Source organism: Diorhabda carinulata, chromosome 4, assembly GCF_026250575.1.
Source record: "Diorhabda carinulata isolate Delta chromosome 4, icDioCari1.1, whole genome shotgun sequence".
Taxonomy (NCBI): domain Eukaryota; kingdom Metazoa; phylum Arthropoda; class Insecta; order Coleoptera; family Chrysomelidae; genus Diorhabda; species Diorhabda carinulata.
The window spans coordinates 5567243-5771754 of NC_079463.1; the positions used below are offsets into that span (position 1 = coordinate 5567243).

General features: G+C 31.5%; 14 protein-coding genes across 19 annotated transcripts in view; 8 read left to right on the forward strand and 6 right to left on the reverse strand.

Annotated features, from left to right (window-relative positions):
• LOC130893427 (uncharacterized) overlaps nt 1-2502 on the reverse strand; it is a 2757-nt gene extending 255 nt beyond the window's left edge. Inside the window, exons 1-3 of the mRNA XM_057799527.1 lie at nt 2302-2502; nt 669-774; nt 1-4 (exon numbers count right to left, since the gene is read on the reverse strand). The exon at nt 1-4 is cut by the window's left edge and continues 255 nt beyond it. Of these exons, the coding sequence (XP_057655510.1) occupies nt 1-4; nt 669-774; nt 2302-2396 (205 nt within the window). The 5' untranslated portion in view covers nt 2397-2502. The remainder of the gene's footprint in view (nt 5-668; nt 775-2301) is intronic.
• Nucleotides 2503-9311: 6809 nt separating this feature from the next.
• Nucleotides 9312-29388, forward strand: LOC130893428 (arylalkylamine N-acetyltransferase 1-like). 3 transcript variants are annotated; one of them, XM_057799529.1, is made up of 4 exons: nt 9312-9399; nt 19202-19405; nt 21072-21341; nt 23573-29388. In XM_057799529.1, the coding sequence occupies exons 2-4, from the start codon at nt 19208-19210 to the stop codon at nt 23759-23761; spliced, it is 657 nt and encodes a 218-aa protein (XP_057655512.1). In that variant the 5' UTR covers nt 9312-9399; nt 19202-19207; the 3' UTR covers nt 23762-29388. The 3 variants fall into 3 exon arrangements, with proteins under 3 accessions (XP_057655512.1, XP_057655513.1, XP_057655511.1); XM_057799530.1 differs by lacking the exon at nt 9312-9399 and adding an exon at nt 12077-12216; XM_057799528.1 differs by lacking the exon at nt 9312-9399 and adding an exon at nt 12768-12837.
• A 19605-nt stretch (nt 29389-48993) lies between these two features.
• LOC130893429 (prothoracicostatic peptide) lies at nt 48994-100252 on the forward strand. Of its 2 annotated transcripts, none has more exons than XM_057799532.1 (6): nt 48994-49161; nt 72188-72342; nt 92770-92946; nt 95595-95790; nt 99461-99613; nt 99855-100252. In XM_057799532.1, the coding sequence occupies exons 2-5, from the start codon at nt 72193-72195 to the stop codon at nt 99544-99546; spliced, it is 609 nt and encodes a 202-aa protein (XP_057655515.1). In that variant the 5' UTR covers nt 48994-49161; nt 72188-72192; the 3' UTR covers nt 99547-99613; nt 99855-100252. The 2 variants fall into 2 exon arrangements, with proteins under 2 accessions (XP_057655515.1, XP_057655514.1); XM_057799531.1 differs by having other exon boundaries at nt 49012-49161; nt 72193-72342.
• A 2914-nt stretch (nt 100253-103166) lies between these two features.
• LOC130893430 (probable cytochrome P450 6a20) lies at nt 103167-117489 on the reverse strand. The gene is made up of 4 exons (XM_057799533.1): nt 116990-117489; nt 105740-106441; nt 104093-104344; nt 103167-103357 (listed from the first exon to the last, which is right to left on the reverse strand). The coding sequence occupies exons 1-4, from the start codon at nt 117408-117410 to the stop codon at nt 103188-103190; spliced, it is 1545 nt and encodes a 514-aa protein (XP_057655516.1). The 5' UTR covers nt 117411-117489; the 3' UTR covers nt 103167-103187.
• A 2402-nt stretch (nt 117490-119891) lies between these two features.
• Nucleotides 119892-128906, reverse strand: LOC130893431 (GRIP and coiled-coil domain-containing protein 2-like). The gene is made up of 6 exons (XM_057799535.1): nt 126383-128906; nt 124748-125882; nt 123493-123673; nt 122861-123117; nt 121009-121204; nt 119892-120184 (listed from the first exon to the last, which is right to left on the reverse strand). The coding sequence occupies exons 1-6, from the start codon at nt 128760-128762 to the stop codon at nt 120011-120013; spliced, it is 4323 nt and encodes a 1440-aa protein (XP_057655518.1). The 5' UTR covers nt 128763-128906; the 3' UTR covers nt 119892-120010.
• Nucleotides 128907-129340: 434 nt separating this feature from the next.
• LOC130893432 (elongation factor 1-alpha-like) lies at nt 129341-137780 on the forward strand. Its single transcript, XM_057799536.1, has 4 exons — nt 129341-129625; nt 132068-132841; nt 134186-134461; nt 137020-137780. The coding sequence occupies exons 2-4, from the start codon at nt 132089-132091 to the stop codon at nt 137374-137376; spliced, it is 1386 nt and encodes a 461-aa protein (XP_057655519.1). The 5' UTR covers nt 129341-129625; nt 132068-132088; the 3' UTR covers nt 137377-137780.
• Nucleotides 137781-139256: 1476 nt separating this feature from the next.
• Nucleotides 139257-147619, forward strand: LOC130892608 (splicing factor U2AF 50 kDa subunit). Its single transcript, XM_057798089.1, has 8 exons — nt 139257-139427; nt 139651-139934; nt 139993-140251; nt 140386-140546; nt 145726-145848; nt 146028-146201; nt 146257-146400; nt 147279-147619. The coding sequence occupies exons 1-8, from the start codon at nt 139412-139414 to the stop codon at nt 147408-147410; spliced, it is 1293 nt and encodes a 430-aa protein (XP_057654072.1). The 5' UTR covers nt 139257-139411; the 3' UTR covers nt 147411-147619.
• A 2695-nt stretch (nt 147620-150314) lies between these two features.
• Nucleotides 150315-174624, forward strand: LOC130892303 (forkhead box protein K1). Its single transcript, XM_057797662.1, has 8 exons — nt 150315-151082; nt 158911-159161; nt 163626-163789; nt 165541-165783; nt 166016-166161; nt 166810-167093; nt 168409-168496; nt 170859-174624. The coding sequence occupies exons 1-8, from the start codon at nt 150721-150723 to the stop codon at nt 171007-171009; spliced, it is 1689 nt and encodes a 562-aa protein (XP_057653645.1). The 5' UTR covers nt 150315-150720; the 3' UTR covers nt 171010-174624.
• A 1100-nt stretch (nt 174625-175724) lies between these two features.
• On the forward strand, nt 175725-176799 carry LOC130892305 (protein Abitram). Its single transcript, XM_057797663.1, has 2 exons — nt 175725-176264; nt 176472-176799. The coding sequence occupies exons 1-2, from the start codon at nt 175799-175801 to the stop codon at nt 176753-176755; spliced, it is 750 nt and encodes a 249-aa protein (XP_057653646.1). The 5' UTR covers nt 175725-175798; the 3' UTR covers nt 176756-176799.
• Nucleotides 176800-177982: 1183 nt separating this feature from the next.
• LOC130892306 (uncharacterized) lies at nt 177983-184550 on the reverse strand. 2 transcript variants are annotated; one of them, XM_057797665.1, is made up of 4 exons: nt 184512-184550; nt 181164-181330; nt 178830-178947; nt 177983-178517 (listed from the first exon to the last, which is right to left on the reverse strand). In XM_057797665.1, exons 1-4 carry the CDS (start codon nt 184521-184523, stop codon nt 178089-178091), a joined length of 726 nt encoding a protein of 241 aa, XP_057653648.1. In that variant the 5' UTR covers nt 184524-184550; the 3' UTR covers nt 177983-178088. The 2 variants fall into 2 exon arrangements, with proteins under 2 accessions (XP_057653648.1, XP_057653647.1); XM_057797664.1 differs by lacking the exon at nt 178830-178947 and adding an exon at nt 179511-179634.
• A 4232-nt stretch (nt 184551-188782) lies between these two features.
• Nucleotides 188783-193355, reverse strand: LOC130892572 (leukotriene A-4 hydrolase). The gene is made up of 9 exons (XM_057798041.1): nt 193074-193355; nt 192908-193023; nt 192561-192700; nt 191881-191992; nt 191713-191781; nt 191254-191616; nt 190931-191137; nt 190697-190841; nt 188783-189454 (listed from the first exon to the last, which is right to left on the reverse strand). Exons 1-9 carry the CDS (start codon nt 193123-193125, stop codon nt 188826-188828), a joined length of 1833 nt encoding a protein of 610 aa, XP_057654024.1. The 5' UTR covers nt 193126-193355; the 3' UTR covers nt 188783-188825.
• A 184-nt stretch (nt 193356-193539) lies between these two features.
• Nucleotides 193540-194281, forward strand: LOC130892573 (uncharacterized). Its single transcript, XM_057798042.1, has 3 exons — nt 193540-193769; nt 193819-193940; nt 194031-194281. The coding sequence occupies exons 1-3, from the start codon at nt 193620-193622 to the stop codon at nt 194245-194247; spliced, it is 489 nt and encodes a 162-aa protein (XP_057654025.1). The 5' UTR covers nt 193540-193619; the 3' UTR covers nt 194248-194281.
• Nucleotides 194282-195524: 1243 nt separating this feature from the next.
• On the forward strand, nt 195525-196802 carry LOC130892584 (probable DNA-directed RNA polymerase III subunit RPC6). The gene is made up of 3 exons (XM_057798054.1): nt 195525-195940; nt 195995-196241; nt 196298-196802. Exons 1-3 carry the CDS (start codon nt 195762-195764, stop codon nt 196787-196789), a joined length of 918 nt encoding a protein of 305 aa, XP_057654037.1. The 5' UTR covers nt 195525-195761; the 3' UTR covers nt 196790-196802.
• Nucleotides 196803-198055: 1253 nt separating this feature from the next.
• Nucleotides 198056-202863, reverse strand: LOC130892583 (WD repeat-containing protein 37). 2 transcript variants are annotated; one of them, XM_057798053.1, is made up of 8 exons: nt 202512-202863; nt 201987-202184; nt 201765-201872; nt 201495-201683; nt 201074-201246; nt 200758-200986; nt 199844-199982; nt 198056-199789 (listed from the first exon to the last, which is right to left on the reverse strand). In XM_057798053.1, the coding sequence occupies exons 2-8, from the start codon at nt 202147-202149 to the stop codon at nt 199420-199422; spliced, it is 1371 nt and encodes a 456-aa protein (XP_057654036.1). In that variant the 5' UTR covers nt 202150-202184; nt 202512-202863; the 3' UTR covers nt 198056-199419. The 2 variants fall into 2 exon arrangements, with proteins under 2 accessions (XP_057654036.1, XP_057654035.1); XM_057798052.1 differs by having other exon boundaries at nt 201987-202597.
• Nucleotides 202864-204512: the final 1649 nt, after the last annotated feature.

Here is a 204512-nt window from a genome sequence, read left to right on the forward strand (position 1 = left end):
CAAACTGAAATAAGAAAATAATTTTATATAATTTTAATACACAAAATAAATATTCGTGATTCATTTCTTGTAACTTTAGATACAGAATAAAACGAAAATTGGGTTCTTTAAAGTAAAAAATTGAGTCTCAAATTTGTATCCGTGTTTGTGACAACAAGAACATCTCTGCTAATGCTGTATTTGTTGGGGTCCAGAGCAGCTCCACTACTCTTTTGCTAATCAACTCTGATACCGATGTTCACGTGAATCCAATTTACTTAATGTACAAATATTTGTAATTTGCAGTGACGACTCTAGACCACACGTGGTCATCGGCGATATCAGGTTTGTAAGGCCTCTTCTATTTACCAGTAAAAAAACACGTAAAATTACCAAATTATAAAGAGTTTTGCTATTTCTAATCAAAAGGCAACAAAAACTGTTTACAAAAATCGATGAAATAAAACAGAAGAACTTTTCGGTTTCTTGCCTCATTGCACGTTCTCAGAATTGTGTCATCGACAAGAGGAGCTGCTATTTCAGATAATGCAGAAAATCTGCATTATGTAAACGTTTGGATCTACTTCTTCCAAATTATTCATTAAAATATTCTACTAATCATATAGTAATTGCTTAATCTAATCGTACTGATGTTATTTTCTTCTGATTATATATGAATAACAACTTACAAATATGCATGAGATTGGTGTCTCTGTTTCCCCAAATTCGGGTGCTCTAAGTGTGAAGTTCCCTTTTGCTGGAGCTTCTTCATAAAGCCAACTTACAAGTACACCACTGAAACATTAAAAACATCACTATTAAAGACAAATCCGTATGAACCGCTTCTTCGGTGGCGATGGACTTTTACACATCACATCAAAACATTTTGATTATTAACTCGAAAGATATGTGGCAAAAAGATTTTTAGCTGTCATTTTTCACGAAAGAAGTATTTTTGTTTGAGTCTATAATTTTTGGTTTCCTAGTTTAGTGTAGAAACATATAATTTTAGATCGATTTTTTATCTTAATTTTCAGCTTTATTCCATATGAGATTATTTAAATATTAGAAAGTTAGGTGAAGAAAGACTGATACAGTGATGACTTTACTGAAACATTTTCTGTATATATTTTATAATATCCAATGATGTTTATGACATGTTTCAAGACATCATGTCATCGGGTAATATTTTAAATGGATTACCCTGTATTTATATGTTTTTTGTACATATGATTTTGCTAAATTTACTGATACCAGGATTATAAGGTAAAAAAATTACTTCATTTTTGATTATGGAATGTGGATTTTAGAGATACAAAGAGATTGTTACAAAAAGCAGCCGATTTGTTTAATGATACATATCCTGACAGAGATTTTCATATTTCAGTGACTCGAAATTTGAAGAAATATCGCAATGAAAGGAATATATTTGATTAAGGACGAAAAATAATACCAAATGATGAAGTAGAAACTAATACTTTACCTTGCATCAACAAATCTAAGAAATGGATTTGATTATATTAATCTACTATCTTCAAATTATTTTTTTATTCATATAAAACATCGCAGATTTTTTGAAATGACAAAAATATCTGTGATTATACAGGGTAATTGATTAGTTTGTTAAACTTGGGGCATTATATCCATCCATCAACTCTCATATTTTGAAATTATTTCCAATCTTACCAGAATTCTGTGCCATATCAAAATTACATTTTTTTAAATAAATATTTAGACTCAACTTGACTTTTCCATTAGAATAATATAGGATTGAGATATATTCTATAGAGTATTTAAAAAGTTATAACCAATTTTTAATTAAAAAGTCCTGTACCCGGTACAATAAAGAGAAATTAAAAAATGAAGATTTGTTACGGCCAAAGCATTCGAATAGTAGTAAAAATTATGAAAATTATTCATTTCATCGATACTCAGTTTTTTCAAACAGATCTTCATCCTTGAATTTGGCTTATATTGTACAGGATATTCAACTTTTATGGAAAACTTTCTAAATACCTCGTAGAACACATCACAACCCTATATTGTAGTCAAGCTGATTCCAAATATACATGTTTTATTAAAAGAAATGTAATTCTAATATGGCATAGCATTCTGGAACACCATTTAAGATTGTGGATAATATGAAAATGTGAAAACTAATAATCCCTCAAATTTTAAAATTGATATCTCGAAGGACAAAGGAGGCACTGAACTTTACCACACTATTCAATCATCCTGTATAGGAATATGATAATTTATCAATGGAGATAATCAATTTCAGTCAAAACTGTTAGAATCACAGTCACAAATATATATACTTACGGTTCGTTGAGATCTTCACAGTTTACTAAATTAGCGTAGGCTCTGTTGTACAGAGCACATACAAGTAGGGCTGCTAAAGTAATTTTGGCGTACATTTTGAGTTATTGATTTGAGGTTGAACTCAATTCCAATATATACTATTTTAATAAATCTTATCAAACACTTGAATTGAGATTCCAATATAGAGTTAGATTTTTCAAGTACATTCGACTTGATTGTAATCATTTTGATGTCATGTTTCTAATTTTAATCCTTTATTGTACGAAAAAATATCATTTTGCATAAATAATTGATCTCATTAATATCGATAAAATCACACATTTTAATATTTTGTCTTCGCTCTATATAAACTTTATCACATATATTTCCTTTTTGATTCCCAGTGCAACTCCTTCTCTTGCTCTACAGGCTATTAAAACAGTCGCTATTGGGCGAATAGTCCACCCAAAACCATTGCCAGCCATATAGGACAGCACCAAACATACGAATTTTTATGTGAAGCGCTCTATGTTTGATCAAATTTTATTATTCAACATGGAAAATAAGTTCTACTATATTTAAAGATATTCTATTTTTTTACGAAAAGTAATAGTTGGCGTAGAAGTTTAATCCCGATGAATTAATTCAATTGAGACCAATGTAGTTTACATCGAACATAGAGGACACCTTGACCTACTAATCGTGAAATTTATTACTTCTTTCATTTCATAATAGGGTGTTCAAATATTGAGCGCAACATCAAACATAAATTTGTTTATTACTACAAATAGAACATCCTGTATATTTTCTATGATCGAATGGCATTCTATCTCTCTTCTTTAGTGTACAAAGTTCTCTATACCTATTTCTAAACTTTCTGAAGTTTAAGCGAAAATAACACTAGTTTACAAATTATAACTTAAACCCTGTATCATATTTTTTCGAATAAAATGAGTTAAACTACATGAAAAACCAATGAGAACGACATATGCGACAGAGTTGTTGCATTTTTATTTTATTTTTGATGGACGATCAAATCTTATCAAACATAGAACAACCCTAATGAGGTATTAATTTAAATAAATTTTATTTTAGTTGATTCTCGACAATATCATCCATATACTTTATGCAAACAGTACCCATTTTCAGTGTGATAATAGTGAAAATCATGACTATTCACTAGACTATTATTCTTTAAAGTAGATTGTCTGTGAATATCAAAAATTCAAGACAAGTATCTGACTCTGCGACTCGATCAATGGTCAATTAGCAAAAAATTCTTCTGAAGTAGAAGCAGTGTTGTCACAATTTAAAAGCTGAATGTAAAAATTGAACTAGAAAATGTACCAACTTCAAAAAAATTTAATAAAATTATAGAAAGATGTATAAATATAAGTTTAAATTAAATTTTTTTTCCAAAAATGTTATAGACTGTGTCAATTATTATTTTAAGGATGAGAAATTTATATAAAGTTTACCGATAAAATTAGCAATGCAGTACAAAAATCTCACGATCTAAATATAAATCAACTTGGCTCTGTTGTCTAATTATTGTTACAATCTAGTACAATTTCTAGTTTATTTTATTAAACGAAAATATAAAATAACTTTATATTTGCGAACGCAGGGAAAATGTATTCGAAAAAAAGGAAAAATGTACTAGCGTATAAAATACACTAAAATGTACTAAAATTGTACAATTGTACTAGCTCTGGCAACACTGAGTACAAGACATCTTCAGAGTCTAAATTAAGTGGATTTTTGAAAAAAGTGTCACCGTTTGTCCACCAAAAACCGTATACATAGTTAACTCATCCTGTATAATCGTTATGAATTGTTTGACTGTATAATTATAGCAGGCAAAGCTGAATAGTACTCCATAATTTCATTGTTCTAAATTGATGTGTTATGTAAATATTACGTTCATTTTACAATAATTACTACAATCCTCATCATATTCTCATTATTGCTTTCATTGTATTGTAGACCAAAGTGATAATAAAGTTTTGTTTCTTGTACTATTTTTTGAAGAAGCTCACAAATAATACTGTCCCATAAGGTGATACATATCAATTTACAAGTTTTCTTTGCCCACTATTATAACTACATCTATATTTAGATTGTTCTTTATACGATTTGAAATTCGAACTTTAGTTAATTGCAATTTTTCGAGCTTTATTTGGCTTTCACCTATTCCAAGTTTTTCATTTAATCATCTTCATACCTCAAGAATCAAGCTTGCCCCCAAATAGTGACACAATGTGTCTGGGAAATTAACTACATATACACTAATAAATGCATAAAGACGGCCTTTGTTTCTTAGGCTTATTACTCAATTATTGTTATGTTACAATGTTCTTACAGATTTTTTAAAGAAACATCATGATGTCCATAACATTTTATGGATAAATATGGTTTAATTTTCACGAAAATCCTCAATTATGAGAAGTCGGATGAGAATAAGGTTCCGATCACATCAAATATTTGAATATTCCTCAAAATTTGATTAAAAAAAACATTCGAAAAAACATTATATAACTTTATAACACCAACTTTAAATTCTAGAAAGTTGACTTAATGATATATAAATCTGACAAAGTTTTGACTGGGAATATATACAAAAAACGCCTATTTTTAGAAACAACATATATTGCCCAAAATGGTCAATGTGTTAATAAGAAAACTATAACTTTAAGATTTTGATATTCAGCTCCATTCATTATCATCTAACGTATAAACATTTAATGTCATTCATAATCTAGTTAATCAATATTCAACATCATTCATAACGTTCTAGCCTATTCTAACCTATAAAACGTCATGCATAATTTAACTAATAAAAATTAACAATGATTTCTATAGCATCAAGAATCAATAAGCTCAATAATTCTATCAAACGTCAATTTCAATATTGATTTTTGAATTTCCTGAATTTAATGATTTTCAACAAAAATTACAAAATTGAACACCCCGCAATTCTCAACTAATTAAAGTAAGCAATTTTTATTATTTTTATTCTTGTTTTATAGATATTTTCACATTGCACATTGACCATAATTTCAATATCTGATTATAAATACACAGGTTTTCGATAGCTAGAAAATTTATTAGAAATAATACACTTTGATGTTTAATAAGTGGCAAGATTTTCTAATTCTGTTGGTCACCAAACCAATCAATTTCTCAAAAGTTATATTTCTCTGAAAAATCAATTTTTTTCTTGAGAAATGTGTGAACATTAGTATATAAAGATTAATAAAGTAAATATGGGAATATTTTAAGAAAGAAAACTGTAGTTCTTAAGATTTGAATGGTGGAATTGATGTTCGATAACAAAAATTAAATTCCAGGATAGAGGGCCAAATTCCACTACTTGTTTAGGTTTATCAGGACGTTGTTTACATTACAGGTGTTTTAAATGCGTTAGTGTGCTCCTCACACGATAATTTTTTGTCAATTCATATTCTTCTTTGTGTTAGAAATAATATAATGCTGCCATGTTTTTCTCAGTTACCAATTATGACAAATGTCAGTATTCCTGGTGTGATTTAATTCTTTTGAACTATTTTTAATTTTCTATTTTTAAATTTTATCCACTTATTGCTCAACTAATCCCTAGTTCTGTCCTTCGCAGTTTTAAATATTTACAATCCATCAAAATAATCTAGATTTCACGACCCATTGTTCTTGAAACATATAGATTAGTTCTAGATATATTGAGTATTTTGTTTAGATAAATTGGAGTGCTTACGTGTTATATGTTATGCAACACATTTCATATTGAATTGAATTGAAAAATATTAAAACCATTTACATTTGAAATTCACACGATGAGCAAATATTTGGCAAAGTAGATCGGACTTATTTTATAAACATACAATGGTTCGGTTAATTGCAAATTTACAGACACAATCTCAATCAAAAACTGATGCGCTTCCATATTAGACTAGACATTGCTACAAAAATCACATGAAAATCCAAAGATGATTGCAAAATCTCTTGATATACTATAACTTACTCATATTTCAATTTCCGTTAGAATTATCAAATAATAAGGAATAAACACGTGAACCAAGATATTTCTTGTAAATCTAGTAAATCATTATGTACGAGGACCATCTCGACTAGCTTGAAGTTTCATTCAGCACTTGCACACAATGATGTAGGCAACATAAAACTGACTACCATACTATAGGAAAATTAACCTATCTAAATGAAGAAATGTTTAAAAAAAACTGTAACACCTAAGGTTGCTTCATTATATTAAAATACCACATACAGAACAGTTCGTTTTATATTTATTAACTTTGTGTATGAACAATATCCATATGAAACTAAAAAACAGGGTGATTCATGAGAAACTTTACATACTTTTATCGTATGCAGTGTCAACATCTCTTTTTTATTATTATTAACACAGATTTGTTAAATTGATTATAAATTTTAGGGGGTTAGGGGTAGTCAGAAGCACGAAAAACTGAGAATTTTCAGTATTTTTTTCGCTATTAAATCGTGTTATTTTACAAAAGTAGTTATATGGCATTATTATACAATGTTGACTTGAAGTCACGAAAATTTCAAAAAAAAATTAATTTTCAAGGTTATAGCTGTCTGTGTTGACCCAGTTCCAAAAAAAGGTCCTTGCGGTGACAATCATAAGTCCTTGGAGATTCATCTAAAATCAATCGGATAAAAAAAATTAGTTTTATAAATAGATAATCCTGGGCCTGATCGAAGGATTTTTTTTCAAAAATTAACAAAATGTCGGCCTCAGGAAATTTTTGTCTAGATTTTTGGGAAAAAATCAAAAATTACAGTCTTAAAAAATCGAAATTTTTGAAAATAAAAATCCTTCGATCAGGCACGAGTTTATTATGTATTCTAAAAGCTGTAGAAATTTCATTAGAATCTACTGAGCGGTTTTCGAGTCACAGTTGTCACCAGTTCAAAAAACATAGTTTTGAGAAAAACGAGTTTCACACTAGATTTACGCATAGAAATACGAATTATTAAATTACTTACACCGAGTCATCTATTCCTGGGCCATATAATAGTTCTTCAGCCATTGTGGAATTTTCCAAAACATCAATTTGCTGTTGCCTACGAAGCATTCTACCTTCCTGAGTGTTGTCGTTGGCGCGCTGATATCTGCCACTTTCACACGTGCAGCATCCATTTTTTCAACTACCAGTTCCCGATCGCTTTGAAGTGCCCGAGCTCTCTTTGTTATTTTTCGAATAACTCAAAACTAATTATCGGATCAACTTGAAATTTTCAGAGAATATTTTTAAGATATCACACTTTGAAAATTCTGACTACCCCTAACCCCTTTATTGGCTACAGAGTGTTCACAGCTCATTTGATTGTTTGTTTGAAATAGTATCTGTACGTTCCATCCATCAATTGCTAAAAAAATTATTTAGATGTTGTATCGCTGTCAGTAAAAAGTGGGAGGATGCCCTATCATGTTGAAAAGTTCGCGTTGGCAAGCAAATTCGGTAAAATATTCTATAGAAAGTCTAAATAGACATGTCCTTCTAAAAGATAACAGAAAAGTAAAGACCAATTACACACGATAACTTCTTCTAACCACAAATGTGTATTATGGGAATTATTTATGCCGTATTTTGTAAATTGGGTTCCATCTATAAATAGTGTCCTTTCAGCAGCTCTACTATTACCAATATCCATAATTAAACATTATGTCGGTATATTCTGTGGTGGTAGATACACAAGGAAAAAATATGAAATGAATAATGAAAATAATGACATTGGTATAAAATATCAAGAATCGTGAAACAACCAACGACACTCTTCAAAACATGCTTCTTATTTTTATTGCTACAGTTGATCATTTACAATGGATAAACATTAACACGTACATAAGGTTTGACTTTTAAATGCGACTTTTGTCTAAGAATTCAAAATTAAAAAGTAATTGATTCTGCCTTTAGAGATACTATAAAGTGAAAGTGAATATGTAGTTGAAGAAGATGTAAACTCGCAATATACGATCAGAGTGTAGAACAAGTGATGTAATTCAAACATCTAGGAGCAAACATAACAAGTAATAGAAATCTAAAGAGGAGTAATGACATACGCGATAGAGACCAGGGCAGAGAACATCATGACTAAGCGGCTTTTGAGAACTACTAAAATGAGCGGAGATGACCGGTTAGCAAAGATTGCAAAGGAAGAAAAACCGAATACATCCTGACCACCAGGATAACCAACTATGGTTGGATGGTATGAAAGCTGGTCTCCATCATCCCAGCTGCAACTAGGCAATCATTGATGCAAACACATGACTAAGTCCTAACGTACGATGAAGAAGAAGGTATCAGATTTTGGTGATACCTCATTTTGTGATGCGTCATTGCATTTGTTCTATGTTTGATAATATTTGATCGTTCTCTGAAATTTAAATAGAAATGCGACAACTTTGTCACCTAAAGCATTCTCATTTGTTATTTACATAGTTTGAAAATCACCTACTGCATTTAAAAAAAATGATATGGTGCAAAATTGGTAGACCTAGGAAAGAGCAATATCTCACCATGTGGTGATTTGTTACATGAAGAATTAAGTAGTATTCTCGATTAAAGATCCCATGGTTTCTTTTGAAACTCTCAATAATCACCGACATATTTAAACAAATTTTCAAAAAACTAATTTTATGTCAAGCTTTCCACATAAATAACTTTATCTTCTGATGGAAAATAAGTGGTTTTTGACTCTATTGCGAACAGATAGAAATACAAAAGATTTGTTTTTAAATACGCAGGATGTTAAACACTGTTTCGTGATAAAATATTGATTCAAAAAAAATCAATGATAGTTACTTGTCGTATAATAATTAGGAATATCAAAAGCTCAGCCTCATTCATCAGAGGAGAAATGAGTTTCATAATTCGAATCTGGAAAGTCCGGGCGTTGCTAGAAGCAACAGGGAAAGAAAAGGAAGGAAAATTGAAATGGGGAGAGAATTTACGATTCACGGAAAATTTGTAGGGCGTATGGCAGTAAATTTTAGTACACTTCCACAGTTCGAACTCGAACGACGCAAAAGGTGTTAGCTGAAAGTTTTACAATTCTTTGGAGCATAAAAATTTGTCAGATGTAAGTGAGACCTTATCACCAATTTTTTTTCTGACAGATTGTCCCATATATTTCATAATTGTGTTATTGCGTTTGATTGATTCAATTGTGGTGAGTTTTTAGGGTTAATTAATTATAATAAATACATATTTGGTTTCACTTCTTGTGTATTGAACTATTATATGATTGAATCGACTAAAAAGAATTTTCTTCAACTCTTTAAGTGTTGAATCGTTTTCATTTTAGGTTTTTTTTAATTACAAATCAGATTAAAATAACAGGTAAATATTAATGTTTCAACTTATATTGGTATTTATAAAAATATTGGAAAAAACTAAACTAAACTAAACGCCAGAATTATGCCGGAAAGAAATAAACAAATAGTGAGATTTTAAGTAATCTTCATTTGTTATAAGCCAGATATAGTGGTATTGCCATTGTTGTCAGATCTTTATCATTTCAATCAGATTACTCTGTTTTTTTATCTTCAAGATTTTGATTGTGGAAATCTTAATATTTGCGGAATATCGAGCTTCAAATAGTTTTTCTAGTTCCCAAGTCTGGATTGCCTTCTAACATGACAAAAAACTAAATTACTTAAACCGTTGGCGATATCCATACTGAATACAGATTTGGACCTTATTATAGACTGTAAATCAATTCAAAAGAATAATTAAGCAACGTTGACAATACCTCGTATTAGAATACAAAGCCTTGACAAAAAAAAGAATAAGCAATGTATTGATAGCATAGGACATTGTTATGCAAAAACGACATTCCTTGAACGTATAAGAAGCTGAAGTGAATTTTTGTTTCAAATTTTGAGATTTCATGAGAAATAAATAATATGTTATCTATTTGATAAGCAAGTTATAGACATAACTAATGAGTAGACTACTATACAAAGACTATTTGACAAGTTTTCCGCCTCAACCTGAATATTTCGTTAACTATCAAAGTAAGTTGGGAAATAGATTTGCCCACACGTTGATAGATTCTTACTAAAATTCCAGCTATTTTACACGATTAGTTTCTCCTCAACAATCGTATACATATATTCACTGGATCTAGTCTCTACAGATTTTCTGTTTCTCTAAACTAAATAAAAGACCGTGCTGAAAACTAAAAATAAATTTCTTGTTCAATTGTTAGATCGGAAACTTGTTATACAATCCTCGTTCTTTTTCTGTAACAATATATTTTCTCACCATGATAATCAATAGTAATATTACTACAATTATTAAAAGTTATAGATGGATTTTCATCATCAACAACATCTTTGTAAAGTATATTTACTCAAGCAATTTTTCTTCCTTGTTCTGACTTGTTATTTATTTTTTCGTTGATGTAACTTTAGGCAACGATTAGGCCAATGATTTCCCCTTTCCCAGTTCCTCCATTGTAAAAGTCTTGGATTTTTTTAACAATGGCTAACGGGCTGGCACGGTAAAAGCACTTGAAGCTTCATATAAGTTCTGAGTACTCTTCAGCATTGAATAGGAAGCCCGTAATGAAGAAAAATGGTTTGTACTTTCTGATTTTTCTAGCAACATACACATTTTCATAAAGTTTTTGTATGCGGCACTGTACATCCGGATAGTTGCAAAAGAAATCACACGTGATCCATGAATTGATATTTTGTTCATTGTAACTGGTATATACTACTACAAATATTGTTATAAATAGGATATATATTTGCGTTTTTCAACTTCGCTTCTATTATTATATTTTGGTAGTGACTTTTTGTCGGTTTTGCATCATCAACAAAAAGCACCAATGCTTCATCTGGCGTATAACCAATTTAACATTTTTGCTCCGATTCCTCCAAGCTCCTCTTATCTTGAAGGTATTTGTGGGCGTAAGATTCATTTCTTCTGCAAATCAGTTTCGACGCATCCAATTTTCCTTCTGTTCTTAAACCCATTTGAGCTGCATAATCCAACTCTGACACGTTCAATGCTTCCCTAACAGATTTGGTTTTTCTTCTTTTAGTTTTCTTGCTACAGAGTTACTTCGGTCGTCTCATGCAATAAGTTGATGGTGTCTCATCAGGCTCCAAAAATCTTAAATCCATTCTATTAGCGATTTGCCACCTTATCGATGTAAAACATGCTCCACAGATTTTGAAGTTTCTTCACTACTTCCATCAGATTGTAATTGATTGCGGACAATCTTCTGAACATGTTTCCGTTTTATTTTTACCCATCAGCTCTTTCTAAATGGTCAACAGATTATTACGATTCAAAGGAAAAGCCGTAAATTAATAAATCAATAAATTTAAAAAAAAAAAAAAATAAACGTGACTAGGTGTGACTAATTTTGTAGGTTTACAAATGTTTATACATTTTATTGTTTTTACTTTGACTTAAATTTTTCATTAAAAATAATTTATATATTAATATTAAACTATATACCCAGATTTCTTTCACCCTTAACTAGATTATATCCAAAATAAATTTTTTTCACATTTCCACTTAGACACTCCACGACAAACGTCTGATGCGTACTGGTGCTCACATTTAAGTTACCAAAAATGTAAAAAGCGGACGTTTCAGGTATATTTCAGTCAACTCTGTTAAAGACCCAACATCCCTTTTGTACAATTACAAAGTTTTGCGGCGTTCCTGGACATTTGCCAATTTGGACGGTTTTCAGTGCATCGGGCCCACTATGCACTATTTAAAAAGTTTATTTTGGTATTATGATTTTATTCTTCACGCGAATACTAGTTTCTCTAATGATAAAAAGAGGTAGTGATGTCTACTTATGGCATATTGTTCTAATGAGCTTTCAAATCGCGGATTGACTGTTCGAAGTCTCCGAAGGGGGTGCAAACTGGTAAGTCTTCTTCCATAACGTGAACATAATCATTGGGATTTAAAACTAGTGACCACTATAGCTACGGTAAGATATTAGCTCCATAGTGCGTTTTTTGCTAAGTTAGGTAGGGAAGTAAGTCTTTGTAGGAATTCATCAATACCCTGTATAAATATATATAAATACTATGTTTGAGTTATTTTAATATTGTTTTAAAAGGTATTTCAGTTTATAAATTGTTTCAAAACAGATATACGAAAAACACATGTAATGTCGCTGATAGCTCAACGTTAATGTTCCGCGCTTTCAAACTGCAGGTTCCTGTTTCGATTCTGATCTAAGAAATTTGATTTTTTTTATGTATACGGAATTTGAAAATATTCAATAGTGTTTTGCCATATTACGAGATCCATTGATGATTGGAAATTTGATAATAGGACTAGGGAAAAAGAGGAAGGTTTGAGCATATTAGAAAGCAATGATTACTTAATCTACTGATGGTTTTCAAATTTAGTTCACCACACTATTAACCTTGAATAGTTCAATAAAATGATTCGCAATTACATTTTTCCTTTTCAAAACGTACACATCAAGTGAAAAACCAAAAGATAAAACATATTACCAATAGCATCAATATTTTTGGTAAGTGTTCGATAAAATTGTCCAAATTTGAGCTGAAGTATGTGGAAATAATTATTTGTTTTCAAATTAACAGAAATTTGGTAATTTTAGTGTAGAAGTATTTTGTATGGATTTAACATTCAATATTTGCACCGAGTAAAGAATATATTCTACAAAACTATTCATGGTGATTCTCCCTAGTTTTGCTTTGTTCGAATTTTATTCTTTATAATTTTTGTTATTAAATTTCAGCAACTTGGTATAATGTGATAACTTAGCTAGGCAGCAGTTTATCATTTGATTGAAACCAATACCAAAACCAGGTTAATGCTGGTAATGTGTGATTTTGGTCTTGGATATGTAGTCTTGGTCTTGATAGTGTCTTGCTGGGCTCAGTCTTAGTCTTGCACCAAAAGTGTCGCTCGTATAAATATTGTGAAGAGTTTCTACAAATATCAAGTGCCCTGATTCTAAGAATTTTTCTATAATCAAAATATCATTGGCGATGTATGTGTAGTTTTTAGAAAACTTTAACAAAAAAATAGTAATAAAAATTTTATGTTTTGTGCGATTATTACTATTCTTAATATAATTTTTTTTGTGGGTTTAAGCAACAGTTTAATAATTATAAAAAATCAACCACTTTTGAAAATGATTTTTATTTATTTTTAAATTAGAGAAAAGGTAAATTCATCATAAAATTCAATATTATGATTTTAAACTTTTATTAATTCATTATCAAAATAGTATTAAGTCAGCAAATGAATACAACGTTTTCCCTTTAACCATTTTCGTTTTCTAATTTTCAAGATTCCAATTATCTACAGTGCTTTTTGAACATCTTATGCGTGAATACCCACGCCTTGATAATGCCTCCATTTATCAATTTTTGACTAACGTTTAAAATAATTTTTCTCTTTATATTTCGATTCAAAAATTGCGATTTTGAAATACTAGGTTTTGCTTTCTATGCAAGATCTAGACCGGGAAATCTAGACCAATTTCACTCGAAAAATATACAGAATTAAGAATAAACATGGAAGTTATAGTTAATACAATAACAGTAGGTATATCCCTTTGTTCAGGTAAATCACCAACTTTCGATATGGCCTCAATATTTATCTAGCTTCCTTTAAAGTTGTTTTGAGGCTTTCTTCCTTTATTCATTTTCTTTATTCAATTTTTGTGTGGCTCAATCCTAAACCTGTACATTACTACTTTATTTGTATTATATAACTTCTAAACCTTTCCGGTTTTTATTATCAGCCATCAGCCATAAATAAATATATTGGTGCAATTTTCTAGTATCTATAAGAGCTGTTGGTTACCAATTTTTGGCTACCAATTTTCCTTTAGACTTCTCTCTTAAAAACCTGGCATTTAATGACCAATAGTGTTTTTTTTTATTCACGTCTTCTCAGCCATTCTTAAATTAATTGACTCATGATATCCGAAAAATACACGTGATGGACACATCTCAAAAACTTCTAATCTGTTTCAATAGGGCATGTTCACAAATACACACATTTCAACAAGATAAATGAGATATTTAATCGATATCTATAGCATATTCTATGGTATGATTATTTGAGATTTATTCAATTTCTCATATCAACAAAACTTATATATCGCTTGATGAAGATTTTCAATCCAATGCTCCACAAAACCCAAGTCCTTCGAATATATCTGATTATTGTTTCTCATTGCTTTCCATTAATGCGAAAAAAACTTTGCAAGGTATTAGCCTGCTTGGACGAAGCTGCAACCACGTCTTTCTCATATTTGTATGTATATAAGTAGCTCCACACTAAAATAATTTTCATTGCCTTCACTAGAAAGAATAAGCAAAACCTCAAATCCATTAAAGTTGATTAAAAAAAAGTTAAATAAAGATGAGAAGAGAAGTACTTGGGTATGACATCGTAACTCTTTGAAAATAAACACGGAAAGGAGATATCACGTAAATCACAAGTGGCTATAATGGTGCGGAGAAACCTCGCATGGACACATCGATATGGATGTGTAGCACATCGTGATATCTAATGGAAAGCTCCTTCTTGAAGTAGCAGAAGCAATCTACTGTCAACGAAAAGAAACCTCTCCATCATAATCCAAAGCTTGATCTGCATATGTTTAATAAGGGCAATTGGAACATATTTTTCAGGAGCTATTGAACTAACTAGATATAATGATGTAAAATGAATAAGGATATTAGAAAGGACGAGTAGAATTAAATATTTCCTTGTAAGTCATTAAAGAGGAATCCTAGGTAATTATACTCTTTCACGGTCACCTGGTTTTTTGGCTCTAGAAAATCGAAAAATGGATGGATTTTAATGATCTTGGTCTCAAAATGTTCCATTTTACGGCGGATTTATAAAAAAAAATAGTAGAAATAGCTGGAATGAAAATTTCTCATAGTTTTACTGTTTTAAATAATAAAAAAAACGGTTTTGCAAAATAATCCTTTACAAAAAATTATCTCATTATCAGATAAAGCTCTTATATTTTTTTTGTATTCTACATAAATTAATAAACAATTTGAAAAAAAAATCCAAAAAGAATGATTTTTTCAGTTTTTATAGCTTAAAATGAAATCGATGAAAAACAATCAATTTTCGTGAATAGTTTCGTACTATATTCTTCAATTTTAATAGTTTTTGGACCATTAAAAATCGAAAAATAGATAAATTTTATAATTTTGGTATCAAAATGTTCCATTTTACGACGAATTTATGAAAAACACGGGGGTAGTGGCTGAATTTGCGGTTTTTAATAGTTTTAAACCTTAAATAGTAGAAAAACTTTTTTTTTCAAAATATTCATTTTGTAAAATGGAACATTTTGAGACCAAGATCATTAAAATCCATCCATTTTTCGATTTTCTAAAGCCAACCTAACCTAACCTAACCTAACCTAACCAAAAAACCAAGTGACCGCGAAAGTGTATAATTACCGAATCCTGTCATAGGAAACGATGAGAAAAAAGTCTTAGGCTAAGAATTTGTTAACCTAAAAACAAACTTCAAGCGCATTTTAAGCAAAAATTTACGCAATTGAGAGGTAAGTTCAGTTCACTATCAAGGTCAGAGTACAACGACACAATAAAATCGAAAAAAAAAATGAGAGAGTTGTTGATCTAGCAAAAAACGGATCGACACACATTTTTAGGGGCAGAACCGCTCAAAACAAACGACAAAAAAATTATTTTCTACGCGTGTATGCCTCAGATACGATACGTATGTTATCTAGGAGCCTATTGGACGCATAGACTGAATCACCTAGAAACTGAATCAACAAGTGTCCTGAAATTGAGTGAAGGAGAGATTATGATAAATCTTTTAGACATTAGCAAATCTGTACCCCATAATTTCTTTATAAGATTTTTTTATATTATAACGAATATTAGATAAATCTCTAATTTAACTATCATTTGCAATTATTTTTATCTTAGATGCGACAGTGAAAGATAGACTATCTCTGATAGACTATGGTATCTATTATCGAAATGACTAAGCTATTGTTTAGCAAAGTATTTGTGAATGAAAATCTATGTTGATTAATTCGCAAACGATTATTCAACTATATTTAAAAATTGTATATTCACATCTTTTTTTACATTTTTTTAATGCAGCACCTATTTACATATTTACATACAATGCAATGCGGCTGTTAATTAAATTTTATATGGTAAAATTTGAACTTAATCCATGATTGAATAGGATATATTTCAGGTTTGTTGCAATATTCTCACATTTTTTAAGGCCGTTTGACATGGTGCAAGACAACGTCCAAGAAATTGAATGCAATTCCTTGAAATATCAAAATATTACATAGACGAATATTGCATGTCGTTTCACAATATGAGAGTCTCTTACCACTGCATCATGGTGGCTACTAATCAAAATTCCAAAAGTAAAAGTGAACAATTTCCTAACCTCAAACTTTATTTAATATTTTGTGGGCTGTTTAAAATTGAATGTAGCAAAGCTAATTGAAGTAAGCAAGAAAAAAGTGACCAGTGCATCACTGGCAATAATTATATCTGCCTCTGCCTTGCTTTTGGAGTCTAATGGACAAATTATCTAGAGTATTAGACGAGAAAACATAGAAAAATTAGTTGAGAATTGATGAAAAAACATTCGAAAAACTCCTAAAGAAAATAAAACGTAATATTAGCAGAATAGATACTTTTGAACAAGAAATGTTGCATCTTGCATTGCATTGGCCTTTAGGAATATCTCCTTCATGATAACCTCTCTGGTAAATCAAAAATTTCTGTCGTACTGAAAACTTATCGTATTACCTGAATCATACGATCGTATTAACAAATTTCTTAAACATTAGAAATAACATTAATGAAAAGTTTGATCTTTTCGTTTGAACCCTATTTCTTTTGACTGATTTGATGTATTGATTTTGAGCGATTCACTTATTTTCCCCTTTTATATAGGTCAAACTTAAAGGTTAAACTGAATAATAGTTGGGGAGCCTGAGAGGGGATTTTGGCATTCACTTCAACGCGTCAGATTAATATAAGCTACAGTATATTACCTATTGATAAATTCTTCCGCCCACGATGAGCAGTATAAAGTATAAAGTTTCGCTCATGAGGACCTGTCAGATTAGTAAAAACAATCGATAATTTGAAATACTCGCAGTAATTACTGATGCAATCGTATCGAAACGCTGCTCGATTAAAATCAGTTCTACCCAAACTTTTAGTGTGTTTGCTGAGCGATTTCGCCTTGCCAACCGAGCCGTTTTGCGAATTGCTTTGCTTTGCTCTCAAAATTGAGAAGCACGAAGTCGAATTATACTAACGCGGTGCTCTTCACGTGCGATTTCTTGCTCTTCTTCAGACCATTCACTAGCAATGTTTCGAATACTAGTTGCATTACGGCTTTGGGTATCGGGAAAGATTCGTTCGGCAAATAGAAACTCGAAGCAGATACAACAATAAGTCAATTTCGAAGCTTCTAATTGTCAAATTTCAAATCATACTTAACCATAGATAAAGTTGAGTGCAGCTGTCAATTACGTTTCGTTATTTCGTCTCAGTTGCGTTTTGTTATAACATTTTTAATAAATAAACGGCTAGATTGATGTTTAGATTAATACATTTTTCGTTTTTCTATTTGTAGCGTTTTGTTATACTACATTTTATGTGCCACGTAAATCTATGGAAATGGTATAGAAAATATCATATGTACACCCCATCCATTTTCAGCCAAATCTGTTTGGGTGATTTTGAGTTATAAATAGTATAGCTAAACCAATTTCTTTGATATCAAAATGATTTAAAACTAATTATAGAATCGCATGCTTATATTAATGTTCAAGCATTTAAGTTTTTAAGAATTGAACAATGATATAACGCTCTGAACAAAAATGTATTCACGAAAGACTACCTGAATTCCAAGGATGATTGATAATTGAGAATTAATCTTAACTATAAATCATGATCATTTTTTGGATTTTACTTATAGTCACTTAGCAAACAGCGTCTAATTGACGGGTGTTATCACCAATCTTAAAACAATCGAAAACACGGATTTAAAGCAAAGCAAGTAAACAAAGTATTTTTAAAAACCCTATAGTGTAGCAGTGTTGCCACTCGTCTGTTACAAGGTACAAAATATGATGTTTTAAAACATTCCATTATAAAATGTATTCATTGAGACTTGTTGAAATGTAATTCAAAATAAATTTGCCAAGATCCCTAAGCGATTAATGGCAATCTTGGACATGCCATGAAACACACAATACCAAATGGTGTCTTAAACGAATTACGTTTAGCTCCATATAAAGCTGAAAAACACACATATTGAAAAAATTCTCAAAAGCGATTTATCTCCGCTTTTTAAAATTTTGTATATAATCTCCTTATCTCATAGACTATTTGCCATAAAAATATAAACATCTAACGAAGACGGTCTATTATCAAAAAAGCATCTTGAAGGAAATTTTGTGTGTTGGCCAGATACGGCAACCATGCATTTTGCCAAGGACAATGCAGAGTTTAATATTTCGTTTATTCAGAAGTTTAGGAATGTTCCTAATGTGCCTCAACTAAGACCAATGAAACGTTCTCAACGAAATTTGAGACAAAACGTTCATTCCGAAGGTTGTGGGTCCACACACTCTTAGTACAGGATGAAACGTCTATCCACGTAGTGCACTGGAGGCCAATTGGTAAATTTAGGTTGAATACTAGTTTTTAATGCCTTAAAACGTCCTAATTAGAACAGTTTCTAGGGAATTCGGTTTGTATTTGTTGTTGAATGAGACTCCTTGGTTTATTTCTGTAATACGACAAATCCATGCGAATTACATGTTCATTCTTAATAGCAAAAGACCTTCAAAGACGAATACATTTTTTTAGTAAAACATGGAATATACTTCAATTCCGGCATCGAGATTCGAAGAAGTAATTCGTCATTTAAGACTTAGTTTTCCTGACGAACCACTTAACGCTTCAGTCGGCCTCAGTCTATATGGAAAACCCTGTTCACTTCTTGAGCAATACGATTTATCGACATTAGAGGAAGGTTTATCCGTCATGGCGGTAGATACATATACCAATGAGGTGAGTATAACGGATAATTATAACTATCCGATTGTTGCAATACTAAAATGATGACACTTATACTGATTTGAGGTTCTAAAGTTTCGCAAATAAGCTCTGTATGACTTCAGCGAGAACAACCGCAATCAAAGAGTCACAATCTTAGTTTCTAAATTTTCTTTAGTTTGTTTCTCCTCCGTTAGAACTAATTGCTATTTTTAGAGCAAATTGTTACCAAAGTCGAAATATAGGAGATTTATGTTGATTGAAGTGTAAAGTGAAAAAGTGGACAGGCTAGAATAAGCTTTGAAAAAATAAACCCGCTGATTAATAATCAGGATAACGCTCTATAACATATTACAAGAGCCGCGAAAAAACTGCGTCTGTTGAATTTCTTCCGCTCTATATTCTTCAGATATTGCCCCATTCGATTACCATACACTAGTTTAGAAAATTGAACTTTTATACTCCAAAATAAATTAATATAAATATATTAATCCACCTTCTTTAAACCTAAAAAATATTTTATCACATCACAATTTCTACCTACAGTCAAACTAAACGTTTTGACGACAGTTTATTGTTTATTCGATCCAAACGATAATTATCTGTTTTCGGATTGTTTTAAAATGTGGAGTAGTTTAGACACAAAGAGAAGACACATTGTAGTTAAAAAGTACATAACTTCATTACCTTGGATTTCCTGTTACAAATCAATATAAAAAGTGGATGCCGCATGTGTTTTTAGTGTAGAATCATTATCAGAAGAAAACGTTCATTTTCCGTTTGTTCACAAATATTATGGAGAGAAAATATAAATCGTCTCGATCTTTTTCTTTCATTATTTCAGCCCCAAGTTACAGCGAAAGTATATAAATGAATATTTGCTTAAATTATTCCTCAAAAACACCACCGGTCATTTCCTTGAAACAAATATTTATACCACGCACCGTCAACAAAACCTTTGTGTGTTTGTATTTTTTGATGATGATTTGTATAAATAGAATATGATGGATATATTTTCAACATCCGCCCCATCCCAACTAAATTTCATTCTAGTTTTATCTCTGCAAAATCTTTTATATCCCGAAATTTCTTCGGAAATTCATAAAAGCAAGGAATTTAATCAAATATATTATGGCGTTCCCGTTCAGTAATTTCTAGTTCAACATTTCCTGCATACTTCAGGAGAAATTTCACGATATTGACAACGTCATTCCTTATTGAGCCCTAAACATTTATCGAATATCATAATAACATAAACGATAATTATAGGGTGGTTCGAATAAAAACCGTCATTGATTTAAATATATATAGTATTTGGAAATAGTGTTTTTTTTTAATTAGTCTCGATTTAAAATACAAATTTGTATATTTGGTCAATTTTCTCGCCGTATAAATCAGATGTTATGTTCAGATCAATTCCTCTAGATGTCTATTGGTAATTCATTTGGTTAGGGGTTATGATATCAAATATTTTACTGGTTGTTGATTGCTTCATATATTCGAGCAATTATTCTAAAATTAATGTAATGAAAAAACTATTGAAAAACTTCATTTGTCTTATTTATTTGCTTTATTTTGTTCAATTTTCCAACATTGTTAGATAGAGTAACCTCAAGATATGTTTGAAACTTTGTATATGACTCATTCTACTACACATTCGGATAATATATTGTTGTTGTAGATAGCAGGCGTATTACTAAACGGCACTTCGAAGAAAGGAGATATCGAAGAAGCTATCAAGAGAATGGAAACGATAGACAATATACCATACCAGCAAATTTTCGGTCTACTAAATAATGTGAACAAAGAGTTGGATCTGTTCACCAAATATAGAGTAGATAAAATTTTTGAATTCAGAATATTAGCAGTAGACCCCAAGTATAGAGGACAAGGTGTAGGAAAAGAATTATTTCTGAGAAGTGAAATGATTGCTGCGGAAAATGGCTTTAAGGTAGTTGTTGCAACTTAGAGTAATATTTTAGTGTATAAATCATCATCATGTTCGAATTTATGGGTAGGGTTAAATATCAATTGCTGTAATTCTTTTGCTATGAACTGTGAAAGAAACGAGGATGGTCTTAAAAGTACCTAGCCTGACCTAGAGATGGCGATAATGCTTGCAAAATACTTCTATATTAGAAAAAACACAATTGGTCATCGTTATGTGATACAATAGTTTTATTTGAAAGGCATTAGCCCAACCAATATAGAAGCTGGATAAGACTGCACCTTCCTTATCAACAATAAAATATTGGGTAGCAGAGTTCAAGCGATCAAATGAGGTAAGGTCCCCAGAAATGTTGAAGAAAATTTACAAAGAGGTATTGGATGATCGTTGAATGAAAATGCACTACTTAGCAAACATAATAAGCATTTGAAAAAGTGAAGTACAAGGTATATTAACTGAAAATTGGGAGATAATAAAGCTGTGCACAAGATGGGTGCCACGTTGGCTCGCAATGGAACAAAAACAGAGTCGCAAAAATGTTTGGCAATTTTTCAAAGAAATGAAGCCAAATTTTTGCGCCGTTTGATAACCATGAAACGAGGGTCCATCACTTCACACCCGAAACAAAAGAACAATCAAAGCAAAAAGGAGAATCGACTACATTGCCATTGATTATCTTGAAGAAGAAAAAAACTATCAACGGCGAGTATTATCGAACTTATTAGAATGTTTGAGCGAAGGAATCAAGCCAAAAAGGAAGTATTTACCTAAGAAGAAAGTATTGTTTCATCAAGAAAATGCACCAGCTCACACATACGTTATTGCAATAGCCAGTCTCATTATTCTTTACATTTTTTGCCACTTTTTTTTCTGTTTATATAATCTGTTCTTTTTTCTAAATCGGATAGATTGTTAAAGTGCTGATAGCAAAAGTAACTTCGCAGAAAGTAGAGCCTCAAATGTTTTAATCTTAACGATATAAGCGATTTAACGGAGTTTCCATCATCCAGACTAAAAAAGTTGCCTAGAACCAAGCGGATCAATTCCAAGACAACTACAAAATATTTAAGGATGATGATTTTATTTATATTCGTAGTAATCGCTTCATCTATGTTTTTTAGGATAGAAAAATCACGCCTGGCCCAATCAGAGAAATAGTGTGGATGTTCAATGACTGTTAAATCATTTTCACAACTATCTGTTGTACTGTTTGTTACGATACTAATATTTTATGGTGTAAAACTCATAAAAACATTCACTGATCCTTCACTACGAAACAGACCTTTATTTTGTCGTCGCAAGTGGTGAAGACTAGGACTATGGAAAGCCGGGATAGTTGCAGCTTTTAACTGAATTCCCAGTTGCTGGAATTGCATTTAATGAAATTGTGGTGCATCAGCTGGGACTTTGATGTTGTTGAACTCTAAAATGGAAGCTGTAGAACTGCGGAAGAAATTTAAAATGAGGATGTGAACGAATTCACACGAAAAATATTATACAAAATTTGCTTAATACAAAAGGAAATCAATAAAGATAACCGGAATTTTGTGAGCTTTAAAAAAAAACAATTACCAGCGAATATAAAGAATAATTTCACCACAAATATCAAAATTGAAGAGTGTTTAGTTAAGAGGAAGTTTAAACAACGAAAATAGAGTAGTGGGAGGTTAATAATAAATTAATTTATTTCTCCTAAACATAATTTGAAGGTTATATATTCCCTTTTCAACCCTTAAAACAGTGAATCTGGAGAATCAGTATATAATCGATATGAATAAGTATCCTATGTATTCAAAACAGACCACAGAGAAAATGTTTATTTGGTTTGGATTATTGATCACAGGTTCACATGGAATATTCTCAGAACATAAAAATGTAATTTCCGTTTTGGGGTTAGTCCTTAATCCAGGCCAGTATTAGCCAATCACTTTCGAATTTTTAGATATTTGGTATTAAATAATTAAAAAATAGTTATAGACAAAGAATTTGATTTATAAAACTCAACCAATACTTTCCTATTGGTTCTTCTACTAGTTATTTTCGTTGGAAAATTGGTACTCAAAAGTTTAGTGCTAATGAAAACGGGTAAAAAAAAGTTTAAATGCCAAAAAACCGACCACTTAGGGCACAAAAATCAACTACCCAAACCGAAAACCCACACCTGTTTGTAAAGTACGCGGAATTTTGTTAACGAGTTTGTTAACATTGCAAATTACTAATTTTATCATTTTCAGCTCATGAAGGTAGACGCTACAAGTTTCTTTACTCAAAAGATATGTGATAGTTTTGGTTTTGAAACTATAAAGACTATTCGCTACGGTGATTATTTGGACGAAAACGGACAGAAAATTTACAACACCAAATCTCCTCACGATTATTATAAAGTAATGATAAAAATCTTGCATGGTAAACGAAATGACTGAATTATGAAAATCAAAATGATATAGTATTTTTATTGTTGTTGAATTTAATTGTTGGAGAGTTCATCATAAGTTGACTAGATAAAATGATAATAAAAATAATTATTTTTAATGTTTTATGAAGAACCAGTGTAGTTTAAGCTCAAATTAATTCTTAATGTAAGTAATAGCTATAGAGATTCTAATTATGATATTTTATCGTATTCCAAAGTTCTGACTTTATTGGATATGTTGTCTCAATCTAAAATGAAAATTGTAGTAATTTTGAGCAATTTAAAACGCAAATGAATATCAATTATAATAGGTATAATCAGTTAAATATTGAGAACTGACAACAACGGTTGTTAACTGTATAGTAATTTTTGTAAAAATTACTCAAATTAAAGGAATGAGAGGTTGAAAGTGAACCATATACATGACAGTGTAAACTTACAGAATCTCCGCATTGCATCTCAAATCAATTCACATCAAGCATTTAAAAAAAACTTCCACTGATATGCTGAAACGTGCAACTGGTAAAGTTTCAATTTTTAGTTGCATTTAAAAAAGTTATTTTACAATAAGTCACTATAGGTTAGCACAATCAGGCTAAAGACTCATTAACCACTTTATACCAGTAACGGCCGGTTTCATAATACTTTTAAACGGAGTCATTTAGCCTAAAAGTTCTTTTAATTTGAACAAACGTTAAATGCAAACTTAGTCTATGTTTGATATCTAAACTGACCCTTTCTAAGTTCAAGAACATGAAACGTTTATGGCATAATGACTAGATATCGTGCCACATTAAATTCGGGCTCAAGCTCATCAGAAGAGGGAAATATTATTGTCCAAATATGGAAAAATATAGAAAAAACTAATAGGAGATTTTTTTGAACGATTTCTAATTAGTAAGCCCATATTTACTACATTATTGAATCAAATTCGGGATGTTTCGAATAACCAATTACCCGTTAAAAATAGGGGCAATCGATTGCCTCTTAATTTTTATGCAATTACCTGGCAACGAAAACGTAAAAATTTTAGGAGCCTAAAAGACTTTTATGCATTAAATGTACAAACTGTATCCGATGCTCGGCTTGGGATTCGTAACATTGCAACTCGTTGGCCAGCTTGCGCATTTTTGAATACAGTTGGGGAAGGACACTTTGGAAGACATATTTCAGCGGATTACAACGGATATCGCATTCAGAGATACCTCATGAAGTAAAACCTTTAATATTTACGATTAAAAATGATGAAAATAATTATAGAATAGAATAATTGGAATGAAAATCAAGCCAAAAGAAATGTTAGCGGCAAAACAACACTCACTACGAGTATTGTCAACCTCTTTTCAACGTCTCAAAATAGCCTTTACTTGAGAGACCTTTACAAGTCGATTATGGGACCACTTCGCTTCAACATCTAAATTAAACGGCCCTTTAATCTAAAGAAATCTTTAGTTAAAGTGCCGGCTAGGGTGAAATTACGAAGCCGGCCGTTAGTTACTATAATTTTCCTTTTAATAGAACACCAATTAGAAATGTACTTTTGTATTAAAACTCAGGTTTGCGAACGTTGCCAGAGACTTCATAGATCGTATTCCAACCAATCGCGTGACCGAAGAAAGTTAAGCCTTAAATTTGGTAAAGAAATCGATGAAAAGAAAATATCATACATAATTTTAGATCTGTTATCTTGTTTTATTTAATCTCTAATAAGATTTATCAGCCTGATTAGATCTATGGTCATATAGCAGACTCCAAACGTGATCTAAGTTCCTTTACTCATAACGTATGTCATGAAAGGTTTCGGAAAACATTTCTAGTGTAATATTGAAATAACGAAATAATGTTTACAATTCATTCATTCACTTTTCACACATATAGTGAACGAAAAAACACAATTATACTTAAAATTAACTCGTTGCTCGTTGAATATTTTTTGAAATATTCTACGTCGAAGCTGTTGCTTTACCATACTCTTTACTACTCAATATCGCCCAGTTTAATGAAGCGTACCTGGGGACATTTGAGAGATTATTTTCATTCGATACAAATTGTATGTCGTAAACATCTAACCAATCACTGGTTATTCAGGCGTAGTGACAAGAAGCTACAAAATATTATTTCGCCATTGGGATGATGTGTATTAATGAAATCAATCCGGATATAAGGATATGACATACCAAACCAAAAGTTTATCTTTAAATTTCGCTTTAGATTTATATTTCACATCATTGGGATAATTTTCTGAATCAACCTCGTAAAATCCTTTGTTCTCTGTGAAGTAACATATTTTCCATGCACGGCAGCATATCGGAATTTTGCGCTATTGATCTTCAGTATATTTTTCGTTGTTTAGCACCCTTTTTCTCTAGTTCTCGACTGATGGTCATGTGGGAAACTCAAAATTGACGAACCAACCTTTGAGGTGATTTCCTATTTTGTATTTTGCACGTTTCACCAATATATTTAACTAGGTATTAGTCAAAACTTTAGATCATCCACTTTTTGGAAGGTTTAAATATGGTATTACTTCTTCACATTCACTTATTGTTTTATAAATGGTCGAAATTGCAATATTCTGCTATTTAAATATTGAAACATTACAAAATCTTTGTTTTCTGGTAACCAGATTTTAAGATATTTAGAATTAAATCGAAGGCAATGATTTTTTTCTAGAAACTTTCAAAGTTTCAAGTTGAAATTAGGTTCAGAAAGCAAAAATTTCAATATTTCAAAGAACGGCAATATATTTTTGTAGCAATGCTGTTGATAGGATTTTAACTTAAAATATAATACATTCGTGGTCTTTTCCCACATAATAGATTTTCCATATTATTCCAAAAGGTCATTCTAATATTCTAATTTAAACATATTCTATTCAAATGAAGTACTGAATTTTTTTCCCTGGATATAAAGTTTAGCTAGTTACTTATTATGTAAACGTACATTTAATCTACACTGGTTCTCTTTGAAAAAACAGTTCTTTATATTTTTTCTTATGTTCAATATAATTTCTACGGTACCTTCTTGTAATAGTTATCGAAATATTTGTCACAATGTGATGTACTGTCCAAATTTGGTTTCGTTAATTGGAATTAATTTAGACATAAGAAATACTTCATATTTTTTTATTAATTACAACTGTTTAATTTTGTGATAAAACTATTAAGATTCATTTTGAATCATAAAATGTGACTATTTAAAAAGTATACATCTTCAGTATACTTGAATAGACCACTTTAGTAAAGAGCCACATTTTATCTCAATATGTTGAAATTATTACAGATATCAAAAAAACAAACTGTGTCAAATAAAAATGCAACTTTTTATTATCTCATATATGTTATGGACTGATAAGAATAGTTTTCTGTCATGTTTCTATGTTATTATTACAAAGATAACAAATTACCCGATGTATTCTTATAAATTCTTTAGACGTGTAAGTTGTCTACTAAATCAAATCTGAAATTTAGTCGTTGTTTGTAAATTTACTAATTTAAATGTTGAATTAGTAGATTAAAGCAAATTAAAGAAGAAATGCAAATTTGCCCACAAGACATGTGTTGAAAAAAAATTGGTTGTTTGATCTTTGATAGATTATCAGCTTGGATCCACTGATGATGAAATTATATATTTCTATCCTCAGTTAAACCTCCTACTTCACCATACTTTTTTACTTTAACTTCAAACGTCACAATATTTTTCTCTAACAATTCTTCTAATACTTCTTGTTGAGAATTTAAGCCACAGAAATAATTCAATAATTGAAAATGTGTGTTTTCTACTTCTCTTTATTCAATTATGTCACCTAAAACATCAGATTGCCTTAATAAGATCAGTTCTTCCTTCCATTCCTGCTCAAACTCTCTTTGAAGACCACTTATTTTTTAAACAAGCCCGAAAAAATCATCTCCCTTGTCTTTGGGGTATACTTTCCTGTTGATATAGAAAAATATAAAATACCTACAAAGTTTTTAAACAATATATATAATTCCTGTTATTAACATCGATAGTATAGAGAAAACAATAGGAAACGAAACAACTGGATTCTTAACAAAAAGTAATGTAAGCGATGTGATAGAGTTGAGGAGGAAATTTGCAGGATATAGCTTGACACAACTCTCCCAAGATAAGCAATCATGGAAAAGGTATGACATTTGTTCAGGGCTAAATAGATAGTTACTATCCCATCAGACACATGCACGCACGAGGCATTTCCATTAAGCTTCCACTCTCAGCTACCACTTGTCATCGAAAAGTGTAAATGTTTATCACCTTCTTCGGCAGAATAGCTTTATTCTGAGTGGTTCTTATTTCCCGTATTTCCTTTAGTTTTCATGAGTGTTTTTAGTTCCTTAGATGGCTTATATACTTTTTGCCGTACATTTCTCAACAATTTGTGGTCTAGTGGACATCGTGACCTGTAGCTGTACCTGAGTTTGGTGTCGTGCTGTCACTATCTTACTTTGCCCACGATGTTCTTCACGTGTTCGTTAAAAATTAAGTCCATTGTCCATTGCTACGTCTAAGTATTTCACTTTGTTTTGGACTTCTTTGTTTTTTATTTTTATGTTCTGGTCAGCATCATTCATCGATTTCGTTTGGATTTAAAGTCTTTTCGTGATGTTCTCTATTCTCAGGCACCTTGTCGCGGAGTGTTTATCATTTATGAGATTTTATACTCATTCTAAGAAGTACAAGCCTTCATTATTTGAGCGTGCACAAGACCTCTTACGGATTTGTGATTTGTGGAATCCACTTATTGTGTCTAAAGTATTTCATATTGTATAACTGGTAATATTTCTCAAAAACTATCTCGAAATACCTTTTATCATTTGAAAATATAATAAGTTAATTGTTATGACATGACTGTAATATATTGTTGTTTTGAATATCTCTCATATTTTATTGAAATTGTTCGATTGTGAAATTTGTTGCTTGTTGCTTTAAGGCTCATTCAAAATGTACTTTAAAAATGAGAAAGTTGATATCTCTAACACTTATTGTTTCCAATTAACGGACCACGTAATTAGGATATTAAAAAAAAATGTTAATACTGCCACTGCCATGCAGAATTAAACATTTTATAGTTGCTCAGTTGATTTCAAACGTTATATTGAAAGAACCATAATAGAAAATTATTCTATATTGATAAATGTTATATGATAAATTAATAATTAATTGAAAAGATTTGCTGGAGACAATAAAAATTTTGGATATTTGGAAAAGACTTAACAGTACTAATAAGTTTTGATTGTTTTAAAAAATATAATTATTTAGCTTTCAAAAAAAATTCTATTTTACACTTTAACAATTATTTTAAATGTGTTTTATCTACAATCACTGTATAATGGAAGTTTAATGCTTATTAATAAACCGTGTAAACTACAACGTTATCTAATAACATTCATATCATCTCTATCTACTTTTTTATTGAATTAAAAAAGTTTAATTCGCTAAACTCTACTACAATTTTAATTCTTAATAACTATTTACAATAATGAAGTGTGTTATTGGCTTCAGTATATCTCTCAATCAAACCAAACAATTTTATATTAATTTCAAGAATTTTTTCTTAGTTTAGATATGCAATCATGTTCGGACTAATTTTGATACGATAATATATTTACATCCATAGTATCATTTGTTTTTTTTATAACCAGTACTTTACAAGATTACCAAGCGGAATGCTCAAAAACTAATAATTCCAAATGAAGTAGTAACATACGAAATTTTTTACCAATTTTGTGATAAGGGAAAGTCATGTTTAGGTTATTGGTTCAAAGTTTGTTCACGACATGATTTGGTGCATAGTTTTCGACAAAAACTGGAAAATGCCGTCCCACATATAGGCCTACCGAAAAGATCGCCACAACCACCGATCAAGCGTTGTTGGTACAGAATAGGGACAACACAATCAAACATTTTCTAAATGAAATGCACACCGTCGAACATCGTGTTATTTACATTAGGAAAAATTTTGTTGATTAGCCTACAACGTATCAAACAAAAACAAAAAATGAATGTTCGGAGTGGGCACTTCTACACACTTCCGGATTCTATAGAGAATATTTCTTTGAACTTGGAAGAGCATTCCAAGATTCTGCCTTATATTGTCACAATGGAAGTTTATTCTACCGATCATTCCGTTCCTCCTACCGGTGTTGCATATACCAAAAAATAAATACATTGTAATTAATTCAGGGGAACGTGGTGGCCATTCAAATGAGCCTTCTCGACTAATCCCCCTAGTAGGAGAAATGTTATTAAGATGATTTTTTGAATCATTTGAGAAGTGGGGAATCGTGGGCGTGGGTTCCAAACTAGGAAACGACGCTATTGAAGACTGCATCAGTCAGCGCCGCTATTTGCTTAGTATATTTAAACATTATCTAGCCCGAACCAGACTTTCCACGAAGCTACACAAACGCAAGAGTGTGGACAGTGGTTCTTCCCCCGTGTCACCTCGGTGTCGCACTGCTTTTTTTGGTCAAAGGAGGCTATTTTCTCCGTTTTCACTTTCTTTTCAGTTGATATGATATAAACTTAAGACATAATAATATTGAAAGACACATTGAAAGTATCTAGCGTAGTCGCTTGAATCGGGTCCATTTTATAGTAGACGAAGCGAACAGCTGAATAAATCTAAAGTGTGAATGACTAACAATAGCTAAGAATCGTATCGAAAGACTCTAAAAGAATGGGGAAGAGCGTAGTTAGATAATCGAGTCGTAGACTTTGATAATGATTGTTTAATTCAATAAAACGGCGTCTGTCGTTTCTCGATGTTCTTTTCTGAAAGGAATACATTCCTGGTTTTTGAATGATTGAAATTTTCGAAACAAAATAGTTCAAAGTTCAAGTTTTTCAACGATAGAAAGCCAAGAATAATAAAAAAAACACATAAAATGGAGGAATGAATAGTAATTGAGTTTTGTCGAAATCCCCATTTTTCCATTTTTAGGAGCTCATGAATATTTTAATGAACGAATCGACTGAAAAACTTTTTTATTTCAACAAACTTGTTTTACGATTCGTGGTGTTTTTATGCTCAATAAACGAAGATTCCTATGATCTACTACTTTCTATTATGACGCATAACACAAAAAAGAATTCTTCATGAATAAGAAAGTAAATTTTTCGGTTCTCCTCAGTTTATGATAATATTTTTTTAGGTTTTCTGCTTTTTTGGATGTTGTTTTTAATTTTTTGTTGTATCATGTTTATTTTTTGTTTTTTTTATCTGAATAAGCAGTTTGTTGAGTGAACGGGTACAGCTACAGCTGAATTATTCCCTAACGTCACCAGGTTTCAAGAAATTCGCAAAAAACATTGTACCCCATCTCTCCTGTTTACTTCCAATCGTGCACCAACCAAATAATTTTTGTTTTCCCAGGATTCTGTAATTATAATTTTTCATAATGGATAATAGGGATCATTGACAATTCTGATTCGATATTTCATATTTATCCTCACTTCACATATCAAATCCCAATTATTATAGATGCGTTCAGGGTTTTCAAACTTGTTTGTTCAGGGATAGATAGGCATCGCACATATTCGATTCTACTATTTAGGAACCGTGATCCCATAATCCTTTGTTTTTCAGTATTCTGCACACGTGAGCGTTTAGCACATGGGATTTAGTTACGAATGAAAATGTTCTTTTCAATAAAATAATCATTTGGATTTACGGTGTTTATTTGGTACTTAAATAATTCGATTTTAATTCAAACAAATTTCAAAGTTTTTGATGAGCCTTTTTTTAATTTCAACTTTTAAACCATAATGAATTCGAAGATTGATTGATATAGAAAAAATAAGGTTTTAACTTTTAGTCTACATACGATAAAATTCTCCTCCCACTAATGCCAATTAAATCCAACTGATGGTGAGTTAATTTGGATATAAAAGGAAAAAATACAAGAGGCATTATACTCTTTGAATGTGTAAATATACAGTAAACGGCAGATAGAATCAGGTGCTTAATTGAACAATGGAATTTTGTGTACAGATAGTTAGTTAGGGAAATTTACACCTAACAAAGAAAAAAAGACATGTTCCTAATGATAATTCTATTTTTAAACATAGTTTCCTTTCAATGCTATACAACTAGTCCAGTTCCTTCTCAATCCTTCTAAACAATAAAAAGACTTTCTTCTAATAATACGCGATGACATCCACAAATCTCTCTCCTGTAACTAAAACTTTAAGGTTATGAAGGTTTGTATACAGATAGTTAGTTAGGGAAATTTACACCTAATAAAGTAAGAAGACATTTTACTTATAATAATTCTAGTTTAAACATAGTTTCCTTTCAATTCTATACAACTAGTCCAGTTCTTCTAATAATACGCGATGACATCCACAAATCTCTCTCCTGTAACTAAAACTTTAAGGTTATGAAGGTTTGTATACAGATAGTTAGTTAGGGAAATTTACACCTAATAAAGTAAGAAGACATTTTACTTATAATAATTCTAGTTTAAACATAGTTTCCTTTCAATTCTATACAACTAGTCCAGTTCTTCTAATAATACGCGATGACATCCACAAATCTCTCTCCTGTAACTAAAACTTTAAGGTTATGAAGGTTTGTATACAGATAGTTAGTTAGGGAAATTTACACCTAATAAAGTAAGAAGACATTTTACTTATAATAATTCTACTTTAAACATAGTTTCCTTTCAATTCTATACAACTAGTCCAGTTCTTTTAATAATACGCGATGACATCCACAAATCTCTCTCCTGTAAATAAAACTTTTAGGTTAGGAAGGCTTGTATACAGATAGTTAGTTAGGGAAATTTACACCTAATAAAGTAAGAAGACATTTTACTTATAATAATTCTAGTTTAAACATAGTTTCCTTTCAATTCTATACAACTAGTCCAGTTCTTCTAATAATACGCGATGACATCCACAAATCTCTCTCCTGTAACTAAAACTTTAAGGTTATGAAGGTTTGTATACAGATAGTTAGTTAGGGAAATTTACACCTAATAAAGTAAGAAGACATTTTACTTATAATAATTCTACTTTAAACATAGTTTCCTTTCAATTCTATACAACTAGTCCAGTTCTTTTAATAATACGCGATGACATCCACAAATCTCTCTCCTGTAAATAAAACTTTTAGGTTAGGAAGGTTTGTATACAGATAGTTAGTTAGGGAAATTTACACCTAATAAAGTAAGAAGACATTTTACTTATAATAATTCTAGTTTAAACATAGTTTCCTTTCAATTCTATACAACTAGTCCAGTTCTTCTAATAATACGCGATGACATCCACAAATCTCTCTCCTGTAAATAAAACTTTTAGGTTAGGAAGGTTTGTATACAGATAGTTAGTTAGGGAAATTTACACCTAATAAAGTAAGAAGACATTTTACTTATAATAATTCTAGTTTAAACATAGTTTCCTTTCAATTCTATACAACTAGTCCAGTTCTTCTAATAATACGCGATGACATCCACAAATCTCTCTCCTGTAACTAAAACTTTAAGGTTATGAAGGTTTGTATACAGATAGTTAGTTAGGGAAATTTACACCTAATAAAGTAAGAAGACATTTTACTTATAATAATTCTAGTTTAAACATAGTTTCCTTTCAATTCTATACAACTAGTCCAGTTCTTCTAATAATACGCGATGACATCCACAAATCTCTCTCCTGTAACTAAAACTTTAAGGTTATGAAGGTTTGTATACAGATAGTTAGTTAGGGAAATTTACACCTAATAAAGTAAGAAGACATTTTACTTATAATAATTCTACTTTAAACATAGTTTCCTTTCAATTCTATACAACTAGTCCAGTTCTTTTAATAATACGCGATGACATCCACAAATCTCTCTCCTGTAAATAAAACTTTTAGGTTAGGAAGGTTTGTATACAGATAGTTAGTTAGGGAAATTTACACCTAATAAAGTAAGAAGACATTTTACTTATAATAATTCTAGTTTAAACATAGTTTCCTTTCAATTCTATACAACTAGTCCAGTTCTTCTAATAATACGCGATGACATCCACAAATCTCTCTCCTGTAAATAAAACTTTTAGGTTAGGAAGGTTTGTATACAGATAGTTAGTTAGGGAAATTTACACCTAATAAAGTAAGAAGACATTTTACTTATAATAATTCTAGTTTAAACATAGTTTCCTTTCAATTCTATACAACTAGTCCAGTTCTTCTAATAATACGCGATGACATCCACAAATCTCTCTCCTGTAACTAAAACTTTAAGGTTATGAAGGTTTGTATACAGATAGTTAGTTAGGGAAATTTACACCTAATAAAGTAAGAAGACATTTTACTTATAATAATTCTAGTTTAAACATAGTTTCCTTTCAATTCTATACAACTAGTCCAGTTCTTCTAATAATACGCGATGACATCCACAAATCTCTCTCCTGTAACTAAAACTTTAAGGTTATGAAGGTTTGTATACAGATAGTTAGTTAGGGAAATTTACACCTAATAAAGTAAGAAGACATTTTACTTATAATAATTCTAGTTTAAACATAGTTTCCTTTCAATTCTATACAACTAGTCCAGTTCTTTTAATAATACGCGATGACATCCACAAATCTCTCTCCTGTAAATAAAACTTTAAGGTTATGAAGGTTTGTATACAGATAGTTAGTTAGGGAAATTTACACCTAATAAAGTAAGAAGACATTTTACTTATAATAATTCTAGTTTAAACATAGTTTCCTTTCAATTCTATACAACTAGTCCAGTTCTTCTAATAATACGCGATGACATCCACAAATCTCTCTCCTGTAACTAAAACTTTAAGGTTATGAAGGTTTGTATACAGATAGTTAGTTAGGGAAATTTACACCTAATAAAGTAAGAAGACATTTTACTTATAATAATTCTAGTTTAAACATAGTTTCCTTTCAATTCTATACAACTAGTCCAGTTCTTCTAATAATACGCGATGACATCCACAAATCTCTCTCCTGTAACTAAAACTTTAAGGTTATGAAGGTTTGTATACAGATAGTTAGTTAGGGAAATTTACACCTAATAAAGTAAGAAGACATTTTACTTATAATAATTCTAGTTTAAACATAGTTTCCTTTCAATTCTATACAACTAGTCCAGTTCTTCTAATAATACGCGATGACATCCACAAATCTCTCTCCTGTAACTAAAACTTTAAGGTTATGAAGGTTTGTATACAGATAGTTAGTTAGGGAAATTTACACCTAATAAAGTAAGAAGACATTTTACTTATAATAATTCTAGTTTAAACATAGTTTCCTTTCAATTCTATACAACTAGTCCAGTTCTTTTAATAATACGCGATGACATCCACAAATCTCTCTCCTGTAAATAAAACTTTAAGGTTATGAAGGTTTGTATACAGATAGTTAGTTAGGGAAATTTACACCTAATAAAGTAAAAAGACATTTTACTTATAATAATTCTAGTTTAAACATAGTTTCCTTTCAATTCTATACAACTAGTCCAGTTCTTCTAATAATACGCGATGACATCCACAAATCTCTCTCCTGCAAAGAAAACTTTAAGTTTAAGAAAGTTAGTCGCTGGGGTCTGATCTAGTGAATACGGTGGTCACCAATTCGTGAATTTTAGTTATGGCGATCACGTGCATTGTCCTGAAGGAGAAGTACTATCTTTTTCTTCATTTGCGATCACTTTTTTGCAATCTCTACCTTTATATTATCAACAAATTTTATGTAATACTCTCCTCTTGTTGTTTTTCTTTAAATAGTCGATCAACACAATCCCTTAACAATCCCAAAAAAAGTATCCCTTTAAATTTCTAGCTGATAAAGTCGTCCTTGTCTCCGGAGCAGTTTCGCCCTTTGAAATCCATTGTGTAGACTGTTTTTTTTTTTTTCATTTCAGGAGTACAGTGGTCGCAAAAAACTCTATTCATTTTGCCTATGTTCATTCTTATGCGCTTTTGGTTCAAATTGAGAAAACGCAGCACTTAACATATGGCAAATGAATTCGTTTGATATGCCTTTAGCTACTTTCAACTCTCTAACCTTATTCCGACAGACGTCCAGTACCATTTGGTGAACTTTTTTGCCGATATTGTTGACTGTCGAAGGTTTTAATGACGTTACTCCATTTTCAGAAAAATCTTCACGACTCACTTTTCAGTTAAAATTGTAATTAGAATATCTCAACACTTGCGCAAATATATTTCCCAAGTTGCTATATTCATTTCTATCAATGAAATCATATCTGTTCTAAGCGTCGTCACTCCTTTTCATCTCATCATTGATCTGTATATTTCTAGTATCGTTTGTGTCACTTTGAATATTGATATTTCGACTCAACTGTTTATAATTATTATTTATTTCTATCTCAGTGAAATAGTCAGCGAGTTGCTAGAATATTCTTATATTTTTGATAGTAAAAACTTCTGCGATTTCTTGATTGTACGTCTCTAAAATTTTGATTCCAGGTATTTTACGCATAATGATAAAGCCTAATTATGCATACTATCACCTTTTTTTATAGTATTTGCCAAAGTATAGTTTTTTCTTTCAGAAATTCGATTCACTTCAGACCAATGATTCATCAAATTTCGTTTCCTTACATGAATAACATAATAAAGCTTCTCCAGTTCGATGCTTTCTGATGACTTCTTCCGTGATAAGAAAATATTCTAGCATTTTTATTTTTGTTTCTCAAGTTTGAATGTAAACTTTTGGGTGAATGGAAATGGAAATGGGAATTCTCTTTCTTGTTTTCGCTTTAATATTATTCTCTAGGTCATGCTATTCATTTCTTTCTGTCCCTTTTCTATCTTATCTTGTCTTTTCTTATTTTTTATAATCCTAAGTATAAAATCCATGCAGGATTAAGATGTCCCATTCTACTACTGTAGATTTTTGTTGATCTCGTCTCCATTTTAGTGTCGATGGACATATAGAAGCTATACGTTGTTATGGTATTGCTAGTTTTTTTCGTGCCCTACGTTGGGCACCAAATAAATGTAATGTTCTATTTATAAACTACAAACTTTATGTAATAATACACACGATATGAAATAACAGATCTCAATGTTTTATTCCATTGGTTAATTTTGACTCACCCCGTATTTCAAATCGCTATCTTTTCGTAAATTAACAGTGCAGGGACACCAATTAGATTAATTATCTTATGAATCACTGGTAATGAGACAAAATCTCTTGTATCTTAACAGAATGTACAAAAAATTATAAGCCGGGGTCCTTGACAATTTATTTGGTTTCGATAGTGAAAAACTATTGCGGTTATTCCTTACAAAATTCAAGCCAAATATTGATAATTTGCTATGAATCCCTCAAGTACATACCTATCGTCAAAATTATATATTTTTTTGTATTGTAAAAGTTACTTTACGTCATAAGTATTCCATTTTGATTTAATTACCATAATTAACCCTATCGAACAATCAATTCTTGACTTTTTTTCAAAACCTGTTAATTCGTCGTTGAAACTCAGCAAAAACGCAAGTTTCCGTGGAAATTGGTAGTAATTGGCAGGGGGTCCACTGGATCCAGTAAAATTTTGGGAGTGAAACAAGTGATCTTTATAATCTAGTTCAAATTCATTGTCGCTGAGAAGTCAATATAATTTGAAATCAGCATTGACTATATTAATGCCGTGTCCTTAATATTTTTACATATCTTGCAACTTTCTAGATTAAAGTAACAGTACTAGAATAATTCAAAAACGACAAGGATCGATCAATGAGTGGATCTAAAACAAATATGGAAAGGAATAATCATGGGCAGTTCTAAAAATATAAAACGTGATTTAGAGCATGAAATTGTCTAGATTCATTTATTGATTCATATATCAAATCAGTTTGTGGATTTCTAGCAACATTTTTTTCATTTGTGGACGTATATAATACATTCAGGAAGAATGGAGCAATATGTCTTTTCAACTAAGTTCCCTGTCGAAATTTCCAGATAAAATGTTGACGAGTTGATGTAGTCGGTGTATTTCAGCATTTTACCCATCTGGTGAAGGAATTAAAACGATCATTCCCGGATTATTCCATACTCAAATAATTTAAGGATTATTAACACTAAATCGTTTTTACGGACAGATAGAATGTATAAATCAACAGATAAGTGATATAGACAGTGAAGTGTAACTAAATTCATTTGGTGAATGATGTTTGATATCCAAATTAATTGTCATACAAATTCATTCGATTTTCGTAATAAATAAATGTGCAATATCGATATTGATATCAATTTTGGTAATCATACTTTCTGATATTAGCACTCTTCCATACAGTTTTGATTATTTTATTGTTGCAGAAATATCTGAAAGTTCTATAGTATCTATAGTAGTAGAATGACAACCCTCAATTCTAATAAACTAACAGGAAATATTCCAATAATTCATAGTTTCCGAAAATACTCTTCAGAATAAACTGAACCTATCATGCTTTATGAGGTACCTGTGGAAAAAAATTAAATTCCATTAAAATTGTACAAAATAGAATTGTTTCAAAATTATGGACGATAGATAGTAAAGTTTACATAGGGAACTAAAAGTCCAAACACAGGGGCAATGTCAATATAACCCACTTCAACCTTAGAGGCGCTAAATCTATCTCCTTTTCATCTTTTAATGAAACAAGAAGCATTTAATGGCGCCTATAGGTTAATACAGACAGAAAAATAGATGTTAAATCACCTACAATTGGGAAACCTAGAAAGGATTGACAAACCAAAGGACCAAATGCATAGAATTATGGACATGGACATCCCATTCGAAGTGGTAATCAATAAACGCTAATCGTGGATTAATAAAAATCTTTCTTAAGCTCGAAATGTATCTTTCTTATACACAGATGGTACTAAGTTAGCGCAACTATCCGGATTGGGCATCTTTGGACTAAATAAATAACTAGAATAATTCTTATGTGCTCTGGAGTGCTTAGATCATTTGAGGAAAAGTCGAATGCTAAAGAAATCTGTCAAAAATAGCTGAGAAATTGAAAAATATTTTTTTTGTTAATAGAAATTCCTGTAATTTATAGATATCTTTTAATCGATAAAATACTTTTACAGAATCAATGGTTATTGTCTTAAAGAGAAATCTTCACAATGTCCTCCCGTCATTATTATTTTTACATCAACCTATGTACGCTTCAAACTCTAGATTTCGTAGTAAGTGAATCGATGTTTTCTATTTGGGAATTTGGGAACGCACCGGTATTGTTTACATTTTCAAGGTTATTTACTCTAGTTATTGTTCGCTTCTGGTTATTTATCTTAATTGAAAACTAATCATAGATTTGATAATAAACCAATCTAATATGTTTATATCTATAAATTGTGACCGTACTTATAATCCACTAAATTTTACGTCTAATTATAATACTGTCTTAAAATTTTAATATATACGTTAGTTTTCATAAGGTAAGAATTGATTATATCCACAAAATCGGCGACAAAAGAATCCGTTTCTATCAAATATCAACAAAATATCCAAAAAATTAGGAAACCAGAATATTGTTTTAAAAAAACTTTCATTTTTAACAGGTTTCCTTATAATTAATGTTCTTATAATGACGGGTATTTCTTCTTTTACTACTACTTATGCTATGAGGCATGGAACATATTGAATTCTGAAGCATTTTACTGGCAGAGCATCCCATTCTTCACCAAGTATAATTTGGAGCTAATTTAAGTCACTAGGAAAAGGACCTACAAATATTGTTCCACAAGTTTAAGATAGTAGCAAAGAAGCTGAACATGGTAATTTAATCCCAAAAAACAAAATCACCGTTCATTAGCAAAGAACCGATTAGATGTAAGATAGAAATTGACGGTATCAGCATTGAACAGATTATGGAAGCTGACTACTTAGGCATCACACTATCAAGCTATGGAGATGCAGAATCAGAAGTAAGAAAACAAATACAGAAAGCCAATAGAGCAGCAGGATGCCTCTATAATACAATATGGAGAAACAAACATATTCGAACGGAAACTAAGACTAGAATTTAGTTGTTATAAGACCAATAATGACATACACAGTAGAAACGCGACCGGACACGTCCAAAACACAAAGAATGCTGGAAACAGCTGATATGATAATACTGAGGAGAATCACGGGAAACACACTGAGAGATCGAGTAAGTAGCGACTACATTAGAACAACATGTAATGTGGAGAAGATTAACGAGTGGTTATTGAACAGAAAAAAGAATAGAAAAACCATATAAGTAGTATGACAGATGATAGGGTAGTAATATAACTTAAAAGCACAACAAAAGAAAGAAACAGGCGGAATTGCCTATAGGAAAGATAGAAGAAGAAGAAAAAGGATGAATATGTCCAACCTTTCATCCTAAATAATCTCACAAACGTTCTATGGGATTTATATCGGCAGATGATACAAGTCAGTCCAGAACTTGGATTGCCACTTGCTCGGTACTAATTCTGGCGAAATGAAATCAATAGAGCAAATGAGATCACTGAATCTAGGAGCACTTCTTGAATCTACTTCCGATTAGTCAGATTCCACCTCATACTAGAATGGATCTACAACCAGCCAATCATCTCCATACATTTTCTCGGTCGTCTGAGTGGTGTAGACCAAAATGAGACTTATCTGCGAATGTAACTAATTCTTAACATTTCTAAGATACCTTACTATGAGTTATAGTGATCAGCTCGTAACTGCTAGTCTTCCTGAAACGCCAGAGTACATCATTAATTGTGCACACGTGTTTCTGGTGTATATTAGACGCTGCGGCCTTTTCTTAACAAGGTATGAGCTCAGCAGCGTGATTAAAACATTTTTAAATTGAAATTTATGTTGTGTTTAATCTACACACAAACCCATTTGATTAATAAAATGAATTAATAGTATATAAAGCTACGGAATTGAGTAATTCATGACAATAAAGTGAAAAAGTGGAACGTATTTTTCATTTTTCTCTTTTCATTGAACGTTAGAAAACAGGACTTATTAAATATGAGAAATCGTATAATCTTTTGCCGAAATTTAGGGAAATTATTCATTTAATCCAAAATATAACTCGGTAATGCTAAAAACTTCTATGGTTTTCAATTGACCAAATTCATGTAAATCAACCAAATGATGTCGTATATGGATGAAATTTGATTACCGTTTGATTAAACCAAGAAATTTGAGTTTTCTTATCAAAAAGCACGTGCTTGTTATAATTTCACATTACGTGCTTATGTAATGCAATGTAACAGTTTGACGGGGACTGGCATGGGCGTAAATCCGTGATTGGGATACAATCGATAATCTTTTCGAATAAAGTGTGATGAAAGGTTTTTGTCTCATTAATTCATTTAAGATATACTAATTAAACCTTTTATCTAGATTACGTTATTGCAGATATAAATTTCGTAGTTCTAAAAATAATTTTTTTAATCAAGTACCAAAAATTAAATTTGTCATCCTTATTCACGAATAAGAGAGTATTAAAATAATAAAGCATTCGTAAACCATAGGTGTATATATAATAATATTTACACCTAATTAACCTTCTTATAACTTACAAGCAACTGGAGGTAAAAACGTGGAATTGTTTTATTTTTTCCACGACGTATGTTGAGAACATTTTGTCTGGTTTTATAGATATGAGGGATTGAAATTTCAACATTTGAACAACGTTATCTTTATGAATGATAAATTTAATATAAAAACTCACCAATATAAGTGGAGTTGCTTCTTACTAATCCAAATTGGAATCAGATGATGAACTGTCGCAACTAAAATTTACAAAGAGTGGATTGATCATTTCATTAGTAATAATATTCAATTTCTTTAATCGTATAGTTAACTTTTTAACCAGTTTTCAAGCTTGACATAATTTACAGCTTCCAAAAACAACTGGTTGATGACCCATTTTTCTTTGGAACTTCATCCTTTATCTGTGCTTATCCCAGTTGAAGTGATGTTGATGTGATGTAACCATCGTCATTCCACGATTTTCTGTAATATCATTTAATTTTTCTCGTTGTAACTAAACGATGATAAATTAAAATGGAAATACATAGCGATAATTTCAAAATGAAACATGAAACTATTTCCAAGACGAAACTACGGAACTTAAATAACACTGCATATTGAGATCGATGAAACATTTTAATCATTAAATGTTTCTGAAATTATAAACCCGGACGAAGTTAAGTTCAATATATTCCAGTAAAATTTCGTTACACTAAACGTTTATCCCGGAAAATAATGTGCTTAATAATTGTCTACCCTTTCCGGAAAGAGTTTGTTAAAATTATTTGGCTATCGCCCTAATTTGTTTTCCGGATTCGAAGGCCTTATATCCTTAATCATCAATCCCAAAAGATGATGTATTAAATGATTACCAAGAATAAATTAAACGGTATGGAACGTTAAAATAGTATTTTATGCAACAGTAATGTAAAAATCTCTAATAAAACGAAGATGTGATAGGATATGAAACTATCCTCAGGTACTAATCATTTTCAACAAGAAGAGGCATTCATTTATTCTGGATATATATTAATATGTTCGACACTAAGATTTCTGAACCTAATAACAACTAAGTACAACGGACACGAAGTGAAATATTGTGAAACTAAAAGTCTATTAATAGAAATATTAATTGACGATATTGATAATAAATAGGTAGCATTTAACTAATCAAAATTGTATTTCACTGATAAAATATAATAAATGCTTGTTCATTATCTATAAATACAATGAACTTGAACAATAAATTGAAAAACAAAAACTATGTCTCATAAGTACTCTTATTGTGGTCAGAAAACTTAAAAATATAATCTCAAATCAAGTCATGCGAATAGATACTATTCCGGTAAAGTTATTTCAAACCCTCATTACTCGGTAGTCGTTTTTTTTTTTTCACTTTTGACACTATTTGAGCAGAGATGCAATATATGAAAATTCCTACTCCACAATTCCAAATGTCGTACCAAACATCGGCATTTAAAATCATTAGGTCAGATCTATAACACTTGTGGAATAGTGCTTTACGATTTAACCGAGATTTAAGCGAAACCTCGAGTAAAATAGAAACGGTGAAGGTTTTCCATCACGTAACTAATACGTCATCAACAATATTCATACGAATAAAATCAAAATTTGTGTCAACTCAGTACCTAGAAATAATCGTTATGACTAATATTCCAAAAGTCGGCCTTTCACGAATTGTTGATTAAAAAAAGAATCCAACTTTCTTAATTGTTTGTATATGTACAAAATAAAAATTAAATATTAGCCTTGCTCGCTTATTACTGAAGAACTGAATTAAAATAACACTTAATGAACTAAGAACGTTTTTTTTTGATGGACTATAGGTCTTAAATAGACAATTATCAAACAGCTTGAAATACGGCGTTTTGGTAAACATGTTAGCAGCATGTGGGCAACATACAATAGTTATTTGTATGCCAAGGGCTGAAAGTTTGTTGACACGAGTCCAACAAAGTAGTATTCCAGCCGCGGCGTACCCAACATTTTTTAGACGACGCATAAGATCCAAAACTTTTTCAATTACACTGAGGAGAGAGAATAAATAATAAAGAATTATAAACATTTCATTTATTGAACAATATAATGTCAACTGTCAACTGTCAACATTGAAGTGGCTAGAATTACATTTAAGGAAGTTAAAGTTGTCTACTCCAGAGCGTCCCGAAAGTGTTTTGTAGTAAGGAACTGTCACTTTCACTACATGGAACACTAAAAACGTAACTTTCGGTATGTAAATAAATACAGAACGAACTACTTTGAGATGGCGTCGTCTAAAAATAAAAATGACCATAACAAATGTCAGAAATAAAATACATATAAGTATAGTTCTTCCATAATCAATTGAAGAAGACATTTATGCGAGGAACAATCAATATTTCATAAACCCGCACGGCACTCATACCAAATCAAGACATGAAAAAATATCTAACAAACCATCAGTCAGACTCATTATTTATATTGTTTACCAATAAAAACATCTAAACGTAAACTTAAATGCATTTCTATTGGCCTAAGCTATCGGAAGGCGTATTTACACAATTTCTTTGAAATATACCTACTATACATAAATTTCTTTAAATAAATAGAAATATGGCGTTCTTTAGACCAGTAAGAATAAAGACAGGTATGAATTTAATAATAACAGCAAGTTATTTTAAATACATTCGAATGTTTAAAAAAGGAAAATATTTAGCAATCTGATAATGCAATCATAATAAGAATTGCTGAATAGACTAGAGTAAATAAATTTTCCATTTATCGAGTATTCACAAAAGGGGTTGCTGTGGATCAGCACAGAACCGAAAAACATGTAAAGAAAAACTGAAATCAGTTGACAAAGCTACTCAAGATTTTATAAGTAGGACAATTTATAGTTTATATAAGTAGAACAGGGTTGCCACATTAGAAGTAGTACAGCAAAAGGTAGCAGATTATCCAGAATACAATTATACCATTTTAGAAACATTGCGTCAAATTTTGTTAGGCAATAACCGAATCTTCAAGGATCGTTCGATGGTGACAAGATTATTCGCGTCAGATAAAAGACTACCGAAGTTCTAATAGACGAATGGGGTACAAAAAGGGCTCAGTTCACGTCTGGTACCCTGTTTAAACTACCAAACTTCCTTACAGGCAGGTACATTTTACTCGTCTATATATATTAAAAATACAGAAAGTAATATTCGGACTGATTTATCTTAATCAATGCAATTTTGTTGACTCTGTGTTCCAAGTTAATCACTTCTAATTAAAAACAAAAAGTCCCAGTGTAACTTCTTAAGAAGTATTTTTATACCCCATCCAAAGCACAGTAAAAGAAAAATGGGGTCAATTAATTATAGAAACAAATTGGAAAATTCGGAAACAACCATTGAACTGTGATTCGCCCTGAAAATAAGGGGGTAATATCAATTCAATTATCTATATAGATAAAAAATTTTAATTATAAAAATCATGTGAGTGTTAAGCATAAAAATCTAAAAAACTCGACAGTTCTATTGGGGTGTTTATTCATAAAATGAAATAATATGATTGATCTCACGCTCTAGTGAAACATTAAAATTTGTGATTGAAAGTCTTTGGAATTTAAGCTTGACGAATTTCGAAGTGAAGTTATGATTAACATGATTAAATTAAGTTAGTTCATCATGACGTGATATTTAACTGTGATAATAGTTTTAGTTTAAATGAGCTACAGGTAGCAAGCAGAAACCTTAAAAATGGTAAAGCTCCAGGACCGGGTAATATACCGCCCCAAGTATTAAAAGCAGTCATCGAAGCAAATCCGGACGGTGTATAATAAGCTAGCGGACTCTGCAGACTTCCCAGATAAATGGAAAGAAGCAAGACTGGTACTGCTACGTAAAGGGGACAAACCATTAGAAAACCCATCATCGTTCAGGCCCGTCTGTCTTTTCGATATAGAGGGAAAATTGCACAAGCACCTGATTCTAGAAAGAAAGAAAGAAATGCAGCGTTCTGGAGGTTTAACGAAATGGTAATACGGATTCGAGAAAGGTTGACAAACGTGGCAACATAAATAGTAAAACAAATATTTGAGGTTAAAACACGATTTTACATACAGACCTTGAGACAAAGATAGTGGGGCTGGCACTTAGTTATCTCACTCATGGCCACCAGTTCGGCGCTCTGATCGAACGATGGAAAAATCAAATATTCAACTTCAAATAAATTATTATGGATATGGAAAACATGAAAGAATCAAATTACACCACAACTGACACTGTATAACGCACTCGCCGATTTTGGATTGTATGCTTTATGTCAAAATTTTCATCTTTACCTTACTCATGTCCAACCCTAGATAGTAGTGCAACGTCAAGGCTGTTTCAAAAACTTAAAACCCAAATAGAAAACATGAGAACCACGCCGCTATGTAGAAATTGGTCCGAAGACATGTATGTAAGACCGTGGGCTAGACCATCTTCGAACTGGAAGATATAGAAAACCTAGCAATAGGACAAAATAATTGGAGAGAAAAAGCTGCAAAGTAAATACAGTATAAGGATTAAGCAAGCCTAAAAAAATTTAGGGGATCATATTCATGGGAAATTAGATCATTCAACTTGATAATGCATCATATAATGAGATTATTGTGACCGAATTTATGACCAAAACAGTTTAACTTGGATAGATCGATGATATTTAAAGAGAAGGCTGAATCAATTTTTAGGTTCTGTTTCAACCGGAGTACGTATAACATCTTCTGATTTAAAATATGAGTATTGTTGAATATTGGCAGTGAAGCCGGCCCTGTCTGGTAAATTCTAAAATATGGCGAAGTGGAATCCGTTTGAGGATTATTTTCATATATGTTTTGTTTACATGTTTTTTTGAACTAATTACAAGGAAGGTCTTTTTGTTTATTTGTTTTGTGTTTATGATTTCACCCCACCGATAGAAATAGTATAAGTAAATAAGAAAAACATTACAATGTTAATACCATACTTTTCAAAATAGAAATGAAACTGAAACTCTTTGTCAGATACGGGAAATTTCGTAAAAATTATCGATTTCTTATCAAATCACAGTTCAGTCAACAAAAAACAAACTTCAATTTTCAATTTAGGGAATAATAACATTGCTTCAAATAACAATCAAAAACTTTCTTTCAGGCAGTAAATTGCTTCTAATTAATTTACCTACCTTTTCAGAAGAAACACGTGATTAGCTTTAATCTCAAGACACATTCGAAAGTCACAATTGAGTGAAATCTCATTATTTACAATAAGTAGAAGCTTTAGACTATCGCGAGTTTTCGAATCTCGAGAAGTATTTTTATAGCTTGGAATTAGGATTCAATAATATACTTGAAAATTGATACATGCCTAAATTAATAAAAAATTAATTCTCACTCCCAAATTGAATAAGTTCTTCTTTCAGGAACTGAATTATTTTATTCACTTGACATGTTGAATTTGAAATATCTTTCAAGTTGAATTTTATACGGAGCCGATAATTTCTTGTGGCCTAATTTTGATACTCAGTGTGTGACTAATAAGTGAAGAGACTAGCGCTGCTACAGAACAAGTATACATGTCCAAAAGTTAAGGACTTTCGTCTGTTTAGCCTGAAGCTTACTCCTTCGAATACGATATCTACCGTGTCTGTAGACAAACCAGTGTAGCCGTGACCTTTTTTTATCGCGTCCACGTGTTTTTGAATGGTTTAAGTGTTTTCAAGATGTCCGAGAAGATGTGGAAGATGATACACGTTCAGGTTGGCCTTCCACATCAAAAACGGATGCAAATACTGAAAAAGTCGGTAAACTTATTCGATCTTACCATCGGCTAAATATTCGTCGATTGCTGAATATATAGGACTTGACAAAGATTGTCAAAGAAAGAAGTTTACATAAAAATTTTAAAATGCGTGTGTGCAAAATTGGTGCCTCAAATCCTTACAGTTGAACAAGAAGATCGCAAAAATATTTGTATTGACCCTTGAATACGATTGAAAACGAGTCAAACATATTAGAAAAGATAATAACGTGCAATCTGCATTGAAAGGAACAAAAATACGGCGCGCATCCTGAAAGAACTGTCCAGCACTGTTTCGAATAATGGAAGATTCGCATGGAGTGATGTAGGAAAAGGAAAAAATAGCAACAGTCTCGTATGTTTCACTGTCAGCTTCGTGTGTTAATGTTGGATATAAAAATAATGCTTTTTTTATTCCATCGAATCCTTTTAGCACATGTGAAGACTCAAATTTTCTAGCATATTCTTGTTTTCACTTGATAAAACTTAATCTAATAACAGTTTTCTAATTTAAGATCTTGTATCCCACTGATCAGCTGAGTTAGACCTTTTGCTGTTAATGAAAATCTTATTTTTGGCCTATTTCTAACGAAACGGATTCCTCAAAGGTAGAGTGAAATTTGATTTACCATCAAACAACTTATAGATAAAGCTGTCCGCGAAGATACCGATGCATTCTTTGGATTTATTGATATGGAGATAGTTTTTGACAAAATACCAAGTACAAAAACATGGAAAAGCTTGGAAAAAAAAGTTACGAAATGGTATCATGAGCTTTCATAAATAAAATATCAACTAAGCAATCAATAATAAAAGCCTATTTTTGTAGACTTTTCTAATAACAGAAGTAGTAAGACAAGGTGGTAACTTGAGTCAACTGCTTTTCAACATGGATGATATAATACTCAACAACTCAAAGGAAATGTACGTTGGATATAAGGATCCGCAAGTAGTAAAAATATATGAAGCATATATGCTGATTATAGCAAAAAACATCCATGATCTACGGAAAAACTTTGCATCTGGAACAATATATTCAAGCAATTCGGTATGTGAATAAATATAGAAAAGACTCTTTGTTAATTTAGAGCCTCCAGTATAAATTTTATAAAGGTTAGTGTGTATTATTTGTTTAATAATTCGGTAATTAAAATCCTTCTCTATTTGGTATTTACAACATTCTTATAGCTATAAATCTACACTTAAAGTTTTCTCCTTTGGTCTTTTAATGGACATAAAGTTTTGAATCACCCCGGTAAGTGGCTCATTTCAGTCACAGCTCTACAATAGCCTCTTATAAACACTGATAACTGCGAATGCTCGGTAGTGTCGGCACGCTTTTTTAAGATCGATTTCAATCAATCCGACGAGAGTATATTTTGTCTTGTTAATATAATATCATATAAATAACTTTCTAAATAGTGGAAAAATGTTACTTTCCATCAATATGGTACATTATGTCATATGTTGATAGAATAGTTGCTAAAATTTGAATGAATGAATCAGATTGTATTGAAAATATCAATCAAATAAGGAAGTTGTCATTGTCATTTTGAGATCGTAGAAAAACCGTTATATAAAAATGGCGTAGAAAGGCTGGAGAAGGGAATTTGGTAATATAACTAAAAACATCTACCAGATACACATGAATATTGGAGAATTATTGTTCAATTAAAATACGTTAACAAGAATTACCATAAAGAAAGCTGTGAACTGAATTTGTTGTAAAAACTTTCATTTTAAATGATTGCTAATCGGTTCTGCACAACATAAAATCAGATATAAAAACCAATTAATGTCCCAAACAGACGAAATATTTTTAGTCGTTGACCAATTATCACTAATATTATCAATGAAAACCCTTCTCGAAAAACGATGACCTTATCCTGGTGGGGGTAAAAACGAAAAGAGATTTTCTGTATATAAAGTGGAAAACTGGGCGCATCGCGTACCTATTTGGCGGAGTGACTTCAATTCGAATATTCTCCACTGTGCGTTCTGCCACAGATCGTTCTGCGCTCTTATCCACGATTTAAATACATGAAAGTTGTTCAAAGTTATTGAGTTCGCGAAAAGTGCGCGACTTGCTTCCAGAAGAAATTTGCAAAGCTTGAGCGTAAGTTCAATCTACTTTATTTTATAATAAACAAATATTTGCGAGATTTTTTCGCTTCGTATTTTATACCCACCGCTAATAATATCCCAAAAATAAAGTTTCCATACATCGAAATAAGAAAATAACTTTTCAGTAATAAATTTATCTAATCTTAAATCAGAAGAATCTTTCTTGCGCCAAAGTTTTCCTTTCGACGCTTCGTGCTTATTGGTACAAAAGAAATTTCATTGAAGAAATATATATTCGACATAACTTTAAAACATCTCTAAATTTCTTATATAAACTTGATATATCTGAGTGATTCTATCGAATTATTAAGTGCAGATATTAAAAAGTTGTGCATCAGAATCAAACATTTAGTTAATTACTTCCTTTTCTTCACTTTCTTCCTTTCTCGCTCGATACAATTTTGATTTGAATTTGAGGAGCTTAAATATTTCAAATTGTTCGTTCACACGGCAATTAAAACCCACTTTAGCCACAATTATTCAATTTAAATGCTTTACCATAAATTGATTAGAAGTAGTATAATTTCCATGTGAAATTTATTGTACAAATCCATATTGAAGTTTAATATCAAGCACTTTTAAGAATGGAAGGTGCAAAAAAATCATTTTTATATGGTATTATTCTTTAAGAAAGTCTTAATACTTATTCAGTTTAACAATATTTACACTTTGTTTATATAACAGTATTCTGAGGTAAAAATAAACTGCTTCACGATTGAATAAATTCTGTTTAATTTTTTCATGTTTCGCATAAATCCCTCAAGGGATTTCCTATTACTACTTCCATAGCTAGGAGGATGGCTACATTGCTGTATACTTTATTAAATTCTACTTTTAGACAGATCCTATCTTATGAATATCTCAATTTTTCGGTAATCTGTACACAATATTTTATAATATTATAGTAAAATATACAATATAATTCTGAAATTAAGCGTAAATTTCAAAAAATCACAGAATACGAGTTACTGCAAATAGAATGAAAGAAAAATACATTCCAGCTTCGTTAAGTCAAACCGCTATGTGCAGCGTAAAAATTTTGAGTTGTGGAAACTTGAGTTATCAAAAATTTAGTATACATATTCGTTATTTCCTGTGAATTAACATTAATATTAATAACAATCACCTTTTTTTTAAATACACCGTAGTCATTCGGCCAATCACAACAGTTTCTGCTAACCACATAATCCATTCAAAAATTTCAAAATAATACACTTTATAATAAAATTCTTGTTCATATTGTCAAGAGAAGGACGAAAGGGTGTGTTATAAACCAAAAATAATGGTGTCCGTTATTTATTTACTTCATACGAGCGCATACGATGAGTGTGTACTTGCAAGTACCTGATATGTTCAATATTCTTTAACTGTGATTGATTTTTTCGGTGTTTATGATTGTAGTTTAGTCCAAGTGAACCATCTGAAACGTAAATACGTGTTGTGATATATACTTTTAGTACCAAGACATCTTTTTGTAGTTTGTTCTCGCAAAATCAGACTTGTAAGTTTGAAAATATGTAAAATTAAGGAACTACCGGTGGAATCTCGAGTACATCTACGAAACGAAACCTCTTTTAAGACGTCTAAATAAGGTTAGAGAGGATTGAAGACTATAAAAATTAAATGGAGAGTCAGAGAGAATTTTATGGAATGATGTCAAAGTTTGAGGTTTTTGGGTTTAAGAAGAGTTTGGGTGCAAGTCAAAAGGAAACAGATGTTAGATCCATGTGTAATGCCGACTGTGAAACACGACTCGGTGTTAAAAATTGATGGGATTGGTGGTCAGCACCTGATAGGTAGGAAATTTATCTTTACAATCATTCCTCGAAGCTATGCGAATAGTACGCGCGAACTTCTGACATCATAATGGCTTCTATTGTTACTTAACATCTCATTTAAGTCATCTAAGTTAAGGGCTTTAGTTTTGTATACAAAGCTTTTGACATTTCCATAAAAATGGGCTCTGATCAGGAGATCGTACTGACCATTCTATCGATTCGCGTCTCCCTATCCACCGATTGGAAACATTTGGTTCAAGTACTGCCAGCTTCAAAGCTTCCACTTTATTATTTTGCAGCAGCTCTAAATATTTTTCTGCATTCAAATTGCCATTAATGTAAAAGGAATCGAACGATATGATTTCCAAAAAATCCTGCCAAACTTTTTCAGAATAATGCTTATGTTGTTTTATTACCATAAAATGTAAATGTGCTCTCATGAGAAAACAAAAACATTTGATTGGATTGAATTGTTATCTAAAATTTCCAGAAAAATACGTTGTCCTATCGAAATTGTCTTAATTCTACTGTTTTTCCTTAATAATCAAAAAATTCATATGTGACTAACGTGGAACAGTGGGGCTGCTTTTCGACCAAAAGTATGAGGATTTTCTAGGGATATAGACGGTAAATTTGGAAATTTTCTTGAAATAACTTCCTTAAACGAAATTCAAACGACAATAGCACTGACACTGATGACTATTACCATACAAGTAGGCATCAAGTTACTAGTGCTATAAGTTTTTAACTACAATCATTTATACGTTTTATTTCACGTGAATAGTCATCTGTGGAAAGGTTCTAAATCCACACGTTTCGTTTTTACAAGTGAAAATAGTAATATGAAAATGATACTGGTTGGAAATTTCCTTCTATAACTTCAGATTTTTCAGAGGATTATGATTTGAATGATGGAATTCGTATACACCAATCACTTGTATGTACTTTTGAGGATGTAGAAATTATCACCAGACAAAATGTTTTCAACTAAAAATCTCAATGATACTCTATAAAACGGTTCAGAGATTAAAAGCTTAGTCAAACAAATGTTGTAAACGCAAAGCATTCACATCGTGTAATCAAGATGTCAAACAAATTTTCAACGAATCCGGAAAATGTGGTTCAGACGTAGGACTATTAGTTTTATACGCTACATCACGTTTATATAGAAAGAGTAAATGGGTACATGAAATTAGCAATATCACCATTTATGTCGTGAACGTTCAAGTTATTTCAATATTAATTCCACCCAAAAAATGGAATAAAATGTTTTTATGAAGTTTTCCATTAGAAAAATGTGAATATAAATAAAAAGCAATACACTCAATACCTTCTTATTTGTTCTATTCAAATAATCTACAATGATTTCTCAAAAATATAAATTCACAATACTCTGATGACCTTCAAAGTACCATTAACGTGTTTTAACTAATCTTTATTGAAAAAGTAAAGGATTTAGGTATGAAACGACAAAAATTTATTTACTACTGAACTGGATCTACACAGCGCGGAAACAAATTAATCATTTTGCCAAAAATTTATTCACTTTGCTCTGTTTGTTTTTGTGAATGAATCTGCGGCATAATTTTGATTTCAATTTTTATGTATTTAAACACCTCGATCCCTTTTCGAACTTGAAATATTTAATGTTGAAATAGACCGAAATCTCCATATTGAATTATTAGTTATTCTCAAACCGATTTCAAAAGAAATAGTTCAAACGTGCTCGCTGTCTGCATACGTTTGAGGCATATTTCATTCCAAAATTTCATAGAATCTAAATACAATATGAAAAACAGATGATCCCAAAAGACCACAATGTGTAGTGGTTCCGAATTCACAATAATTTATAGAATACAACTTGATGAATTCTATAATATAAACATTGAAACACATTCCATGACATGTAAGTTGTTTTTCTTGACTTTGATTCGTTGTGTGCTTATTTAACTGTGAGTAAATCTGTAATCTAATGAATAATTACAAATTCCAGTATGAATGTTGTAAACGAACCGAGTGAAACAACAAATGAATATAGAAAGTTACTTTATATCGAGTTATTTTTCCTAAAAACAATGATGAATTTCGAAATGTTTTTGTAAATACTATTTACGAACTAATTCATTAAAATGTATTAGATTCAAAATTTACATTTATTCCAAGTACCAATCCAATCTCATATCAAATCTCTGAAAATGTCGTTGCTCAAGGAATGTCGAATTGAATCGAAACTTTGAGTTATGAAAAAAAGAAAAATTACGAGAATGAAACAATAAAAACTGATAATGACTGAGTTTATTAAAAAGATATTTTTTTGGCGGATTACAGGAAGTTTCATAATTTCACACCCACTTTGAGTGAAGAAACGTTACACCATTCCATATTCATACTAAAAATGATAATTAAACTAGAAACGAATATCCGGAAACCAAGATTATAGTGTTAAACGATGAAATATGATCTTAATTAATTCTCAGCTGGAGAGATAACCCTTTTCTCTTCTTAATAAGTTTAAACACTAGAACAATCGAATTATTTCAGGAATTCAAAGTTTGAATTAATTTTGAAATAGATTGAATTCTTCACATTAAGTTATTAGATGTACCGAAATCGAGTTGTTTGCACGTGGAGGCATATATAACTCGAATACATCATAATGTTTGGTCCATCTGAACCGTTTTTGGAGCGTTTGAATGATATTTTCTGCGCAATTTCCACCTATGCACGGTTCAGGGAACAATACTCGTTATCAATCAAGTATCGAAAAGACTGTCCCGGAAACAGTTCACAAACGATATATAAGTCGGTTGGAACACAAATCAGAAGCATGTGTATGACGGTAACTGTCCGGTTTGAACACGTAATGTCTATTGCGCAGCATCGGCACAGTACCAAGGGTGATTTTTTGATGTGTTGGAACTAACCTATAAGGTTTATTCCAACCTGCTAGTCTGGACTGTTCTTGGAATCGTTTAAATGATATTTTCTGCACAATCTCCGACTATCACGGTTCTGGTAACAGTACTTGCTATCAACCAAATATCGAAAAGACCTAATGGGTTGGAGGAAACCTAAAGAACACGATAGATATACGATCCGAAAAGACCACAATGTGTAGTGATTTCCAATAAGAAAACCTGATAAAATACGACTTGACGAATGGAATGAATTCTATAATACAAAACATTGAAAATAATTCCATAAATTTTTACGCTTCTTTATTTACATTTTTTTTATTTGCTTCATTGTGTGTTGTGGGTAAATCCGCAATCTTGCGACACAAAACTGATAAGTTTTAGTTGATTTTGATACACCAAGGAAGAGATAGAAAATGACAATCTCCATACGACTATAAAATTTTTAAACGAGCCGAAAGAAACAGCAAATCAGTCTAAAAATTTAATTTCTACCGAATTTTGTACGTTTTCCTGCAAACACTGATAAGCTGCAAACGTTTTTGCAGCTTTTAGTTTCCCATAAATTGAATTGAAATCGCTTTCGGTTAATTTCAACTCGACATATCAAAATCAACTCTCAGTTTCGTCAAATTTAACTTAAACTGGATACATCGTGGCCTTTTTCTTACTGTTAATTTGTACGAAATGGGACTTTTTCTGGGTGTTGGTATAATGATATGAGAATTTATTTTTTTATGTGAATGAATATACGTATATTATCTATATGATGTTCGGATCAATCAGAAATGAAGTAAAAAAAATTGATGCCACACTACGCTCAAAAATATTCACTATCAAACCGTTAATCTGGGTTAGCAAATCAAAGGATCTTATGAGAATATGAAAATTTATAATTTAGACTTCTGATGCGTACTTGGCCACGCTTTAAAGTTGCTTGTCGACAGAGAATTAGTGGTTTACATACTTCACAAGCACGTAGTCAAAATCATGTCGTTTTTTCATTCACTATAACGGGTGACTTCGGTTTTAGTTGAGATTTTCAACCAATAATACTGTATTAGTATTAGTCAACTTTCGATCTAAGTGGATTCCAATACGTCTCATATAATTTTGATTATTAAGCAAAACCATTGGATACCAATATTTCTTTGTGTGGCCACCTGGGTCACTCAATCTTATTCCCGTAGATTTTTCTCTGTGAGAAAATTAAGAAAAATTGTGTCTGCATTAACCAACTAAACAAATAAGAAGACTTATCTATCTACCATCATCTTTGCCTGAGTCAGATGATGAAAGGGACACAGATTGAAAAAATCCTGTAAGAAAATATTTCGTTGATTCAATTCAAAAATGATTACTGAAATTAAGTTTATGTTTCTTGACGAATCATTTTGATTCTGAGAATATTAGTTTCAACATTCGACATTTCGACCTATTTTGGTTTAAATCAAAATAATTTTATCACGCATTTTTTGAATCTAAGAGACGATTTATCAAGAAAAACATATAAAAAGGTCTAAGACTAACAATTTTTAGGTTTTTCCTTGTTGCCCCTTCTCAAATCCTTTTTTATAATAAGAAAATCTAAAAATCTAGCTTCTAATTCAAAAAATATATTGATGACGTGGTGTACGTTTTAAAAATTTGGTGCATTGCTTTCTAATAATCCTAAAAATTTATTTATTTCTCGAAATCGAATCGCCCGTCGTCTTATACCATCTTATTCGCAGCTTTACATTAACCGTGTCTTGGTTTTTCCATCGTTGTTTTGAGATACGTATTGATTGAAATCCTGCTCCTGAAACTGTTTCGAATTCTTCGTAAATTTTTGTTTCATTTAATTATTTCCAGCAATAGTACATACGGAGCGGCAATACTGCACTTGTTATCATTGTTATATTTTTGAAAACAATATTTTTTCGTTTTTTTCATCAAATTTCAGACTCTCTCATATATTACTGAAACGAATCCAAGCTGCTAATATGTATGATTGGCAAATTTAAATTTCTAAGTTTCTATTTTTAAGTTTAACATTGTACAGATTTGATAGATGTTAAAAACTTCCTACTACATCTATTATTTCTAAATTTTGAATAGATCCGATGATGACGCAGCCTCATTTGAAAATATGAGTCAAATTTAACAGTATTTATTAAATATGGATTACATTTTCCGTAAGAATGAGTTAGGATGCTCTATAGAGTTACGTTACCAGAATAACGATTGCTAAATGTTGGCCAATTTATTCAACTAATGGATTTGGACTGTTAATCACAATTACCTGCTTTTAATAATGATTTGAGCTATCAAAAATGTTATTAATAATAATTAAAATCCTATTTCACTCGTATTTGTACTTAATTGTCCCTAAATCATCATTTTACATTTTCTATATAGCGCCAAATATTCAAGTACTATGAGTATAATAACCCCTAGGGTACTGTTGAAAATCCAATGAAATGAATAAATATATGAGATATCAAAGAGGTTATATATCTCATAAAAAGAGATAAAAACTGTATCTAATGTAAGTTTCAAGATTTGCAGCACTGTGAAGCGACGAGCACATTCGAAAAACAATTGGGCGAAGAGCCAAAAAGTCGCTGAAAAAGGCACCTGATCGGTTAGAGGACATATATTATTGGAAAAGGTCAGTCAGTCATTCACTTGACTAGGCAACTATGTTTTGATTTTTTAAGTATCGGTATAGTTGCTTAGCTTATTAATATTATATATCAATTATCAAATGAAAGCTTGAGCTTTCTAGTTTTAGAAAAAAAATGGTTGCCTAGCCTCTGACTGTTAGAAATTTTGGCAGCCCACTTTGAAGATTTGCCCCGCTATAAGATACTCCATAAGAACTTTATACCTTAATCTATGATACTCCCATTAAATTTCATTAACTCATTTTTTATATTTGAAATATTTAATAAATAAATAATGTAATTAATTGTTTTCTCAATCAATTTTTTTAATTAGCACGTACATAATCGAAACATAGAAAATAATTTAAATATAAACCGTTAACATTAAATTAAGCAATTTATTTATTAAAACTATAATATAAACTGTTACAATTGTACCGTATATTTATCAATTAACATAAACATTACCTCTGATTCAGATTCTGAATCCTCTTCTTGATCTACATCACTTAAATCAGCTTTTTGCTCTTCATCGCTCAATTCGAGTTACGTCTGTTCTATTCGAACTGGCTCAGTTTCTAGCTGTTCTAAATTAATTAATTTAGCGTCAGGCTGCATCAGTCAGAGGCTAGGTAACCATTTGTTTTTGCTAAAACTAGAAAGTTCAAGCTTTCATTTCATATAAAAATCATGTTTTAACTAATAAGCTAAGCAACTATACCAACATTTGAAAAATTAAAAAACGGTTGCCTAGTCAAGTGACTGACTGGGGACTATAACTCCTAACGCCTTTTTGAACGTCTGGCAGACTAAATGCTGCACATAACTGGGAAGACGCCCTTGCACATTGATCAAGGTAGTGCTTGAATTCGTTGTACCTATTATCCATTCTTGACTATAGAAGAGTAGCTTCTGCGAACTTGGTAAGCAGTCTGCGGTAAATTTAGGTTGGTTTTAAGTGTGCTGAACAAGTCGCATGATGTAGTTTTCCTACTCTAGGTATCCCCAGCTAACAATTAAAAATTCCCAAACAAACATACACACACAAATACCCTTCTCCACATTCAGTCTATAAAAGCTCTTCACATTTTATCGAGTCTCGAGTTAGATGGATAAAAACCATCAAAGGAACCTATCTAATTGTAAATTACACTAGTACAGACGTTGAAATGTAACTATTTCAATTGAAGATTTTATCCAATGAACTATATAACTACAGCAATAATATGAATAAATTCTCATATCTTGTAAATTATTTTCTATCAAATTACGAAAAATATGTCGTAAAATTTAATTGTGATTGATTTTCGAGACACAAACATCTCCTGCTATATTCTATTAACCATATTATCCATCTTGATAAAGAAACAATATCACTTAACTCTACATAAGTTTCAGTTGATTCTTGTTCCGTGGCTTTTTCTTTTCACATATAATCGGTTTATTTGAATCGAGTCGGTATTTGCCATTAAAATAATGTATATTTCAATGATAGATGTAAAATCGATATTCCTCCAATTCGTTCAAACTTATAACCGAATAGTTATGACAGCAAGTGTGGCACCTGTTAATTAATTGAATATGTGTATGTATTAGTCCTTTGTTTTCAATAGGCACTACTCCCGAATGGGGAATAAGTTAAATAAATTGTTTTACGTCATAAAACGAATTGATAAAACAATAAAGTAGTTTACGCGTATTCCACTTCAAGAGTCTTTTATTGTTTATTTTAATTATTGAAAGTAAAATTAGGATCTACACGTAAACGTGAAAAAGTAAATATAATGTCTATTGATTATTTGTGGAAACGAGATGGTAGTTTAATTCACCATAAATGGTTAGGTTAAGTTAGGTTAAGGACACTACTGATGACTATTTACAGTATGTAAATGGTGGCTGATTGGTACGTTAAATAATCGCCAGTTGAAAAGTTGTACAAAGTACTGCAACTTCACATCAACCTTTTCTGCGTTGACGAGCGGTTTTTAATAACCATTAAGTAAGGTCTTTTATAAATATTGATTTAATCGTCAGTAGGATACTACATTTATAATAAGCTATTTTAATAGCTTATTATAAATGAAATATATAGTTTCCAAAACTTTGTTGGATGTAAATAGATTTAAACCGATATATTTGGCAGTTCTAGTTATAAATAAACAAATATTTGTATTGTATCTGATAAAAAAACAAGTTTAAATAGTCACAAATCAAATTTTATTCACTGTAAGAAAACAATATCGTAAAGAAAATAGTTTTTCTACTTCCAGTTCGGTCCAATTTCTAATATTTCTTAGCCGCCACAGCTTTTTGCGACTATCCTCTAGCCCTCAAACTTTTCTTGAATCATCACATTTTTGGGTAAGTATTTACAAAATACTCACTCACCAAAAACTCACTGTCTTTTTCATCTTCGGATGATGACGCAGATGAGAATTCAACTGCTACTGTCTTATTAATCTAAGCTATAGATTGGAAGTGTTTGATTTTGTATAACTCTTTTTTTTCTTTTTGTAAAGTTTTCGTTTTAGCTTTAGCGGCAAAAACCTTATCATCACTACTCATTCATGAACTCATGCGATCTTCTCTTTGAGACATGAGAAAGTCTTTATCTTCTTGTGATACTTCAGTCATATCCATTACATTTTGGCGGTAAATGTAAAATAATTCGACCAGATCACCTTTCCACATCTCGCGCTTCAACTTAGCCTTATCCGTGTTTCTTTATTTTTCTTTGCCGAGATTTTGATATTCTTTGTACAATTTCTGTATACTAATACGAATGTTTCCTTCAGTTTTAACAAGTATACATATTTGCTTTCTTCCAAACTACTTGAAGTTTAGTACTGGTGGATTTAGCCGCTTCAGAAAGTGTTTCGTTCAGTTCCTTATGATGGTGAATGAATACTAAGAGTACTTGTTCCTTTGAAGGAAGCCGAGCTCCTAAAAACTCACTACTAGGCACTTTTTCTAACAGCCAAACTCCTCTTTTAGTTGCCATTTTATATATTAATTACCTGAAACACAAGAAAGCAAAGTCCGTTAGAACTTAGTGTTTCCTATATAACTCAAAATTAGAAATACGCAAACCAGGTAAAAAACTGTTCATGTTCAAAGTGTGCAACCTCTAAATGTTGTCCGATCGTCCTGAAACTCGAGAGAGTTAACTTTGCATCACTTGGACGCAGGGCAAGAGCAAAGTCATTTGAAATTCAAACTTTTGGAAATTTGAAACCCCCTAACCAGCACTCTCGAATGCTCCATACTCAACAACGGAATGATGTTAACCGCATCTGAGCTGTGAGGTTTCCATTAGTGAGAGGTGATTTCCATTTGTTGCATCCCTTCAATCCTCGCTCTTATCTCTTCATCGCACGTTATGTCATTGCTAAGTTTGCTACCTAAATATTTGAAATGTGATATCAGTTAAACGTTGGGTCCGTTGATTGTAAATATGGCAGATTCATCTGCGTATCTTACGTTGTTTATAATTTCGCCACCTATATTCACTACTCTTGTCCTGTCATGTAAAGATTCGTGAAATATCTTCTCTTAATGAAGGGTTAAATAACAAGGGTGATAGAACACATCTCTGTCTAACGTTATCATCTAGCCTAACTACTGCTGTTTGATTATGATATGTGTTTGACTTGATTAAACGCTTTTTCGAAGTCAATAAAACATTTATAGATTTTTTTTTATGCACAACACGTTTGTAGTAGTTCAAAAGAGTTTAGCGTGTGCCTAGTCTGCTACGAAATCCAAATTGTTCTTTGCCAATATTGTGTCCACATTTGACATGAATTCTATTGAGTAGTATCTTTAAGACTATTGTTAACGTATGACTAATTAGGTTAATTGATCACCTATGAGCATTGTTTTTATTTGAGTAAGATTTCTGCCAGTTGTTAGAAGTTTCCCAATTTGGTAAATTGCATCGAGTCCAGTTTTTCTCACTTTTGGTTGCTTTTTCATCTTCGGAAATGCTTGGACGTGATCTTCCTTTGTTGAAAGTGCCTTTCCAGCATCGTTATGCAGCACTGTGGTGTTTCTCCTTTTATGTATGCCAGAATGTTCTTTTAGCTTTCTACGTAAATTGAAGTCAAGTATGGTCTGAAGATGTATACTCTTGAATACATTATGATTATTGTTTTCATAGTTTTGTCCCTCTCCCATGGAATATGATATGTCCTGTTCAATTAATTTTTTCCTTTCGGCTTGACAAACTGTTGAACTTTTTTATGTCTTATCGGAGATTTGATGTCTCTCGTCAATTTACCATGACACATTTGTTTTCAAGGGGATATGATATAGTTGTATGTACATTACCATTTATTTCCTGGATCTTGTACTCGTGAGGTCTTCGTTTTCACTTTTAGTACCGAGTAGAGCAAATTATGATCAGAGTTTACATCTGCTCTAGGATTTGTTTCCCTTGATCTATTAGAGTCAGTGAGAATCGTCGATTGATCAAGATTTATAGAAAACTGTACTAAGTATTTGTGATTAAAGCAGAATTGAATAAATCGTTTTCCTCAGTCGTGACGTACTCCTAGGTTGTACTGTCCACTGACACGGAATCGGTCACATAAAATTGCTATCGTTCAATTACCTCAAAATGTTTGTTTCTCGTGAGTCAGTTGAAATAATATAGAACATATTTCTTCTCTAAATTGTCGGTTGTAATTGAAAAATATAATAATTTCTTTGATATCCTAGTGGAAGCTAAACATTAAATAGATATGTGAATTATTAAGGAGTGTATTTGATGTACAAACAAACACAATCGCAATATGTGGAATCGAACTGATTCGAGAAACACAGTTTTCAGTAAACAATTTTCATTATAATTTGTTAAACTGAATAGTAATCAAACTGTATAAATAAAAGAGTAGATGAATAATTCATGACATTTTTCACTCAACTTTCGCTCTGTTTGTTGTTACTTTTGAAATTTAAACGCGTTTTTTGCAATGTAGAATTAATCTAATCAGAAAATAAAGTATAAATAGTTTTTTTATCATATTTTATCGCGCTTCAGAGTCCTGTGGCTGTTAGCTTATGGTAACAAAATTTATTCACTCGTCTTAGAAACCGAGATCTGTATTATACTTCCCTCAACTTTTTCTTGTATTATAAATATGAATGATTCAAGTATCTTCACATGACAAATATGTTGTTTAGTGGATTTTTCGTGACTATAATCATTGGTAGAACCAACATTTATTTTTTATTTAAATGTAAAATGATAAACTTTGTTTACTAAACGTTCATGTTAGTTGAAAGATTAGGAATTTTCATTTGGAAGCTTGAACTAAATTTTCATATTAATGAACGGAAAGTCTTATGAAATGAGCAGAGATGGAGATTATTGGCAATTTTCATTTTAGAGGTTATAACATCGAGAGACTATTCTAAAATGTCGCAAAAGATTAAAAACAAACAGTGATGCTCTAAGTTAAAAACTGACTGGAGCTTTGAAGCTTTACATTCGGTATTATGAGCTTTATATCAATTGATATGACTTTGAACACAATATTAGACAAATTTTTCTTAATGACACAAATATGTTGCACAAAATTTTACTTTTATCATCTCTATAAAAAATGTAATTTCGTAATAAATAATTTCAAGAAGTAGAGATACTATTTAACTATAGAGTCGCGCAAATTAATAGTAGTTTCACTAATTTTTCCTGAACATGTTCTATAAAAAGTATCAATTGCTAGTCTCGGGAATTTAACAATATTATGTAAATATTACTACTAATACAGACAACTGTCTTGTGGTGGCAAATTAAAGGAAGAAAATTACCAGATTTAGATTTAAAAAAGGCGAGAAACTGAAAAAGGCTAGAAAGTCAAAAATGAACACAAAAGCTTTGAGCAACTACAAGACTATGGAAGGTTTTCAGTAACTAACCAATCATGAATAGCATTGGGCAAAATTTTGAAACATTATATTGAAAACAGCGCGAGTGGTTCAATGATTAGAGTAGGAATAAAAATTTGAGCAGAGGAATTCTACTTTCTCATAAATAAAACAAAATGTAAGACTCTCCAAAAACAAGAAGTTTCAAGCTGGTCTATGTCTCCTTCAACCGAAAGAGAAAAAACAGAAATTCTAGACGTGATGAATTACAGCGATAGACTTCGAAGTCATGAAGAATCATTTTTTGAAGACCTTCAATTACTAAAAGCAAAATTGCTGCAAAATTTAATGGAAGAAGAAGCGTGAGAGATGCTCCAAAATCTGGATGATATTTTGCTGTCACTGGAAGACAACCCTCGCGCAACTACAACACAAATTACCTTACATTATGTTATTTTTGTGTCCTAAGCACTACTCCTTCGAAGGACACCTAAGGCATTTGATAAAATAGGCAGGACATCTGCAGAGTAGATGCTTGCTCGCAGATGTTGCATTTTGAAGATGATATTTGACAGAAGAATGAACTGTTAAAAGTTTATAAAGATAAAAAACTTCACCTATACAAAGCTCAACTTGTTCACGGATTCTTAGGAGTGGAACCATATAGAGGTTTTTTAATTTTAATGACTGAATGTAATGAAATTCCAAATTTTCTTAATAGCGCAATATTTTCATACGAGGAAACGTTTTGTTTATGTAATACAGTAAATTTACAAAATTGTCGCTACTAGGCTCGACAAAAACAAAACAAAAAACACACCCAGAGCCTTAAAGAAATTGATGATTGGTAAGAATCGTCAGGAAAAGATTCATTGGTCCTTATTTCTTTTCCTGGAATTTAATAACTGAGCGATCTTTGAAACATCTTCGTATTGAAGTTCTTCTTGACTTGATTGCAGCATTTCCAAGTCCAAATGATCGGGAAAACCTGGATCCCAGTATTTAGTTCTTGCAAGATTATACACCACTATCACATTATGGTGCTAATGTTCTTCGAAAGTCTCTGGATAACCAGTTTAAAGTGAGGTGGATTGAAAGACGTAAATCAATGGAATGATCACCTATGTCCCTAGATCTTACACTCCTTGATTTTGAATTAGATATGAAATATCTTGTATAACTCCGAAAATGATCTGTAATTTAAAAGTTATTACTAAAATAAAGTTTATTTCTAATCACATATTGAAGATGTCATAAGTTGGATCAATTTAATGCTTATTTTTGATTTATGTTTAATAAACTGTCGTATTTTTGAATTTTGCATTGTAGATTTTGTGGATTATTTTTTCATAACCCTATATATTATTGTTTTACTCTCTACCTAGCGGCGCAAAAAACACCCTACGACGCTTTCTCAATTTCAACAAAATACCACATTTAAGTTTCCTACAATATTTTATTTTTTCTACCTTGGAGCTAATTTGTGAATTTATTTTAAGTATTTGAACGGATGCAATTTGTTTTTCTTTTTTGTAGTTCCTTTTTGTATGGAACCAAGATCATCCTCAATTTTCATTCTGTAATCATACTTAACCTAACTTAACCTATTAGCTTATATACATTCATCAAATTTACGCAGAATTTTTGTAATAAAAAAAGAAATTATGAATCTACTTATTTCTAGCGAAATTATTTATTTTTTAACATCTTAGTTATCAAAAGTGGCTATAAAATTTTATGAGTTGCAGCGTAAACGCTTGTTGTTTAGATTAAACATAAGATGAGACATTTATTGATCATTTTATAACCTCATTTACTAGAAATTGTTGTCTAAAGAATATATCTTCCATAACTCTATAAATTTTCATCTATATTAAACAAATGTAGGAATAATAATATATTCTCAAGTAACTGGTAATTTGGTCCATGATTCACGGAAGCAAATTCATCAAGTGAACAGTGACTTTTATCTTATGTTGAATACCATATTTTATCTACGACTATGCAAATGAATAAGGAGCTAGATACTATGTAGTACCCCGGGTTCGGGGCAGCCAAAATAAAAAAATAACACTTAATTATACGTCGGATTACGGTTAAAGAGATGAAAAAGTTATAGGTAAATAAAAAGAAGGCATTTGTCATATACTGACTGAAGAACTATGGCTATGGCCGAATTTGAGCAACTAGAATGTACTTTTCCATTTTAAATTCAATTAAAACTTACGGGAAAGTTCAAAACTTAAAATATATTATTTCTATAACAATCAAAAAAACGGATTTCATACTAAAAATTGTATTCTCTCCCATTTGAGACTGAAAAAAATTGAAATAAATTTTATAACATTTTTGTTCTATATATAAACTATACCGATTAACATTTCCCGATAAGCGAGTGATCAGAATTTTTTCCGACAAAATAATAATATTCCTGACTACGTACCAACTCAATTTGTTTTAAAAACGTGGTTTGATTAAACAGCTTCCTATAGACGAACAAATACTGAAAAGATTGCATATATTCAATTTGCATTCACCTATTAATTTTCACGAAATTGGAAATGTTACGTAGAATTTATAAACAGTCAGTTTTCAATGGAAAATTAGCAATTAAATACCTCCAAACAAATTTCCAATGTAATAATCTATTTTTAGAATTAAAAATTTATTTATTCATCTACGGAGAAATATCAATTCCGTTATAGTGAAAAGGTGGGTAACCTCCCGCCAGATTCTGTCCATGTGAGAGGGTTGGTGCATGAAACATAAATTTTTAACCAGCCAATATAATTTGGTTCACCCGAAACAAATATATCAGACTATTTAATCATAATTAATTATTAAAATCGTACGTTCAATAAATATAACCATAAGTCTAATTCTCAGAACACCAGATTACGGACAAGGGAAACTACTCAAAGCTGTTGTTTTACTTAACTAATAATATATACGCCGAACCTTTGCGGGAGTTTTATAAAAAACTTCCTGCTGAAGACTTTTCGAATTTGTTTGATAATGCTATGTAGATTTACTCCTCATTTTGCTCAAACTATAGTTGTGAAGAGCTCTATACTTGAAAACAAAGTTTCTAAAATCGAAATAAAGAACTTCAACAACTGACTCTCGTTTGGAAGGCACCTTGCGTTTAAGCACTACACAAACCGATTATGACCAAAAGTGACATCCAATAAAATTTGTTTTTCCGTTTCATTGCAATTTTTGATAAATGTTACAAGATATAAAAAGTAGTATACAATTAACTATGTTTTCGTATTTTCATGAAAAAAATACACCATTTTTGAACTTGGACCCTTATTCGAAAAGTAAAACATAATCTGACCGCCGCTACATACTGTAATTGTTAAGTAATGTACGAGGATGGTCTCAGAAGTGCAAGGACTGACTTAGAGATGGCGGTAGTAGCTTGAAAAATACTGTTTTCGAAAGTACACCATCTATACAGCATATGTTTCAAGTTGTAAGACGCCATGTTGTTTAGTTTTTGTTTGGCAGCCATCAATAGTAAACGTTTTCATTGAATTTGTAAACATGAAAAAAATTTGTCATCGTTATGTTATACAATAATTTTATTTGGAAGGCCTTAACACAACCAATATAAAAGTTGAACTAGATTCTACTCTGGTTGAGAGTGTTTCTTCGTTACCAACAGTAAAACATTGGGTAGCATAGTCTAAACGAGGTCGTACGATCTGCAAAGTCCTGCATCGCAGTGATCCACCAAATTATGTGACGACTCCAAAGATGTTGTAGAAAATCCACAAAGTGGTACCTACTGGATGATCGTCGACTGAAAGTTCACGAGCTAACAGACATAGTAAACATATCAAAAAGTACGGTACATCACATAATTGGGAGATGATAAAGCTGTGCAGAAGATGGGTGCCGCGTTTGCTCAAAAGAAAACAGTGTCATGAAGATGTTTCCGAAACAAAAGAACGATCAAAACAATGAACTGAAAAGAGAAAACCAGGTCCAAAGAAGGGAAAGACGGTTCCATCTGCAGACGTAGGTTTTTTGGAATGCGCGTAGGAAAATTTTGCAAAAGAAAAAACTGTCAACGGCGAGTATTATGTGTTGTAGTATTTGGATAAGAAGCAAAAATTGTGTCAAATAAAAATCGATGACGTCAAACATCTAGAATTTGTAACATTTATTAAATTGCCTGACAGCAAAACGAAAAAATCAAGATTTGTCACTATAACTGATGAAATTTTTAAACAATCTAGTGATCTTAGGCCATCAAACGTAGATGACCGCCGATATTTACTTAATTATCAACAAGGAAAATTTATGGGATAAGTAGTACCATATCTGGTAATGTACCAATAGTAATTTACAAAATTTGAGTAATATACGGGACACTGTTTCCGAAGATTACCCGAGAAGACCCTTAAGAGACTACGGCTTCGGTGGCCTCTCAGGCGTAATGGGAACAACCAGGAAATCTGCAATCTGTGCAAAAAATATCACAAAATCGTTAAACACACTACTCTCCTTTTTGAAATTGCTCAATTACTATAAGTGATAAAAACACTCCCAACTCGTGTGTTGAATGTCAATTTCCGCGCTTGTTATGTATAATATTAAAACATGGTATTAATGTGTGAAAAAAAAAGCGTAGATGAATATATTAATACCATAACGTATGAGAATTTTATATAGAGTGAGGTAGGATCAAAGAGATATAATTTTAAACGCCCCCATTTTCTTTTATTACTACGATCCACTCCACATTTTTTTCATGAAACATCCAATAGAAAATTTTGCAGTTACAAATTCATATGAGATTAACGAAAATTTGGAGTAGTTATTTCCCATAAATTATTCAAGCTTATCCTTATCAATTAATAACAGCGACAATGCCATAAGGGAAAATCGTCATTCGAAAACCAAAGCTTTCATCTGTTATGACTCCAAATATGATTTTTATTCTGATCTAAATGGGTATATTCTATCGCCACCGTTATAATATTATTTGAGATATCGTTTGATATTTCAATCAATCTCATTTGAATATAGTATTTAGAATGAAAATAAATCGAAATTTTTAGAGTGCTTTTTGGCTTTTTCAAGTAAACATGGGCCGGAGAGAAGATCACATACTCTGCCTTTTCATGCATTGTGCTAGAAAAAGATGTGAAAACGCGCGTATTTCTTAAAATAACTGATGAATAGTAAACTTCACAAGAAGTGAACCATTGGAACAAAACGTTTGTAATTAATTTTATGTGGCATAAGGTCAAAGGATCCTTAATCTCTTTAGTTTATTTAGTATAGTTAATTAATGTAAATAATAAATAGTTAAATAAGTCAATACTCTTTCCTGTTATACGAGGACAGTCCCAAAAGTATCTGGATCAACGAAGTGAACGCAAAAATTTTGGAAAGGAATATATTTATTTATTCCATTAGCTCCATATACTTTTCCCAGCGACGCGCACAAAAATCGATGTTAATTGAAATACAAATTTCAATTAATTAATTTTGGCTATAGCAATAAATGATGTGTTAGCTGGTCCATTGTCTGGATGAAACAACACTTTCTTCTTAGCCAAATGCGGCCGTTTTTGCTTGATTACTTTGCTCAACCGTTGCAATAACTTCGCACAATACTCGCCGTTGATAGTTTTTCCTTTTTGAACATAGTCAATAAACATTTTTCCACACACATCCCAAAAAACTGACGCCTCGACCTTGCCTGCAGACAGAACGGTCTTTGCCTTCTTTGGATCCGGTTCTAACCTTTCACTCTATTGTTTTCATGGTTCATTTGTTTCACTGAGTCAGGTCAGGAACTTTTGGGATAAATCCTCGTTAAAAGTATAATAGAAATAAAAGAGCAATAAACAGGATGGCTGTTGCATATGGTGGACAGCAATATCCGCTATACCATAGACGTGCTATATAAATTAAAATAAAAAATGAGCAGAATTCAGAAAAAAAATTTCTTGCTTTGTGATTATAATGAATTTAATATTTTTCTAATAGACTTTGAAGTAGGTTCATTTTTATAAGAAATATTTCGAGTGATCTTAATAATGAAAGGATATTATGATTTCCCTATTGAGAAATGTCATCATATACAGGGTGTTCCGGGACTTGACTCGTAGGTTAATTAAAATTAAGTATATTTTCTAAATTATATATTCCAACATTATCAATTTCTAATAGATGATTACGCATGTCCATATAGTGTGAATAAATAATTCTACATTACTAACTGAAGGCCAAGGGGGGCTCATGCCTAATGGTTAACGATCTGTAACTTTTATAGGAAGTACAATATAAAGATTTTTCTATTGATTTTTTAACAAAAATTTACTCTTTATTTAACTCGATTAAATTAATGGTTTAGGAAATATATAGAATTTCAGATCGTTGTACAAGCTAAGGAAGCCGTTCGCCTTAAAGAGACATTCTAAAGAAAATTATCATAAATCGTAATTATTTATTGTAAATACTTGCAGGAGGTATTAAAACATCGTGTTATTTACATAAGGAAAAAAATGAAATGTGAAACAATTAAGTTGATTAGTCTACAACTTATCAAATAAAAACAAAAAAGTCCATTATATTATTACCAAAATAAAATGGAATGTAGATGTTTGATAAATAAATAATAATGTGTGTATTATTAAAATTATTTGAGATTGCAAACCACTATGTGAATTTATTAAATAAGTCATGTTAAAAAAAATTAAACTTCGGTGTCCATCAACTCTAAATGAACTTACGTGCTGTTACATTTTATGTTGTTCATACAATAACGGCATTGCGGGATCTGATGTTTACAGGATTTTCCGCTTTGTCCGTGAAAAACCTTTGATAGATTCCATTTTATAAATCTCCATACTTCACTTTTTTTGTACGACGCAATTATTATATCAGCTGTGTTAAAATTCAGGTCTACGAACTTTGAATAGTCAGAAATGACATTAATTGCAAATAATTCACTTGCTCTAAATAAGATAGTAGATAAAATGTTTAATTATCAAAAAATACTGCTTTGGAAAGATAGTTCAACAATATTTTCAAGAAGGAATATCAAGAAAAGATGGAATATGTATCTTGATGTAGTTGAAAGAATAATTTTATTATCACATTTCTGTATTTTATATCTCAAGACATAAAACAATGAGATATGTACATATGATTCAAAATTCAACGAAGATTTTAGAATCGATTAAATAGTATGATGGATAGTAATAATTGTTAATGAACAAAATTAGGTGGATGGAAATTTCAATTCATTAAAAGTCCAATAAATAATAAAATTTTCAATTAAACTTTAGTTCTTTTGGTCTCTAAGAATTATTTGAATGATAGACGCTATTGATAACTGTACAGGAGATTCCTGATTCCTTATTCACCTTTACTACATCATTAAACCATAAACCAATAAGTAGTGGACTGTATTTACTGTTTAACTAAATTATACATTGAAACTAAAACATTTATCCACTCTTGCTAATTGACATAAACCAAAATACAAAATATATAAATATATTATACGATAGTAGCGCGCCAATAATCACACACACGCTACCAAGGCCAAAAAGCAAGTGTTACATTTCTTTTTCTGTTTATCTTACGGCCCAGCGTTAAACGACTAGACAAGCAAAAAAAAAGGTCTAAAAATAAAAACCACAATACAGCTTGTTGCCACGGTAACAAAATTCAGTATATGCGGCGAACAGATTAATAACATGAAAGAAATATACATATATACGAGGTGCGTTCACAACAATAACAAAGTTTGATTGTTATGTTTCTAACAATTAGCTGAAATATCTGCCATTAAGAGAATTAAAAACTGATTGTTTTGGATACTAACGTACAATGTGTTAAAGAAGTTAAAGTTATTAAAAAAAGTGAAGGCGTTTGATAAATACACTAAATGAGTCCGGGAACAGTGGAATAACATTTAAAACGCCCCCACTTTATGATATTACTATGTTTATTTAATCTTTAACTCTTTCTTCAATCTTCCAAATAATTTCATTATAGTTTACGTTTATAATGAATTTTAACTTTACTTAATAGAAGATTCTTCAGCTAATTATTAGAAAGTAGTAGGACCAATATTCCTTCACATTTCTTTACCTTTATCTTCTCCCTATACCTTCACAACTTTTGATCATTATCTACCATTTAAACCATTATCATCTCAAAAATGAATTGTACCAATGTTCACACCAGAAATTAGTCTTTTTTTTTAATTTATATTAATAAACGGTGTTTTTAACCATCGTTAGTGATACAATACTTTTGTTTGAAAGGCATTAGCCCAACTAATATAAAGGCAAAACTAGATTCTTCTGTACGAGGCCGTACGACTTGCGAAGTCCAGCATTGCAATCTTCTTCTTCTTCTTCTTATTTTAAGACTATGTCTTGTGTTTTCAAAGACTAAGTTGTGACTCCGAGGACCAGCTCTCATACCAGCGCCTTGGTGGTCTTCCAGGCGGTCTACTTGTATTGGGTCTCTCTTCCTTTGCGATTTTCGCCAGTCGATCGTCGTCCATTCTATTGACATGATCTCTCCATGCTCTTCTTCTAGTTCTGGCCCACTATATCCGGAACGCCACACATTCTTCTAATTTCATTGCTCCTTATTCTGTCTCTTAGTGTTTTCCCTGTGATTGAGCGTAATGTCTTCATCTCGGTCGTTCTAAGAATCCGCTTAGTAGTTGCAGTCTCCGCCCTCGTTTCTATGGCGTATGTCATTACTGGTCTGACACAAGTTTTATATATCCGTGTTTTGCTTTCGATACTTAAAAATTTATTCCTCCATATCTGCTGCTGTTGTTTGCGTTTTGACTTCTTGTTTCAAGTTCCTATTGCTCGTGATGTTAACCCCTAAATATTTAAAAGACATAACCTGTTCTACACTTTTATTATAAATTGCTAGTTTGCATCTTCTTGGTTCTCTCGCTATTGTCAAGGATTGTGTCTTTTGTTTCGATATGATCATATTGAATTTTCCTGCAACTGTTTCAAATCATCACCAAATTATGTGAGGACTACATAAATGTCGAAGAAAATCCACAAAGCGGTACTGGATGATCGTCAACTGAAAGTGCGCGAACTACTAGACATAGTAGGCATTTCAAAAAGTGCATATTAACTGGAAATTTGGACATAAGAAAGCTATGTGCAAGATGGATGTCGCGTTTGCTCACATTGGAATAAAAACAGCGTCATGAAGATGTTTCCATCGAGTTTCCTCGTAGCAATAGGGCATTGGAACAAGTAGTTTAAATGATTTATATATCTCTAATTTGACATCTAGATTTGATATATTTATCATCACATTTCAAATCAATTTTGGGTTAAACCTCCCGCTAAAACGTTCAATACCAATATGGGGATGCACTGACGTCAATATATAGTAAACTATGCTGTTATAGCTTAGTGTCAAATGGCCTATAGTTGAATTTTGTGGTTAAAATGAAAATTTGGAGATTATTTTCACCATAAATTCATCGAAGAACTTAAAAATTTTGTTTAAAATAGTTTCTTCTTGTTACATCATTGTGGAAGCCAACATTTTGTATGTTAAGCGATTTAGCTGTTTAAGAATCCTTCAAAGGCAATGCAAATATTAGAAGGGCCAGGTACTTTTAGGGCCACCCGCGTATAATCTTTCAATTTTTGTATTATTATTAAATAATGATGCTTAATATGGTATTTTCTCTCCTGTGGTCACATTCTTATACTTTTCAGAATAAATTTTTTTCTCCTAAATATTAACTTGCTGACAATTATTTCTACTTTTTGTTTCAGTAAAGATGTCGCATACCGCTATCTCTGTTCCTGTGTCACTTGGTAAGCTCTGGTGGGCTACAATGCTAGCTTTTTTCCTTCAAGCAACGCTAGTCATAGTCGCCACCTCCCCAGACGAAACTGCAGATTATAAACTGAACGATGAAGATTTGCAAGTAAGAATTTTTCCAAAAACAATTTCACCCAAACATATAAATATTTCCTCTTTTATATATCGATGTAGGTGAGAATTCGCAGAGAGTCATTTAACGAGATGAATTTTCATATTTTAAGCATGTTTTCAAAGCAATGAATTGTTCATTCAGATCAACGAACAACGTTAATTTCCAGAAATTGATTTATTTAAACAGTAATAGTACACAATGATTTTGAAATATGTTCCGGCTCTGTAATTCCCTCATCTTCTGATGAATCATCAAAAAACTCTTAGATATATCCCGTTTTTTATGTTTTAAATAATTTTTTTGTCCTCAAATGAAATACTAGCTTTCTTTAAGTCATTATTCGTAATCGAATTTATTAGGAAAATATCTTTGTGACGCGCACGATTTTATAAGCCTTCTTTGCTTCCGTATCAAGTAATTTTGACCGAGTAGATTTTATGAATTTTTTTACATGGGTCGAGGCCTCTGTAGTTAGGGAAGCTCCGTAACTTTGATCTGACTTAAGTTGAAACTCATTTTATTATTGTCTCCAATAGATGAAGGAATTTTCATAGCACCAATAGCATTGGTTACTACCCTAAATAATTCATAATATATATCTTCAATAATGAGAAATAGTATTGGATGTTTTCTTGTAATTGAATTAGATGTGATTTTCCAATAGTTCAGATATAACAGTGAAACCGATTTTTTGTGTCTATGACTACAGCCACCGATTCATTTTTCAGCGTGAAAATTCTAACTAAACTTGTCATTTTCTCCAACTTTGCTAATCTCTTTACCTCTGGTTGAAATATACAAATTCTCCGTCGAAGTTTTTTAATGAGAAAGCATTCATGCCCGTGTCAAATCTTGAATTCCAAAGCTAGTCATAGACTTTGGTAGATTTTTATTTGTTCGAACATGTTAATATTATTATCGATCAAATATTCCACTAAAAAGTTAAAGTTACATAATTAGCCAATTAGCTTTTGGATAATTTTCCGTTCTAACTGTGAATATTGACTCTAAGGAAAATTTTATTTGAATTAGTAATGTGAATTAGAAATATATATATATATATATATTTGTAGTACTCCCGAACCATTGAGAATGTTATGCGCCAACCTATTTTCTCGCACCCATTTTTTTTTGTCTTGTATTACCAAATGAAGAAAATAATGCTTAGATAATTTACGTCTATTCATAGTATTGACTACTTCTAAAATTTTGTTTATACCAAGGCAGTTCAAATATGATGGATACGAACGCTGTAGTTGGCACGCTTGTATATTTTAAATGTCGCAACTTGTTAGCTGAATGGGGCATAGTTTTCGTCCCGAACGCACGTTTCACGCGCGTACTACGATCCTGAGTGAACGTCAAGTGTCGACCGCCGTATTGCTCATCCGTTTTTTGGTGTGGGAAGCTATAAAAACCACATAAATTCTTCGGCGTTCGTAAAATCAGCCTAGTAGTGAGTGCCTGAAAAGGTTCTGCTCTATTTAAAGCGTTCAAAAATGGCCGCGAAATTGTCGATAATGAACCAGATCATACCAGACAAGTCTATCATCCAAAAATACCTCCAGTATCGCGAACTGTTGAACTTCGAGCAAAAATACATGCGATTGGAAGTTTGTCGCAGTTTACTAGCTCTAAGAGACGAAGGAGGAATATCCTATTAACGCAAATTTTCAGACGGGGATCCTGCGTACACGAAACTCTATAAATACTAACCTTTTGAAAACACGTGGTTATTCTTGGAAACGGAGGAGTATTTTAACGTGAAATGCGTTTCTTCTCTAAGAGAACGCGCCGTCATACAATATCACAACTGGGGGTGGGGGAAGATACATACATATTTGGACCATTGAAAGAAGCCCTCCGAGGTCAAAAATTTAACACCGACGACCAGGTAGAAGAGTTTGTGCGCACATGGCTGTCCAGGTTGCCAAAGAAGCTTTTCGGTACAAGCATCAAAAATCTTCCGGAGAGGTGGCAACAATGTGTAACTAGTAAAGGGAATTTTTGTACTTTTGTTCGTATCTCCATGCTAGAATCCTAGTTATTGTTTGTTACGTTAATTTTTCTACTTGATTTATTTGTATCTTATTTATATCCGTGATATCTCTTTCTGGTATATCTATTGCTTAGTTATGATCATATATTTAGTCTTCTAGGGGAAAACTATAACAATGAGCCTCTCCAGATCTATAAGAGAGCTAGTTATGAAAAGAGTATCATCATTCTAGAGTATATTGTTGACAAGTTTTCCATCAACCAAAATTTCTTTATCAGAATTTTCTAATACTTACTTTTAGTATCAATTAAACAGGAATGGAGATCAAGACTGCAACTAAAACCTCTCGTATTTGTTTTTGGGGCCATATTTTCGCATTAGTAGTGTATAAAATGCATAATATTACCAGCTATTAAAATATCACTGTTATAAAAAGAAATGTAAATGGTTATTTTGATTGAGTCCTCAATTCATTTCCAGAGGCTTGTACCCAATTAGATTTTTAGATTACTTTAAATCCTATAAAATCACAAATCCACCTCGCAAATAGTAAGATCTCATTTCATGTTTAAACGAGGAAAGGATGTGATTAACAATGAAGTAATGGTGGAAAATCAGAAACTCGTTGGGGAAAGACGACTAAATAAATATTATTTCTAAGGAATTTAGAAAGCAATTTTCATCACACATCGCTTGTCAATATTTTCAAAGCTTTATCTATCAGAATAAATTTATGTGATGTTTTACTCATACTTTTTCAGAATATTTCAACAGCAAATTTGTATCAACATATGAAAACGACAAAATATGAACTATAAAAGTTAATAGTATCCATCGTTACAGTATTTTCTTTGTTTTTCCACTTGATTCCTTATCTTTCAGTTCTATATCCAAGAATTATCATAAATAATTTACGGCAACAATACGTGATCGTTATAGTTGTTGAATAGTAAGGGAAGAGCTTGAAAGAGTGTATAAAATGTAATCCCCAATAGTGGATATTTGTGGTCTCCCTTTCTGAGGTTTTAAGTGGCCTTTTTGTATATATTTATATGAATGATTTGAGAAAGAACTTCATTTTAGAGAATGAGATACTTTGGCAACACACAGGTGACCTTCTGAGATATTTTTTTGTTGCTAATTTTTATTTTTATTCTTGTTGGGGATCTATTCATTAATTCATTAATAATACAGTCCCGCGAAACTTCCCAGACTTGTACCATATGTAGAGGCAGGATATCAAGGAGCTACTGTCAACTCCTCTTCTTTACTGATTTAAAGGGTGACTTGTAAAATTGACCAGGAATTTCAATTGGTGGTTACACAGATCAATTGATGTTTAAATTTTTTGCATTACTATCAAACATTCGAAACTTAGAAATTCCAGGACTCTGTATAATGTGTTGTTTAAATCAATAAGTTATTTTCAAATTACATAAATAGCCAAGATGTTCATGCTGTCTTCATTTAAACAAATTTTATAAATTTCGAGTATTCAACTAAAGTGAGCACCTTAATCTAATATGTATGTATAAATTCAACTACATCTTAACTGTTAGAATATCCATTGTTTTTAGATTTTGAGTTTTCAGTCAAAAAGCGCATTGGGACATTATTTATAAATAATAAATTAAAGTCATGTATGTGTCAATGTATGTTGATTGTGAATAATTAAAAATTTATATCAGATAATACATTACGAGGTCTGGCTATTAAATAACGAGACTGGTTACGAAAAAAGGTTTTATTATAAAAATTATTCTACATTCGAATGCTCCTCTTCAATACACTCCCCTCCCCTCGCGACACACCTTTCCATACGCTTTTTCCATTGATAGAAGCAGTGCTGGAAGTCTTCTTTGGTGAGTGCCTTTAGGAGCTCAGCTGTTGTTTGCTATACCGCTTCCATCGGTTGAAATCGGGTCCCTTTCAAAGCAGATGCCAAATCTGGTGAGTACAGCGGGTGTTCGAGCACTGGAGTGCGCTTACTGTCCAAATACTACTTCACTCGTTCTCGCAGTGTTGCCTAAACTGACGAATAGTAAGTCTGGTTGATAGTCTAACCGTCTAGAACCCATTCAGTTATCACGATACCGTTAATGTCGAAAAAACGATCAAGATTGCCTTGAATTTTGATCAGCTCTCCCGGCCCTTACGTCTAGGGCGATCCCTAGGTGTGCAGTCTCGTTATTTAATAGTCAGACCTCGTATATTACTGTACCAAATAAAAATGACGAGCAACTTTAAAAAGTTTTGAAATCAAGATTGGCGTTGACCGTTTGACGTTTCTTGATATTTTATACCCATTGTCACAATCGTCATTATCAATATTGCGAACTATTGTGTAAGCTTTGGTAAAACTTTTGTTCTCTTCTTCTTCTTCTTCTTCTTCTTCCTCATTGTACACTAGGACTCAGTCCTGTGTTTGCATCAATGGTTGCTTAGCTGCAACTAGGATGATGAAGACCACCATGTCTACAATTACCACTAGAGTAAAGCGTGAACTTAATGTTACTCAATCAAAAGAAAGTAGAGTCTTGCGATAAAATCATCTGTACCCATATCATATTTAAATGGTTCAGCGACGACATCCTGGAGATGAAATCCATGGGTTGGAATTTTGTAGATCGATTAACAATCATCGACTAACACTGTACAGCACAGTATTCCCAGAAAAAGCCTAATTTACAAGACAAGGAATAATTCCCGTAACTCACATTTATGAGCAGAAGAAAATCCCCATGCTATTCGAGAATGTCCTTCCAGTTAAGGTTTTCGATTCACTTGTGAATTGATGTCATAAATAACCAATTAGAAATGGCGACTTGAGTTGATTTTTTAAATTAAAGTTGTTGTGTCTCATTGAAATCTTATTGGCACTGTGAAAATTTTTTTTTCATATATATTTGATTATTTATCTATCACAACGGTTTTTTCCATTGTTGTCTTTACCCCTGTTTGCATTCATTCACTTCATCTCCAATCTTTCTTCAATAATTTCAATACTTTGTATATGCGTATCAGAAATTCCAGCGAACTTTACAAATACATCGACAATGTTAATTGAAAATTACTATATCAGATTTAGAAGCCTTTCAAAACAATCCTATTTTTGGTGAATTATATCCCGCTAAGTTGTTCATTAAACATCCTCCTCCATCCTAAAGGAAATTACCTTCCGAACATACTTCCTCTGGGTTAGATACCTGCCAACTTCATTCTTAATATCAAGAATATAATGATTATGTCATCGAATATTTAGATGACGGGTGATTTTTTTTCTGTAGGTATAGATCAATCGACTGTGAGTTTGTGAGATAGAGTAAATTAAAACAATACTTGAACGTGATGTCATATTTTAGCATATAGACGATGAATCTCGTATTATTGGATGAATTGAAGCTTTTCCTACGACTATATAATACGGTCATCGTTGGCATTTGCATATAACCTCAATCATCAATTTCCATATTATGATCATCATAAACATCATTATTAATGGCATTATTAATTGGAAGATTATTATGGTTGAGCTTTAGTAGAATATTGTAATGAAAACGGGCCTATAAAAGAAGCATTTGAAGAGAGATTTCATAGAAAGAATTATCTTTTATCCAACAAAATTATATCACGGTTAAAAAATCTAAATAGAGAATAGGCGAGTGACTTAAGCAACGAGTGTCAATTCGATTTTTCAACACGTGTTGTACATGATACTTTCTCAACAACCACAAAAAAACGCGGTGGTATTTATTTTTTAATTAAATTATTAATTATTAATTTTTAATTAACAAAAATTGGTGCTTGCAAACGACCATTTTATGTTCCTCAGTTTTGGAGCTGCACAAAATGGCGGTGGTTGACGTGGGGAAGATACATGAGAACAGCTTCTAGAATATTGTCATCCACCACGTTTCAGAACCAGTATGCATCTGATGAAAATCTCTCTCGTTGGAATAAGTGTGTAGAGTTGAGTTAAAACAAGGTTTTAATTAATAAAATAATTTTTAAATTAAAGTCAATAAATAAAAGTAAAAACTAACAAAGCATGTTAGAAACTAAGAAGCGTATGTGCATTTTTACCCCGCCTGGTATTCATTGTAACTTTAAGATCTCGGTTTTATGAAGCTAACAAGACATAAAAAATTTATCATTATTACCACTTTTTCTGTATCAAATATCAATTAATGAATTATCATTATCGCTTGTTACATCTGGTTACGTTTAATGGAATAGCTTCATTTTATACTTTTCTAGTGGTATTTTATTATCCATTAGAATTTATTATCCAGAACATCGTTTACAAATTCAATTTCAGACGTATTCTAGTCCCTCCATTTTCTAGAATATATAATGATGTCCACAAACTCTTCCTACTTCTTTCTTTTCCAACTTGGCATACTCTAGCTAATGAAATTTCGAGAGAAATTGGATATGGTACAAAGGTACTGTCACCAATAATGGATTAAATGAAAAATCCATTCCATTTATGTATAAATGACGTTTCAATGATTGGAATTAGTAATTTTTTTGTAACCGAAGCTTCAACAACCAAAAAACTTGAAAACTAAAATAACTGATTAGTTTCTTGAGCTTTCCAATCCCCCGTTTCTTGCGATTAAGCAATAACCAGAAATCACACCTAACCAAAACAGAAGTATAGGGTGCAAATTCTTTACATCACATTATTTTCAAATTCAACTGTCTGATGAACGATGTGTACCGATGCATTATCGTGATCCATTATAAGCCCACGATTACTGACTGTCTCAAGAGCTATAGGTAAACATTTTCTATATCTATATCTTGATTTTCAGCAGTTTCTCTTATCCTGTATTACGAAAGAATACTACGTAGTACATAGCTTTCTTGAAAGACTTTTACTTTTCAGCCATTGTTGGTGTAGGTGAATTCGTAAATCCACACAAGGCTCCTATCTCAATCACTTAATAGATGCATCTTAGATCTTCTTCGATGATGCGTCTCAACCTCTTAATATTTCCAAAAGTAACTGAAGAACAGGAACTACCAGCACAAGACTCATTTCCATTACTAGCTGGAGTAATCGCATTTGTTATATGAATCATCCAATTTAGTAATCAAACACTCATTACCTTACGGAAGCTTTTATTTCAGAAAAGTGTTCAAAAGACATGATCTAGTCTCTGTATTCTAACCTTAAAGCTTACAACTTCGATATTACCATAGATAAAATAATTATTTGTAGCAACTGCAATTACTATGGTGGGGGGAGTATATATTACTACTTACCATATGGTCTGTACAGAGTCTATGAAAAACATCAGTTCACCTTTAATAATGAGCTCTATAACCTCGATACGAATGACCTCATCTAACTGAATTACTGCCCTTCAGTCAATCCCTTTTAAAGTGACCTGCTCCACCGCATCTGAAACTTTTTTTATTTTTCGATATAAACATCATCTGATTACTTCGATTTTGTATAGTCTACTGTTAGCTTAGACTGTTGTACGGTTTCCAGTGCTGTTGATATATGATTTTGGCAAGGTTAATAATAGGTGACCCTCTATATCTATATATCTTCCATTTTGGTCTGTTGCAACAATGAGGTTAATAAGTTGTTGTTGGCAATGCTGTTATGTGATTGGCTGGACACTGGCCCCTACTGTCACCTCCCGTCAAATCTATAAACGTACTAGCTGACCCGGCCACGCGTTGCTGTGGCTGAAGTTTTTGTTATATTACATTATAGTAAACAATCTAAGAGGAACGATAAAAGAACATCAGACACGGAGTCCACTATGCTTATTTACACAGATGGTATTTGAAAAAAAAAAATGGTGATCTCCTTATTTGACTTTCTACTACTATAACCCTTTAGTACAATGAAATTATTTACGAACAAAGACGAAAATGTTGATGGTGGTATACAAATTCACTGGATTGAGATTTGAAGGGGAAGTACGTTGAACACAATTAATTAAAATGTTCTTACACTTGATATTAAGCAGAAATCAATACAAAATAAAAATTTATCAGATTTATTATTTCCATTTAATTTTATAACAAATAAGTATATTACAGTATAATACAGTAAATAACATGTGACGCTTAAACATCATGAATGAGGTAGGCAAGGCAGACAGTCTTAAACTTTTAAACATTAATGTCTCTTTTTTTGAATTATAAATACTTTCAATTTCAATTTAATTTAACACCAATCGGTGCACAATGTTTTTGGTTAACCTGTCTTTAGCTAACACAAATAGATTCGACGGTTTCCCAACACGTGAACACGCAACATATAGTTGCCCATGAGAAAAACATGGATTTTCCAAATCTAAACCACAAATGGACATTGTTTGACCTTGAGATTTATTTATAGACATGGCGAAAGCTAAACGAATTGGAAACTGTAGCCTTTTGAAGGGTATGGTAGAATCTGATGGTATCATCGGAATACGTGGCAGCAAAACCACTTTTCCTTTAAACTTCCCAGCCAAAATGGTTGCTTCAAGAATGTTACCGGTGATCTTTTTGATGACCAAACGCGTACCGTTACATAATTGAGGCGGATTCAAATTACGGAGGAGAATAATAGGGGAACCAATCTTTAATCGAAGATTATGTGGTGGCATTCCAGGTATATCTAATGAATTTAAAAATTCAATCGGAAAATTGCACATTGAAATAATAAGTGCTAAATAATAGAGATTAAATAAAAACAATAAAAAAAAATATTTGTACAACTATTGAAAAAGTGTAGGAAATTGTGTATCATTTTTTCATTGACATTTTAATTAAATTTTATAATTATGTGATAATACTTACATACATATATTCAAATTAAATTATAAAGTTTTGATCAATGAAGCACAAATAAGTAAAAAGCAGGATTAATTTCACTGTATTATCTTCATTATAATATGAATTCAATTAACATTTCAGTCTAAGTAACACGTGGCCGGCTATGCTAACACCAAAAATTTAAAAAGTGGAAATAATTGAATTATGCGGTATTTCGTTCACTACAAAATAAATTTAATTAATTTTATAGCGTCAACAACACGTGGTAATTATGCTGTGAAAATGTAGCTTATATGACACGTTCGTAGATTTACCATAGCAGCGCCATCTATTGATTACTTACTCAACCCAGTCGAAAGGTATCGACATCTGTTAGAATCATTTGGAGTTAACAGATAATTTTGACTGTCAAATAATAACAGACGAATAATTAGCAATAAATTAAAATTGCGACTATAATTTGAGATTTAAACTATCCTATCTCTCAAGTTGGATCGAACTGCACATGGTGTGCAAATTTTATTATAATCGGTTAAGTGGTTTAGGAGTCCATTGAGGACAAACATTGTGACACGAGATTTATATATATTAAGATTAGTTGTGCTAATCAACCCAGAGAGTGCGCCTTGTTTCATTTTCCCCTCCAGCGAGTTTCCATTCCCTGGGTCCACCTGGCTTCTTGATTAGGCGTAGTTAAGTAAATTAGGTATTTGTAGGTGGTTGCACAAGTCGTATTCTTTCAAATGAGGAGTGTCCTAGCCTCTCCTAACCAGTTGTGTCATTTTTTTTTCTGTTATAAGTGCTTAGTCATTTTGTACATGGAGATGGAGGATAGGGCCCAGTGCAGGCCCCCGTCCCTGTAGAACGCCTGACATATTTGGATGTATAGTTGAGATATGATCTGAACTTGAAAGTGTCAGTATTGGGGGTAGGATTTTAGGATTAACAAAAAGGATGTGCGATAGATTTTTCCTAATTTTATATAGTAGTCCGTCGTGTCAGATCTTGTCGAATGGAAAATATCTAAAATAGCAGCCGAACAGTATTGTTCATGTTCAAAAGGTTAGTACACTTTCTTTGTGACTCGTTACAAATGTTCCATGGAAGCATATTGCTTTCTAAATCAAAATGGATGGCTAGGTATTAGTCTGCTGGTGTTATTCTCTCTATTAGTAACTTTTCTAGAAGTTTTGATATAACGGATGATAGGTTAATTTGTGTGTAAGATGTAGTCTCTTCAAAAGGTTTTCCTAGTTTAGGGATTAGTATAAATTAGATAACTTTCCATAAAATTGGAAGATAACCCGTTTTTAATACTGCTTTGTACAATTATGTTAGATACTTCAACCTTTAGTTTGATAGTTCCTTCAGGATTTTGGCACTAATTAGATTTTTCGGTATAGTTTCCGATAAATTTTTCTACGGAAAGCTCAAGTGGATATGTTGATTCCAAAATATCCCTGACTTCGGCCTCAATATTGCAGTTGTTTTCTAGGGGATTAGATTTGATGACATATTCTAAGTATTTGGCTTTATCTTGGGTGCTTTTTGTCCACTGACCTTTAGAATTGTGACAAATATAGGCAAAACATCACCAGATCTTTAAAAGAGTAAAAAACAAGAAAATACGAAGACTTTGAGTAACCACATGATTTACACGAAAATCCATTTGTGATAATTGTCACAGCATATTGGTAATCAAATTAAGAGCATCCACCCACCACATAAGAGACGTAAAACATATTATCTAGTTTCCTCTCGTACTTTTCAAATTATTTCTATTGGTATCAATAAAATAAATATCTTTAAGTTTTATTACACCCTGAAAGTGACTAATATAATTGTTTCAGTATTGTTGTTTAAGTTAGTTAAGATACGCGCGAAAGTTTATTGGCCAAAGAGCTTATGAAGTTGAATAAGGTAAGATAGAAAAAGGATTAAGTTTATTACCTGAAGCGGTTATTCTGAATTACCGTATACTCCACAACACTTTAGGAATTTCTTCTAGAACAAGGTATTAGTATTCATTATACTACGCTAATAATAGGACGATATAAGACGTGTTTAATTTCATTGTATTTCAAGTATGAATATAATTGAAATATTATCTTTATGTAATTAAATTTAAACTGACGATTATGCGACTAAAACCGTTACTAGAAAACCTGGAATCAACTAATTCTAGTTTATTCTTCAGAGTCAAAATTAAATTAATGTTCCCATAGTTTCACAAAAGCGCTAGACATCCCTTGCTTCTCTCCCTCGGAAAACCGAGAAACTAGATCGTCAGTTGACGTGGTTTGCAGTTTTTCTACTCAGAGATGTAATAGCTGCACTTCTAGTTACCCCTAGAATGAGCTCTGGCCCTTTTTATTTTATTTTATTCTGGTCCGTTCATTTTTGCTCAAGTGACCAGGCACATAAAAGAAGTGGACCTTGTAACCATCACTTACCAGTTCTTGTAGTACTTATTTTCTCCAGAAGAAGCCTCAGAGAACATCGTTTTAGTCGTTCTAGCTTCTACAACAGCTCTGCTGTTTAAGCAAATTGAGATTACTATGTTTCTATAGCGAGAAAAATGAGCTTATTTTGGGGTATCATCCGCAGAAGCCTGCTCTAGCCAGTCCTAATAAGTCATAATTACATTATTCTATTTGTATACGTAAAAGAGAAATCAAGAAAACAAAAATAAAGGAGGGAATATTTTTAGGTCCACAAAAATTACAACTGATGAAGGATAAGTTAAAGAGAATGGAATGATAATAAAAAACACGCCTGGAAATGTTTTGTGAGAGCTGTTCTTAATTTTCTAGAAAACCAAGAATCAGAATATTAAGAGGACTCATTAATGAACTTTAAATTTCAAATAAAGCTCTCATCGAGATATCTATCCGGCAAATTTGGATGTTGTGAGTAACAAACAAGGCATCAGGTTCCATGAGGACATTTCCTTGATGGAAAAGCGCTTTCAAGCAAACTGAGTTCGGAAATGCTATCAGAGACTAAGAAGAGACCTTCCACATACCAAATATTTTCAAAAATCATATGTATTTATTCAATATTAAGCAATAATATCTCTAAATGAAGCTGATGTTTCTACTTTCTACTACAAAAATGTGTGTTTTGATATCACAAAAAAACCTGACGTAAATTTTTTTCGCATATTATTGTTGTTGTCCCTTAGTACATAGTTTTCATATAAACGAATCGCACTTCGCAATTGACACTTGGCGGGAGCATCAATAATAGCGGACATGTCTACGTGGCTGTAGCACAACGCCGACTGACGCTGAGTGTGTAGTGCGAGAGCTTCTCAGTCGCCCACCGCTTCCTTGTGCTTGCGAAACGTCTGCACGGAACAATCGGAGGTTGAAAAAAAAAACGGCCCTCGTAATAATGATGACCTTAAGCCGGAATCACGACTGCACTACTGCCAACTTGATGTGTTTTTATAGTTATAAACCGAGAGCGTTCTCTATAAATTGTCACATTACAGTCTTTTTCTCTCACAGTTTAATGTATAAACAAATATTTTAGACAATATTCCCGTGATCAACATTAGAGCCGTAAGAAAACAAATATTTCCGAAAACAGTTTTTTTTAACTTTTATAATGCTGAAGTGTTGAGTTTTCTGCTCATTATTTTTCATTCCAATGATTTAACTGGACTATATTAGTCACGCATAATAAATATGTTCGGAAGAAGAGTAAAATAGATTGAACGGATTGGAAGTGATGTAATTCGTTTAGTTATGCGGAAGTTGGTAGATTGCCCTTTGACTTACTCGCATTGCGAATTGCATAAAACTTGGAAAAATTGAAATGCGAAAGTATTCGAAATTTTATCTATTCAGATAGGGGTACGTAGGTGCATTGTACATGTTTCAGCTAAATGAGTATGTATATATCGATGAGCAATACTGTGTGTGGTGCATATTAATACTAATGGCGGATAATTATGTTAAAAATTACGAAGCTGCAGATATTGTATGACGTTGAGTTAAAATATAATAGGTAAATAGATAGATAGTTTATTGACCCCATTCATATACATTGAGTACATTTAAAGTCAGTTACATCGTACATGTACTCAAATACTTAAATAAATAAGGGTTATCACTTACTTTTGTACCATCTGATAACGTTGCGTTATCATCTGCAAATAAGATTCGATAGCTTCCGGTAAATCATGAACAAAGGTGATAAATAGAAGTGGGCCCAAAATAGATCCTTCAGGGATACCATTGCATAAATCAGAATTTCTGTTTCCACAAACTACATATTGTTTTCTGTTCGTTGGGTAAGATGCCATTAATTTCTATGCTTTCCCCCTAATTCCAATAAAATACTAATTTATCAAGATGTTTTTCTATGTGAACGGAGTCGAAATCTTTCGTTAAGTCGCATAGAGCTCGTGCTCTCTTCAAGTTTATCAACAACTTCTTTCAAGAGTCGTAGAATTGCAGATATGGTTGATTTATAAAGACGATATCCGATTTGAAATTCTAGATAATTTACCAATTTTTCTTTAACCATAAATCGAATATTTCGTTTATTGTTGGTAAAATAGATATCGGTCTGTAATTTTCTGGTGAGTCTACGTAAAATTTTTGTTATTTTTAAAGAATCTGGCCAGTGTCCCTGTTCTATTCATTCATTATACAAAATGGTGAGTGGATGTATCATTGATTAGATATCTTAAGTATTGCTTCCTGAACACCACTTTCTAAGATTGGACTAATGGAAAATACGAAAGTGCGCTTATTGAGTTTGTTCAAAAAGAAGCTTGATTCGAATTGAGAGTCGCTAAGAAATTTAAAAACTATTTCAGATATTAATGCAAAAAATTCATTAAGTTGCGGTGGTATTTCAGACTGTTATTTATTTTAGATTTCCGTTCTGAGTGCACGATTTCCCAACGGGTTTTGTTTTTATTACTTGAATCTTCTATTATCATTGAATACGCCTTCTTTTTCATATCCAATTGCTTTTTTATATATTTTGTTTAAATTTTTGTAGTTCGCCCAATCAGCTTCTCCGTAGGTATGTTGTCCAGTTATACCAAAAGTAGGCGTCAATGTTTTCATTCTAATAGGCGGGGAGCCGGTAACACGTCATAAAGGAATCAAAAAATTTGTATTTATATCAATAGAACATGAGTGTAGGAATAAACTAAGTTCGATATGCGTGGATTCCAATTGCCGGAACAATGTAAAAACAATTATTAAAAAAATGTTTTACCGTCATAGCGGATACTATTTTTCTTTTATGTATTCGATAGTAAATTTTATTGGCTTTTAGGAAAAAATCACGTAAACCACTTTTTTTGCCGAAAGGGTCCGGCATACCTATTTGAAGTGTGTGATGAAGGCTAAAATTTCTACACCGTTCCGGAACTTTTTTTTATTTCATTTATTCTTATGTAATTTTTAAAAATATCTTGGTAAGCGCGCTCAAAACTGCCGGAAAAATCGTACATACCACCTTGAAGTACATAAACTATATTAGCATGTACTCCAAAATGTACAATGTTCAATAGGTACATTTATTTTGAAGTACATGCTTTTGTCGAAGCAATAATTATGTTTTTTGTGAAATTACTCTTGTTAATTAATGTTTTTTACATACATAATATAGTTTAGTACAGAGTACCGTTTTAGAGGTGCATCTTAAGAGCTGGAGTGGTTGCAACAGTTTCTATCACGGAGAAGTGTCGAATGTTTCCTCATTACGTTTCCTATTTTGGAAAGAAGTGTTGCAAATTGAGATTATTGTTTATTTCTCATTTTAAATAGAACACCCTTTATTTTATTATACTTTCCACTACATTTTTTAAGCAAATTAGTTTGGTATCGGTATTCCCTATACCTAAATCCATCCACTTTTTAGACATTTCATTATATTATTTGGAATACAAAAAAGCTTAATTATTTCAACATTAGGATAAGGAAGGACATAGCTGTTAAAGATTTGGAAATTATCAATTTAACTAGCTTTTACCCGCGGCTTCGCTCGCATCGAATCCATTAAATAAGTATCAGAAATCATTATAATAGAAAAAAACGAACTCTGTAGCTATATTAGAACCTGAGATATGGATCTTTGAATGTAGAAAAATTGCCAAAAACCTACAAAAATTCATAACTCCACATTGAATGTCCGCGCCTAGCTCCTCTCCAACTCAACCGATTTAAGTGTTCAAAAACTCAAAAAAAAAGGTGTTTCAGCGAGTGTTCTTAAACCAAAACGAACTCTGTAGCTATATTAGAACCTGAGATATGGATCTTTGAATGTAGAAAAATTGCCAAAAACCTACAAAAATTCATAACTCCACATTGAATGTCCGCGCCTAGCTCCTCTCCAACTCAACCGATTTAAGTGTTCAAAAACTCAAAAAAAAAGGTGTTTCAGCGAGTGTTCTTAAACCAAAACGAACTCTGTAGCTATATTAGAACCTGAGATATGGATCTTTGAATGTAGAAAAATTGCCAAAAACCTACAAAAATTCATAACTCCACATTGAATGTCCGCGCCTAGCTCCTCTCCAACTCAACCGATTTAAGTGTTCAAAAACTCAAAAAAAAAGGTGTTTCAGCGAGTGTTCTTAAACCAAAACGAACTCTGTAGCTATATTAGAACCTGAGATATGGATCTTTGAATGTAGAAAAATTGCCAAAAACCTACAAAAATTCATAACTCCACATTGAATGTCCGCGCCTAGCTCCTCTCCAACTCAACCGATTTAAGTGTTCAAAAACTCAAAAAAAAAGGTGTTTCAGCGAGTGTTCTTAAACCAAAACGAACTCTGTAGCTATATTAGAACCTGAGATATGGATCTTTGAATGTAGAAAAATTGCCAAAAACCTACAAAAATCCATAACTCCACATTGAATGTCCGCGCCTAGCTCCTCTCCAACTCAACCGATTTAAGTGTTCAAAAACTCAAAAAAAAGGTGTTTCAGCGAGTGTTCTTAAACCAAAACGAACTCTGTAGCTATATTAGAACCTGAGATATTGAGGATAGAACGTGTGTATGTGAAAAACTCCCATAAGTAATGTACAGGGGGAAATCGCATTTGAGTATAACTTGAGAATGGTGAAAGTTAGATGAAATCCGATGGTTGATGGCTGATTTGTGCATCAATACCTTTCATTGAAATTAAGCAAATCGGTTGGGTAGAACGCCTGATCGGACTCGGAATGGAAATCATCAATTTTTTTTATATATAAGATTATTTGTACGGTTCTATAGGTGTCATAACGATTTAGAACGTTAAAGTAGATGGCTGCTGGCCATAAACAATTCTGAAATAACCGCAACGAATTAAATTATCATAATACTATTAAACCCGATTTGTCTACATTTACTTAAATAAGGAAATAAGTGCTCTTACGACATCTTTCATATTCTGACGCCAATAACATAACAACTAATAAATTTCCAAATTTATTTTTCTTTGTGGTTTCAAAATTTCATTTTTTGTGATACTATATTCCAAAATTTGCTGCGTTGAAGAATAACATTAACAAAAACATAATTTGGAACATTTATCAGTTATAGCAATATCCCCACTAAGAGAAATAACTCCACGACAATTTTACTTTATAAAAAAGGAGATAGAACAAACCTCGAAAACTATAGATCGGTTAGTCTTTTAAACCACCTCTATAAACTATACACACGTATCTTAACAACGAGACAAGGGAGGAAATTTGAACTTTATCAGCCAAGAAAACAGGCAGAATTTCGTTCAGGATATGGAACAAACGTCCATCTGCTTACTTTAAAAATATTAATTGAAAAATCGATGCAATATAACAGACCCCTAGTCCTTATCTTTGTCGACTACCATAAAGCATTCGATACCGTTGAACTGCCAGCTATTTTGAAATCAATAGAAGAATGTCGAGTGGATCACAGATATTCAAGTATTATATCAAAACATAATAACGCGACAACAACGGTCAATCTACACTCTCCCACTGAAAAAATTAAGATAGAAAGAGGCGTTAGACAAGGTGATACCAGATTTGCAAATCGCAACAAGGAAAGTTGGTCTAAAAATAAATTTCAATAAAACCAAGATGATGACAAATTTAACTCCTAACCAACCACTAAATGTGGACAACAAAGATATTCAGATGGTAGAGAGTTATATATATGAGATAAAAATTACTAGACACAACTAAACAACAGAACTGTCTCGAATAACGACACTAGGCTTCATTTGGTAAATTACGAGATGTGTTCAATCGACCTTAAGAGAAAAGCCTTTAACCAATGCGTTCTCCTTATGGCGCGGAGACTCCGACATTAACTAGAAGATCAATACTTAAATTACAAATTACACAGCGTAAAATGGAAAGGTCTATGCTCGTCATCACTATGAGGGATCGAATAAGGAATGACGAATTGCTCAGACGATCTGGAGTTAAAGATATCATAAACCAAATACTGAGACAAAAATGGCGGTGGGTAGGACATGTTGCAAGGATACAAAGTAATCGATGGACAAAAAGAATTCTAGATTGGAAACCGAAAACAGACAGACGAAATCCAGGAAGACCCCCAACGAGATGGACTGACGATATTAGAGCAGAGAAAACTGGAAGCATTTGGAGGAGGCCTACGTCTAGCAGTGGACGAGATAAGGCTGAATGATGATGACGATGATGATGAATTATCTTCAAATAATTTAAATTACTCAGTACCTTGAATGTCGGATTAAATTCTCGGTCTTCTCGATAATGTCTGCTCAAAATTAGGATGTATAGAAACAACGGTCGTTTTTTAGAGTGTTTGCAATAAAATGCAATGAAAGCAATAGCTCATGTTGCGGAGTTAATAATGGCAATTTCACTTCTCCACTAGGGCAGCACAATAGTTCATTGGCTCAATGCGTATACGGAGTAATCAGAATCGAAATCGTATCGAAACGGTGCTCGGTTCAAATCATTATTTCATAAATTTCTTCGTATTGCCAATCGAACCGTTTCGCGGGCTGCCCCGCTTTGCTATGCCATATATGTCGATTTAGTTAGAACAAATAACATTATCTTGAACCATCTAAATATAGTTGAAGTGTAGGTCTACCGAGGTAGAAATTTGTATCACATAACTACAACCCGGTTAACTTAATCAGTTTCTGAACAACAGAGTTAGCTTCCGAATATTCAGATCATGATGGGATTAACCCAATCATAGAAGAGTAACTGTATTTATCGATTTTTTTATTATTTATATTCGGCTCCAAATAAATCGTTATAATATTGATAATTCTAATTTGGGCTAATAAATAAATATCGTATAAAATGAAGTAGCACTTGCTATTTGATCAAATTTTGTGATAATGCATTTAATTTAATAAGCTGCAAATTTATACCCCAGGGATGTTTTCATTATATTATGGTAATCTCTTCTACATATAACTTAAGGGTTAAAGTAGAATCTCAGATCCTCCACATCAGTTAAGGAGACATCAATGATTTAATATTGTTAATAGGGCCTGCAAGGTTTGGACCAAGATAACATGCTACGTTTCGCGTTATAATCCGTTGAGTAAATATATGAAAATAGTTATTTGAAGAAGAGGATTTCGTGTAGCTTTTACTTTTTCTTTTAAGCAAAATTCGAAACGATTGTTAGTTTACATTTAATGATTTTTTTTGTTCAAAAAAATGTATTCCCTTGGCATCAAATATTCATAATCAAATATGGGAAATAAATAATCAAATACTAGAAATTTTATGTATGAATTGTTCATTCTTTTATTATTGAAGCTTTGGGAATATCAGTTGTTCGTTTCTACTTCCATGTATCCTCGTCGATGTTGCCGGTTTTCTTTTTAAACTTACATAGGTACCACAGTAAATCTTTGGTAATGTGTACATTGCAACATTTATTGTCATACTAATTTCGTAACGCATATATAAACATACCCTTAATCTTTTCATGTGGCAAGAATAAGTGTCTTTCACAACTTGGTGGATATTGAAATACTTACGTTTTGTAGTCTTTCTCAATTTCAATGATTCCAAATATTTTTAATTTAGATTGTATTACTCTAACCTACGAGATGAACCTTTGAAAAAGTCTTGCAAATTTTGCAAACTCTATTATTTGATAATAAATTATATTCTCCCAATATGATTATTGGCTTCTGATACTTTTTTAGAATGAGAATACATAACTTAGGTGTTTGTGTAACCCAGTCGTTCAAATATAAAAAGCATTAGCCGATTCCCGTTTTTCCATAAGGAAAGCCGGGAAATAGCCTTTCTGCCAGTACAGATATGGCCTAGATGCTGAGAAAACCCCTCGCCACCGTACTCCATACCGGAATCTCACAAGCACAGTCCTTGTCACATCGTGGCAAAGAAATAAATTGTTGAAACAATATTTCAAAAATAATGAAAGTTTTACGGCTGCAGTTCAAAATTTTCGTACAACAAAAACATTCCGGGAGACGGGATCCGTTGAAGATAGCAAAATCACTGATCGTCCAAAAACAAGTCCTTCATGTCAATATAAAATTCTTGCTTCCCATGGTTACAAAATTTAAAACAACCAACTGAAGCCTAATGACCATGCATAGCGAAGAAAGTTTGTTAAATGGATTATTGAGCATTAACAAATGGATAATGATATCACGAGCAGAATCATCTTAAGCGACGAATCGCATTTGACGTTGATGGGTTTATAATCGTCGAAATTACCATTTTTGGGGTTCTGAGAACCCACATGTGATTGTGGAAAAGCAAATACATTCATATGTATGAGGCTGGTTAAGCAGTTCTTTTCGCCAAAGTGCCACATGCCAATAACCCCATGAAATACTTCGATTACTGCATAAGACATTTCCAGGTCGTGTACTTTCTAGTTTCATAATATCATTAGTTTCATCGGCATAATAAACTTTTTCATTCTCCTGGTTTCGATCCCATTCATAGCTATTCTATTCTGCTATAGCATCTTCGAGACCTTTTGGATACTCTCGTGAAAGATTTGAAAAGAATCTGTTTAAAAGTCTCAAAAGGAAACTTCAAAGTACCATCTCGATTCTCGTCTCGCAAACAAGAATGTTCTGGTAGCAATAGAGTCAAGTATTGTTGAAGGCTTTTTTCATGTAAATGAACCTCTGAGTATACGTAATTGTAAGCTACAATATAATGATTCTGAACTTCATAGAGAATAGGCAGTTTAATTCCCCTAAAATTTCACCAGATTCCTCGTTCAAAATAACAGCCGTTTCGATAAAAAATATTAGCTATTAAGCTAGTTTTATGTGAGAATTGTCACCTGGGGTCGATTTTAGTAGCAAATAGTCACTACTGGCCTTCAGTAATTCTAAATTACCTGACTTCAATACAGAAACTATGCGATTTTTTTTAATTCAAACTGATGTTTAACTTAATGCTAAGGAAAAGAAGACTGCGTGAATGCCATAAAAATGTTCATTCCTTGTAAATGAAGGTACGCGTGCTGGTATGAATCAGACTACACAATCTTATTGAAATATAAGTCCCGTATTTAGCGGATGAATTTCCTCTAGTAAATATACTGTTGTACTATGCATAATTGTTTTAACTTTTTTTTCAATAAAGTATAATTAACCTAAAGTTTTTCCAAGATGGGAGAAGAAGTGGCCAAAAGAGACTGGAATCGTAATTTGAATGAGTGGGGTAAACGAGGTTGGACAAACTTACATGGTGGTTGGGCACTGAAAAGAGCTGCACCCACAAATTTAGAACAAAATGTTTATCCACTTCCATTTTCTGTACAAAAACGATCCTGGCAAAACTTTCAGGTGAGTTCAAATCAATTTCTAAACTATCTTTTGTATGCATACATTATTTATTTTCATTTTCAATTTGTATTAAATTGTAATATGTATATTGGCACGGAGAAGTATCATATAGTGCATATTAAAGGAGAAGAATGTTTCCACCACTAAGAAACTGTGAAGAAATTTTCTTCACAGTAAACATTCATCGATGTTCTCGACCCCCTTGACTCTTTTATCTTCAGTAGTTAATTAGAAAATATGTTTCGTATTCTTTTAGATCATAGATTAGTTTTAAGAAGTTACGACATGTTTAAATTGAGTCGTAGGAATTGCCACATATGAAAACCGTAACTCTCTACTAAATGTACTTTCTCTACACACTCCTATTATTGCGATGAACTCTTAAAATATTTTCAAAATTCACGTTCAAGTACGAAAGTACAATTTCTAATTATTTTTAAAAATATAAATTTTGGAATCTTATTGAGATCTCATAAGCAGGGAGCTGATCTACAATCTCCTGACTCGGGTAATTCTTCTTTCTCCCACTTCCCTTGTAACATCAATATCCCTCGCATGTGGACGATCTGAATGGAATTATCTTGTGGTTAAATGATTTCTTGAAAGCAGGGAACTGATCTACAATTTCCTGGTTCTCTTCGGATACTTCCTCTTTCTGCCACTTCCTTTGTAAACTTAATATCCTCCGCTGGTGGACGACCTCAGTGCAATTATCTTGTGGTTCAATGACTTCTTGAAAGCAGGGAGCTGATCTACAATTTCTTGGTTCTCTTCGGATACTTCCTCTTTCTGCCACTTCCTTTGTAAACTTAATATCCTCCGCTGGTGGACGACCTCAGTGCAATTATCTTGTGGTTCAATGACTTCTTGAAAGCAGGGAACTGATCTACAATTTCCTGGTTCTCTTCGGATACTTCCTCTTTCTGCCACTTCCTTTGTAAACTTAATATCCTCCGCTGGTGGACGACCTCAGTGCAATTATCTTGTGGTTCAATGACTTCTTGAAAGCAGGGAACTGATCTACAATTTCCTGGTTCTCTTCGGATACTTCCTCTTTCTGCCACTTCCTTTGTAAACTCAATATCCCCCGCTGGTGGACGACCTCAGTGCAATTATCTTGTGGTTCAATGACTTCTTGAAAGCAGGGAACTGATCTACAATTTCCTGGTTCTCTTCGGATACTTCCTCTTTCTGCCACTTCCTTTGTAAACTTAATATCCTCCGCTGATGGACGACCTCAGTGCAATTATCTTGTGGTTCAATGACTTTTTGAAAGCAGGGAGCTGATCTACAATTTCTTGGTTCTCTTTGGATACTTCCTCTTTCTGCCACTTCCTTTGTAACCTCAATATTCCTCGCATGTGGACGATTTGAGTGCAATTATCTTGTGGTTCAATGACTTCTTGAAAGCAGGGAACTGATCTACAATTTCCTGGTTCTCTTCGGATACTTCCTCCAATATTTTTTGTTGGTCTTGTTATATATGTTTTCGTTTAAGTTTATTCTATTATTTTATAAATCAAACATCATTTCTTCTGAAAAGTAGATAGCCCATATTCGAGAATTTTTTGTTAAAATCAAAAATGTTTTTATAGACTTTTCCATAGATATCGACCAATTAGGATAACTTAAGCAAAGGAATATATAAAAACGTAAACAAAAATTATTTTTGACTTAAGTTTTTTCCCTTTTCAGACAAGCCTCCATTTCCTAAAATAAACACCATTATACAAAATCTGAAGTACTGTTACAAACAAAAATCTAGAACCTTGCTAAATAGATTCTATGACCTAAAAAACGCTAAATTAAGATGACATAAACCAGGTAGATTAGAAAATATACCCCTTAAAAACCACCTTATATTAAACAAAACAGTCGAAATGCCATTTGTTTCTAACTCATGAATTTACTGCAGAATTCGACGGAGTTTGAAGGTTATGTCTGTCGGAGAAAAATAATATCGAGAATTGTACTGAAACTGGACTAATGTTCACTTGGTTATTCCCAGTTACATTTTCTGAAGTCTCACGTATTATATTAGCGCTGCGATTAGGGATTTAAACAACACTGATACACGCTCCGATATTTTTCTAAAAAAGGAGCGTGCCTAAGAATATATGACACAAATGCCCCCGCAATGATTTCTTAGAGATGTAAATGAAAACCCACAAGAATTGAATATAAGTTTCTATTCGATTTATTATTTATATAATTTAAATGCCGTGAAGTAAATTTATAAGAGTTTCAGAGAGAACGATCATTAGAGATTGATTTGTTCTAATGTCAATAAAATACTAATTATAAAGTTTATTCTTCTTTTTATTATTTTGGCTACAGCGAAATTCGAAGTACTCCATTTTTCAACGTTCTGTTGGGGTCCGCTTTTCAAAGTTATTTGTCCTAAAATATGTAATAAACAATCACTTTTGAAATAAATAGACAATATGGTATATAGTGAACAAAATAACAGAAAACCCTCATGCCCTTGTTGAATATAAAGAAAGATTATCTAATTAAGATAAATCGTCTGAATCATAATTGTTTGATCTCATAATTACTTGCAAAATAATATGACTAGTTTGTAAACCTCAGCCGTCATTTCTTTAAAAAACATAAAAATTAATTTTCATATCGCACAAACTTTTTAGAGTGGTTGGGGCAAGAGAGTACCACCAGAATACAAAGAGTTAACACTTCAAGAAATAGCATCCTCCTTAAACGACAATGAAGATCCTTTACCTTACGAAGACGAAATTGAACCTGAAATACTAACTTCTAAAAGAAACAATTGGTCAAAGTTTACGGACGGTTGGGGAAAAAGAAGTAAATGGGAAAGTTTCAAAGGTAATCAATAAATTAGTATCGTTTTTATTATTCCACTTGTTTTTATATAAAACAACAAACATATGAATATATTTCAAAAGATTTCATTTTCGCTGAAGGAGTCGTCGAGTTAAAAGTGAGGTCAGGCATCATTGTGGGACATAAAAATTCTTCTTTTGTGTCGAATAGCTCCCTATGAGCCTCACAAATTCCTAAAAGTGGATTTGCATCATATTTTGTTCCAGAATGTCAGTGTTTATGGGTGATCTACTAATCCGACTCCTTTCAAAAAGTTCAGCTTGTTACAACTGCAAAATATCTTCATTTTCTATTTCATATACCTCCAGATGTAATGCTCTGGAGCTCTCTAGTCTCTCATATGTCGAGAGAACGTGTATAGAGGTTTTGTGGACTACATACATTGCCTAGCGCTTCAGGGAATCCCCTGCATGTCGATACGTTTTTTGTCCTTATACTCATATCCTTATCCTATCTACCTTCTTTTTTTAATGTTTTCTACGTTGTCCTTAGCCGATTCCACAGAAGGGTTCAGGTCCTACGAGGAATTTATCCGCATCTACTTCAGCAAGTTTGTCTACTATTTCATTACCCTTCACTCCGCTGAGTCTCAGAACCTATAAGATGGCAATTTTATTCTTTTTACACCTAGTTCAATCAACTTTTTCAGACATTCAATGGTTGTTAGCCCGCGGACAATATGCAAATCTCCTTTCCAAATTCAACTCATTCTTCGATTGCATATAATATTTTGTCTAATGCTTTTATAGATAACGTTTGATTCTAGGTCCCTCTCCTCCTATTCCTTCTGTATGCTATTTTGGAGCCAACGTTGTACTATTTGAAGGCATTTTTTTAAGGTAAATTTTTCTCAAAGATAATCTTTTTTGGTATTTCATCTTGAGGCATGTTCCATGCAGATTCAGGTTCACTTCTACTGTAGCTGTTGGGCATGTTCTTATAGAGCCGGTTGTACATGTACAGTCCTTGTAATTTCGAGAGGTTGTTGATTTTTGTGGTTTCCAAACCAGATATAATTATCATTATCACTATCGTCGTGTACATATACAGTAGAATTTTTTTTAAAAGTATTTTTCGTTTCGGGTGTGGCATATCGAAACCATTTCTCACCACCCAATATATCATACACTTTCTACATCATTAACGAACAATGCCTTCACTTATAAAGCTGTTTCCATAGACTTGACTCATCCCATGCTGATTTTCCCTTGTAATATTTTCTTCTACCTGCAATAAACGGATCACAACTTAAGCAGAAGAACAAATAAATTTTATTTCTTTTGCTTGTTCTTCAACAACCACATTTTTTCCTCTAAGAATTGGTGTTAAAAATACTTCAAGAGGACGACGAATTTCGGGATCTTTTTAGTTGGCGCGTGCTGTAACAATCAAAGGAGAAAATACTTACTATACTTTAATAGAATTACAAATAATTAGTAATACCTAATAGTGTAATACTGAAAATCTTTTTAAATATTTAAAAGACAGCATACTAACAAAACTATCACCCATTAATAATTATGGAACCACTGCACCTAACTGCAACAAACAAACAAAAAATGTTTCTGAACTATATATTTCACGGTCGATGTATTCATTTGTAGGAAAATTTCATATTTAACGTGTGAAATAATTTCGATACCAGAAATTGGGGATCACACTTCCTTTTGAAGCTTTAAATCAGAAAAGTTCTATTTCCAACTTCAAAGAAATAGAATTCTACAGTTTACAATGTTTTCTCAATGATTTGTACAAACATAAACCAAATACACCATTCTCCAGATACCACTTTTTATTGGAATTTTCAATATCTAAATGAGAATTGAAGTGAGGTTTTGAAATGACTAGGTTTCTACTGTGGACTTACGTAAAAGGTGCTCTGTTAGTAAGGGCACCAGAAACAAACAGGGACTGAGTTGAGTTCTTGACTGCATGTTTTAAACAATATTGTTTGTCTTGAATCAGATCAGTTTCTTTTTTATTTTGAGTTCAGTGTCCGTATTTTTAAGAAAATATGTACAAGTTTGTGTTTTTCTATTAACAAATTTCTTATGATACTTTTATTTATCATACACAATTTACAAGGTGTTAATTACATTATCGTTTAGAAAAAATTTTGTTTGAAAAAATAGAAGCCTTCAGAACGAAGCAAAGAATAATTATATGTAATGTTAATATTCAGAATATTCAAAACTTGAACGAGGTATAATATTTTTTCGTAAATACTCGCAAACAAATCAACTCAATTCGCACGCTCGCGGTCAAAAGTCTCTAGCTTCCATTTTTTGCCTGATTTTAACATCTCAAAGTCATTTGTCTTAGCTTTATAATGAATGATTTATGTTTTAAACGAGTTATTCGAAAGAAAAGGATTATAATTAACAGTTCATCCCATAAATGTCCCATAGGATTCAAATCCACGCTACACACTGACCAACCATCAGTAACAATTTCTACATCGTAAATACCTGCAGTATGTGAACGGGCATTGTCTGTTTTTGCCGATGAAACAAAGGTAGCAAAACAGTTTAAAAAACTGGTACGGACACATAAACAGAACAACTCCACAAAGCCTAATAAGAAAAGTGACAGAGGTAAAAGAAGGAAAGGAAGACTCAGGAAAACCTGGTTGCAGCAAGTAGCATAGGGAGAAAGAAGGCGATAAAAAATAATACAGCTGATGAATAAAGTAACAAAGATTCGAAAAGAGTAGAAGAAATGGATAAAGAGATACATACTACCATCATCCTTAAGTAGTAAGCTCTGACTGCATTTGACTCGCTGAAGATTAAATGGTGGTACATAGTTATAATAAACTGATATACCATAAAATGTTTATTTGCAGTTCTTGGGTCAGTCAATATTTGTGAGTTAATGTTGCACTACGAAAATGAATCGTCACACAAAACACCCAACATATGAATTTTTACCAAAAAATTATATCATGAACATCCACCCTAAAAAATAGTTACGTGGTAGACCTTTCATAACATGACGTTCCAAAAGAAGGCTTCAACTTTTGAAGTTATGAAAACTTTGGTTGCAAAAGTGCGTAGTGATTACTCTGAACATAAATAGAAGCATTTCCCTAAAGAAGTTTCCTTGTATCTTGAAAAACGTAGCTACACTCTGGTACAGGGCTAACATATGTTATATATATATATATATATATATATATATATATATATATATATATATATATATATATATATATTTTTACTTTTGTGATACTAATCATATTAGTGTTATTTCAAATAACGTCTCGAAGTATACCTTTCACTTAATAAATTCTATTTTGATGATTTGTATGCTTTATTATGCTTATTTTTCTCTAAAACAACCAATTCTTGTTAATTATAACTATAACATGGGTTCAACTCAATCGAAGTTTTTAAAAGCATATATGCAAACTGGAGGGTTATTTTCATTGGCCTATTTCAATTGAATTGATCTGAGAATCCTTAGAAAAAGCTTAATAGTTATTTCCGTCAGAGAAAGAAAGCTAATTGTTTTTCATAAATATGGTAAAGTTACTATTCAAAATAATAAAAATGATTTGATAGTTTGATTAAGTTGAGCTGTTACGATTATCATTATTTGAACTTTTGTAATAATTCTGTTTCTATATAATTCTAACCTAATTTCTTTACAGGGGCTTGGGGTAAACGAGAACCAGCCTGGGTTAATCTAAAAGGATTGTGGGGTAAAAGAAGCAGGACAAATAGTTATGTAAATTAATAACGAAAAAAAAGAAGTCTGGATAAATATTTTTATGTAGTACAATCTTCTAAATATTACTTATTTAGTAAGTACATTAAGGCAAGTTACTTAACTTACGTGACTCACGTATTTATGTCAAGCAGCACACAAGTCCCACTACTTTATAATGACCAGTAAACAAAATGGAGTTTTGTGCAGAGCAGACCTCTACCACCGCACTCTTAATACTACTCAATTCAGAACCATTTGTCTGTCCATTATAACTTATTTTGTAACTACTTCTGTTATGATATTTTCTTCATATACCTTTCTTTACTTTATTTCAGATTAAACATATCTATGGACATTTGAAAAGGTCTGTCTAAGAATCTGATTTGAAGATCATCATGTTTCTTTTGTCATGATGTAGCAAAAAAATCACTTATAATATTATAATTTCAAAAGAAACTCTCTATAAATCGGTATTAATGAACGAACCTTGAATGGCTTCCGAGTTACATCGACAGTACGCTATACAATTGAAAATATGGCGCTCAATTCACTTTATTTCTAAAAAACCACTGGATCATTACGTTTTACTTAGTAATAAAACATCTAAATGTGTTTAAAATTACTACAAAAACATTTTATGTATTTTTTAAAAATATTTGTAATTATATTCAAAATTTATTGTTATTATTGTACTACCATTGTATTTCAATAAAATTTAACATGCTGGCATCCATGAAAGGTATTTATTAACCTATCCTATGTACTAGATTCCTTAGTATTCGAATTACCTACAGGGTACTATCAAAAACAACCAGGAATACGTTTATAAGATTGATGTCGACTGATTGAAACTTTTACTAACCAAAAATCAACGCATTAAAAACAAATAATAAATACGTTGTCGTGATGAAGAAAAAAGTCCTTGAATCATTTTTCAGGTCTCCTTTTCGCACATTGTATTCCAAACGTTGTTCCCACATCAACTTCTGGAATCGCAAAAAAGTCCTACATGAACTAGTGAGTGTTCATGTAAGGTACAACCTGTATTTTCATGGTCATTCTTTTTCTCTGTATACACACTCTGTAGTATACCACCGATATCGCCATTGTCCTCCCTGATCCTCAACCAGGAACAGAAGGATATACAGCTAGAATGGAAAGACTTATAACTTTTGCAGAGAATTTAAATAATATGCAATAAGTTCCAAAGTAATTAAATTGTTAAAGACCATACAACAATGTCATACAAAATGATTGTAAACATTTCATTTAGACTGTTAGCTTAAAATTATCAATAAGTAAATAAAGGATGAATGATGTTATTTTTTGTTATTTTTCTAAAAACAGATTAATCAACTATATTTCTAAGTTAGTTCTTTGATAAATAAATATTTTTGTGACAATTAATGAAAATTCAACAATTTTAACTGGCTTTTCATTTAGCCTGTATGAATCTACCACATGGTGTACAATACGAACATAGGTGGAATACATTCTTACAAATATCTTATCGTAGAAACTAAATAAATTCGCAATTAATCACATATTAAAAAATAAAAACTAAAACGGTGCACAGAATAAACCCTCTAGATGTTGTTACAACCCAAATTTGAATCTGTACAGAATGAACGCGATCATGACGCTGGTTCGCTAGTAAACATAACCTTAAAAGTGCATGTACGAGGATGTATTGATAACTAGTTAGCCTAGACCAGTTCCATGCATAAACAAAATATTACGTTACCATAGCAACGAACAATAACTTAGTAGAAGTGTAAGTGTAAAGTTTGACGTCAAAAAAGTAAACCAAAGTGACGCAATAAATTAAAAGAAAAAAATGTTCACCGAAATTGTGAAAATCGAAAAATTGGAGTATTAAAAAGGGTTAAGAGGTAAGCAGATTTACGAAGATATGCTTAATACCCAATGTCCTTCGTATGCGACCGTAAAAAATTCGACTGCAAGCTTCAAAAGAGGTAATTTTTCCATTGAAGATGATTACCGATTGGGAAGGCCAGTTTCTGTGTCAGTCTCCGAAAATATCGATTCAGTTCATGACATGATTTTATCAGACCGTCGAATTGGACTAAACCGGATATCTGAAACACTAATTCATACGAACGTGTTCATCATAAAAAATTGTTGCAAAATGGATCCCCGATTGTTTGAATGTTGACCAAAAGGGTAGAAGCATCGCATTCAATCTGTGCTCGATTTGAAAACGATGTAGACTTCTTGAACCGAATTGTTACTATGGATGAGACTTGGGTACATTTCTACGATCCAGAAACAAAGCAACAATCGATAGAATAGCGACACTCTGGTTCTCCAAGACCTAAGAAGCTTCGTGTCCAAAAATCTGCTGAAAAAGTTCTTGCTTCAGTTTTTTGGGATTGCCATGGAGTAATCATGATTGCTTTTTTGGATAAGGGTAGAACAATAACTGGAGATTACTATTCGACTCTACGGAAAAAAATTAAAGAGAAAAGACGCGGAAAGCTATCCAAAGTTATCCAAAGGTGTTTTGTTTTTGCAGGACAACGCCTTTGCACACAAATCTCATGTTGGCATGCAAAAAATTCGCGATTTAGGGTGTGAATTACTAGAACACCCCCTTATTCACCAGATTTGGCTCCGCCCGACCATCATCTCTTTTCTCAACTGAAAAAAAATTAAAAGGTCGCAAATTTTCTTCCAACGAGGAGTTAATGAAAGTTGTGGAGGTCTGGTTTGCAAAGCAAGAAGAATATAGACAAATTTGAATGATGATCAACGATTTTGAATTATTCATAATGTATTATATACTGTATGAAATGTGTAGAGAAATATAAACACGGCATTGGGGAGTTAAACCTCTCAATTTGAATAGAAATATCTACAGTTACTTCACTACAACATATTTTGAAATGAACGAATTTTTTAAACAGAAGAATGAATCGGGGTTTATATTATCAACTTTTAAACTTATTAAGCAGGGATTTAACACAACATTCTCTAAAAAATAATCCTGATTGTCGATTAGATAAGGAAGTTAATCACAAATTTTGTCATGGATTTTCAAATGGGAAAATGATTCCCTTTATTCTGCCAACTTCTAGTTTTCTTGTATCCCGCCGACTGTTTCTTATATCAACACTCATGAGCACATACAAATTCTATCAGTCTTTCACTCAGAGAAGTTTTTTTTCAGGGTATCTGCAACTACAAACTAGAAAAGTGAGGTTATGTTTTTTTATAGCAAGCGGAAAGTTGGTTAACTTTGACGTTGAAAGCGCTTAAAAGCGCGATCTTTGTGCCATAATCAACAAGTTGAACTTTCTGACATTTATGAACGTCTAGGCCGCCGCGTCTGCTTGCGTTCATTCTGTATACGAAGGGTAATCAGTTTCCCCTAGAAATAAATTTCGAGCTTATTTATAAAATTGGGAATGAGAGGAATAAAATCATTCAGACAGTCCCAGAATTGGGAATGAGACTCATATCTATTGCTACCAAATCATAAAAAGAACCCCACGCTTTTATAAGTAACATTAATATTCTCATCAGTAATTTAATTCTTATACCAGAAGTTATTTTCCACATTTCAGTATAACTAAATCTAAAGAATAATTTTTATAGGAATAAAGGTTTTAAAATAATAAACATAGTTAAAAAAAATTGTATTTATTTCAAATTAACTTTGAAATCTTTAACCAAATTCCACCATCAACTTCCAAAACGAAACCATTAGTGTAAGCATATTGAATAGGAATCTTTGTCTTAGAATCCAGTTCTATATTGAAATTACTTAAAATCACAGCTAAAGCAACTTTGACTTCTAATAAACCAAATCTGGATCCTGTAAAACAAAAAAATAAATAAATCTTTTTTGTATTTATTAAACCTTATTTCATTCTAAATCAATCTGCTAGTTTTACTATTACTAAAGAATATTTTTCATAGGATTAGATCTGTTATTAAAATTTAAGGTCAATTTATAAACTTCTACGTTTGCGCTGGTGTTGGCGCTCGCGTGCCAACATGTATCCAATTGACTAATTGTAACTAAGTATAAAATAACACAATTTAATTCAATCCAAATCCTAATCAAGTTTCTCTGTACACTTCTATTGATTTCAAAACAGCTCTGACCACATTTTTATATCTGATTTAAAAAAGAGCATTGAACAAGAACAAAGTATAATATGTAATTCTTTCTATATTGACAAGCAACAATTTACTTCCATTTTCTTCTTTTATTGAATCTTGTTTTTCTCTTATTTTTGTAGCCAACAATTACCCTTTAACAAAATACTACTACATCCACCAACTCATTTCTACCATTTTTGTCAACATTTAAACTTAGGCAGGTACTTCAATGTTAATCAAAATCATTAGGCAACACAACAAACAATGAAATGAAGATACTCTATGAGCAGAAATAACCTTAAAATACAGTTCTACTATCTAAAATAGCTTAATATCTTTTGAATAAGTATAATAGTAACTACTGGGTAGTACCTAATTATATTTTTAATTATTTAATAATTGAAATAAACTCTAAATTAAAGTATTGTAAAATATATAAGCTCACCTATGCAATATCTTGGACCTTCTCCAAATGGCAAATATGCCACAGATGGCCTGTTTGCTTTATTTTCTTCACTAAATCTTTCTGGATCAAACTTTTCGGGATCCGGATAAATATCCGGGTCATTTTGAATGGCAATAACAGGAATAACAACTCTAGTACCCTCGCGTATAATAACCTCTGTGTTTGGAACTTTATAATCTTTATTGCAAACTCTTGGAAGAAGCGGAGCTGGCGGGTGCTTACGAAGAGTTTCTACAATACGAATATAAATGGTAAAACATAACATCTAGTAATTTATGTTTCCATAACAGTTTGAAACGGATAATTGAATTATATATATATATAATCTAAAAATGAGGAACTAACTAAAAATAACCCAACACATTGTTGGTAAGTGCAGCTGTTTGTCTGGAATATTGTTCGTCGACTATCTCCAATAGGGGAAGACAATCAATAGCGAATACTACATAGAGTTGTTGTATAGTTTGGATGCAAAAGTCAACGTAAAACAGCTCCATATGTCGAGGAAAAAATCATTTTATAACCAAGATAATGAACCGATTCACAAGTGAATGGTTAAATTGATCGAATTACACTTATAACTGCATCCCCATCCACAGTATAGTACAGATCTAACCTCCAGTATCTACTGATCGCAAAAAAATGCTCTCAGGTAAGAAATTCAGCTCAAATTAGGAAGCAATTGCTGATACTGAAGCCTATTTTGAGGCGAATCCTACAATCACGGCATCGAGAAGTTATGGAAGCGTTGGAATGATTGTATTACTCTTGAAGGACACTACATTGATGAATAAAATCGATTGTTGGCAAAAACATGTGTTTTTCTTAGTTAGTGACACGACTTATTGAATGATGTGTTAAAAGATAGTTTACAAAACATAAAAAACATGCCTTTTTATGAGATGTTTTCATTAAATACAGCTATTGTTTGTAACTTTATCATAAGTAAGTGATTAAAATAACAGAAACAGAATCACAATGCAACAATGTCATTATGTTAAGGCATTTATAGTTAGTACATACCAACTATTTTGAAACCAGATTGTATATAGACTATTGAACTTATATATCAAAAACTTGAACGTCCGCAACCAAATCTAACGGTCTTTATTGTTTCTTACAAAGATACAATAGATTCAATGGGTTTTCCACACTGCTTAGTATACAACTAACAATACGCTGTATTGTTATTTTGGTTGCATATACGTTTTATCTATACTTCACGTAATGTTGGTTACATATCTTTTGCTTGATTTATGCATGGTTTTTAAAAATATATATAAAGTTTTCTGTCGATTCGATATTTGTATATGGAAATTATGTCTAACTATTACGTTACAGTGTAACGGTAATTTATTTTTACAAATTAAAAATTGTTTCATTATAATACTGTTTCCCAAACTACATAGTATACAACTAACAATACACTTCATTGTTATGTTTGTTAGTTAAATTTATGTTTTGTTATAAACCCTTTCATATGGTTTATGTTAAGCTGGTTACATATGATTATTCACACAATGTCTAGCTTCTCTTTGATTTGCGACCTTTTGAGGTCGCAGGGAGGCGCACTTATGAAACCATCTATGCTGAAATGATAATAGAATTAAATAAAATAAAGCTCACCATAAACGACTTTCTCTAAGTAAGTCATTTCTAAAATTGCGTCGTAACAAAGATCCCCATCATATTTTTCTTTGATAGTGAGAATTTCATCTCTCAATTTATCTTGAACGTCTTTATTTAAAGCTAACTGGAGAAGTGCGAAAGACAACGTTGTTGCGGATGTCTCGAAGCCCGCTACAAAAAACACGAAGCACTGTGCTACTAATTCGTTAAAGGTGATAAAGTCTTCTCCTTTATCGGTTTCTTGACGAGTAATAAATGCGTCATCGGCTACTCTTCCTCTATTCTTCAATTGTAACAACAAATGCATAAAATCTTTCCTATAAACATTGTTTTCTTCTCGATATTTTATAGTGTCTCCTACCAAATTGAAAAAGAAATCTTCGACATCTTTATGCATGAACTTGAACGAAATTGCCTTCAATAGTTTTTTGGGAAAGAGAAAAATAGCAGCTTCTTTACAACGTTCCCAAAGAGGAACAGAATCAAACATCTTCACGGCGATTTCTACGAATTTAGAATCTTTTTCTTTCAATGAATTACAATTTAATCCGAATGCAACGGAAACAATTACGTCGATTGAAAATCTCAGAAGGACTTTTTTGATATTCACAGCATCTGCACTTTCCGCATGTTGTTCCAGTAATTCTTTCAATCCAGACGAAGAGGCAAACAGAGTAGGATACATCATTTTAATTTTTCCTGCAACAAAACATCAACGAAATAGTGACAAATCATTTGAAGATGTATTAAAGTGAAATATAAGAGTTGCTACTTAATTTTGAGATATGGCAACCCTAATGTGGATATGTCGAATCTCACATATTCACATCAGTGAATATATAATTCTGCGATCATAAGTTTGAAAGTTTTAATGGTGAACGTACTCAAAACGTGTTGTCAAACGAGTGCTATTTGATACAGATGTTTCGCTGGTTTTCCGAATTCAATATGAATTTCGTAAAGGTCGCCCAAAATCAGCTGTTATGTCAGAAAACATTGATGCTGTGCGTAAACAACAACCAACTGTATGGGTCTTTCATGACGAATCAAATCTAACAAAAGTTGTTCGCGAACGAAGCACTTAATAACTGGACATGTCGCCACCGTTCCATTAAAGCGTAGAACAGCTAATTCTGAATGGTATACCAACATTTGTTTGCCAGAAGTCTTCGAAAAAATTAAGGAAACTAATCACATAAGACGAATCATTCTTTCACACATCAATTCAAACAAAAACGTTTTTGAACAGTTAAAACATCGAACTTATGAGACATCCGCCGTACAGTCCTTATTTTGCACCCAATGATTTCTTCTCATTGCCGCAGATCAAAAATCAATTGTGAGATCAACGTTTTTTTACACCTCAAGAAGCGGAAAAATGCTTCGACAATTGGTTCAAACGCTTGCAAAAGTGTAGAGAATATTTTTTGAAAAACAATAAAGCCATATCCATATCTAAAAACTTAAGTAACAACCCTCGTATCTATTGATTACTGAAAACGATACTTTGTGTTGAAAAGATTGGAAAAAAAAATTCTACTATCAACAAAATTTATTATGTAGTATTATCAGTAAAAGTTAATGTACTATAAAACAATAAAGCTGAGAAAAAAATCCATGGAATACATTGGAAAACCAAAAAGTTATGTATATTTGATTTTGATTTGACAGCAAATTTTCTACTTTGAAGTCGTGTTAAAATATTTGTTTTCGATGTGAATATAAAAGTGGTTTTTATTTTGTGATTAGTAAAATAACTCAATTCACAACTTTGTAAAAACTATTTATTAACAAAAAATATAAATAAATAAATTGGTTTCAATAAGCTGACTACTGTACTCGTTGACAGTTAAAACTACACACGTGTGGTTTATGCTCTCTTAAATACTAATCCTAATGTATACAAAAGCTATAATTAATTATATTATAATAAGTGTAAAAAATTCAATAAGTTAATGGAACTTCAAGTGTCTAAGGAACATATGGAATCGCTTAACGACGACGTTGGTTCCCGTCAAGTGACGGTCAGTTCACAATAAATCTTAACGAGTACAATAGTAAGTAGAAGTTAAGTAGATAGTTTTGGGATTCTTCACAATCAAGTTAATATAAAAAGGGACTAAATTATATGGTTAACAGATCCAAATAAATTTTAACACGCTTCCACTTAAACTATTATTAAAAACAGTTGGCTGCCACTAAAAAGTGTCACTTTTAATGGCACTTGTACAAAAATATTTTAAGGTTATTGTGTCTTGTGTACTACTAAATGAATTAATTTTGGATTTGCGATTGCGATTTTTATCAAAGTGCTTGAAACGCTCGTAAATGTCAAAGATGGTTCTCTAAGCTCAGATCTCTGACTTCTATCATCATTAGACAACGACATACTAAGAGCAGAAATGTATCGAAATTCATGTCATACAATCGCCGATGAATCCTCATTATCTGTGCTATCACATGCCACTGGTTGCTTCAATGGCATACAGAACCGTTTTGAGATACCTTGAGATGAGAAATGGTTCCTATTGCTCAATTTGAAGTGCTGAAATTTGCACAAACTGAAACTAAACACATCGACCATAGAAAATCGATGATTAGACAAAGGACAATTATCAGAGGTCGATTCGAGCAAAAGTCTTGTTGAGTATCTGATGGGTTTAAGAAGGTTCATAGTATTCCTAAATCTTTCTAGATGGACAAGCTACCGATGCCGAGGTAGGTAATATACAGCTGTCGTGAATTTATAAGGTTTTATTAGAGTAATATCCAGGTTTAGTTGAGTGAAATCACATACTATGAAAGTTACGTGAAAGATCGGAGCACTTTGTAGTAACAAACTCCTATCAAATCCATCATATAGTCCGGACTTTGCACCATCAGATTACTATTTAATCAAATCTAAACTCAAAGCATTATTTATATTAAAAAATAGGAAATTTCAATCAATCAATTATGAATCAATTTACTTGAAATCAAAAATGAAATTCCTAATCTCAAGTCCAGTTATTCGGATGGTTCATTTCGACGACTTGAAAGGTATTTGTTGGGGAATACTTACGTCAATGTATAATTAAGATAAGTTTTGATTATTGTGGATCACATATGAATATTAATAATCCGAAGAATAGAATATAAATAAATAGTATAGATATCAGAATAAATAACTGACAATGTATATAATTTGATTTGGACCTTAGGATTTGATTTATGATAATCACTTCATCAAATTTTTTTATTGTTTATTTTGAAATTAATGCTAATATAAAAGTGGGAAGTTTGAGAAATGTAAATACACAATATCGACAACGTAAATATGTTGGTAGATAATTTCGAAAGTACTATCACAAAAAGTTAATGTTTGTAATAGATAAAAAATCAAACTATAAATATAATAAAGGCTTGGAACAATTGTTGAATAAAAGCATATATAGTTTACCCATTTCTATTGCAGCAAGTATTTTTCTAAAGTTTCAAAACAGTGAGTTGGCAACACTGAGTTTATAAATTAGAAAATCTAATTGATCTCAAACAATATAACAATAAGCAAATTATTCAAATATTATTTCTAAAGTACTTAATATAAATTATAATATCAAATAATCGTCTTTCGCGTCTTTATCTGTGAAATATTATTTAATTAAATACGGACTATATTATTCTGTTTTTATATTTCAACAGGTACATAATTAAAAAGCATTTGAATGGCGCCAATTAAGTTAGGTTAGGTTAGGTTAAGTTTTTCGAACTCAGAAAGAATAAATGCATTTTTTAACGAAATGTCGGTAATGTAACCTAGAAATCGATGATTTATTGAATATAATTAAAAAAGTAATAATTGAACATGCTTTTTTTAGTTCGTGAAAATATTCTTCGGGGCGTGGGCAGGGAAATGGTTATGAAAATTTGAAACCAGTGCTCAAATTTGATCTAAATTTTTTTGATTAAATAAAATAAATTATAATGATGGATTCCTGTGAATCACTGCTTTTTTTATTTTCGGTCAAATTCTTGCATAATTTTTTGAAGATTACTAGTAATTCTTTACGTCGTTTTTCTTCTTCTTCGTTATTTTTTCAAATTTTCAAAGATGAGGACATTAATTCTTCTGAATGCTGAGTTTGATTTTCGTTTCGTGGTTTTTTCATAACGTTGGGAGATAGATTTTGGTGAAATTTGATTTCGTAGAATTTTATTTTTATTATCCACCTGTTGGACACTTTTCACCTATCAAATTGAGTTGAGCAAAATGGTGAGTTTGTCGAAGGCTCAGCTTCTTCAGTGACTTGAGAAGGCACATAGTCTTCTTCAGAAAAAATATCTGGATCAAACGGAATAATCCCAGTAGCCATCTTTGTAAAGGCTTTACCAAATATTTCTACAATAACATAGATTGCAATCCTTTGAGAAGGGTTGTTTGTTAGCCATAATTCGAGCTCTCGGGCATGCAGACTTTTAAATGAACTGTAAATACTACAATCCAACGGTTTCAATCGGTGATTGGTGTGTGGACGAAACGAAACCATGATTATGTTGTTTTCGCTATCAAAAGTAATGGTTTCTAGAGTTCTATGACTACTATGGTTATCCAAAATTAGGAAATTTTTCCTATTTTCTGTAGGCTTTACAAACGTTAAGAAATGTTCCAGATATTTGATAAAGTGTTCTGATTCCATCCGTCCACATCCATTTGCATATCCAACCGATCCTGCTGGACTACCTTTCATTATTGTGGGTGGCATACGTTGGGGAGGAAAAAAAGAAGAATATATTGTCCATCTGCTGATATTGCACAAGGCACAGTTATGTTAAATCTACGCTCGGTACTTACAATTCGACCAACCTGTTTGTAATAATATTTTTAGACTAAATACTGGTTGCAAAGAGTATTTATCAATCACAGATTTTAATATATCATATTCTTTTTTACTTGGAGTCTGTTAAAGGTAGCAGCTCTAGTATACTTGTAGGCTTCAGTTCTCTTAAAGATATTTGTGGATTTTGCTTGGGAAATCCGTTTAACCAATCTTTTTCAGCAAGTCCTTTGTTTTTATTAACATTAAGCGGAATCGACGTTTTTTCGGCAAGTCAAATACTTCTTTTTGAACATCACGTGGAGTTGAGCCATAAAATTTACTCTCTAAATCTAAAGTAAGAGCAATCAACTCTTTTTCTTGTTCTGGTAAAAAAACTGGTTCAAAATTATGATTACGAGTACCGCTGACTTCCACATTATTTCTAATTCTTCGTAAAAGGCATGTTTTAGGATTCCAAATATTTTGGAAGAAAAATTTGCCCACCTTTCTTTAGATTTAATAGCGAAAACTGATTTTTTCATATCTATTTTATTATATATCTTTATTATTTTGGGAATTACATATTTACAAATGATAAGAGCCACCTGGTAATCTCAGTAATCAGTTATCAAGTGGTAGGTTGTGATAAATCAACAAACCGCTTTAATAATACTTTATAAAACACATTAGAGATTTAATAGAATTATGTATCTGGTCGTATTAATTTATTATAATAATAATATTATAATAAATCGGAAACTAAACTAAATATGTGAAAATTATTATGTATATATATATTGATACTACGAAAAATTGCCCTAAAAATCTAGAAATAATTGTAGATATTGCAAATAAGCAAATGATCTTTTCCATTTGATTAGGGAAGTGCCATAGCTAATGCACTTGAAAAGTGAATGTTTGTTTAGAGATTGACTTATATGACTAATATTCTTAACGAAACTCTCTAAGAAGTATTTGGAAAGATGCGAAACGAGATATCTGATATTAACAAAATGTTGAATATTCCCATTTCGCAAGTCCAGTTGATGGTTGAAACATCTGCAGCTAACAAGATGGTGCATATTCCCATTTGACAAGTCCTAGTGATAGTAGAAACATCTGCAGTTAACAAGATGGTGCATCTTGCCATTTGACAAGTCCTGTTGATGGTGGAGACATCTGCAGTTAACAAGATGGTGCATCTTCCCATTTGACAAGTCCTAGTGATAGTAGAAACATCTGCAGTTAACAAGATGGTGCATCTTTCATTTTCGCAAGTCCTGTTGATAGTAGAAACATCTGCAGTTAACAAGATGGTGCATCTTAACATTTGACAGGTCCTGTTGATAGTAGAAACATCTGCAGTTAACAAGATGGTGCATCTTTCATTTTCGCAAGTCCAGTTGATGGTTGAAACATCTGCAGCTAACAAGATGGTGCATATTCCCATTTGACAAGTCCTAGTGATAGTAGAAACATCTGCAGTTAACAAGATGGTGCATCTTGCCATTTGACAAGTCCTGTTGATGGTGGAGACATCTGCAGTTAACAAGATGGTGCATCTTCCCATTTGACAAGTCCTAGTGATAGTAGAAACATCTGCAGTTAACAAGATGGTGCATCTTTCATTTTCGCAAGTCCTGTTGATAGTAGAAACATCTGCAGTTAACAAGATGGTGCATCTTAACATTTGACAGGTTCGGTTGATAGTAGAAACATCTGCAGTTAACAAGATGGTGCATCTTCCCATTTGACAAGTCCTGTTGATAGTAGAAACATCTGCAGTTAACAAGATGGTGCATCTTCCCATTTGACAAGTCCTGTTGATAGTAGAAACATCTGCAGTTAACAAGATGGTGCATTTTCCTATTTCTCAAGTCCTGTTTTTAGTTATATATAAAAATAATGTATCTGTTACTTCAGTACCTCATTGTATGTTTTTCGAAGTACTTTAATATTGGGAATGAATACATTGGAGAAGCGAAAAAAATTTAGAAACTGGCCAAATCTGTATTAGATAAATTGCTAATATGGTCGCAGAAGTAGTCTATTTTTGAAGAAGCAAAAATATAGTAAAATGGAAAAATAACAAATGATTAAATGATTTTGCGTTCTTCGGCGACTCGGATTGTTAAAATAATAAGCAATATTGTTATAATAGAATTTCTTCATTGGAAATTTTAAAAATTACTTTGCAACTTTTTGGAAATGGCATTGGGAATTTTGTTTAAAATTCAAATGTATTTTTTCGCTTAATCATAATTCAAAAAGTGCCATTATTTTAGGCTTTTGGGATTGTACGAAAAGTCCCGATTTTTTGCCAGTAAAACGAAAATTTTAATTATTTGAGTTTTATAAAATAGGTAAAAACTGTTCTGTATTTTCCCTGATAAATAACATTTGGTCATATGAAAAATCTCGTTTACAGATCGAAACGAGTTACATGTTGATGGTCTGAGTGAATTTCGATCATTCTTGTGATGAATTTTATGAAATGCACATAAAAAACAAAAATGTATTGAAAAAAATAAGCAGTTACCAGAAGTTTTGAAACAAAGAAAAATAAATTACACAATAATCAGAAGATTCAAGTGGAAATGTTGATTGAACAGTCACTGGTATACATGTTTAGAGGACAGACTATTTAATTGAAGTGAATTTGTTTTATTTTAGAAACAAAATTTTGTAAAATGATAGTATTTTCTTTCAATAATTTCATAAATATAATGAGTGTTTTCTACTTCTTAACTATAAAACATTTTTTTTAGTTTTGAGTTATGCCAGTATTGAACATCCTAAAAATATTTTACACTTATTGATGTTTTGAAAGCTTTAAAATTTAAATGCAAAATAAATTTTGGAATTTCCGGGATATTTGAGTTTTTTCATCTACCCTACACCTCAACAGCAAAAATAATCTGACTGCTTTTGAACAAAGTTTTTATTACAAGAGTAATATTTTATGTTCAAAGGTAAATATTCTAATGGAAGCCTTCAATAAAATCATCACCGAGAAAAACACTCCAAGTTCGATGAAATGTAAACAATTAAAAGTGAATATCAATAATTTTCGTTATATTCAAATATCACATGGAAATTTTAGCAATGAGTGTTATATTTTTTGCGATACCAGATAACAAATCAAATCAATACGATATTACAAAAACACAGATTAGTATATTATTTACGTAATATTTCGCCACAATATTTTACAGAAATAAACGAAAGCAACCCAACACCAAGAATATCAATCTGACGAGGTTTTCCATATGTTTCATCCTAGATTCAGGCAGTAAAGTAACAAATTCTCTTTTACCCATTCAACAACAAGCTCTATAAACATGAAAATTTCTTATCGCCACGAACACGTCGGAAGATGACACACTTATTGACCGGCATCGGCAGTGGCTTTCAAAATTACTAATATTAATAAAAATAATGTTCGTTGACTGATTTCTAATAATATATTGTTCCAAATATCAGAAGTGTACGTTCCGAGCGTTGACTGTCTTGTAGTGTCTGGCTAATTCATCGCTTTGCCGACAGAGTACATGAAAAGAAGTATGAGGTGTACTCCCTCATAAGTTTTTCACGTAGTCAAAGCCAGTATTCTTAACTTACTCCTATCACAAGCGAACGATCACCAAAGGGAGTGATTCGATTGGCAGCGATATGGAAACACGAACGACTAGTTACGGCAACACCGGTATATTAGCGTATTTCGTCAAAATAGTTTCTAGTTCTGTGCTTGTGCTGTCAATTAAAGAATTCAGTTCTAACCTGGAACCATGAGCTGCGAAATAGCAACATTAGTGCAGTCAATGCATCAAATTATCTCAGTTACATTATATTTTGAAAAGAAACTCAAACATTTCGAATTTATATTCAATTGAGAATGAAGCAAAAGTAATTTTTCCTTACTTTCTTCTAATATCATTTAAATCGGGAATTGTTTGGGGAAATAATATGAATGCATCCATTTATTTCTGTCTATTGAATACCTCAATAATTTTGTGAAAGCGCTGATGATTGGTAGATACTCAAACAATTATTATCACCTACATTTAAAGAGTATTAACAACTAATAGTAGATGAATTGTATATTAAATACAGTTCTTACTACTGTAATTTTTACAGGTTTGTTTTAAGTGTCAAAACTTATCTGAAAGTTTCTTTACGTCTCTTAAAACTACTCAATGGGGCTCTGCAACAATTTCTTCAGCTTCTTTTAGTTTTTCCAGCAGTCCAATGTACAGAAGAATCATCACTACTCTACTAGTCATTTCATTAAAAATATTAGGTTAGAATTTTCTATTTACATGTGATAATATAACGTTTGGTTATTTCAGTAAACAGATTTAAAATAAAAATGCTATCTTGATGAATTCATTATCACGCAAAAATTTTCTCAATAATTATCTCCCTTAAATCAATTTTATCTGTGTTTTTTCATGCGGCGCCGCTTCGACAACTTTATGTTATTTCTAATTATTGCTAACTAATTTCATATGGGAAAGGATCAATAAAAATGTTATGTTAAACGATTCTTCAGAAGGTGTTATGTTAGACGAAGGTGACGAATATATGGAAAACTTTATTACGTTCTATCGTGTGACGAACTAAAATAGAATTTTCTGTCGCGAAACTGCTTGAAACACGTTTCGTCTCTAAGTGATAAACTGGAGGAGGAGGATTAATAAATTAAATTGATTGAAAAGTCAAAATTGATATGTGTTAATGTGTGTTGATTATAAACGCTTGAAATTTTGTGTCAGATAATAATACGTATTGAATCAACTGTACCAAATAAATATAATAGCCCAGTCATATTAGGTAAAAAAAGGAGTCAACCTCGGAATGAAAGATAATAAGATAAAAATTGGTATAAACCTTTGTTTTGTCGTTCTAAATATTATCTTAAAAGTCACCGTTACTATTGAGTCCAGGTCTTAAGATAATGAAGGTCAAAGGTCATCAAAATCGGTTTTTTGCGAATATCTCGGTTCCTATTGCTCAAATGAGATTTGTATTTATTATAAAAGTTGTAGAGTATAAAATTCTCTACAGTTTTTGTTTGAACTTTTCTTCCATACCACCAATCATTTTTGAAGTAGAGCGCGAAGAGTGCGCAGCGTACAGTCATATATGGACTTATGCAATAAAATTCTATGTAGAGTAGAGCTTAGAACCTCAAGAATAAGGCTGGATACTTGAAAATGAAATCCTGGAGCCCATAATAACGTTATTACCTCCAACACCAGCCGAACTACTTGACATAATATTTTGTAATTGCAAAAATGGTTGTGGCTCCCGCTGGATGCAGAAAATCAGGGTTACTACGTTCTTTAGCTTGTGGCCATTGCAATGAACAAGCTTGCTGGTCAAAATTAGGTTATAAATTTTGATCCTGGACTGAACAGTAAATAAATGGTGAAGAAAATGATTTGGTTTCATTTATTACCTTATTCGATATATTCTCCTGATATAACTACCTCCTATTACTTTCTGCATCCAAACTTAGTGGTAATCCTCCTACATTACTCGCCAGAGGGATGAAGTAGTTTAGCGCCCTCTCTCTCGCACAATGTGACGTCACGTTGGAATCAAAATGTGAAGTATATGAAGTATATAAAGTTTTGTTTTCATTTAAAATGTAATATTTGATTTAAAGACATGTGTGTATATGAAATATTTATATGGTTATTGAATTTACCAGTTAAATATCACGTTCTCGTGCGATTTACAAGGAATGTAATTCCTGTCTGTTCAGCTCATAGAACCGATACTATTGCCTTGGAAATAAGACGCGTCAACTCAAAAAAAGACACGGAAAATGGATCTAAAACATATTGAAACAACACATCGTGGAATACCGAAGGACAAGAAGTAATCTCAGCAACAAAAATTGAAATTTAATAGCCTTGAAGCTGTAGCTTACGCGTTAAAAGCATCAGGGGTCAATTAATATTTGAGAGAAATGATATGATAAACAATATGATGACTACACAAATCAAAGTATACAACGGAACCACAGAAGAAATAATGAGGATGATTGAGATGAAAACCGTAAGAATAATTGAGGAAGTCAAGATATTAGAGAAGAATTTAGGTTGAGGTGAGATAGGTTAGGCAAAAAACAAATAGGCAAAATGGGCAACAATCAAAAACAACGGATACCACTGGGTATAAGATGGTATAAGAGCAGGAGCTCAGAGTTTAAAGGATAGCTCGGAGGAATTGAGCAAGACAGAGTTCTATTAAAAAAAAAAGAAGAAGAAACTTAGAGGAGAGCGATTTCATAGAAATTAAAAGTTGATGGCGGAGACATATTTTGTAAAACTATTTTTACATAAAAAGTTAGTGATGTTAATAAATAAAATGATCGATTTTACAATGAAATTTTCAATAGAAAATTCGTTATTACTACTACAAAAGGGAAATTTTCACTAACCTGAAGTAAAAGTCGGTGATAACTTTTTCCTTAACGTTCTCCATTTTTCATTTTCCAAACTAAAGAGATGGGCAGTAATAGGTTCTGATTCTTCATCGTGATAAATGCCGTGGTTCAAAAAATATTCATAATCAGTCTGAATAACGTTTTTCACAAACTGCAAATCAACAGGCATATAAAATGGCTTCAAAAAAAAATAACAGCCAGCATGTTTGTAACCCTTAGACTTCATTTCCTTGTATAATTTAACGAAGGTTTCACTTGTTGATACGCCTTTGCACAAACTTATAGTATTTCCAAAAATGTAATGTGGTTCTAGGCAATCTAACCCAATTCTGTTCCAGTAGGAGTAGTTCCATTTCAAGTAATAATAGAACGAAAATAGCACAACTGTGCACAAAATAGCTGTTAGAATTTCCATTTTATAGTATCTTCAATGTTCGGAAACTCAATACTGCTACTCTAAAAGTTAAGACGGTAGCTGTATTGAAACTGAAAGTGGATTTATTATGAAATTAACCTTTTTATATGTCTCCTAATTATTTAATCTATCAATTATTAGAATTGATAATTATCAAACAATGATTAGAAACATTTGAAGATAAGTTTATACTTGTCCTATTCCGAACGTTAAAAACATAAAGAAAAAATAAACTTGTGGACTTTATTATCAATTAATACATTGACCAAATTAAAACAAGGTAACAATGGATAGGATATCTCAAACTACTGGTCAGGCAACACACTATATTATTGCTCCTGGAAGAAGGACAATCGTACACATCCTATTTGGAGTAATTTTAAGGGATAATCAGAATCGATCCTAGAGGGTACGCCGCGCGCGTATGCCTTATCTAGAGCCTGATTATTAAGTAACTGGGCCAGGACAAGGACAGACGATGCGCGGCGCATTTAGATTTGATTACCATTCGTTAGAATCACTAGATAACTCACCAGATGATCTTCACGTGCTCATCAATTTTTCCCCATTTCTCAGGTGTTACCTCTCTGGTCAATTTTTCCACTTCAGTTAGTCCAAACGTGGTATTTCTACTGGCCCAAATCTTCTCAATGGGATTTAACTCGGAGTGGTATGTAGGTAGAAGCAGAACTAAATGTCCGTGTTATTCCAAAAGAGCATTTTGTGAGGAATTTAAATTGGTTTAAAACTTTATTAAATATCATTTTAACCCCTTCTAAACGCTTTTTCCTGTGTACCAAGATAAATTATAAGTGGAGTAGAAGTTTGAGATTAGACATATGATAGAATACAAGTTAAAAATTCTTTGCTATTTTTATTTAGCATTAAATGAAACTAACAATTCTTCAATTTGAAATTACTGAAACAATTTATTTCAGCCACCACTCATACATAATCAATTGTTTATGTTCTCATTTTACTATTGTGCCCCACTCTTCCCTACACATTATGGATTAAACTTGAAACTTCAATTAGATTTCAAAAGTTTGGATTAGATTTGGTCTTGAAATTATACGTTGTTACACTTGACCCAATTAATTGAAAATATAATAAAATTGTTTACATCAAAACTCGAACCAATACGGTATCTCAAAATATGTGTGATATATTTGTTAACAACTCAACAGAATTAATTTATGTGAAGATGTGAAAATAATTAAAATGATTGATAGTATATCTTACATCATAATTGCTTTCTGCGTCGGATAAAATTAAAAATGATAATCCCTATAACAATAATACCTTTTAAAAGTAATTGGAAATATATACTGTTCAGCAAGTAATAATCCTTCTAACCCAAGTACCATTTGATTGTAGTAATCTGTAGTGCGGTTTTCAGTTTAAATTAGTAGAAGATAAGTAAGAAGACGCCTCTGTACAGGAATACAATTTTAAAAAATTAAGTGATTATTTTGTTTTAAATCATACTTTATTTAAAATACAAATAAAAATCTTCATATTCGCGAAAATTACGAAGTGGGCGACATCTGTTAATTTTCTTTCAAACTTCAATAGAGGTAAACAATAAAGCCAGAATACGAACTTGTTTTGTTTTATAAAGAATAGAAAGTGTTATTTGAAATTTTAATCTAAATAGTAAAATAATATATCTATACCACCGTACAGATATCATCGATATACTATATAATGTAAATGTTCTTGATTTTAGGTTTCTTCTGTTGTAAAATTAGTTATTTCAATAATTTTTTTTGAAAGACAGATAAAAATTGATATTACGACTTCTTTTAGTTCTATAGTCGAAATGATCAATAGTATTACTTCCTAATGTAGGTCTGTGGTTAAAATCATAGAAATCGATATAGTGTCACTATGTAGAGTATTTCTATGGTCGTAATCATCAATACTATTTTTTTATACTGAAATTCTGTTGACGAAATCATAAAATCGATGCAGTTTTTGTTTACAATGTACTTCTATGGTCGAATTAACTATATTATTACATTATAATGTAGTTCTATGATCTAAATCATCGATATAGATACGGTGTTACTGTATAATGTAGTTCTATGGTCCAAATTATTGATAGTATTACTTCCTAATGTAGTACGGTGGTCGAAATCATAGAAATCGATATAATGTTACTGTTTAAAGTATTTTTATGGTCGAAATCAAAAATACTATTACTTCATAATGTATTTCTGTGGCCGAAATCATCGATAATATTACTTTATAATATGGTTCTGGGGTTTAAATAATCGAAATTTGATATTACCACATAATGTAGTTTAATGGTCGAATTATTATTTTTTTAAATACTGATTTTATTGCTTTTTGGTGGAATTGGGTGATTAGAGTAAATTTACAATATTATGTTACGGCCACAACTAGGAAAAATTGAAGCTATTTGAGTATTTTATAAAGGCATTCGGAATGGTTCAATGAAAAAATACAATCCGTTAAATAAAATAATTCATTTTATTATTATGTATTATTTTCATAAACTTAAATATTATTATTACAAATTAAATTACATAATATGAATATTGCAATTTTTACACGTGCAGCTTCAATCAAAATTATTAAGATTTATTTGGTGAAGGCCATGTTGGTAAGTAGCTACTCCATCCTTTTATTGAAATATCTCCTTTTGCGACTGAATTCAATTGTTTAGCCTCTTCCGGACTTAATTTGAGTATTGTATTCATTACTGGAACAAGTCTTGATCTTTCGTCTCCACTGTTTAATGTAATAAACTAAAAATTAATAAATTGTAGTTTAATCAAAGAATGTAAGGAATAGCATGTCACTTTTTTAGTAATTTAATAAATATAGAATTATTGTTGTAAATATTTTACAAGATTAATTAATTTTAATAGATTTTCAGCAGGTAGTTCTCCAGGTAATATTACATTGGAAATGTTTTGTACAATTATACTATTATTTTGAAGGATTCTAGTTGTTGAATCGTTACTAACCACTGCTTTAATAAATTTCTGTTCCCCTTTACATCCAAACAAAACTGCACAAGACTAAATTGTGCTGAATATTTTCTCTAATTACATTTTTATGTTATGATGGGAATAAATCATATTTAAAATCGGTTTTCAGGCACATTATTAAAACTTATGCTATACTTCAATATGTCAATCGCAGGTGGCACTAACTAGTGAGTACAACAATAGACTTTATTCTTTCATTAGTTTAACCATTTGTTCCTTGGTCTTTCCCTTCGTTTTTTATTGGTGTTCTCATAGTTTTCTAGTTAATCTGTCTAATATAAAAACCAGAAGTCTTTTGTCTATTTTTTGTGTTACTGTTTCATGTCTTATTCATTTTTTCCTACTATTCTTCTAATTTTATCTATTTCCATTGCATCTATTTTCATCTTATGTGTATAACAAATTTTTGTTAATTATGACCACTTTGTGGATACAAACATATTATTCATCAACTAACTTAACATCCAAAAAGAAATTCAATCTACATCACTACTAGGTTCATAGTAGCGGTAAGCCTCCTGATAGGCCCTTTGTGTACCACTTGACATTACCAAAGACTGATCTCCTTTATTACTTACTTTGAATACTACATTTTTGAGATATTCCAAATTTTCTGCGTGTTTTTCCCTTTCTTCTGATCGTTGATGTCTTCGAATTTCTTCTTTAAGTAACTTATTCATTTGGATGTGTTTAACTAAATCTTGTTCAGTATCTGATAACAGAGCCGTCAAATGTGTTACTTTCGATTCATGTTCTTTCAATTTCAGTTTTATCCTACAAAAAAGTAATGAGTAATTAATTCAACATTATACAGTACAATTAATTTGATACAATTCAGTCGCCATGAAATTCTAAAGAGGCTAGTGATAACCAAAGCAAGAACAAGACCAAGACTATGGCAATCTTAGTCAAGCTTTACTCCTATAAAATATTAGTCATTCTTATACATTATTATAAATATTTCCTAAAAGCGTCATTTTTATATTATACACACATATTTAGTGTGAAACTACAGTGGAATAAATTGTAACTTTCAAAAACAAAAGTTCCCAGAAAGAACTATAAAGTTGAAGTAATATTCTTAGTCTTGCATTTTCAATGTTGATTTTGGTCAGTATTGATATTGGTCTTGCTACTATTAATATGGTTTTGATCTCATTTTTTTTATTGTAAAAGGAATAACCAAAACCAATTCTTGTTAACATTTCAAAACCAAGACTAACTACTCAAATATAAAAAACAATGACTAGATGATATCCTAGGATTAGCTAATTAAAAACTAACAGATAAAATAAAAAAATATCAACGATACAATATTATATTACCTACTGAAAGGTATTTACCTTTCGATGAGTTCTTTGATTACCTCCAATGGGTTCAGGAGTACACTGGGGTGAAAGGAAATAAATTAGCAAACAGATTACCTTACACCTGGACACCTGAAGATGCTAGATTTAGCAAAAAGAGCAACGTGCAGATTCTGGTATGTGCATTCTCTTGGAATGTGACTACAGTGCATGAAACCTGGGACTATATGAAATAGAAGATGAAGATCTTTGGCGGCTAGAACCCACATCCTGATCTTTCTAAAACGAGTGGGGTCAATAGATTAGCTGTGAATACTGAATACTCTCAGAGCCACTGCAAGTAAAGTGGACACGATAGATCCTTTGAGTCACAGGGTAAATGAAACGCTAACATAAACAAAAGTTATTTATCAAAGTCAGATCATTACCTAGCTTATTTAGTACCCTTTTATTCATTTTGAGCTGGCATTTAAGAAATATTAAAATTAGCAGCATGTTTTCATTTCCTGTGATATTAAACCTGTACCTGAAGGGTCAAAAAGGAACTAGAGGTCAATGTTATGACTTCCATCGATTGAAAAAGAAGCCAATAGGGGTTTTATTGTAGTTTAATGACAATTAATATTATCTACCATGAGTACCGTAATAACCCTGTCTATATATAAATTACCTTGACATTATTCAATCGAATGTTTAGTTATTTATATTAGTATCGCATTTCTAACGAAACGTGTCATTTAATTGACTAGAATTACACATTTTTGATCAATAATGGCTTACAAGTAACCTCTTTTATTTTCCAACGACCTTCTGGTTCAACAACCGTCACTTATGGTGATATTCATAATGAACACACTATTAACCACTACCATTAAATCAACAATTACACTGTCGCGCGTTTTGATAACCAAGTTATCGTCTTCAGGGACCTAAACGCAGGACAGGCAATGTAATTGTGAATGTTAGTGCCGCGGTAGCGTTCAGTATATCCAACAATGTTTAATGGTGAAGTTTTCAATACAATGTATTTTATACAATTAATTTACATTTCTCATAATTTTTTTTCAATAATATTCAATAATTTTGTATTTCAAGCAACATTTGTTGTCTTTTATATAAATACCTTTCTATTTCTTCATCGGAGTCCGTTCCTAACAATCTTTCCAGGGGTATCGGATGAACGCCTCTCGAAGCATTACTCTCTACACTTTCTGAACCTTCCCCTTCTCCTCTAGGCATAGTAGGAAGGGCCGGATAATTATCTGTAGGAGTTGGAGCTTTCTCTAATTGACTACGCAATTCGAGTATTTCTTGCTCGTGCCTTGCTTCTTGATCAGCCAATTGTTGTCTATAACATTGAGTGAGTGTTTCCGCACGAACCTGTATAAAATAATGAACCGTACAAACATATATTATCCCATAGATAGCACCACTTACAAGTTTGTGTACTTAAATGGTTAAGAGAAAAATTTATTAACTTTTCATTTTTTTTTAAGTAATCTTAATTAAATCCCAAGATATCATTTTCTAAAGATTTACAGGGAGTTTCTAAATTCACGCGACGACATTCAGAAGGTGATTTCTGATCTTTTCTATAACAAAATTTCCTCAACCCACCCCTTTCCGAGATATCACCGTTAAAAGGACAAAATATTTATGCCACAATCCCACAAAATTAACTTTCGTAAACTAGTCTTTGATCCTATTTGATGGAATATTTACAGTGAAATTACTAACTAGGTACTCTAAATTTACCTTAAGGTTTCTAAGGGTTTCCGCATTATCTAAAACTGTTTTTTCGTGTTTTCCCGATAACTCAGCATACTGGGTTTGCAGTTCCTCATATTCTTCTTTTATTTCTTTCACTTTGTTAGTAATATCTTCAATTTGGGTAGAATAATCGATATTTTCATTTTTTAAACATTCAATTTTTTTCCTGGAAGAAAAATTTTTTTCTGGATAATTTTCAAGGAAACCAAATGAATCCCTTATATAAAAAGTAAGCACAAGAAAGTAAACGCTATTACATTTGTATGGTTAGAGTAGTGCTTGCCATATTGATACGGAGGTGTCAGCTGTTACCCAGTTGATCTATGTTTACGTAAACCGTATTGACGGTCGCTGATGATGTTAGTAGACTCAAGATTTGCTGGTTAACAACTTTCTTCATGACCTTGGCAATAGCTGGGACCAAAGTAATCGGAGAGTAGTTACTAGAAGCCGTTTTTCTTTTCTTTTTTGGTATGGATTGAACCTTAGCGATTTTCCAATCTACAGAGAAGAGACCTCTAAGAGTTCCGCTACGCAATTCTTCAATACGATTGGTGGTATTCCATCTGGACTAGTCTCTTTATTGATGTTCAAACCTTTGAGAAGTTTTGTCACATCTCGGTATCGAAATTCTATTTCTGGCATAGATGTCCCAACTCCAGACAGGCTGGATGGTAGTTGCGAAATAAGAATTGAATTTGAAACAAACATGCAATCTAATAAGTCCACCTTTTCTTTTTCGGTGACTGCATTGAATCATCTTCTTCAGTCAACGGTGGAATTTTTGACTTGCTAAAGCCTTGTCTGACCGCTTTTTTTACATACCAGAACGAGCTTAACAAATAATATTTTCAACTCATCCCTCAAAAGGGTTGTCTGTCTTATTTTTCACTTTTAATAAAGTTTACATGAAGTAGAACTCTCATTTTGTACATACTAACTTCTGTGAGGTTTAATATAAATCATTCTGAACTACATTTTAGAAAAATTGTCAACTTAATGCATTAAGGACTTTTCAAAACAATTATACAGAACCAAAAGAGTTACTAACAGTAACAATCATTTCTTGGTCTTCTACACAAATATCTCAAAATTCTTTTATTACTTTCTTGTTTAAATAATATGTTTAATAAATAGTAGGTGCATTGATGTACATATATAAAATGACAGAGTACAAATACTGGGTGATTATTTTCTCTGGTTCAATAAATAAAATTATATATGGGTACATAGTACTTACAATGAATCGTTCAATTGTTGAGTTAGAGCCTGATTTTGAGCTGCAAGTGATGTTACTTTCTCAGACAACTTTTCTTCCAAACCAATATCTCTATTTTGATTTTGTCTCAAAACGCTCTGAGCTCTCACTTTATAACCATCATATTCGTCTTGAATTATCCTAAGTTCCTCTTTACTCAATCTTAAATTATCCTGTGTTTCCCTCAGATCTTGTTGAAGTTTCAAGTTATCGTTTGAGAGCTGGTCTCGTTCGGATTTTAATACACTGTTGGCTTTTTGATGTTCCGCAATAACTTTACCAAGTTCAGTAGACAATTCTTCAATTTCTGACCGAGCCGTTTCCAAATGTTGGGTTAAAATTTGAATTTTTTCTTGTTTTTGAGTTATTTCATTATCTAAGGATGCAATTTGTTTTTTGTACGTGCTGATTTCAGTAGTAACTGTAATTACATTTTGTTCTTCTGCATTTAATCTTTCTTCAAAAAGTTTATTTTGCTCCCTTAGAGCATTTATTGTAGTTTTCTGTGATTCTATTTGATTATTCAATTTTGTTATTTCTTCTTGTTGTTTTTCAATTTTTTTGGCGGATTCTTTAACACTTCTTTCATAATCTTGCATTTCTAAACTCAACACTGAATTTTTCTTACGTTCATTATTTGATTGTTCTAATAAAGTTTTTGTGTGTTTGTGGCTTTCTATTTCTGTTTTCAAAGCTTGATCTTTATCTTCTAAAGTACTGTTTAAATTGGATATTTTGGCTTCGTATTCTTTTTTCAATACATTATTTGCTTCTAATTCTTTTCTTAAAGTTTGAATTTTGGCACTCACTTGTTTTTTCCAGTTTTCAGTGGTTTGCTTATCCTTTTTATTATTTTCTATTTCCATCTTTAATGAACTCACAAGTTCATCTTTTTCTGCTAGAAGCTGTTTATCTCTAGAAATATCAACAGCGGCTATATTTAATTGACTTTGAAGTTGTTTACATTCTAGTTTACATTTTTCCAAATCATCTTCCAATTTGTCACATTGATTTTGGAAGTTCTGAATTGTTTTCATATTCGATATTAATTTTTTTTGTGCTTCTTCATTGTCAGATTGTTCTTTAGCTACCGTCTGTGTTAACTCCCTAACTTTACCTTAAAAACAATATACATATAAAAAAATGGAAAAAATACAATAAATTAGAATTATCTTCTTAATACACAACAGAGGAATTGATTTGAAATAATAAGATTGAAGTATATACTACAGATTAGCAACAAAACAGATGTTAATTAGGTCTGGATAATTCCCTACCATTTTCATTTTGTTGAGAATTGAAATTGTACAAAGAAATAGAAGGTATGATAGACTAGAATCGCCAAAAGAGTAGAAGGAACTAAAATAAGATGGGAACACCCAGAAAGATGTAGGATAAGACACAGGGAGATATAATAAAATAAAAAGTAAAAACCTAGAGTTGTGAAACATGAAAATTGATACCGATGTTGGTTGTTTGGATCCATAAAAATGAACAGAGGTGGATTTGAAGATTTGCTGCTTCTGGGCCATTCACAATTTGGCACTAATTAATTATCATTATTAAGAAAACAACTTTTCTAGTTGTAATAGATAAATTATATATAATTAAATTTACCTTTCAATTTGATTGCCAAATTTCTCAACTTGCCATACTTTTCCTCCCAAGAACCTTCTAAATCTTTCAATCGATTCAAATCTTCTGTTCTTGAAATTGTAGAAGAGGACATGGCATCATTATCAGGAAGACTAGAATCCAGAGTTGAGGACAATTTTTCTTTAAGAATTTCAATTTGATTTTGTAAAGTGATAATTTCAGTGGCTTCAAAGGAATTAGCATTCTGTTTCAATTCCTTAATTTCGCTTGTTAGATTTTCTATTATCTTATCTTTTTCTGTTAGATTATCGATATTTTGATTAGCTTGTGTTTCATAAATTTGCAATTTTTTCATAATTTCCTCACAATGTGCTTCTAATTTTGATATAGTTTCCCCTCTTTCTTTGATAGCTTGGTTCATCTCATTCATTTCTAACAGTAACTCTGAATTTTCTCTTTTTAAGTTTGTTATTTGCTCTTTAAACTCATTAGAATTATTAAAAGGTACTTCATTAGTTTGACAAGAAGAATCGACTCGGTTTATCAAAGAATATTCAAGTTTTCCAAGCTTCTCTTCTAATGTACTATTTTCTGACATTAATCTCTTATTCTCTTCTGCTAAATTCTTAATTTCTTCAGTTGATCGTTTTTCTAATTCTTCAAAGGACTTTATCTGAGACTGTAAATCTTGTATACGTTTTTCTGACCCTTTAAACATTTCTTCCGCTATAACATTCTTTCCTATTTTTTCATTAAGCGCTTTTCGTTCAATGTTGGCTCTATTGAGTTCTTCTGAAAGTTCCTCTTTCACTTTAGAGATTGTACAATTTTCTTTTCGCAAAAGTTTGACTTCATTTTCAAGTTCATGGATGGTATTTGTTAATTTTCTTTGCGTTTGAGATTGTTCTTCAATATGAAAGTTTAGAGTATCACATTTGATTCGATAATCATCCATATTTTGTGATAGTTCATTTTGTAAAAGTTGTAATTTAGTACTTAAATTCGCATTTTCTTCTTCCAATTTACTACGATTTTGATCCCCTTCTATTCTTTGTTTACCTTCTGTCAGGTCCAAAACATTCTGATTCAATTCGTCTATTTTATTATTACACTGTACAATTATTTCTTTGCTTTCCATTAGTTGGTTTTCTAAAATTAACTTTTCAGTTTCTAATTTACTGTTCATACTTTGTATTTCATCAAGTTTTATCAATAAAGTATTTTTTTCTTCCTCAAAAGATTCAATATTATCGTCAATATTATTTTTTCTTAATTCTTCTAATTCAAAACTTAATATTTTGATGTTTTCCTTTGCTTCACTTAATTCTTCTTCTACTATCATTTTCTCTGATTTCAACTGATCAACTAAAATTTTAGCCTCATGTTCATTTTCTTTTTGCTGCTCTATTTGTTGCCTCAAATTTTGATTTTCCATTGCAACATTATTCAAATATTTTATAATGTTTTTCTCCCCATAATTCAACTGTTCTTTCCACTCTTTGACTTGTTCTATAGAGGACTTAAAGAGATCCAATACTTCATTTTTATTTTCTCTCAACTCTTTCACAATCCCAGCAAACTTTACTACTTTTGAGTGGTAAAATTTAATTTTTTGTTTTAGCTTAACGTTAGAATCAACCAATTCTTGCTTATTTAAAAGCATTTCTTGTAATTTACTATTTAAAGTATTGATATCTTGATCCTTCATTGTACAATTATCTTTCGTTAATTCCAGTTCTTTAGAAATGATAAGTATATTTTTATTTTTTTCTTCAAGGTTAATTTGAAGATTTTCTATTTTATCTACTAACCTATTATTTTCAATTTTCAAATACTGTACATCTTCTTTACTCAAATTCAACAATGAATTCAACTCATTTATTTCACCAATTTCTTTATTCGTTGTATTTATAGAGGGTTCTTTCTCTACATGATTATTTTTTTGGAATGTATTTAATTGCTTTTCTAATGTGTCCAAATTCAAAATTAATTGGTCGTTTTCATCAGTTAATCTCTTAATTTGCCTCTTATAGGATGTATTTTCATTATCATATACATTATATTTTTCTTCAAAAGATTTCAACTCACTTTCATATTCTTTGATTCTCTTATTAAATAACTCATTTTGAGTTTTTAACTCCTGATTTTCTGTTACTAGATTTAGTTTTTGTTCTGTTAATTTTTCTATTACTTCCTGTAAGGCATGATCGGTGTTACTATTATCATTTTTTGAATTCAATTCCTCTTTAAGTTTGTTATTTTCCTCTTGTAATGCAGTTTTCGACTGTTTTGCTTTTTGAGCAAGTTGTAATAACTGTGTACATTTCTTTATTAGTTCTTCTTTAGTCAAATTTTCTAAATTAAACTTTTTATTAACATCGGTCGAAGCTGATGATTCCATATTTTCAATCACATTAGAGTACTAATTTATAACATATTATTCTCCTCATAAGGTGACGTATTATAATATTTAGATATCATAATATTTATTACATAGATAACTATTGAAATGTCAAAACACTACTGTCAATACCTCTTGACAGATATTTTCGTCTTCTTTAATAAATATCATTTCTCTTTACATGAAATCCTTGAATAGGTTAAAAATTACTTTAAAATTCACTTCATTTTAATCTGATATTTTAATGTACTAACTAAAATAATTATTTCATTATTTATAAAAATTAAGATCGTTGCTGAAATAGATCTTTGAAATAATTTATATAAATTTCATCATGTTAATGAACCATATTTTTTTAAACTAGAAATCTATTTAAATTATATATTCCAATATTTCATTAATATATAAATATATATTATACCATTTCAGATGAAAAAATCGCATTATTTGATGGTTTTTTTCACCATTTTTCATAGAATACAGTTAACTTAGGCTGGAATTGTAAAAAATCAAGTATCCCGCTTTAAACTACAACCCTGAACGTCATAGCGGTATCAATTCCTATTGGTGAAAATTCTGTTATTCTTCCCCTATTTTCCTTTCTTCTCCATTCATTTAAGATTTACAATTCATTTTTATTAAAATGATAATCAGTTTATAAATACTCATATATATATTTGTCAGTACACCATAAAAGAGAAATATTATATTTAACAAAAATTACGGAATTGAATTTATCTTTACTATGTACTTCTATAAATCAATACTTCACCCCTCCATGGAAACCTCTCCTCTAATTTCCGTCAGCTCGCGCTTGTAAGGTCCCGTCGATTTTCTCGGTCTCTTGCTGTGCTTTTGGGCAGGTAAGTGGCAGTAAAATTCTTTTCCTGATTATTTTAATAATTGTATGTGAATTTAATAACGCTTTAAATATCAAAAACTAATCGCATAAATTCCTACTATGAAATAGGTTTCATTTATTTAAACTTTGACGTTTATAAATAAATTGCATTAATGACGGCTGCCGGCATTTCAATTTATAATCAACAATTGCGTCTAAAATAATAATTTAAAAATAACTTTTAAGAATTGTTTGCATTCGCAGCTATATTTTTAGGCTTTAATGTATTTTCTCCAACGATTTGTGCAAAGTAATCTAATTAAATTAATGCAAAGCATACATATTTTTCTTAGAAAGCGAAAAATTGTTATTATCATTTAAAAACTGACCTCTCCTATAATTTATCGAATCGTCTTGTTAATATGTGCATAAAATCGGGAGAAAAGAAAAAAAATCGTCTGGAGGTAAATCGATAATTGGGTAGGGAAGATTTTTTTTAGTCCATGAAGTAATGTTGCATCACAAAATGGCTTCTTGTATTATAGTTGAATATCCGTATTTTGCAATTATGTAGTATCTTTATTAATTTAACGATAATTTTAAAAAATGTAGAGAATTATTTAATGTAACATTCGGTAGTTGAAAGTCAAGGTCACTTAAAACTCGTAGATACAATTTTAACTGCCAAACTTTATGATTCAGTGTTAATAAAATATGTGTACTATGCAGAAAATAATTAGGGCGTCTGCATTATTCCTTTATCATTGTGAATAAAATGAATCATTAACACATAGGCGTAGATTGGTGATAATTTTATACAATGAGTTTGATTTAAAATCAATATAGATACGATAACCAATTAATTGATTGATATTAAATAGATTCGTAATACGTAAAATATAAAGTATCACATCGTTATTATTTCTGATCATTGCAATGAGATACAATAACTATTATTATACAGGGTATTTCAAAAAAGATGATCCCGTCTTCTAGGGTAGATAGAAAACTGAAAAATATTTCTGGTTTGCTAAATAAAAAAATTTCGTAACGCCATTAGTATTCAAGATAAAGGGCAACACATTTTTTACGATTTTGCCGCAACTACTGGCATCATTGTATTGAAATTTTGTATGAATGTGTTTTGAAATCTGTTACATCCAATGAATGAATTTGTTTTTATGTCTGACTCTCATAGAGGGCGCTAGTTACACGGTTCGTTTCAAGTAATATTGAACTTAACTTTTTCAATATTAGATTTATCAAGCAAAATTTCAAGTGAACTTAAATAATAAATAATAAAATAATCTTGAAACTGTGAATTGAAATATTTTGTGGTGTAAATGAGACCCCATCGATAAAACGGATATATTTAAAAAAATTCGGACTAACGGCTTTCGTTTCTTGTAAAGTTTCACAAAAATGCAGTCTAATCAGTATAGGATCTTGTTTTTAAAAGTTCAAAAGTCAAATACATCTTGGGCTTCGAAAATTTTTGTAATAAAATATTTCGAACCTCACACACCTGTACATTTCATACAGGAATTCATTTTCTAAAAGAGTGATACTATTAATATAGTCCTTGGCAATATTTGCTTAATTTTATTACTGTGTTCGTTGTTGATATTTAACGAGAACGCAGCATCGAACAATATTTGCTTTATTCTAGTGCTCTATTAATTTTATGGGTATTTAGATATTGCCAAATGTATAATAAGAAAATACTGCTATTAAAAACACTTCTACTTACACTTCAAATAATCTTGACTAAGTAATACATAAAGTTAAATCACAATTTCATATTTAAAGAGAGACATGGTCTGATCCGATTTTATCGGGAGAGGTGTGTTTACATTGCACGTGTATATCGAATCGGTAACATTTCTTTTTCTAAGTTGGTACAATTTTATTCATATTCGTGTTTGAGCGACATATTTCAATCGAACGAACTGTCAATACGAGCTGATGCCCATTTAAAAATGGCCGCCGTGGGATAAGCGATAATTTTACAGATTTATTTGCTTTGTGAAACTATTTGTTGGTTTTTAAACCTCATTATTTTCAATTTTAAGGCGAAAGACCTTCTTAAGTTATTACTTAAAAAAGGATTGTCGATTTGCTTTCAAAAAATATCAATTTTTCAAAAATCGATTTCAATTCATATATTCCTTTTTTTGCATTCCAATCATTAAAAGAAAAAAAGAAAAATTACTTTCTAATTCCTTTTTTTAATCTATAACAATTTACGAACTGTAAAACGCTTCGAAAATTTTTTGGAGTGTTACTAAAAGGGGCCAAGGGAATATAGAATCGTGCAAGATGGTTTCGATTTCAAGTTCTTTAAGATATTTTGCCACTTTCTTTACTATGTAAAATAGCAGTCCATACCATGTATGAACGTTTCTGTGGTTAAAACATTTTCCTCTGGTGCTTTTAGATTCTATTTCATATTGAACTTTTCTAGGAAGAAGAATAATTCATCACAATGGGTAAAGAAAAAGTTCATATTAACATTGTCGTAATTGGTCACGTAGACTCTGGTAAGTCTACGTCGACTGGTCATTTAATTTATAAGTGTGGAGGTATTGACAAACGTACTATAGAGAAATTCGAAAAAGAAGCCCAAGAAATGGGAAAGGGCTCTTTTAAATATGCCTGGGTATTGGATAAGCTTAAAGCCGAGCGTGAACGTGGTATAACCATCGACATAGCTTTATGGAAATTTGAAACCGCCAAGTATTATGTGACTATCATCGACGCTCCGGGCCATAGAGATTTTATCAAGAATATGATTACTGGAACATCCCAAGCTGACTGTGCCGTGCTTATCGTAGCAGCCGGTACGGGAGAATTTGAAGCTGGTATTTCGAAAAACGGACAAACCCGTGAACACGCTCTGCTCGCTTTCACTCTCGGTGTCAAACAGCTCATTGTAGGAGTTAACAAGATGGATTCTACGGAACCGCCATATTCCGAAGCGCGTTTCGAAGAAATAAAGAAAGAAGTATCTTCGTACATTAAGAAAATTGGATATAATCCGGCAGCTGTTGCATTCGTTCCTATTTCCGGATGGCATGGAGATAATATGTTGGAAATTTCTGATAAGATGCCTTGGTTCAAAGGGTGGGCGGTCGAACGTAAAGAAGGCAAAGCTGAAGGAAAGACATTAATCGAAGCTCTAGACGCGATTTTACCACCTTCTCGACCTACCGAAAAGCCTTTAAGACTTCCTCTTCAGGTAAGATAGATCAACTTTATCCACATATATAACTTGAACTTTTAAATGTCTTTAAATCTGTTACTATAAAGTTACACCGCAACTGCCTGGTATTCTTTAATATATTCTATGAAACATTTTTTATGGGTCATAAAATGCTTTCAGTCATAAAACACACTAATTAATTGATCTTTTGACCATAGCAACTTTCTTATAGGGTCATAATTCAACTGCTTATCGAGCTTTAATGTGGTCTAGTATTTCACTGGCCATAAAACACTCTAAATGAATTCATTCGTTTCTTTATTCACACTAACTTTCTCACAAGGTCATGATTAAATTGCTTGACGTCCTTTAATGTGGTTTATAAAACTCTATTGTTTTATGAGTCATAAAACACTGAAAATAAATGTATTTACTTTTTTTTCATCATCACTTTTTCATACAGTGCTACCGCCTGGTATTCTTTACGTATTCTGTTGATCATTACTATTATTAAGTCACAAAACACTCAAAATAAAATGATTTATTCATTCATTCAGGTGATATTTCAACTGCCTGGCTCCCTTTATTGTATTCTATAAAACATTATTGTTTTTAAAGTCAAACAACACTAAAAATAAATCTATTTATTTACCATTATCACTTTAAAGTAATATTTCAAGTGCCTGTGTTCCTTTATTTTATTCTCTTAGTGTTTTATGGTCATAAAACACATCATAAAATACTCTAATACTTTATTCGCTTTAATGCGGGCTATAATTCTTTGGTGTTTTACAAGCAATAAAACACGCTTTAAAACACTAAAAACGAAATTATTCATGTCTTTATTCGTACTTAGTTTTTTATAAGGTTATAATCTAACTAATTCAATAAGGTCTTTAAAACTTTAGTGTTTTATAAGTCATAAAACAAGCTATAAAACACCCTAACTGAATTGACTTGTTTATTTATTCATATTAACTGTCTTATAAGTCCATAGCTCTACGCTGTTTGATGTGGTTTATGAAACTTTAGTGTTTGATTGGCCATAAAACACTCTAAATTTATTTACTTTTGTCTTTATTCGTACTAGCTTTCTTATAAGGCCACAACTCAACTGCTTAGTGCGCTATAAAATTTCAGTGGTTTATAAGTAACGAAATATGCTGTAAAACACTCAAAATTAATTCACGTATTTCTTTATTCATACTATCTTTCTTATGAAGTCATAAGTCAACTCCTCATGGCATTTTAATGTGGTCATAAAATACTAAAAATGATTGAATGAATATTTAAGTAAAGGTCATTGGTCAAAAACCTGCTCTATATTCCAAATTTCTAATCTTATTGCGTACCTACTTTTTAAAATATTAAAATTCTCAGGATGTATACAAAATCGGTGGTATTGGTACAGTACCTGTTGGTAGAGTCGAAACCGGTATTCTGAAACCCGGTATGGTGGTAACTTTCGCACCTGTCGGTCTAACTACGGAAGTCAAATCTGTTGAAATGCATCACGAAGGTCTTCAAGAAGCTGTACCAGGAGATAATGTCGGATTTAACGTGAAAAACGTGTCTGTCAAAGAATTGAGGCGTGGATATGTAGCGGGAGATTCCAAAAATAATCCTCCGAAAGGTGCTTCTGATTTTATGGCACAGGTAAATAAAATTTTCTTATAATTTTTGAAAGTTTCAGTATTTGGTATTGGTAACAACAGAACAATATAAATCTTTCAACTCACTCACTGCAACTTGTAATATCTTTTTAATAACTTCTAATTTGTGCTTGAGTTAACCATTTTTATAAAATTTAAATATTTATTTTTCTTTGTGTACCAATTTGATCTTGTTCTTTCAGTGTATTCCGTTGAACTTTTCGTTTCGAAATAGAGATGAAATGATTATATAACTGAGAAACAATATTAATTTTGAAAAATTTCAATTTCACTTCAATTTAAACTAAAAAAAAAATTTATTTCGGTCCTTAAACGGAATATGAAATTGAAATTGATTCTTTCTACATTAATATTGTTCAAACTAGATTCGTGAGCAAAAAAATCGACTCTAGTCGGCAGCTCGCGGTCAAAAGCAAAAATTTGTAGATTCCATTCTTTTTCTGGTTCTAGCATCTCAAAGTCATTAGTCTTAGCTTTATAATAAGTGGTCTATATGGTTATTGAATTATATTTTTGACTTGAAAGAAAAAATATCAGTTAAGAAAATACAAGTAAAATTTTTCACAATAATAATTAGTTTAAAATCCAATCGCTTTTTCATAAATCGAATAAGTGTCTTTACTCGATCTTGTTCGATGTTATCTCATTTACCAGACAACTCCGATTCGAGGTCTAACCTCGTGTCTGATGCCGGATTTCTAGCCTGGACTTTTCTCATTAAGTCCATTGCATAAGTGATCGAAAGGATTTAAATCCGGGCAAAGCGCTGGTCAATCCATAGTGGCGATTTCGACATCCTGTAAATATTGCCGTACGGAACCTGCGGTACATGGACGGGCATTGTCCTGCATTAAGATGAAGTTTCCGCCGATGAAACTCGGTTCGTTGGTATTGGTTCGTTGTTAATCCCTCCGCTCGACCAGTTTCAATAAAAACCAACTCGGATTTCGCTTCCCTTGAAATGCTCGTCCAAACGATCTAGGAACATTTTCCAAAAGTTAAGATTTCTTCCATGCAGCACTGGGCGAATCTCTCTCTAGGTGTTGTGTTACGCGTCCTCTTCTATCGCTACCATGCAGGTATACTCTGCTTTCGTCTGGGAAGAAAACGGAGCTTCAATGTTCGTCGGTCCAATTAACGTGTTGTCTGATAATCGTAGATGGGCTGGGGTTAATGTGGGACTGGTAGCTCTGGCATTGGATTGGGTTCAATATTAGCTGCCTTAAGTCTTCGTATAACTGTCCAGCCACTCCTCACGTTTCTTTGAGCTCTTGTTGGACACCAGTAGGAGCCCGATTCAGAGATGTGTACCTTTTTCTACCGGAACCACTTCCCCAATGAAACTTACCAGTCTTTTAGTAACGACGGCCACATCTCGCTGACTTTGGCCTTGTCGCAATAAGTTGACCGCTTGAGTGGTTTTATTACTTGTTATGTTCATTTTCATGTAGAATTCCCGTTTGTTGTTGACAAAGATGTGTATTGGTTGAAGTTGAATGGCTAACTGATAATGGTGGGTCAGGTAGATAACCTTTTATAACGGTCAGTTACCTCTAATTATCACTATTTTTGAAGTGTATCATTTTGAAGCTAATACTATTATCTTCAAAATTTTACTACTTAAAATACAATTTCGTGTTCAGTTTTTTTGTCAATGACTGGCGAATGCAGAGGTTTTGCCTGATTCGATCACGAGTGTATATAAATCATTTTGTTCCTACTTTTTCGACAACTTTTTTCAACTCTTTTTGAGGACTTACATATTCTATATTAACTAATTTGGAATTTCTGGAACCGTTGATGATATTCATACTGAACACACTATTTACACTACCATTACACCAACACTCTCAATTACACTGTCTGACGCGCGTTTCGATAACCAAGTTATCGTCTTCAGAGACTAGAGGTGAACTAACTTGACTTACCTGTTTTATACTGAATTTGTCCACCAATAAACAAGAAAAAATTGCTCTGGTACCTTTCAATCCTGTTTATACAGTGATTGATTAAAAGGAATATTTAACAGAATGGGTTTTATATTGGTTTATAAATCCAACAATACATTAAAACATTGGTTAATCCTAAGGATAAAATAACCAAATTTGGAAAATAATGATATATATGAAATTAGCTGCGGTGATTGCGACGAGAGGTATATCGGGCAAACCAAGAGATCCGTTATTATCCGGTTTAAAGAGCACATAGTTCATTTATAATATGGACGAACGGGAATCATAATCACAAAAAATTGTTGGATGAAATGGCTTAAATAAGGACTTACTAAGGGCCAATTCCTTACAGCCCACTCTATAGTTTAGTAGTCAAGGAATAAATGTAAAATTCCCGCTAGAATTAATTTTCGCGGAAGAAGGCTTATTGGTCAGTCAGTTATTAGGTTTTAGTTTACTCTTAGTCTCTGAAGACGATAACTTATCGAAACGCGCGTCAGATAGTGTAATGATGAGTGTTGATGTAAATAGTGTGTTCAGTATATTCTATAACCCAAAATAATAACTGATGTAGTATTTTTGTTAACAGGTGATAGTACTGAATCATCCAGGTCAAATTGCTAATGGATACACGCCCGTATTGGACTGTCATACAGCTCATATCGCGTGTAAATTTGCGGAGATTAAAGAAAAATGCGACCGTCGTACTGGTAAAACAACAGAAGAAAATCCTAAAGCTATAAAAAGCGGAGACGCGGCAATCGTGAATCTCGTTCCATCTAAACCGATGTGCGTTGAATCTTTCCAAGAATTTCCGCCATTGGGTCGTTTCGCCGTACGCGATATGCGTCAAACTGTTGCCGTCGGCGTTATAAAATCTGTAACATTTAAAGATACTGCCGGTAAAGTAACGAAGGCGGCCGAAAAGGCCCAAAAGAAGAAATAACTAGGCTCAGTGCCGCCTCGTACCGCTATAGGCAACAAGGAAATCATCATTTATCTTTATTATTATTTGTTGTTTAGGTGGTTGCAGCGGAATTATTTTCATCGGAAGGAGTTTAGAAGGAAAGATGATGCGTTGAAAAAATTTAGTTTCCTTTTAATTTCTTATTCGATTATTTGATGTTATTTATTGGAATTTTTCTTTTCATTTTAATTTTGATTGAAATGATTCGATTCTATTCGATTTATTGTTGTATGTTGATTCTGTATTGATTATGTAGGATGTAAGTTATTTTTAATAATTGATATTATTTGTTATACTTTTGAGTTGAAAATTGATGCCGATAGACTTGATAAATATAAACGTGTATAAGCTTCTTACTATCTAATAAAGAAGCTCTTGAACAATTTGTGTACAAATTTTTACCTTACATTTAACCATTGCACTCCTCACAAAAACCCGACGGAAGAAAAAGGCGAAGAAAACGAAAATATAAATAAATATCGTATGAAATACATCACGGAAATGAAATATATTGTAAAATAAATTGATATCAACAGTATCGGAGGCCAAAAAAACTTTTTTCGTCATTTATAAAAAAAACAAATCAAAAGCACCACGCGAATTCGCCGAATTTAAAAATTTCATTGTAGCTGGACAAGGCCGGCCTGAGTACCCATATTTCGCTAGCTTGTAATAATTCACTTAGCTAACTTATAATAAAAACAATAAAATAATATAAATAAACCGCTTGCCATAATAAAAACAAAGATCAAACGAATTCCGGGTATTTCGTCGAAGACGCCTTCGCCGAATTACAGAATTCCACGATATCCAAGCAAGACCGGCTGCGGAGCGGATACGAGTTTGTAACATTATATAATAATTAACTTATGCCTACTTGTATAATTACTTTTCTAATTCATTCAAATTCACCAGTCACTCTTCATTTTATTCTGTTCACTGTGACTATTCACTATAAACTAACTAGCTCGGCTAGACAAACTCGTTTATGTATCCATAGAGAATTTCTTGAATATTCTAAAAAAACAAATAAATAAAAAGACCTTCCTGGAAAAGTTTATCAAACATGCCGCGACAGGGCACCAAACTTGTTCGTATATTGCGCAAAAACATAAACATGTTTAAAAAATCAACCTCGCCAAAATGAGAGCATTGAACTGAAATTCTAGAGATATATTTCTCTTCTGAAGATTGAATTTCATTGTTTAAGGTCCGACGTAACGTTCGCCAACTAATTATGAACTTTACCAAAGATATGCGCCTTTGCACCAGCTCTTTGTTTTTAAGGTTAAGTTCAATTGGACTTTCTTTAAATTTAATAATGATAGATATTTAAAATCAAAAAATTCTATTCGTTTTTTGTTATTATTCCTTATATTTATATTTTTATTATCAAGATAACTTATATTTAATTGTAATATTTTATTATTTCATAGCATTCGTACATTCGTGGTAATCAAGCTACCATCTCTTATTGCACAGTGATACCAACATTCCTTAAAATAAGTATAAAAACTATAATTGAGCGGATAAATACCTGAATAATAATCAAATATAAAACTAACTATAGAATGCAAAATGATAAATATGACCATACGACTTAGTGCGTGTCAAACACGGCACGAAATGCAAAATCTTGGAGTTTGCAATCTCTGTGGACCAAGTCAACACGGCTTTTAGCCTTAAATTCCATTAGAGATGCGAAAATTGTTTTTCGTGAGCCAAATATTGTGGGCATTGCTTCCACTTTTCTCGCGAATTGAATTAGAAATGTTTCCTTATGTATGTCTGTGCTGTACAGTTTTTTGCTTATAGTGATCTGTGGCTTTTTTAGTAACAAATGGAGCCGCAGACTATCGACATTTGACAGTTTATATACTCATAGAACATGTTCACATATTGAATTGCCTGTCTACCTTTTTACTTACCTATGTTATATTCGACGCCATCCATTTTGTAGATTTTTAATTTCAACAATAATTATTTGATATATTCTATATTGCTATCAAAAGAAATGGGTGAAGAAAAAGGTACGTATGTATATTTATTAAATTGTTTAGTACCGAGACTTTTTTTTTTATTGTAAACGTAATTGTAAAGCATCTATCCATTTTTAAAATCCGGTCTTGTTCATTTATATTAAAGGTGTAAGTGTCAGATATTCGACACTTTGCAATTTTATATTTTTATTGCATTAGAAGAATTTCATATTAGGTATTCTTAAGTTTACTGAGTGTTGAATAATCTATGCAGACGGTAAAGAACGAGATCGCAGTAGAGATAGAAGTGATAGAAGAAAACGTTCCCGGTCTAGAGAACACAGACGCCGGTCTAGATCCAGAAGTAAAGAGCGTGTTAGAAGAAGGAGTCGATCCTCTTCCAGAGGCAGACACAGTAGTGGTTTTTCTAGGAGACGCAAACCTTCTTTATATTGGGATGTCCCGCCACCAGGTTTTGAACACATTACACCTCTCCAGTACAAAGCTATGCAAGCAGCAGGACAGATTCCAGCTAATATAGTGGCAGATACACCTCAAGTAACTAAACTAATGATTTTCTTTAGTATTGTACTCAAAATTTTCTTTACAACTTTAGGCAGCGGTTCCTGTAGTGGGATCAACCATTACAAGGCAGGCAAGACGTTTGTATGTTGGCAACATTCCTTTTGGAGTAACTGAAGAAGAAATGATGGAATATTTTAATCAGCAGATGCATTTGAGTGGGTTAGCTCAAGCTGCTGGAAATCCGGTATTAGCTTGTCAAATTAATCTTGACAAGAACTTTGCGTTTTTGGAGTTTAGGTCAATTGATGAAACAACACAAGCTATGGCTTTTGATGGTATTAATTTTAAAGGTAAGAAAGTACAAAATAATTGTTATGAATCTTAATTTAAATTTGTGTTAGTTATAATATAAACATTTCTTCAAAATTATTTTGAACTAATTTTTCAATTGTTAGTCGTTACTATGATGTTACTATAACTTTAGGTCAAAGTTTGAAAATTAGAAGACCCCATGATTACCAACCAATGCCAGGTATGTCTGAAAATTCCATCAGCGTACCTGCAGGTGTAATTAGCACTGTTGTACCAGATTCCCCACATAAGATATTTATAGGAGGACTTCCTAATTATCTTAACGAAGATCAGGTAAGACATTATTCAAATCTTATGTATGGATGCATTTTGGATGAAGGCAAATTTACAAAATCAGTTCTTTTTTTATATAAATTTTGATTGTATAGTTGAAGTACAAAAAAATTTGATAAAATTATCAATGGTAGGAGCTTTTATAAATATTCAAGAATTCAGTTTGTATTTTGGGCTTCCAATTTTAAAGTCGTCAATGAGAATATGGAAATTACAAATGTATAACGTAACTCAATAAATATCTTCAGCAATCCTTTGGGAAACTTGTATTGAGACAAATTCCGAATAATTTAAAGGAAAATAAAAACTTTTGTGGTATATAGAAAACTGATATTTGTAAATTTGTGTATAATGTTCGGATAAGAATGATTGTTATCTTCCCCACACTATTTAGCAAAATAAAATTTGAAAAATATGGATACAGACCAGCAGTCAGAGTTCTTAAAGTGGTATTTTCCATTTTTTACAGCCTTTACAGATTACAGTCTTCTACAGAATTGTTCAGCGCAAAAATGATTTCAGCCTCTTTTACAGATTTTTTTAGCGTCGGGAGCCTCGAGCGAATATTTTTTAAACACTTTTTTTTCATTTTACTGGACAATAGATATGTTGTCTTGTCCACTGCAATATATAGTTTATCCCTCAGCTCAGCTTTTCTGTCAGTTTGGTTTGGATGATCTAATGTTATTGCTTTCCTTTCTTTCCTCCACTTTTATCATTTCTTGTTTTTTGGTACTTGTTTATGAATTATTCTTTAATTTGTTTTTGTATCCTACCATAATAATATTTTTTATACTTTTTAATTTGGATTCTAATACCCAGGCACCACTTTTGAAAGGGTATTTTAGTTATACATGGTTTTCTTCTAGATATCCATTTATATTTTTACCAAAAATTATTTTCCTATTCCTTGCACATATCTATAATTATTATTGTTTATATTTGTTTCTGCTATTTATTTTTTCTGGTATAGTTCTGTGTGATGCTCAATTTCTCAAAATCTGTAACCTCTTTTCAATAAAATATTTTTACAAGTGGAGCAAATAACTTCATTTAAAAGGCTTCGGTGATAACTTTTTCAATATCCTCTATTTCTATTAGTGCTATGTATAATTTTTTTGCAGTTTTATCGAGGTCTATAGGTAATAGATTTGCTTTTTTCCACATGCTTATAATTCTGTTTAGATTTGTGTTTTATGGGTTTTCTCACTAATTCATCTTTTATGAGTTTGAGATTATTTATTTATTGATACACAATTTAATTGAACTTCTAATTTTAAAATTTATCTTCTCAGTACTCGAATATTTTGTTGTCTAGTATTGGATGGAAAGTGTTTAAAAATTTCCAATATTTTTTACAGGTTTGCAGGTTTTTACAGGAAAAAAATTTGTTTTTCAGGATATATTTAAAATTAAAATTGAAAAGTCATTTTCAGGCATTTTTCAGCACTTCCTCTTTTCAGTATTTTTTATTTCAGCTCTGAAGATGTCCAAAATAATAATTATTTCAGCAATAAAAGCTACAATATTGCTATTTAATATTGAAAAATGTGATTATACACAATCATACATTTTCCCATCGATAGCAATTTTAGTAGTTATTTTTCAGGTGCCTAAAACAAAATCTTTCAGTAAATTATGCAATTTCATATCATAGGACTGTTTCACAATATAAATTCTTCAGAATGCCACAATTATAATCATTTATAACGTTACTCCTTTCAAATCGAATATGTTTTCATAACATGAAACAAATGAAAAACCTGTTAAACTTAGCTTGTGTAACTAAAGCCCCTTATCCTCATCTTCACATGTTTTGGAGACAAGTTGCTTCAATATTTCAATTCGATAATTTCCTGCTATATTTCTACTAGTAATTTCACATATTTATCTTGATTAAAATATTTTTTTTCTATTGTTACTGTCTCTAATAGATCTTTGGTATCTAAAATTTTCATATTGCTTTATTCAGTTTCATATTAATGCATTTCTTCCCTAAAACAATTGAAGCAGCTTTACAAAAAAATTTTATCATTTAAATCATGGTTGTTTATTCAACAACATTCATGAAGATAAGGGATTTGCTTGCATTAATCATTTTTAAAGTAAAGTAAGGATATAACAGATAGTTGTAGCATTCTTATAGCAAGTATCTAAAAAGAAAAGAAAAAAATATCTTCTCATATATCTGCTTTTTTGCCCTGTAGCTAGGGTTATCAACCCGATGCGTTTGAGTGTTTCTGCAAACAAATAAACCTGAACACCCTGTGGAAAATCAAGGCAAGTCACGTAATTATAAAGCAAAAAAGCCGTTAATGTCATTTCTTAATTCTGACTGACTTGGAGGCTGTTTCAAAATAATTGTGATGGGTGATGCTATATTTAGTTTAAATCACAAACAAAATTTTGAGGTAGCAACAGTGGGATGGAAGTTCAGAATATCATTAACAATTTCCAAATAAACAAAAACAAATGATAATTGAATATTGAAATTACCTACAAAACACAACAATACTGTGAATGATGTAATTGAAAATTTAGCAGAAAAAAGTTATAAGATTATTGTATTCTTTGTTTGTGTCATCAGCATTCACTACCTTTTTGCCAGTGCCACATATCAACAATTTATCGATGGATTTCTATGAAATTGATGCTTTTAACGCCATATTCACTCTTACTGTGCCTTGTCAGGTCCTCTTGACGTTACCAATCGCAATAACCGACAGTTTTCAACATTTAACTGTTGCATTTGCTCTATTTAAGACTCTTTCGTTTAATCACTTATCCGCTCTATTCTTAAGATTCTAATACTGTTGATTGTGACAGTCCTCAGGGTCCAGACTTCAGCTCTGTATAACTCACAAAGCAAATATAACATTTAATCATTGCACTGTCTAATTCAATCCTGCATCTAATTTTCTTATCTGGGCTCAATTGCTCTTTGATGTAGCACCTTAGGTTCTATTCATTTATCTTTAATGGCTCTGGTATAGTTAGCGGTTAGAGACCATAAACTTTTTCTTTGCAATATTTATATTCAGTCTCATTTCTTGTTCCACTGAATTTATAAGATTTCAAGACCCAGGACAAAATAGTGGAATGTTTGATTACTGATTAATCGTATAAGCAAAGTTATAGAGAAAAGAAGAATAACTAAACTCATTGAACAACTTGTCTGGCCTCATTACAATATATTTCATACACTGTTTGATTGCCAGGTTATTAATACCCAGTTTTTTCTAATTGGAAATGTTATAATGTTAATCTGCATTCCTCAGATTCTCATTTTTCTGTGATTAATATGCCTAATTAGAAATATATTGGACAGAATGGGTCGATCTAAATGACGTGTAGCTTAAATTAGTTCATTACTGCCTTTACTATGTATTTAATTTTTTGCAAAAAAGATAATGCTTAATTTTGTGGTGTACTATCCTTAATATACAGGATGGCCTAGTAACACTGAAACAATTAGGAATCATGTTAACAATATTTTCAACTTATTCCCACTTTAATTGAAGGTGTACAATAATTTTCACCATATGGTCTGATAAGTTTTTTAATGAAAATATTATTTTTATAATTTGAATTTTCAGAAATTATAATGCCTTTTTTCTTTGAAAAAAAATCTGTAAAATAATCTTGTATATTATCCAAGATTGTTTTTAGTGCATGTCATTTATTAATTCACAATTAATTTTTGTTTTTAATTATTTGGGGTTAATTAGATTAGTATTTCGAACACATCATAACCTATCACTGTTATTATTGCATTACACAGCCACAAAAAGTAAGTTATATATAATATATTGATTGAATTTTGTACACCCAAAATCAAATTAGTTTATACATAAACTTGAATAATTGTTTTCAGCAAAAAAGGTGAAATATTGCCAATTATTTTAAATTTTCTTCTCCAAATTTCCAAGATGATTGAATTTGTTGTGTTCCATTCTCCACAAGTAGTATGTGCTTTATGGTATTAAGATACAGATTGTACATCATTACAATTATTCATGCCAAAAATTCCTGCCAAATGCAAACTACTGTGTTTTATGTCCATCTAACTTGATTTACCTTTATATATTTGTTTATGTTTATCCCTAGAGGAATTGACGACATTTGATTAGCAAGTGTCCACAAACTTTATACTTGTAAATTGTATAAACTCACACAGAGAATAGTGATTATTTTAATAGACCTGCTTTATTTGGTGCTGTTATAAAAGTACAACATTGGAGAGACGAGTAAACTTAATAAATGTGAAAAATAATTCTTCCTGTCCTTTTCTTTCTCTTTCAGTCTTCTAGGTACATGTATATCGCTTTTCTTTATGGGCGAAAATCTGCCTGTTAATCTAGTAAACAATCAATAAAATTGAAAACTAAGGTATACTTTTCAGCGTTTCTTAGGTTCTGTAGAATAGATTGCACTAAAGTTTAACGTATACTCTTTCAAGGAGATGGATAGCCTTGACATTGAAGTGATGATGGAGTCTATATTCATGATTTGGTTAATTTCTCAATGGTCTAATCAAATTCCAGGTCCCTATGGAAGTCACTATGTTCCTCGGTGCTTTGTTTTGGATTCTTGCTTGATTTGGTGGATAAGTTGGATAGTTGGATAAATAAGTCCATACAGGCTTAAGTATCTGCTTATAAATCAAAAGCTTATTATGTAGAGACAGAGTGGAGTTTCCTCCAATTATAGCCAGTACATTTTTCTGATTCCTTTTCACTTCACTATAGGTATAAAGTTGGAATCTATGGATCTTTTGGTGATATTTATACTGAACACACTGTTTACCCTAACACTCACAATTACACTGTCTGACACGTGTTTTGATTACCAAGTTATCGTCTTCGACTGAAGTTTTCCTTCATACATCACATGTCAGACAGTATAATTCTGCGTGTTGGAGTAGAGGTAGTGTAAACAATGTGTTCAGCATTTCACTATAGGTATCACACACACAAAAAAAATTGTTCTAGAAAATCAATATGAAGAAACATAATTTTTTGTTTAATTAAAACGTAATTTGAGAATGACATAAATTATTTAAATATTCAATACATGATAATAATCAAATACAAGTTTGTGGTTAATTCAAAACTTTTGATTTTGGGTTTAAACTAATATGAAAATCGATAAATTTTCTAAAAAAATCTGAAATATGTAGGTAAAGGAATTGCTGATGTCTTTTGGTCAGTTGAGGGCTTTCAACCTCGTGAAAGACACTGCTTTTGGATTAAGCAAAGGTTATGCTTTCGCCGAATACATTGACATTACAATGACCGATCAGGTAAGTCAAAGCAGGATACTCAAATCTAGTAAAATAATCGAAAAAAACTATTCATTTGTAATTTGTACAAATCTGTTATTTTTATGGGTAGACCAATGGAATCTAAAGCCTTCACAAAAATTTAGATCTGCTTTAGTATTAAAATTTTGTAGCAATCCTTCTAATTTTCTTTTAATTAGGCTATCGCCGGTCTCAATGGTATGCAATTAGGAGATAAACGTCTAATCGTTCAAAGAGCAAGCGTGGGTGCTAAAAATACGACAGTTCTACCAGCAGTACAAATACAAGTTCCTGGTCTCAGTTTGGTGGGTGCTTCTGGACCCGCTACTGAAGTTTTATGTCTTCTCAATATGGTAAAAATTCAAATAATGGTTTAATTAAGCAATTTTATAACTTGTTTTATTGTAGGTTACACCTGACGAACTTAAAGATGAAGAAGAATATGAGGATATTCTTGAAGATATTAAAGAAGAATGTAACAAATACGGTGTAGTTAGAAGTATTGAGATACCTAGACCGATAGATGGTGTGGAAGTACCAGGATGTGGAAAGGTATGTAGATATATAATGTTTACAGCATGCAGAGGAAATTTCTGTAAAAATATGAAAAATATTGTTTTTTTCACTTCTATATGAAAAATATTTAGTGATAAAAAATATGCACATTGCACAATTATAACCTTGACAGAGATACAACCTTTTGTGTTGGGAGTAATCAGGATTTGTTAATCATCTAGTTAAATGATAAATGTCCTAATGGGAACCAACGTCATAACTAAGTGATTCCAAGTGTCCCTTAGACACTTGATGTTCTTTTAATGTATTAAATTACTTTATTAGCTTCAATTGGAAATAATTGTCTCCAGACATAAATGCAATTATTTCTTCTAAAGTGTAAAATTATTGCTACAGATTCATTAGAAGATTAGAAATTTTTGTCATTTTTTCTAAAAATATTCTTGTTTATTTCAAGGAAAACTGATACAATGGAAGTAATGAACAATATAGTAACGAAAATAAATACGTTATCTTTGTTTCTTCTGTATTTTCGATTTATCCATATTATTATACACTTATTTGAAATATTCTGGAGTGTTCTCAAACGCTCTGGAAGAGCTCTGAAGAACTTACACGAAAATTCTGGGGTTGGATGTAAAATCAGCACATGATAGGAGAAAAAATTGCTAGAAGTAAAAATTTCTATACTTGAAATTTGATTTCTAGAATGAATTGTATAATTCAGAATGATTATGTATAATCTTGAGAGAAAGTAAAAAATTTTTACCTGATTTTTATCATTCTTACTAATTTTTTTTTTTCTATTTTCAATTAATATGTCAACGACTATTAAGTGACAAGGCTTTTTAATAACTTGTTGATATTTTCTGAAATTGAGAATTATTAAAATTTAATTATTATTATTATTTCAGGTATTTGTCGAATTCAATTCCGTATTGGATTGTCAAAAGGCCCAACAAACGCTGACAGGCAGAAAGTTTAGCAATCGTGTTGTAGTGACATCCTACTTCGATCCTGATAAATATCACAGAAGGGAATTTTAATTAATATTATTTTTTTAAGAATGTAGTTAAGTTACAATGTTTATTAATGTATCAATAATAATTTCGATTCTTTTAGCTCATACCAGTAATTATATGTCTTTAAAATATGTTTTTAATTTTATGTATAGAATCCATTACTCTTTTTTTATACTGTAGTACTCCTACTAAATCCAAAATTAATTTTGTAGGAATAAATGTATAAAAAAACAGTTTGAAATCTTTCTACCTTAAAGCAGGTTTATATATGGTAAATAATAAAAATTTCATAGTAAAATAAAAAAAACAGGTAGGTAGCATTGTTTTAAATTTTCTTTGGTTTGTGGGATTTGCTTCAGATACAAACTAACTGTTGGTCTAACTAAAAATATAAAACAATCCTCTTGGTTCTACAGGAAATATTTTGAAACGAAATTTCTTCAATAAACTGGATTGAAGTATCAAGTAACAAAATTTGGCAACATAGCATATTATATATTTTTAAAGATTGATAACTGTGAAAATTCTTTGCTGCATAGGTAAAAAACCACTTCCGGAAAATGAAGCATGACAGTAACTCAATAGATAAGTCATCGGAAAGGAAGAGAAATAGTAGAGGTGAGATTGATTAATATAGTAATACACTTTTAGTAAAAGTAAGATAACACACATAAATCCAAGCAAATTGCAGAATGAGTACTATATTCAATGAGGGAGAGGAAAACCGACATGAAGTACATGATAAGAGATGCAGAATATAGGAGGAGCCAAACGAAGAGACCACAAACAGGAAATAATGAGATAAAAAAGATATGTAAAAGAAATCGAGAAAACTAAAAATAGGAATAATAATTAAAAAAGAGGAGAATTAAGATAATGTAGTAACTGTTTTACAGATGCAGATGGCCAAACCGATTAAACTTTGGGATGTTATGCATAAATCCAAAGTCCTTCTGGTGAAAATTTAAAATCCAAATAAAAACCAGTCAACGAAATCTGTTGACCTTATAGAGTTGTAAAAATGAGAGAATTTATATCAAACATGAATTATCAAGAATAACGAAAAAAATATAAAATTGAAAGCTGAAGAGAGGAATAATGGCGAGACTAAAAATTATTTTCAGTAAACTAAGGATGGAAGGAGTAGAGTGGAAATGGAACCAAAAAGAAGGAAAACTGGAACTAATATACACAAGGAGGGATTCAATAACGACGACATTGATAGGATTTTTCTTGTTTATCAATATATCTTAGAATCCTACATTTTGAGAGTAATTAAAGTGTAAATTCAAATAAATAGCGCAAAATTGTCCATAATGAAAAATTCTTTTTTTTTCTCTCTATACCATCAGAAAGTAGACATGTCAACGAACAAAAAACCCACCAACGTTTTAAAAAAAATCGAATATTTTGACGTGAGATTTTTTTATTGAAAATTAGGGTGCTTTTTGAATCCTAAACCAAAGTAGGGTAAAAATATTTTAAATCAGAAAAATTACAGTGTGCTTTGTACATAGAAAGGTAAGTTTTCAACAAATTTCGTAAAAAAGATTTTTTTTAAAGCTATAAATAATTTTTTTATTTCGCCCACTTCCCCAATTCAAATCGCCAGTAATTTATTTTTCCCTTCATTCTTTTTATATTCTCTGCCTTTTTTAATAGGTGCCATCCTACTAAAATTTTTTTTGTTTCTAAAATTATCGACCCTAGTCTATTAAACAAGTTGATTAATAAAGGAGCCCTAACCTTAAATTAATGAGTCCCTGTGTAAACTAAAATCAATAAATTAGAGTGGCTCTTATTACTTAGTTCATTTTGATTTGATAAAGTTCAAAATTTTGTACTAAAACATAAATAATAAGTAGGTGATTAGAATCACAAAAAATTCACTTTCGAAAGAAACTCTAATAAAGTAAATTTGATTATACAGGATTTTTCAATACCTGTATGTATCAAAGATCGATATCGATTCTTTTACTAAAATTGAAAACAATTTTAATTGTTTTGGAAGAATTTAAGGTCGATTATTAATTCCAAAAAAAATCAAACAGTAATGTTGATGTCATTTGGTAATTGAAAAGAATTAGAAGAAATTGGTTGATATTAGTCTTAATAAATGTTGCGCGGACTAGACCGTAATGAGTCGCGTAAGAATAAGTACATTTTCTTACGAATGAAAAAATTTAGTAATTTTGACATAAATTCTTTTAAATGTACAAAATTTTAGTAACATGCAAAAAATTGTCAGAATGTTCAAATATGAATTCAATTAAGGAATTAAACTTTATGTATATTTTGAATGAACCTCGTATATAAAGATGTAATACTAATTTCAAAATAAATTTAGATTTATCGTTCTAATTGAATTTGACCTTGGTAAGTAATTTGAATAAGCGAAAATAAAATGCCAATTTCAGTACTAAAAAATAATTTAAAACGTCTATTATCGATATTTTTGGAACAATATCTCTATAATCCATCAACGTTGGCCTTGAGCCGGCTCTGACATTTTAAGACACTGCGCAAATTTGTTATTTTTAGAATGGCCAAATTTTTCGTTGCTATAAATATATGAAAACTGAACGAATCGTTATCAATCATGGAAATAAATTATCGAACAATCATAATAAATTTGTATAGGACATAGTAATATATGTAATATTTTTGTTCTACTCATAATTGTAATCCATCCTTGTCGATGGTAGATGGCTATACTTGATCAGTCGGCCATTTTATGCCCTATGAAATTGTGGTGTTCTGTCAAATTACTCAGATGAACATAAACATTTGTTTATTTACAAATGTATATGACTTTGACGTCTGTGAACCTTGTCCTATTTGAATGTTATCTAATTTATTTTGTAACAATTTCTTTAATCAATATTTTTTTGTCTTTATTGCCATCTTCTAGTTATTCGGTGAATTTAAATATCGATATTATTTGCATTCTGACTGTACTAAAAGTGTAGTGCTTGGTTTAATAAGTTCAATATTATCGCTAGTGTTTAGTAGATGGCACGAGGATGAAAGAAAATAAAATTTTTAATTATCGTTTATTTCTCTGTGCTGTCGTCTGTCAAGACCAACTCCACACCACAAAATACAAAATATTCCGTCTAAAATTACTAGATGTGTCTGTGGTTGTGACTCTGTTTTTTATGCCAATCTCACGTGTTTACCAACATTTCTATCGACTAGGACGTTATGAAATCAACATATGAACCAAACTTCTGTACAGGTGACTCCCACGTTTATTACAATTCATAGGTAAACAGTGAAGTGAGACAATTTAAAGAGTGTGGTTAAAAAAGTGCTGTGAAGTTAGTGAATCACCATGTCCTCATCCTACTCGATGACTCCGGAAAGCGATGCATGGGCCTTACTGGCTTTGAAATCGGCCCCTGCTAGTCCTTCAAAAGTACAATGGAGTCCCGAGGTTAAAGGGGAACCGATTGCTCGAATAGAAGGTCGCGAGTTTGAATATCTAGTCCGGCAGGCTCGGGTAATTATAGGTAGGAACAGTTCACGTGGTGATGTAGATGTAAATATGGGACATTCTAGTTTTATTTCGCGAAGGCATTTAGAAGTTTTTTTCGAACATCCCTATTTTTATATGCTGTGTAATGGAAAGAATGGCGTATTTATCGATGGAGTTTTTCAACGGAAAGGAGCCCCTTCAATCAAGTTACCCAAGACGTAAGTAAAGCTAATGTTATGTAAACAAATGCTGCTCTCACAATTACTCTCTGTTTATCCTTTGAGGCCTTGAGAGGTTAAAATTTACACATGGTACGAATCACGTGTTAGATTTTTTATAAATACGAAAATTTCGTGTATTATTGAAAATCAATATCCCTTTCCGGAGGCTAACCGGGTCAACATTGCGGTTTCAAATAAACACGACAAGTCATTTTGATTTATAAAGCTATCCAAAGTTTATATTGAGCAGGTGACGTCAGAGGTGTTTTTGTTATACTTATTAATTATAGCTCCACGTAAAGGGGCGGAATAAATACCAAATAGTTCAAGTACTGTTTTTGTATATACATCGTTTATGCACCTAAATACAACATATTTTTTATTTAATTTCGCCGACCACGTGGCTTGCGTCTGATGTTAATATAGAATCTATGTTTGAATTTAATAGAGAATAATATTCGTCGGATCATTTCTAATGATATTTTACATTGTTCCATTGCTTACTATAAATAATATTTCGTTTAAAGCCTCGAGGTCATTTGCCATAGACTATTTTCGTATTTATTTACTTTCTAACGTTGTGAAAATATATTCTATACAAACAAGTTTTTAAAATGTATATGTATGTTTACAATCACAAAAAATGTTTATAATAGTTCATTGTTGCCGGCTTAATTGAAAAATCATCAAACTTGAGTTTAATATATATTATCATTTTAGCAATCACGTGAAATAAACACTTTAATCATATTTATATGTTGAATTGAAACGAGTTTTATACAATTTATTAAGTGCAATGTTTACAATAATTTATTTACTTATTACTCGTAAACACTTGTATAATTGTTAGCCAGCGTTGTCATATTTCTAAATTATCGGTGTATTCTGAGAAATATGCTTTCTTTTTAGAATATCAAAAAATTATTTTGATAGAAATATTGACAATAGGAAACTTTCTTATACAAATCGTTTTTAAAAATAATCGTATGGTTATTGAGGTATAATCAAATGGCCATCAACCTTACAGTTTGTAATAATACTTAATACTAGTATTATTTGTAGTAACTGTGATATTGATTACATTTATTTCCCTACAAGTTCTTGTATTTACTACTTCCAAGCATATTTTTGTTTTGGTTGGTGTATATATTGCATTATTTGGTTGGAGCTCTGACAATGGAACCCACAGATTGCTTCACATTTTTACCAGATATTCTTATCACATACTAAAATGATTTTTAGCGTTTTGTAAGGAAAGAGAATGAAAAAAAAAATGTCCTAACCTAACCGACCATATTTTTAGCTACTGATATTTTTGTTACTTTTTCATTGTAATCGTGCGATTTGTTGCCTTGAATTGCCCAAGATTATTTATTGTTTGGCAAAACCTGTTGTGACCTTGTATGTTTGGGTAATTTTATTAAGAAAATTATTAATAATGAGAACTTTGTGAGAATGAATTACTATCTATGGCTCCAGTAAATCTATAATAATTTCAAAAAAAAATCATGTTTTAAGCTTCGCTAGAAAGGGTAGGTTTTGATGGTACTGATACGAGCTAACTTAGTAAAAGTATCCGAAATTTCTTATCTGTGTGCCCTTCTTAAGTACATCTACATGGCAATTCTCCTGGAACATTTTCTATACTTGTTATTGAAGTTTCAGTATTCTAGCCTAAATATATTCATTTATAAAAATCTTTAATAATATTAAAGTACATTCTGCCTAATTAGAGTTGAGATAATATTCTTTGAAAAGGAGTATGATTCGTCAAGCATATTTCCCAGTAACCTTTCACAAATACAGGATTGATTATTTAATGAACTATCTTACTGTACTAACTACAATGATATATGTGGTTACTATAAGATAATTAAATTTTTTACATTACAGTTTATCATGTTTTAACATATTTTCCCTCCTTCGTATCTTTATTGTTTTGCATGTATAAAGGTTTCACCTGTTTCTTAATGCATATTTAAACTGAGGAACCTCCAGATGTAGTGTTTTCAGATCTACTTCCATATTTTATCAACACGCAAAATGGCATCGTAAAGAACTTTTTGATTCAAATGATATGAATAGATTTAACAGAAGTAAAATGTGTGTGTCGTCCATCAGCCATATTTGTTTACAAGTGACATCTATATGATTAAGCCTATATTTAGATTGTTATGAATTTCGTAACCTAAGTGTTATTTACATATTTTCATTGAGTGCATTAACATTATAGTTTGTTCTATTAGATAAGTAGGGATTAGTAGAGACAAATGCGACCCATTATAATGATGAATTTTATTTGCAATTTAGTTTTACTTCAATATTCGATGGCGCAATGGAGAACATTAGATATAATTTATTTACATTAGGACATAAGTTCAAAAATCGTGACAGTACTCTACTTTGGTGTAAGGGAATCGGATCTTTACCTAAAGAAAGATAAAAATCATAGGAAGAATATGACGGTTTGCGAGGTTTTTTTGTGTCACAAAAAATCTAAATATAGACACAAAATATCAGTAGATGAAAATACTTGGTTAGGTTAGGAAATTTTTTTTTCATCTCATTTTTCTGGTGAAAATAAAGTACAAGTACTTTTTTGTTGTAATATAAGTGTATGAGTATTATTGTTGTTGTCTCTACTGTCTGTGAATGAAATTTTAACTCATATATCAATTTTTTGTATGTGTTTTCGAATGTAGAGATGTGAAGTATAATAAACTTGAATTTACTTATGGGTGCTATTAAACCTTAATTTGTTTGAGAATGTATAGTACGTTGAGATATAAAAATCAAATTACTTATTGTTGTCCTCATTAAAATGCCATTAACACATTTAAATAATTCACACATAGGTATATAGACACTCAATTACATAACATTGTTTATTTATATTCTTATTGGTCATTTTATATGTTATTGTAGGCCTTCAAAAAAAAGGAATTGAATGGTTTTAAATTTTTTCTGATCTGTTGGAAATGATGGGTGAAATGATTGTTTTTATTTATTGTTCAGTTATGTTTGATAAATTTTATAAGACTTCAGCAGGATAAGCAAAATAATTGAAACTCATTTTTATTTCCTAGAGTTGAATATTAGAAACTATTGTTTCTCCTACAGATTGTCCTTAAACTTTGATGCAGTATAATAAATTTCATTGTATGTTTCTGGATTAATCCCTGGTCAAATCTTTAGATGCAAAACAAGATTTCATGTAAAATCTTAATAAAGGAGTGATATTGTACTGTTTTATTGTTTTAAATTGATTCGTTTCTTATTTTTTGATTAATCAATTAGGTAACAATTAATTTAATGTAAATAAAACAGAGTAAATTTGAACAATCTTATGTTTATTAAGTTTCAAGAAAAGTGGAAATAAAATAAGTAAAAGTCAATATTTAGTTGAGCCACCTTTAGCCGCTATTAGAGATTTAATTAATTTGAGAATTGTGATTCCACACATGAATAATTTTTTGTTTGTTGGTGATCATCTCTTTAGCCACTTCTCTTTTCATCGGCTCCCACATATTTTCAATTGGGTTCATATGGGGGCTATTACCCGGCCAATCCATATTTTCTTATGCCAAAAATACTACATACTAATCAGTTTACCAGTGAGCTCTATCTTGTGTGAAAGTGAACAGTTACCCAGTTAGAAACCATTCTCTGAGCTGCGGAATCAACCAATTTATTATTTTGCAAAATTTCGAATGTACTTTCGTTATTGAAGCAGACCTGCCAAAAATAGAAAAAAAAATATATGAACTTCCATGTTTCTTTGCTTAATTTAACTAAAAATGTTGATAATGTATCAATTTTCTATTAAATTATATTATAAACATATCTCTGAGCGTGCGTGGAGTGGAAATTGTTTTTTTACCGCATCATTTCTTTTCGGGCTCAATTATTTGGTTTGTAAGTGTTTTCGCATTTATAAGCTTCACCTTTTTTACTTGGTGAAAGACATTGCATACAAAATAAACTAATAACTGAGTGGTACAACACTGTCAAATAAACAATAACAGTCCATAAAGACACAGAAACACGTCCGCACCTACCGAGATTCCGATACAGGTTTGTACTTGTTTACGTTCATGTATCACTTTGTCAACACAATGTTGTCATATGTTAAAAATAAATACAAATAGGTAGTCTTTTAAATAATAATCAATAATATAGTTCCAATATACAATTACGGCATAAAAACTCTTAAGAAACATAAAATTATTTAAAAAATCATCCCCTCGGTCATCACTTGTTGAAAAAATAGACAGGGTTAAAGAAGAAAAATTTAACATTTTCGGAATTACGTTTGTTGGACTTGAAATTACGCCTTGGACTGTAAATATTTTACTACTGACATCCCATAGTTTTGTTTTATATTCATAGACAATTTCTACGTTAAATAATTCTAATTCTTTATCAGAAAGTACTTAAACATATTGAATATATAAGAAACTAAACAAGCACGTAATGTTGTTGTTTACAAACATTGTCATTACCATATTCATTCTTAAAATTCTGGTCTTCAATAATATTTATCAAAATATTTTTTGACGTACAATTATACTGTTATCTGTCAGGCATTTCAAAATATCTGCTTCATTGTTGCCTTCCACAATATTTTTGTTTGTAGACTTGAAAACAATTACTGAATTGGATGGAATATTCTATAGTAACTGATCAATGAACTCTTTTTATATGTTAAATTAAATTATAAGACATTTAGCAAATGCTTCCTGTTTTTAATCCCATCAGACAAACTAGTTGGACCTTAAAACATTAACACAGTTTCTACATGCGTCTCATCATTAGAGGGAATCACATCGTGTCAATTCTACAAGAATTCTATTTCTCTACATTTACTTAAATATGTTTTCTTGTCATTTTAACTGAATTATTTTTGAAAAATTTATAAAAAACGCTTAAACGTGTAACCGTATTTTGAATCCAGTCAAATTCACTCACTCTTCCAACTTTTCTTTAACACGTCACTCAATAAGTCGTGTGACTAACTAAGAAAAACACATTTTTTGCCAAAAATCGTTAGAGCAATACAATCATTCCAACTTTTCGATGCAGTGTTTGTAGGATTTTTCTTTTGCTTCAAGATAGGCTTCAGTTTCAGCAATTTGAGCTGAATGTCTTACTGGCAAGCATTTTTTTGAGAACAGCGAATAGCCAGTAGTCACTGAGGGCCAAATCTGGATTATACGGTGGATGAGGAAGCAATTCAAAGTGTTATTCTTTAAATTTAGCCATCGACTTGTGAATCGGTGCATTGTTTTGGTGAAACAGTGGTTTTTTCTTTGACATATGAGGCCGTTTTTCCTTGCCTTTTGCATTCAAATGATCCAACAACTCTACGTAGTATTATTTGTCTCTCCCTTTTGGAGATAGTCAATGAACAATATTCTATGCGCATCCCAATATACTGAAGCCATAACCTTCCCAGCAGACTTTTGTGCCTTTGGACGCTTCAGACGAAGTTCACCAGGTGCAGTCCACTCAGACGATAATCGTTTTGATTCCGGGGTAAATTTATGGATCCATGTTTCATCTATTGTAACATTTCGACGCAAAAAATCTGATTGATTACGTGTAAACATGGTCAAACACTACTCTGAATCATCAACACGTTGTTGTTTTTGATCGTGAGTAAACGCCGCACCCACTTTGCAAAAAGCATTCTCATGGTCGAATGATCATGCATAATTGTAAACACACTGCTTTCCGATATCTTAACGGCCTCAACAATCTAACGCAATTCCAATTTACGATTAGATATAACCAATATGTGGACTTTTTTGATGTTTCCTGGAGTAACCACCTCAATTGGACGGCCAGCCACGATTAAATGTAACAAAATTGGTTATAAGTTTTTAAATACACGTCACAACTTTTAAGTATTGTCATGAGGAAGTCAAGGTGATACCAAATATGTAATAAAATATAGGGTGTATCTATGTAATGTAACTTTGATATGGCGCAGCATTCTGGAACACCCTTGTAAATAATTTTAAAATGTGAAGACTGATGATGGTTATGATTCCTTAAATCGATATCTCAAAAGAGGCACTATTACTCTAATCAATAACCCTGTATGAACATTTCTTTGTTAGGTCGGAAACTTGTCAGACAGTCTTCCTAATTGCATTTTTCTTTAATATATTTTTCTACCTAATAAATGGCTCAATAATTAATACGCAAATTTTTCTTTATAGGATTACTAATAAAATATTTTTATTTTCCGTTGGATTTCGCATGAAATCGATCCGTTTAATAATTTTTTAAGTAACGCATAAACGACCCCAAACGCAATAATAATAAAATAAACATCTACAATGATTATTTACTATTACCTAGTGCTTTAATTATAGCGAGGAAACTGTTTAAAAAGTTCAATTCGAACTCTTTCGGGTCACCACGAACGAACATGCATTTTAGACGTTGAAACTTTCTATTTAGAATGCACCTAAACATATTGTTTTTATTTGTTTTTGCTTCATGCAACGCTACGAGTATAATTTAGCATTTTACGCGCTTCTTATCTGATCGATCACATATTAATATAATTATATTGTAATTTTTTATTAGTTAACAGAGTAATTATCATACAGGGTTTGATAAGAATGTACTACAAATTCTGGACAAAAATTTTCAAAGTTTACCGTTAATATTTAGTTATTGAATGGGTTTTATATCACGTGAGAGAAAAAAAAACATCGATTTTGAATGGATTCTTAAAGGAACTGGCTTTAGAGGATAAGGACAAAATTAAAAACTATCTGAGAATTTTGAAAGAACACAAAAAAATAAAGTTGAAAATAACTATAATCAATGGTGACTAGTGGGTAAAAAATATTAGAACCATGGTCACAAAAGGCATTAGACGGTAGACATCATCACGACCTCAACCAGCCGTACATTGACAAAGATAGCTTACTAGCAGAACTCTTTTTCTTGATATCTAAGGCTTCACGATGGCTATCCAATATCAAGTTATCAACACTAACAACTACAAGAAGAATGTGATTCAAGATCCGAACACTCAATCCGACAAATTCATAAAGTGTCAACAAACACCAGAGACCATTCAACATATAACATCTGCTTGTTTCAAGTTCAAAACATCATCCACCAGAACTGGCCAACGAGTTCTGTCTTCTCAATACTCGTACATCGTACTACAAGTACCAGCCGCTGAAGGTGCACGAAAATGGCAACTTTAGACTCTATTACGATAGATCTGATATCATGGTGGTTGATAGAAGAGGTCCATTCGGCCCTTCTCTTCCTTGTAGCCATATCGAACACTCACAACGTTCTCAAAAAACACCAGAAGAAAGTGGTCGATGTGGCGAGAGACACACGACAATAGATGTTCTAGAACAACCTTTTGCTTATGGTTTAAACCTTGAACCAGTCTCTTTAAAACGCTTGACTCATATTTTAATCAAATTTGCACTCGGCGCTTACATTCGACGTAATCCATATTGAAAATACTACAATCACCTGGTAACAATGTGTAAACGACAGTTCTCGTAAAATGCTGGACGATTCCCGTCGAAGTGACTCATTGTAAATAAAATTCCTACCCAACGGTAGTAAACTATCCCGTCTGTGCTATTACGCCACTCCGTACTTTATAAGATATAATACCAACTTAAACGTCGGACCTAATAGCGCCCTCTCTTATTGAACGACAAAACTTATTGAATAGCCGGTTAGAGGTGGTTCTATTTCAATATGGCATTTTTATTTCCACATCTTTTCAAGATAACATTCGGGACAAAATAAATTCGCAATAAATTCTATGTTTCAGATGTACATTTAGGTTTCCAAGTACAAATATACGGTTATCGTTTCAATCGTTGATCGAAGATAATTCCGAACCGCCTCCTAAACTTCGAGATGTATCACCTAGTAGGATAAGAGATCGTTCGGGAGGTGGGAACGCCTCGACGCTTCATCCTCTCAGAATCAACATACCGGATGGTGTTGATTATGGTAGCCCTTTCCCCTCACCAACTGGTACCATCAGTGCCGCCAATAGCTGCCCAGCTAGTCCACGAGGTAAGTATTCATCAATTTCATAACGGCGATTTTAAAATATATTTTTCCGCGTAAACTTCAACTATATGATCAAATATAGGACGTTCCATTTGAAAAATCGCATGTTTGATATTTCTAACTATTTTTGGGATATTCTGGATGGCCATATGTACCATCAAAAATTATTAGTTTTACATTTTAGTCATGCGTGTGTGGCAAATCAAACACCAAAGTGTCTTCTTTTTCAATATATATTTCCTGCTTTCGAATACTTAATATCGGGGAATTAATTCATTGAGGATTGTGTCGTGGTTGTGGTTAAATTTCGTTTTTTCTTTTAGAAAAAATTCACTGGATTCAAAAATCAATATTAAAATTCATATAAATATTTGTATGTGTATACATAAGCATTTTCGTAGTGGGATTGTGGCAAAATTAAACGCTAAAGTGTTCTAATTCTAATATATTACCGGGCTTTCGAAACTTATGTATTTATCGTCTGGGAATTATTCAGTTAAGAAATGCGGCGTTTTAATTTTCGTTGTGTCTATCAAATAACCCAACTTAACAATTACATCATGCATGTTGGATGTGAATCACAAATTTTGACCTTCTACCATGGCTCACTCCAATATATTAACACCTAGAAATTCATCCTCAAATTGAACTTCTCATGATCATTAGAAGAACTTCCCGAAAGCTTGGATTTTTAGTTTAACACAGAACTCTCATTTTCCCAAAAATTTGCTGAAATCCCCAATATATTTGTTTCTTGTTCTAACTAGTTAGCAGTCTTGGTATATTCAGAATATTTTCTCATACTGATTATAAAGATATAAGGTTTTAAACTTGAATTTATTCACCAATTTTGGTAGAGTTAATCACAATTCCAAATCGAAGACGATTTGTCGCAACTAATATTTCCAATGGGTGGCTCCACATTTTTTTTACTTCTTATATCATATGATATACTGCCTTTTCTCAATTTGAAGCTCAAGTTATCTATTTTTTCCTTGAAACTACTCTTTTTATCTGCGCCCATTCCAGTTCAATCGAGTTTAGTTTGCAAAGATGTTGATCTAAACACCGTCATTTCACAATTTGCTGCAACTCCATCAATTTCAATTTGAATTTCTCTTTATAAAGGAAACTCACAGAATCGGGATGGAACTTAATTCAAACGGATATCTTCATTTTGTTCTGTCGGTTAGTGGTTCTTTCCAGAACGACTCTAGCCATGCCACTTGTACCTTCTTAGTAAATGAAAAAACCTACAATCGTATATTTGGGTGAAATTTTTTGGGAAAACATTCTTGGAATTGATTAACAAGAAATTTCTAACCCTTTTTGGCAAATAGGTATTTAAAATATTTAATATACATTGCTTGTACCCTATCCAAACCTCTTTCCGTTATTCTGTACAGCTTATGGATCTATATTTTCGCATTCAATTTTTTCCAAATGTACGTTTATAAATATAATATCAATAAGGCAAAAACTCTACTTCCCAGTGCCGAATTACTTCCAAAATATTGCGCAAATCCACGTAGGGTATCGATTAAACAAAAACGACCTTGACCTATACGTGGCCGACGCCGGTTTGACGCGAAATACACCTGCTGAACTTTAGTGTATATTTTGTTTACCTTATAACAATGGAGATTGCGCACCTTACCGTATCCTAATATTAAAACCTCAATTTGTTCTTTTCCATATAAAAGATTCATCAATCACCAACATTTACAATTTATCAAAATTGTTATTCTTGCAACTTGATGCTTTATTTCAAATTTGGGATATTTTTGGATTTCGTCGAGAGAGGGACATAATCTCTTTAATGTTACACACTGTATTTTAGAATAAATTTAGTAGGTCAATTTTTTTTTTCATTTTTCAACAACGCTCAATTCATAAGAAAGAGGTGCGAAACTTATACCGATATTAGAGGTTGAGGAAGTAGAAGACGTATAAAGACAACATAGCTGAAGGATTTACAGCAGGGCGATACAAATATTTACACTTATACTGATACGAAACGACAGCTACGAACAAAATGTGAGGCTACATATTCGTCTCTTAGATGTTGAATAGGTTTACGACATTTTCTTTCTATATTTTTCATCGGATTTTCAAATGGATCTAACATCCGTTCTTTCTTTGACCTACGCACAAACATTCTTTTCTTAGAACTCTCACTCTTTTTGCGTCCCATTTTTATGTTCTTTAGCCCACTGCAACCTCTTAATTTTATTTTGACGTCTTAGAAGACGTCCAAAAAGGACAACAAAGGCAGATCCCTAGATTTATTGATTCGAGTTGCTATCTCAGGACCCGTGAGTCGTCGATTACGTTTACTTATCAATTTAATAAATTTACTTCAGCGGTTATGGTTTTTCGAGGTCGCCCTAAACGTTTTCTATCGCCAAAGCTCGTGGTGGATGAATATTTTTTCGCATTGTTGTCCATGGTACGCAGAGGTATTTTTAATTCGGCGGTAATGGTACATATAATTTTGCCTAGACTATAAAGACTTGTATTTCAACCGACATGTCTCCAGTTTTACCTATTTTATAAGTTACGGGTCTGAATTTGCGAGAACGAAAACGAAAGCCAAGAAAGCCCGTCTCTTGGAAATTTAGTCGCTATGAATCGTTTCTGGGGAGCGGACCGTCCATGAGTTCTACAAAAACGATAATTCAGCGACTGTAGCGCATAGAAAATTCTGCAATATTCGTCATTCAAATGATGAGTTTAAAAGACGGTATCAACACTGGATAACCGAGGAGTCCAAGGTGTTCTGTAACGGTCAAAAACGTTGAGAGGCTCGTGACGAGCCTCACTTGTCCATTCGGAAGCGTGCTGTTGCTTTAAAATTATTATTTCGTATTTGTCACCAAGACTTGGGGTTGCGTCCTTATAAAATTTGGTTTGTGCAAGAATTGAAACCTGAGGAAGCTGTTTAGAGACTTGACTTTGTAAACCAGGTGATTGAGCGCTTTCCAACATCTCTTTTTTGGAAGAAACTTATTTTCATCTTAATGGACGACAAGCAAAATTGCCGGTACTGGAGTGCAACCAATGCAAAACAAAAACATCAGAAATCTCTACGATCGCGATGTCAGCGCAATGAATTCTAGGCCCTTATTTTTCTAAAGATGTAAGAGTTAAAGTAAATCCGTTATGTGTATATGTTAGACGACTTTTACGGGCTTGAATTGCAAAACTTTGATGGTAATAACCGAAGAACATGATTCCAGCAACCTCACACAATTCCAATAGATCTCTGCCACGAGTTCGTGAAAGTTTTCCTGGCAAATTGATCTCCAGGAGAGGTAACATAAGTTGGCCTCAACGCAGTCTCGATTTAACATCTATGAACTATTTTCTGTGTGGTTAAGTCAGCTCACGCTAACAAATGAACTTCCTTGACACAATTTAAAGAAAATGTTCATCACGAAATGACAACCATCACGAAGAATACCTGCCGAGAGAGCACAATGTTATTTTGAAAAAATAAATTCCTTACTTTTGTTAAAGTTGTTTTTTTAAATGTGAACAGTGAAGGACAGTATATCGACCTTCGCTTGATAATATGGAAGAGAAATTTTTTAGAATTTATAATTTTGAAATTTAATGAATGAATTTTGGGGTGGGCAAAAAAATTTGACCGGTAGTTTATGTATTATGAAATAATTACGTGTTGAGCTTTAGCTTCCTTCTTTAGTATTATAAAATTCGCTTAATATAAATACAAATAATTCAATATATCAACAAGTTTTTTAATCTCTTATTTCTTAGACCTTTTATATACGAGGACCTTTTCTTTTTTCAACCTCCGATGGGCTATAAATAAAAGACAATGTCATATAAAACAATAATTTTATTACCAAAAGATTGGTACATTTGTAATATCTGTGGACAAGCTTTTCAGAGTACAAAACAGACCTTAAAACTTCGGAAATTCTGTAGACAAAACAGTAATGGAGAATCGTTAACCATTCTGTCGACTCGTTGGATTTCTGCAGCACTATTGCCTTCCCCCTGTAGAAAACGAATCACACTTCGCAATTCACACTTGGCGGGAGCATCAATAATGGCTCACATGTTTACGTGGTTGTAGCACAACGCCGACTGATGCCTAAATGTCATCAATGGCGGAGTGTGTAGTGCGACAACTTCGCAGTCGCGTACAACGCACGCCCGTTTTCGTCTGCCCGCATAGCGACTGCATAGAGCGATCGGAAATTGAAAAAAAAAACGGCCTTCGTATGTTTATGTTTTCAAATGATGACTGCTACATATTTTTAAGTTGAAAAACTAAGTAGAAAATTCATTTCTATTTTGATGAAAATATTATGTACTGAAAGTACTCGAAGCGTCGAAATTTTGATCTATCCAAAACTAATTTCATAGCAGAAGAGATCTAAAATCAAGACGGTTTGAAAACATAAATATATCAATAATTGTAGATAATTTATTTCACAGGCAGTCATGGATCCCATGGTAATAATCATAATAAAAGAAACGTTCAAGCAGATCTGCAAATGGTAGCCCAATATGCCGCTCAAGTCGCTCATCGTGACGATTCACATCATGTTCCTCCAAGCCATAGTCCTGATTATAGACAACCAACTTCAAATGGAAATGCCGTAAGCATAATAAATTAAAATAAAAAAAAAACTAATAAATATAAAATTTAATGTTTTTAGTTCAAATTTTCCCGATCCGGATCTGTTTGTTTGAAAGCTAAAGAGGATATTAGAATTATAATTCGCTTTTATTTTTTTTCTAATCGATTTATATTGAGATAACGTTACAGATAACGAACTAACTGTTATGCGTTAGATAAAGAAATGTGATACATGATGTTATTGAAATTATGGAATTCTTGAATCACAAATAACCAATTATTAATTTCCTAATACATGTACAAATGAATTATGAATGTTTAGATACAATTTTTTTTCTTATAGATAACTAGAACATTATAATTTTAAACTTTGAAAACATTAATAATGTTATAAAAAGTAAATATTTATGTCAGTACAGTCAAAGCCAACATTTAATGATTTAATTTGGATTTTGAATCATTCAAATTTGATAAATTTTAAAAAAATTGTTATACAATGTGGCCACTTAAATTCGCCGCATATAGGAAATTTTTTATTGATATTAAAAATATGCACACCCTAAAGAAATCACTCTGAAAGTTCTGGAAGTACTGCAGACCTGGTGCAGAGTTTAGGAATTTTTTTTATTGATATTACAAACTTCCACACCCTAAAGAAATCAATCTGAAAGTTCTGGAAGTACTGCAGACCTGGTGCAGAGTAACAGATACCACCATCAATCCTACAAAGACTTTACAAAAGGGATAACAACAACAACATGAACCCAGAGTGGATTAAAACTGCGATACAGCAACTGGTACAATTTTCTTGGAGTTGGAAATCTCGACATCCTGCTATTAATCACTTAGGGAACTATCAAGTAGTGGGGACCTAGTGCAAAGAAACATCACTCTCTGTCAATCCTAAGAAGACTGAAATTGTTGTCTTCACAAGATGCTACAAAAGAAACAAGAACTACAACATTACTCTCAATGGAGTAATCAAAGAAACAGATTGTTGTCTTCACAGGACTCTGCAAAACTGATAACAACTTCAACATTACCTCAAAAGGAGTAAAGCTGTGGTACAGCAAGAAGTATAAATTTCTAGAATTTGTAAATCTTGACATTCTACTATAAGTCACTCAAAGGGTTCTGAAAATAGTGGAGACTTGGTGCAAAGGAAGAGGACTTTCTATTAATTCCAAGAAGTCAGAGATTATAATCTTTACAAGATGCGAAGGAGGAGGAATGAGAACTACAACATTACTCCAAACTGACTAAAATTACAGTACAACTTGAAATGTTAATATCTAGAAGTTATCTTAGAAATTCCATATGAAAGAGAGGTGCAACCATGTGGCTACTATAGTTAGTTATTTGAGACAGTCCTTCTACCATGACGTGATTATTTGCTTTCCTGGTCTAGGAGAGATCTGTCTATGGCTAATTAAATCCGCTGTAATCAAACGAGAAGTTTCTCGTCTAGTCAAATGACCTTTGTATTGTTGTAGATCTTGGTTCCATCTCTTGTTTTAGTGTAAGGAAATTACTTGAAGTACACTTCTATTTATAGCCAGCTCAAAGAACTCAAAATGGTGTTCGGTTTGGCTACAACTAGAACTGAAAATCCCATGACGATCCCATAAATCAAATGAGTAGATATTTGTCAAATATCTATGAGATTCAATCCATATTTACTACTAGATGTTCTGTACTTGTGGCAGTTCAGCGTTTAGGGCACTTGTACTGATTTTGATTAATTAATTTTTATGTTTTCTCTCTTCTCAGATGCCTTCGGTCGTTGTTAGCGACACATACGGTGCAAGTGGGAGCAATAAAGACGATTCGAAGCCGCCATATTCGTATGCCCAACTTATAGTACAAGCCATTGCAAGCGCAACGGATAAGCAGCTGACATTGTCTGGAATATACAGTTATATAACAAAACATTACCCTTATTACCGTACCGCTGATAAGGGTTGGCAAAATTCAATTAGACATAACCTTAGTCTCAATAGATATTTTATTAAGGTAGGTTTTCGTTTTAATCAAATTTGACAGAAATTTATTTATTATTAAATAATCAATTTTAACACAACATAAATAAAATAAATTCATTAATGAAATAAACAATTTTCATAAACTAATTTCAAGTTCAAAAAATTATAATTATTCTTATCAACTTGAATACAGTCCACTTGTTCCCACCAAGTTTTCTCCTGTACAAATTGTACAAAATTTACTAAATTAAATTAATTTGAAGGTACCAAGAAGTCAGGAAGAACCCGGAAAAGGTTCGTTTTGGAGAATTGATCCTCAGTCTGAGTCGAAACTAATCGAACAGGCATTTAGAAGACGAAGGCAAAGGGGCGTTTCATGTTTCAGAGCTCCATTTGGATTAAGTTCCAGGTAAATAAATCATAAACTACTCTCTCAATCTTATTATAATTTTCATTACTTTTCTATATATTCTTTTGATATTCAATTTTCCATATGAAAATACATACAGGTCTTGATTTTTTTTATTTTTTGTGATTTCTTGTTGTTCCAATCATTACTTCAATTACTTCAATTTCCTAATATCAACATTAACTCTATTCATCAATATTTACTTATTATTTTTATTTTGTCTGTTTTAATTCATGCGTGTATTGTCTTATGTAATTAGATCTAACTACTATTTTGGGTTTGGATCAGCTTTTCAAACCTTCATATACAATTAGATCAAAACCATTTAAAATGTTTTCTGCATTTCAAAACGTTCTGTTTTTCATTGATTTATCTCACTTTGAATTTGACTTGCTTGATATTCTTCTTCTGTCATTTCTACATACTAAAATTCTCTCCAATTTATTGTAATATTTGTTTCGTAATTCATATGAATGTTCCTTTTTTAGCGCCCATTATTCGTAATTGGACCTATAGAAGATGATAATTTAGATTTTTAACCTATGTAAAGTACATTGATTGGAAGATCAGGAATTAAATATTTACTTTTATATAAAAACAACATTTGGTATATATTTGTCCTCTTATATTTGTTGTGTTTTAATATAGAAGCGCACCCGCCTCTCCCTCGCATGTGAGTATGTCTGATATAATGACTCCTGAATCTTTATCAAGAGAAGGCTCCCCAACCATGGAACATCTTGTCGATATTAGTCAGTCAGCACCGGGTAGCCCAGGTAACCCGGTTGCCGCATATGCCGGTTCCGGTGGTATGATAGGACACCAACAAATGTCGGCATTAGTAGGCTCAACTAAAGCTAGGTTATTGCTACCCCATCCTATTGATAACGTCACTGAAATTTCTACTTCCAATGGACAGGAATATAAAGAAGGTATGTTACTGTGCGAACTCAAATATTCAAATTATGGCATCGAAATTCATTTAGGTAAACTCCAACAATAATATGATGAAGTACTAAACCACCAAAAATTTAAAATTATCTTACACCTCAATGTTTTTTCTACTCATTATCAAAATAATTCAAAATTTTTGTTCTGCTTTGTACAACGTGCATCGAAATATGGGTATAAAATAAAAAACATTGTTTGTTCAACCCTTTAGGCCTTCTCAATTTGTATGTTAAATATTCAACATAAAAATAGTTTAAATCACACACAACGTGGGCCCCCTTAATTTATTATCAATAAAATAGACTTGCAATATTTCTGTACCGATTCGATTAATAACATTCCTTATACAATTTTTTAAATCATTAATATACATATGTTAACTTTTTATTTTAGATAACCACAAAAAAATCCAGTGGAATTATTCTGGAATAAAATAAGCTGGCACTGATAACTCCAAACATGTGACATTGCACCACTTGTATCCCCTACTTGTATCTTTTAATTTCAGAATTCTAGAAGTGAATTGGCTTAAATAAGATTAGATATTTGCTCCTTCAAGTTTTTTTTGTCTTTCAAAAAGTCAAGCGCTCTAGAAGCACATGAACTAGAGTTTCAACCTCTTTCTACAGAATCTGCATTCGTCTATTTCTTCTAGGCCTTGTAAGGAAGTTAGAGAAGACATATATCTTCTTTTCACTGAGATTCGAATACATTTTGGAGTGAGCTGGCACTAGAGAGCTTCTCTTGTTCTCAAACACTTTCTTATAAAACTATTAGTTTACACTAGAGAAAGACTTTGGGTCAATAAAACGTGTTTTTGCATTGCCCTTATTATTTCCTTTATATTTCCATGTTATTAAGAACCTATTCTAGAAACAAATAGTTGTCTTCATTATTTCCATCTCCATCACATTTCTGTTAGTTCTATGTTCTTGACAGGATCTTATTGATGATGGTACCAGTCAACTGATACAAAATATAGGATTGACAGTATTAGGTAGATATTTAAATATTGTCAGCAATTTTGATTCTAGATTGTTTCGTGTATACTAAAAATTGTCTCGTCAATTAATCATTTTGGGAACCTTCACGACCACTTGATATCTGTTGGCAACTTCTTATAGCTCCCGTTGTACCATTATATTGTCTCTGGACCAATATTGTGATAAGCTTTAGCTTTACATTGTAGTAAGGAAAATATTTTGTTAAATTGTTAAAAAATCATTCAGTTGTGTATTGCTTTGATATGGTTTTTTTGGGGCTATTTTTATTGCTTACGACCATTTTTTTATGTAGAAAAATACAGCATTGAAGAAAGTTCGATGTCTCCAGGAGGTTTTTCATCACAACCAGTTATAGTCCAAGCAGCAAACTATTCTTATAGGTAAGAAACGAATTAGTGGTTTAATCTTGAACAAATTGGAGTCAAAAAAAGATAAATTACTTATATCACTCATTCTTTTGGTATTTTTTCGTTATATAATCAGTAAACAAAATTTAGATTGTTCTATGGTGTCAAAATATCATGATGAACCAAATATTGTAGAATTTGGGTTTAAAATTTTAATAAAAAAAATGTGATTACTAAAAGAGTCCTGTACAAGATTTTAGTTCACGATATGAAGTTATATAAAGTTATATTCACCTATTAATTTAATTTTCAGTTTTTCTTCAAAATTATTGCATATTGATTTATTAAACCCATATTTTCCAATAAAACGGAAATCGAAATCCAAATTTGGACCTGAATTTTTTAATGTAATTATATTATACACACGAAGGATTTTTAGCTAGAACATGTTGATTTTAATTTTGATAATTGAAAATAATTGAAAACTACTTCAAAAATAACTTTTCTGAAAATATCTCAAAATCGCAAAAAGATATGAAAAATCTTTAATAACAAATTGAAGGAATTTTGCATTAAAAAAACGAGATATTTGCATTTAACAATTCAAATTGAATCTCTGTGGTTAAGTTGGAATTTCTGCGGCAGTTGGTAATATTAGTACTGTCTCTGAAGACGATAACTTGGTTATCGAAACGCGCGTCAGACAGTGTAATTGTGAGTGTTGGTGTAGTGGTAGTGTAAACAATGTGCTCAGTATTTCTCTGTGTTTTTAGTTATAACTAATTCGATTTTTTGGAACAAAATTTGTTTTATACCCGCCAAATTAGAACCAACATTTTTACTTCTAAATTTTTGTTCTAAAAAGGAGTCGCATTAAAAAATTCAGATTTGTATGGTAATTGTGACACTATAATACCCCAATTATCAAGTATTTTTGTCTCTTGCAAATTTACCCCAAATTTGAGGCTCTTTTCTTGATATAACTATTTGCTTCCTTACTTTATTTTGTTATATCCAAGTTGTTGTGTCCTATTGTTTGCTTTTGATTATATTCTCTGTTCCAAACTGAATGCTTATGTTTTCCTAGAGCATCAATCAGTGTGTATCATTAAGTGAAAGCTATTTAGCAATTATATCTAACATACATAAATTGATGAGATCATAACTGAACAATTGATCTGGTATGATCATTTAAAAAGAATGTCAGAGAACACAATACCTAAACAGATCATAAAGTGGACACCGCAAGAAAAAAAGGAGAAGAGGAAGATTACAAAGAAGCTGGAGGGAGGGAATAGATAAGGAAATGTAGAAGAAAGAACTAACGGAAGGCCTGTAGCAAGATGACTGTTAGACATCGGAAAACGTTGTAGACTGTTATGTATAAATATATCTGATTTTTTTTAATGTTGACTTAAACTCAATCATTAGTTGTTTCATCGACTTAATTTTTATTTAATCAATTTGGTACTTTGAGGACTGATATCTTCAATTAACTTTCAGCAAATCAAAAGAAGAGATATTTTAACAACAATTTTAACAAAAGTGTTCTTTGGATTATGCTATAACAAGTCATCAGAAAATTAGTGGAAATAACCCATATTGTAACTACTTCAATAATTAGTGTATAATAGATATATAATAGATTATGAAAGAATACTTTTTTTGCTTTTAAGTTATGTAGAAGGTTTTTGTAGTATCTTCAGTATTGTATATATATTGGTTTTGGTTTTTAATACACAATATTTACCTAGGGAGAAGATTGTCTTTAAATTCTCCCTATGGGTCATAAAATTATCTATTCATGTAATTTAATTTTTTTTACACAATTCTGTTTTATTCTCTTCGTAAATGAAAAATACTGCTGAACTCCTTGGTTTTTTTATTTTTTTTTTTTTTTAATCTCAGTGTATAGTTTTAAAAAAGTACCAATAATCGATCATACAAGGCGGTTCAGAATGATGTACATTCACTTCTACAACTGGTCACATACCTAAAAATGAAGATACTTCATAATATAAACAAATAAATCGAAAATATGAATTAATACAAATATAAAATTCTTCTATGTAGTAATAACCCTCAATTACTCTCCAAAACTACCTTGTATTAATATGTTAACAAGATACTAATTGTCCTAATGTCTGTAACCAAAACTGACAGATTGTTTGATAAAAAAGGGTCTCAATGCACTTTTTAAAAGATTAAGTCTCCCTTATTATACAGTTCTGGAAAAAAAGTTCATGCAGTTACTTTTTGTTGTTGAATATTTACATAATTCTGGACATCTATATATGAACTTAAAATATGTAATTCATTTCAAAATTTGGAAAAAACAGTATTTATTGAAAGTATTCGATTTCATTATACTAAATGTACATTCTTAATGTTTCAGCACTGGGAGTTACAGCAATGCAGGTCTGGATTTTAAAAGGCACATTGACGAACAGAGCGTCGAAAGCCCTTCGAGTTCTGGCGAAAATTTGGACGGTGAGATTGAAATCAAAAGACCTAGACTCGATCAAATTAAGTTTGAGACGGAATAAAACTCCTTATAATAAAAAAACATCAGCGATCTTACTGTGCTTTAACTAAAAGTCGATACCCATAGAGATATGGAATAAAGTAGAGTCATCATCTATATGTCAGAGGTGTTTAATAATAGTATTTTCTCTCTTTAGGAAGTTTTTTTAATTGTTCTAAAATATAAATTACAAGCAGTGTCTGCTGAAAATCTGTAAATAAAACAAAAATGGTTATTTCTGAAATAACTGGGCTATATTTAAGAGTCATAAAACGACAAATATATCAATATATTTATAAAGTATGTTATGTTTTTTATGAACAATTTTATTTGAGTTTCTTAACCTGCAATGGTGTAAAAATATAACTAATGCACTACCATCTGACTTCAAGTGGAGTGTATTGGACATACGGGGTGTAATATTATGAGCAGAATCAAAATGTATATCAAAAACTATTTTTTGGGGCTTCTTTTGATTAAAATATTTGCTTAATCTTTTAATCATGCGAAAATGTTTCTACCAAAATATTTCATTTTAAATATAGGACTCTCCCTAATTTTATCATTGAATCCAATTGTATTGCATTACCATCTCAATAGTTACACAAATATTGAGCTAACTAACATCAGTACCAATTGTTGGAGTATAATTTTTTTTAAATTTATGAAACTTGGGCTAAATTATCAAATTCCAGTAATTTATGATCCGATTTTCTAAAAAAAATGTTTCCATTCAACTTACGTTGTGATTTATCACAATTTATATATACTAATAAACAACAGATTGTTTCATTCAAAAAATGTAATGGTAGAGTCCACTTCTATTATAAGTCTCATAAACAACAGATACGAATACTTCTAAAAACTTTCGTATACAAATTTTAAAAAAAATATCTGCAGTTTTTTTAAATATGTTGACTCAGCTCACCCTGTACAATTAGATTGGTGATGAAATCACAGTATATATTAGAAATTGCTCAAATTTTTCATCTGTAATCAGGTGTACCATTTACACCAAAAAGAAATAGAAGGAATTCAATTGAAATTTTCTTCTACAATAGTTTTCTTGTCTGAAAATATCTATTCGGGGAATTTCAAAATTTCACGTTTGTTATCACAATATGCTATTGGTTTTTAAAAAAAAGTCTTGTATGTACCAGTATTAAATGTAGAAATATTTGGCTGTATGTCGATTACTTATTACATTTATCAAAATTGGTTATACAATGCATCCCATGTTATTAGAAACTGGAAGGAAATAGTAGAAACTGTTATTTAAAAATAGGATGTCTCAAAATGAACGCAGATTTAAATTAACATATAAATTATCAAGCAGAATCGAATTTTCGAATCCACGATTGGCTGGTTGATAATGTTATCAATTCAATTAAATTCTGGTATAAATTGAATATTCTAAACCAGAATTGGGTACAAATATCAAGTGCTCATAATAAAAATTGAGATATATGAATCTTGTAGTCTTATATCTTGAAATTCTATATACAAAAAGTTGACATTTAATGCCAAATTAAGGGGGTATTCTGGTCTAGAAGCTTAAATTTTAGATATTTTTGAAACTAACGTAACATTTTTACTATCCAAAAAATCAGAATTTTAATAAATTACAGGCCAGTAAAGTGGGGGATACAAAAAAACGGTGCACCCTGGTAGACATGATTCCAGCCCTTGTAGTGATGTAAAACAAAAAAATTTGAAAAATTCTTAATATATCGCTATCGCGTTGACTTCGATATGAAATATCAGTTTTTTGATTTTTCCGGTGTTTTTAAAAATATTCCAAATTGAAATTTTTTAAAATCCAAGGCAGACGCGACATAGATATATACAAAAGATTTCCACCAAATGACAGTGGAGTCGGTCGGTTAGACCTTGAGATATCATGTCAACCCCTTCAAAAAAAGTACCGCAAAGCTCTATACCATAAGTCAGTATGATTTTTATCACATTCTTATAAATTAAAATCTTGTTGCCCATACTTAATTTACATTTTATTCCTAATAACCAATATATAATATAATAACGGACTGAATGAGTTTCTAGTATTTTTTACCTTATTTATAGTGAATGAGGGACATTAGGTCATTTTCAAACTGAATATTTTTTGTACAGATTTATTTTTATTTTCCACTTTCTCGTCCATTCTTCTAAGAGGTTTAAGTGGTGTTAAAGGTGAGTTGGAACTTCATGACTTGATAAAATGACAGTATCATCCGCAAACGTTCCTGTTACATTATTTTCTGTCGTGGGGAGATCTGATATATATAATAAAAGAAAGACCCCCTCAATGCTGTGGTATCCCAGATTTAATCAGAAATGTGTCAATTTTATAACACTGAATTTAAATTCTATAATCATAATGTACAGCTTTTTTATTTATTTTTATATTTTTTTACGTGAAATTATATAGTTTAATCTGAATGTTAACATATCGATATTTCTTTTTATACTCATTTACTTATCCTCAACATCTCCTAATATAGTGGTAGAAGTAATATTTCCGTTTTATTTGGTTCTATCATTTTTTTCATGTTTAATCCGTTTCCAGTTCAGTCCTCATTTTTTTCTGATTGTTTGCTATTTATGTATTATATTTCCTTCTGCCTCTTTTTTTAGTTTATTTCAGTTCCTCATATCACCTTAAATGTTCTATCCTCATCTGTACAGGTAAACAGTTCAGCGCGTTAAACAGTGTAATTGTAAGTGTTTACCTAAACAGTGTGCTGTTCAATATGAATATTACAACAATTCTAGAAATTCCAACTTAGTAACAACATTTCATTTTTCTAGTTTTAATCTACTGGGAGTACACACAGCAACTACAATAAAAACAGTTTTCTTATGGAGAAATATTGATATAAAATGTAACCTACATGTTTCTTTTATATATTTAGAGTAGTAACTTGGTTCCAGAGATCTGTAAAGAAGTTTTTAAGTATAAATATCTTTTTGGTATTATGCTGACAAGTTTTATTTTGTTAGCGAAGTTATAAATAAAAAATATGTATATTTAACCCAATGATAAGCTTTTATTGGAAATCATACTTTTGGATAATACTATTCCCCTAGGTACCTGCAGATGAAAGATGAAATTATCTAAAACGTTACTTTCTAGTGATTGTAGCCGATAGACTCTATTGCATTACTTGAATGTATATGTCAGTGTATCAAATCAGCGACAGAATGAGGGACTAAAATTTGCATCAGTGCAGTGATTCCCTAAAAGTAGATATATTTTCATTTTTTTTTTAATTTTGTACATCAAGAAAGATCTTTTAGGTTTACCATCGGACACTTGCTATTTTTATAATTTTTTTAATTATAACAACAGATTTTCGTGGACAGACACTGTAAAACAATGTTTTTTCGGTTAGACTTTTGTAATAATGTTGTTCAGAAATGTCAAAAAAAGATATAAAAAGAGTTATTGTTTATGATATAAATTTTTGGAAATTTTCACAGTTGATGATATTTAAATATTTTTGTTTTCTAAATTTATCATTATGTACATAAAATTATGTACTTTTTACGTACATACTTTTTAATTTGTTGATTTTTATTTTATATTCTTGGAAATTATTGAATAAAATGAATACTGATGAGTGAGCTTTATTCTAAAGCGTTACTTTTATTTAGCGTACTGACATTTTTAATCCATCCCATTCATGTATTCCTCTCGCATTTCACTATACAATTTAGAAGGTAATGTTTTTATATCAATAAAGGTTAAAATCTAGCCACCGAACCAACTCACATTGAACCTTATAACAGTAACACATTCACGTTATATGACAGCAAAAAGATGATAATTTGACATAAAATTAGATCTACAACTAAAAAGTATTTATATTCTAGTATTACCTACTAAATATCAAAAATATCATGTGGCAACGATGTAATACACATGTATTTGTTGACTTGTCTTAAAATCGGTAGGTCGATTATCTGAAAAAAATCCTCTCGTTTACCTGATTAGAGCTACAAGTATCATTTAAATCGAAGTTCTTTTCAAAAATGGACACTTCTTATCTATCATATTCAGACCGTTTAAAAAAAAGAAGTATAAGTAGTTTTTTCACAGAATATACCCTAAGCAGAAAAACAAACTGTTGTTATTTCCATCCAGTTCCGATTTCGCAGTTTCCTGAATTCACAATTAAAAGCATCTTAGAATTGGGACTCGTTTATTTACAAAATAATATCTACATACATTTCCAACTAAACCAAAGAAAATTAGACAATATAACTTTTAAATGAAAACTGACAAAATACAATTTTTCTAACAAGTAAAGTGAAAAGTGTAATATGTAAAGAAATAAAACAGTAATTCAGTTGAATAGATTGCTCATCATTACAATGATGTAATACTATCATTTTGGGATTTAACAAACATAATATTGGTATAAATACAAGTGAGCCAAAGAACATAAAGTTTGTTGAAGAATATATATATTGAAGTACATTAAAAGGTTTAAGTCAATCTGTACACCAACATAAGTCAAAAATTAGCAATATTGATAACAGAAACAGGTACATAAAATATCACAGCACTTTCGTAGTAAATTTGGATTGTGTGGGATTAATAAAAGTACAACATCAAGGGTTGTATTGTATTGTTAGTAAGTTTATGAGACTACTAATACATATACATACGAAAGGCAAGGATAAATTTATTCTATGTAATATTGCGTAAAAAAGAAGAAGAAGAAAGATTCTTTTAATTAGTGCGTCTTTTATTTATAAGTAAGGTTAGGTTAGGTTGTGTTTTGTATAAATCTTTTACCATTCAATTCATGGAAGTGAAACATTGTTTTAAACTAGAAGAAGAAAATGTACCAACAAAATTTGAGGACAATAATTTTCAGTTACATACAGATATAGACATATTCGATGATAACATTAAATGTGAAGACGATACAGATACCAAACCTACACAATTAATAATGGATAATGAAAACAATATTGACACAAATACTTTAATACAAAACAAAATTGAGCAATTAAATATTCCAATTTTGGAGAGTATCACTCAAGAAAGTATAAATAATTTTAAATTCTTCAATGAAAAACAATATGAGAATAGATATTTTCTTCATTCCAATAATTTGGGCCAGAATGAAGATATTTGTATAAGAGTCCATACAAACAAATTGATGTTGATAACATTATCTAGAAGAAATGATATTGTTACAAGCAATAAACGAATTACAGAAATTAATTTTGAAATTAATAAAAAAATTAGGTGCAATGTTAAGGTTGGTAAGTATACTAAGAGTTTTTATTTTAAGTTCTGAAAATCAAACTCGATCATAGATATAATAATAATTTCATATTCTGTGATGTAATTCACAATTATTGCCTAAGACGACATAAGTAAGGAAATCATTTTATTAGTGGAGGAATAATAAATGTTTTTAAATTGTGATATTATTATCAACTGATCTATATAGAATATGTATATTTTAGTTGGTAAGAAGAAAAATGGGGCCAAACTTCTAAGACCTGATACTATTATGTGTCGTGTACGATTAGAAGGTGAAAAGCAATTGAGGAACATCAGATGTGGAGTTACTGCATATTTAGTTGAAATAAACGGAGCAGTAATAAAAGATCCAAATCTTTTGATAAAAGATCCTAAAAGCTACGGTTACTTAGCCATAATGATGCCAAAAGTACATCAAGGTGAAAATGATTCATGGAATACTCATCTAATCAGTGAAGAAGAATATTCAAATTTGATATCAAAATAAAAAAAACCTAATGTACATGAAATAAAATATATATGAGAAGAAAATACTGGGCTTTAAATTATTTCAGAATAATTTCATGTGAAATATTAGGTACCACAGAATCAGCATAGGTGTTTGTTTTTTAATATCTAGTAATTTACACAAAACCTTGATATCTTTCTCATTGATTAATTTATCTATTGGTGAGTACAGCAATACCTGATCCTGTACTGCAAACTTAAGAACTCAGTTTGGCTGGGACATATTTGTTCAAGGCCTCAATCTCTCTTGATTGTGCTAGTTTTTTGTCCAATAAATTTCTTTCTGTTGTATCTGTACTGATTCTTTTTTATTTCCAAATGGAACTTATACAAACAACACTTTTAAAGTAATTAATGGTTACTGAGTAATTATATGCCCTATAACTTCAGAAAAATCTTTTTAGTCGATTTAGAAATCAGTGTAAATAACATTAGAGTTTTTAAAGAAATTAATTTTTTATCGATTTCCCATACCATCCGAGAAATTAAATAAAACCTCTGAATGTATTGGAAATCTTCCTCTACCTATCTACACTCCAGTGTTCAAATCAAAGTAAATGTTAAAAAAATTTTAGTGATATTGTTCTTTATAAGCTGATGAGTTTTTCAAAAATCTTTTTAACTTGTTTTTATTATTATAGTACTCACAAAAATTCCAGTTATCTTTATTAATTTCCTTTTGTACTAAACAAATTTAATAATAATTTAAGATCCTTCTTATTCAAATCTTTTCTACCTACTCGTTCCTTCCTCAGTAATTACTATCTGTGTTCCCGTCTCCTTTCTCATTTTATATGGGGAGTTTCAATCACATCTAAGGATCCAACATCACAAGCAACAAATTCTACAACTTCAACATCTTCTTGGAATCCAGTAGAGGGCTGCAACCCTCCCGGATTTCCATAAATAAGTCTTAGAGATATAGGAATCTTGAGTTTTTTTTGATACAATTTTTTTATTGTAATAAATATAATTTGGATAATCGGGTCCAGGGAAAGTTTTAGTTTGTTTAATTTTTATTATTAATTTAACGTCGTTATTTAAAAAGCTGGTGGGATTAAATTTGATATTAATACTTTAACTGAGGCCGAATTCCACTTCCCGAGGAAGAGTTTTCAACCGGGAAAGTGAGGTTATAGTGCATTTATTTCAATTCTCCCTTTTCACTCTGTAAATTGGTCATAATTTTATTTAAATAAAACAATAATTAAAAAGATAAATTTATTATAAAAATTTGTACTAAAACTAGGTAACAAAAAAAAATTAAACTAGGAAGTCTTCATGTAGTTTTGATGTTTTGGTATCGATGCTTCTTAAAATGGGCTCAGTTGATAGCGTAATCCCGTTTGCTCATCTATTACGACACCTTCGTCAGCATTAAAAACCAAAGCTTGCCCAAAATTCGTAGGAGTTCGTTTATTTACTCTATTTTGTTCTCTTTTTCCTCTATTATCATTCACGGCTTTATAATTTCCTCCATGTTTTTTAACATTTCCATCAAGTATTAAAGACCTGGCTTTATCATTAATAAACTCAACATCATTCGATGGTGTAGGTTCTCTTTTATCTCTTGAGGTTTGTTGTTGAGGGGAAGATATAACCGGTACATGTTTCGTTTCTTCATATTCGGCATACTCAGAGTTTTGACGGCTCTCATCACCTTCACCATCATGATTATGTCCAGCATGGTTGTAGTCCCAATAATGTTCGCCATATCCTCCATGTTTGTCACCCCATCTTACCTATAGATAGAAAGAATTTTTAGTTGAAAGTACTCTAAATATTTATATTTGATTATTTTGTTACTCCGAAAAATGATGGAAAGCATTAAAAGCAATTTATGAGTTAATGTTTTGATACAACCTAACAATTTAGTTCAAAATGATTGTAGTGAAGATTCTAGTAGTTGCTGATATCCCCATAATTATATTTTTTAATTGTATTATATTTGACATTCTAAATCAAATTTTTTTTGCATGAATTTCGATGTAAAAATACAAAATTGTGGCATGGAATTCCTTTAAAAAAATCACTATTTAATTAATAAAAATTACTTTAGTTTTAAATTCTCCGGCGTGAGGATGTTCTTTTTCATGTCGTTCAATGAAATGATGGTCGTTTCCTCGTTTGTGCCCGTATTCTACATGATCTTTAGCAGGAACGTGAGCGTATCTATTAGTAAAAAGAAAGAAACATATTAGTTATTAGCGGCATTAGCATAGATTTAGATAAGCAATAGCTTTGTGATGTAAGCAAAAAAATTCATAGCGGTAAAAACAATTAATACATGTATACAAATTTAAAGAACATCTAATCCTTAATAGTAGATCAGAAATTAAATCCTGTTAACCTGCTTTCTCAAACACCAAAGAAAATTAAAATTATTTGGAGCCAGGTCCTAAACTTAATAATGTTTGTTGCGATGGAGTAATACTGAATACACTGTTTACACCAACACTCACAATTACACCGTCTGACGCACGTTTTGATAACCAAGTTATCGTCTTCAGAGACTGAAAGTAATTGAGAGTGTTAGTGTAAACGGTATGTTCAGTATGAATTTTACCAGTGGTTTCCAACTTAGTTGGTTTCGTACTATGCCAAAGCAGCGTAAAATTAATAAATAAATAAGCACATTTTCATTAGTTTTTAACAAGCAGATGCAAGTTAAGGCTTAAAACATGTACAGCAACAAATGTCAGGCTTGAGTAAATATTTAATAAAACGATCGTAACCTTTCCTTGTCTATTGAGATTTTCCAAATTTAATTTTTCATATCGTTGCTCCCAATCATTAGGCGTTTCCCTTACGTGACCAAATTCGAGTTCGTCCGGTTTGTCCATAGCTACATAAATATCCCTAATAGAAAAATCGAATTTATTAGGACTATATATGTACCTATAAATTGGACTACTAATACTATTCGGTGAATTTTGAGGGTTTTAGCTAGGGATTTTGGTTATTTGTTTCCTCTGCTTGAATTGGGTTCTTCCCCGTCTGTATGAAGATATTAATGTTGGAATGGGAAGAGTAAATCGCCTTTTTGTAGCAATTAGCAAGAAGAGATACGGTTCTAGGTCTGTTTATAGCCAATAGATAGTGATTTTTTTAACATTTTCGTAGCTAGATTCAATTTTACAAACCCCCTACCGGGTTATAAGTCGTTTAGACTTATTGAAAGGGTTGAAGTATGCGATATCTTAAGATCGATCGCTCGCAGCGATAAGCTTAATATGTTCGGGGCATTAATATCTCTCATTAATATTTAATTTAGTTCAAAAATAACAAAATATAACGATTGCTGCTCGCTGTTAGGGCTGGGCAATTATCAAAAAATATAATCGATTATATAAAATAATCAAAAATAATCGATTTATCGAAAATAATCAATTTTCGGTTATTCGAAAATCGGAAATAAAGCTTCAAAAGAACGATTGTGGTTTGATTCCTACAAAAAACAAGATAAAGAGCGAGTATACCACCAGGAACATACAGAAGACATTATGGTTTGATTCCCAATAAAAACAAACCAAATAATGAACCTACAGAAGATATTTGGAAGTAAGATTCTGATATTCAATTATGTTGAAATAATTATTCAGAAAATAAATTTTTTATTCGTTAAATTGATTATTTTAACGATTGTACGAAAAATAGTGTGTATGCCACAGCCGCGAAACTTTTTAACGACCTCAAGATTATCTTGTCTCGGCCGCAAGCGATATTCGGCGATATTTTCCGATTAATCGATATTTTTAGATTATTTGATTATTTTCGATTAATCGATTAGCGATTATTTTAAAAAATATATATCGATTAATCGATTATTTTGCCCATCCCTACTCGCTGTTAGTTGATTTAGTTCGCGAATTCTCCTCTGGCAGATTTTGGATATACGTACAGTCTATAATGATGTTTGAATTACGCCACATCGGCATGCCGAAAATTGTTAACTAATTTATATTCCGCGTCTGTCATAGAAAATCTAATCGGACGCTACTGAAACCGCAATATTTAACTTCAAATGTCACTTTATAAGCGGGCATCGGATTTAGAAACGCTAACTCAATATTTCATTTAATCTCAAAAAACGCGAAGTCCTAAAACTAAATCTGTCATTTCATTAATTTTGCCTTTGATATGATTAGTTCAAAAATCGCAATTAAAGCTCAGCGCCGAATCACAGATACTACCTACCACAGGCAGAATTCGTTAATTACGTCGTGGAATAAATGCATCAACGGATAGCGAGTAGCTCACTTTATAATTGATATAAAAAACCGTTTTTTGTCGATGTGCAATGAACCATAAGGTGAACAATAACATTCGACTATTTAAAAAAATTAAGAATCATCGTCAAAACTAGAGTTTATACTTAATATACTTACTGGAAAAATTTACTTCCAGCATGAACAGCAGCTGCTGGATTTGCTAGGAAACCGGTTTCTGCAGGCACGTGATCCTGTTTGCTTAAAGTCGTATGATCTACTTGTCTTTTGATTGGAATTTCCCGTGCTGCCAAACCTCCAAAATACGCCACGATCAATAGTGCAATCTGAAATGTATCGACATGAACTACGGCAACAAAAACACGGGTGGATAAATGTCAAACGGGTCCGTTCCTCCTTGTTCGCTTTACGCATGCGCTGCGAGTCGGCGGGTACTTTTGAAATAGTATTTCAAATTTCGCGAGGTTAAAAAGTGCGGCGTTCTTGGGTTCAAGGCTGATGATCGATAAATACAATAAATATAAGAATTTTTAAATGAATGTTAATCCTGTGTGCTAAATGTCCCTCTAAAATGTACTTAATGTTAACATATTAATAAATTGTACGGATATAGTGATACATTGTTTGTTATTTTAGAAATAATTTCATTCGTATAAAACGTCCGATGACACTCTTCTTCTTTAATATTACTCTCCATAATTTACTTTGAGGTTATAAAAAATGATATTTTAGTTAAGTCATATGATACGTATATGTATCTAAATATTACACATTTTACTTACTTCAATGATTTACCTATCAACACAAAATATATTTTCACGTAAATATTAACGCAAATTATTTGATAGTTGAGAAAGAAATCAAGTACAAAGTTTCTACTAGGGGCGTTTGACATTTGACGAGCGCTGACCGCGCAGACGACGTTACGTTCTAGAGCATGCGCACAGCGAGCAAGAAGGACCGGACCCGTATGACATTTATCCATTATTCCATTATCTATTAAGTAACGAGATTAGCTCTGCTACAGAAAAAGTGGGCATGCGCCAAAGGTTGGCTGTTTAGCCTGAAGTATACTCTATAAAAAGCCTACCGTGCTTGTAGACAAACCAGTATAGCCGTTGCATCCGATTGTATTGGGGTTTGTTTTTTTGTTTTGTCGTAAAAATGATCGACGTAAACACAAAGGATTATAATTTATTGAAATAAATGTATGGCAATGAATGTTTGACGCGTCCACGTGTTTTTGAGTTGATCAACCGTTTTCAAGATGACCGAGAAGAAGATTCACGTTCGGGTCGCCCTTCCACGTCAAAAACGATTGAATATAGCGAAAAAGTCAGTAAACTTGTTCGATCTGACCGTATGATTAAGTATTCGTGCGATTGCTGAATCTAAGGGAATTGACAAAGAGTTTATGCGGCCATTTTACATGAAAATTTTAACGTGCGAAAGTATGCAGAACTGGTGCCTCGTTTCGCACTTTTCATCACGAACAACAACGAACAAATTTCGGCCGAGATATGACAATTTATGACTCATTAGAATAAAAAATAAATTCCTGAAATCATTGTTCAAATACCCAGTAGCGCCGTCAGAATAGGGCGTCATACATGAAGGGGCGCTGCTGGCGAGATATTTGAGCGACGCCTGAAAAATCTCAAAAAATTTCGAAAAACTCATTATGTTGAAAACACTAGATTGGAACAAAAAGTTTCGAAAAGAGAATTGGGCAAAAATTTTGAGAGGTACCGAGTCGCAAATTTCCATTTCCCATTTCAATGATATGAAATTAGTTTTTCTTAATCAGATAGTTATTTAAAAAAATAGTTATTAAAAAAACGGTTAATTCATTATATCCTTTGACTTTTTTCGTATAGATTTGAGTAGCGGTTAAGGTGCGCCATATAAATTTGGCCCAGAGTGCTAAAGCCGGCACTGTAAATACGTGAACTAATTCGAAATCTTATGGAAACTGTTTCATTGACTCCTTTTTCTAAGGTTACTATTACAATGCATACAATATTTTTTTAATATTATTAATGTTTAAAAAAAACCTTCGTAATTATAAAGAATCGAATAGTTTCCAATGGAGAGTACAAAAACGCAACAATTACTGCGTTTACCGTTAATTTCTTTATAAACAATAGAAAACAAAGGAATTTTGTGATTTCACGGTGGATTAAAGTGATCCGTACAAAATAAATTGAATTAAAAATAGAAAAAAGAGAAGTGGGTATTCGAAAGTTGACAAGTAAAAAGTTTATTTTTGGTTTCGAACGTAATAAAGACAGAACCGTATCGTGAATATATAAACTGTGATATAAAAAATTAGCAATAGAGTTCAATACAAAAATTAGAATTCAATACACCTTAAATATTAGTCGAATATGACCTTAACATAACCTTAATTTGCCCTATTTTTCTATAAAAGTTTGTTTTTGATGGAAATGCATAAATAAGCTATGACTTCGTAGTACACAAAATCTTCATTATTCTACCAAACACACAACAAGACTTTTCGCTGTGCCGTTCGCTCATTAACTCTATCTTCCACTTTAATTTCACACATTTTCCTTACTGCTATTTAAACTTTTGTTTTCAATAGTGTTTTAATTAAAATAAACAAAGAGAAAACGATGTGCAATTCATAGTATTAAAGACTAATCTTAAAAAGTTACGATTTGTTTATTACTTATGACACGCCCTCTGGATATTAAGTGTTAAATGAAAAACATTAAATGTCAACCGTCAAAAGTATGGTTTTGTCCCATTCTCAAGCATGCGCAGTTTATATATAAAGTGTCTCGAACGAAAGAGAAAATGAATATTGTTTTTTCCCATACCAACAGTCCATAAAGGAGTATTACATATATGATTCGTCCAAAAGGTTTCATTTTCACGTGATCTTTTTCAATCAAAATAGAATATAATAAACAAAAAATACATTCATTTTAAGAGATGCTGCAAACAACAAAAAAACAACAATTGGAATGTCTGGAACTATCGAACAATTAAACTGTCTGTCGCGCGTTTCGATAACCAATTTATCGTCTTCAGAGACTCAAAGTTAACTCTTTACCTACTGAAGACGATAATCAAAACGTACTTTATACCCTGTAGTTGTGAGTGTTGGTGTAGTCGTAGCACAAACAGTTTTCTCAAGAAGCCAAGTAAAGAAAAAAATAATTTGGGGAAATATGCATGGTTTCTAATAAGAGTAAAATCATTTTTGAATATATTGCGTGAAATTTGAAGGATTTTAATTGTACACGAGTCTAATAGTGAATAAAAGTATGTTTTTTGGATCCCTTCAATACTCTTAAACCCTCTAGCTTTTGCGTAAATAAAATGCTATCTAAAATAATTATTTAAAAAAAAAATAAGCGAATGAATCAAATTTATAAATTTTTCATTCACTCTATTACATCTTTATTATAATAAATTATTATTCAACTCACAAGCCGAATAAAACATTTGAACGCAAAAATATAAAAAAACCGGAATTACCTTGAAACTCATTTTGATGCACTTAAATCTGTTATTGTAACTTCGTGATTGAAACTGATGTTAATTGTTACGAATTTTTGCTTTTATATCATCTAGAGAGAAAAGTTCAGAATGCGCCCAATTCCAGTGGCGCTCGTAGTAATTATAAAATCAAATAAATTAACTATTTCACTGCATTTTGTTTATTACAATCCGAATTTAGGAACTAATTCCAAATATGCACCGTTCTTATTCTTCAACTTCAACTATCACATTATAGTTGCTTTCCAACTTATTAAGCACTTTGTGTACGGAACCTATGGGCTCCCGCTTTATGAGCTTGATCCTCAAAAATCAATTAGAACAAGCTTCGGTGAATTTTGTGTCAAGTGTCAAATTTTAAAGCATAACCACACATTAATTGTTAATCGATTAATTAAATAAAAAAAATAGATACCACCAAAGAACTTCTTTTTAATTATACTTTTTACTATAAATTACCTTTTTGGGCCCGTTTATAGTTTTTATATTGCGTAATAATAAATATTCCGATTTTGTTCAACCATCCAATAATGTGAGAGAAAATATGTACTAAACAAATTGAAATAAATGCCTACATAACCTCAACTCTCCATCTTGTGTTTGAAGCGCAACTTTCAAACTCACAAAACATAAATATCTGATGTTTGAGGCACAATGGAAAAACGCAACTACGTTTGACCACAGATCTCAAAAACATAGACATAGTAATACTAGAATGAGTATTCGATAACATTTTTGTTTCTATATTGGAACGAGATACAAAGAAAGTTACAGTTTGGTTATCTCTGTCTAAGGTACGTAGTGTTCGGAAATAAGTTTAGTAGTACGAGGGTGGTTCAAATAAAAACCGGAATTTTGCTAGAGACAAATTTTATTATTAAGTAACAGTAACAGAGCTGAATTTTTTACGGTTTCTCTAGATATTCTCCGTGTTACTTTTGCCAAATCTCCGGAAACTTTCAAATGCTTTTTTCCTAAAAATCTCTCACGTAATCATTGCTTTAGAATCGCAGTTTGCCAAGTGCTTATTTCAATGGATTTAAAGTCATAATCGAAGATTTAAAAAAATCATTGAAATCGGATGATTTTTCTTTTTTAGACCTAAAAAACGAGGGGACCGCGTAAGTATAAAATTACCATTTTCTTAATTTTCGAGAGAATTTCATCGTGAATTATTCATTCATAAATTCTATTTTATTATAATAAACGCGAGTGACGATTTTAAAAATAATCAAGAGCTGTACGATACGGCATATAATTATGAATCTTCTACAAGTTCTGGTTAAATTATTACAAGAAATATCGGGTAATTTAAAAACGAGGTATGCAGATTTCGAGGAAATATAATTTGGATGACACACAAGTTAATTTTGACACAGTACGTAACTTTTTCGGTGATTGCCACTTTTATCTACTATTATCTACAAATAACACTTGTCTACAAATGGAAAAATTTGTCGGAAAGTCTCTATGTACGCCTATGCATATTTCACAAATTTTCTAATTCTGGTAAGTTCTTCGACACTGCGGTTTTTTTATTTCTTGCTCTAGAACTTTATTATAATTATAGATAAAAAGGTTATATTATTTATTTGCTCGAATAGTTTCAAATAAATTTCTCAAGAAAGTTTATGTAACGCGTCGTTGGAACCAGTCTACATGTACGGTATCGCCAATCAAGAAGCCACCATCAAGTTGGTGAAAATTAGAAAATAAATAAAACAAATCTAAAGCAGGTTCAATGATACACGTTTAAATAACGAAGATTTGTGAATAAACGATTTTTTAATGGAAATATCTTGTTATAAATTGGAGTTTGTATGAATCCACCTTGTTTACACTTATCAGTAATAGTCAACTTGATACAGCACTTCTTTAAATAATTACTCTAATTCTGTATATTATAAAGTTGACATCATTAAAAATATTATAATTTTGGATGTGTTTAGAAGTTGTTAAAGTATTTTCGCGATTAAAATCATTCAACTCTCAAGTTTGTATTCCCCCGTATAATATTTAACGAAACTTTAATTTAGAATGTACACTTTTGTTCACTGAAAAAGCATACACTTTAATCAATGTTCCTACCTAATGTCACTGTGATACCGGTGACAGATAATGCAATAATTATAACTGTATTATTATATCTTCCGGGGGATGGAGCTACTCGACAATACACTTCTCTACTAGTCACAACGCTTGCGCACAATTCTGAATAGGTTTGATAGAATGCGGGTGCTGTCTTCTTAGTTGGCAACACTTACTGGGTATATTAAATATATGATTATCCATTATTTTTGATAATAGGTACTGTTATTTAATTTCTAATCATTATTTTTAAATCAAATTTAATGTATTGAAAATAACTATTTTTAATGTATTGTTTATTTTTGAAATAATTTTGACGTTCCATTTCCGCCATCATGTAAACATAGTAGGCATATTACGTGCGTCAAACCAACTACGTCAAAAACATAAATTTAGTTATTATTTAGAAAACAACAAAATCAGAATATACAGTTTGTATTGTAATTATTTACTCATAAAAAATTAACTTCACTCAACCACTTACATTAATTTTATAGGTTACTCATATTTCTCGAGAAATAACCTAACCGAACATCAAAATACAAACTGAACGATATGATGTTTATCACTTTCATGACACTCACCACAGAAATGTAAACTTAGTTGTTACATATATGTTATAACCGCATGCTTCAAGGTTCTGATTGGCTCATTCCGTTTTGTTTTATTACTTTTTTGTGCGTTCTTTTATATTTATTTAGTTCTATGATACACACTGCCCATGAGAGTTAATAGTAGACAGGAGAATAAATAATTTTTAAAGCTTAAAAAACCATAGACAAATAGAGCCCGTAAATTGAGCGCATTTACCCGCTGGTCTATCATGTAGAGAGGACCATTAGTGCATTTCACTAAGCGTTCACGGCATCTGAAATAACTTTTTTCTACGACCGTGCGTTTTAACCCACTTTCCCGCACGCATTTTAGTTTTGAAAGTGACATAAAGTGTCACTTTCCCGCACAAGTGCGGGAAAGTGACATTCTTCAAAGGAGAAACAAATATCAAAACTGGTTTGATATCAGTTGCTATGACAACCCAAGCGTGTAATTGTTACTAAAACGTCAAAGTTGTTCAAAACGTCTTGGAAGTGACCGAATAAGAACAATCTTCTTTTAAATTGAACCACATTAAACCGAATCCGATACAATAATATTAATGGATTCATCCGACGAATAACTTCCCGAAGCCGTTTTGAAGGCTGCAAATGAAGCTAATTCCGAGCCGTTACCTGCCAAATCCAGACTAAAGTATGAGAAGCAATACGACCATTTTGTTACATGATGTAAGAAGAAAGGGGCCAAAACTTATAAGGAAGAGGTATTTCTGGCGTATTTTTCAGACCTAAGTAAGGTTTTGAAATCTAATACATTATGGTCCCGCTATTCGATGGTAAAAAGTTTCTCTGTACTACAAATGACTTAAAACCGTTGCCGTCACCGTCATCTTTATGCGACCTGCAACCGATGCCATCTTCACCGACGTCATCTACCTTCCAGTTGAAACCAAATAACTCTACTGGGCCGGCAATTCTTACTGGTCTACAGAATACAACAAATTGTGTTTTCAATATTAATATTTATAATAATTAATAGTTTTTAGTTAAAATTTTGTATATTATTATGTTTGTTGGAATAAAATAATTTTTGAAAAATGGGTTGGTATACTTTTATGTATATACGGTCGTAGAAAAAATAATGTTCCTAACTCATACGTAAAGTGTCTTTCCCGCACTTGACCGCTTGCCCGAACTCCGCTCCGCGTCGTTCGGGACAACTGCAGTCGCGTGCGGGAAAGTATCACTTTCCGCACTTGTTAGGAAAATAACTATTGGGCATTCCACATAGCGACTACGATCGTTTTGATCGTGGCGTGAACGTTAGTCAGGACCTTTGCCAACAAGTGGATCAAAGTGAGCGTTGAAACAATTAGCAGAATTTGAAGTTTATATGGAACTGAATTTTTTATTATACTTTGATATTATATCTACAGCTCTACCTCGATCAACCTCCTTACCTAACCTAACCTTGAAGGGTTAATTAATATATGATATGCAAATTTAACACTCTAATTTTGTTTTCGATATGTATTATTTGAGCGTCCAATTGTTACATGAGTCTCGTACCGATTATAATAAAATAGTCTTTTTTAATAAAACACGAACAATACTGTAACATATAATATAAATACTTTTTTATAAAAACTTATTAATCAAGTTTTAAATCCTTTGCGATTGATATTGTACAAATATGCATCATCTGGTGCTTATTAGCTTTAAAATTTTCTATAGCTCTATTTTTGCTAACTTCCCATTGATACAATTCCCTGTATAACGGTCTGACGAATTTCATCCTTCCTACAACATTAATCCAATCTAAAACTTCTTGTATTTTTTCTTCCCATCTGGCTTTCAAGCAAATCTTCAACCAATGAAATTTAATTTCGGCGTTTTTAATTTTCTGAATATCGAATAAATCGCCAAGAATTTTTAATTTGTGTATTGGTTGTTTTTCAGATTGGCACAATTTTTGTAAAAAATATATGCGTTGTTCTGGCATTAATTTCTCAGTAACTTCTGCAGTAATGGGACATATTTCGTCGCCAGTCCATTTACAAAACTTTTCTAAAAGCGCATCACAAGCAACCGCCAAAGATTTATCATAATCCGGAATCAACAGAGGCATTCCAGGAGTATGTAACCATTTTTGCCATGGAATGTTTTTTATAGATTCCTCTGTCGAAAAGTAGCTTTCGAAGAACTGCTGGAAATCTGATGTTTCTATCGATTTGTATTTGAATGTTTCGAAATAGGCTCTTAAAAATGGTTCAAACTTTTCTAAAACAAAAAAAAACATTATACTATAAATTCGTTTTTACTAATTATGGATTTAAGGAATCCCTTTGGAGAAACACCTTTTTCCAAAATCAAAATGAAAAACAAAAGAAATTTGACTAGTACCTTTCAATCCTGTTCATACAAAAGAATTGAAAGATTGCAGATTTTATTTCTAGTACTAGAGAAGCTGAGGATACTAGTTGAGGATCAGCTAGACTACACGAAGCCCAAAGTGGGTTTAGGAAAAAAATAATTAATGTATTCACAATTAAACAAATAATAAAGAAAACAGAACAGAAGAAGTTTACATTGCCTTCCTAGACCTACAAAAAGCTTCTGACTGAGTAAAACAAACAGTTTGAGAAAACCTCAATCAGACAGAAGACTGATAATAAAAAATGAACTAAGATATGGAGTGTACTGAGTTCTCTATTTATAATAGTTGTGGATGATTTAGTTAAAGCAACAAAAAATTATCCCAAAAAGTAGGAATGGGATATTGTATATTAAAACAAGTAGAATTGTTAGAAGATGCCTCGGCAGATGACTTTAGAAAAGCAAGAATACCTCAAAATTGTACTTTCAAGGTCGTTCATAGGCAAAAAATAAATGAGCAGAAAAACCAAAATGACTGGAGAAACTTAGGAGAATGAATAGAATAACGTAAAAAAATCAGAAAAGGAGCATTAAGAGAAGAATATTCAATAAAAAACTGGAATGATAGAAAACAACATGCTAAAATAGTTTGAACACATTGCTAGAATGATCAAGAAGAGACCAGTTAAAGCTATATTGGAAGAACAATCAAATAACAAACAGAAGAGAGGTAGCCTCAAAAACACAGTGTTCTTGATGTTAAGCACATTTTCTTTTATTTTTATTTTCATCATTATTCTAATTTTCTTGGGGAAATTGCAAGAATAAGGTATATTGAGGCCTTAGAATCAACAAATAGGTATGATTTGTTCTATTTCGTTCCAAAAAAGTAAAATGTATTTACTTCTGAAGTTACGAAATAATAAATTAATACTCATACTTCATTTTTGGTACCACCAAGTATATAATTCGAATCTCAAGGCCCAACTAGATAATTTAAAACAATTAGGAATAATAAATAAAGAAAGTGTTCTATAGCCTTCAGGTTTAGAAATTACCAATTCATTAATGGTATTTGAGTACCTACAAAACGATAAAATGATTTAAAATAAATGAAATAAAAAAAGTTTTAAAGTAAATCTCTACCTGGCCCACCAACAGAACTTTCCAAATATCTAAGAAAAGTCTGTCCTTTTTCATACGGAACCGTCGAAAATGCCTCATCTGGATGTATTCCTCTTAAATCGACAACCAAATTTGTTAAAGGATTATCAGCTCCTAGCACTGAAATCTTTAAGAAAATATCATTTATGTCATTTCTATAAAAAGACAAACTAAACCAATTATATAAATAAAGTTATGAGAAAAATGTAGACTCACAGCCTCTTCTAGATCACTAATCCCCGCATATGCATCAAAATCTTGCATTTGGGTAGATGTTAATTTTCCAATAATCTTTCTTTCAACAAACATTGTGAATCCTTCATTTAACCAAAAATGTTCAAACGTTTTATTTGTTACTAAATTTCCAGTCCAACTGTGCGCTATTTCATGTGCTATAACATTTGCTAACGATCTATCACCAGCCTAAAATAAAAGCATATTATAAATCAAATAAAAGACACCTTATAATGATAAAATAATCAACTTGAGCTTTTTACAAGAAATTAACAAATCATATGAAATGAATTCAAATATCTTACCAATAAAGTTGGTGTAACAAAAGTCAAACATGGATTTTCCATTCCTCCATAGGGAAAGCTGGGAGGCAACACCAACAAATCATAAACTCCCCAAACGTAGGGTCCGCATATTTCCTCAGCAGTCTTTAACTGGTGCTCAGTTAAAGCAAACTCATAAGCACAATCTTCAATAATCTCCTTTTCAGCCCAAACGTGAGAGCGTGGTCCTAATTTTCTGGATTCTAATGATCCTACTGCCAGAGCTATAAGATATGAAGGCACTGGAACCGTTTGATTGAAATTTGATTGTTTGTTATCTTCTACAAGAGTCGAATCTTCTTTAATTGCAGACATTAGCACAGTCATGTCTTTTGGAGCCAATATCTAAATATAAAAAATTGGAATTTTCTGTATAAGAATGTTTTGATAGCCACTAATAATTTCTTTTAAATCAAAACTTTGTTTTATTATGATACTCACTGTAGCTTTGTAAGTCTGTTTAACGGATGGAGTATCTTGACAGGGTAAAACCGATCTTGCATGTGTGGGCTAAAAAAATTAAAACCTTTAGTCTACTGCTGTAAAAGTTTTTTTCTTTTATATATTGCTGGAAATATCAAATATTAAGATATTGTGGGGAATACTTACTTGGAACTGACTAAATAAAAATGGATGTTTCTTGCCTGAAGTTGCTTGTGGAGATAACCACTGAAGACCACTAGCCTCTGGAGAAGTCTCATATTCAATACAAATTTTAAAGCTGAAATAAGATTCATTTGTTCTCACGATTTTTGAATGTTTGTGTTTATATTTAAAAACAATAACATATATAAAAGGTCTGAGAAATAAGAAATTTAAAATTATATCTAGGTATTCAAGGCATCAAGAATTTTCTTTAAATAATGATTCTTAAGATTTTATTCAATTGCAAAATACTTTTTGCTAGCTATTTCTTCAATTATACACTGCTATTTATATTGTCATCTACAAATTCCCTACAAATTTTTGAATCCCTACTCTGATTTGTGAAATCTTACTTTGAGAAAATAAATTTGGCATTGCTTGAGAGCTTAAAAGTTACCACCAGTAAAAATTCAATAGCGACATTAATATAATTAGAGAAAAGTTTTAATCTTTCATCGCCTTATAAAGATCTGAATGAAATATTAGATTTACATTTTTTTGTAGCCAAATAGTTGATGAAGTCCAGCAAAAAAGCACAACAAAAACTTTATCAAAAATGTCAGCAAAAGACCAATTCATCAGCTTCAACATTTAGTAAATATATTAACTAGGAGACAATATATTTCACAAAGTAATAAACATACCTGTTAGCTTCCGTCTTAGGTAGCTGTACAATTAATTTGGATCCAAAATCCTCCAGGTGATCCGATAATTGATACTCCAATTTTTCCTTGGTATCCACCTCATATATTGAGGATATTTTAAGTTTGAATGCATCGAGGGTCTAAAATAATAATAATTAGAAAGTATTCAATTCAATCCAAAAACTGTATTTCTGTGAATTATTAAAATTAATATTTTAAAAGTATTATAAACTATATTATAAAATATTATCTAGCACTAAATATCACTCAATAAACATATATTAAAAAAGTATAACCATAAAAATTTCCAATTAAATCTCAAGTGGTATAATTGATAACATACTTACCAATTCGTTATATTTTTCTTGAATTTTTTCAACTGATAAAATGGTGTGGCCATTCAAAGTCTTTGAGTTGAACTGAATATTCAAGTTTAAAAATATGTCCGTAACAATAACTTGGTCTGAAATATTATATCTTTAGAGATATAATTAAAATTAATGGCATTATTACCTGGTCTGGAAAATGAACTAGGATCACAAGGGCTTAATCCAACGTTTTTCATATTTTATTATTAATGCTGTTATTAAATAATTGTACCTGAAGAAAAAACTATTTCTTTTTGATTTTTGTTATTACAAACTGGTTTAGATATAAAAACTAACATAAATTGTGGCGAACTTGAGTTTTAATACTTAACATTGTCAACAAATAATTTGGAGGAGGGGAATACAATGAATTGGCGAATTTACACGTTTCATGGATAACTGGGAAAAATTCTGGATTTTCGCGATTAATCCAATTATTTAAATGCTTTAAGCGTAAAGAAACATACAGTACCCAAAAAGGGAAGGGTGAAATTCATAAATTTTTTAGTAGAGACAGGAAATATTCCAAATATAAACTTCTCGGTTTTGCTTATTTCAATCTACTAGTGTTTTCTTTCACTTTGAAAAAACTAGGACGTATAGTTGAAATATTCATTCGACAAAACTACAGTTTACAATAAATAAAAAACAGTGAAATTATTCAAGAAAATTTAACGCTACCTCCAGTAATATGAGTTTAAAAAAAGAAGATTTGGTGAAGGCTTATAACCTAATATTAAAGTGTCAATACGATAAACCTTTATATTTGAATGTTGGAATGGACGATGAAATGAAACAGATTTTACAGACATCCAAGAAGATAGAAAACGCTTCGAAAAAAGTATACAAAAAATTGGTTAAGTATGCATTTTTTTAAATGTTAATTTTAGGAAGGATTAAGAGAAGGCATTTCAGCAGGACGTGATAGCAATTTTCAAGAAAGTTTTGATAGAGGCTTTGAAGAAGGCTTTAGAAACGGGTTTCTATTGGGAAAATGCAAAGGAATCTTAATGTAATTTGTTTTAAAACCTAATCAACATTACATGCTAATATAAAGTTAGTGTTTGCAATTTGCAAAATTTAAAATATTCGTATGTTTTAGAGCAGAATCAAAACTTATGACATCAGATGAAAAAACACATGCTTTATTAGAAAATATAAGCCTAGGCTCTTGCGAAATCTGCAAAAATCAAGATTCTTTGATAGATGAAGAAAATATTGATAACCTCACAGAAATACAGATTAAATCTTTCAACAAAAATGTTCAAACTTTGATTTCTAATTTTGGAGAAAATATACTGAGTGATATAACAAAATAAGTAATTTGGAAATAAAGAAAACACTAGATGTTTATTTAAATGGTTTTGGTTTTTTAACTATTAAAAAATTACCTTTTAATCACCATGTAGTAGTACTTGAGGTCTAGGGTTGCCACCCGTATTTTATAATAAAGTAATGTAGGATATTTCAGTTAAATATACTCTATACTTCATGAGAACAATAAAGTTTGCAAAAATACTTTATTTCGCATCTTTATGGAGAAGTCACTTCATTAAACACACTTTATAGTCAGATATTTATATATAGTGTATATGCTCATAGGGGTCAAAAGTTTTTTGCCGATCCTATAAACCATTCATTCAATTTCAAAAAATACACTATAACTCTATCATATTGTCGAGCAGAATGTCTTACAAACCAAATACGGCAGTGTTCCTTATTGGCTTACTTTATGAGATCGCATATTTATATTTTACCGTTGAGTGCGACAAGTACAAACTTGCAAGTACCGTTGATTTGTTTATTATTCTTCAACTGTCAGTCTGTTTTCGTTCTCGCAAATTCAGACTAGTAAGATTTTAAATGGGTAAAACCAAAGAAATATAGGCTTAAACTCGTGCAGTAATCGCAAGTCTTCATAGTCTACGTGAAGAAATGTGCAGAACCTTGAACAAAGCTGATTGGTTACGTTTGCGATAAATCAACGTCCTGAATCGGCTCATACTCAAGTATGCGCATTATAACAATCCGAAAGTGTTTACCAGCTACAAAACATACACAAGGGCATATATGTAATACTTTAATAATAATTATGTATGTAATACTTTACTTTAATAATGATTATTACATATATGCACAAAGGTACGCTCTGTGTTACCAACTGATTCGCTTTAGTTCTACCAAACTAAAGATAAAAATCTTACTATTAGCGTTGGTTGTTTATAAAGATGCATCTAACAAGATTATTATGCATTTATTATACAAGAAGAATTAATATTATTAAATATAATTTTTCCCTTAAGACTGAACAGGTGTTTGGAATAACCCTAAAATAAACCTGGCATCATGTTAACTGGGTTACTTTGATATAAAAAATAGATACGAACTTGAAACAAACAACAATATCATACAGACAAAATTATATAATAAATTAAATTTGGAATGAAACACCCTGAATATAAATATATGCGGTTTTATATTTATCCTTAAAAACGGTCGAACAAATCGACAAAAACTGTGCCATTGCTATGTTCCTGGATGTCGATTTTCAACAGAAAACGTCATGTACATTGGACAAGTTACCGGGTAACCTATCATCTACCAACCTTGACAAGTAACTGCATGTGGATAAATAGGTTATGTGATTGTGAATTTGCAAAATATTCAAGTTTTAAAATTGAGCACTGTAAACAATTCTAACAGAAATTGAGTGGATTATCCTAGAATAATAGAACTTTACAATGAAGAAAACAATGCTATAGCAAAAAGACGGTATTTATTTACTGCCAAAGTTTTAATTGATTTGTTAAAACAATAAGTTAAAAAACAAATCATGAGTACAGAAGAACATCAAAATGGCAATGTAACAGAAAATGATGAAACCGAAAATCTTTTACTTGAACTGGCAAAAGCAAATGAAGAAGGTATATCGAATGAAGACATAAAAAAACATATGCCTGACATACCACTTACAGAAATTACAGTAATCATTAATAAATGTTTGAGAAATGGGTAAATATTATATTTTATCGCCCTTATTGTATGTGCATAATAATTTTCTTTTAGAACTTTCGAGTTGTTTAAAACTAAAGATAATCTTCTATACAAATACAAGGATCCAACAAAAAAAACAACTGTGAAAGGAGCAGATAGTGAAGAAAAAGTAGTGTATAAAATAATTGAAGAAGCGGGAAATAAAGGGATTTGGATAAGGGATATTAGATATTCTTCTAATTTAAATATGACCCAATTGAATAAAGTATTAAAAAGTTTAGAAACAAAAAAACTTATAAAGTCTGTAAAATCTGTATCGGTTAGTGATAATCTTTTATATTTAATATAAATTAATATCGTAGTTGAATATTTTAGGCTAGCAAAAAGAAAGTTTACATGTTATATGATTTGGAACCAGATAGTACTGTAACAGGTGGCGCCTGGTATCAAGATCAAGACTTTGAATCTGAATTTGTAGATGTTTTAAGCCAACAGTGTCATAGATTTTTAGTTGAAAAATTGGAAGAATCTACTAAAACCTCTGAAGGTCCTCTTTTAATAAGGAATCGTAGTTATGCTACTGCAAGTGATGTTCATAAATTTATTTCAGAATTGGGAATTAGTAAAATTTCACTTTCTATAGATGACATAGAAAGCATTTTGTATACTGTAGTTTTGGATAACAATGCTGAAAGAATTGTAGCTGCAAATGGTTCTTATCTATACAAAGCTACTAATAGGTTCTTAAATTCTCCTGGTATTGTCAAAACTACATGTGGTGTGTGTCCAGTTGCTCATAGATGTGCTGATACAGGTCTAATTAATCCTAAAGCTTGTACTTATCTCACAGATTGGTTGGATCAATAAATATTCAACATTTTTTTGTCTTAATTGATTAACACTGATTTGGCAAGATTAACCATAAATTTATGCATCCAAAGGATTCAATTTAAAATGGGACTGGGGACGTCACATAAATATGCATATTATGAAGACCTTTTCAGGTCCTCTTTTAATAAATGTTTACATTCCTTCCTATCTCCTAATCATTTCATCTAAGATGTTTTCCTTTTTTATGACCTTTATTTGGTTTATCAATTTTTTGTCTATTCTTTTTGGTGGGGTATTTTATATACTCCAGAGAATGCGTCTTCGCTTGTAGTAAAGGAGTGGAGGGTAACAAGACAGCACCGCAGTAGGTTTACGTTATGGTTACTGCAATAGTGCGACCAACTTGGATCCAGTTAGTTAGAACTGAAATATAGAATACCCAGGTTTAAAAATATAAATTTTTCAAAAATATATTACATCTGATTTATAATTTTGTTATAGAATGGGTAGTAGGTATCCCGAATAGTGGAAGAAATGGTTGGATGAGATTGGAGTGGAGGAAGATGAGGTCTATGCAGAGTCTGATTAAAATAGTGAACATGATACTGAAACAGAATAAATAGCTACAGATGAAAAAAGTTCTACTGATTAACCAGAATCTGCATATTTATATTTTATGGGTAAAAGTGAGGTGACAAAGTTGAATAAAATTCCATCTCTATGGTTAAGAACCAGAGCTCCTAATTTGGTGTTAAAAATACAGGGGCCAATTGTAGATGCTAGGAAAATGAAAATTTGGATCAACATTGAAACCTGACTTTATCATAGACTACAATCATAGCAAGTTTGGAGTGGATGTAGTCAACAAAATGTGTACGTTATATGGTCAAAAAATAGTAGATGTTAGCCCTTGACAGTATTTTTCGATATTCCCAATATTGCAAGTATAAATGCCCTGAATCTTTATATGGTGATTAATATCGAGGATGTTGTAGAACATTTCTAATGTCCTAGGACCCAAACAGACAGACGATTTTATTCACATTGCCTAAAAGAAAAGTTTAAATTTAAAACCATCAATGTTTAATGAAGAAACCGCAGACAAAAAATCTAAGACGGGAATTGGAAGATGTCACCTTTGTCCACGAAGCCTTGATAAAAAAACAACAGTTACCTGCGCCAAATATAATAAATTGTCCTTCAAAACTCATTAAGTACTATTATGTAGCAGTTTATGTCGATGGATACTGGGAACTTGTATTTATAATTATAATTTGATATATGTTGAAATAAAACGAATGGTTGTAATTTTATAGTTTATATTTGCATAACAATCAAATTATAACAATTACAAAAACCAGAAAAATAAATAACGAAAATATTTAGTTAGTTACATAGAAATTTTTTTTTAATATTACAAATATCACACTCTAGTCAAACCTAGATTAGTAGAAAAAAATTATTTAAAACTGGGTCAAAATTTTTTATTCTTATAGCTAAGTAATAAATGCATTTGACAGACCGATAGATCTTGAGGAAAATGAACCATAATAATTTTTAAATACGGAATAAAATACTTTGGTTTTATGATGTAGTAAGAATGTAACAAGATTAGATTAAAAGTGAAATTAAGAAATATGTTGGTAAGATTCATACTCAATACATTGTTTACTATCACTATTACACTAACTAACCCTTTGAACCCTTAGTTAGTTATGATATATCCGGCTCGAAGGATGTATTGAAATCTTGATTAATGGTGTAAACAATGTGTGTAGCATGTGTTTTTAGTACAAATTAGATTAGTGCCTACAATTGAAGGGTCGCTCAAGGATCAAATAAATAATATTCAATGATTAAAGATCCAATTATAAAACCATTTTGTCATTTTACTTAAAAACAATTTTTTCAGTAGAAGTCAATTTATTATTTCTTTATCGTACATCTACTTCACTCTACCAGAAATATTTTTAAGCTTTTTCCCTCGCAAATTTCTGATTAACGGATCAACCAGTTTTTTTCTCATATTTTGAATATTCTGGGCACAATTTAAAAAAAATAGATGGGAGAAAATAGAATGAAATAGTAACAAAATAATTGTTGTATTATTGAAATTTATAAAATGGGCGGTACAGGGGCCTAAATGGCGAGAGGTTTTTTTGCTGATACTGATTACCATTTATTTCTAAGTTTGCAAAATTGTTCGATTAGTCAAAAATTTGACAAACGACGATGACTTTCAATATCGTCTAGTTCAGTTTTTTGCTGATAAGGACCAGAAATTTTATGAGCGCGGAATCATGAAGTTGAAAGAAAAATGGCAAGAATGTAAGTAGTTTGTTTACATAATTATCAATATTGTTGAGATGTGCCCTTTTTGGCACTATATCTTGTTATGATTGTATACAAACTACAATTTAAATAAAATGGCATTATGACTGATTTTTCAAATTGAAGTAGAATTTCTTGAAGAATTAGCTGGCTGAATGAATTGATGAAAACGAATTTTGAAGATATCCATCTAGAATTCAAGTATTTGGATTTTTCGTTAAGAATACCATCACGGTCACACATCCCCTACATAAACTAATGTTAATAGAAAATTCAGATAATTTGAGAGCATAAATGACAAGTGCGTTACATTAAATCTAAACTTGATTCAATGATCAATCCTTCATGGATTGCACCGACCAACCCAATACTTTCCTATCGAAACCAGCGGTAAATAAATTCACCCCGAAAACAAAATCTTCCGCCCAAGCGACACTAGTAACCATTCTATTATGTCCTTGTCGACTGGAACGAGGTAATCGGGCCAAACGCTGGCCGGAAATGTCGAATAATCTAATATGACGGTTGTCATGGGGAATTGCAATTATACCATTAATCGATACACTAAGACGATTTACCGATGATTCCACACGAATTGTAGCTACAGGTGAACGCATGTTACGCAAATCCCATACTTTTACTGTTCGATCATCCGAACTGGATATTACTTTATCTTCGCGTGTAAAAACGGCCGAAGTAACGCTCCTGAAAAATTATTAAAAAAATAATAAATTCCAAATACACTTTTAATTTATTTACTCAGCATGTCCTTGAAATACGGAAACTGAATGGACATTTTCTCTGAAATCCCACAACCTGAACGTCGTATCTCTCGACGAAGTGACCGCCAACTTTTGAGTAGGATGCGTCGAAGCGTTATTAAGTTCCTGATCGTGACCTAAAAGTAGTTGATAAAGAATTTATTTAATGCGATAAACAACCCCACCAATCTATTATGCTGTTTATTATAACACCTTGAAGCTTAATGGACAAAAAAATCCTTCAAATAACTTTTAAGTAAAGTCACATTTTCATTTTTTAGGCTCTAAATGAGAGTTCTGGTCCTTATTATACCCTTGCTTTCTGTCTTAATCAATTTTAATATTTTCACTTTTTGAGTCTATTTTATTAATTATTAATACCTTTTTTATTGTTTTTATAAAAATCCTTTATCAATGTTATGTTATTTCTATTATCTTTCTACTAATTGTATCTACTGCTAATTTCTTTATTTCATTTACTCCTCTCCTTCTCAAATCTAATAGTTTTGTATATCGTACACACTAATTATGATGGCTACCAATTCCCATACAAGCTGATTTTTTCAATATTTTCCTTATTAAACATTGAGTCTGTTTCTCCAAGTGTGGATCATGGTACAAATTCAAAGAAAAGGTTTTTCAGTTGAACAAATTTATGTAAAAAAAAATTATTATAACTTTGACATCATAATAAACTAAGCAGACTGAATGTAGTGTAGAGGGATCTTAAATTCTGCTATTCTACTACTAAATATTGAAGAATTTAATGAAAATCATTAGGAATTGAAAGAAAAGTAAATATGAAGCTTAACAAATGATAGAAAAAAAACCTTATAGCAATATTTAGAAAAAAAAAATATCAAAGAATGTTTTAAACTAAAATGTACTTTTATATGCTAAAAATATATTTACCAGTTAATGTCGTTACAATAGAACCAGTTTCAACATCGTGCAAAATGGCAAGTCGATCCCATGATGCAGTTATAATTTGATCTGCTCCAGCTAACCATTCTGCAGAAGAAACAGCACCTGTGTGCCCGGTTAATTCTTGAAAAGGTGTTCGTAACGTTGAAACTTTATTAAATTCTGATTTTTCATCCAGATCGTCGCCTTCTAGCTCTTCTTCTGATGAATGTCCTTTCTGGAAAATGTGTCCCGCAAATAATATTTCAGTCACTCCAATTTCCAATAACAATGAGGTTCAATTTAGTTCTAATGATATACTTACTGGAATATCCCAGTTGAGAGCAGCTTGCCAAATATGTGCAGAACAATCTCCGCTACCAGTTAGAACTAGATCTTTGGCGGGATGGAATCTAATTGAATTGACTGAACCTATGTGACCTTGATATTGTAATAGACATTTTGAATTTTCTATACTCCATAAACATGCCGTATGATCTGTATACAAATAATATTCAATTTACTGCATAAATTCACAATACTAACATTAATGGTAATTGTGAATAAATCATCAGGATTGGATTGAAATTTTTGGTCGATGTAATAAAAAAGATTGAATTATCATGTAAAAATATTCAATTAGTAAATAAAACTTCACATACATTAAATAAGTTATTCAAGGAAACTGTCAATGAATATTCCATGAATTAGCTGTTGGAGAAATGTTTTCATTAGATTGAACTTACCGGCTGATGCAGTTCCTACAACAGGTATTCCTGGTCTTGCAACTGAAACTTCCCAGATACCATCTTTATGTCCTATATACTCCCTTAACAATGCACAGCCAAATTGTGGTGCTTTGAAGCTCGAAACAATCTTACTTGTTTGAGCTTTTAATTTATGGGCTGTTTTATTTTTAGGATTTGTAGTACTAACTGGAAACAAATTATTTAATGATTAGATGTAATTAACAGATGTGACTAAAAACTATTTCAGTTTTTAGAGGATGTGCTTACATTTTTTGCTTAAAACTTTGGATATATTTGAATCCAAATCAACGCTTTCTGTTTTCTCGTAAGTATCTCTTTCCAATTTTTCATTTAGAAGCTCGATCTTTTCATGCACTGAAAAATTAATAATATACAAGTGAAAAATGCACTGTACTGAAAATAAAAGTTTATACAAACGCTTATTGCTTACAAGTATTATAAAGTAAAGTAACTAGTTTTAAAACTTACATGTTTGATTTTCCTGATACAGCAAATCGAATTCTTTTTCTATTTGCCTAAATAGATTATATAAACGATTTTTGTATGAAGGGCTGATGGAGTCATTTTCAATATCTGAGCGAAACCCTGTATAAAGATCTGATTCAATAATTCCACTCGATGGTCGTGTCATTTGCCCTCTTTTATTTTTTGATAACTTGTTATTCGCTACGATTTGATTGACTGACATTTTAAAAGATTCACCTTATTAATTATTCAGTAGATTATTATAAATACGATAAAATAGTATTGTTTACATTTTAACGCTATGTACTTTATTTAAAAAAAATATACATTTCTAGTTTAATGTCAACAGTGTCAATAGCATAGATAACCTTTATATACGGAATAAATATCAACTAAAATACAAGTGTGCAGCGAAACATCAAATTCAATAGTACTAGAATAAAAAAATAATCAAATTGTAATACTTTCATAAATAAAGTAATTTAGGTAAAGTACGAATCAAATAAGAAAAACACAGGCACGTCATACCTGTCAAAGAGCGTGAGAATATTCTCAACCCTTTTATTCACTGCATTTTTACTACATTGGCGTGCTTACAAGTATTCCATATTCTTATTGTGTATAACATGTTTTGTTAAATGGAGTGGTAACGTGTGCGGTTTTTGCATGATTTAAATTAGAAATTGAACAGAAACGGTCTCGTTTACATAGATACTTTATTATTGGCAGTCTTTTTCCAATGTTGCCCGATTTCACTCATGAAATCGGAAAGGGATAAATATATATATTGCGGGTAGTTTACTCGTCCTGTTATTCGGTTTCAATTATTAGAGCTATTTGTAGTTGTTTAGAGTTTGTTTGTATTTTGTGTCGTGCTAATATAAGTAACCATTTGTTAAAAATAAAAGTTTTTTGATACTTTAATAATATCTTTTAATTGAATTATGTCGCTGAAAAAGGTCGGAAAACAAAGTGTTGTTGTACATAGCCAGGGACGAGAAATTGTACATAATGTTAGTAACTTTATGAAAAAAGAAGCAGAGGAAGGAATTACAATTCCTTTAAAAAATTACAGGTAAACACCTAGATGTTTTACATAAGTAGGCCTTTTTTTATAGAGAAATTAAATGTGAGGCTGAAACCCTAAAATATATTACCTATTTTCCTTTCTACTTGCTTTCTAAAAAAACAGGGCACTTTGTCCTTGGCCAACTTAAGTGGCCTTTTAAAACTGGTTTCTGTATATTTTGTGCTTTTTAAAAAGCAAAGCTAAGCTAAGTTGTTTTGAGTTGTATATTAGAAAATCTTACACTTACTGTTATATTGTCTAGCTACAATTTTTTTTACTTGAAAATTAACTACTGTGCGTTCTTACCCTGGTTAGTATGCAACTAACGATACTCTTTATTGTTATGTTAGTTGTATATATGATCTCGCCTGTATCATTTAATATGCTCTAAGTTATACTGGTTACATACCTATTTTTTTGTTATGCAACTAGTAAAGCGCTTTATACTTTTTTGGCACCTTTATTATCTTATATCATATCAGATAGATAGATAGGTAGATAATAAAGCTTGTAAAAGCATCTCGAAGATACTGGAATTTGTCTAAGATGATAATTTAATAATTTTAAACCCAGACTACAATATAAGCTATTAAGAAAATGGAAATTAGTCACTAAAAAAATAATCAATCATCTTCGACCTCAAAAACAAATAAAACTTTCAGAAAAGTTCATTGAATAATGGAATGTTGGGGAAAAGACTTCTTTGTGAAAAATCAGCCTTAAAAATCTTAGAAGCACGTTTTCAAGCAAAATATCCCACAAAAATTGGAAATCATATACTTGCCTGAAAAATACTTCACCTTTTCTCCTGCGGGTTTAAGTTTGCAGGATGCAACGAACAAAAAAATGTTGAGAAAAAGGTTTTTTATGTATACTTTTCCGCACCACCTACGAGGTAGTATACTCGGCGCGTTTTTTTTAACGTGGTTTCCCCTGTAGGCCTATTCCACAATCTGCTAGAATCCTATTAGTTACTAAATGATGAATTAATTCTCAAAACATCGAAAAAAACAACCACTTCTTTCTACGTCAGGAATAAGGGTAGAAATGATTCCGTTTATGTTTCTATCAAAAAAAAGAACGACCACCTCTATTTGAATGAGGAAGACCAGTAGAAATGATGGAGTTTGGAAAGAAACAGAAAATACTCGCAGTCTCCCATAGTGTTTGCAGTAAGAGCTCAGGTGCGACTGCCCGGGTTGAAACCAAGTCTGAACGACGCGGTTGAGCTATGTTACCCATAACACTTCATGGTGACGGTCGTGTTTCTGTTAGAAAAAGAACGACCACCTCTATTTGAATGAGGAAGACCAGTAGAAATGATGGAGTTTGGAAAAAACAGAAAATACTCGCAGTCTCCCATAGTGTTTGCAGTAAGAGCTCAGGTGCGACTGCCCGGGTTGAAACCAAGTCTGAACGACGCGGTTGAGCTATGTTACCCATAACACTTCATGGTGACG

Excerpts from the sequence above, each read along its gene's own strand:
- LOC130892608 (XM_057798089.1), top strand. Across the intron at positions 140,252-140,385 it reads TGATGGTATTAATTTTAAAG|GTCAAAGTTTGAAAATTAGA; the intron begins GTAAGAAAGTAC and ends CTATAACTTTAG. Across the intron at positions 140,547-145,725 it reads ATTATCTTAACGAAGATCAG|GTAAAGGAATTGCTGATGTC; the intron begins GTAAGACATTAT and ends TGAAATATGTAG.
- LOC130892572 (XM_057798041.1), bottom strand. The coding sequence starts at position 193,125 with ATGAAAAACGTTGGATTAAGCCCTTGTGATCCTAGTTCATTTTCCAGA. Across the intron at positions 193,024-193,073 it reads TAGTTCATTTTCCAGACCAG|ACCAAGTTATTGTTACGGAC; the intron begins GTAATAATGCCA and ends ATAATATTTCAG. Across the intron at positions 191,138-191,253 it reads TTGTTACACCAACTTTATTG|GCTGGTGATAGATCGTTAGC; the intron begins GTAAGATATTTG and ends CTTTTATTTTAG.
- LOC130893432 (XM_057799536.1), top strand. The coding sequence starts at position 132,089 with ATGGGTAAAGAAAAAGTTCATATTAACATTGTCGTAATTGGTCACGTA. Across the intron at positions 132,842-134,185 it reads CTTTAAGACTTCCTCTTCAG|GATGTATACAAAATCGGTGG; the intron begins GTAAGATAGATC and ends TAAAATTCTCAG. Across the intron at positions 134,462-137,019 it reads CTTCTGATTTTATGGCACAG|GTGATAGTACTGAATCATCC; the intron begins GTAAATAAAATT and ends TTTTGTTAACAG.
- LOC130892303 (XM_057797662.1), top strand. The coding sequence starts at position 150,721 with ATGTCCTCATCCTACTCGATGACTCCGGAAAGCGATGCATGGGCCTTA. Across the intron at positions 165,784-166,015 it reads TCAATAGATATTTTATTAAG|GTACCAAGAAGTCAGGAAGA; the intron begins GTAGGTTTTCGT and ends ATTAATTTGAAG. Across the intron at positions 166,162-166,809 it reads CCATTTGGATTAAGTTCCAG|AAGCGCACCCGCCTCTCCCT; the intron begins GTAAATAAATCA and ends GTTTTAATATAG.
- LOC130893429 (XM_057799532.1), top strand. The coding sequence starts at position 72,193 with ATGTCGCATACCGCTATCTCTGTTCCTGTGTCACTTGGTAAGCTCTGG. Across the intron at positions 72,343-92,769 it reads TGAACGATGAAGATTTGCAA|ATGGGAGAAGAAGTGGCCAA; the intron begins GTAAGAATTTTT and ends AGTTTTTCCAAG. Across the intron at positions 92,947-95,594 it reads GATCCTGGCAAAACTTTCAG|AGTGGTTGGGGCAAGAGAGT; the intron begins GTGAGTTCAAAT and ends CAAACTTTTTAG.
- LOC130893431 (XM_057799535.1), bottom strand. The coding sequence starts at position 128,762 with ATGGAATCATCAGCTTCGACCGATGTTAATAAAAAGTTTAATTTAGAA. Across the intron at positions 125,883-126,382 it reads TTTGGCAATCAAATTGAAAG|GTAAAGTTAGGGAGTTAACA; the intron begins GTAAATTTAATT and ends ATTGTTTTTAAG. Across the intron at positions 121,205-122,860 it reads TCCGATGAAGAAATAGAAAG|GATAAAACTGAAATTGAAAG; the intron begins GTATTTATATAA and ends ACTTTTTTGTAG.
- LOC130892306 (XM_057797664.1), bottom strand. Across the intron at positions 179,635-181,163 it reads GCTGGAAGTAAATTTTTCCA|GGATATTTATGTAGCTATGG; the intron begins GTAAGTATATTA and ends TTTTTCTATTAG. Across the intron at positions 178,518-179,510 it reads ATCTCAATAGACAAGGAAAG|GTAAGATGGGGTGACAAACA; the intron begins GTTACGATCGTT and ends TTCTATCTATAG.
- LOC130892583 (XM_057798052.1), bottom strand. The coding sequence starts at position 202,206 with ATGTCAGTCAATCAAATCGTAGCGAATAACAAGTTATCAAAAAATAAA. Across the intron at positions 201,247-201,494 it reads TGTAGGAACTGCATCAGCCG|ATCATACGGCATGTTTATGG; the intron begins GTAAGTTCAATC and ends ATTTGTATACAG. Across the intron at positions 199,983-200,757 it reads TATTGTAACGACATTAACTG|GTCACGATCAGGAACTTAAT; the intron begins GTAAATATATTT and ends AACTACTTTTAG.
- LOC130893430 (XM_057799533.1), bottom strand. The coding sequence starts at position 117,410 with ATGGAAATTCTAACAGCTATTTTGTGCACAGTTGTGCTATTTTCGTTC. Across the intron at positions 106,442-116,989 it reads ATCACCGACTTTTACTTCAG|GAAAAATTAAAATGATGTAT; the intron begins GTTAGTGAAAAT and ends GTTTTGTTGCAG. Across the intron at positions 103,358-104,092 it reads AGGTCCAAGATATTGCATAG|GATCCAGATTTGGTTTATTA; the intron begins GTGAGCTTATAT and ends TTTGTTTTACAG.
- LOC130892584 (XM_057798054.1), top strand. The coding sequence starts at position 195,762 with ATGAGTACAGAAGAACATCAAAATGGCAATGTAACAGAAAATGATGAA. Across the intron at positions 195,941-195,994 it reads AATAAATGTTTGAGAAATGG|AACTTTCGAGTTGTTTAAAA; the intron begins GTAAATATTATA and ends ATTTTCTTTTAG. Across the intron at positions 196,242-196,297 it reads AGTCTGTAAAATCTGTATCG|GCTAGCAAAAAGAAAGTTTA; the intron begins GTTAGTGATAAT and ends TGAATATTTTAG.
- LOC130893428 (XM_057799529.1), top strand. The coding sequence starts at position 19,208 with ATGGAATATACTTCAATTCCGGCATCGAGATTCGAAGAAGTAATTCGT. Across the intron at positions 19,406-21,071 it reads TAGATACATATACCAATGAG|ATAGCAGGCGTATTACTAAA; the intron begins GTGAGTATAACG and ends TTGTTGTTGTAG. Across the intron at positions 21,342-23,572 it reads CTGCGGAAAATGGCTTTAAG|CTCATGAAGGTAGACGCTAC; the intron begins GTAGTTGTTGCA and ends TATCATTTTCAG.
- LOC130892573 (XM_057798042.1), top strand. The coding sequence starts at position 193,620 with ATGAGTTTAAAAAAAGAAGATTTGGTGAAGGCTTATAACCTAATATTA. Across the intron at positions 193,770-193,818 it reads TAGAAAACGCTTCGAAAAAA|GAAGGATTAAGAGAAGGCAT; the intron begins GTATACAAAAAA and ends TGTTAATTTTAG. Across the intron at positions 193,941-194,030 it reads AAATGCAAAGGAATCTTAAT|AGCAGAATCAAAACTTATGA; the intron begins GTAATTTGTTTT and ends CGTATGTTTTAG.
- LOC130892305 (XM_057797663.1), top strand. The coding sequence starts at position 175,799 with ATGGAAGTGAAACATTGTTTTAAACTAGAAGAAGAAAATGTACCAACA. Across the intron at positions 176,265-176,471 it reads TAGGTGCAATGTTAAGGTTG|TTGGTAAGAAGAAAAATGGG; the intron begins GTAAGTATACTA and ends TGTATATTTTAG.